The sequence below is a fragment of the Ambystoma mexicanum genome, chromosome 9, assembly GCF_040938575.1.
Source record: "Ambystoma mexicanum isolate Mex_15411 chromosome 9, UKY_AmexF1_1, whole genome shotgun sequence".
NCBI lineage: Eukaryota > Metazoa > Chordata > Amphibia > Caudata > Ambystomatidae > Ambystoma > Ambystoma mexicanum.
In genome coordinates, this window is record NC_090931.1 from 1534806313 (window position 1) to 1535094670 (window position 288358).

Genomic DNA, 288358 nt, shown 5'->3' on the forward strand with positions numbered 1-288358 from the left:
TCCAGGTTGACTCAGTTCCCGATAAGCGGCAATCAGAAACACCCATGGTATTGTGAGATGCCTCGGCAACCCAGTGAGGCTGTCACGCTGACGTTCCGTGTTTGGAGCCACGTCATGTGGTCCAGATCATCGTGCTGACTCGCAATTGGCCGAGGTGCACCCAGCCCTCTGCACTGTTGTCAGGGCAACCAAGCGTTGCAGGCCAGATACATAACAGTCTGGCACAGACCACTCATTGCTACCTCATCTATCGACACCAGGTCTGCCAGCAACACACGAAGCGCACGGACGCTAAATTGACTCAACAGGTGAAACGTGCGGGTAAGTAGCACTTCATGCTCCACGTATATCCACCATTTATAGAAATACAGGCAATGAGACCTTATGGACCACTCAATCGAGCAGCACTGATTGAGGGCACCCCCATATATTGTGTATCCTCTCCACTGCAGGTGTTTTTCACAAAACCAATGTCACTGTGATCTGAATGAACTGGGAATTAATTACCAGACGCATAGCAACATGAAAAAAAGCATCTCCCGCCCATATTTAGGTGGGGATCACTCACAGTATCATTATCGACTTGAAAATATAGGTAAGGCACTAACACAAACAATGTTTTACCTGCTACATTATACTACCTTGGCTGCCAACACGCATTTGGTTCCTTCCTTCATTACAAAACATGTCCTTATCTGTTCTCGCCAGTGCATTTGTTTGCTCAAAAGCCAAGCATCATCATTTTATGAGTATGTCCAGCTTAGTACATGAGGCTAGCTTTATCCTGCATTTCTCATCAAAACAAGACACTACAACTAAGAATAGCACTGCGCCGGTTTCAATGTCCAGCTGTAGCCCAATTTGTAGAACAACACTCCATTTGCCATTCCAGTCGAAATACGCAAATTTCAGTCTGCAAATCACCATTATTTACAGATTTTCATTCCCACGGCATAATCACCCCAGTTCCTAGGCCAAAGACGAAAACATTCGCGAGGGTTGTGTAACAGAGGACGTAGCACGCAGAAGTCAGTCTAACCATCCACTCCACATTATGTTATTTTAAATAATGCTACAGAATATGAATTGGAGCTGCATATAATGAATTTATTATGTGCACATGCAGGGCTTCACTTGGAACAACTGGTCCTGAAGAAGGCAACGGTTAAATCGCTACCAACTTGCCGAAACATCTTGGTAGAGGAAAATCAGGCTCCTCGTTACTGTAAAATTGTTAATGGGCACCTGCCCAGGTCCAAGTTTATGCAGTTAAGATGTAGACCTGCACAAGAATGTATGTCTTGTTACATTTGAGTAAATAATTGCTTCAGTCAGCTTGCATCCATGAAAATAAGATGTAATGCAAATGTTATGAATGTGTTTATTTCATGTCGTGTTTCAATTGCTTCTTTTGTTTGAATAGTTTTTGCATACAATTATGTCAATGTTTTTTGTTTTTTCATAAATTACTCTGTCAATTTGTTTACTGCATGCAACTAATAGCATACAGATACAATAAATATATATTTTTAAAATTTTCAGTTTTGATCAACGTGGGGAAAATTATGGTCTTAGTTGGAAATCAGAGGTAGAAAACACCCCTTTTTAGTTCCATATGTCCCCAAAAAAGGGACAAGAAAAAACACGAGCAATAAGATGTGACTTAGCCATGTTTTAAAATGTGTGTTGATGTGTTAGGAACCCACCCATGTATGTTGTCTGATGGGAACGCGTCACTAGTTCTTCTGTGGTCTCCGGTTGCTTATTCTTCTCTGGACGCTCCCAGCATCACTTCCTTCAGCTTTTCGTACACCTACACGGCTCCGCACGGTCCACCTCCTAGAGGTCACGCCACCGCCAGAACTTCCCCAGTGGCTGAGTAAGTCGGATCTCTACTGTTAGGAAAGATTTCATAATTGTATGTAATTTTCCCTCAATCTGTCAACGCCCAAACTTGTTGCTGCTGTTTAAACACCATTGACTGACTTTGCCAGAGAAGCACAGCCCTCAGCTGCACTCCTCTTGGCTTTCGCTCACTTTTTATGGGGAAACTGACATGTCCTTAAGACAGTCAGTACTGGGAGACTTTGTTTCCCTTAGTCCTTTCCTCATGTTGCAGCTTTTGTGCAACATGTAACAGGTGTACAATGTAACTTATCTTACAGTACACTTGGGTCTCTAGTCTTTCCAAAGGCCCTAGAAACTCTCGCTGGACTCTTTTATGAACTGTGCAGATGTGTCACGGACAAGACTGGTGGCAGCTATCATTTTCTTATGTTTTAAGCCCTTTCTTGCCATGTTAACCGTGTTAACCGCGTTTGGCACGAATAGGTGGCCTTGCTCCAAAATGGCCATGCTACAAGGATCTTTGTCCTGTCCTTTGGCCATCTTGCCCCTTCACCTTCCCCTGGTCGAGTCGACCTGGGTCAGTCCTTATTTGGTCATGCACTTTCCTGCGAAACCCAATGCTTTTGCAGGCTTCTGCATGTCTTGTGTGTGCCCCTCCAGGATGTCGACTGGGATGTCTGTTCCCAATACACATCCTGGGTGCCAGAGAGTCTGGAGTGTCCTGAATGCCTGGGACCACCGTGGTCCATTATTGGTCCACGTATGGAGTTAGTGTTTGTGAGCAGATCTTCCATTGGGTTCTCTCTGTTTTGGGGCGAAGGGAACTTTGGATAAGAAGAGGCTGAAAACACCACTACCATGTCGATCGCCTGAGTTCACACCGAACAAAGGATAAGGAACCAAGTATCCTGCAACAAGAAGCCGAGTCAAGGAACCGCTGGTGACCCGTTGGAAGGTTTGGCACCCTGAGCCCGCTGTCGTCCCGTGGGACCCCTCTGCATCCTAGAAGGTCTGCGAAGATGCTTCGACCCATTGGAATAGTGGGATCAACTATTCTCGGCACCTTCATCAAACCCTGCAAGTAAGCCTCTTCAGAAGTGTCCCTGGGCCAACCAGTGGGCTGACCAGCTTACGAGGGACCTTTTCTCTGTCACCACCGCTGTTTTGAAGAGGCCCATGAAACTTGGTATACTGCTAGCTCTGTGTCCACGCACCCTCACACCAAATTTCGTACACTTGGCATTCCCAGGTCTGAAGTGAGACAAGTGCGCCCAGACCGGAGTAAACACGGTTACCGTGTTGCCCTGCTAAGACAAAGACCTGTGCAAGTTTGCTGCATTTGTGACCCCCTTGCCCCTGAAGCCGGCTGCAGTGGAATTGGGCCGACTCCTCTACCCTCCGCAGAGAAATCGCCACTGTCCCGCTTGGGAATCCTCGCTGCAACTCAGGAACTACACAGTGTTGAGACGTCCTGATTGTCGCATTCAAACCTGCCAGCGAAGTGGACTGTACTGGCGAAGTTTGGGTCTGCCTGCATTGGGGACCAGTGTGTAGTGCTTACCCCAACTGGTAGTCCCTAGCGCAGGAGCCCATTTTTATGCACGAGAGGGCCCCTTTCCTTTCCACAGCTATTGTGAAATAGCGACTCCATCCCGCACTCTCAAACTGCCTCTGCCCTCAAGTGGAGGTCCTGCTTGAATAGTTATCCACCTTCCTGAGCTGCTAGAGACCCTTGAAGAGACCCTATTTTGTCCGTTTGCACAAGCGCGTGCATGTACTATTGAGCATAAGGCTCCTCTCTTCGTAGGGCTTGGACTGCCTCTTAGTTAGGTGTATTCTTGATGTGGAACTGGGTCTAAAGATTACCTGCACTGCCTCTTTTCCTCCCCATCTAGGTGGTCAACCTATTTTGTGTTTTTAACCCCTTGAACCCTATTGGTCTTGTATATATATTGTATTGATTGTGATGTATTGGTTTAATCAAGTGTTACTGTGATTCTTTACTATGGTCTATGTTACAAAGGCCTTGTAATGAATGTGTCTATATTTTTAATATAACACCTGTCTGGAGTAATTTGTAAGTGTCCTTGCTTCGTGTGCTCATTGAGGTCTTTCAGTCACCCTCACCCATCCTGAGACTTAGTCTTGACCGTCTGCCATAGTTACCCTGATTGGTCTGGCTTGTCCAGAGGTTACCCTGTTCCAAGAAACTAGGTTGGCCTTCTGAACATCAGCCCCTCCAGGTCTGAGTTCAGAAATCCTTCTTAACACCTACTGACTCACAGTGCTTCCTCAACTGCTTAAGCTTCTCATCATCCTCCCCTCTGAGGACCAGCTTGTTCCCAGAGCTGTTGGTTTCCCAGGTTTGAAGTTCCAGGTCTCCACTGGCTGGATGCCGGCTTCCCCTTTCATTGAGTCCTTTCTTGTTTTTTATGCCCAGCAGCTGGGTCTTCTCCAGTGTCGTATCACAGTCCTTGCTTTGTGTCAGTGGAGCGCTCTTAAAGCCTCTTCAGGACCACATCTTACAGTACTGCCTAGACTTGTACAAGGTTGTAGGTTGCATAACTCTTTACTATTCCTCTGTTCAGTACTTTTGGGATATACTTATCACTCTGTACCATCAGCGTCTCAATAGTCTCGAGTCTTGAGCAAGGAGGGGGGAGTAACAGTAACAAACAATAGTGCGTTCAGGTGAGATCTCTGAGGGCCACAGAGATTTCATTTTCTCAAGGGCCAACAGGGTTAGGGAGTTCCATCATGGAATGGGTGTCGTCCTACCCATGGGGGCATTGGGGGGCGGGGGGAGTCTCTCCCTGTGAGAGGTCCTGCTTTCCGTCATCCCCAAGGGGACTATTGCATAGTGGGCTCACCTCCCTAGCCTCACAGGGAAGGGCTCCCTCCTAGGGAGAAGTGACGAGAATCTGTGACCAATCATCACCATATCGATGCAGGGGTTGCATACCCAAAACAACAAAGAATTGTTTTCAAAAGAACTGCAAAGTGTAATATTCAAAACCTGTTTTATTTTAAAGTTCGGAAAAATAAGCATTGTTTTCAAACCTGTAGTGTTATTTACAGATAATTCTGATGGGAAAATCGACAAGTACAACCAACTTCACCTTTGGCATGTGGGGATGACCCAAAATGGCACTTAATGATATCTAAGGATGATATTTTGGAACAAATGAGGCAGTTAAAGAACTCTCGAGATGCGGGTCCAGGTGGGGCTTCCTCAGCTGCCCTTGAAGACAACCCTTCTCTGTGGGCTGAAATGTTGACCACGATATATGAAAAAAAATGGGTGACTCAACAATGTGCCAAATTCGTGGCACAGAGCCCGTTTAGTCTCTATATTTAAAACGTTGATTAGAGAACGGATTAATTACCGCTCGATTGCTCTGTGTCTGTAGGAAGGTCTTTTCTGCATTACTGTCACTATCAATCAAAACTAATCGATTAGCCAAGTACCCGATTGGTTTCAGGACAGAGGACTGCTTTAAACAGGTTAACTATGACATTACTGCAAGCGAAGGCTAGTAAGTCGGGAGTAAAGATCTATAAGGTGCTTACGACGCTATACATCTGTATACTTTTTGGAAAAAAATGAATTTGTGAAAAATGCCCACAGGGTTGGTAACATTCCTAACAATACTTCACAAGGATAAGTTAATTCTAGTACGAATCCACTCTAAATCAGATCTTACGGATAAGATCCCAACAGGGAGAAGAGGTCTCCACCAGGCTGTGTTCTGGCCCCAAGTCTGTCTGATGTCTACCTTTCAGACTTGAAAGATACTCTGGCATGAGTAAGAGTGCTCCCGCCCACTCTAGGGAAGGCCCACATTCAGTGGTTCGTACCGCAGTGAGGTTGCAGCAAAGCTTCAATCGACAAGTGAACTATACAAAATTAAATGACCTAATAATGAACAATAGAAAGCAGTAATATCCAATTTTGCACGCTCCACAATAAAAAAGGGTTTTATAACGGTTAGAAAAGAACGAATATGTTTGGGATTTTTAATCACGCCATGATAAATGAGGGAGCTATAACCTGTCGATTGAGATCTAAACTTGTGTGATACCTACCTACCTGCCGTCACTGGTGTCTGTGGCACCGTTGGCGGCATGTGTCCGGAGTCCACAGGATTTCTCCCTAGATGGTGCTGAAATCCCTAGGCAGCGTTTCATGCCTCCTTCAGGAATCTTCCGTCAGGCCTCTGCCCTCGACTCCTACGGCAGCGCTTCAGACACTCAGCCCTGAGCGACTTGGCGTTGCTACTCTCGTGAGTTTGTTTGTTTCCTGAGACCTATTCTCCTTCTCTTGCAGTTACTATCCCCCTCCTGTCCCATTCATCCTTGTCTTCTCTCCTTGTTCCCTGCAGATGCGCCACACCCCTCCTGTTCTGGATCGCTCATCCACTCGGGTAGGTTCCATTCATTAGGGTCGGAGTACGTCGCAAATCCCTACCTCCCGCTTACCAGACACGCTTCTTTCTCTGAACCCAGCTTGCAGATATAGCTTTACTCATTTCCGGACTGCACCTCCCAAAGTGCAGGGTTCCTGTTCCTTCCGTACACCTCAGCCTCTCTCTCACCACGAGCTAGGTTTTCAGCTATTCCTTTCTACATCCCGTTAAGGTTTCCCGAGGCAATCACGTCTCCAGTATTCACAGAAGATAGATATCCTCACTAGGGTAAAGACCAAAGTTATTCGAACAGGGAAACTTGGAGATTACAACTTCAGATTTAACTTGTTTCTTACCTTTCAGTAACATCCTTACGACCTCATGGAGGAGCTACACCCAGGACGCCATTTGTTGTCCAGACCCTCAGACCTCTGCACTAAAGCAGCACAGGTTTTTTTTTTCCCCCACAAGGGTTTCCCTGGAAACATCACTCTTACCTGCCCTTGGGTCAGGAATGGGGAGGGGAGACTAGGTGAATTCTCCTCTCACCCAGCGGTGCTGACTGGAACAGGTTAGTGGACTTCGTGTATCTTGTATGCTTCTCAATCATTCCTTGTATGACATATCAGATCAAGGTATTACAACTTGCTTTATATGTTTAGCTCAGCTGAAGAAAATTAAGGACGTTCTTTATTTTTTCTCATTAATTCCTGTTTTAAACTATTATAAACTGAAAGTGGTCTCTGGGTTGAGATATGGGCTGTAATTTAACAGAGTATTGATGATGTAATTCTTAATAAACTGGAGGGTTCCATAAGAGGTCAGTTTTAGCCCTCCTACAATACGTTCTGTCAACTGTAATTCATCATGAATTGGGATTGCTGTCATAAACTGTCACTATCTGCCATAATTAATTGGAGACGCTTACAGTTTTGTAATACACTATATAACAGTATATTAGAAATGCGACTGATCCCAGTGTTTGGGTCCACTATAGAACTGGTAGACACATGCAAAAAATAACTTGTTTGATTTAAATGTTGTGAAAAACCTAAGGGCCGTTCCCAACCTGTTCCCTGGGGATCTTCTATACGGGTGGCCAGGGCAGGGCCATCACTTTTGAATTCCGACCCTGGGGGCAGTAAAGCGAGGCAAGATCACCTGGGTGTAATGTAGTCAAGGATTGGGGAGACAATACCCAGGGGTGACACATGGTATCCCCTCTTCCTTGTCAGTGACCTCCCCAACACTGCCTCAGCCTTCATGGCATATATTAAGACACAAAACCTTAATTTCCCCAAGTATCACTCAAGTACTGTGACGAAGAAGAAGTCAAGATAAGTACAGACTTCCTATGTGAAACACCACCATGGTACTGAGACGAGGCAGATGCAGATAGAGGCACACCAACATCCTCATTGGAAATGTCCCATCAACAAGGCCAGGCAGGGTCAGGCAAATGACAGCAGCCATGCCCACCTGCCAAGTACTCAGGAGAGTATAAAAAGAATATTCATTCAGCAGAACAAATGAGTTGGGAGGAGAGCCAACGAGCCATGGCAACCCAGAACCAGCTGTGAGAAACAGGGATTTTGAGGGTCTGTGTGTGGAAGCAACTAGGGAAAGTGTGGATAGAGGCCCATATCTCCAGCAACAAAGAGCAGTCCAATGACTGGAGCCAGGAGGCATGCTGATCCCTTGTTAGATTGGTAAAATGAAATGCGCATTCCCCTGGGCCAGGAGAGCAACCCAGGAGTGTCTGAGGGGCAGGCGTGAGAACCTGACCTCAGACTGCAAGCACATTGATCCTAGAACGAAGGATAGACAACCGCTGAGTCAATCGCAGTGAAAGCCCGGTGCGTGTTAAGCAAGCGAGTGGGATACACATTGCCACTCGATCGCGTAAGGCTAAAGATACGTCTACTGAAACTGATGAAGGGAAATACAAGGCTACATAGTGGCAGAGTAGTCGCATGTATAACATGTTCTCGAAGGACTCTGTATGCCAGAATGAAGCGCCTGCAAACAAGGGAGCTGTGCGGAGACCTGACGTGGGAGCAACATTCCCAAAGCTAATGGAAAAGTATTGAAACAAACCAAAGAGTGTTGTAAATGCATTGGGGTGGCAACCAGGCAGGAGAATGATGCAGGATGGCTGGAGAGACCCCACTATAATGTAAAGAAGCCCCAGTAAAATATAAGGCATCTGGTTATGAGACCTCTAGTGGGTGGACTGTGCGGTCTGACAACTGCGCCATGACCAGAGGAGCCCAACTGAGAGAAAGGAACTACATGATTTGCTAAAGTTAAAAGGACTTGGTTCAGCATGGGCAAGGAGTCCCAAAAGAAGCAAAGTGAATAGTGATGTTTTTTTCGAATGGAACTTTGTGAGTTGAACTTTTCTGTGATAAAGGTAATACCGCTGAACCAGTAGAATGGTGGTGATTTGGAAAGTAACCACAAGGGTCTGAGCTCAGGCAAGGGAAGCTCGAGAGACCTGCCGAAGAAGTGGGAACCAGATGTCTTTTGGGTTCCAGGAAAAGAAACTCAGAGAAGACCAAAGAACATACCAGGAAAAGGTACAGTGAACGTTTTGCCAAGTGAATCCTGAGAGACTTGCTGAAACCTTATAAGCCTGAGTGCCTTGAACTTGCGGAAGGGAGCTGCAGAAAGGCTCCATGGTCACATTAACTTGACTTTGAACTCTATTGAGTTGGCCAAATGCCATACACCCTGTTATTCTTTTTTTTTTATGGATTCAACTGAACTTAATCAACTTTACAATATTTACAACTAGATATTAAGATCTAAAAAAAATGACATCAATTACAAATCATCGTAAAAAGTTAAAAGTGTATAAAATGGAATGAAACAATCAATTTGTTATTCACCAAAGCAAGGAGAATTCATCTCAATTTCATTGTTCATGTAACTTTAAATCATTTAGGAAAGCAATAGCAGCAATTCTTAATGTTACAATATGTCCACCATAGACCATCCATCACATTGTTTCCACTGTCAAGTTTACAAAGTCTTGAACATTTTTTAAAAAAATGCTGTTCACGTTTCAGTCTTAATGTCACACATTCTGACATCAAGTGGCGTGTAGTCTCTGGTTGATTTACCTCTTTACGAAACCGACAAAGGTTGTCTCCATCTGTTATACCATACCACGTTTCGCTAAGAGATCCTTGGTTAGCCAGAGATAAAATCTTAGTCGCATGAATTCTGCTCTGTGTATTGGTGAGGGTGACTCCTGGAGGAATAATTCCAAATGGCTGGCTTTTTTATGTAGAAACAAGTTTTTTGGGAAGTCTCGATTTAAGAGACATTTATCTCGTGTGTTCTGCCAATCAAGTTGGAATAATTTTTTACCCTAACTGGGTTTGTTAGAATATCATCCAGAGATACACCAGCTTCAGCAAGAGAATTTATAGCCAAATCTCGCCACTTACATATAAAATAATCATGTGTTCCGAAAACGAAATCGGCAAAGACATTATCAGCTTCCCTGAATTTGAGGCGAGTATACATTTCTGGAAAATGCAATGACATCAGCCCCAATTCCGTCTGATCCACGCAATGGGCATGGACATCGGCAGGCTCAGAGCTTGTTTCCAATACCTGCCTTCCAGCCGGTTCCATATATTACTAGCAATGACCGGTTTGGTTTCAGATCCATATCGTAAGACCGGCGTAACGTTTTGTAAAAAATAGGTCAATACTGGTTTGATGGAAAATTTCCCAAATTTAGCTTGGATTATTGATGCTTCGGATATCATTGCATTTAATTTATTGTTCAGGGCCATTATATAATTAGTATTATTTGCACCTGAAATGACCACTCCAAGGTACGTATATTAAGGAACAAGTTCTAAGGCCAGAGAGCGGATATACCATTTCAAAGGGTGTTTATTTTGTCCGTTTTTGGTTCGTTTAAGCGGATTACACACCATCACCTTCGTTTTATTTAAATTGATTGTTAAAACAAGTTTCTTTCTACATATGTGGTAAGAGCATCTAAAAGGTTCTGTAGCCCTCTGGGAGTCTTTGAAATCAGCACAAGGTCGTCTGCGTATAACAAGGCAAGCACAACTTTTCCTGCCAACTTCGTGGCGTCTGCAGCCACAACCTCAAACTCTTCACCGATGTCGGATATGAAAAAGTTAAACAGTGAAGCTGCTAGTATGCAGCCCTGCCTCAGCCCACGGAAAGTCTTAATAACGGCGGAGAGTGTTCCTATAGAGTCAATTCTCACTTGCACGTTAGTGTTGGTATGTAGGGCTTCAGTGAGCTTGATCAAGTAGAAAGGACAGCCTTCTTTAGTCAATTGTGAAATAAGCAGGGCACGAGAGACAGAATCAAAGGCAGCCTTGAAATCAATAAATGCAAAATATAAAGTTTGCTTCAAAATCTGATGATGATGTATAATCGCTGTTAGTGTGAATAAATTGATTGCAGTCCCCATACCCGGGATAAACCCAGTTTGGTAAGGATCTTGTTTCACGGATACTGCAGTCTATTTATTAAAATCCCTCAGGATGAACCAAGCAAATATCTTACCAGGGATATCGAAGAGGGCAATCGGTCTGTAATTGGCCGGACAGGCACGATCGCCGTTCTTGAATATTGGGGCAATTATTGAAGATTGCTATGATACAGGGATAGTATTTGATTTCAAAACTTTATTGTACAGAATTCGGGCCCAAGAGTCGTGATGCTGCTTCATCATAACATTTGTAAGGCCGTCAGGCCCAGGTGCCCTCAGATTTGATGACTCATTATGTAATCCAGGACATCGCTCTCCTGTATATCCACATATTGGTCATTTACTTCAGTAATCGCCGATCTACGCGGCCACCCATCAAAGGGGCTATACAGGTCTGAATAGTAGTTTATCCAAATCGTCTCGAATACTCCATTGATCTGAATAGCGATTTGCTTCGGTTTGGAGGCTACATTGAGAAGAATCCAAATTTCAGCAGTATTTTTGCACACAATCGATTTCAACATTTCCTCACCATCAGCTTGATACAGCATACTCCTTTTGCGATTTTATCCAATTTCTGTAATTACGCTGTATCAGCTGTAGGGTAGATGTTCTGATGACCAGGGGTGGCGCATTGCTGGCTTCCTTTCCTGTCGCATCAGACATCTTCGATTTTGGATCTCAATGTTGAAATTATGTTTTGGGATAGAGGCCTGATAAAACCCAGGTTTCGAGGTCACCTTAAAGACCTGCAGGGCAGTATTATATGGCACTGCTCGCCACTGGGGGAGTCGGTGGTTCTGTATAATATTATTATTTAGAAGGGCTAGGGATTTCTCTCTCCAACGAAAGCACAATCTGGCGTTATTAACAGTGAGATGGAACGTATATTTCCTAGGGTTAGCTTGGGTTGAGGTTATATCGTAACTCCACTCGGCTGATAACAGCTCATGATCACTGAATGGTTGCATTAGAATACAAAATTGGGTTATTGCTTGAAAAGTATGCTTTTCAGTATAGATATAATAATAATTGATCTACTCTAGGTGTCACGAGGGGGGACATCCCCAGCTATGGTTCCATTGAGCATGTACATGTTGCGATGACTCATCAGCAAATCCCATTTTCCACAGACTGGGTTTTTAGCAGCTTTTTTTAAGTCTAAACATTGGAGATTCAAATCCCCCACCAGAATAATATTGGTTATCTCTGGCGTCTGGGAGATTATATTAAATAGTTAATTTAGCTCATAAAAAAAACACATAGGCCCTCATTCCGAGGTTGGTGCTAGTCATGGCGGTGTTAGCCATGACTCTGTTAGCGCCATGACTAGCACCAATACCACTACCGCCACCGACTTGTTGGTATGGGGACTTACCGGTCTATTCCAACCATTGCAGGACCGGTAAATCCCCATTTGAAAAGCCATTCCCCATTCCCATTCGAGCCCCCATAGGGCTCAATGGGAAGGGGGAAGGCGGCAATAACGGAACCGTAAATTACGGTACCGTTATTGACCCCGGTATCCTCCCTTTGCCGGTCCCGTCCTTAACGCCTGCTAAAACCAGGCGTTAAGGAAGGACCCTCAAAGGGACCTCGGAATAGGGCGCAAAGGGATTACCGGCACCAATGTCATTACCGGTGCCCAGTATCCCTTTGCGCCCAGCTTGTAATGAGGGCCATAATCTGGAATAGCAAGCGGGTTGCGATAAATATTGATTAACGCACCACTCCAGCTGCAAATTTAATTTGGACCATTCGTAGTGCAATGTTCGGTGTCACCCAAGGATGGATAGAAATTCCCCGACCAAGTTTGATAGCGACGAGCAAACCAGCTGAAGGCCATCCTCTCACATTCGTTTTTGCTGCTTGAAATTTAATATCATAGCCATCCCACACAGGTCGTTTCACCAGCCATGTTTCCTGCAGCGCTACTACATCAAACTTGTTCAGAGTATCGGCACTTGTACCGGTTAAATGTACATATCTGCAGGTATTACAGCAAGCCAAAGTTATGGTCCCTTGCTGGCTCTTCTTGCATTGTTATGATGGAGTGTTTAATTCATTTACAACATTGATTTCTTGATCTTGTGACCAGTTGGTTTGAGATCTTACATTCTGGGCAGTATACATTTTGGTGTTCTCATTGTGGAGCTATCATCTTGAAAATGTACCCTCTTATTATGGTCTTCGGGGATAAGTGTTGTAGGGTCAACTGCGAGAAGAAAACTAATTTAAAAAGTTCCATTCTCGCTTGCCATATAGTATTGCGCCCTAAATTCGAGGCTATCCACAGTCTAACAACTCTCAAGTTTTCTTCATTTAGGAATTCTACCTGATGGATATCGGTTGATGAAATATCTCTCAGGCTTTCAATATCCTCAAAAAAAGCCATAACACTTGTCCTATTGAGATCGTAATTTAGATGTGGGGCATGACGGCACTTCAAAATGAAGCGATGATAGTTATTGTAGGATAAAGCATGTTTAGACTTTAGCGGTATTGGATCGTGCACACCTTGACAAGTCGCTGTGATAATTTTTTCATTTCTTTCATTGGGAATCGATCGAATGGTAAGTTTATCTTGAGTCTTGATAATAGTATTCAGAGGTCTCCTATCCACCATAGAATGTGTAGCTGGTTGATTCGTAGGTGGGTATGATTGTTTGTATTTTAGAAACTCGTCCACTGATCTCCCAATCTTTGCCCTGATCTCTATGAGTATATCACTAACAGGGTTCACGTCAGTGAGAGAAATCGGTTTAGAGAGTGGATGAGGCTTACACATCGCTAACGGGGGTAACGCACCCTCAGTTGAAGATTTCTGATTAATGGCATCTCTAACAGTTGCATCGTCAGATCTTATATTTGGGTTCGCAAAAGTAGGGAGCTGTGATAAGGAAGAAGGGTTTTCTGTTACTGCCGCCCGAGTATCTCCGATTAATGACACAAGTTCATTTAACAGAAAATATTCTGATGGCTTCTCAATAGGACCGACCGTAGGAGGTTGAGGAGTTTTTCCTCGTCTCAGGTTGATGTATTTCAGACGCAGGGCTCTGCGCTTTTGTAATGTTACAGAGTGTTTAGCTAAGCGTCTGGAATTTGAGCCTGAGGTGAGTTGGGCATATCTTTGTTTTTTAGCTTCCTTATTGGTCAAGTTAGATGATGCCTGATTCAAGGTATTTAGCTTAGGGTCAAACATGTTGTAAACCCCTTGAGCTTTCTCCTGAATCAGGTGAGTAGCTGGTGCCATTGGCTCACACCGATCTGCTTTATCCAGTGGAATGGCAGTTTTATTTGTTATATTTCCATTGAGGCCAATAAAAGCCAGGAACGCTGGCAAAACAGATTGAGAATCCCCTTTGTTTTTCTTCTCAGCCGCAACTGGGTCGCCATGGCTCAGGTTAATCATCTCTATTAAGTCGGGATCAACCCGCAGCGATTTGTTTTGTAGTATGATTTTGTTAATTTTTTTATTTAAACCTATTAATTGGTTAGTCATTTGGTCTATTTGGACTGCCTATCGTGTCAATTTAAGATCCAAAGACTCAAATAACTTCAACAGAGAGGTAATAGAGTTATTCATCGCAGTTAGTGTAATTTCCAATAAAGAGTTGTGATTCTTTAAAAAGCTTGGAGTACCAGAGGGAACGGAGGGAGTCATAGGCCTGCGGGGTGTTGTGTGCACAAAAGAGGAAGTGCCAATTTCGGATGATGAGGCATGGTTTTCAAATGGACTCGGCGAGCCATATAGTTCACTATTGTGACGGGTAGTTCTATCAGCAGTTATGGGGGATGGACAATAGGAACCGTTTGCACCGGCAAACTCACTCAGCTCATTAGGAATAGCGATACAAGCCGGGGCTACATTACGCGTTTGTAAATCATGAGGGACACCTTGTTGTTTCTCATAAGGGACAGGAGGAACCATTACACCATCGAGTTCATTAATGGCAGCAGATTTCCCAAAACTATTAGAATTGGTTGGCAATATATCAGCCTCACGCTGCGTAGTGCACACTTCAGTTATTAAAATCGTATCAGATCTAGACCCATTTTTATCACCATTAGCAAGATCTTTAGATAACTCATTAGATGTGGGTAAATTCTGTACAATGTTCATCAAAGGTAATATATTGGATTCACTTATAGGGAAACAAAATCCACGAATATCTCCCGTTAAGTACCTTATCTCAGGAGTCATAAGCGGTTGTCCGCTTCATTTCTTTTTTAAGGCAGTGGTAGGAGAAGGTTTTTGGCTGGCTGGTTTCAGCAAAAATGATGCGCGGGTAACTACCAAGTTAGTCGGCATACTCGTTTTCAAGGTTTACATGCTGCCTTTCATATACTAATACCAGCAAATTACTTACATCAACTTACACAGCTTATACGACCATATAGCGGTCGCCAATGTTCAGCATGCATTAAGAATCTCGACTCTCCTCACTTAATACAAAAGAGGTACCTCCATAATAAGACAGGCTTCGCTATAACAGTTTGGGGAGTACCCCCTCACACACCTCTGCCGCTGCACTGCTGTCACAGCTTAACAGTGTAACAACAGACTTGGGGAAGCGGACTTCGGGAAGTGCACGCTCGAGAATCGCAGCGTTTCCGTTAATTTTAGAATTGTGGGTAAAAAGGTGGAGTTTGAATGACGAACTCCTAAAAACACAAACAAACAAATGTAGATGATTAGGCACTCCAAGGCACTCCGGGTCCATAGTTAGTTCCACAAATATGAGCAGCCACAAATAAATCGAGTCAGCTGCAGACAGCAAAAGTCAAATCCACAATCATATCCGCACACCCAGTCACAGGAGGCAGGACTCCGCCAGCGTAACAGCAGAATTGGAGAAGCGGACTTCGCGAAGCGCGCACTCGAGAAGCGCAGCATTTCCGTTAATATTAGAATTGTGGGTAAAAAGGCAGAGTTTGAATGACGAACTCCCAGTCACAGGAGGCAGGACTCCACCAGTGTAACAGCAGACTTGGAGAAGCGGACTGTTATTCTGTAGTTGTGAAGGCAAGCATAGGTTTTGACAAAGATGGTATTTTGTTTTGGACTTGCATACTTCGACTACCCTTAATTTTCTTTCTGTTACGGAACATTCCCACCTTAGAGTTTGGGCCAGCTAAGCGCTCTATCATCCTTACCATTGAAAATAAAGGTTTTAAAAATCTACTTTGTCTGTCTGTGTCATCTCTTGATGCCATGCCTGCCTCACAATGTACAGAGCAAACTGCTTGTGAGAAACCCCAATGGTCAAACTTTGGAATTATGATTGGGAAGGATCGGTACCCACAGTAAAAGCCTGTGCACTATTCGCGGATAGGTCACAGGAGGGAACTAGATACTGATCTATCCCAAAATACACAATGAAATTCCTATGTGCTATAATCCTGGGCATTTAACCCACGGACGACTCGCATTGGTGTCAGGTTTAAAGAAATGCGATAGTTACATCTGCTATTTTTGGTAACAACCGAAGACATGAGCTTGAATAGTATTACGCTTGCATAACAGATGGGGAGCCATAGCAGCAGCAGTGATCTGTTTAATAATATACATATACATTATTGGGGAACAGCTTCAATAGAATCTATCGAGACCACTGAACTTTGGATGACTGCCTTGAAAACGACTTTGGTCGAAACGCGCGTCGGTTGACCTTGTGAAGCAATTAAACTACTTTTCAAAACTTTGGATTTAATGTCATACAATCAATAATGTGGTATACTTAGCAACCATTGGGCAGAGCGCAGCACTCCAAGTTAATAAAAAATAGAGTTCCATGTGAATGTGTCGCCTGAAAAAAGTCGTCAGATAGGCACATTTATTTTCCTGGCCCATAGAACACTTTCCCCAAATATTCTAAAAGGAGTGTCATTCACGATTATAAACTCCAATACTAGAATATTTAGGGAAAGTGTTTGATTTTACTGAGGGCGCACAAGTGGGAAAATGTCACCCCCTGGTGGCATTTTCCTTGACGAGATGTTCACTGGATACCAAAAATAGATATATACATTTTACATATATCAGGAATATATTGTATTACTGCACATAAAGTATTTTCACTATTACATCTACTGGTATAAAATGTACTTTACCAAAAATGCCATGACTCATGGAGCGGAAAATGCAAGTTGTAAATTAGCATGCACTAAGCGCCCCATCTCATTTAGAAAGAACCTATGTGTGTATGGGGCAGGGCTTAATTGATGCTTTAAGATTCAGATCATTGTAACTCCACAGCAAATTTTCAAATGTTTTGTGGATTAGTCAAACGGATGTGTTTATGAGACTTGTGTACATTTTATTATAATTTATTGAAAATGTAAATAAAATTAAAAATAAAAGCCTTGGAGACATCTACTAGAGCCACGAACATTTGATCTGACAATGCGTCCATTTTTGATGACCGAGAGTATCATACCATTGAAAGTTGTTGACTGCCCCTTTCTAAACCCACATTGGTTTCTCCGAAGTATGTTATTTTATTTTATCCAAGTTTCCAGCCTTTGTAGTATTAATGCTGCAAATATTTAGCTATCACAGTCCAATAAAGCTATTGGTCGATAGTTGTTTGCATCGGATCGATTGCCCTTTTTAAAGATTGGCACAACTATAGATTCTTTCCATGAGCACGGTGTAGCGCCTGCTCTCAAAATGTCATTGAACAAGTGTGTCAGGATCAGGGACCAAAGCTCCACGTTTGACTTAAGGATAGTATTTGTGAGTCCATTTGGGCCTGCTGCGTTAGAATTGGAAGATTGTATAATCCGATTCCTGACTTCAAGTTGATCGAACTCCTCGATCCATGGGTCATTAGTTTTTACCCTTTATTTTTCTCTTCGAGTCTTCCCACAAATCAGCTCAGGTAATTCGCCAATCAGATTCCCTTACTGAATTGCTTTGCATTATCGTTTGGTCTATAGTGTCTGCATTAATGATGGCCCAAGAATTCAGTGTATTCTTTTCTAAGAGCACTGACAGCATCCTTTCACTATTTTGCTAAATCGTTAGTTTATTTCGTAATCCAGTTTTATAAGTTCTTAGTAAGGCGCTTTTCTTTTCCTCATATATTTTGCTACATACCCTCTTTCCGCAGTGCTACTAATTTTACCTTATGTTCTTTCTTCCTTTTACATATTTCTTCATTGAATGTCTGAACATGCATTTTATGACTCCTTATGTTTTTTCCCTTTTCACCTTCCCATATGAAATCATTGAAAGATTCATACATACATTTTCTAACAAGCAGTCTATCTGCCCACTGTTGGCCCATGTCTCCAATGCAACGGACACTCAGTTGTGCGTAGACAGTTTAGGGCAGCGGAGAGTCAGAGTAATTGTAACGGCTAAATGTAAGTATGCACTTTTTTTTAAATGTACCTACCTGGGCTTCACTGTGCTGCTGCTGGACGGTAGGTCCTCGGTGCCTTCAAGGTCTCCGACGCCTCACACCTCACAACACCAGCAACACTCCACTCACTCGGCTCCAGGGGCAGTAGAAGTATGTTACACTCCTCCTCCTCAACAATGAAAATGGTTAGCAGACTATGCTTCCAAGAGTCGCTGACAAAATTCACGGGCGGAAATTGCAACAGAGTATTGACCCAGCACCAGCAGCACTCTGATCACTCATATTACAAAAATATTCCAGCAATGTTTAAACAGAATCATCTGATAGTATCGGTTTGGAAATTGAAGGAGCAGCGAGATGACCCCACGTCTTTTGTGATCCCATTTAAGATGGGTCATAGAGGGATACGAGTGAAATCTATCTGTGGTAGTAATCCAATCTTTCTCATATCGAAGTCTTTTAACCTTTTCAGGATTTGTGACCAAGATATTCCTATCCACATTAGGATCTTTCAAGGACTGTTCACAGGTCTCCCGAATTCCAGTCAGAAATGTATTAGGGTTATTTCTTGTTCCACACACTTCTAATACTTTACCAAGTTCTACATAAAGCGTGTTAGACAGTGGAGCAATCAAACTACAAAAGAGGGACAGCAATCTCCAGGTCCCCCGAGCCTCCAGGGAGGCTATTCCTAGCTCATACCTGAGAGTGACTGCTGGGGTGGTGTTGGGCAACTTCAGCATCCGTCTCCACAACCCTCCATCCAATGTCTCCCAGAATTTCGACCAACTCACGATAAGGTAATTCTGTCCCATAAATGAGTTTTGGCACTGCCTTGCCCTTATAAAAAATTAACGAGGACTTAATTGAGAAACGCCCAAATTATTGTTCCAATTTAACATTTGATTGGAGAGAATTGTGGCTTTCTGTCTAAGGATAGACCAAAATCCAGATACCAAGGGCTGGGTCAAAGGGGGAACCCCAAATAAAGCACACTGGGTGTATTATCAATGGGAACCTGTCAGGAACTGAGATCCACGTAGAATAGAAGTCTTCCGTCCCCAACTACCAGTCAGAGAGATAATAATTAAACTCGCTGACCGATCGTTGAGGCCACAGGTGGTGGTAGGAACAGGAATCGCTGGAACCCGGATGACTGTAAGGAAAGAAGGCAGGTAAGAATATACACCAAAACACCAACTTAACACCACAATTCCGAGAAATGGAAAAACATAAAGTGTCCTACCAGTGTATGATAGTTGTTCCCTCCAGGAATCGAAAACCGGCTAATGTAAGGTACCCAGGAGGCTACTTACACTAGACAACCATGGGAGGCCACCATAAGTATCGGGAAAAAGGAGGGAAGTTGCAGCATGAAGGGAGGTTAGGGTAGGACCAGGAGCAAGAGGGGTTCCAGACAGGAGGCAATCCAAAGTTCAAGGATCAAATAGTTTCAAGAATCAAAAAAGGGAAATCCAAAGGCAGTCCAAGTTTCAGAATCCAAGGTCAGAGCAGTTCAAAGTATCCAAAAATGAAGACAGGCGCCAAATCCAACGGGTAGAATCCAATAGAAGTCCAAAAATCAAAAGCCAAGGTCCAAAAATCCCAAAAGAGCACAAGAAACAGGAACAAATGCCACACGCTGCAAGAAAACAGCTCAGAAGCGTAATGTGGCGTTTCTAGTATTGCTTTATACTTCCTGGTTAAGGTCACCAGAGCGCGTGAGGAGACACGTGACCGTAACCTGCTGTGTTGACTGGAGGCTGGGGAATCATGTGATGAGGAAGTATTCCGTGTCGGGAAGGCTCCGCCCCCTGACACGCGACCGTAACCCTCGAGTTGCGGCAAGCCGCCACGGAACCTGCCAGGATCGGAGCGGCCAGCGTCTCCATGCAAGCCCCCTCCAGGATTGTCCTGAACGCAAGCATGACCTTGCGGGGAAGCGGGGCGGGGCAAGTGTGAGCCGAGGTGCCAGAGGTGAGTTCATGACAGAACCCCTTGCAAAATCCAACTCTGCCATTTCTTTTTCCGGCCTCTCGCAACACCAATACACATGTTTTCTTGGGATTAACAGTCAGTCCATTCACTTCTGCATATTTAGCAAATGTATTAATTAGAGGCTGAAGGCCCACTTTGGTGCAGTCGAGAAGCAAAAAATCATCAGCATAAGCCAACCGCGGAAATGCGTAACTCGCCCAATTTAGGGGTAACCAGGCCCACCTCAGGAAGAAAGTCACCAATGTCGGATACATAAATATTAAAGAGACAAGGGGCAAGAGCACACCCCTTTCTCAGACCCACCCAGGTTGAAATCCTGCGCGACAAACTCCAGTTCAGGTTGAGTCGAACACGCATCCCTGCATTTTAATAGAGACTCATGATTAATCGCAACAGACCACACGGCAGCCCTCACTTGGTAAACTTAGACCACAATCGGCACTGGATAACACAGTCAAAGGCTATCAAGAGGTCAATTGAGGACACTTCAATGTCGCCACCATGCTTTCCCCAGACGGTTTCCTGTAACGCCCTCATAACCAAGCCATTCAGATTTGTAGAGTGCCATGTCTGGAACCCTGGCTGAAATATGTTTAATCATTGTGTAGTAGTCATCCACTCCTTTAAGAGGATTAATAGTATGGAGGCGAACATACTACATATGTTTTGTTTATAATTTGTAACCAAGCCTTGCATATTCTGTACTGTTGCGCCCGGTTACTTTCGGGTTTGGTGCACATTATAAGTGAATAAAACACACAAACAAACAAAAACATTTTGCAATCTGCGTCTATTAAAGGAATCAGGCGGTAGTTCCTTGTCTAATCTCTCTCTCTCCACGTTTAAAGATAGGGACACGTATGCGGTTTGCCATGAGGTCGTAAGGACTCCATCTTTCACAATAATTTTGAAGAGCATGGTGAGAGCATGTGCCCAAACAAACGGCTGACCCTTAAAGGTGTTATTGGTTAGACCGTTGGGGCCCGCAGCCTGGTTGGTTTTTGCACTTTTAATGAGACCCATAACCTCTTTGTAATCGATAATGGGCTGCACCTCTCCAGCACAGTTAACAGCTGATATCCTCATCCGTGCCCCCGGTTTAACCCCGTACAAATTAAAGAAAAAGGCAACCCATTGAGTTTCAGAGACCGCATTAAGTTGTCCAACAATCGTAGAGAACTCTTGCCCATTCATCTCTTTTAACTAGGGTACATAGCATAGTTTCAGCATCCTTTTGCAGCACCGCTGCTTTACCGGATTTACTGGTAGATTTTATACCTTTTGATTAACCAGTCTAGATCTGTTATTTTTTGGGAGGTGATCCCAATTAGACCAGCAGATCGACCTAAAGGATCGATGCATAAAACCATTTGCACTTGCCAACTCCTGGTTAAAAATATGCCTATGCCTACGGCATGATGTACCCAACCTCATACTAGGATTGGATCTTGCCCTATCAATCGGGCAGCCCTGGAAGGAGTCAAACCTAGTAAGGTTGAAGACCTGAAGTTTCCATTCTAGGGTACTAGTACTCATTAGAGAAACTAATTCTGAGTTGAGGATCCCTATATTTTGAGCGGGCCACCTAATTCCTTTACCCTGTCCCACAGCACTAAGGCCGGTTATGTCCCCTTTGACCGCCCTGTTTACCAATATATCAAAGTCCGCTTTCAGAGCACTATGATCACTCCATGCATTCGGGAGAACTCTAACCCCGGAATTCAAGTTGTATAGAAAGGCGTTGATAAATAGTTGATGAGCTATCTCCTCTTCTCCATGTAGGTATTATGCAGTTTGAGGCATCCAATCTCCCATTCAGGCAGACCAAACCCATTGTCGCTTTGGATTTCCCTTAACCATATCTGGTAAAGTCTCCCATTGGTCATTGCCATTAATTGATATACAAGAATCCCCAGCCAGTATAACCTAACCATTATGAAAATCCCTCTGCCAATCCCGAATGAGGGTTGTAATTGTTTCCAGAAAGCTGTTAAGTTCGGCAATCCCCTTATGCCAGTAGACATTAACAAGTAGAATTTCAAGGTCAATTGCCATGGAAGATACTTGAACTGCCATAATCCCCAGGGGGAGATCAGACACAGATATAGATGTAAAGCCTAATGTCACCTTAATGGCTATCATCAAACCCACCGAAGACCTCCCCACCTTATGTTTTGCAAATTGGGAGAACACCTCAAAGCCATCAATAGACAGGTTGTCCACAAGCCATATTTATTGTAGAAAGATACAGTCACTCTCTTGTAGCATGGCAGTGGTTTTGATGTTAGATAGCAAGTGGAGATTCCCCGTTATATTTCAGAACAACAGTTTCAATTTTAGATCCTCCTCGATCAGCCGTTTAGCATCAAAATTTATTACGGCAGTGTTAGTTCCAAAGGGCGCTTTAATTTGGGCCCAATCTTCATTCTGTCTATCGAGGCATCTAAACGGTTGCCTCGCTTGACACAAGTTATGTCTATCTGGATGGAACTCCGCTTTCAGATTCCCACCATATTTGTAATCATTTTTTTCATGATGTTGTTCAGCCTCAAAATCCAATGTTCCCAAAGAATCAATTTCTGCCATAACCAGATTCATTACCAATTGGGAGTTAAAGAAGATGTTACATTTCTCCCATTGGTCACGTTCTGGGAATTGTATCCTATTAAGATCACAAGAGGATAGAGGGCTTAGGTTCGGAATTTCCCCAACTATTTTAAGTACATTTCCCTGGTTTAGGCACACTTGCTTATTCCGTCCCCATGGCTTGTCATCTGTATTATTTTGGTGATATACTGGTCCTTGCTATAGTTAACATTGGAATCATCAAAAGTTCCCTTGCTTCACCTCTTACAATCGTATGCAGATTGACTCTCACAGCCTTTGGCTCCTCTCAGGATACTCTGGGACCTTACTGCTCCCGGGCCCTGAGACTACTGATCTCGTTGGCCGAACAAGTCGGTTGTACGAACGTATTCCTCAGGTATCTGTGTAATGTGCGATACATACAATTTACAGAAGAATTTATCCTGCTCGGTACCCTGTATAAAGGTATTGCCTGATGCCCCCAAATTACTACCAACCCGGCCAGTAGAGTCCACCTTTACTGGACCGGGTAGGGCTTGGTTCAAGCTCAGAAAATACAATTTCGCCAATAATCAATACTTATCAGTCTTACATTCAAAGATCGGGGTACACTCCTCAGCCAGGTCTACAACCCTCCTCCGTGGATGCGGTTTTGTTATTATTTTTATCTATAACCAGAATAGAGTTCTCACTCATATCCAGAACACTAGGGAGGGTTCCATGTCCAGCTAAGACTGGGTTCCTCTCAATTTCTTAGATATTGCCCGGCCCTCTTTCCGTCATAGTGTTCCATCAGCATTCTCACCATATGATCAGTTTGAATACCAACTTCAGCTCTTGCCTGTTGTAACCCAATAACGATAATAATCTTTTCATGAGAGTTATAATTACTTGAAAGCTGCTGACTATCTCCAACACAGATAACCTCCTCTAACACATTGTGTGTTCCCTCCCCAATACTTTCTTCCAAAACCGGAGTCATCACTTTCTGTATAACATTGGCAGTGAAACTTCTCTTAACCAGTTACTCCGGTATGGTAACATCACGGAAAAGGTATTACGTTTTTTTAATGCGTTTTACATTTTTTGATTTCTTGGCCTTATAACAGTCCTCCAGCGGTGAGCCCAAGCACATAGAGATACTGTCAGCGAAAATACAAGAACCAACAGCAAGTTTCAAAAGTCTGCAGGGGGGCTCAAAGGACCGAGCCTGGAGTGGCTCAACTGACTGCTTGATGTTTGCTGTCTCAGACAAAGTAAATTAATGTATGTTTTGATGTTAAGTCGTTTCAAACCGATCAGAGCAGAGAGTAACACTCACAGGGCAGGGTGAGTTTAACAGGGGAGGCCGCTGCCAGCCTCCAGGCAGTCAGAGAAGTTAGCCCCTGGTGTTCAAAGCAGCGCAGTAACAATTCCAAAAACGTTAACAGTTAAATTGGAAACTTTCCTTGCAGTCCTCAAGCTGCACAACACTTGGGTCCGATGTTACTGGTAACTTTTCCCCACTTAGCAAGCCCCACCCAGCTGGTGCCTTCCTGGTTGCTGCTCTTTTTCCCTACTTAAGGAGCCCTCCAGCCTCTTTTCCTTTGCAGATGGGGAGCAGGTCCAAGTGGGTCTAGGTCACCTGGCCTAAGCCCCGCCCACCTGATGCCTTCCTGGTTGCCATTCTTTTTTCCTACTTAAATAGCCCTCCTGCCTATTCCTTTGCAGATGGGGAGCAGATGCAAGTGGGTCTAGGTCGCCTGGCCTAAGCACCACCCACCTTCTTAGCCCTGCCTCTTCCTTCCTGCTCTTAACTTTTAGATCAAGGGCGTCTCTCGCCGGGCGTCTGAAGCGAAGGGCAGACAAAGAAAAGGGCAATTCCTGTATGGACCAGGAGGAACCAGTGCCCGACCCCCTGCTCAGACAGCAGGTAAGCATGCACCAACATGTGTTTACTCCTTCTGTCCCCACAGGCCATCATCACCCCATCTGTTTCCCCCGTGCCCCACCTTCTGGCACACAGGTGTTGCCTGTTTGCTTGTTTCTTTTACCCTGCTCCCCCTCACCGCCCTCCAGCCTACTTCTGAAGGAGTTTGTCCTGATGCATTCTGGTTTCACCATCACCGTCTTGTGGTCATTACTGGATTTGAATTTTATGGACTTCATTGGTTCACTGTGCGTCACCCTTTCTCAACTCTCATGCTGGACTTCCTTTGCATCTTGTCCTCATGGTGTAATCTTGCATCTTGCCCTCATGACTTCTGCAATTGTATTCGCTCTCCTCTTTCTTCTCCACTCTTTTTGACAGCTTACTCTCTGTTCTCTCCTCTCCCTTTTCCTTTCTCCTCCCCTTACTTTCTTCTATGCACGTACAGTATCAGAATTGTTGTCCCTGGACCTAGATAGCAACCTTGTCTGTCTCCTCTCCCCTCACTTGTCCCCCCCCCCCCAGCACTATCTGAAATGTTGTCAGGCCTAGTACGGTAATCGCCTGTTTCCATTTCCTTCCCACTCCTTTCCTTATCTATATCTTAGCTCTTGCACTATCTGAAATGTCGTCAGGCCGAGTATGATAGTTAATTTCACATCCTTACTGTTCGTGGCCTGTAAGAATGCCATTGTATTTTTCCTTGTTCCCTCGCTTGCCTTGAAGTGCTTTGAAACACATTGTGTATAAGCGCTATATAAATAAACGATATCATATCATCTCATACTGTGTCCCCTCGCAGTCACCATGCACAAGAGACACAGTGCCTGTTTTTTCCTGTTTGGATTCTGGGAAGTGTAGCTTTTATCTCTCCCACTTGAAATGGAGGGTAACTACAAGCACCAGAATTTCAAGCAAAACACAGGACTGGGTGGCCTTCTTGCTTACTTTCAGTAACTACAGCAGAGGTCAGGTGCTACAGTGGCCCCTGGAGCCTACTGTGAAAAGTTGAAATTGTGCTAGCTGTGAAATACAATCCACTAGGAGGCGACACATCCACCTGACGCCGGTATTGCTTCCTTAAAAGCTGGTGACATAAAAGGGACGTGGCTTAAAAGTGGTGGCATACTTATAGAATGATTTGAAGCTAATGCTCATGCTGTTTTGATGCCACGAGAACCTGCTTAAATTAGACACTACTTAGGCGCACATTCAAAATGGATGAGCAAATAAACGTACTACGCATGCGCCCGGTTAAGGTACGGCTTTCCTATCCGACTGCGCATGTGCACGCTTGGGTTCGGCATTACTATTGATTTGCGCATGCGCCTAATAGCCGTGCCGTTAGTCATGCGCCTCCGTCACCTGTCCCTGTGATTAGTGTCTCGTGTTCTGCGCAGCCGCAGTGCAGTGCTCGGCTCCATGTCCGTCTCCCCACTTCCTGCCGAGGGACTTCTTCAACCTCTTCCCACTGTTGACCTCCGCCTGGTGGACGCTTCCTTCGCTGGGGAGGAATCACCAGGAGGGCCCCCTGTAGCAATGCCCGGACAGGACGGGGTGAGTGGCCTCCTGTTTTGCATTTTTCTGGGGACCAGTCACTGGGCCCTGCCACGAGGCTCACCTTCAGCAGACCCCGGCCTTCAGCCAGAAGCCTTGCATTCTGGGACTTGTAGTTTCGCTTAGGCCATTACCTGTGCACCTATACGGCCTAGAATTCCCCTAGCAGCCAAAAAAAAATAAAGCCTAAGGTGACCTAGGGGCAGCTGGCAACCGCCTGGTAACCCTCTATAACCACCGTTCATGAAATTGGCATTGGTGTATAGAATAATGGACCCACCGTAGTTCGGGGCAGCGATAATATTACGACATTAAAAAAGTATTTCGACCCCCCACATACCAACCAATGCCTCTGCCATCCCCTCCTCAAGTTCCCCATGGCCCTTCCCCTCTGAGCAGAGCTTAGACCTTAGCGTCACCAGCCGCCCCCTCCAGATATTATTCACGCCCCGAATAAAATCGGAAACCAAGAGCCTTCTGCTGTATCAACGTGCACGTCAGATCCACAAACAAAACATGTTTGGATTACTTCTTGTAATCTTCATTACTCACAGTCCTACTCTTGCCAGTACTTACCTTTTGATAGCCTCCTCCTTCTTCTGGAACCCCTCCCAAACTCTTCATCACTCACGCTGCCTGTATGTTTCCATTTCCTTCCCACTCTCTTTCTCCCTTCCTATGTCTTAGCTCTTGCACTATTTGAAATGTTGTCAGGCCGAGTACGATAGTTAATTTCACATCCTACGGTTCATGGCCTGTAAGAATGTAATGTGTATTTTCCCTTGTTCCCTCCCTTGCCTTGAAGCGCTTTGAAACACACTGTATATAGGCGCTATATAAATAAACTATCGTATCCTCTGGAGGTGGAACATCTCCCATACCAATGAGGCCTCAGTTTATAGCACTGTCGTTGGACCCTTCCCCTATCCAGTGATGGAAGTGAGAGACGTCTGTACTTGGACGAGGTAAGTAATTCAAACATTACCTCCATGTCCCTCCTCATCTTCCCAGAACGTGCCTTTTAGATGCGCCAAGGCCATGGGGGGGGGGAGGTTCAATCACCTCAACCGCTAGGGACACTAATATCGTACTTAATCCCCCCACCACCAATTCTATTTTACAGACCCTGGTGCAAGTTAGTATTCACCGAGCCCCGGATTCCAACACCCCCACCCCAACGGAAGTTGACCTGGGACCCACCACGTTCAACTGGTAGTGCCAAATAAATGTATTAGGATGATCCTATGTGGCTGCCCTGTAGATTGATTTCTTCCATGGATTTGCCCAAGAGGTGTCCACCCCTCTAGTGGATGTGCTCTGAATAGCGCCCCCTAGGATGTTACTCGTAAACCATCAAAATAAATGTCCTAATCCATCTACTAATGGTCCCTGAAGAAGCTTTCTGCCCACAACCCCGCTGCCCCAAACATCACCAGCAAGATGTTAGTTTTCCTAATGGACTAACAGTCCAGGTATTCCAATACTGATCTCTCACATCTAGACAGTTCCGTGCCCCCACTTCGGGAGAGTGAGTCTCTCAAGGCTGCGAGCACTATCTCTTGAGACCTGTGACACCTAGAGGCAACCCTGGTAACGGAGGCAGGATTACATTGCAAGGCACAAACCTCTTTCCAGCTTTTCAAAAAGGATGTCTGCACAGAAGAGCCCCGATCTCCCATTTCTCCTGGCTGAGGTGACTGTCACTAAGAATGTGGTTTTCAGAGTTCGATACCTCAACTCAGTAGACTCCAGTGGCTCAAAGGGGGTGGCGGGGCTTCTGCAACATGCTGAGAACCAAAGTTAGATCCCATGGGGCTGGGGATCAGATACCACTGGCCTTGAAACAGCTCTGCTCTTAAGAAGCCTGGCCAACAAACTGTCACTCCCTGGAGGATGTGACCAATGCTCCCTGGATGTTGTAATGGCACCCCAGGGAACCGGCAAGTATAACGCTTCCTGGCCCTTTAATGCGCCTTACTGCTAAAACTGCAAAATCACCAGGAATCAGCAGATTCTTTCTGCTGCACCATGCCACAAAGTTGGGCCAATGACGTTTGTTTGACCGAAGTGTAAAAGACCGACGAGCCTTCTGGACTATTGCTGCCGCCTGAAAGGCGATAACTAGCTTCTGTAATCCACTCCTCTCAGCTTTCATGATTGAGATGTCACCCCGTGTAAGGGAGAAAGCCGCCTGGGTAATACCCACGGGTGCACCATCTGTAGTTTGACTAGTACTGGGAACCAACCCCTCCTTGGCCAGGGAGGGTTCACGTATAATTTTATTTTGCATTTATCTGATGCTTATATTGCACATTTATTCAAAGTGCTTTACATAAATAGAAATGATAATACAAAAAACATGATTGGGAAGAACACAGCTAGAGAAAATTACATGAGTCCGGAAAAGCTGAATGAAGGGGATTAGATTTTAAGAGTTTCTTAAATTGAGAGAGTAGAACAAGAGTGGATGTTAAGTGGAAGAGCATTCCAGAGTTTATTCCCTAGAGGTTGAAATGATCTAAATCGTGAGGAGTTGCCTGGAGCATGGGGGATGGTCAAGAAGAAGTGCCGCCGAACGTAGATTACAAGAAGGTTGATATAAAGATAGGAAGGAACTGTCATGAACTTCAGATCACACCCCTTTTGGACCTCCTGGTCCTTGTCTCAAAGGGGCTTACATTCCCTACTACTTCCAACATGGCCGTCCAGAGCTGAAGCCCTTGCTCGCTCCATGCGCTGAACGCGGCGTGATCTATTTATAGACCACGCCTTCTGCGGCTCCGCGTGTCTCAATGCTATTGCAGAGTAGCCTCAGACGTGTGTTTGTAGCTCGCGGTATTGTTTCATTTGTCCCAGTGCTATTACCTGCTCTGACCCTTCCCCCTTCCTGATTCCGAGCATTACTAGCTTTTCCAAGACTCCCAGATTCCTGGACTCTGCGTTCCTGGAACTAAACGCAACCTGGAACCAGACGAGACTCGAGCAGCACTGTTCAAGACCAGGAGCGTTCGCAAGAAGGCAGCGATCGAAGACACCGGCAAGCATCGGACCCAGGTGAGAAGGGGGGAATTCCTTGACAGTTTGAGACGCCACCCGATCGAACCTAAAAACGAGATTGAAGCCGCCGTGCAGGACTTAATGCGACGCATGCAAGAATTATCAACCGAGGTCCAAAATCTTAAAGCGGAAAACGCTGCACTCAAACAATTGGCCTTTTCCTGGGATTCTGCTACAAAGGAGAGTGCCCTGTTGGGCGGTATTGTTGACAAGTATGATGGTTCGGCAAAAACACTTCACGGATTCCTGGATTCATGCCTGGTCCACTTTACCTTCAAGCCCTATTATTTCTCGACTCCTAGGGCTAAGGTGGGTTTCATCATATCCCACCTTTCCGGCAACGCCTTAACTTGGGCAACACCCCTTGTTAACTCCGGCGATGCCCTCCTAGATGATTATGGTGGGTTCATACAGGCCCTTAAAGGCATGTTTGACCGTCCAGAGCAGGTCTATACTGCCCAAGAACGCTTGCTGGACTTTCAACAGGGCTCCCAAGATATGCTCACTTATGTGATCAGATTTAAACAATTGGCTAAGGAAGCAGACTGGTCCTCTGAGGCTAGTTTTACCCTGTTCAGGAGAGGCCTGAACAATGAGATCAAGGATGAACTGGCCAGGGTGGCTCGACCAAATTCATTCCAAGCACTAATGGACCTGGCCTTGCAAATAGACTTTCGCATCCAGGAAAGGAAGGCTGAAAAGAAGAAATCCAAGGGAAACCCACCCAAGACGTCCTTTGAGAGCACAGCCAGAACGGACCCAAGCCCAGCCCCAGAACCTGAACCCATGCAAATTGGAGCCTTTCGTGGACCCATATCACCTCAAGAAAGGTTGAGAAGGATCCAAACGGGTTTGTGTATGTATTGTGCTTCAGACAAACATTTGGTCGGGGAATGTCCTCTGGCACCTCCTCGGCGTTCGGGAAACGCCAGCTCCCGATCTTAAATGGAGCAGAGATTCGAGAGAGAGATGTTTGCTCCACATCAATTCCATCCTTGAACTCTCCTGGACAAAACAGACTGGTCGTTCTCCAGGCATTTCTTTCACCCTCGAAGAGTAAGATCTGCCCCATTCTGGCCTTGGTTGACTGTGGAGCTATGGGAACCTTCATAGATCAGGAATGGGTTATCAGTCATCAAATCCATATGAGGCACAAAGCACCATGCAGCCTGTGGAATCCATTGATGGAAGACCCCTCAGTTCAGTGCCCATAAGCCTACAGACCAAGGAAATCCAGCTCTCAATAAAACACCATCAAGAGCTAATCAGATACGATATCATTAAGTCCGCCCACTACCCCATGGTATTGGGTATGCCCTGGTTACAAAAACACAACCCATATATAAACTGGACAGCAGGATCACTATTCCTAGGCTCGGAGTTTTGTATGTCTCATTGTCTATCCCTGGAACTTCCTTTAACAGCCCCTCAGGAACCATCTAAGGAGTAAGAATGGTTTCCAATATAATACAGGTTCCGGAGGCCTATTCGCTGATGTATTTTCCACTGCCATAGTCCATGCTTTACCTCCACACAGACCCGAAGACTGCGCAATTGAAACGGAAACCTCGGCAGTGATCCCTTTCGGTAGGATGTTTATCCTTTCCGAACCTGAGAAAAAGGCCCTCAAAGAATACCTGGATACAAACCTTGAAAACGGTACCATAAGACCTTCAAAGTCACCAGCAGGCGCTTCATTGTTCTTTGTTCCTGAAAGACACCCAGGAACTTAGACCTTGCCTCGATTATCGTGGCCTAAATCAATGCACTCTTAAGGACCGATACCCACTACCCTTGATATCGGATATCCTGGAAGCAGTGAGAGGTGCAGTAATATTCACCAAATTAGATCTCAGGGGTGCCTACCATTTGATCCGTATCCGGGAAGGAGATGAGTGGAAGACCGCCTTTAGAACACCCTTTGGACACTACGAGTACCTGGTCATGCCCTTTGGACTAGCCAATGCCCCAACAGTATTCCAACGTTTTATGGATAGGGTGTTCTCTGGCATGTTGTTTCTCTTCGTCATTGTCTATCTGGACGACATATTGATTTTTTTCCAAGGACCCTCTGAAGCATGAAGGACATGTTAAGGCAGTTCTACAAAGACTCCGGGAACATCACCTCTTAGCCAAGCCTGAAAAATGTTTGTTTCACGTTACCTCTGTGCACTATCTGGGATTTATCCTTAGTCCAGAGGGGATTGGCATGGACCCTTCAAAAGTAAAGGCCATTCTCGCATGGCCTACTCCCACATCCGTGAAACAAATCGAATCCAATCCTTCCTAGGACTAGCCAATTTCTACCGGAAGTTCATAGCCACCTTTTCCGAGATTGTACAACCTATAGTGGCTCCGCTAAAGAAGGATACCCCATTTGTCTGGTCAACATTACAAGAAACTGCATTCCAGTGTTTGAAGACCGAGTTTACACAAGCTCCCATTTTGGCTCAACCCGATACAAGTCGACCCTTTTTAGTGGAAACGGATGCCTCTAATTACGCCATTGGAGCAGTGTTGAAGCAGAAAATGGAGGACGATTTGGAACACCCCGTTGCTTATCTTTCAAGAACCGTAACTCTGAGTGAAACGCACTACTCCATCCTGGAAAAGGAACTGTTAGCCATTCGCCAAGCCTTCACTGAATGGCGACACCTACTTCTAGGAGCCAGACATCCTGTCCAAGTCCATACTGATCATCAAAACCTTCAGATTCTACAGTCACTGGAGTGCAGGAACAGTCGTCAGGCACGTTGGGCCTACATTTTTCCCCAGTATCAGTTCCATATTACTCATGTCCCTGGATCACAGAACCTGATTGCTGACGCCTTGTCTCGCTGTCCTGACTACGTGACCACTGAAGATAAGGCATTTCCTAAGATGTTTTCTCCCACGATCTTCGTAGCCCAAGCAGTTGATCTCCTGGAAGAGGTCTGATCGCAAACCCAACCTCGGAAATGTGGAACGACATCTCAACAAGAAACCACTGGAAATTAAGAGCCAAGGAAGGCTACTTATTCAAGGACAATGCACTACTCATTCCTACACGGGAGTTACAGCAGAAAATAATAAACCTTTGTCATGACACACTCCATTCCGGGCACCGAGGTATCACCAACACCCTCCGTCTTATTCAGAGACAGTTCTGGTGGCCTAAAATGAAGTCTGACGTACAGCAATACATCCAGGCTTGTATGACCTGTGTCCAAAATAAACATAACAAAAGACCGGCGGGTCGTCTTCTGCAGCCCACTCTACCCTCTAAACCATGGGAAATTATCGCTACAGACTTCATAGTGGAGTTACCACCTTCCCGAGGATATACAACCATCATGGTCACCATAGATTTGTTTACCCATATGGCCCATTTTACGCCACTGATGAAACTACCCTCCTCTTCAGAGCTAGCTGGAATATTTCTGGAACACATATACCGACTACATGGGCTTCCTTCCAAGATCATATCTGACCGGGGTCCCCAATACATTTCACAATTCTGGAAACACCTCTGTCGAGTTCTAGGAATCCAACGTGCCCTCTCTTCAGGATATCACCCCCAAACCAACGGAGCCACAGAACGTGCAAACCAGACCCTGGAACAATATCTCCGATGTTTCGCCACCAAGGTCCAGGATGACTGGTCTCTCCAGATACCCGTTGCAGAATTCGCTTACAACAACTCTGAACACTCAGCGCTACAGACCAGCCCCTTTTATTGTAGTCAGTGGTTCCATCCTCGGTTTTACCCTCGGTTCTTCCTTACCCTACACCAGTACCTACTGTTGACTCCTGGATCGAAACTCTTATCAACATTCACCGGGAGGCTAAAGAACACTTGGAAAAAGCCAGATTACAGACCAAGAGGTATGCAGACTCCAAGAGAAGACCAGGTCCTTCCTATACGGTCGGTGACCGAGTGTGGTTGTCATCAAAACTACTTCCCCCCCACCCCCCGACACTTGCGACCATACAAGCTGGCTCCCCGCTACTATGGTCCATTTCCCATCAAGGAGATTATCAATCCTGTCTCATATTGAATCAAACTACCTGACGCCTGGAAAAGAATTCATCCAGTTTTTCACACATCCCAATTGAAACCCTACATCCAATCCTCTCGAAAATCCACTAGACCTCCTCCTCTACTGGTTGACAACCAACTGGAATATGAGGTGTCCCGGATTTGTGACTCCAGGTATAAGCGGGGCCATCTTCAATACCTAGTGGAGTGGAAAGGATATCCTCCTAGCGAAAGGACCTGGGAACCTGTTTAAAATATCACGGCTCCTCGGTTGCTCAGAAGATTTCACCTAATACACCCGGGCAAACCTGGAGGAAAAGGCCTTCGGAGGAGGCATGCTGTCATGAACTTCAGATCACGCCCCTTTTGGACCTCCTGGTCCTTGTCTCAACGGGGCTTACATTCCGTACTACTTCCAACATGGCCATCCGGAGCTGAAGCCCTTGCTCGCTCCATGCGCTGAACGCGACGGGATCTATTTATAGACCGCGGCTCTGCGCGGCTCAATGCTATTGCAGAGTAGCCTGAGACGTGTGTTCGTAGCTCGCAGTATTGTTTTCATTGTCCCAGTGCTATTACCTGCTCCTGACCCTTCCCCCTTTCTGATTCCGAGCATTACTAGCTTTTCCAAGACTCCCGGATTCCTGCACTCTGCGTTTCCGGAACTAAACGCAACCTGGAACCAGACGAGACTCGAGCAGCACTGTTCAAGACCAGGAGCGTTCGCAAGAAGGCAGCAATCGAAGACACTGGCAAGCATCGAACCCAGGTGAGAAGGGGGGAACTCCTTGACGGGAACAAAGAGTAGAAGGAACCAGAGCATGTATACATTTAAAGACCGGATATTTTCAAAACCGTGCTTGATTGATAACAATCGTGAATGAGCCAGGTAAGAAGTAAGGTAAGCAGACATAGGAAGACACAAAAGAATACAAACCGCAGAGTGCAAGATTGAGCCTAGAGGAAAAAGGGAACATTTAGGGAGTTCAACATGAAGAGACGAACAGTCATGTATACAAGAAAGAACCATTGACTGAGGCAGAAGTTTAGTGGCAAACCTATTGATCTGGCTATGTAAAGAAAAATAATACCTAGATTACGAGCCTAGTTTCAAAAGGGGCGGTGTAGTGGAGCAAAAGATATAACAGAGCTGGAGGACTTTTTGAAAAAGCAGGAAAGAAAAGGTTTTCTGTTTTTATTGGGTTTAGACAAAGGAAACGAGACGACATCCATGATTTTGTGGTAGTTAAACAAGCAGACAGACGTTGAAGGATAGAGTCAGTAATTGATGGAAATGATACTAGGATCTTAGTGTTTCAAAAAGGTAGCAGGCGCTCCTTTCCAGAAAGAACGTGGCATGATAACCTGTTCTGAGATGAGTTTGCAGCACACGTGTTGTCTGCATAGAGGTGGACTTGAAAACCATAACCAGAGAGTAAAGCAGATAAAGGAGAAGTATAGAGAGTGAACAGAAGGGGCTCAAGACCAGAGCCCTAGGGAACACCATGAGGGGAGGATCAGGAAGAAAGACCTTTCTAAGAGACCATGAAAGAACGATTAGAAAGAAAGGAGTTAATCCAAGAGAAACCTGGCCCTGAAAAGCCCAAAGAAGAGAGTGTGGTGATTAAAGTAGAATGATGAACTGTGTCAAAAGCAGCACTCTTGTCTAGAAGAATCAGAATGGAGGACAGCTTAAGATGAGGAGCATTAACTTTGTTGTTATTGAAGATGCTCTGTGTTCAGCATCCTTAATCTCTCCTAAATTGCGAAATTTGCACTACATATGGTTTTCCTACGCGGTTATTTTTTTGTTAAATGCTACTCCAATCGGCCTTCTTGATTAATTGATTTGGACTGTACATGAAAGAACATTGTTAACCCTGCAAAATCAAAAATAATACGATTTGCAAATCGCAGGAAGAAATGCAATTTTAAGTGGTATATTGGAAATATGCATGTTGTTGATTCGCCTATTTCTTTATTTGGGTTTCCTTGTGAATGCGAGATCTTCTCTGAATATTTGTCTGGTTGAATGAGCATACTATTAAGTTAATCGCGCAATTGAAAATGATTGACATAAAATTTGGAAAGTTTGTGTTGATACCAGTCACCAGATACTGTGAGGCTACAATTATTCCTAAGCTCTTGTACAGAGTTGGAACCTACCCGCTAGCCACGCTGGACCACTTGTCCATCTTGAAGGGAAGAATTTGGAGACGAATAATGAACTTGCCAAATAACTTTCCAGTGGTGGCAATAAGATAAGAACTGGGTATGGTTTCACTAAAGTCAAGAGCTTATTGGAACATTTTATCACTTTCATGAAATAGGGTTTCCTCCACAAGGCAATCAATATTTGTAGATTTTAATATTTTATTTGCTAAGCAATGTTGTACTAGGTCCATTTTTTTGTGTTTTGGTATGAAATTTATGACATTTTAAGGGGATAAGTGTTAAAAGTCATTAACTTGTTGTTCTTGATATGGCTATAAGACTATAACAAAAAAAAGAATAATATGATTTTAGACTCAGTAACATTCTCTATAAAATATTTGATAGATCATCCAGCCAGAGTAAAGGCACCTCTATATCAATATGATTGGATGATGACTTTGGAACTATTCCATTCTTATCCATCTTTGGTACATTTGAGGGATGATTACAAAATGAGGGGCGTATTAGCTCTGTTTTTTTAGTATATACCCGGATAAACTGATGCGCTCGTTTTTTTTGCTTTCCTTGGAATCTGTTATACTCCAAACAAGTCATGGTAAGATTTCCCCTGACCGAGGTTCCCGTAGGCTCTGTACACTTGCAGGAACATTGGAAACCGTTGAACACTGGGTAATGGGTTGCGTCGCACTAGACAAGATACGAAGTGTACACTTGGAAAAGTTGTTCCTTCTTTTCTCAGGAGTGGATGAGGATGTGATTTGACACTGTTGTCTCTTAGGATGTACTGCGTCGACAGTGATGGGAATTACACGTTTTATTAAAGCATTGACCTTGTCAGATTTATAATGATCTTGATGTGTAAAATTGATTATAATATGTATCTGTTGTAAGTTGCTATATTTTTTTGTAGTAATGAGAAAATGTATTTTAAGGAATTGTATTTCATGTATTGTGGTTTTAAAGGGTGTTTTCTCAGCCCAAATAAAAAAAACATGAACTCCTTGTTAACAGCATTGGCACGTTGAATCTAGGCTTCGCCTTTTCTTGTAGTCAGAATGCCCTTGAAGCAGTCAGATTCGACTTTTATTTAAATTGTAGAAATCGCCATATTTTAGAACAGCTAGATATGAATGTTATTAATTTGTATTAATTGCTGCATTTTGGAGCAGCTGGTTTCTGATTGCATTATATTTATCTCTGCATTTTCGAAATTCATTGGGAAGTTTGAAAATATTGGTTGAATATATATTTTGAACTGCCAAATTGCACCTTAATAGGCTACAGTCCCCTGTGAGCGCCCCACTTAAAGTTACCAACTTTTCTGTGCACTATTTGTTATAGTGTGTGCTCGGAACGACAAGATCCATCAATCTTGTAGTTCTTGAGCACTTACATATTTAACTGCCAGGCGCGTCATAGTCCAGCAAGTCTCTGTGTGATGCGCCGGTTGCTTGGAACTCTGAGTAGTGGCGAACTGGTAAGTGCCAATCTCCTGTTCGTTCAAAAATGTATGAAATATTTATAGTTATGAGGATGGACCCTAGACTGAATGCACTATTGGTAGCGCAGAGACTTGCGTGCAATGCAATAGTACAAAAATACAGTATATTAGATACTGATGCCACAACGTGTGAGTCGGGGGCAACAAAAACGCTGCGCTCTGAGTCAGTTATGGAGGTAGACATTCTGAGCTGGCCTTGCAACACTTGATAACATAGAAAGGCTAACAAAGTTGATGTAATTATTTTGAAACATTTTCATACTTCAGATGTCAGACAGATGAAGGGTCTGTGAACTCCTCATCGAGTATACCTCTGGATGATACTCCTGATACTGTATTATTAGCTGTCCTTCATGATTACAATGCACTAACGGACAAATCACTTAAAGGTATATGCACACATAAAGTGGTTAATATCTCACTACTTAACACTTGCTCTATGGACAAAAATGCCACTAAAAGTTGTGATTACATTCTTGACAATCATGTTGACATTATGTGCATCACAGAAATGTTGCTAAAGGTCCCTAGTGGTCTGAATATTAATCTAGCCACTCCTGAGGGCTATACATTTTTTGGGAAAAACCAGGAGAATAACAAAGGAGCTGGGATGCTATCTTAGCAAGGCAAGAGCTTAGTATCTTCCAGTCACAAATTGCGTGTGAGGGATGTGAAATGATGCTACGAAGGCAACCCCACCCCTAACCATTGCATTCACATCATTTTGGTATACCTCCCACCAAATGAGACTCCCACTTTCAATGAGTAAGTAACTAAACATTCTAGCCTCCCCCCATCATTTTGGGAGACTTTAACAGATGGTTAGGTAACGTCTTGGACACTGAAGCTGTGCTCTTAGAGCAGTTGCTTCGGAATATCGATGTTTTATTATTCACAGTAAAGAACCTCCCCGTAATAAGGGGAATGTTTTAGATTGGGTGGCAGCCAGGAACCTGCATCTTAGCCCTTTGGATGTGAAGCCAAGTGTGTGGTCAGATCATTTATTTATTAATTTTAAACTCGCGCTACCCATGAAGTTAGTGCAGAAAAAGAATGTGTTAAAACATTTCACTAGCAGGAATTTTCAATAAAATACACACTGGAGATCTGGAAGGTTGTATGACCAGGTTTATGGGCACTACTTTGGATACTGACTCCCCACGGATACTGACTCCCCATACATGTTAGCAGCGAACTATGATACATTTTTTGTATGATTTATTAGCGCGTGTTGCTCCGATGAAATCAAAGAAAATAAGAGCTGAACGTAGTTTGGGGGGGTAGTGGGAAGATAGGACTGAAGTGGGACCATCTGGAATTCCTTGGACAAACTTTACAGGAGCGAGGATATGAGACAAAAAAACATTCTTAATGCACCGACTGAGAAATCGGGAAATTAGGAAATTATAAAAACCTCATGTCCAGTCAGGACCATTTACCCCTACGAAAAATAACTGTACTGCGGTTCAGCAGGCCTTTGCAGATAAAATTGAACGAGCCCATCTTAAAATGACTGCCAATATGATCCAGGCTTACAGTTTGGATAATCCTAAAGTTTTTTAAAAAAAACCTTACAAGCTGCTAAACCAATGTTTGTTTTTAACCACATTTCAGTGGATGGCAAATACACTTGGGAAGATGCGCCCAACAACCTGTTTGTGCGGTACTATTCCTTCTAAGATTGTTTTAAACAATGCTGAATTATTCACTCCGTTCCTCACACGTTTCACCGATGCCAGTTTCTCTCAACTCTGTCCCAGACAATATAAAAATGTAGTAGTTACCCCTTTAGTTAAAAAAAAGCCTGGTCAAGATACCAAGGTATATAGTAATTTAAGACCTGTAACAAATGTCCCGTTTCTGTTAAAATAGCTGATAAGATTGCTACTGTGTAACTTCAGGGACACTGAGAGGGAGCTAATATTTTACATCCTCGGCATTCAGGCTTTAGGTCTAACCATGGCACTGAGTGTGCCTTGGTGGACCTACAAACACACATGCTCAACATTGTGGACACGAGCAAGCCAGAGCCGCTGATGTTATTGGATTTATCAGCAGCCTTCGACCTTGTGGACCATGAGAGGCTCATTGCAACCCTTTCTGATTTAGGATATTGTTCCGGCGAAGCTATTGCATGGCTGAAGTCATTCCTAGATACTGGGAAATCTAAAATCTTTTGGGGGGCGGCCAGGGGGCAGAGGGGAGTGCTGCCTCGGAATCAGCACTGATCACGTGCGGCATGCCTCTCGCTGGCCCTCTTTAATGTCTACATTTGCTCCCTGTCTGACCGACTTGAGAAAATGGGAGCTCGGTTCACCAACTATGCCGACGACACTCAGATTATAATTGAGCTGAGTGGGGATTATGCTAAAGATGCCAATAAGCTCTCTTGCCTCTGAGGCAAGTCAAGCCTGGATATCAACTAATTGGCTATGCCTCCATGACACAAAAACTGAGTTCCTCATATTTGGGTCATCCTAAACAAAAGCCAAGTTGGGAACACAGTACTTGGGATTCTCCATTGAGGACCATCACATTAAGATGTCTAATAATGTCAAGACTTTAGGAGTCGTTTTTTAACCTTCTCTTCGGGACGACGTTCAAGTGGACAATCTGGTTAAACAAAGCATATCATTTAAGATTGCTAAGACTAGTCAAGCCATATGTCGCCAATAAAAATGTTGAGAGTCTGGTAAGAGCAACCATAATGCCTATGATTGATTATTGCAGTGTGTTACTGAGTGGTGCAAGCAAGAATTATATCCAAAAACTTCAGTCCTTGCAGAATGATGCGGTTTGCATCATTAAAAACATTCCTAGGAATGAACATATTTCGACACACGGAAGGAACCTTCACTGGCTGCCGGTTGCAGCCAGGATTTGTTTTAAGGCCAAAACAATTGTGTTTACGGGCTGGCCCCATCTTACTTAGGTGAACGTTTGGCACAACAAAAACTGCTGTGAACTACTGGGTAAGCAATAGTATGCATTTAAGCTGTCCCAAGAACCAGGCGTGCTAGAAGAAATGGTCGCTCCTTGCCGGTTCAGGCAGTTCTGGCCTGGAACAAATTGCCAGAAGCTTTATGGACGGAAGAGAACTTGTTAACCCTACGAAAGCGCCTGAAAACTATATTCTTTGACAGATGCTGGTCTAATCTATCCTCTCCCAGTATGCATTATGTGTTTTGTCTCTTGTGCGTCGTGATGCCTGTGGGCTACGGCGCATGATAAATGAATAAAAGAAGAATGGAATTGGAGACGGTCAAAAGAGCAGTTTCAGGTGAGCAGCCTGACCTAAAATCAGATGATTGAGGAGGGAGAAAATTGTGGAAATTAAGATATAGTAAAAGTTGAGAATGAACAAGTCTTCCAAGAAGTTTAGACAAATGAGGTAAAATGGAAAAAGGCCAACATTTAACCGTATTGGAAGAATCAAGAGTTTTCTTTTTTTATTTTTGCTGTGACTTTTCTCCCGTAACTTCCTGATCACCTGTGGAATTATGGGAACAGGAGGGAATGCATATCCCAGGGTCTTGGACCATTCCATCGACAGTGCATCCACTCTCCATGCCTACTGTGTCGTGAACCTGGAGCAGAACCTGGGCTTTGCAAGGGGAAGCAAAGTGGTCTAGTCACAGATTCCCAAATCTCTTGCAGATTTCTCTGAACACTGATCGTTGGAGAGGCATATCTCCTGACACTGGGGGAAAAACCCTTCTGAGTTTGTCTGCTGCTATATTGTACATGGATGGCCTGCAGAGAGGGTAGATGCTACTCCACCCAATGACCAGTTGTCATTGTATGCAATAAGTCATATTGCATATGGTCAGAGAGGCCAGCGACATGCTCACTCCTTTGAGGGATGAAATCCTAAACCCTCTCGAGCACCACCCTGCTATCTGGAGGCTCTAGTCGCTGATGTTACCTCCACCCTGCTCATTCACTTAAAATCTTCCTTTAACATAAATGGCAGAGCTTTGCTATCTGTTCCCCTTTCTCTAGTAGTAACGCCTCAACTCCTTTTTCCTTAAGTGTTCTCTTTCCCATGTGAGGAATCCTGCGGAGTCCTCGCAAAGGCCCTACCTAAAGTCTCCTCCCAGACGGCCCGGGGAAGGCAGCCGCTACCTGATCTTAAGCCTGGGGGGGGGGGGTGTATTCTCTGGGAGGAGAAGGGCCGCAAGGAAATAGGAGGACTCCGTTGGGAGAGACACAGTATTTGTGTTCAGAGGAAGAGATGGCAGTGATGCCAGAATATGTAATGGCTTGTTGTCGGAGTGAGCTTTCCCTTCCCAAAGCTATCCATCTTGTTGGTCTGTAAACTGTCATAATCAACATAGGAAACTGAAACATTAATACTCCGGCTTCTTAGGAATCTGTGTCTCCCTTAAATCGTCATTTATCAATAGTAAGACTTCACTTGACAAGTTGGCCACATTTATGATAGTGTAAACTCTTGTAATTAACAGGAGAATGATAGGTGTGGACATCAGAATATTAATATCCTAGTTTCCGATGAAGCTAATGCTCCTTTAAATTAGAACCAACCATTGAGCCCTTTTTAATACTCTTTTTTTGAGGTGTAATTAAAAAATTGAGTTGAGTAAAGTTGAAGACAATATTCAGAACAAAAGAAGTAATCTGAAGTCCCACAATGCCCAAAGTACTTGGACGAGGAATAGGGACTCTGAGGCATTAGAATGCAAGGTGCAGTCTAGTGGTTCTAATGACCCACACCTGAGTGGGTCTTTTGAATATATAGGAGCCCCTCAGTTGCAGGCTATTAAAAGTAGGGAATGGAGTGGTTGCAGAGGCTCCACATTGCAGTGGCAGCAGAAGAAGGGAAATGAAGATGCCAGAGCCGCCGCTATCTTCAGAGTGAATGGTGGTCCAGAGGGGGTCTCCAATATTGATGGCCTTGAATGCAGAGGTTGCGTGGCAGTAAGCATTATTGTTTAAAGCTTTTGCCCTGGAGAGAGAGGCTTTCCTTATTGTAAGCTGGGCTCCGGTGGCAGGCAGGCATTGGAGTGTTTCAGGAGCACAATCGTACCGTTCCCAACTGGCGTGAATTGCGGGAAGTGAACTGAAGCAGTTTGTTGTGCAGGAGGTGGCAGAGGAAGCAGAAGGCACTGTGGCAGCTGTGAGAAACTAGAAGGTGTCTCATCCAGCTGGCCAGGACACAGCCATCACTTTTGGATCCAGCTCTGGGGGTGGACCAGTGCGGGAGGATCCCCTGGGTGAGCGGTCTTTGTGGGAGGGACACTGGATGGTGAGACGCGGTATCCCCTTCCCTGTAACACCTTTACCCCATCCTACCAAGTAGGATATTTAGGAACTCTACTCCCCCCTTTTTACAACACAAACCCTCTTTCCTCAATAACCGCTCTTCCCAAGTCATCCTGGGCCCCTTCTCCTCACCTACTTGCCTCTCCACCTGTGGTGTCGCCAAAGGCTCTATACTCTCCACTGGCTCTTTAACATCTATCTTGCTCTCCTTGCACGCCTCAGCTCCTCTTTCTCCTCCAACTTCCAGTGTTACGCAGACAACACACAGCTCTTTTTCAACTCCCTGCTGACCCTCTTGCACCCTCCATCATCTCTTACTGCCTATCTGCCATCCAGCCCTGGTGCGCCTCACACGATCTCTGCCTCAATGCCTGTAAAACTGAGATCCTTCCCATTGGGACCCCGGCCCACTCCTTTTTCCCCTCACTCTAGCCTTCCTACTTGGGCTCTCCCCCTGTGCTTTCAACTGAAGCCAGAAACCTTGGAGTCAACTTCGCCTCCTCTCTCTCCTTCCTCCCTCACACTCTGGACATTGCCAAGAAGTACCACTTTCAGCTCTTCCTTCGTAAAGGAATTTGACCTTTACTCTCTTTCCCTCATAGGCTCAATGTGACCCAAGCTCTGGTTCTCTCTAGGCTTGACTACTGTAACAGCCTCCTCCTGAATCCACATCTTCCACTCTGCACCCCCTCCAACTAATCCAGAATAGGGCAGCAAGACTTGGTTTTAAGCCCAGGGACCACATCTCTCCTGCACTAACAGTCCTCACTGGCTCCTGGTTGCTGCACGGACTAAATTCAAATCCATCAGCATCATCCACAAGGCTGTCAGGGCTCGGGGACCACACCATCTTCAACTTTATCTCACTAATACTCTCCCTCTAGATCACTACGTTCCTCTGGCACCAACTCTTTATGTGTAAAGCGTTTTGCTAAACAGACGGCAGGGGGTCGTCGACTTTCCTCTGCGGGCTCCCTCCTATGGAATGGCCTCCCCCTGCGCCATGAGCAGGAGCTTGTCAGATTCCGGAAGCTCCTTGACTTTCCTCTTTTCCTCCTCCTTCCCTTTTTCTCTCTTCTGCTAATCCCACAGTTGCTGAATTAGTTTCCTGGGCCCTTATGCATCCTCGGGGCTCTGACCACCCACATCAATTCTGCCCAGCTCCTGTCTATCCACGGCACTTGCATCTGCACACCCTCTGCTCTGGAGGTTCACACTTACCACCTGCGACCCAGTCTGTGTAGCACTCAACATTCCTAGCACTTCATCTGTGGCTCACCCACAAGTTCGGACTCCCCAGCACTTACCCCCTGTTCCCTCTTTCTTGCTGAACTTGCACGTTCTGAATACTCATAAGGCATAGTAGGTTTGTCCCTCTGCCCACCCACTGCTCTTAAATATTGTGTTTTAATGTATTTCCCACCCTTGCTCCCTCCCTGTGCTGTGGGTGCTTTGAAACAGTATTTTCTTATTGTATAGGCGCCTAACAAGCAAACAAATAAATAATAAACATTCACACGGACAACCTCTTATAAGAGAAAACAGACTAACGCCCAAGCAGTTTACCTGACGTTTCCCAATACAATGGTCAGGTGAGGTCAGGCAATTACTGACCATCACACACACCTGACTTCCATTAAGCTTCCCCACACGGATAAAAGGCAGAGCCCGAGAAAACACTCTGAGAAAGGCAAAGTACACGAGGAAACAGCAGTTTCGAGATTGCAGCGGAACGAGAGAAGAAAGATGGCAAAACAGAAGGGGATCGCAAGGAGGGAAGTTCCCTTGACTTTTTCGACAAGGACCTGTTACTTTCCAGATACCTTGAATAGAAAGCGTAAGACTAGGAAACCTGGCTGAAGAATCCTGCATTGTGTGTTGGAGATACCTGCGGCCCTCCCGCATCAATAATCAAGGTGGGGAGAAGTACCAGCCACCGTGGTACTGTCCTTTGCTCCAAGAACAAAGCAGTGTCCGTGAATCAACGCAGTCAGTGAGTTGGGGAGACCGGCACCAGATCGGTCTGTGTTGAAGCCAAGGTTGCAAGCAGCAACTTTCTATGGTTTCTATGGTGAGCACTGGAGCAGACATTGCTAAAACACGTATGATAAGAGATGCAAGTAAAGTTGAACTGCTGATGAGTGATTGAACCTTAAAAGCACAATAAAATACCTTGGACAGAATGGTCTGGCACTACATGGGTGTTAATCAAAGGTCTCTGTAAGGTATCCAGCTGAGAAGTGGCAAAAACGAAAGTGAGGTTATATCAAGAAGAGAACGAGTAATTGTGAATCGAAGTGTACTGTGACGGGTCAAGCAAAATCCTGCTTACAGTCGAAAGTCTTCAATTTTGATGAAGTAGAGAAAGTTTGGAAAAGCAGATACATTTTGTCTGAGCCCGGCAGAGGGGAACCAGGGGTGAACAGTAAATCACCCGAGAAGCTTTACATGTGAAATCCTAAGAAGAAAGCAACTTGACTGTTTGTCGTGTTGCATCAGCCCCCTGAAATAAGAGACTTTGAACAGCAAAGAGACTCTGGCACAGAATGTCCTGATGTAAAGGTTTTGAACTGCATCCTCATGCTAGAGCAGCCAGAGAGTGTACTGAGCTTGAGTGTTCAGCCTTACCTTGTGCTGAAAACATGCAGAAGCGAATCCAACTGCTTGAATATCCTGCATATAATTTCTTGAACACTTTTCTTTTGCATAACATTGTTCCTCACACTATTTGTATTTAGAAGTAAGGATTGGCAATAGGTTTATTAGTATAGGCCCTTTTATTTTGACAGACTCGACTAGGACTGTTCTTATTATTTGGTGGTCGTAGCTTGCTTACATCTTTAGTTTTAGGATTGGATGGGCGTTTCTCAAACCCAATTGCAGTTCAATAAACACCCTTGAACTGTGATAACTTGTGTCTGTCTTACAGAGAAAGGGGTCACGCTCATCGTAGACACGGCCTGGGCCTGCCTGCCTGCTGGGAGGGTTTCCCAGGTCACGGAAACTTAAACATGTCGGGAACCTGAAAGACTTGGCATAAGTGCTTGCAAAGCAGAGGATTGCCATGGGATGGAAAAAGTGTCACAGGCCACGGGTGGAGGTGTGGTGGAGGGAATTGCAGAAATGGGCAGAGGCTGAAACAGTGGTATGGCAGGAGGCAAGTAGCATGAGTGGGGAAGAAGTGGGTACCCTGATGGCATGGAAATCACTTATACCTGCACTGTTTGGAACAATATTGGACTCGGCGCAATCCGAGGAAAGTGATGCCCTGCCACGCGTAACAGATACTGAGTACGAAAGACAAACAGGCTCGTAAAGGGGGGTGGGATTTGGGGGGCGGTGGTCAAGGACTAATTGATGTTAAATGTAATGGTTGTATAGTGCACTGCGTGTTTGGTTTGTATTTTTGGTTGTGTTGTAAATTTAATTTAATTAAATTCTTTTAAAAAAAAAAATCTTGTCTGTCTTTCTGTTTGATACCATGCCTTCCGTACACAGCGCAGCAAGCAGACGCGTATGCAGCAACCAGTGACTTCACCACTGTCGGGTAACTTCGGTAAGCTAAATCGCCCGCTGGCCATTAATGATTTTGAATACTAATATAAAGTATTTGAAGTAGCATACTAAGAACTTGTAAACGGACGCAAGGTTTATAATTATTACTATGAAGGCCAACATTATTGCCAACGCCAAAAGGGCAATACTGAAGCAAGCTAATTATAACCCTTATTGCCAGTGAGAAAGGGGCAATGAACACATTAACAACCACTGTCTAAGCCAAAGAAGAGCGAGTGTAATGAAGAGACATTAGGCCTCATTATAAGTGGCCCGGTTCGGAAATAACTGTGCCGGTAAGCTTACTGGCACTGTTTCTGGATCTGCTGTCTTGCCTGTTAGATTGGCCCCCACTGCTTCTTCGCGTTCTAATTCCATGAGGATGAATGTACTATGTTCTAAACATCAGTTTGGCTGCCTGGCCATTCTATTCCTGTTATAAACTCTCTGGCAGGTTCCCATGGAGACGCATCAGGAGCTGGTATGCCGTTTCATTTATAAGACTTGCTTCCTGAAGATTTGCAGATGACGTGAGTCGTCATGTTGCATGTCTGGGGGTGTGGTTGTTCCCACAAAAGCACATCGGTCACAGGAGCCCGGTGCTTCTGATTAGATTTCTACTTGAAGCTTCTGTTGCTCCACGTCGTTGAGCAGCGTTTCCTGCTTTCCTTCGGTTTCCTGAAAGTAGGAGCTTGCCGTTGCCCGGATATTGATCAGCATTCAGTTCGAGCTTCTTTCTTCTGCTCATTCCTCCGTGCGTTCCACGCCTTGGGTTCCTGCTTCAGCTGTGCTGCAGACGCCGCACAGAGCACACGCTGGCGTTCTTCAGCAGCCTGGCTTCCACGGCTGTCTCATCTCTGCTTACAATCGACTGTGCTGTGTCAGCTTCCTTACAAACTTCAAAGACATTTAAGTCGTCTGTTTCCCGAGGCTAGCTTCTCTCCATTATCCAGCCTTGATGTTATCTGCTGCGTTACGGATTTAAAGGCATTTGCAATCACGGCTACAGCAGCGGTTCTTTCAATCACACAACTACAGTGGCTGTTCTCATCTGCATCTACAGCTCACACTACAAGGTTCTTAATCCTGCTGTTGCTGCATCTTTTCGGTACATACTTGCAGTATTGATTTTCTTTCTGTTTCGTGCTGGGTGCATGCACGTTGCAGCATCAACTACTATTTACACTGCAACTTGCTGCTTTTCACTCCTTAAAGGGATACTCCCTCCAATAAGCAACTGAGGACTCGTGGTGTTGCTACTATTGGGAACTTACCTCTGGACTAACCATTAACTCCATGTGCACTGGACTCCAAGACACTTTGCAGATATTTAGCGCAATAGGCCGATACTAGTGTGCGCCGTTCAGGTTCTAGTCTGTAACCTTCCTTCCTTACTAGTATTTCCCTGGAATTTCCCTTTTCTTCGTCGACCAGGTTCTTGCATGCCAAGGTAGGAGATTCCTTTAATTGGCTGATCACAGAAAGGGTGGTGTTCACTGGTTAGAGACATGTACTAAGTCCATGCCTCTTCTTTTAGGAGAAGATGCATCCAGTACGAAACTACAGCACTACAACACTGGCTATCCCCGTAATAGGGACCACCACACCCTTCCCAGTGATTCGCTGATTTAGCTTTAGGTTCCTCTCAGCTAGTGGGGTTGATCATTAGGATGGTCTTAATTCTTCGAGAAGATCTTCTCCACACCAGGCACCACAACTGAACCAGGGCATTGCAGTCCAGGTAAGTCTTTATCATCGTACCTGGTTGTATTCTGTGTGCCTAGTGTAACACTGCATACTACAACTCTGCGGGCGGGTACTGACCCGTCTGGCAGGGTGAGACCTGCCGGGCAGGACGGCACCTGCCCACAGTTTCATGGGAGCACCGGCACTGTTGGCAACTCCTATCGGACTCTATGGGAATGGGGTCTGACGGAATAGCGGGTGCCTGACTTCTTGGCCGCCAAACTTGGAACAGCCCGGTGGCACCAGGAAGTCAGGCGCTGGTAATTCGTTACGGGTCTGGCAGCAGCCTGCCGGTAGCACCGGTTGGGTTACCGCCAGACCGGTAATGAGGCCCATTGTCAGTATTTGTTTGATGTGAAAGTGGGAAAACGAGTGGCAGGAGAGAAGCCGTCTTGATGGAAAGCATCCAGGAGGAGTGGAGCATAATCTGCATTGCATGTGGCAATCACAAGAGTCGAACAAACAGCACCAATGTGAATCATGGCTTCCCAGAAGAAGTAGTACATTTTTATGTTGTTAAGTCAAAAAAAATTCCCAAATGGTTTGAATTGAACCTCGCCACAGAAGTACTTGTCGTAGTGTTAGGAGCTTTTTGTCGTGGCAGGCGAGTATACCAAGATAGGGACTTTTTAGTGGTAGCCCTGGCAGGTTAGCAGACTAGGAGGAAGTCACTGAAGTACTGTGTTGTGGTTAAAGTTGTGTAGAAGAGGAATTGGCAAGACCACTAAAGTGTTTTATGAACTGTTGTGGAATCCTCCTGATAAAACATTGTTGGTGATACTGATGAATTGTTGAAGAGCTTTATTTCTGAAGAAGTTGTGTTGAGCTCTTTGCCACAAGTGGAGAGATAGACTTGTTGTTTAAGTCAAGCTCACATTTCTGACCCCTCACATCCATCTGATCTCACCTTTGACCTTAATATATTCCTATACTTCTTCCTTGAAGTCACCTCCAACCTTGCTACACTCCTTCCATGATACTCTCTTCCATTAGCTCCCCTTTGAACCAGCTCACTTACCCTGACGTTCCTCCCTACCCTTTACACTCCTCATCTCTTTCGCTCTCATCTCTCTTGCTCCACCTTAATCTCCTTCTGCTTTCACCTTCAACTCTGTCCAGAACTCTTTCATTCCAAACAGCAGTACTACTGTCAAAAAGCCCGGAACATATATAGTGGACTGTCCCTGGCCAGGTTACCATCCTTGCTTAACTGCATTCTGATATATATTTTTCAAGCTTGAAACTGGATTTATTAAGCAGTAATAGTTTGTGATTTGTTTGTCACCTCTGAGGCCCCTCCCTGTAGGCGCTCCATGCTTTTATGAATGTCAGCCGCCATCTTGGAATTCCACCTAATGGACAGCAAATTCAGGAGTGATGCAGTGGGGCTCTGCATTTCATGTTTACACCCAATGTATGAGAACCTGTAAAATAATGTTCTCTTGGTGGTGGTTGCCCACGCAAGATGTTAGCATGTGGGAGCAGTGTTGTCACAGTGGACCCTGTGTGTTCCAGATTCTGTTATTTCTAATGCACTTTTCTCTTTGCAGGCATGACTTGGTAAATCCTTTCTCCATGGCAAGCCAAGTGTTCTTCTGTCAGGATTTATAGACCACGTGCAAAAAACATGTAGGAAATGGGAGTCTGCCACCTGCTGTAGGTCACACAGATTTGGGATGGTTGTGCACAGGAGTGCTTGAATTTGAGATGTTAAACAAAGCTTGGAAATCCTCTTATGGGACAGGGTTATGTCCATGTTAAAGTTGTTCGCCCCTTCCAACGTACTGGGATCCAGCAACCAGTGGATCCTCCCTGGCCCACCCTCAGACTCTACATCATGTAGCAAGTGGTGACACCTGCCCCCACACAGCACCGCACCTTCTTCCCCAAGAGTCAGGCAACACACTTTGGCACAGTCTGAAGTCTGCCCAGTGAGCCTGGTTGCCCTTGCAACCATGCAAATGTCATTTGGGGGGGGGGGAGCCCTCTAGTATGTGACAGACTGCCTGGCATTGAACCCACAACACTTACTTTGGTGATGTAGCCGGACTTCATCTCTAAATGGCAACTAAGAAGAGGCCAGAACTGAAACCTTCTCTAACTATGCCCCCAGGATCTGGAATTGTATTTAACACTCTTCAGACTCGCCCCAAAACCTGTGAAATTATGGAAGGAACTGAAGGCTCACCTAATCAAAGAAAATCCTGTCCAGAGATAAGTAATCAGACAGCCGACACGCATCCCAGCCCATAGCCCTGAACGACTCCCCTGTCTATCCACACAATCTCAAATCCCATCCCGATTCTGTCCCTCCCGTTATGCAACTTGAAGCGATTCATGTTTCTTGTACAGTGCTTCATTGGTCCCTAGTTAGGTTTGTACTTGACACAATTTAAATGCAGCTAAGTCTATTGCATGTTTCGATTTAATCTTGTAGTCTGTCGCTGTATCTTCTTATCGAAAACAAATGATGTGCAGATATTGTAAAATATAGATGATAGTACAAGACATGTTTTGTGGAAATGTAGTAACACAGGGGTAACATTAATTTGATATTAATTGACTGAAGTATTTCACTGAATGGAATTGGTGAATAATTGATGTCTCATGTTCTGTTCCAGGTGCAGGCCACCTTCCATGATGCTCCTGCCTGTTTCTCTGAAGAGGAGTGGGAGATTTTGAAGGAATGGCAGAAGGAACTCTACAGGAATGTGATGAAGGAGGTTCACCAAGCTCTGCTCTCTCTGGGTAAAGTTACACCTCAGAATTGGTTGTCTTTGTTTTATGTACCTGAAGCAAATTGTAAGATTATCTCATGCCACTGATATATTGTGTAGGTGAGATGGGAAGCCCTACATAGTAGGAGCATAAGAGGCATAAGGAGAATGAGCAGTGAAAAGAAACCACTGCACTTAGAACAGATGCTGAGAGAACAGACGAAAGTGAACAGCTCTGGGAAAAGGGCTATAGCGTCATCATTGTGCCCGAGATTGAGCCTATGAGCAGATGGAAGGCGCACCTGTTCTGGGAAAAGGGCAATAGTGTCAGCGTTGTGCCCGAGATGGAGCCTAGGAGCAGATAAAAGGCAGCAAGAAGCAAACAATAGAGTTGCTAACAAGCACTGGGAAAGCCAATAGCTTTGGCTTTTGGGTAGGTTTAGGATCTGTATTTGCCATAATTATACTACCTAGCCATACCATTGCCAACAGATGGAAAATGGTGTGATCACCTGTGCATATGATAGCTGTCGCTGACAAATGCCGATCTAATACCTATACACAGGCAAAAACTGTTGGCTTTGCCAATGCTTGTTTTTAATAGGACGTTACAACAAGTAGCAGCTACTGTTTTATATTTCAAGAGGCTGAAGGTGCACTTGGTTACGACATGTACGACATTACAGGAGTATATTTACAACTGCAAACCATTGGTCATCAGGAATGTGGACCGACCCCAGCTAGTGGGTCACAGACACTGGGGAATGTTCTGAACTGTGTGGCCATTTAGAGGCAGTGCCATCCTATGACTAGAGATTATACTTTCTACTCATCAATGTATCATGCTCCATATGGGACTGACTTCTTGATCTTCTTGATGCACGCCAGGGACGCTGAAGTGCTCAGTGCATATGTCTTCCAAATGTCCAACTCTATTTATAATTGGTTATTTGTAACGCGCTAAATACCCGGAGGTTTCTAAGCGTGGACTTGGGGATCGAACCTGCTACTCCACGTCGTCTTGCTTCCAAGGCGAGCGGTTTGCCTCTGAGCTATCCTCTCAAGGATGGCGAGGATAGATATCCCAGGAAGCCTGATACAGAGGGTCTTGAACTTGATCCTTGCAGAAAACCAGGAGCCAGTGGAGAGATTTTAGGGCTGAAGAGATGGTGTCCCTGGGCTTGAGGCCAAGGATAGGTCTTGCTGTCCTGTTTTGGATTAGTCGAAGGGGGTAGAGGGAGGTGTTAGGCAGATTGAGAAAGAGGATATTGCAGTAGTTCAGTCTGGAGAGGCCCAGAGCTCTGGAGACAGAGTTTCTGGGGAAGGTGAGGAAAGGGAGAATGCCTCTGGGGAGTTGCAGCTGACAGTAGGCCTTATTGGCAAGGTCTATTGAGTCAGGAGATGAGGAGTCGAAGATGAGGGGAGTGGGGCCATAGTGTGGGAGGGAAAGAGGGAACAGGGGTCCTGATGAGAAGGACCTCTGTCTCACTGACATCAAGGCAGAGATAGTTAGCCGTACACCATGCCTGAATAGCAGACAGGCCGTCAGGAATGACAGGAAGAGGAGGAGGCAGAGCATGAAGGAGAGCTGCCTGTCCTCCGCATAACACTGGAGATCAAATGGGCTAGAGGGACCAGGTAGATGTTGAAAAGCTAAGGTGAGAGGATAGAGCCCTGAGGGGAAACCGCAGGTAGTGAGTGAGATGGAGGAGAGAAAAGAGCCCAGTTGTACCTGGGAAGGTCGGTTAGAGAGGAAGGTCAACCAGTCCAAAGCCAGGTCCGTGATGCCAAGGTTATCACAGAGCTAATTTATCAGGGTGACATGATTGACCATATCAAAGGCAGAGGATAGGTCATGAAGGATGAAAACGGAAGGAGAGCTGGAGTCGAGATTAGAGAGCAAGTCTTCACAGGTGTTCAGGAGAGCAGTTTCTGTGCCTCTGGTAGCTCTGAACCCAGAATGGTGGTCGTGGAGACAACCAACAGATTCAGTGTAGTGGGTAAGCTGGGAGATGGCCAGCTTCTCCCAAGAGTTTACCCTCTCTAATCTTGACTCTAATCTCCTTCTGTCTTCATTCTCCTCGATCTATGCTCTGCCTTTGACACGGTCAACCATGCCATCCTGCTCGGTCGCCTCCGTGACATCCTGGGCATCACCATCAGGCCCTGGCCTGGTTGACCTCCTTTCTCACTGACCAACCTGTCCAGGTCACACTGGGGTCTTTCCTCTTTTATATCCCTCTCTCACTTCTTGTGGTGTTCCCCAGGGGTCTAACCTTTCTCCCTGGCTTTTCAACCACTACTTTGCACCTCTTGGCCACTGCATCGCTACATTATTCCCTAACTTTGTGTTATGCGGATGACACCCAGCTCTCCTCCTTCAGGCTCCCCTCCGCCACCTCTGCTCCTTCTCTCATACCAGACTGTCTGGCTGCAATTCAGGAATGGTGTGCTGCCAATGATCTCTGCCTTAATGCCAGTATGGCTGGGATAATCCTCATCGGGACACCTGCTCCTTCCTTTCCTCTCTCTGGAAGCCCACCCTGGGCCCTCTTCCTGCTCCTTCCTGTGAGGCAAAGAACCTTGGTGTCCTCTTCAACTCCACCCTCTCCTTCTCTCCTCACATCTCCGACACCTCTGAGAAGTCACCCTATCAGCTGCACCTCTTGAGAGGTAGTCTGCCATTTCTCACTTGCCCAGAGAAGCTCACTCTCTCCCTCCAGAGCCCTGGTCCTTTCTAGGCTAGACTATTGCAAATGCCTTTTTCTAAATCTGTCTCTCTACTCTTCGACCGTTACAAACTATCCAGAACAGGACTGCAAGACTTGTCCTTGTCCTCAAGCCCAGGGATCGTATCTCTCCAGCTCTGAAATCTCTTCACTGGCTCCCTGTGGCTGTAAGGATCAAGTTCAAGACCCTCTGCATCGTCCACAAGGCTTTCTGAGGCCTGGGACCGCTCTACCTCAAACTTTCTCTTCCAAAACAACTTTCTTCTCAAGCTCTCCACTCATCCACCTCCAGCTCTGAGGGTCAGATGCTTCTCCAAGCAGAGAGTGGGGGGCAGATCTTTCATCGGCTGTGTCCTCCCTCTGGAACAGCCTTCCTGCCTCTCTCAAACTTGAGCAGAACCACCTCTCCTGAAGCAACTCCAGACCTTCCTTTTTGCTTCCGCTTTCTCTCTTCCTCTGCCCTGCTGATGTCCCTGACTGCTCAGCGCACTGGTCGCCTGGCCACCAACTGAACTGGGGCCCCGGATCCTGCATGTCTAGTTGCCCTCACACTGCCTCTGGGATTCCTCAACACTTTAAGGGTCTGTATCTGCAACCCTACAGTCCCCTCTGCACTAATGAACCACCCTCAGGCAGCACTTATTGGGTTACTTGCACCTCCCCCCCCCCTCCCCGGCACTACTCCCCTCCCTCTTTCCCGCACTTGCACAATCTGAATGACACAAGACCTAGTAAGATTGTTGCTTTGTCCTCCTTCTGTTTCCCCCTCCTTGCCTTGTCGCACCTAGAAACACTTGTGTACAGGTGCGTTATAAATGACTTATATAATTTCAGGAAGGGGTAATGGAGATCGGGCGGTAGTTTGCCGGATGGGAAGGGTCGGCAGAAGGCTTGTTGAGGAGTGTGCACAAGGGAGTGCTTGAGGAGTGAGGGGAAGGATCCAAAGGAGTGATGGCAGAAATCGGCCACGGCTGGAGCAAGGGACACTCCGTTATCCTTGAAAGTTTTGGAGGAGCAGGAGAGCACCTGTTTGGAAGAGTTTCATAGAGCAAACTTGTCTAGAAACCTCATCGAGTGTTATGGGAGAAGGAGAATATAGGTGGGTGGGGGGGGGCCAAGGGAGGGCTGAGAGTGGGTGAGGAGAGTGAGGAAAATATATCCTGAGTTTTAGAAATGAAGTGAGAGGCTAGGGAAGTGCAGAAGGCTAGGGAAGGCAGATAAGTGGAGACTGCAGTAGGGTTGGCGAGTTCCTTACAGATTTTGAAAAGTTCAGCCATGTTAGTGGCCACATAAATGCAGACTTGGATATAGGCCCTCTTCTTCGAGTAGATGGAGTCTGTATTGCCTTTGGTGCAGGCAGCAGGCCAGTTTGTCAGAGGATGCAATTGAATCCGGACCCTTCTACTCAGCTGCTCTGCACTTGCGTTTTTATGAGTGGCCTGGTCGGAGTCATACCAGGAGTTGCACTCCGAGGCAGGTTTCATGCAGATCCTCATGACCAGGACAAAAATGTCCAGAGTGTTGGAGATGGAGAGCTGAAGGTTAGTAAGGGCTGTGTCAGAGTAAGAGTCAGTGGAAGTATTAGGAGGGGGAGTGAAGGTGGCGGCAAAAGCGCCAACTGACAATCGCTTCATAGGCTGAATGATGAAGGTCGGCAGTGTGGGCGGGGGCTTAGCCGGGGGCCCCTTGAGGTCCAGGTGAGAGGATCGGAGAGAATGATCAGACTAGGACTAATGAGAGAGTTGGAGAGGGGGATGTCTGAAGAGATGAGAGCATCCAAGGTATGTCTGTCTGAGTGCATTGGACTGGAGGGAAGAATGGAGAGCGATATGTCACTACAGTACATGGAAGTAATAGATGATGTGGAATAGGAAGGGTCTTGAGGGAAGGTTGGAGGATCAAAGGGATACCATGGTCTCCTGAAGTGGTCACTGCTCTCAATGGGGTCCTCCCTCCCCACGAGATCCTCCCGCGGAGTACCACCCCCAGGGGGACTATCGGGTAGCAGCTTCACCTCCCTGGCCCCGTAGGAAGGGGCTTCCCCCATATAAAGCGGTGACGATACCTCGGGATATGTTACACATGCGCAGTCTTCTGCATTGTGCTCGGGTTCTTCAGTATCATTTTGGTGGCACTTGGGGCTTCTTGACCGCAGCATGCACCTGGCTCTTTGTTATGGCCTCATCCGCCGGAACTAGCTTAGCTCTGTGGGTGTCATGACCGTATTATGTTGGGGTGTTGGATTTGTTTCACTGCTGCTGATGATGGGTGGCTAAAGGCTCACATGAAGCTTGGATATGATATGATAGTTTATTTATATAGCTCCTACACATGTTTCAAAGCGCATCAAGGCAAGGGAGGGAAAAGGGGAAACTACAATGACATTCTTACAGGCCATGAACAGTAAGGATGTGAAATTAACTATCGTACTCGGCCTGATGACCTTTCTGGTTGAGCCAGAGAGAGAAAAAAGGTGAGGGAGAGGGGTGCAGAAAGGGGGGGCGACAAAACAAGCGACTATTGTACTAGGCCCAACGACATTTCAGATAGTGCTGGAGAGGGGGTGGAGGGAAGAAAAAAAACAAGTAGAGGGAGGAGACAGACGAGGTTACTATAATACTAGATCTCGGGACAATTCTGATAGAGTAGGTGCATAGAATAAAGTAAGGGAAGGAGATAGGAGAAGGGAGAGGAGGAGAGAACAGAGTAAGCATTCAAAAAGATTGGAGAGCGAATACAATTGCAGAAGTCAGTAGTAACACAATGTTGCAAGCCAGGATACAAGATGAAGATGGGAACAGCATGATTCAGGGCCACCATGAGTACAAGATGCAAAGGAAGTCCAGCATGAGCGTTGAGAAAGGGTGACGCACCGTGAATCAATGAAGTTCATAATAGTCAAACCCAGCATCGGCCAAGACGGTGATGGATGAAACCAGAATGTATCAGGACAGACTCCTGCAGAAGTAGGCTGGAGGGGAGCAAGAGAGCAGGGTATAAGACATAAGCAAAACAGGCAACACCTGTGTGCGAGAAGGGTGGGGGGTCACAAGGGAACATCATGGGGGGACCAGAGGGGGTGGGTATGGCCTGCGGGGACAGATGTGGTAAACACATGTTGGTGCATGCTTACCTGCTGTCTGAGCAGAGGGTTGGGCCCTGGGCAAACGGGTCCAAACAGGAATTGCCCTTTTCTTCGTCTGCCCTTTTCTTCATCTACTCGGGCGAGAGACGCCCTTGATCTAAGAGTTAAGAGCAGGAAGGAAGAGGCAGGGCTAAGGTGGGTGGTGCTTAGTTCAGGTGACCTAGATCCACTTGCACCTGCTCAATCTGTAAAGGAAAAGAGGCTGGAGGGCTCCTTAAGTAGGGAAAAAGAGCGGCATCCAGGAAGGCACCAGGTGGGTGGGGCTTGCTAAGTGGGGAAAAAGAGAGACAATCTGAAAGGCACTTGGTGGGCGGGACTTAGGCCAGATGACCTAGATCCACTTGCACCTGCCTCCCATCTGCAAAGGAAAAGAGGCTGGAGGGCTCCTTAATTATGGGAAAAGAGCAGCATCCAGAAAGGCACCAGGTGGGCGGAGCTTATGCCAGGTGACCTAGGAAGGTGCTTTAGGAATGGAATCCATTGCAAGATGACTTTTCCTTTTAGTTCCAATTGTGGACGGGTTCTCCCAATCCAAGATGGCCATTACGTAGATGCCTTCTTATAGTCACAGTATTGTTGTAGCTGATGACAGGACTAAGGTGTTGCTACGCTCGAGCAGCCATGGCTTCTGCCGATCTCCCAATTGCTTGACTTTTATTTGTGGTTGTTTAAAGCTCAGGTCGGCTCTTACCCATGATCCAGAGCTTTTCTGCCTGTTTTTTTTTTTTTAAACACATTTTTATTATAACAACACACCACACATTACAAAACTTGGGACATCCGCATACAGTTCAACATCATAGTGTTACACGCTGTGTAAGGCCCGCTCCCCACCCCCCCCAGCCACCCAACTTGAGCCAATTTGTTCCTGTCATCAACCTGTGATTCTTCAGGCAGGTTTGTCATCTCGTTATCTGTCTCACCATCACTGTGCTCGGACAGAGGCGGGCCTTTCATGGTGGCCACCAGCTGCCTCCCTTCAATTAGGGGTCCTACCTCCTCTTCCCCTCTACATACCATTTCAAACCAGACTGTCGTTTCTGCCTCTGCCCATTTCAGGTCAGCCCACCACAGCTCTATCTTGGGTCTCTGGGCCGCTTTCCAGCCCATTGCTATCCGTCGTTTGGCCAGGATGTATGCTAGATCTTTCATTTTGCTTATATGCCTTGAGCTACGTGGCCTAGAGAAACCCTCCAACATGCATGCCCAGGCCGACTCCACCTCCATAGTGATGCCGCATCCCGCTAGACCTATCTTTAATTCTGACCAAAACCTTCCCACCTCCGGGCAGGCCCAGAACATGTGTAGCAGCCCGGCCTCCCCTTCCCCACATCTAGGGCATTTCTGAGCCACCCGACCACCAAACCTGGCGATCCTACCGGGGGTGAGGTATGCTCTATGCGTGATATACAGTTGGATTTGTTGGAGCCTGGCGTTCCGGGACACTTTTTTATGGTATCTCTGGGCGCTTTCCCAGAGCCCATCCGATATGGGTTCCCCCACCTCTTCCTCCCACGTTTGTCTCAGTTGAGTCAATTCCTTCCCCACCTTGGTCCCCAGCAGCTCATATATACGAGAAACCTCGTGCCCGCCCTCCGAGACATCATATATTATCTCCATAGTGGCGTCTGGTTGCGCTGTGAGCACCGACGGTGGCCTCCTTGCACGCACCCTTCTCGACATTCTAATGTAGGTCAAATACTGTCCCTCGTTCAACCCCGTATTTTCTGACAGTTTCAGGAACTCTACCGCCTCCCCCTCATGCCATATGTCCCCCAAGGTGGCCAAACCAACTGGTTCCCAATACTTGCGGACCCCCTGCATCAGCTGGGGGTCTCCTGTGCATAGTGGCGCCAGCGGCACCTGCTCGGAGATCGGAACCGGGTGTCCAGACATCTGCCACGTTCTATGCCACAGCTCCCAGCCAAGTACTAGAAGCCCCGCCATCTCCCGGACACTTGGTTTAGGCAGCCACACCACTTCTTTGAGGAAGAAGGGGGCCGGTTCTCCACACAGCAGTCTAGATTCTGCCGTCTCGTCATCGGACAGCGACCTAGCTACATACTGCAGCTGCCCTGCCAGGTAATACAGTTCAAAGTTCGGCAAGTTTAATCCCCCCACCCCTCCCCTGGTCACACTAGTTGTGAAATTTCCAGAGGGCTACCCTGCTTCTGGAGTTGTTCCAAATGAAGCCTCGGCACAAGCCGTGGAGACTAGCAAAAAAGCGCCTTGGAATTACGTGCGGGATGTTAACAAAAAAGTGCAGCAATCGAGGCAAGACTACCATTTTGAGCAGAGCGGCCCTACCCACCATCGCCAGGGGTAATCTGGACCAAAATCCCATGCTATTTTTTGATTCCTGCCACTGCCTTCACCGTGTTATGTGTTTGTTCTTCTCCTGCTGTATGATATATATCTATTCCGAGATATCGGAACGATTTAGTGCACCAGGGTATCGGCAATATTGGCAAGCTCTCGGGCCGGACCTGCCTGTACCTCCTCAGGGGGAACACACTGGACTTTCTGGGGTTCACCGCTATGCCGGAGAGGGCAGAAAATTGCTCCATGACATCCAGTATTTACTGCATGTTCTCCTCCGGGAAGCGCAGATAGAACAATATATCATCAGCATATAAGGAAACAAGGTGCACGCCCCCCACGGTACGGATGCCTATCTCTCCGTATTATTGTCTGAGGCAGATGGCCAGTGGCTCCAACGCCAGTATGTATAACATGGGTGACCACGGGCAACCCTGTCTGGTCCCCCTGCTTAGCTGCCATTTATCTGCGATGTTAGCCCCCGTTTTAACCCTAGCAACCGGGGAGCTATATAACATTTTCATCTACCTGCGGTACCCAGACCCACTCCATAGCCCTCTAAGGCCGCGTCAGCCAGGGCCATCTAACTGAGTCAAAGGCCTTGACCGCGTCTAATGAGACTATAGCTATTTCTCCTGGGTCGTCTTTTGTTTGGTCAATGATTTGGTGCAACCTCCTGAGGTTATCAGTTCTTCCTGCCCGGGACATAGCCTGTTTGGTCTGTGTGTATCAATTTACCAATAACGGCCTTTAGCCTGTCCGCTAGCACTGCAGTGAGGATTTTACTATCCTGGTTAAGCATTGAAAGGGGTCTGTACGACCCACAGTTCGTGCTGAGCTTGCCCGGTTTCTGAAGCGGGATGATCACCGCCTCTGCAGGGACTCTGGCAATCTTCCTTGCTCGTACGCCTCATTCAGCATGGCCAGCAGTGGGGGGAGCAACTTCTGTTTGTAAGTTTTATTGAATTCGCTCGGCAGCCCATCCGATCCGGGGGCTTTACAGGTGGGCAGGTGCTGGACTACCAGCTCGAGTTCCTCCATTGTAATAGGGGCGTCTAGATCTGCACGTTCTGTGTCATCTACGGTGGGGAGGTCTGCGTCCTCCAACGTCTCCTTGATTGCATGGTCTCTCGGACCCCTTGGGTCCTCATAGAGGTGTTTGTAGTATTTCAAGAACTCTGTATTCACCACCTCCTGGGTATTCCGGGTCTGCCCTTTAACCCCTACTATTTCTCTGATCACTGATCGCGGCCTTTCGCTCTTGTATAGCCAGGCCAGCAGCCTGCCCGGCTTATCTCCTCCCGCGTGCTGTCTTTCCACATATGTCTTGTAGCTTATATTACATAGCCTGTCCCAACATTCCCCGCTAGCTTGTTGTAGCTGCCTTGTCCTATCTCTGTCCTCGTTGGAGGTGCCCCCTCTGCGTGCCATGTCCTCCAGCTCTTCTTCAATTCCCCTCAACTCCTGCTCTAAGCCCTCTTGGAGTCCCTTGGATTTCGATATAGCGACCCCTCGCATGACCACCTTAAACGCCTCCCACACTGTCCCCATGGAGCTAACGCTACCAGTATTAATCTCAAAATATTCGGAGATCGCCTCCCTTAAGTCCTCCCGGAATCCCGGATCCTGCAGGGCCTCGTCCCTGAGTCTCCAGGTGGGGATCTGCGCCCTTGGGGGCTGGTGTCGCCACTCCAGGACCAGGGGGGAGTGGTCTGAGAGCACCCTGGCCTTGTATTCCGCACCTTCAATCTCTTCTGCCAGCCCCGTGGAGGTGAACACGTAGTCCAACCTTGTGTGAAGGTCATGTGATGCCGTATAGTGCGAGTATTGCCTATCTACAGGATGTAGCAGCCTCCAGACATTGGTTAAGTCAAAGTCTCTCCGGAGGGCCCGTAGCGCCCGTGCTGCTGGGGTGGGTTTATCTATTTTGCCATCTGATCTGTCCACCCTAGGGTTAAGTACACAGTTGAAGTCTCCGCCCCATAGGATCCCGCCCCCAGCAGGGGGGTAATTTTGCTGTACAGCGTCCTATAATAGGCCACTGTGTCTTTGTTGGGGGCGTACAAGTTCACACTGCACACTTCCCTGTTTTCTAACATCCCTTTAATAACAAGCAGTCTGCCGTCCGGGTCTGCCACAACCTGGAGCAGCTGAAATGGTACATGCGGCACCACCCAAGTAATGACTCCTCTTGCATATGCTGAATACGTGGAACCCCCCCCCCCCCCCCCAGGCACCCCTTCCCTTCCATTTCTTCTTGACCACCTCCAGTTTCTCCCTAGTGAGGTGGGTCTCCTGTAACAATGCTATATCAATCCTCATCCTTTTCAGATACATCACCCTGTTTCGTTTCAGATAGCTGTTTAGGCCCCTGACGTTCCAGGTGACCACTCTTAAGGCACCCTGGCGCCATAATTGCAGTGTCCCACCTTCCTCCTCCACCTATTATCCTGCCTACGGAGATTCACATTTTGACTTGTTACCCTTTCCCTTCCCCCCCAACACCACCCCCACCCAACCCACTGCCCAACTCCCAAATCCCCAACTTCAAACCACTGCACCCCCGCACAACCCTCCCGTCCCCACATGCCCAACCCCGGCCACCAACCCCAACAAATGCCCAGCTCCATCCCTGGATCTCAGGCTCCCCTGTGTTTGGCTCTGCCCTAGAATCCCCGGCCCAGAGCCCAGCACAGTGTCACAGGACTACCAGTGACCTAACTAAGCTACTCGGTGGGGGGTTATGAGGTCAGGCTCTGTGTAGCTCTCTTATTAATGTCAAAAGTTTCTCAGTGCCCCCGGATCATCTTTATAACTGTTACTTCTGGCATGTACACCCGCCAGTTATATACCATGCTATATTCAAGTCCCAAAGTCTCTTGCCACCGCGCCCTGGAAACGCCAAACCTATACTACTTATCTTCACCATCGTTATCCTGGATCTCCGATTCCTGGGGGCAACTCTGCGCGTCCAGCCATCCCATGGCGTCCTCAGGAGTATGAAAAAACAAGGTTCTACCCTTGTGGAATACCTTCGGTTTGGCTGGGTAGAGCAGCATGTACTTGTGGCTGGCTCCCCGCAATCTCCTTTTCACCGACCCAAAGTTCATACGGCTACGCTGTACCTGCAAGGTATAATCTGGGTATGCCGTTATAAGCGCGGCCCCCCTCTGTATCGTGCCTCCTTTCCGAAAGTGCTCAAGGATTTTTTCCCGATCTCTTTAATTTAAGATCTTAGCGATCACCGGCCTAGGGGGATTCCTGGGCGGCGGCTTCCTCGTCAGGGCTCTGTGTGCCCTCTCCACGGCGAACCCTTGGGATAGGGCTCCCCGGGTATCTCCTGTAGTAGCATGGATTCAATGAATTTGGTGGGGTTCGTTCCCTCAGAACCCTCTGGCAATCCGACAATGTGAATGTTGTTCCTCTGGGCGCATCCCTCTGCCTCCCCTGCCCTGTTCTCCAGATTGCCCACACGTTGCGCTAGGGCGTGGAGTTGTGATTGGTGGGTCGCGCAGGCCGCCGTGTTCGGGGCCACCTCTTTTTCTAGGGCCCCCGTGCGCTCCGCAAGTGACCTTGCATCTTGCCGGAGGAGATTCACGTCCTCCTGCACTGCTCCTACCTTGAGCTCAAGTGCAGCTTTCAGTTCGTCCATTGCTAGGCCCAGTTTGGTCTCCAAGGCCACCTTCAGGTCTGCGATTGCCTCCAATAACTCTTGGTTGCCCATAGGGCCAGAGCCCTCGTTGGGGGTCTTTTCTTTCTTCCTGGCCTCTTCCGTGCCTGATGGCGTTCTAGCAAAGTCATCCAGTGTGGGCTGCTTGACCCTTTGTCTGAGGGGTTTATTAGACATCTTGGTGCACCGGGAGCAAGCGGGCCCACCCCACAGCGTGCTATCTTCTTTTCAGGTGCACTAAATTCCCCAAAGTGTCAGGGCCAGGCCTGACCGTATCCTGGGTATCCCGGTAGTTTAACACACTACCAGATTGGACTGTGTCCTCCCACGTGCACCTATATTTGCAACCTTCTTTCACAAGGCCCAGGCTCCGGCCCCGACCTGTCCCCTGGTGTCAGCGCGACTCGCCCGTGCACTGCCCTCCCAAGAATCTCTTTGGTGCCCCAAAATCCTTCGCACCAGGACCGTGTCGTGATGGCCTGTGGATCCATTTAATTCCACTTATGTAGGGGCTCAGGCCTCAAGTGGTCATGTCTCGCATATCCATCCGGGCTGAACGCTCCGGTGCTGCACGGCACCCTGCTCGCGACTTCACCGGCCTCAGGGCGCTCCACGTCCGCTCCCAGGTCCGGGCTCTCAGGCTTCCGCTCTTCTGGCCGTGCTCACGCTGGCGGCCGCCCTATCAATAAGTCGTATGCCTCTGAGGGTCTTAACCCACCTCACTGTCCGGGTTCGGGTGTGCACCCCACTTGAGATACCAAGTCCAATTAGTAGTAGTGCAGCCTACTAAGTATGGTAATGGAGACTGCTTGTGTGCTCTCCACCATCCTCCCCTTAAACACACATCATCATCCTCCTCCCGCTAGCATCTGTAATGATCAGGTGCTGGGATGTCTGTCATCATTTCTGCCAGCTCCGACTTCATGCATGTTCATGTAAACCACAAGAGAAGAGACAGCGGGCGCAGCACAGGGCCGCTCCGGTGCCTCCTGCAGGGTGCCCTCGCCGTCCGCCAAATCTGGTGGGGGACCCCTCTTCAGGTCCTTCAGCACTGTTGAGAGGCCAGTCCCAGCCTCCGTGCTCGCAATCCTCTGCAGAGCCCGCTGCAGCCGCGCAAAGGATTCCACGGAGCTTCACACTGACCCACTGCTATTTTGAGCTTGAACCAATGGTCCCTTTTCAGGGTCTGCAAAGATCGTACCTCTTTCACCCAGACGGTCAGCAGCATGCCTCCATCTTGAATCGCGATTTCTTTTCCCGGGTACTGAAGACACGCGCGTATTATGGGTGTTGTAGTCTTCTGTGTGGGGGAACTGTAAGATGGACCAACGATTGAGTCGACAACACAGAGAACCGACTCAAGCAGTACAATGACATCTCTATTCCCAGCCAGCAGAGGCAGAGCGATCGATCCAAGGTCTAGCAGAATCTTGCTTGTGTTGGCGGGCACAGCACAGGGCCGGTCCGGCGCCTCCCGCAGGGCGCCCTCGCAGTCTGCCAAATCTGGTGGGGGACCCCTCTTCAGGTACTTCAGCACTGTTGCGAGGCCAGTCCCAGCCTCCGTGCTCGCAATCCACCGCGGAGCCCGCTGCAGCCGCGCAAGGGATGCCACGGCGCTTCACACTGACCCAACGCAGGCAGGCGCAATCTCCTCATTTCCACCTCGTCGGGCCCGGCGTGGGTCGCCCCTCCCTCCGGGGATCGCGATCCTGCTGCAGGGCCCTGGGCGCACACCGCCAGCCGGCCCGCCCGCCTCGTCCGCTCCAAGAGGCACACGCACCAGCTCGGCGCAGGACCCCTGTCCTCTCCGCACCGCCGAGGACACCGGAGTCCGCCTCCTGGCCCTGCCGGCCTGCCCACCGGCTGGGTCCTCTGACAAGCCTCCAGGCCAGGCACACCTCGTATCCTATTACAGTGCCGGGCACAGGCGCGCCGCTCCAGCGAGCGCTCCTAGCACCGCGGTCATTTTTATGACCCTTTGTTCAGGTCCACCATCTCGTCCGCATCCAGACCGTGGGCACCCTGCATTTCTTTTTCGGCCAGGGCTTTCTGCATCAGCACTCGATCCGACCCTTCCAGCGCTCAGGATATGCCTCAGGTATTCATGCACACCTGGCAGTGTTGCCGGTGTGCAATGACCACTGGAAACTTAGGTTTCTGTAGAGAATCAATGTCGGATCACAGTAGCTCCCCACGGACGCGTCCTCCTACGTGGCCATTTAGCCACGCCCCCAGCTTTTCTGCCTGTTGATTTCTTTCCCCCAATAGGTTTTCTCTCCCTGTGAGCTTGTGGTCTACTTCTGCTCTGCCACACAGCTGTGCACCCTTTACCCCGTGCCTGCCACTGTAACGCTCTTGCTCTCGTGTCCCTTAACAAAATGAAGCTCGTCTTCTTTTTTCACCATCTGCAGCAATAGTGACACCTCTGCTGGCACTTAGTGTTTTTGGGGAATGCCAGCATCTTCAGGGATGGTAACCCCTTTGTGAAATAATTGTGCTGTGATGTCGTTCACCCCAGTTGTCCAGCATATGCCACATGGTACATAGCAAGCTTGTTTCTGTTACACAAGGGCAAATAGAAGAATTATTAAAGTGTGTATTTCTGTATTCACAGGTCCCCTTATTGTCACCACTGTCTTTAGATTAAGAAACAAAGAAAACCAAGACCTGAATCCCATGGACAGCGAGGAGCCGGAGAGAATTCAAGGTAGGCCTAGTGCATTAGCTGTGACCAGACAGCAATACTTATGCATGACTTCCTGCTGCCAAGAACTGCTACCACGGGCACTCCCCTCCCTTGGTTGGTGGTTTGGTAATGATCAGAACACTGCACAATAGACCTAAGCCACTGAGGGCTGCACAACCTAGCCACACGTGCTTGGTACTGATTATAAACAATACATTTATTTTGGAATAAACATAGTAAATACTTATGTACTCATATTTATATGCAAAATAAAGGTGATCATTTTATTGCCAAAAGTGACAAATGCACAAGGCCAATGCATTTTGGACACATTAAGTCCTTCTTCAGGGCACAATCTGCGCTTACAAATGAACAACATTTAAATCCAGAAACGATGCCCCACATTGATGGACAATATATGACCAGTAGCATAGTGACACAGACACAATGTCCCACAGTGATGGACAATATGACCAATAGCATAGTGACACAGAAGCAATGTCCCACAGTGATGGACAATATGACCAATAGCATAGTGACACAGAAGCAATGTCCCACAGTGATGGACAATATGACTAGTAGCATAGTGACACAGAAACCATGTCCCACAGTGATGGACAATATGACTAGTAGCATAGTGACACAGAAACCATGTCCCACAGTGATGAACAATATGACTAGTAGCATAGTGACACAGAAACCATGTCCCACAGTGATGAACAATATGACTAGTAGCATAGTGACACAGAAACCATGTCCCACAGTGATGAACAATATGACTAGTAGCATAGTGACACGAACCCAATGTCCCACAGTGATGGACAATATGACCAGTAGCATAGTGACACAGAAGCAATGTCCCACAGTGATGGACAATATGACTAGTAGCATAGTGACACAGACACAATGACCCACAGTGATAGACAATATGACCAGTAGCATAGTGACACAGAAGCAATGTCCCACAGTGATGGACAATATGACTAGTAGCATAGTGACACGAACCCAATGTCCCACAGTGATGGACAAAATAACCAGTAGCCAGGGTATCTTGATCATCGTTACAGCCATCAAACCTGTCACGGAGCCCTGCAAGAGCCAGGATATCCTGATCATCATTACAGCCATCAAACCCCATCACTAGGCCCAGCAGGAGCCAGTATAGCATGACCATCATTACAGCCATCAAACCTGTCACTGGGCCCCACAGGAGCCAGGATATTCTGATCATCATTACAGCCATCAAACCTGTCACGGGGCCCTGCAGGAGCCAGGATATCCTGATCATCATTACAGCCACCAAACCTGTCACTGGGCCCTGCAGGAGCCAGGAAATCATGCTCATCATTACAGTTGCTCTTGGAGTTACCAAAGAACCCACATGTTGGTAGTCTGGGCTGAGCCAAAAAGCTTTCCATGGAGTAATTGATACTTAAAACTGTAATAAATTCCAAAGAGCAATAAGCAAATAATAGCCAACATGACACTTTACGTGAAACTAAACTGATATTTTGGTAAACCGTACTTCATGGTTTCCAAAGCGGGCGCGGTCAATACAATGACCAGGAGGGCCCTGCTTGTTGGAGAGCAAAAAGACAATTGAAATGCTATAAATTACTGTATGCCGGTTCTCCGAAAAAATATATTGACAATATAGTATGCAAATGAAGTGGAAAGACATTTTTTTATCTTTTTCTCTTGGCTGTAGAAAAAAATAAATGTGTACCTTGTTCTTTGATTGTTGGCCAACATGGTTCAGCAGTTCCAGGCACTTGGGGCAAAGAGGGGCAAAACATCACCTTAAGCAATAGAGACTCACGTCCATACGGATGCATTTGTGGTACTAGGTCTGTCATCAGTGAGTGGGGTTCAGGTCAAGTCTCCCGCCAAATCAGGATTTATGAAGGTCGACTCCAAAGATGTTCCTTGCTTTGTTGAACGCAGGATGAGGGAAAGCTCCATTCGAGGTAATGGCATTTTCAGGATGAAGGTAAAACTCCTGAGGTAATGGCAGGTGCAGGGTGAGGGTAACGCTTCTCTGAAGCTAATGCACGCTCATGACATGATCAAAGCGCCTCTGAAGGTAATGGCAGGTGCAGGATGAGGGAAACCTCCACTCGAGGTAATGGCATGTGCAGGGTGAGGGTAATGCTTCTCTGAAGGTAATGGCAGGTGCAGGGTGAGGGTAACGCTTCTCTGAAGGTAATGGCAGGTGCAGGGTGAGGGTAACGCTTCTCTGAAGGTAATGGCAGGTGCAGGGTGAGGGTAACGCTTCTCTGAAGGTAATGGCATGTGCAGGGTGAGGGTAACGCTTCTCTGAAGGTAATGGCATGTGCAGGGTGAGGGTAACGCTTCTCTGAAGGTAATGGCAGGTGCAGGGTGAGGGTAACGCTTCTCTGGAGGTAATGGCAGGTGCAGGGTGAGGGTAACGCTTCTCTGGAGGTAATGGCAGGTGCAGGGTGAGGGTAACGCTTCTCTGAAGCTAATGCACGCTCATGACATGATCAAAGCGCCTCTGAAGGTAATGGCAGCTGCAAGGTGAGGGTGAAGCTTGTTTGGGTGCAGGTCCAGCTCCAGCTCCCATGTCCACCCAAACGATTTAGGCTGCGGAAAATATATTGGTGCGCGAGAAAATGAATGTCCGCGGTGGAACATGCAAAGTGGGAATAACAGTGTTTTGTAGCAGTTATGGAAACGTAGGTTAACCCAGGCATAGGACACGAATGATAGTGAATTATAGTAGTTGAAATATAGTGTACAAGGATGTAAACGTAGACCCTGTTCCCAGATGCGAGAAATACTGAAGCACCACCATATTTGAAGTGAGGCCTAGCATTTTGGGGACCCTGGTGAAAGTAGCAGCACAGCATGGTAATGAGTTGTGAATCCCCTTCCCATCCCAAGCCCCAGTAGTGAAACCAAACGCAGAGGCTTTCAAAAATGTAATTATATCGAGCTTGGGCCTGCTGAACCACAAAGGAATGTGAATGGGCGATCATGGGCAGGGCTGTGCCCATCCCAGAGGACACACGTATGAGAAGTAAAAGTCTTGAGCTGCCAAAAGGCCTGGGCTAGATTTACAGTATTACGTCCCCCAGAATAATGGCCATCCTATTTGATCTGCCAGATGCTCATAAAACAGAGCACCTAAATCCATCTGAATTTGGCTGATTAGTGTGGTCCTCGAGAGGCCCAGGAGAAGTTTCTCTGGGGAGGGGCTGCTTGGAGGGAAGCATCCTGTGATTTGGCATACAAGGAGCAATGGGTGATGCCAACAAATGTAGTTGCATGACTGGGAGGCATGGTGGGGGTGCCCGCATGCCTGGTATTAAGAGAAGCATTCCCATTATTGTAAAGGGGCAATTTGACCTCGGAGGTATCCACTGAGCTCATGTTAACGACCAGGTGCATACCATGATACTAGGCCCATGGGAAGGGTAACAATCTAGGAGAACTGCCAAACAGCTAGCAGGAACCCAAGGTGACAGAGTAGGGGACCACATGTTAGAGGGCAGTGGTAGATTAGAGTGACCAATCGGTCGTGTGTGTGTATCTGTGTCTGTGTGTACGTGTAAACAATGAATGCGTGCTCTGCCTGTTCACTTAACTGGTGCTTAAAGGTATGAGCAGGCCAAGCTCCGTATTTACAAACAAAATGTATTGCCCTGCAGTCCACACTATCAGCTAAACATACATGGGGCATACAGGAAAACCCAAGCACTGAAGACCATGGTTGGTTTACAACATTTGCTTTATTTAGATAAAAAGTGCATCACACACCAGTAGGTAAAATATGATTCACCAAACTAGGCAGATCAAAGTGTACACAGACTCTCCTGATCCGCTCGAATCACGAGCTTCCTGAGGCTAATTCAATCCTACTCCTCTAATTCTCCACAACAGCCAGTACAGAGGTGTGGTGTAATGTTGATGGACAGTTTGGCACAGTAGCAATGGAGACAAGATGGGTGACCTGTTCACATGTTAAGTTATAATTTGCAGTGGAATAACACCCTTGTGGTGGGCAGTCATAATGTCGACAGTCAAAATGTCGACAGTCAAAATGTCGAAAAAAATGTCGACAAACAATAATGTCGACATTTTTTCGATATTTTTTCGAAATTTTGTATTTATTGTATGAATAAATATATATATAACTAAGATGTATCGAGTATGAGGGGTGGGGGGGTGGCAGGGGGGTGTTGGGTGAGGAGGGGTTGGGGGGGACCCCCCCATAGTAAATTAAACTCTTTTTGGTTATTTATTTATTGAATAAATAAATATATAATTAGAATGTGTTGAGTATGAGGGGTGAGAGGGTGGTTGGGGGGGGGTGTGGGGGGGTGGCGGGGGGTGTTGGGTGTGGGGGGGTTGGGGGGGACCCCCCCAATAGTAAATGATACTCTTTTTGGTTATTTATTTATTGAAAAAATAAATAAATAAATATATAATTAGAATGTGTTGAGTATGAGGGGTGGGAGGGTGGTGGTGGTGGGGGGTGTGGGGGGGGTGGCAGGGGGGTGTTGGGTGAGGTGTTGATAGTTCTAAGTGACATTTTTTTTGTCGACATTTTTTTTTCTAAAAAATGACTTTTTACATTATAAGTATAGGATGTCGACATTATTGTTTTCGAAAAAAAAAATTCGACATTTTTGTTTGTCGACATTTTTTTTTCGACATTATGACTATAAACCCACCCTTGTGTATGCATCATGACTGGGACTTAGAGTAGCCTTGTACCGGTGCATCATAGTGCAGCACAAACCATTGAATACTGTCACGTTCTAGCTCTATACGACAGGCAGATATCCTCAGACTCTGTGATGTTCAGTTTGGAAATGACTGGTTCTGCGTTCTGGGATTAAGAAAGTCTCTTAGACCACTCAAGACATGTGTAGTACAGTTCAATACCGTTACCATAGTTTGAAGATACGAGGTTAGGGTTTGATGACACATATTGTTCAGGAGGCGTTAGTATAGCTTATATGGCTTACTAATAGAACTGTGTAGGAATGGGACTACAAAAAAAAGTGTATGTTTCCTTGCAAAGTGGCTTTTCCTCTTTGGGCCGTTACAAGGGAGGATAGCTCAGAGGCAACGTGCTCGCTCGGTGTCGTCTTGCTGCCAAGGCAACACGGTTTCGATCCCCGGGTCCGCGCTTAGAAACCTCTCGGTATTTAGTGTGTTATAAATAACCTATCATATCATATGCAACACCCATTTGTGTTTATGAATAATGCCATGCTTTCAGAGCAATTAAGAGCACCTTTTAGATTTTGTATTTGTCTGTTATGGGTTGTGCCCAAGAGCAACCTGGGCCCATAGACAGAGTCTAGATTCAGAGAGGGTAGGGGGTGGATGAGTAGCATGCCATTATTGCTGGTTCCAAATGGACCCATTACATTTTCTATCCTTTTAAAATGAATGTTTCTTTCAAATTGTTTGAAGGTTTTTCCATCTGATCAGCCAGAGGTTGCCTTTACCAACCAACGCGAGTGGCCATGCACTTGTATGGGTCAAACCAATTTCACAATCTGGGAATCCCGGATTTGCCACAGAGGATCATTTTTAAAAGCACTTTCAAGTTGCATGTGCTCAGAAGTTTTCCGATCCGACTACGTGACACGATATGTGATTGTGTACATCACCTATTGTATGAGATTGGTGGGGCACAACTCGCAGGCTTTCATTTTGGATTTGGGGAGAATACGGTTTAGTTGGTTATTCCTTAACCTGAATGAGGGGTTAAAAGATTGAAATGCCATCAGACCAGCAACTTCTAGATCTGAGATGCTCAGAAAGAAGTGGGAATATCGCCTGCATCTATTGTGTTTGTATCTATTGAACAGTGAAATCAGAAACGCTGCCCCAGAGAATAAGGACCGAGAGGTAGCACACTCTGTGCAGGGGGATTACAAGGGGCAGGTAATGGTCCTGGTGGTGGAAGGGGGAGCATTATAGTAATAGAGAGGACTGCACAGACGGACAACATATTAAGATTGGGTCATGAGCCCCTCAAAGTCTAAATCAACAGTTGATGCATTGAACATGGACTGGTCTGACCATCTTCTGTTGGTCATCTCGATTACTATGCCAAAGTTTCCTATCGAAGGGGGGAAAAAAAAGTTCTAGCTCGTTAAAAACATGAAATAAAGCTAATTCCTTCCTCTCGGAGACTATCATCCCTACTAATAAACACTTATCTGTTAATGATGTATTTGAAAAATGTAACAATGCTCCAAAATCTAGGATAGACAGTATTCCACCGTTACATAAGAAATCCATTCATCCTAAACATTCGGATCCCTGATTTTCAGAATCTCTAAATTCCCAACGGCCTATTTTTCAACGGGCTGAACGCACTTGGCGTACATCACCTACGACTGATAATCTGAATAAATTAAAACCGCAGCTTTGCTGCAAAACCAAGTTGAATTCTGGGACTAAGTTTGTCTATTACAACTCTGACTGCGTCTTTGCTAATCTACCCAAAGCATTATCCTCCATGCTAAACGTTATGAAAAATCCTCCTATTTTCCTGTTACCAGTCAATCTTGTCGGGATTTAGCTTTATTCTTCTCAAGAAAATCTGACATTAGGACTGAAATGACAGCCCAATTGTGTTGCAAAACTGTTAATGGTTGGTACATTTGAGTGAGTGGTTGCGGATCAGCTGAACACTTGGATTACTGATCAAAGACTCCTAGCACGTATCAATTGGGGTGTAGCACTGAAACTGCTATCCGTTCACTTCTAAGACGATGGTTATAAAATCTTAAATGATGGACGGCTCCTCTCTGTTGAACTTACTCGACCTTTTGGCCGTGTTCAACATGATCGACCATGAAAAGCTCCTCAGAATGTTACCAACGCTTATGGGGATTGGAGGGCCAGGTCCTGAAATGGTTTTGCTCTTTTTTTTGCATAATAGACAACAATTGGTTGCATTTCTTTTGTTTCTTTCTCATTCCGCCTGTATTTTTGCTTTATCTAATTGGTTTAAAGAGGCTCAGATTCTGGGGTCCTCTGAGCGATCAGCTACGGCTAAATGCTTGGGCTTTACATTGGATTCAAGACCATCTCTGGTGCTTCATATTAACTCTTTGGTTAAAGCAGCACAATATCCTTTCTCGTTAAGAGCTTTGAAATCCTTGCATCTTCCACTCATTTTCATTTATTGGTTCATTCACTTGTACTTTCCCAGATCAGCTTTGGTAATTCTGTACTAATTGGGCTTCCGACCTCTGTTTTTGGCCCCCTTGAAATCAGTTGTTCATGCGGCAGCACGCTTAGTTTCTGGAGTTTGACCACATTGGCTGCCAATGCATGCTACAATTTCTTTTAAATTGCTGTGTATTCTGCATAAAACACTGTACTTGAAATCCCTGTCCTATTTGACTGATAAATTGAAGATGTCTGAGGGATATAGAGGCCTCTGCAGTCCTGATTCTCTTCGTTTAGATGCATGTACATTTCGCAAACCATGTTTTTAAGGCCCTAGGAAACACCATTTGTGAGATATTTGCACTGAAACAAACAGCACTGAGCCACGGTGAGGCGACTGGCAGGGAGAGCACACAGTAGGTACCAGTATGCTGCAGCACGCCAACTCTCACCTCTTTACCACATCTGGTCCGGGTTATGTAAGCTAGCCACACGCGCCCATACAAGATCATTGATTTACAAAAATTGAAGTCTTTCTATGTTTGTCTACAGAACCTGTGCAGAGTCTGGGTTGTTTTTGCTATTAAACGTTTAAAAATCACTGCAAACATGACATCAAAAACACAAATTATTACCAACAAATACTTAATACATAAATCCATGAGCCACAACATAAACAATATCACATGATACTTTTAAAAATGAACAGAAATGTGTTTTACTTCACTGCATTTGACATCGGAACCCCCTGCTAACAGGAAAGGCATATGCGCCGCTTCGCACAGAGCAAGTTATTAGCAGCAGATATTGATTCAGTTAATGGCCCCCATTCTGTCTTCATCCTTACAAAGGTTAAATAGGTTTCATGGTTTCAACAGACATTCCATCGAGCCTACTGAGTCCACCTTGGCTTGACACAAATCAAACAATTTGCAAATCCTTCTGCCATAAAGGCACCAGGCCACCCCATGAAGGTCCTGAGCAAAATGGGTGCTTTGTAAACACCCACACTCTGCCTGCAGTACCTTTTACATGAGAAATCTCTCATTTGGTTCTGTGGATAAGGCCCGCACCCTGCAGATGGTAGAGGAATTAGCACAAGCCCCCACCTTCCTGTCATTGAATCCTAGACGGTTGTCTTGCTGCTAACGTGGATCAACAAATAACCTGAGGCTAAATTCTGCAATGAAGCAAGTTTTCTTTTTATTTCAGGAAGTAAACCAGGCTTTGAACAAAGCAACAAATGGGTATGATAAATGTAATCAAAATGGAAGCAGTCATCCTGTTACGTAAATAACAAGAGTATGGGCTCATGGTGCCCCGGTGCTATAGACTCGCTCTCGCCTCTGAGATTCTCCCTATAGGTCAAAATCAGACCCCGATTCTCACCTTTCGTGGAGTACTTTCTCGCTTGCTTTCAAGACTCTCAGTCTTCAGTTTCAGGGTTTGCTTCCCCGCAGGGATTTACTATGCAAGTATAGCTCAGGCCTATGGGGTCCCCACATCCTGATTCTCACAATTTTCCAGATTTGATCTGATCTGAGATTCCCAGCCTTGGGTGTCGGTTGTTTGTGCACCCTTCTTCCTGCTCCCATGTCTCCTTGATGGTTAACTCTGGGTTTAAGGGGTACTTGCACCCTTCTACAACAGGATCATGGGTTCAAGAGGTTCCTTCATCTTTCTTCGATGAGTCCCTTGAGTGGTTCTCTATACTCGGTATTCAGATCTGGGAGAGTGGTTTTCTCTGGTGCCTGTAATGCCCTCATTGACTTTCCGGCCTCTGGTCAAACTGGTTCCTGCGACCTTTTGTCCTCCCTCTGGTCTTGCTGAGAGGTTCTTCGTCATCTCCCTTGTCCTGCATCCTGACTCCTATTGTCAACATCTCCTGTTCTAAACCTGGTCCTCCTTGCCACCATGCAACATGCAGGGTCATCCTGTTACAATGTCCTTGACCCCTTCCGACAGGTCCCTTAGCCCACCTGCCCAGCACTAGGTGTCCCCTTTCGTTCCTTCCTGATCTTATTCTATAGAGCCTCGCCACCTACTTGACGTTCTCCTCCTTTCACCCTTTGGGATTCTCCTACTTCCACATCCTAGTAATCGTCTCTCACTGTGATGGATTGCTATTTCACAAGGATGTAGCAACCCTAGCTTTTTTTCATTTTTATTAATTTAGTTTGCATCTCAAAAAGGGTAATCTGCTAATCAGATTCTCCTATCATAGGCTCCATGGCAAAAGCATGGTGTCACCCCAATAACAAAACCCCATAATTATGAGTTGGCTGTCCCGGTGTCCGATATCTTCAAATATAAGCCGTACCTGAGTTAGGGTATGGTGGATGGTATTTCTCATAATTATTACAGCCGCGTCAAATTGTTATCAAATATGTGTCAGCCCTGTGAGCCCAGCTCAGTTGCTAAAGGATTAGGTGTATTTCACTCTGAGGCTGTTCGGCTGCTGCCAGCAGGACTGTAACCTTTGGGTTGCATCTCTTTGTTCCTTTGTGAGGGTAGGTAACATCCTCCTCAGAAAGACGGCTGCTCCATAGGAAACTGTACTTGAAACAGGGGTGAAAGGGCACACCCATTCTCAAAAAGAATAGTTTCTGACAGGGTGCCGCATTCCAAGAGGCTTTGATTCTATTGACATGGAAAGGGGTGGGGTTAATGTAGACAGAGGGCACACTTTATGGATGAGGGAAGGTTCTCTCTAACTCCATCTTCCCTTCCTGCTCCCTCCACATCTTGTAGGACAAAGCACTTTAAGTCTGTTAGAAGGCAAAGTCCACTTGTTGCAGGTACAGGGATTGGACCCTTAAAGCAGGCTTGTTTTTCAACCAGTCACCTGTTGATGTTAGCCTTTAAAAGAAGGGGTGTCCTACTCCTTATTTAATTCACTTTTGGAGAAAGGGTTGAGGAAGAATTCATTGGACCTCTGTTGGGAGACTGGATCTGAGGTGAAGACTGAGTTCCCAAGGCAGAGACACTCTCTACTCTTCAGCCACCCCTGGGGCACATCAGGGTGCCCTGCTGCTGGAGCAAGACTTCAATCTTTTTCAGCCACACCGAGGCCTCCTGGTGTTCCGGTACCCCTGAATGTGCGTGCCAGCCTTCCCCCCCATGGTGGGATCCTGAGAGAAAGGGCCAATCCTATCCTTGAGCCCCTACCTAGATTGGGACTTGCAGCAAGCAGAGGACCAATACAGCCCATGACCCCTGCGTTTCTCCAGTCAAACCACTTTGAACCATGATTGAAGCCTTATCAAAGTCTATAGGACCCACCAGAGCTGCTTTTGGCACTCTGCCATTTTGAACCTTTGTACCACGTGTTCAAATCAGTTTGCCAGCACATTGCACCAGCTAAGTGTTTTGTTGCCTGGCTCGAACGAAATATCCTCATTGCAGCGCTGGCTTTGAAGTGCCAGCATCTTCATTGCTAATCTTCAACAGTTGACCAGACCCTGGGGGACACATTCGAAGAGTGATCTTCTAACGCCACAATGAACTGCTTAAACCAGTGTGCGCATCCAGTCACCTGCATCTTCGCTGTCACTTGGACAGTCAAACCTACACTGGTGACCCTCACGATTTGCACTCCTTCGAGCACTGTTTTTGAATCGCAGTGTACTTCTAATTGACACCTGCTAGATGCATGGAACTGCACGGCTCTCTGTCTTCGACCCAACATGCTTGCACCAGTCGCGCCAACTTGACGCTGCCACCTACATTGCTGATCCTGTCACCTGCCCAGCTCGACTCACCTTTTCCTTGCCGGCCCTTGACTTCAAACACTGGGACACTAAATGTCATTACCCCCTCCAGCCATTACTGAACGATTCAAACCTGCTCAACCTCAAACCACTGCTTTGTAGAACCGCATACTGAAATATCAGGGTCACAGGTTCAAACCCATACCAGTCCTCGACTCAAATTGCTAGAGTGCCACTCATTGACTATAACCAGCGGTTTCCACGTCTCAAATCGTTCTGACTTCGAACCGATCCTGGTGATTTCTCCAAACTACATTTCTTGACTACTGCCTTCAACCTTCTGGGCCCCTGTAGTCAGCTCTGCGTGACTTCCGCTCAGTGCTTGAATCAAACTGCAGCACACAGTACTCGACCCTGATTCGGGCGCTTGCACAACAGCTCGAACCCAGGTTCGCTGCTGTCGAACCATCAAAAACTGAAAAAAGGTATTACTACGAACTGCCTCCTTGGTCCAGATTTGGGCCCTAGAGACTGGTTAGGTCCCTAATTCCCCTTTTGCATCCAAGAACATATCCTTTTAAAGAACACTGGCTATTACTTGCCTTACACCCCTGGTTCATTAATGCTGCATCTTGCTATCTTTGCTTATTCTGTATTTTTTTTTTTTTTTTTTATTTTTTATTTTTTATTTTTTTTTTTCTGTGTAGTGTTTTGTTTTTCTAGTTTAGTCATTTTTGCTGATGGGTTGTTTCATCAAAGTATATATTTATCTGGTACCTTGATTGGTGTGAGGGTTCAGTAATGAAAGTCTGACACAAAGTTGCCATGTTTTTGGTTAAAGACTTTTAACATGAACGGGTTGGGAAAATGCCTCTCTGACCTTGCCTACTTATAACCGCGTGACAATAGGCCATTAGGGTATTGGGTAACGGGGGATCTTTCTCATCGACAAATAAGGGGATACCATGTCTCATCCAACCAAGTTATGACATACCCTCCGTAGTTGTCTCCTACCATGTGATCCTCCCTCATATAGCCGCCCCCAGGGTCTGGATAAGGTAGCTGCTGCCATCCCCTGGCCACATGGGAAGACGTTACCATCAGGGATTCGTGATGACTCCATTGAATGCATCACATATCCTTCCCCTAATGTCGCTGGTTCTCTCAGCACCTATTGAAGGAAGTCTGTTACCCTCTTCTTATCCTTTCCTATGTCACCATGAAAAACAATGAGCCTGTACATCTAAGAACCAGCGCATTGTTCTTGCATTTGTGTCTTTGCAGAGGCTCATCCTGAACTTCCTACCTGTTGGGATAGTATTTGAGGTAGGTTAAAGCCCACTTTATTGCCAAGCCCTCTAGTTCAATATTGGCATGGAATTTCTCTTGTGGGAACCATTTCCTACTGATGTAGAGGATAGGATGCTCAATGCCATCATGATCTTGTGAAAGAACTGTCCGGCAGCCGATGTGTGAAGCGTCTGTCTGTAGAATAAATTCCCTGTTGAAATCTGCCGCTTTCAACACAGGCTTACTACACAGACTGTGCGTAATCTTGGTAAAGCACAACTGATCTTCCTCAACACAGGCTCACTACACAGACTGTGCATAAGCTTGTCAAAACACAACTGATCGTCCTCAACACATGCTCACTGCACAGACTGTGCATAAGCTTGGTAAAGCACAACTGATCTTACTCAACACATGCTCGCTACACAGACTGTGCGTAAGCTTGTCAAAACACAACTGATCGTCCTCAACACATGCTCACTGCACAGACTGTGCATAAGCTTGGTAAAGCACAACTGATCTTACTCAACACATGCTCACTACACAGACTGTGCGTAAGCTTGTCAAAACACAACTGATCGTCCTCAACACATGCTCACTGCACAGACTGTGCATAAGCTTGGTAAAGCACAACTGATCTTACTCAACACATGCTCGCTACACAGCTAGATAAAGCACAACTGAGATTACTCAACACATGCTCACTGCACAGACTGTGCATAAGCTTGGTAAAGCACAACTGATCTTACTCAACACATGCTCACTACACAGACTGTGCGTAAGCTTTTGAAAACACAACTGATCTTCCTCAACACAGGCTCACTTTACAGACTGTGCGTAAGCTTGGTAAAGCACAACTGATCTTCCTCAACACAGGCTCACTACACAGACTGTGCGTAAGCTTGGTAAAGCACAACTGATCTTCCTCAACACAGGCTCACTACACAGACTGCGTAAGCTTGGTAAAGCACAACTGATCTTCCTCAACACAGGCTCACTACATAGACTGTGCGTAAGCTTGGTAAAACACAACTGATCTTCTCAGCATTTTACTTACTACAGTTCAGCATTTTCGAGTTTATCAGTAAGACAAAACGCGACAGATGAGAAGCTAGCGATAAAACATCTGTAATATCTTATTAAACCCAAAAAAGGTTCTTGGTTCTTTCTCTTTATGGGTCTTGGGGTTTCTTGGACTACCTTGGACTACCTTGACCTTTTCAGTTTGAGGTTGGATCGGCCCATTACCTACGTAAAATTCAAGATACTTGACGCTGACCTTGCCAAGTGACATTTCTTTGGATTTGTTGTGAGCCCGGCTTTTCTTAATGCTCTGGTAACGAGGTAGAGATGCTGTAAATGCTCTTTACGGACCATGCAAGCCAAAAGGTAACGCCTTAAACTGAAAAGGCCCAATGGGAGTAGAGAATGACGTTTTCTCCCAGTCTGCTGGAGAAACAGGGCCTTGCCATTATCCTTTTATCAGATCAATCGTGGAGAGGAAAATGGCAGACATCATGCGGGTAGCCTTCGAATTGGGAGACCTCATTCACCTTTCTAAAGTCAATTCAGAACCTCCACGATTGATCCGGCTTGGCAACTGTAAGAAACCTGAAGGTATTCACATCTCCCTCAGACGTACCAAAAGATCTCTCGAGCACCTACATAGGAAATCTAAGGCCAACGAATCAGCACAGGATTTCCAAATAGCCAATAGAAAATACAAATCAGCCATAATCTCGCACAAAGCCAGTGCCCTCAACACACGCATAGCGAACGCTAACTCAAACAGTAAAGAACTTTTCCCCATTCTCAGAGAGCTTGAGAACCCATGCCAAGTGATAGCACCCCCATAACTCCAGCAAATCCTGGTGCACCACAATACAAGACGCACTAGCCTCTAAAATTACTCTACTACAGAAAAAAATTGATAGCAAAGAAACCCTCCTCGCAGAAAAAACACTGCCCAATATAACTTCTACCCCTCTCACCTTGACCACTTGCTCCTCATTTCAGTTCACTTCTGTCACCAACAAAGAAGTACTCAATACCATCACAAAACTCAAAGCTTCCAATTGCAAAGAAGACCAATTCCCATCACATCTAGTCAAACATTACGCCCATACCCTATCACCAGTCATCACAGAATTTGTTAACGCCTCCTTTAGTTCTAACACAGTACCTGCCAGCATTAAAAAAAGCCTGGGTTACTCCCCTCCTCAAAAACGACCCTGGACCCCTCGATCCCCCCCAACTACAGACCTATAACCACCGTCCCATTCCTACTGAAAATCATTGATAAAATAGCCAACAACCAAATTCAAAACCATCTAGAACACCAATTAGGGGACCGACAGTCAGGGTTCCGCCCTAACCATAGCACAAAAACAGCCCTACTTGATTTAAAGATCCAAATGGATGACTCGAGAGACTCTGACAAACTCTGTCTGCTAATGCTCCTTGACCTCTCAGCAGCATTTGATCTGGTCGACCATGACAAACTCTGTGCCACCCTAAACAATCATTTCAACCTATCCAACAGTGCCACAGAGTGGATTAAATCCTTCCTCGCAGATAGGACCTCAAGAGTTGCCATTGAAAAAGAATCAGCAGATCCCATACCAGTCCCGCTAGGCGTTCTTCAAGGATCCTGCCTCTCCCCGACCTTATACAACGCCTACACCAAGTTGCTTTTCGCAACACTGGACGCTATGGGTGTCCTCTATACCAATTTTGCAGACGACACCCATATCCTTATCCCACTAACGGGCAACAATGAGCAAGACTTCTTGCTCATTAATGAAATATATTCACTAATACAAAACTGGATGGCTAATAACAGCTTGTGTCTCAATGATGACAAAACAGAGCTGCTCATATTAGGCTCATCCTCCAAACTCTCCTCTCTTCAGCCTATTTACTCCTTATTCACCATAATCCGAGTTCTTAACCCTTTAACTGCCATGGGTATTCCCCCCCAGTGCCAGGGCCTTTTTTTGGTGATTTCGGTATGTGGCCATTCAATGGCTTGTAACTTTTTAGTTATATGAGATATCTCTGCCAAATTTGGCTCCTTTTTTCCCACATGTAGGCGGTCGTAACGCCACCCAAGAATCCTAGGTTGCTGTAGGGGGGTGAGAGAAAATAAGCAAAAAAGGCAAAAAATGCCAATAAAATGATGTTCAAAGAAGCCTGTGGTTTTTTCCTTGTAAGAGCTAGGAACAAATGGTTTGCTGTGCTGAGTTCCCCAATTTCCTGGCTTTCAAGAACAGGTTGAGTGGAAACGAAAAAAAAATATTTTGATGTGGTTATCAACCGTTTAGTGAGAGGTAGGCGCTTTTGGCCGTTTTTGCCAATTGGACATGCATGGACGGAATGGAAGAAAAGGGTAGGAAAGCCGAATTGGAGGACAGAAAGGCACATATTTCTGAAAAGTAGACAAAATTCCAAGTTTAGGAAGGGGTGATTTGCGTAGGTCAGGCAATAACTAGGTAGGGGAAACTGCCATAGATAGGGGGAAGAGCGGGAAAATGACCGAAAAAAAGGTGTGTTGGACATGGTTGGCTTGGTACGGCAATGGCTTCGATGAATTTTGAGAAAAGCAATGCTCCGCTACATTCCCCCGACTCTTGCAGTTAGGAGAGCACACATTGTTTGTAGTGTTTTACAAAACAAGCATACCACAAGCCAAACACTGAGCCATGGTACACAGGAGTTTTACGCTCACGGCCTGAACAGACGCACTTAGCATGTGTAAATCGGGAAAACCAATGTGGTGAGGAACGGCAAGCATACATTTTTTGAAAGAGCACAGTCAGATCTTTTCAAGGGAAGGTGACTTGTGCAGGTTACAAAAGAGTATGGTGCCTAAAGCAGCGACTAAATGCAAGTCACATTTGGGAAATGAAAGGGTTGTGTGACAAAGGGCCCCCAAAAATGGTGGGACAGGCCCCCCAGTGGGTGGGGCAGTAAGGTTTGGGCACCCCGGCACCAGATTGGCACACCAATGTGCCCTTCTGTGCCAAGGCAAGTTTCGTAAACAAAGAAATGAAAAATGGTACACTACACTTTAGGGCGGGCTGAGGGGCACCCTAAACCGGCAGGTAATTTTCTAATTTAATGGGGGGTGACCCTCTACGCCCCCACACCAAATACAGGGGGGGCATCTCATTCAGCCCTCCCTGGGGTCAGATGCCCCTTCCTAGGAGCAGATATCTGCCCCCAGGGAGGGCTACAATGGGTGCCTCCATTTCCCCTTGGGGTGAGGGGGAGAGGGCCACCCCACTTTTCTGTAAAATATATCCCTGGTGGCTAGTGCCCCCTCACCCCCCACTCCCACCCAAAATTCCCATTTTGTTTTTGTGCTTTTCGTTTTTTATTTTGCCCCCTTTCCTGGGGGCAGATGATCAGCTATCTGCCTCCAGGGTTGTACACATGTGCCTCCATGCTTTAGGGGCCGGGGGGGGGGGGGACGAGGGCTGCTTACTTTACTGTAAGCAGCCCCCACTCCCCCCCCATTCAAAGACATCCCTGTGTCTAGTGTGCATTGCTGCCCGCTCATCGAGCGCCCTGCGCCCGATGCGCAGGCAGCAATGCTGTCACACAGGGTGTCCTTGGAAAGGGGAGAAAATCTCCCCTTTCCAAGGACACCATTTCCAAAAACATCCCTGGTGGCTAGGGCCCCGAAAACCCTTCCCCTTCACTTTTTTTTTCCCCATTCCCTGGCGGCAGATGATCAGCCATCTACCCCCAGGCTTTATTAGAAATGTGCCCCCATGCTTTGGGGGCAGGGGGGGAGGGCTGCTTACTGTAAGCAGCCCCCTTCCAAAACTCCCACGTCACAAACGAATCCCTGGTGTTAGTGGCCATTGCTGGTTACGGATTGAGCGCTCTGCACCGATCTGTAATCCAGCAATGCTTCTAAAATGGTGTCTTTGGAAAGGGGAAAATCTCCCCTTTCCAAAGACACCATTTGTTGCACAATCCGTGGTGGTCTAGTGGGCCCCAGGGCCCCAAACCCCTCCCACCTCCCTTCGAAAAAATATATATTTTTTGTTTTCATTTTTTTTTTTCACCCCTGGGGCAGATGATCTCTGCCCCCAGGGGTCCCCACAGCCGTGGCGCCATGCTTTCGGGGCTTGGGGTGAGAGGGGGCTGCTTACCTAGTAAGCAGCACCCCTCCCCCCGCTGGTGGTCTAGTGCGCATTGCTGTCCGTGGATTGAGCTCTGCGCCTGATCCGCGGGCAGCAATGCAGTCACAATGCAGTCACACAAGGTATCGTTGGAAAGGGGAGGATCTCCCCTTTCCAACGATACCTGCCTCGATCTCTGGCTTGAAATACAGCCGGAGATCGAGGCAGCGGGAGAGGGGCTCTTACCGTCTCTCTTCACCGCGGCAGCCGAAAATGGCTGCCGCAGTGAATTTACTTTCAATTTCATGTCGGCGTGCGTCAGGCACGCCAACGTGAAATTGAAGGAAATCCAACTCCCGGGCCATGAAGAGGAACCTCCCCCTCACATAGCCCGGGGGTTGGATTACATTTTGGTGCGATCCCTGCATTGCAGGGATCGCACAAAACAGAGTGCCTGAAAGGACGAGCTATCTCGTCCTTGGCAACAGGGAGGTATTCCCAAGGACGAGATAGCTTGTCCTTGGCACTAAAGAGGTTAAACAAGTAAAGACCCTAGGGGTTTACCTTGATGCAACACTTACCATGACTAAGCAAGTAAATACCCTTGCCTCTGCTACCTCTTACACAGCCAAACTCATCTCTTAGTCGCAAATTCCTGACGCCAGAAAATTGCGTTACACTTGCAAGAGCGCTCATTCTTTCAAAGCTGGAATATTGTAACATCCTGTTCCTAGGTACGTCCAACACCAACCAATCCAAACTCCAACTTATGCAGAACAAAGCTGCATTAGGCATAAAATAAATCTTATCATATATTCAACATCAGGAGACGAAACCACTGGCTTCCCATCAAAGCTAGAATACTCTTCAAAGCCCTCAGCATCTCTCATAAGTGCATCACCACCAAAGCTCCTAAATACCTGCTCAACACAATCCCTAAGAAACCTCTCACCAGACTTCTCAGATCTAACAGCGAAAACCAAGAAATCCCACGATACAAAAGAGAAAAAGCAGGAGGCAGCAGTTTCAAAGTACTCGCTCCTAGACACTGGAATGCTCTACCTATCAACATCAGAAATTAACAATCCTTCCCACTATTTAAAAAAACAGCTTAAAACATGGTTATTCAACCAGTTTTAAGCTGAGTCCAAAACACCCTGCATCCCATACCGTCAGTGTGTGTGTGTGTGTGTGTGTGTGTGTGTGTGTGTGTGTGTGTATATATATATATATATATATATATATATATATATATATATTTTTTTTTTTATATGAAGTACTGTAAATTGTAACGTGTTTTTGCTTGCTCTAATGTTGTTTAATCACCAAGACTGTATTTGCCGGTGTCTGTAACTACGCCGTGATACCTCTGGGTCTGGGCGTATAACAAATGTAATGAATGAATAAATAAATCTACTCCCCCGGGATCTTCTGTTCAGGTGGCCAGGGAAGGGTCATCACTTTGGGATCCTGACCCAGTCAGAGGACAAGCGAGTGAGGATCACCTGAGTGTAGGGTCCTTGGGGATTGGCGAGAGGATGCCAAAGTGAGACATGGTATCCCCCTCCTTTCCAACACTGATTTACCCTACTCTCCCTCTGCCTTTATAGGATGTTGCCATTCCTATCCTGCCCTACCCTCTGAATTTATACCAAGTACTGGGACAAGGAAGAAGCCTCAAAGAGTAATGCATAACTTCCGTAGGAAACACCAGTATAGTACTGAGATGAGGAAGAGGGCCATGCAGGAATACTATTACTCAAAACAAACCTGTCCCATTAATCGGCTCAGGCAAAGTCAGGCAATTGAGTCTGATACCTTGCACATGTCGCATGTTATTGACTGGCAGCTGTATACAAGGAGAAAACCATGAGAGCAAACAGTAGGCGTGGGGAGAGGAGCAAAAGGAAGTCAACCCAAGCTGTTGTGGAACTGAAGAAACCAGAATGCCAAGAAGCTGTGATGAAGCAGGGAGAGGTCGTCTGCGGGAGTGTGGTGAGAGAATTGAGTCTCCAGGAAGCCCGCAGCGGTAGTAAGAGGAAGCTGTGTGGACAGGCAGTCCCTTACTGGTGGCCTCAGAGTGCTCGTCCCTCTGGGTGAAGAAGTGAACCTTGAGTGCCTAAGAGCAGAAACTGTGGGAGCGAAGAAGTGGCAAGAACCCACAGAGCGACCAGTGAGTTTTGTTAAGAAACACAGTGCATGAATGAAAGCAAGTGGCTGACTACAGAGTAGCGGTGTGGTCGCGTGCATTTGGCACGTTGTCGAAAGTCTACGAATGAAGGCGAGAAGCCTTAACAAGAGGAAAAGCAATGGTAGAAGCAAACAATTAGGAAAGCTAAAGTATGTGAAACATTGTTTCTTATGCTTGTTTATCTTCATAGAATCATATGCTGTGCATATGGTCTGACATCCAGTGGTAACCGCAGAGTATTCATCTGGTCTTTCGGGGACCAAAAGGGGACGTCGGCATAGGCGTGTCTGTAACACTATCCCTATCGTGACGTGTAGTGTACCCAAAGTCCCTCACGCGCCGAGGTCCCTCTGATTATTTTTGTGCCACCCAGATAACTAGTCGCCCTATAAGAGACATTGTTTATCTTTATACCGACTTTGTCTGTTATTCCCTTATAAGTCACTTCGACAGCGATTAAGAACTTCGACGAAGACTGCAGGAAGTTTCTACAGCCGTAGATTTCGGCGCCTAAGATCCGGCGGCTGAGGCATCCACGTGGCCGGGCCCTCTGGCCGGCCTACACAGTAGGGAGAGTGGGGTCAGGGTGTCCATATCTTTCGTTATGTCTTTCCTCTTCCCCCCCTCTTTGCCCTCTAGGTCTGGCCATCTTTGTTTATACCTTTTGCTATGGAAAGGACTCCATTTAGGTTCTACCTTAAGTGTAGGGTCAGATACCCGTGGAAAGACTAGCACAGAATGTGTAATTCTTGTCTCCCCTTAGATCACGACGAGAAGCGGAGTGTGGCTTGTAAGCTCCTTCGGCCTAAGACCCTTAAGGAGTGCTGGGCCGTGTACAGTATGTTGCGGGCTGAACCCTCTTCCCCCACCGCCACACCCGCTGAAAGTGACGGGGGCACCTCCGATGACCAAACATCCGTATCAGATGTCATAGACCTTGAGGCAGACACTTCTAGGTCCGCCATGCCCATCCCTGACCCTTCAAGGCCCGACGCAAGTCTCGCTTCAGGGACAACACCCGGCGACTGGGGCGTACAAAAACCACAACACACTGAGCACACAATCTCACCAGCGGTTTTGACGGTTCCGTCGAAAAATGTGAAAGCGCTAACAGGGCCGTCAAAAATTTCGGCGGATTCCTCTGATCGGGTAGATCAGCAACCTTCCCCGCATCCGCAGGAGCGTCTTGTGACTGGGCACTCCACAAAGCAGGGTGCTACCCCTAAATGGGGTTTACACGTCGAAGCGCGGTCATTCGACGCTCTGGCGTTCCCTAAATGCCCGTTGGCTCAAAACCTACTAATAGGCCTCCATGCGAAAAATCTACCGCTAGTCCCTCTAATGCCGCGGTAGGCGGTAAATCTTTCGATAAGCCTTCGAACCCGTTAACTCGCGCCGATTCGGAGGAGATTGAAGACCGTATCGCAAGAATTACTTCTGCAGTTGAGCTGGTACCTACACCGTCGAAACCTACGAGGACAGTGGGGAGCCTCTGTCCAACACCCTTGGAGACAAAGGTCGACGCCAAAGGGTGGAAAATGATGATTTTCCACCTTTTAGGCCCATCTGGTTCCTCTAAGTGGACAAGGGAGAAATTCGAAGGGTGCATGGATCGTCTTGAAAGGATTGTCTCGCTTTCTGAACATCCTTCCCCCTAAGAGATCTCGTGAGGATTCTCCTTTTAAGATCAGCTTCACGTTTCCAAGAAAATCTTGACTCTCAGCCCTCGGTTTCTGTCCACCATGAAGATGTGGTTCAGATGGACACTTACCAGGACATCTACAGCGAAGAAGACCCTTCCTTCCTGCAGGACTACACTGAGGACCAGGTGGATGCCATGCACAACTGGGAGGAAACCCAGCAAGTGGAAACGGAGCCATGGACACTCCCCACACAAGATCAGGACACTGATGTTCTATGCCTGGATTCTCCTCCATCCACCCCGGCTCGCCAGGCCTCGCCTGTAGACGACCAAATAGCCTTCAATGCCATCTTAAGTAAGGCAGCAGATCACTTTCAGATCACTACGCAGGAGGTGGTACCCAAACAAGACTTTGTGGAGGACATTCTCAAGGAGAAACCCCCCTCAAGCCAAGCCATTCCCCTCCTAAATTCGGTTAATATTGCCCCTCCCTGGTCACGCCAGCTCAGACCCAGACAGTGAACCCAAGTGTGGAAAAACTATTTCGGCAGAGCTCCTTCGGACCCTCAGTATATTAAAGGCCACGCCACCCCCGACTCCTTGGTAGTCACTACCACCCGGAAATGGGCAGGAGTACCCCTTGCTACAGGGGTGGCACCTCCGGATAAGGAATCCAAGAGGTTGTATGCCTTAGGTTAGCATGTTACCTCGGCAGCTGCATACACCACACGCATAGCGAATAACACCATGCCAGTTATGCAGACGCACAGTGGAACCTTGTACAAGAAGGTCTCCAGGAGGTTCCTGAACCCGTTGGGTCCAGGCTTCTCACCATCGTGGCCGAGGGCAGATGGGTAAATCGGAATATAATCAAGAACACTCTGGACACTGCTGAGACAGCAACTAGGTCTCTGGCCCAGGGCACTCTACTCAAGCATCACGCTTGGCTTCGCAACTCTGGGTTCAAACCTGAAACACAGGCCGTTCTTATCAACAAACCCATAGAAGAGACCAATCTCTTCGGGAAAGCGGTCAACTATCTCCTTGAGACGGCCAAGAAAGAGCACAAGACTCTTAAATCTTTGCAACAAATAACTCCGAAATCTCCCCCAAAAGGGGAGGTGGTTCTCGTCGGTCCTTTCCCTTGCAAGTCAGAAAAACTACAGCAAGAGTAACTATAACTCTGGGCAAACATCAGGAAGCCTGCCTACTACCCACCTAGGGGTCAGCGATGTGGCAAAGGCGGAGGTAGAGGGCCCCAGTCCCAGAGGAGACGCAGCCTCTGGTCAGAAATGACCAACAGATCCAAGTCCCCTCTCATGTCACCCCGGTTGGGGGGCGTTTAACATCTTTCCTCACGGCATGGGTGGGAATAACTTCAGACCAGTGGGTTATAAAGATTGCTGCCCAAAGGTACTGTGTGGAATTCGCCCGACCATCACAGTTCAGACCGCCACACTCGCGCCGCCTCATCGGACCATATGCCGATTTTGAATCAAGAGGTGCAAGCGCTGCTGGGAAAGGACACCATAGAAGCCGTCCCTATTCTTCAGGTAAACAAGGGTATTTATTCAGTGTTCTTCCTTGTACCCAAAAAGGACCTCCCCATGCGCCCTGTTCTAGACTTGCGCCCAGCGAACAAATTTATAAAACCTCAAAAGTTTTGCATGGTAACGCTACAGGAGGTTATCCCACTGTTGAAACAGGGGGACCACATGGCAACATTGGACATGAAAGATGCATACTTTCATATTTCAATGTTGCCAGCGCACAGGAAATATCTAAGGTTCATGATAGAGGGCAGGCATTACCAATTCAAAGTGCTCCCCTTCGGCATCTCCTCGGCGCCAAGGGTGTTTACAAAAGTCCTTGCAGTAGTGGCAGCACAACTGTGCAGACTGTCTGTCCCAGTTTAACCTTACCTCAGTGACTGGCTCATAACAGGGGGCTCTTAACGACACATGCTTTTTGAACACCCAGAAGACCGTAGACCTTCTGTTCAATCTGGGATTCTCCAACGAGAAAAAATCCATTCTAGTCCCCAGTCAAGTAAAAGAATTTCTGGGGGCTCTAATCCGGACGAAGGACAGCCTCGTCTTAGTCTCCAACGAGAGGGTTCAGAACATGCTTTTTTAGATCCCTCAATATGTAGCCAGCCGAGAGGTGACGGTACGCAAAGCCATGCGCTTGCTAAGTATGATGGCATCATGCATATACTTGGTTCCCCACGCGCGGCTGCGCATGTGTCCCATGCAAGAGGGGCTCAACAGTGATGGTCGAGGGACAACCTCTTGAAGGGGAGAACCTTCACCACCCCTGCAGTGGAAGCCACTCTCACGACAGACTCATCTCTCATGAGGTGGGGGGGCTCACCTGCTTCATCAGACAACGCATGGAGTGTGATCTCCACAAGTAGCATCCAACCATATAAATCTACTGGAGCTATTAGCGGTGTTCAAAGCACTGAAAGCCTTTCAAACACAGCTACAAGGCAAGACAGTCTTGGTCCGGACAGACAGCACCACAGCCATGTATTACCTGAACAAACAAGGGGGCACACACACACTCCAGGGCTATCCAAGCTGTCCCAAAACATTTGGATGTGGGCTCTCAAACACAAGATGTTTCTTTTGTCCCAACACGTTCCAGGGGAACTCGATCTTCTGGCAGACGTGCTCAGCAGAGATTTCCCACTGCCCCTAGAATACGAATGACGTCTGCACAAAGACATCGTGTCCAACGTCTTTGCAGAATGGGGCTTTCCAGAGATCGACCTGTTCGCAACTCAGGAGAACGCGCAATGCCAAGAGTATGCCTCCAGGTACCCCCAGAACCGCTCCAAGGAGAATGGTCTCTGGATAACATGGTCAGGGAAATTTGTTTACGCTTTTCCCCTGACTCCCCTACTCAACAAGATGGTGCACAAAATGCACCAAGAACCAGCCACCATGCTATTGGTAGCCCCCATGTGGGCCCGCCAACCCTGGTTCGCTCATCTAATGGAAATGTCCCTCTCCCCACCAGTAAATCTACCCTGCCTGTACAGCATGTCTCAGGACAGGGGGAGACCCTACACCTATGCCCTCAAACTCTGAATTTAGCAGCCTGGCTCCTGAGGTCATAGAGTTTGGACACCTTTAGCTCCCTCAGCGATGCATGGACATTCTCAGGGAAGCTAGAAAACCTAACACCCGCTATTGCTATTCCAGCAAATGGAAACAGTTTGTCATCTGGTCTAATACCAAGGGCGTCAATCCCATCGATTGCTCACCCGCACACATTGTGCTGTACCTAAAAAAAAAAAAAAAAAAAAAAAAAAAAAAAAAAAAAAAAAAAAAAAATTGGGTTAACACATTTTATTGGGTTTTTGAAAACATAAAACGTACAACCCCATACATTGGGGTAAACAAAACTTCCCATACCCACCCTTCTCTGGTCCTTTTAGCAATGAGTTGCTAATTTATTGCATCATTCTAACTCTTACACCTTACGCTTACCAATACATTTGCAAATCACTGCGTAGCATAACGGTACAATGTTGAAAGTCACCTTTTAATGTGCGTCTTCCCACCTTTGCCAAATTTTCTGCGCTTTCTCTGGGCACCCCCTGGCAGTATAGACTCTCTTTTCCATGGCTATGCAGATATCCACATCCGTGATCCATTGTTCAAAGCTTGGTGTTCTTTCGGAGCCCCAGAGTTGCGCTATATTTCTCTTGAGAATCGCTGTGGTGGTAGATAAAAGCGCTTTTTCGTACCTCGTGAGGTCAATATCCCCCTCCATCCCCAGCAGTAATTGTTTTGGATTTGCGAGTATCCTCTTCCCCATTACCCTTGACAACTCGACAACTCGTCACAACACCGTTGCCAGTATTGTTGAATGATGGCACATTCCCACAGAATATGATAATAGGAGCCTTCCTCTCTTTTACATCTCAAACAGTATGGGTTCGTAGCCTTTCCCCACTTAAATAGTGCCACCCTTGGGTACTAAACCCTATGTAATATCTTCAATTGAATTAGTCTGAGCCTGGAAGAGATGGCTGTTTCTCTGGGGTACATCAATGCAAACGCCCATTCCTCTGGGAGTATGTCTCCTCCCTCCCTCTCCCACTTGGCTTGTAGGCTCGACATCTCTTTCGTAGCGAAGGAGTTGATAGCACTATACATAGTCGATGTGACTTTCTGTGTTAGCAGTTCTGGAAATACATTACGCTCTAGCGGGGAGTACTCGGGTCGCTTAATTCAGGAAGGTGCGTCTGCAATGCGTGTTTCAGTTGGATATAATGATAGTGTTCGGTAGGTGGAAGTTCAAAGGTGGCAGCTAGTTCCTCAAATGCTATCTCATTCTCATTTACCACATCCCCAATTTTCGTAATACCCAGTTGGGCCCATAAGTGCCATTTAGGGAGTTTGTTCACCTCTGGAAGGTCTTTATTATTCCAGAGTGGTTGTGCTAAGGTAATTTTTTTATCCCAGCCTAGGTACTTATGTATATCTGTCCAGACCAGGGTTATATGCAATGACATGGACGGGACAGTGTGTCGGGTCTTTTTTCCCATAGAGAAGGTTCATAATGGGTCTTTCCGCAGCAGTGTTTTCTAACCTGTTATGCGGCAGAGTGGTGTCCCCGTGAAGTTTATCATTCACCACTGCCATTTGACTGGCCCAATAATAGGTCTGTAATCGAGGGAGCTCTATCCCTCCCTCCCATATGGATCTCTGTAGTGTGGTAAGTGCCATCCTCGGGTGCCCCCCTTTCCATAGCAGCTTCCTGAGAATTTGATCTATCTTGTGGAACTCGTTGGGTGTTATCGGCAGTGGTGCATTCTGTAGCACATAGAGAAAGCGGGGAAGAGCCATCATTTTAAAAAGCGCTGCGCGTCCTAGCAATGTGAGTGGCAGGGACATCCAGTGGCGGACATCCTCCTTGAACCTCGTCATCACTGGGTGTAAGTTTTTTTTCCACATATTCCGTCAGTTTGTGTGTAACTTGTATGCCGAGATATCTAAATTGTTCCCTTTCAATTCGATAGGGGCACACCTCTGGTATTGCCATATCTATGTGTTTGACTGGGAATTGTATGGATTTTGCCCAGTTGACGCGAAGTCCACTGAACGCACCATATCTCTCTAATAGGCGTGACACAATGGGACAGGAGACTCGCGGGTTTGCTAGATAAATTAACAGGTCATCCGTGTATAAGGACACCTTTTCTTCCCACCCTTCCGCCCACTTGAAGCCATTCCATGTTTGTGTAGATCTTAATAACATTGCTAATGGTTCAATTGCTATTGCAAAGATCAAGGCTGATAGGGGGCAGCTCTGCCTCGTGCCCCTACCAAGCCGAAAGGGTTCAGAGGTGTGCCCGTTCACTCTCGAACCGCCTCTGGGAGATGGTATAGTAGTTTGACCCAGCTCATGAAGGAAGGGCCTATGCCCATACGTCGCAGAATTTCCCAAACCGCCTCCCAGTGCACGGAGTCGAATGCCTTTTCAAAGTCTATGGACAGTAGGGCCAGGGGGTTTTGTAATGTGGGGGTTTTCTCTAGTGCTGTGTGTAGTCTGTATATATTCTGCCTGGTGGACCTTTGTGGCATAAACCCACACTGATCTGGGTGTACAAGCTTGTGTATGACTCGTTGTAGCCGGTTAGCTAACACTTTTGCAAGTATTTTAGATTCACAGTTTATAAGGGAGATGGGTCTGTAGGAGCTACACTTGTCACGGGGCTTGCCTGCTTTTGGTGAAACTATTATTGTAGCTTTCCTGAGGTCTGGGGGGAGGTGGCCCTGCGAGTGTTGAAATAAGGGCAATAATTGTAGGGAGATGATGTTTGCTTCAATTTTTTTCCATATTTCAACAGGAAAGCCATTTGGACCTGGGGTTTTACCTGGCTGGAGTTCTGACATCGCCCAGGTTATTTCCTCCTCTGTGATCTCTTGTTCTAATAGGGCTGTTTGTTGCTCATCCAAAGTAGGGAGAGTAATTTCCTCTAATATGTCTGTCGGTGGCGGTGCGGGTGGTGCACTGTACAACTCGGCGTAATAGCTGGCAAATTCCTCGGCTATGTCCTTGTCGGTAACTATGGGGTTTGTATTTCCGTCGTTAATTTCCTAACTTGAGTAAGACCTATGTCTCTACGTTCTAATCATGCTAGTATTTTCCCCGCCTTATCCCCCGTTTCGCATATTTTGGCTCGCATAGTAGCATGCGCTTGTTTCGCATTATCTAGGGCTATGTGCTTCAATTGACTCTGTGCCAACTGTAGTGCTCGTTGTGTTTCGGGTAGGTCTCGAGATAGATGGGCGGATTCTGCATTCTGTACATTCGTCTCGGCTGCGCGTATCGCTACACGGCGTTCTTTTCTATGGGCTGCGGTCCAGGCTATGATTTCACCCCTTAATACTGCTTTTAGTGCCTCCCACAACGTTGTCGGGTTATCTACAGAGTCTGTGTTTATTTCAAAGTATGTATCAGTAACCTTTTGTATATGTTCCAACATTTCGGGGAACCCCAGGTAGTAGCTATTCAATCTCCAACTGGGTGGAGGGAGTGGCCGGTTGGTATTATCATAAGCATAAGTGGGGAGTGATCCGAAATACCCCTGGGGAGCAGGTGCGCTTCACACGCCTCATTTATGTTACATGCTGGTAAAAAGAAATAATCCAGCCTGGATCGGGACGCGTGTGCGCCAGAGTGGTACGAGTATTCTCTCGTGTCTGGATGAAGGGACATCCATGCATCGTGTAGTCCCAGTGCATTGGTAAATGTGGCAAGTTTAGTGCGTGTATTTGGGTTCCTGGATCTTATGTGTGTCCTGTCTAGTTTTGTGTCCATAACTTCGTTAAAATCTCCCCCAATCAACGTAAGGCCTTCAGTATGGTCAACAGTCAGAGGCGTGATGTCGGTAGTCAGAGGTGTTAGTAGGTTGGGCGGCGCATATACTGCGATCATAGAAATAGTGCGTTCCCACAGTGTTCCCATCGTATGTACATATCTGCCTCCCTGGTCCTGGGTGACCACAGTAGGTCTGTAGGGGAGTCTTTTGTGTACCAGGATCATCACCCCACGTGATCCCATGGTGAACCCGGCATGGAAGTATTGTCGGTAGTTTGAACGTTTGAATAGTGTGCATTTTGTGCCGGCCAGATGCGTCTCTGTTAAGAAGGCCACATCTGGTGAGTGGCGGTTCAGTGCCTGTAGGACTAGACGCCTTTTAATACTATTTCCGAGCCCGTTAACGTTCCATGTCATCACTCGGATGGTTCTGTTTCTACCTACGCTGTTGCTTTGTGCCATGATACTCGTGTGTGGTGTCAGCATGTTGTACATCTAAGAGTGTATCGTGATCCATCAATCCGGGAAGAGATTGAACCAGATCTTGTGAATGGTGCTTCAATGTGAAGACTCGCTTGCTCTTTCTTTCCATTCGGGACATATGAGAGGGAGTTTCTGGTATGGGTCTTTTGAACTTCGTGTGGTTTTTAACATAACTTTGAATCCCCCACCCCCCACCCTATACTCCACCCAACTTGAAGCATCTGTCGCCCAGTCCAACAACCAAACACCTTGTCAACCGGACAGGTAACACCTTAAACAATAACCATTACCCCAATCTCTTTTACTACTGCTATACTTAGTCGTCTTGTTTAGTTGTTTCGTTTCCAAACTGCCTGTGCGCAATTAGTCTCAGTTCTTGGGAGGTGGCCTTGGGCGGCAGCCAATGTTACGTTGTTTTCTTGACGTTAATCAATGTGTTTCCGGATGAGAGTGCGTCTCATGTGTTGGCACAGGCGCCTATGCGGCGTGTTGGGCCCTTCAATGCTCGGGAAGAAGAATGAAAGGTGTGGGGCCGCAGAGGTCCCGGTTGTCTTTCTGCCACGCAGCACCTAGAAAGCGCACCGGAGCTTTTAGAGTACTCCACACACCGCGTATGAGATGCAAGCTGAGGTATTTCAACGCAGTGTGTTTATTTCATTTCCAATGTTCTGGTATTATTTATGTCCTAGAAGGTGGTAGCCTCTGTCCTTTTAATAATAATGATTGTTCGCATCATCCCGGTTGTTGCTCAACGGGGACATCTACTTGTTCCGGAGCTGCCGGTTGTATGCCTACCGGAGGTCTTTCACGGGGGACACGGTCCGGGCGGGGTCAGGGTCTGCCCTCCTGTCTTATTGGCCGCATTGACCAGTCACCCTCGATATGGGATTCTGCCCATTGCCAGGCCTCCTGAGGGTTGGTGAAATGTGTGGTCGTCCCATTATGATAAATCTTGAGTTGAGCTGGAAATAGCAGGCCAAATTTTACTTTCATGAGGGAGAGCTGTCGCTTCAGCGTTCAAATGATTGTCTCGCACGTTGCACCTCCTTAATGTAATCGGGGAAAAAAGGTTATTCGGGAGCCGTTATAGGTCACTGTTCCTTTCGCACGAGCCATCTGTAGCAGCGCATCTCTGTCACGGTAATTAAGGAGTTTAGCGATTACAGTTCTGGGTGGTCTTCCGGGAATAGGCCTACCCGAGGGTATCCTGTGGGCACGTTCCACAGAAAAGAATTTCGAGAGAGTGTGGATCGTAGATGTCCGCTAGCTACTGTTCCAGGAACAGTTCCATGCTCGGGCCCTCCGTCCCCTCCGGGATTCCAAGAATGCGTACGTTATTGCGGCGAGACCTACCCTCTCCCTCATCCACTCTAGTTTCCAGGGTCTTCAACCGGCGTAGTGCTTGTGCCAGTTGTTGGTTGATATTACTAATGGTGTCCTCCGTACCTGAGATGCGTTGCTCCGCTTCCCCCATTCGAGACGTGCGTTTTTGCAGATCATGGCGGAGGAAGGACACGTCCGCCGCCATGCTGTCCATCTTTGTTTCCATGGAGGTGCGGGAGTTTGCTATAGCTGCCATTACATCCTTCAGTGAGAGGGCATCTCCCTCTTCCGGTGGGTCTAGCTGCGGTGTTTGATCCGTTGGTTGGGACGTGGCGGCGAAGGCATATTGGTCCATTCTACTTTGTACACTTGATTTCCGTGGTTTATCTTTCCCCATTCTGTAATGTGGGGGGTGGCGGAGTAGTATATGGGATCCCACCTTTGTAGATACTTTGATTGGCTGCACGAGCCGAATTCACCTTATGGCTGTTACCTCGTTTTCCCTTGCCTCTGCACCCTCACAGGGGTCCCCGCATGCGCCTGCTCCGGGTTCTGTTCATAGAGGTATTCTTCGGCCCACAATGCTCCAGATGTCACTTAGTTACCCCTCCCCACGGTAAAGCGGGGTGAGTACGGATCTTCGCATACCCCAGCGCGCCTCTGCGTCCGTCCCTGCTGTTTACGGAAGGAGTGTTGTTTTTGGGGAGGGGGGCGCTCACAGAAGTGCCCCCGTGAAAGATGTGGCCGCATGTATTGTTCGTGGGGTTGCCTGGTGGCTGGGTGGTGCCGTGGGAGCGCACAGGATAGGCTCGGGGGAGCAGGCAGGGGACTACAGTTGTCTGATGCCTTTCTCGTTTCCCCTCCTCCCCTCTCCTTACCGGTGTGCCGTTGTCTGGATCTGCCCTGCCGTTGCCACTGTTATGGAGAAGGACCAGCCGGTATTCCACGCAAGGTCCGGGTCTTAGCTGCTATGTCCGTCAATATTGTGGTCTCCTTACTTGTGGATCTGCCTGTCATGATCTCTGCTTCCAAAAGGTCAGGGTTTTCCCAACTCCCTTGGAAGCAGATCCATAACCCAGGTTCCGAGTGCCAACCAGTCCCAATTGGGACCTTTTGGACCCAGTCCTGGCGCCAGTGGCACCAGGCTCATAAATATGCCCAGTCCCAGCGCTGGAAGCGCCGGGCTCATAATGCTTGGGTGGACTTACCTGCAGCAGACCATGCTGCTTACTTGCCTGCCAGTTGAGCCTCTCATCCTCTTCTGTTTGGAACTACTTTTCCTGTTGGGTGGGGCAGGAGCCACTCCCTAGGTTCAGAACACTGGAACTCTTCTGGAAAGCAGGAACTCTTTTCTTACCTAGGCGTGGCTGTGGAAGGAGACACCTAAGCACTACAGGAGGCTATTTAAACCACACCCGATGGATGAATCTTGCTTTGTGTTATTCTGCATCCTCTGCAGCAGAACGCTCCTCGTGTCTTCTGCATCTGATCCTGGGCCTAAGGAAAAAGGCTTACCATCCTGAATCCAGTCTTCAGCAACACCTATAAAGACAAGAAAGAACAGGTTAGCATTACGGTCTTCAGTGACAGCTCTTCACTTACCTGGTCCATCGGCTGTCACCAACGCCTCGCGCTGCATTCCGACATCTGAAAGACAAAGGCTTACCTACTCTTCGTGCGCTCCGGAGGTCTTCACACTGCATTCCGGCATCTAAAAGACAAAAGCTTACCAACTCTTCGCACGCTCCGGAGGCCTTCGGCGCTGCATCCCGCATCTGAAAGACAAAACAAGGTGCGTTTAAAGACATTGGGGAACTTTAATACTCACGTGCCATTACTCCTTTCCACATCTAACCCAGTGGGTATTCCGGCACCCTGCAGCCGCTCCGAACTTCTACCTGCAAAATAAAAAGACAGTTAGAGCGCATCGTAAAGCAGGCAACAAGCGCTTACTTACGTCCTTTCAGGCGCTTCTATTCATCACACGGGCTCCATCTTCAACTCACTTCAGCCCGTCATCCACCATCGCCGGAACCCTGCAAAACAAGAGACATCATTACTAAAGACTTTAAAGACATTAGAATTACTCGAAACTTACCGTTCGTGCAGTAAACGACGGACAGCAGTCCTCTGAAGTCAAGAGGCCTGCTCCCCTTATCCAGTGAAGAAACTGGTTACAGCACCCTGCCCCGAGGCAGATGGAGAGCACGGCGTTCACTTACCTAAGACATCTTACCCTTCGAGTCAGACATACAGTGCCCAGAGGTCCAGCCCAAAGAGCCAGCCGTGTGTTACACATCACCTTTGAAGATACGGTATACACCCAGTCAAGACCGGCGCCTCTACGGGAATCAGGTGAGCGTTACAGAACGCAAAGCCTACCACAAAACTCCCGTCCAGGCGCTATGGAAACCTCGGATACCGACCAACTAGCCCAGTTACTTGGGGAACTAAGGGCAGAAGTACATGCAGCCCGTCAGGAAACGAACGCTCTAAGAAGGGAACTGATTATTTCCAAGGAGCGAACAGATGATCTCGCTAGACAATTGCTACAGTCACAAGCCGGACAGACCCCGTTACCCGCATCTGGGGGAAATCTTCCTTCTACATCCTCTATGAATCCAGTGCAGATCAACCTACCTGGGAATGTACCTCTGGCTCCGCCCGAACGATTTTCTGGTGACCCAAAGAGGTTTGCAGTATTTATCAATCAGTGCCGGTTGCATTTCTTATGCCGGCCAGCAGCCTTTCCAACTGATCAAGCTAAAGTAGCTTTCGTGCTTTCGTACCTTAGTGGCAATGCGGCAGACTGGTCGATCCCTCTAGTAAATCAAGATGATCCGGTCCTCCATGATTTTCAAGCTTTTCAGCTCAGTATGGAAAAACTGTTCGCAAGACATTCACAGGGGCAGGCCTTGGACAATGAGCTTCTTTCGTTGCGACAAGGTAATCAAGACCTTTTGGCTTATATTGCGTCTTTCAACAGACTGATAGTGGAAACTCAATGGCCTGAGGACAAAAGGATTACGCTGTTTTATAGAGGTCTACGTGGAGAGCTCAAAGATGTGTTAGCCCAAGTAGTGAATCCCCCACAAGATTGTTCGGACTATATAGACTTAGTCATTCAAATAGATCACAGACTGCAGAACAGGAAGGCCGATCGTTCCAAGTTTGATGCTCGAGTATTTTCCAAACCGCCAACTCCTTCCAAAGGAGTAGACTCCGGGGAACCCATGCAAATAGGGGGTCTGAAAGGTCCTCTAACACAAAAGGAGCGGGAAAGGAGAAAACAGTTGCAATTATGCCTCTATTGCGGAAACTCAGGGCACTTTCTTCGAGACTGTCCGGTGAAACCTGCCAAGAAGGCAGTAGGAGCTGCAGTTACCAAAGTTACAAACTCTGAGCAGGGAAACGACCTCGCCCGACAAGAATAGAGGTCCTCTTGCCGAGCGTGAAAACCAGTTCCGTGACCTCGCATTTCGTGATACCTATGGTCCTCATTAGCCCTGATAATCCGGATCGATTACATGCAATTGAAGCTTACGTCGACAGCGGTGCCATCGGCAATTATGTGGATCATGAAATGGTTTTGAGGATGAATCTAACTTTGTCCCAAGGCTGTAAAGGACGTCATTACTACGGTGGATGGTACGGAGATAGCCTCCGGGCCAGTAACGCATACCACTCAAGAAGTGACGCTAGTAAGTCAAGATGGACACCATGAGAAGATCGTGTTCGATGTGATCAAGGCCCCTCAGTTTCAGATTATTCTAGGAATACCTTGGTTAGAGAAACACAATCCTCTGATCGATTGGCGAGCAAGAACGGTCCAGTTTCCAGAATGTGTCTCTACTTGTCACCCTCCACCTGGTGTTGCACTGGCAGCAATTTCTTCAGAGACTCCCCAGTTACCTCCCGAATACCTAGAATACCAAGATGTTTTCCGGAAGGATCAGGCTAACTCTCTACCTCCTCATAGGTCTTATGACTGCCAGATAGACCTGATACCTGGATCTACTCCTCCTTGTAGTAGAATTTATGCCCTCACCGAGCCTGAGAACCTTCACCTTCGACAATACCTGGATCAATACCTGGCAAATGGGTTTATTCGTCCTTCCAAGTCCCCTGCTTCTTCAGCTTTGTTCTTCGTTCCAAAAAAGGAAGGAGACCTTAGAACTTGTATAGATTATCGCTCCCTGAACCAGATCACCGTTAAGAATAGATATCCGTTACCTTTGATCCCTGAACTCCTGGACCAAGTCAGAAAAGCATGCATATATACAAAGCTGGATCTTAGAGGAGCTTACCACTTGGTACGAGTAAAAGAGGGCGATGAATGGAAGACGGCCTTCCGCACCAAGTATGGGCTATTTGAATATCAGGTCATGCCCTTCGGACTTTGCAATGCCCCGGCCGCCTTTCAATATTTTATGAACGATGTCCTCAGAGAGCTCATAGATGTGTGTGTTGTTGTTTACATTGACGACATCCTCGTTTATTCTTCATCGGAATCTGAACATCGGAAACACGTGAAAATGGTCCTCGAAAGATTGCGTCAACACAAACTTTTCGCTAAGTTGGAAAAATGTGTTTTCAACGTGACTGAAGTTGAATTCTTGGGATTCATATTATCACCTGGCGGAGTGCGTATGGATTCAAAGAAGGTTGATGCAGTTCTCAAATGGCCATCACCATCCTCCGTAAAAGGTGTGCAAAGCATGTTAGGCTTCGCTAACTTTTACCGCAGGTTTATCCCCGAATTCTCTCGAATAGTCCAGCCCATCACTGCCTTGTTAAAGAAAAACAAACGTTTTGAATGGTCTACCGATGCGGAACAAGCTTTCCAGGATTTGAAGACTAAATTTATCTCTGCACCAATCTTAAAACACCCTCGCCCCGAACTCCCCTACATCGTGGAAACTGATGCTTCAAGCCTTGCCATGGGGGCAGTTCTATCACAAAAGGACCCGGTAACCAATCAGTTGCATCCCGTGGCATTTTGGTCCCGCAAATTCTCACCTCCTGAAATCAATTACACGATTACTGACAAGGAACTTCTGGCTATCAAGTCTGCCTTTAAGGCTTGGCAGCATTATCTGCTGGGGGCCCGACACACCGTTACTGTGATTACGGATCACCGAAACCTGCAATATTTGAAAACCGCAAAAGCCCAATCCTCTAGACAACTCCGTTGGGCATTATTCTTTGCCGAGCTTGACTTCATAATTACCTATCGACCTGGTACAAAAAATGGTAAAGCTGATGCCCTTTCTCGGATGGGAGTGGAAGAACACTTGATCAACCCTAAACCTGTACCAATCATTCCCGAACAAAGAATTCTGGGTGTAATCGCCACAGAATCCATAGAGGAAGTTAAGGATAAAGCCAGGCAACTTGTAACTCCAGCAGACATACAGAATTGGCATCTGCAGGGAAAGGACTTTGCAGTAAAAGACAACTTATTGTATTTCCAAGAACGATTATACCTACCCAGCACAGATTTACAGAAAAAAGTAATCTCTTGTTATCACGATTCTTTAATGGAAGGACATCCCGGTATGGCCAAGACCTCAGAAAAGATCAAGCGCTACTTCTGGTGGCCGTCTTGGAAAAAAGATATCAGAGACTTTATAATGTCCTGTGGAGTATGCGCCCAAAACAAGAGTCAAAAGGAAAGACCAGCAGGCCTCTTACGCCCTATTGACATCCCACCTCGCCCTTGGCATACGCTTTCTATGGACTTCATCACCGATCTACCTCCATGCTCCGGATACAATACGATTCTAGTAATCGTGGACTTATTCTCCAAGATGGCGCATTTCATTCCGCTCAAAGGCTTGCCAACAGCAGCAACTCTGGCCCGAGAATTTCTCGAAAACATCGTCCGACTGCACGGTTTTCCTTCGGTTCTAATTTCGGATCGAGGTAGTCAATTTATTTCTCATTTTTGGCGAAGTTGCTGTCGGTCGGCTCAAATTGATGTGAGACTATCGACCAGTCACCACCCTCAGACCGACGGACAAACCGAGAGGACCAATCAAACTCTGGAACAGTATTTACGCTGCATGCTGCAACAAACTGAAAAAACTTGGAAAGACATCCTTTGGATAGCCGAATATGCCTACAATAACTCTGTCCATTCGGGAACTGGGAAAACCCCGTTTTTTCTTTTGTACGGCAGTCACCCTCGAACCTCGGAGTTGGATCCCCTCCAAGATCTTGAAACACCAGCAGTAGACTACCTGCATTCTACAATCACCCAAGCCTTTAAGGAAGCTGTTTCTCACCTTCAAAGGGCTAAAGAACAATACAAGAAAGGAGCAGATCAACATCGGAAGGAAGCCCCTCAATATCAAGTAGGGGATCAAGTCTGGTTATCCACCAAATATCTACCTCTAAAAGGGCCACGCACATTCAACCCAAGATACCTTGGTCCCTATTCCATCACTACCATAGTAAACCCAGTAGCGGTCAAGTTGGACTTGCCCCCGCACATGAAGATACATCCGGTCTTCCACGTCTCTCTATTAAAACCCGTGCAACCTCAAACCCGACTAACTAAATCTCCAAAACCTATCCTAGTTGATGGAGAACTCGAGTTTGAAGTCAAAAGCATTCTGGACTCCAAGATCTCCAAATCTAAACTATTTTACCTAATTGACTGGAAAGGCTACGGCCCCCAAGAGAGATCCTGGGAACCTGCTGAATATGTCCACGCTCCTCGCCTAATCAAAAGATTTCACCGAACATTTCCTGACAAGCCAAAACCCCCGGAGAAGCCCGGTTTGGGAGGGGCCTTGAGGGGGGGTACTGTCATGATCTCTGCTTCCAAAAGGTCAGGGTTTTCCCAACTCCCTTGGAAGCAGATCCATAACCCACTTTTGGACCCAGTCCTGGCGCCAGTGGCACCAGGCTCATAAATATGCCCAGTCCCAGCGCTGGAAGCGCCGGGCTCATAATGCTTGGGTGGACTTACCTGCAGCAGACCATGCTGCTTACTTGCCTGCCAGTTGAGCCTCTGATCCTCTTCTGTTTGGAACTACTTTTCCTGTTGGGTGGGGCAGGAGCCACTCCCTAGGTTCAGAACACTGGAACTCTTCTGGAAAGCAGGAACTCTTTTCTTACCTAGGCGTGGCTGTGGAAGGAGACACCTAAGCACTACAGGAGGCTATTTAAACCACACCCGATGGATGAATCTTGCTTTGTGTTATTCTGCATCCTCTGCAGCAGAACGCTCATCGTGTCTTCTGCATCTGATCCTGGGCCTAAGGAAAAAGGCTTACCATCCTGAATCCAGTCTTCAGCAACACCTATAAAGACAAGAAAGAACAGGTTAGCATTACGGTCTTCAGTGACAGCTCTTCACTTACCTGGTCCATCGGCTGTCACCAACGCCTCGCGCTGCATTCCGACATCTGAAAGACAAAGGCTTACCAACTCTTCGCACGCTCCGGAGGCCTTCGGCGCTGCATCCCGCATCTGAAAGACAAAACAAGGTGCGTTTAAAGACATTGGGGAACTTTAATACTCACGTGCCATTACTCCTTTCCACATCTAACCCAGTGGGTATTCCGGCACCCTGCAGCCTCTCCGAACTTCTACCTGCAAAATAAAAAGACAGTTAGAGCGCATCGTGAAGCAGGCAACAAGCGCTTACTTACGTGCTTTCAGGCGCTTCTATTCATCACACGGGCTCCATCTTCAACTCACTTCAGCCCGTCATCCACCATCGCCGGAACCCTGCAAAACAAGAGACATCATTACTAAAGACTTTAAAGACATTAGAATTACTCGAAACTTACCGTTCGTGCAGTAAACGACGGACAGCAGTCCTCTGAAGTCAAGAGGCCTGCTCCCCTTATCCAGTGAAGAAACTGGTTACAGCACCCTGCCCCGAGGCAGATGGAGAGCACGGCGTTCACTTACCTAAGACATCTTACCCTTCGAGTCAGACATACAGTGCCCAGAGGTCCAGCCCAAAGAGCCAGCCGTGTGTTACACATCACCTTTGAAGATACGGTATACGCCCAGTCAAGACCGGCGCCTCTACGGGAATCAGGTGAGCGTTACACTGCCACTGGATATTGTGCACTTCGCTCCGTTGTGAGCTACGGTTGGTGTAGACCAGCAGGTTTATGCAGCGTGGTGGGAAGGTTTGGCTCCTCTGAATGCGGCAGTTGATTAACCTCGGCACCCAGCGAGCCTTCCAGCTCCGCCTCGCGCGCCCGCTATCTCGACGCCTGTCTTGAGTGCAGGGGGGGCGGGCCGTTAGTTCTCTTCTCTGCAGAGAAGGGCTCCAGCCCGGGGAAAGCACCAAGGCAATGCCCTCCGGTTCATGCGCGGAGGAGCGGATATTCAGGGGTCCGGGTGTTGGCTGGATAATCCGCCCCTCACGTTGGTGACAGCGGGTGCGGAGCTCTCCCTCTGCTCCAGGTACCTTCCGCCCGTGGTTCCTCTCCCTTCGCGCTTGGCAGGATCAGTCCGGGCAGCAGCCCTCGCCCAATTCCAGGAGATCCGCTATCGTGGCTCTGGTCGAGGCCGCCGGGTTGCCGCACCGCCTGCTTGTGTGGCGGTTATTCGATGTTGGGCAATACCCCAACACGCACCAGTGCGCCGGCAGTCCCTCCGTTCAGCTGGTGCGCGCAGAGGCGGCCATGTTGATGAGGATTATCGTGCCAGGCAGTCGCGGCGGTCGACACGGAACGGCTCCGGCAGGGGCTCGTTTCATGAACCGTAACTTTCCACAATTGTTCCTCAGCTGATCAGCCCCCTGTAGGTGTATTTTTCATGGGTTTCGTTCCGTCAAGCAGGATATTTTCTAAGGATGGTGTCGGCGGCCGCTGGAGCTCTCCGGGACTCGCGTCTTTACGGCTCGCATGCTGGCCACGCCCCCCCTAACCCATTTGTTAGACCCAGGGTTGGTCTTTAATTCCCTAAAATTTCATCTTGCTGCTCTCAGCCTACACCACGTCACAACAGGTGTTATGGTGGAAAATATTGGTGTTTAAAGCTTTTATGGAAGGGGTTAAGAGGATTCCTCCTCCTATTTCTCACCCAGCTCCTGGATGGGATCTAAATGTGGTTTTAACCAGGCTCCTGGGACCTCCCTTTGAGCCAATGCATAAAGCAAGTCTGAAAGACCCTACTTACAAGAGAGCCTTCCTAGTGGCTATCACTTCTATTAGAAGGGTTAGCGAACTACAGGCCGTTTCTGTTCTAGACCCTTTTGTTACAGTCCACAGGGATAAGTTAGTTCTGCGCACTCATCCTAGATTTGCGCCTAAATTCATCTCGAAGTTCCATGTGAACCAATCGATCTAACTACCTACCTTTTTCCAGAATCCCACTAGCATGGCCGAAAGAAGCCTACACACACCAGATGTGCACAGGGCAGTCATGTTTTACCTGGAAAGAACGAAACCACTGAGAAAAACAAACCAATTTTTCGTTTCAGTGGCAGCTGGTAGAGAAGGGGGATCCTGTCTCTAAATCCGCTATCTCAAAGTGGATTGTCAAATGCATCACACTGTGTTTCACTCTTGCTAAGAGAGAACTGCCCTTCAATCCTAGAGCATACTCTACTCTGGGCACTGGGGCTTACATAGCATTCTTTGCAAATGTTCCACTAGAGTCCATTTGCAAAGCGGCAACCTGGAGTTCTGTACACCTTTACAAAACACTATTGCCTAGACACTCACTCTAGGTCTGATTCTCAGGTGGGACAAGCAGTACTTAGACATCTTTTCACTACTGTTCCTTCTCACAACCCACCTCCAACTCCGGGTACTGCTCGCTAGTCTAGTCTATGCACAGCATGTAATTCTAAGCAGATTAACAAGCATCAGAAGACATGCATTACTTACCGTAAAAGCATTTCTGATGATTGTATCTGCTTAGATTCACATGCGCCCTCCCTGCCTCCCCGCTCGGGGTGGAAGGAACATAGACATCTTACTACTTTCTCTCTTCATGTACTCGTTCACAATTGCCTTGGGCTCCCTCATGGCAGAAAAAAATACAATCGGAGGGACCTCGGCGCGTGAGGGACTTTGGGTACACTACATGTCACGATAGGGATAGTGTTACAGGCACGCCTATGCCGTAGTCCCCTTTCAGTCCCCGAAAGACACGAGGCAATACTCTGCGGTTACCACTGGATGTCGGACCATATGCACAGCATGTGAATCTAAGCAGATACCATCATCAGAAATGCTATTCTGGTGAATAATGCATGTCATCATCAGAGTGACCGCGTATAAGAAAACGTGTGTTTGAAGGTTTATGAGCAATAAACCTTACTCCTCTGCCTATTACAGCACGGATTACGATAGCGCTTTCATCGGCCCACCATTGACAATCTATCGCCCCATTCACAACAACACTACTACCCGATTAAATACAACGTGGAAGCCGGCAGCATTCGCTGAGGCACACCCCAATAGTCCGCACTAGCCCTCGCTGCTAAGACCTCGCTCCAGAGAGACCATGAACAATGAGACCACGCTGTCCATATTGGACAAAGGAAAAGAACGCTGCAGCCGAACTACACTAAAGCATATGATACGTATACCTCTAACCACCTCTGACACAGGCCACATGCACGGCCAAACATTCATGCACCATAGAACGCAGCTATGTATGCATTTCTGGTCTAGCAGCACACATAACATCTCTGCCACTGTACAGCGACTAGCAACAGAATAAATCTGGTACAGCTGGGCACTCATCAAATCTTCAACAATAGCACTCTATCCTAAACCACCAACAGCGCCCACCCGTGTGCCTGACCTTTGGGCTGCTTAGTAAAATCTAGCCAGCCACCTATGTCCTAAGCCGGCAAAATGCACGTAAGCATTTCTTAATCTAAGCTCTTAGAATCTCCACCACTTTGACTCATTGACTGCGATCACCGAGGGCGTTGGTATTACAAAGCACATTGAGGCCATACCAATGGGGAAAGAGCGCTATATAAATAACCGAATATAATACAACAATGGGCAAACCCTTGCAAATATCAAAGAAGGATATTGTGCAGCAGAAAAGGGGAGCCAAATGAAGTGTGAGCAAAACAAGGAAAAGCAACAAAAGCTGGAAAAAGGCTATTGTTAAAGAACCGAAGAAGGGTTTGAGAAATATAAAGAACTGAGTAATTGCAGAGAAACCTGAGTGGAACACAATGAAGAGAGCTTGGGAAGTTAAGGGCATATGGTTGGGTGACCTGTAATGGGTGGACCGTGCGGTCTGTCAACTGCGCCGAGACCAGAGGGCCCTAGTCAGCTATGGAAGTTATTAAGAAGAAAAAGAAACCTGTTTTTAATATTGTGAGAGTTAGGAAGAATTCTCAGAAATTTGCTAATTCCTCTACCTTGGAGACCCCGAATCCCTTAGGACTTTTTCATTTTTAACCTGGAGAGAGTGAGACCCTTTTTCCTACTCATGTATTTTTCTGTGGTTTGATCTGTTTCTTTTGGTTGTGGAGTTTGACAAACTCCATAGGCACCATCTTTTTACATGGTGTCAAACAGCACCTTCAGTGAAGTGGCACAGGGAAGTCTTTCAGATTTCCAAAAGGTTTAAATACCTTTCTCTTGAATAAACTTCTGTTTCCAAGAGCAGTGAAGTGAAATTGACTTTACTTTAATTTGTAACTTTCTAGACCCAGCACACAATAGGGTGCTGGAGGGGCTACTTAGTATCCCCTTTGTCTAGTTTCTCATGTAACATTTTTGTGTTACCCTTTCCACGATGAATGGCTGGTGGCAGTAGTTTACTTTTAACTACCGTGGTGTCTTTACCGCAGGCTGCGTTCGCAGCTGCAGTGAAGCACCCAAGGGTGGCATTTTTGTCAAAATGGCCCTGGTCGTCTTTTATCGCTATTTCTTCATAGAAAGGTCCTTCTTGAGATTTACTCTGCGCGCCAAACCAGGCTTGATCCCTTTGTTTGTTTTGTCTTTGGTGGGATTCACGAATGAAGCACGCCTCTGGCTCCAGTATGTTTGGCAAGGGCAGGAAGTGAGGGAGGTGCCCGAAACTCCCTGTGCTTAATCCCCTTGGTTTAAGGAATGCACCCAAAGGTGATTTGCCGGCTGGCTGTCCAGCAAGGATCGACACCTTGCTGTTTGACTGGCAGCTAGGCTAGAATGAATTGGAGAAACCTGCATAAAAAAGGCGAGGCTTTTTGGCTTGGAAGGTCGAGTCGACCCACTCGAAGAAGGAATCCGAAGAACTTGGAAGAGACGACTGCTACAACTCCTGGACCGTTTGTTTGCCCGGTGAAGCCCTGCTGCTGTGCTGAAACTCCGATTTCGCCTCCACTAGAGAAGCCCTGCAATGACGACTTCTCCCCTTGAGTAGGTTGGACCAATCAACTCCAAAGTAAGCCCGTCCGGACATCTCTCGAAGGTTGTTTTTCCATTGCTGCTGCTGCTGGAACCGAAGAGCCCGGGAGAGGAACACCAGATTTTAAGTTGGCCAAGAGCTCCAGGAAGATCCTCCGGACTCCCAGGAAGCAGGACTGACCGAGCCTGTGCCAGGTCAACAGAGTGCTGGACCCCAGATGCAAGGAATGCCCATCTCCGCAGCCAGGAACCGCAGTGGTGCTATTCGCAAGGAGCTGAAACCGCGAAGTGCCACTGATTTGAAGATTGCCGGTTGCAGTCTCTGACTGTCCCATTGCAGTGCAGGAGTCCTCCAGACGTCCTCCCTCTTGTCCCCACGACTGAGGCCCAAGAACACCGGATCTGCAGAGCTGCCCAGGAACAGAAGTCAGCTCCACCTTTTTCTTCTAACCAAAGGTACTGTATAGTCTAAGAGAACTTACCTCTTGACATGTAGCCTTATTTGATCTCAGTTGAGGCTTGCCTTGGTTGCTTTTGTAGATTTGCTACATTAGTGATCAAGCACCCCCTTTATCTCTCCCATAGGAGCATATATTATTCCGCCACAGTGTAGTCACACAGTATATGAATGCATTGAAGGGGGCTTGTCATCCGAGGCACCAAACATCGCAACTATAAGGGCGTTCCAGGCCTCTATATTGTCTGAGGTCTCACGTGATCCCCTTTGCAGACCTCTATACCATTCTGTCGTCTCAGCCGCAGACCACTGAATAACCTGGCAGTGCCACATCACATGCACAAGATTTGCCTCCCAAAACCGCCGGATAGCCTGGTAGTGCCACATCATATGCACAAGGTTTGCCTCCCAAAACAGCTGGATAACCTGGCAGTGCCACATCATATGCAAAAGATTTACCTCCAAAAACCGCTGGATAACCTGGCAGTGCCACATCATATGCATATGATTTGCCTCCCAAAACCGCTGGGTAACGTGGAAGTGGCACATTATATGCATAAGATTTGCGCCTCAAAACTGCTGGATAATGTGGCAGTGCCACATCCTATGCAGAAGATGTGCCTCCCAAAACCGCTGCATAACCTGGCAGTGCACATCATATGCATAAGATTTGCCTCCCGAGACTGCTGGATAACATGGCAGTGCCACATCATATGCATAAGATTTGCCTCGTTTGAACTACACCTTGGGCATGTATGTGATCCCTGTTTAGTGAATTCCATCTTTCTATGTGCCCTCATGTACATTCAATTGCAACAATCTGTGTCTGGCGTTCCTAGAGACCTTCGTATATACCATAGCATGCTCCCATTCCCGATCTTCAATAGTTCTGTGCAAATCTGTTTCCCATAGCTGTTTCACCCACAGCGGTTTACCACTAATGACTGTCAATAGGCCATTATAAATTCTCAACGCTTGTTTCCAACCATCTTCTAACTCGTACATCAGCTCCAGCACATTAAATTATACAGGATCTGTAGGTACATCCTGCCATTTCTCCTTAAAGGTCACTGTCGGTCTCATATACAGCAGAAATTGCCCCACTCGCAACCCATGCTCCTTCGCTGCCTTTGGGGAATCCATTAGCACACCATGATTAAAGGCATTGCTACATGTGGCTGATCACATGGCTTCACAGGCCCTTTTGCTGCGTATATCTCCTCTGTTCCTATGTATGTGCGCCATCCAAGGCACTTGCAGGCAAATAAGGGTCTTGAATTCAAGCAGCTTTAGCGTTCTGTCCCAAAGTTCCCTACCCAGCTGCAGTAGAGTCGGGGTGCATGGCAGACAGCTCTCAGTAATCCACAATGTCTCTTTCAGCACAATCGGCATGATGGCCCTTGGCATCAATTAAGCATCCAAAGTCATTTTATCAGACAGCCACCATTTGGGCTGCCAGAAGCACGGATATAATGTTAGGAAGTTGATGGAGGTTCTTTCATCCAAGTGGTCAAAAGCATAAAGGACAAACTTCTAGGTCAGGAGTAAAAAGGACTGTTCTTTACACCAAGGTCTTATATGGAGTCGCGTGTTGGTCCCGAGACACACCCCTCAGGATTTCCAGGACTGAAGGCGGGTGTTACCAGGGATTATGTTGTACATTGAATAGTGGTGTTAAAGAGGGAGACCTGGGTTGAACAGTTTTCTTAGGGCAGCCTAGGGTGGGGAGGGGGCTAGGAGAGCAGACCTGGCCTTTGAAACTAGATGGGGAGCTAGAATGGAAGGTTTGACTTCATTTAGATATTGAAGAGGTCAGGGTGGGGGACCGTGACATTGAAATGTAAAAGGGAGTGGTTGAATGATGAGGGGTCAATGGAGATGACGGAAGACCTGATGGAGCATAAGAGGCAGATGTGCTTCAGGGAGTCATGAATCAGGATTTGTTGCCTGGTGGTGAAGGTGTTGGTGCGTGGAGGACAGAACAGAATGCCTTGATGCAAAGGGAGTTGAGGAGCAGGTCCAAGTCAGGGAAGGAGGAGTTGCAGGGTCCAGGAGGCCTCTTGACAAGAGGATTGCGAGACACGAGGGAGCAAGGCGTTGCGCAGCATTGCATTGAAAGGTGAGATTGTGAAAGTCGGGAGGAAGAGGGCGAAAAGGGTTGGCCTTGTTGAAGCCAAATCCCTCTGCTGTGCCTCACAGGTCATGGAGAGTATGAGAAGGTAACAGTGTCTGCAGGAAGGGCAGCGTGTGTGGGTGTGTCAGGGCACATATCCACATCTCCATAATGATGCCTAGTGCAGTGATGGGAGTAAGAGGATGTCCTACTGAGATGAGCATGAAATACCCATGTCCAGGGTAGGGTCAGTAGTGTGTATAGGTGGGGATTAGAGCAGGACTTGATGGGTGTGAGAACTGAAGGATTCTCCCTAGCTAGTTCCCAGAGATCTGTCATCCAGGTGGCCAGGACATGGCCGTTGCTATTGGATCCAGTTCCTGGGGGTGGTTCAGTGAGGGAGGATCACCTGGCATAAGAGCTGACCTAGCTACTATCCGGGCACTAGGCTGCCTGTGAAGATCTGGCTACTTCCGGACACTAGGCTGCCGGTGATGATCTGGCTACTTCCAGGCACTTGGTTGCCTGTGATGACCTGGCATCTTCCGGGCACTAGGCCCTGTGATGATCTGGCTCCTACTGGGCACTAGGCTGCTGGTGATGATCTGACTGCTACCGGGCACTTGGTTGCCTGTGATGACCTGGCATCTTCCGGGCACTAGGCCCTGTGATGATCTGGCTCCTGCTGGGCACTAGGCTGCCAGTGATAATCTGGCTCCTGCTGGGCACTAGGCTGCCAGTGATAATCTGGCTACTACCGGGCACTAGGCTGCCTCTGGTGACCTGGCTACTCCCGGCACTAGGCTGCCTCTGGTGACCTGGCTACTCCCGGCACTAGGCTGCCTCTGATGATTTGTCTACTTCTGGACACTAGGCCGCCTGTGATAATCTGGCTACTTCCAGTCACTAGGCTGCCTGTGATGACCTGGCTACATCCAGACATTAGGATTCCTGTGATGACCTGGCTACATCCGGGCACTAGGCTGCCTGTGATGACCTGGCTACATCCGGGCACTAGGCTGCCTGTGAGGACTTGGCTACTGCCAGACACCTTATCTTTTAACAATGACCGTAAAAGGCATTGCATTAGGCTGCCTTTGTGTTCTTCTGTGTGGTGTGTCAACCCCTCCTGGGGAGTATGGTATCTCCCAAGGCTTGAGTGATGGTCACATGGTGGTGACCATGTGACCTACTTAATAAAAGGGACTAGCCAGTTACGGCTAATCAGTCGATGTTATCCTGACCCCTTACCTGCTGCATTTGTCCTGGGTGCAGTGCGAGGCTGGCCATGTGCAGTAAGCAGAGGGCATGCTTGCGTAGAGCCCTGAGCCTGGACAGAGCCCCTGCCGGGCACCTCTATCTGCAGGCTCCGAGTCCCTTCTGGGTACCTCTGGCACTGCTTGGCTTGGTTGCTCCCAGGCCACTGGTAGGGTCTGTGTGATCATGGCCCTTGCAGGGTGACCCGTGCCCCAATGTTCGGTGGGTTCCCCCACCGCTGCCCGAGCCGGCTTATGTTCCCGTGAGCCAGCCTGCAGCACTGAGGTCCATGTGTATGCCGGGTGCCCCCCGCGAGAGATGGACTGGCCTGCATGACTGCTGGGCCAGCCGCAACATTCTGCTTTACTAACAGTCTGGTGTGTCTTTTCCACATTTTCTCTTTATTTTCACTTTTTATTGTATTTATCTTCTTTCAGCTGCTGAAACTCTGTTCTCTTGGTACTTTCTTTTCGCATTTTTGTTTTTTTTAATTGTTTTTGTAGAACACCTTTGGCCCCCCACTTTCTCCACCTCTTGGGGTTAGATTCACACTTTATTGCCTGTTTAAAAATAAAACCACTCTGTGTAGGGTACACGAAACTGGAGGAAACGGAAGAAAAAGATGGGGAAAGTGGTGGTGTGAGGGGGAGTGCGAAGGAGGGCTTATAAGAGAATTGCTGAAAGGTTGTAGGGAGATGGAGATGGAGAGGACGGGATGGAAGGAAACACTGTAGGGAAGAGTGAAATAGATATTGGGTTCTCTAGAAACATGGTAACCAGCCCTCATTTTGGGTCTGGTCTCACAGATTCAAAATCCATTGCTCAACAATATCGAGCTTGAATAGGGGCTGGCATGTTTCCTCTTCATTCAGTGAAGCCTAGTCTTTGTTTTTGACCGTACAAGATCACCTGCTGGTATTTTACTGAGAATGAATAACACTTGTGCAAACACCCAGAGCCTGACATACTAAGTGTCTGGATGCTGGAAATAATATGTTTCTTTTCTTTATATGGCAGGCACCACAATTACTGATTCTCAGGAGTCGTTCCTCATAAAGGGAGAGGAAGACCTTCACCTGATCCACCCTCCAGTCTCAGAAGGAAGAGGGAGAAGGAAAGAGCCCCCCAACGCAGGTGACGGTATGGTATCTGCTCTACTCAAACTACCCCTCCAGTATCCGAAACAAGACTACATACTGTTCTTAACCAATCATTTTAAAATTCTTGCAACATTAGATGTATGCCTGGAAAGTGTTTCTCCATTGTGCCCTTTTACTTAATTAAGGAATCATTTACAAGGCTTGGTTGTGGCCTCTTGTTTGAGGGCAGCAACACTTTTCCTGCATGCTCAGAGAAAGAACTATGCTGTATTTCAAGGTCTATGGCCTTTGTGCAAATGTTATCCTAGACTATGCCTCGGATGATTTCTACCATGAACAAATGCACTATATCGTAAAAGTAATGACGATCGACAAGAAAAATAAAAAATCAAACTTTAGAGCATTATATGCTGAAACCTCAAAGCTATACATTTCTGTGCTGTTCGAGAGCTCCCAAATGTTTTATTTTGCAGTCTGCAGGCCACTTGGGAAAGTCCCCCTGCACAAACAAAGTGTTGTGTGTGGGCCGATATGCTGACAAAGTTTGCTTCAGACTGGCGGCCTAGAGAGTGCAAATGGGGGAGCAGGTACGTGGGACTGCAGAGGTAGTAGTGGTTGGCGCAAGGTTGCTTTGAGGGGGGTGAACTGGCATGCAGTGGGAGTGTAGGGTGCAGGGAGGCACCCCCTGAAAATTCCACCCCAGCAGATCTCAACCCTGCGGGGAGCAGCCTTCTAATGGCAGACTTCTGCAACACTGCTCTTCTACCAACGGCATTTGGACATAGATCTGCTGTTTCATTTTGGCAAGAATGTTTGAGATTGCAAACTGCAAAGGGTTAAACACAAAATATTCACAGTTAAAATATTTCATTGCTTGATGAGGATGATTTTGGGTGAAACAAGTAATCTTTACTTCCTAGAACACAGAACGTTTGTTAACTCGCTCTTTGTGGTTTGTTTGAGGACAGATGAAGACCCGGCTGCATTTTCCGTTGGTCACGGTGGAAAGAAGGTGGGGAGAAGCATCTGGGACCCAGAGACGGGTGAGTTACCAACGGCCCTATGAACTTCTTTGTGAGAAAGCCGGTTTCCCTTTCACCTAAAGGTGAATCTGGTCCTGGATGGAGTCATTGCTGGTCTCGCTCAGTTGCCTGACCCCTTCTCACCATGGTGAGGGACCTCCTGGTTTATTGACGTTCTTAAGTTGGCCTGTCACGTCTCACCATGTTACAGAACCAAGTTATTTTGTCTGTTGCCTGCGTTCGGTTGCACAGTTGGTTATCACTTCTCATCTTTCTCTAGACTACTCCATGTCTCAGACCTGATGGTTATCTTTCCTCATTTGGGGAAGGTTTAAAGACTCACAAAGCACCTTCCCGTTTGCACCTTTTGAAGGTCTGATACATTCATAAAGCATTCTCCAGGTGTGCACCTTTACCAAGCATTCTTCAGGTGGGTACATTTACCAAGCCTTCTCCAGATTTCCCCCTTACCAAGACTCCTCCAGGTCCCCACCTTACCAAGCCTTCTCCAGGTTTTCCGCCTTACCAAGCCTTCTCCAGGTTTTCCGCCTTACCAAGCATTATCCAGGTTCCCCTTCTTACCAAGTCTTCTCTGGGTTCCCCTTCTTACCAAGTCTTCTCTGGGTTCCCCTTCTTACCAAGTCTTCTCTGGGTTCCCCTTCTTACCAAGTCTTATCTGGTTCCCCCCCTTACCAAGTCTTATCTGGTTCCCCCCCCTTACCAAGCCTTCTCTGGGTTTCCCCCCTTACCAAGCCTTCTCTGGGTTTCCCCCCTTACCAAGCCTTCTCTGGGTTTCCCCCCTTACCAAGCCTTCTCTGGGTTTCCCCCCCTTACCAAGCCTTCTCTGGGTTTCCCCCCCTTACCAAGCCCTCTCTGGGTTTCCCCCCTTAATAAGCCCTCTCTGGGTTTCCCCCCTTAATAAGCCCTCTCTGGGTTTCCCCCCTTAATAAGCCCTCTCTGGGTTTCCCCCCCTTAATAGTTTCCCCCCCTTAATAAGCCCTCTCTGGGTTTCCCCCCCTTAATAAGCCCTCTCTGGGTTCCCCCCCTTAATAAGCCCTCTCTGGGTTTCCCCCCCTTAATAAGCCCTCTCTGGGTTTCCCCCCTTAATAAGCCCTCTCTGGGTTTCCCCCCTTAATAAGCTCTCTCTGGGTTTCCCCCCTTAATAAGCCCTCTCTGGGTTTCCCCCCATAATAAGCCCTCTCTGGGTTTCCCCCCATAATAAGCCCTCTCTGGGTTTCACCCCATAATAAGCCTTCTCCGGGCCCCCCCCCCCTTACCAAGCCTTCTCTGGGCTTCCCCCCTCACCAAGCATTATCCAGGTTTCCCCCTTACCAAGCATTCTCCAGGTTGGATCCGATTTATAAAACATTCTCAGATTTCCCCGTTACCAAGCATTCTCCAGATCACCCCCCCCCCCTTACCAAGCATTCCCCAGGTTGGATTCCATTTATAAAGTGTTCTCCAGGTTTCCCCACTTACCAAGTATTCTCCAGGTTTCCGCACTTACCAAGCATTCTCCAGAGATATTAAACGAAAACCTTGCATCTACCAGCCTGCATGTGTGAAAAAGCCAAATTCGGCAGTGTAATAAAAAAACGCAATCCCAAACTGTCGACATGAAGGGAATTCAGGGTTGGCGCGGGTGTCCCACAGCTTCTTTAAAAAAGAAAAGTGGGGGACGAAGAAGGATATTCTGGAGAAAAAAAACAGACCCTGCAGCAGAAGTACCGCCCCTCAAAGGGGAGGCGGAACTCGCATCACAGGGTCAGAGCTGTGGTCGTCCAGATGAAACAAAGTTAAGTGAGGAGCGGGAGGTACGTTTTTAAGGGTAGTGGGGCTGGGGGTTAGCGGGCGGGGGGGTCATGTACATGATTTTGTTCGTATACAAAATAATCACATACATCCTTCTCCAGATGTCCCCCTTACCAAGCATTCTTCAGGTCGCATCCCAATTATAAAGCACCCTCCAGGTTTGATATCTTTAACAAGCATTCTCCAGGTTTGATGCCCCAAGGAGGTACCCTCCAGGTGTAATAGCCTAATGAAGCTTGTCCAGGTTTTATGCCTTAATGATGCACCCTCACCCTCCAGATTTGATGCCCCAAGGAGGTACCCTCCAGGTGTAATAGCCTAATGAAGCTTGTCCAGGTTTTATGCCTTAATGATGCACCCTCACCCTCCAGGTCTGGTGGCCCTAAGGAGGCGCCCTCCAGGTCTGGTGGCCCTAAGGAGGCGCCCTCCAGGTCTGGTGGCCCTAAGGAGGCGCCCTCCAGGTCTGGTGGCCCTAAGGAGGCGCCCTCCAGGTCTGGTGGCCCTAAGGAGGCGCCCTCCAGATCTGATGGCCCTAAGGAGGCGCCCTCCAGATCTGATGGCCCTAAGGAGGCGCCCTCCAGATCTGATGGCCCTAAGGAGGCGCCCTCCAGGTTTGTTAGCTTTCTAAATATCCCTCCAGCATTGTTAGTTTTATATAGCTACTCTGGGTTTGTTAGCTTATAAAGCACTGTTCTGGTTTGATACATGTATAAAGCACCCTACCTCTTTGCAGTGTTTTCAGTTCACTGTCTGACCATGCACAGGGGAGGATGTTAAGCAGTTCCTGATAAGGTCTGTGACAAAGTCCCCTTCCTGACCCTGTGCATGGGACGTGGGTCCCCAAGGAGGGCTGGGTGACGCCACCATCTCCATAATGGGTGGCCAGGGCACCCCTTGCAATTCCCACCACGCCAGAAACATGAGGCAGGGGATCACACAATGAAAGACAAGGAGACATTGACCCCTTGTGACTCGCCACTGCCCCGCAGGTCTCATCAGATCACGCCTATTTCCCTCATGTGAAAGACCCCTGAGGGAAAACTGTCAAGCAGAATGAACCAGCCCGTGTGCCATGGTAACACAAAGGAACCCTCGCCAATCTCTCAGGCATTACATCACCAAATTACAGACAGAGGTGTGAGAACTTAAAGAAGCAAGTCTTCACACCTGAACACTCTTTTACGTTCCACCACTCATGAATGTGAAAAACCCTGTGTGCAAATTATGCTTATTCAAGATGACAACCCATGCTTTTTTTGACACCTTTATTTAATGGAAATTACAGGGAAAACCATGCTTTTTCGGCACAAAAATGCTTACCAAACTCTTTAACGTTGATTTGCATAGCAGAGAACGAGTGCCCTTGACAATGGGTGTGAGGATGTGGCTAGAAGACCAGATGATGCAGAGGTTGTCGAAACATGAACCAGGGACAAGGACAGTAGAGCATGATATAGGAACAGGATGGTGAAAGAAATGCTAAGTTTTAGGTTGAAGACGTATGATATGATGGTTTATTTATAGAGCATCTATACACAATGCGTTTCAAAGCGCTTCATGTCAAGGGAGGGAACAAGGGGAAAATACAAAACATTCTTACAGGCCATGAACAAAAGAATGAAATAGCTATGATACTCAGCCTAGAGACATTTCAGATAGAGCAGCTGCTAAGACACAGAAGGGAGGGAATGGAAACAGACAGGCGACTACCGTACTAGGCCTGACAACATTTCTGGTAGATTATTACTGTAGAATTACACGAGGGGAGGGAGTGGGGAGGCGAAAGGGAGAAGAACAAAACAAGCAACTATCATACTAGGCCTAACGACATTTCAGATCGTGATGGAGGTGCTAGGGGGGGAAACAAGGAAGGAGGGGAGAAGTAAAACAATGGTTACTATCATACTAGGTCCTGCGACCATTCAGATAGAGTAAGTGCATAGGGAAAAGTAAGAGGGGAGAAGGGAGAGGAGAGGAGAAGAGAAGCAGAAGGGAGAGTGAATACAGTTGCAGGGGTCCGTGAAATGCACAGTTGCAAGGGAACACAAAATATAGGCAGGATTCACAGTGACGGTGGGCACAGCATGATTCAGGGCCAACCTGGGCGCAATCTAGGGAGGTCCGGCATGAAGGTTGTGATGGGTGAGGCACCAATGTCAACGGGTGAGGGGTAAGTGCTGTGGGGTTGTGGTAGAGAGGTAGTGATAGTGGAGAACAGGGCGATGTGGTGGCGTAGAATGCCGGAAGAAGGGAGCAAAGCGAGGGAGAGTGGAAATGAGAGGGAGCATAAGGGGCACAAGAGATGGCAAGGAGGTGAGACGAGGATGATGATAGGGAGCGAGGGGGATTAGGGAGTGATCTCGCCGATAGGTAGGGTGAGCCATGTCTGTGTATAGTTTTGAAGATGATGGGAATGAGTTTATACCTTGTCCTCTGTCTCATAGATAACCAGTATAACTGACGACGGGTTGGGGAGGTGGAGGTGAAGCGAGGAACGCTGAAGAGTGTATGGACAGCAAAGTTGAGGACTTTGTTGAGAAGTGAAAAAGCGTAGTTGGGAAGGCCATAGAGGAGACTGGCACAGTAGTCCGATTGAGAGAGTACTAAAGAGGAGTTTGGGTGCTTAGCCTTGTTGAAAGGGAGAAGTTGTCTTATTTTTCTGATATTGAGTCTGATTGCAGTGGCATATTTGGAGGTGAAGAGCGAGAAGTTGTGAGATGGGTCGAAGATGACATCAAGGTTGCATGCAGAAGCAGAGGAGAGAAGAATAGAAGGGAAGAGGAAGGGAGAGCCTGTTTGGTTGGGGAGTAGAGCAGTTCACTCTTAGTGGAGTTGAGCATGAATGAGGGAGATGCCATCCAGTATTTGATGGCAGAGAGACAGTTCATCATTTTTGACTGTAGCTTGTCAGATAAGGAGGTAACGGAGAAGATCTTGGTGACATCAGCACAGAGTTGCTTGGAGAAGCCAGGGGAGGAGATCAAGGTGCCAAGTGCAGAGGTATAGAGAGTGAAGAGAAGTAGATCTAGGGCTGACCCTTGGGGAACACCAACAGTAAGGGGGTAAGTGGGGAAGTAAGGCTGTTCAGGACACCTTGAAGTGTCTGGAGGGGAGATAAGAAGCAAAGCGAGGGTCTTGTCCATGATGCCTTGGTGAGATGGCGTTGAGAGAAGGTCAGAATGGTGGATGGAATTGCGGGCAGCAGCGAGGTCGGGAAGAAAAAGAATAGGTGAACGGTTCGCATGACGAGCAGAAGAGATGCCGTTGCTGACATAGAGGAGTGCAGAGGTCGGAAGCCAGATTGCAGAGGATCTCGGAGGTTGTGTGTGTCGGGAAACTCGGTGAGTCCGTTGAAAATCTCACACTATGATTTTGGAATAGTGACGTAGAAGAAAGATGGGACGGAAGTCGACAGGACAGTCAGGATCCATGCCAGGTTTCTTGAGGATAGGGACGACAGTAGCCGACTTGTAGGATGATGCAAAAGTGGCATCGTCCCGAGAGGAGTTAAGAGGGGGAAGTAAGATATGGAGCAACATTAGGAGCTGAGAGTTTCACTGTGTTGTGGATAGAGGGCTATGGGGGCACATGGAGGGTTATCCCTAAGGAGAAGGTCAAGAATGTCATCGGGGTTAGTGGTGGCAAAGCAAGACAATGTCGCGGGGGGGGGGGAAGAGGGGTAGAGGTGGTGGAGAAAAGTGAGCAGGTGTCTCAAAGTGATTAGCTTTGGGTTACCCTTTACAAACCCTCTCTGAGTAAAGTTGTTTGAGGAAGAGCCTGAGTCTGGACCGATGCTTGACTCAGTCACTTCACACTACGGCTCTTGATTGATTTATTTTTATGAAGAATAAATGTTCCTTTCCAATTTGACAGCTTGTAAAATGACCCTAGTTTATATTCCTGCTTTGTGATAAATATGGACTGTGCAACATTTCTTCTAATTGCCAGCTCCTGATCCCTTTCAGTAGGCAAGTTCAAGAGTTCAGACATGCCACAGGTGCAGCTCTGGTGGCTAGGACCCAAGGGATGACCGCGCAATAGAGTACCACCACTCCCCCTGACGGTTACACAAGTAAACCCAAATCAGCCAAAATCCTAAAAGTGAAAAGAAATGCAGTCTGTGTTTTACCCTCATTGTGTGGACAGGCATCCCATCTTGATCACCCTGTTACTGTACCTTTATTTCTAGAGGTCATCAGTACAATATCCCCATCTTTATAAGTGGAGAGCTCAGCCCCTCGCCTATGAAATCTGTTTTTTCATTTCTGTGCTCTTCTCGCCTGGATGTTCTTTTTTTCATCTGTAAACCAGTCTTATTTTGCCAGACGGAGATGCTGTTTTCACCGTAAGACCCGAAGCTGGTCGCCTGTTACTGGCCATGTCCTCATGGTTAATGCCTGGCCCGTTTCTGAGATTTTGGATTCCAGCGTCCGTGCTTTTTAGTAGCGAGCCGTTTTGCTGCCATCAAGTTCATAAAAAAGAGAATTCTTCAGATCATCTCTTCTATAGGCCCCAGTAAATTAATGTATTACTCACCATATGCGCTTCTTCAAAGGATCTTCCAGGGGATAGGAGCTGCCCACACAGAATGCTCTCCCTTAACACTGGGAACCGGCAGCTCAGCTGAGCCAGGAAGAGGCATCGCAGTGTCCTGGAAACTATGCAAAACCCCACCAAGCTCAGCATTCTATCGAACATCCATCCCCACTAGCACTGCATGCTTCTTATGCCATAAGCAGGGCAGGAGCTGTTCAAGTCTTATTGGTGAAGGGCAAATGTGAAAGAGAAAAGAAATGCAGGAATATTCAGGCACAGGCTGGTGTGCAGCGAGCAAGAGTGCCAGGGATGGAGCTCTTGCTTCAGAAGCTCTGTGCATTAGTTGTGATTTCTGATTCCAGCTGCAGGAATTTCTCGCGGTCAGATTATTTCTTAGACTGTGGGTGCCACATCGGCTCATAACATAGCCAAGGGTGCTAATAGCCAGAGCTTCTAATGCTAAAAGGAATGAATCAGCCTTTTATCTATCCTATTTTTATAAAATGATTACCATTAATATTGGTAGTATTAAAACCTACTTATAGTGCTTAGAAGTGGGAAGAACCCATCCTGAATAGCATTAATTTTTCTGTAATTTGATGGTCATATTCATTCTTCTGATCTTGCAGAAGATTGTGTGTCATTCCCTGTGTGTTAATATTAGTGTGTACTTATTACTTTGGTTCACCCTATGCCTATCACACTGCCTGTGATGTGCCTGTCACCGACCATGTGTGTGCCTGCCACTACACGTCTTCGTCCCAGTGTGCATGATTGTGGCTCTGTGTATGTGCTTGTGCATCACTGTGTGTGGTTCCTGCATGCATCTGTGACGGTGCCTGTTTGCGTCTGTGTATGTACCTATCATAGAGGCGTGTGTCTGGCATTGGCTGTGTCCTTTTCTGTGTGTGACTGCCGTTTATTTGTACCTTACGTGTTTGTGTGTCACTAGATCTGTTCTACTTTGCATTTTTGTCTTTGACAACAATGTGAGTGCCACTCCACTGAGAGCGAACAACACCCAATAACCACCTGGCAGACGAGTCCACTCTGAATACAGTACCAACAGCGAGTGCACACCCTTGTTTCTGCTCAGGTGGGCATCAACTGTGTGATGTGGCTGAAGGCACAACATCTTTGCTCTCATGTGGATCCTTCACTCTGATGGATTAGCATTGGGAAAGCTTAACAAGAGCTCCCACAAAGTAATGTATTCAACAGCTAACATTTCTATTAGCTTGGCGGTAGTTTTATTATAATATACACTAGTGTTAACATGCTATTAATATTGTCATTTTAATGATACCATGAAATGTATTTAGTATGTGGCTTCTTTTATTTCCTGTTTATGTATTTTGGTATTGCTAAAGGTTCATATTATTGAACCAATGCACAAATAAGAAATAAAAAAAAAGCATCTTTTACATCCAGGGAGCATTGTGTGTGCCATAGGTCAACATGCCTTCCTGTCACATGTAATATTGCCACAGCCTGAAACTTCCCTTTTTAAATGATTTAGATTGATAGAATATTTCATTGGGCCACTGTAGGAGCCGTTCTGAACTAAAGTTCAGGTTAAAATGTGGGTCATACTTCCTCATCTATGTCACTCATGATCTGTGGCATGTTTGTCACTGTGTAGACCTGTAAGCGTGCTTTATTGTACCACTGTGGGGTCATGTGTGTATCACTGTTTCTTTCTTCCCCTCTCTTGGGAGCTGTGTCTTGCACCCTATAATCGCACTGTGTGCTTTACCACGGTGTGAGAAAGCAACATGTGTGTGCTGCCTCCAGGGTCTTGACATAACAATGTGTAGATGAATACATGAACTCTCAGTGGTCTAATGTATTTTTCATGCCAAGTGGAACTGCAGTGGCATGATGTATGTGGGGACAGAGCCAGGTGTTCTTCAAAATAAGAATAGGGTCTGAGCCGAGTCAGGGTGTAGAAAACGCATGAGAAATGGGGGTGCGTACTTAAGAGGGGACTGCTGAAAATAAAAACCTTGAACTAAGGGCTGTGCCTTCCTCAGCCCATGCACCCCCAACCCCAGGCTTCAATCTAGAGATCTGTAACCCCTACCATCGAAAGGTTCTCTCTACCTTGTAATGATGTCCTAAAGGCAAGCGGTTTCTCTCTCTACTCCCTCTCCGATTAATCTAGGTAGTACCTGAACCATTGTAGTGTAACCTAAGGATTGGTGCTTTTCAGATACTCCCGCGCCCTGGTATTCCTCTCCAAATGTCTGTCTCTCCCTTTCCTGCTCCTGTTCTCCTTCCTACTACTCCACCCACCTTCTCTCCCTCACACTGCCTATTCTATCCTTCTGATATAGTCCTCTCTACTGCCCACCTCCACCCTCCAATCGTACCCTCTACTGCTCTTCCCACTTCTACTCCACCCACATCTATCCTCTCTCCCTCACACTCACTATTCTATCCCTCCAATGTATTCCTCTATTGCCTACCTCCACCCTCCAATCAAACCCTCTTCTGCTCTTCCCACTTCTACTCCACCAACCATCTATCCTCTCTCCCTCACACTCGCTATTCTATCCCTCCAATGTATTCCTCTCTATTGCCTACCTCCACCCTCCAATCAAACCCTCTTCTGCTCTTCCCACTTCTACTCCACCAACCTTCTATCCTCTCTCCCTCACACTCACTATTCTATCCCTCCAATGTATTCCTCTCTATTGCCTACCTCCACCCTCCAATCAAACCCTCTTCTGCTCTTCCCACTTCTACTCCACCAACCATCTATCCTCTCTCACACTCGCTATTCTATCCCTCCAATATATCCCTCTGTACTGCCTACCTCCACCCTCCAATCGTACCCTCTACTACTCACCCCATGACTACTCCACCCACCATCTCTCCCTCACACTACCTATTCTATCCCTCGATATATCCCTCTGTACTGCCTACCTCCACCCTCCAATCATACCTTCCACTACTACTCACCCACCATCTCTCGTCTCTCCCTCACACTCCCTATTCCATCCCTCAGATATATTCCTCCCTACTGCCTACCTCCACCCACTCTCTCTACTAATCTCCCCACTACTACTCCTCTCCCCTCTGCACCCTACCACTACTCTCCACTCTCACCTTCTCCCAGAGTAACTCTCCTTTCACTCTTCCAGTCCCCTTCTGATTGACTCCTTACTCTATTACTTTCACTTACACACCTTGCATGCACACTCAAACCAAAGTACCACTTTCTCACACCAACCAGTACACCTTGCACACTCAGCAATCATCCTCCATGCTCTTCTACACTGTTCTACCTACACTTTGTACCGATCACTTTACAAACATTGATCCAGTTCTGCTTTGTGACAATGAGGGGAGCTGACAAAGAACGGTGGGGAAGGGGATGTTGGGTTTATTTATACTCTGCACTGCTACCACCCAAGGCCAGTCTCCAGGCACTCATGTGACTCTGCAAGAGAGGAGGACTGGGATTGTTAGTGAGGATAGGTTCGGAACTGGCGTCTGTGAGCATTGCATTGCATGTGGGCGTTGGTTCGGGAGGCCCTGTCTGTTGTAACCATATGGGTAAGACTCAGTGCCACGGATGTGTCATGTGATGTTGGGGTGGATTGTGGTTGTGCGCACTGATTGGTTGTATCCATAAGGGTCCAGAGTCGCGGATGGCTGTTGGTCCATGACCATCTATTGTGTAGATGTTTATTTGTGGAGTTGATGGATTTATGACTATGTGCCGGGAGTTCCCTCTAGTTGTGCTTCCAGAATCTCGGAGAGATAGTAGGGTGTGAACATTCACTTGATTCTTGGTATGTTTGTGTATTGTGACTAGCCTATAGTCTAGTCTAGTGGCATTGGCAATTTTAGAGGAGCAGGAAGGGTAGATGGGTTAGTAAGTTGATCGGTTTGGTGGAGCATCTGGTCTGACTCTTTGTGTACCGCTTAATGGTATCTACCGACGTTCTTGGCTGTGGTCCGCTGGCCCATCTTGCCTCTTCTCTAGGTCAGGGCTGACTTCCCTGCGGGTGGTGGTGGCAGGTGGGTGGTTGTACCTAGTGTGCGTCTGGTTGTTTGTCCAGGTTAGTCGGGGCCTTTGGGTGAGGACCTGCTGTCCTGTTGGTTCCCAAAAATGTGTGCAGCAGGAATTCTAGATATAGTGGGGAAGGTGCTCTGGCGGGCAGCCCTAGTCATGGGTGGGTGGACAAGTTATGGTGGCCCTAGTTCCCTAATTGTGAGTGGCCCGGCTGTGGTGACGCTTGTTTTTTTTGTCTGAGTTTTTTTGGTGCAGGTTGGGTGTGGTGCTATGCTGTCAGTTGGTTGGGCGGCCTTATTTTCATAGCTCACTCTGTTGGGCATGGTTTGGGGTGGCCCGTGGGATGGGGTAGGTGTGGGGGTGGTGCAGTGTTCTGGTCCACTAAGATATTGCAACTGTTATCTGTGGCTGTGTCCCTTTGAGCTGACTATTGCCAACTGGAAGCCCTTCAGAGCCGTTATACTGTTTTCCTTCTGATGAACTTTAAAGGACACTCTATCATGGTTAAGGTGTAGAGTGATTCATATTTTGGCGCACTGATGATTTGTTCATTCATTTAATACACATGATTTTCTTAAGGCTGTGAGATGCTGTATTTAGAATATTTTGTCAGCGTCTCTCCTTAATCATTCCTTTATTTTGAGTCTATGTGTCAAATACTTTATATATTTGGTATACATTTTATATTTTATGGTATAGCAGCCATCATTTTAGTGAATAGCAAGTGGAAGCCATTTTATCCTCCTTTTTTTTTTTTTGTTTTTTTTTTGTTTTTTTTTTTTAACAAGAATTTTATTATTGGGAATATTACCTGGGAATAATGTTCAAAATTTATTTGTTTCTTGTTTTTTAATTTTATTTGCAAGTGTTTAGATTGGATTGGTATGTTTCCATATTAATAATATCATATGCGTGCACCTTAAAGTCCAAAATGCCTCCAGTATTATTACAAGATGGGTTGGTGTCGCTAGAAAAATTGCAGTATAAAGCGAAACTAAATATGGAGGCTGCAGTGAGAACTAAGTTGGGTGCACCATTGCCCCAGCAGTGGCTCACACTGCAGATATCTGGGACTTTTTGAAACCTTTAGCCGCCAAAACAAGTACTAATTCCCCCTATATATTAACCTTGGACGTTAGCCACATTTTGGTTGACACATCAACCCAGCTGATCTCTTTTGAAGATATGCCGGATGTTGAATGTTTAAATGGAGCTTTAAGAGTAGAAGGAGAATTGGTAGACCATACACAGCTGGAACGAAATGATTCTCTTGACAAGCCTTTGACAATTAAAAAACAAGGTAGTCGGAAAAAGATGATTTGGCAGACTCCATGAGAACACTTAATTTGTCTCCAAGTGCGGCTCAAGTTCATTTTGAGCAAACTGAAGATCTAATGGTGCAGCGAGCCGCAATAAGAGATTCAGACCAATGAAGCGGCTTTGTTGGCCCCAGAATCCGTGGATTTCTTGTCTCCACCCAACAGTCCTGATTATAAGTGTTTTTCACTTCCAGTTACAAATGCAGAAAATGTATCGCAACCGAATCCTGGCCTCTTGATAAATTCTGATGTGCGGGGAATAGGTCTCTCAGGCTCTCCGAATCTGTATTGAGAATGGTTGGACTTATCAGCGACCTCATTCATTTTCTTTGTATACCCTACACAGAGATGTTCGTTTGGCCAAGCGGCAGTGCGACTCTGATGCTAGAAGTAACTCCCGCGGCAATGAATGAGCTTCCGAACACTGAGCAAGTTTTATATGAGACTCCATATTATAAATATACAGATCAAACAAAGTTATTAAATAACTTTATAGCAAAACTGTCCTTGGTTCAACTGTCACTAGTAAAAATAACAAAACTCACCTGACTCGGAACCCTCTGAACCAGAGGTCATTACAATTAAGGACCAAAGGTTATCTACTGATTTAAATGACCCTTGTGATACGGCAGGTTCACCTAGGGAGGGGACTCAAATTCTTCAGGGTGATTATCCCCTAGAGCTTATTACATCAGTCCATGACTTACCGGTAATTGATGAAGAGTGGCTATCCCATATAGATTCTGATTAGGGTTTTACTATATTTAAAAAGGTGGGGAAAAAAAGTTCACAAGTAAAAAAATCTAAAAATGCAAGGCTTCAATCCAGACCACCTACAGAAGGATCACAGACATTTCTAAGAACATTAGCTCTCCCCCACCCCGCATAGTTTGTGGAGTAAGGGGGGGGGAGGGGTCAGACTCCAAAAGTGAAAAAAGGTAAAGGGCCAGAAGAAAAATTGACCTTGACATTAGAGGGGAGTCTCATCAAACGATGGGGGAGGACTTAGTGATTTTCCTCCCATTTCGGAGAAAATAACTTGATGAATTTAACAACCTATTCAGTGGAAGATTCAAGAGATGGTTATTTCCACTAGTCACCATGAATGCGAACCTAATGTATTGCTAGTAAATCAGTCAAGATTTGGAACCAGAAGGAACATCTTCAAAATAACAACTCTGCCCATTCATCCCTTTCCTTCTTAACTCTGGAATAGAAACAACCTCGGATTGATAGAACCAGAGGCACTAGGGGAAGAGATCAACAGGGAGGAAATCGCGAGTGGGAACAGACTAAAACAAATGGGAATTGTCCAGCATGGGGTCTGGCATGGATTCACATGCACATGAATATTCCCAGTCAGGCTGGGAATCCTTGGTAAAAGAAAAACATTTTCACTTTCACGTACAAACTGCCTTTTCGGGCTTCTCCCGCAGCTTAGCCGGGTTGGACAATTTCCTTTTCGAGGAGGAGCTTGATCGCTGGCTGGAAATTGAGGCGGATGGGGATGTCGATCGCGCCCTGTCCATCGCGGCACCTGCATGCACGGCGTCCTTGATGAAAACGGACTGGCAGTGCTTGGCCTTGTTTGGGCACCCACGGAAAAGATCACCACCAACGATGGGTTCTGGGTGCTCTTCCCCCCCCCCCCCCAAGGACATACCCTGGAGTTTCAGCACAGGTGTCTGCAGATCACTCTGGTGGCCCGGCAGGAGCAGCTCCTCCCTCTTGTAGGAGGTTTGATTTGATATTTTATTTCTATCGTGCTCGTACACAAGTGTTTCAGAGGGCGACGAGGCAAGGGAGGGGAACAGGGCAGAACAAAACAACAATCTTACTAGGCCCAGTGACATTGAGAATGCGCAAGTGCATGGGCGAGTGGGAGGGGAAAAAGTGCACGATGGGCAATGCTATGAAAAGGCGCGATGGAGCTGGTTCCCCAACGACTCCAGGGCTCCAGTCTATTCCAGATGCGTTTTCGTCAAAAAGAAGATGGGGGGGGGGGGGGAGGGCTGGAGGCCCATCCTGGACCAGCGTCGTGTGAACAAGTACCTCCAGTCCCAAAGATTCAGGATGGTCACGTTGCAGCACGTGCTCAGCCAACTAGAAAAAGGAGACTTCTTGACATTGCTGGACCTGGAGGATGCCTACTTCCACGTCCCTATTCACAAGAACCACCGAAAATGTCTACGCTTCGTAGTGCAGGGACAGCACTACCAGTTTGAAGCCCTTCCTTTTGGCTTGAAGACTGCCCCCAGGGTGTTCACGAAGTGACTGGCACCTGTGGCGGCCCATCTGCGTCTATGGGGATACATGTGTACCCATACCTCGACGACTGGCTGATCCGTGCCAGCTCGCAAGAGTTATCCGTCGGTCAGACGGAGATGACTGTCCAGCTGCTGGTAGATCTGGTGTATTCCATCAATCATCCGTAATCCTGCCTAATGCCATCACAGAACGCGGTGTCGCTGGGTACCAGACTCAACACGGTCTCCTGCCTAGCATCGACCTCTGTGGAGATAGTAGCAGCCATTCAGGGGACAGTGCAACACCGGTTGTCAATGAAGGACCGCCACAGTGCGAGCCATCACATCACTGCTTGACATGTCTTGCATCTACCTTATTCAGCTCTGCAGGTTACTGATGCAACCTTTTCAGGAGTTCCTGGACGCTCGCTGGATACAGGTTTCTGGAAGCTTCGCAGACAAGATCCCGCTCGGCGAGGAGTTCATCGGGCAATACAGCGGTGGGGCGTTTGCCCCAACATCGGCCGGGCCACAGGGTTTCAGAACGCCTATACCAGGAAATGGTCACCATGGACGCTTCCCTAGTGGGCTGGGGAGCCCACAATGGACGTCCGCATGCCAAAGGCCTGTGGCTGTCGGAGGAGAAGGATCTCCATATAAATATCCTGGAGCTACGGGCAGTGTTCTGGGCCTCAAGTCATTCTTCCGTCTCTGAAGAGCAATGTGGTGAGGATCATCACGGACAACGCCACCACGATGTTCTACATCAGGAAGCAGGGGGGGGCACTCGATTCCCCAGTGCTCTCCAAAGAGGCGCAGAGCATGAAGCACTGGGCCATTGGACAGGGGTTGTTCCTCTTCACCTAGTGGGAGTCAAGAACACCATTGCAGACTCCCTCGGCAGGGAATTGCGCTCCTGCTACGAGTGTGAACTTCGGCAGGACCAGGTGGACCACATTGTCAAGTATGGCAGGTCCCCGATAGACCTGTTTGCGAGAGCTGTGAACTCCAAATGCCAGAAGTTTGCCAGCATATTCTACCAACCAGGAGCCTGGGGGACGCGTTCTCCTTCCCGTGTGAAGGCCTGTTTCTGTACGCGTTTCCTCTGTTGCCTCCTGCTAGGAGTCGTCAATACACTCACAGTGCCGATACAGGATGATACTCATCGAATTGACGTGGCCGAGGCAGATTTGCTATCCGGATCGTCCCAGACTGTCAGCATTGCCTCTGGGCAAGCTGGCGGTGGTTCCGGATCTTCTCACCAGAGAAGGAGATGCAATCCTTCACCACGACCCAGGATCACTGAACCTGAGGGCTTGTCTCCTGAGTCTGGAGATATGAGTTGCCCACGAACTGTAGGGAGGTCCTTGCCAGGGCGTCGTCGACTTTGAAGTGCAACGGTCACAAATGGAAGAATTTCGCAATGTGGTGCCGGTCTCAGAAGATTACCCCTCTGAGGACCACGCCCCTGCAGGTTCTTCCTTACTTGCTATCCTTGGACAAGGCCAGACTGGCGCATGTCTCCATCAAAGTACATCTGACAGCTATCTCCCGCTACACCAGATCCCCAGGAAGATCTTCACTTTGGTCTCATTGACTCATCAGGAAGTTCCTCAAAGGACTGTTTTGATCTTTCCCGCCGGTGAAGGTTCCTGCCCCGGCATGGGAACTCAACGTGGTGCTGACGCGGTTCATTGGGGGAGGGGGCCTTTCGAGCCTATGCATCAGGTTCCTCAAGTTCCTCTCATGGAAAACTGCTTTCCTTCTGGCCATCACCGCTGCTATGCAATCCAGGCCCTATCCTGCAAGCAGCCATATCTGACTTTCCACAAATCTAAGGTGGTGCTGCGGACGCACTCCTCTTTCATGTCGAAGGTCCTGTTAGAATTCCACCTCAAAGAGCCTTTGGTTGAAACCAAAGCCCTCGTCACCGGCTGAAAGGGCCTTGCACTCGCTGGACGTTGCCTGTGCCCTGAAGTTCTATGTGACTCGCACAAAGAGTTTTGGGAAGACTTTTCAACTGTTCATGAACTTTGGTCCTGTGAATCATGGGAAGGCCATATCCAAATCCTCCATCTCAGGGTGGCTCGCCTGTTGCATCACACATCGTCATCGGTGGCGAACCGAGAGCCCACTCCACCGGAGTGATCTCTGCGACAACGGCGTTCCTGTCTGGTGTGGACCTGCTGGACATTTGCAGGGCTGCTAAGTGGAGGTTCATGCACGCCTTCACAAAGTTCTACTGCGTCGACAGGGATTCCAGGGAGGAGTCCAGAGTCGGCCAAGCAGTGCTACCCAACCTGTTCCCTTGAGGTGCATCTGTTCCAGAGGTAAAAGGTTAGTGGCCAAACATTTCTTCCAGACTTACTGGTTCCTCTGCTTATCCCAAAATCGTACCTGTTTTTTTCTTTTCTGTCTGGTGAATCCCAGGGGTTGCTGTTGTCTTTCTTGCTCTTACAAGTGATTTGCCCCTCTGCTTTGTTGTCTTGGTGAGGAATCTAGGGGGGGTGGACAGAGGGGTGTATCTCTGGAAAGGTGACCCTCACTGAGGAGACCTGGACTTAGATCGGTCCAGGTTATTGTACCCTACGAATCCTCTCTGTCAATCTTGGAGAACTAGCTGGTGAGTACTGTTTCGTTGATTGTCTCTGAACACTAACAGAATCAGAAGCCTAACATGGATGCAGCAGACGCTCTTGATACGCTTATGCAGTTGGTGTCCGATTTACGGAACGATATGACCTCTACTCACGAGGCCACGCGTCACTGTATCGACTCACTACAGCAATCAACACAGACCCAGCCGGTCCCGTTTACCCCTTGCCACGACAGGAACCAGTACTGGTATTGATGTCTTGTACATTCCCGTTGGCACCCCCTGAAAGGTTTACCGGTTACCCTAGTCCTATCGCACTTTCATAAATCAATGTAAGGTGCATTTCTTGTGCCGTCTTTCCCCGACTCTACCACCAAAGCAGCCTTTGTCCTTTCGCATCTTGGGGGGCACTGTGGCTGCTTGGTCCAACCCATTATTGGAGTCCAACAGTTACGTACTGTATGACTGTGATGCCCTTATCATGGCCATGGACAGGGTTTTTGACACCCGGTTTAAGACATAGGCCACTGACTTGGAGTTTTTGAATCTCCGACAAGGAGGTACATCGTTGTTAGCGTACCTAGCCAGATTCAATCAATTAGCTGCCGAAACAAACTGGCCTGAGGAGAAGAAGGCAGCAATATTCTATAAAGGATACGCTTGCCAAGGTCTCTGTGATACCAGTGACCTTTCCGGAATTGTTTGATATAGTGCTGCAAATTGATGTACGAAGAGAAGAGGAGAATAGAAACCAACACTTCGGACATCCTCTCGCCTTGACTCATCCCTGCCTTCATATTCGGATCCGGAGCCTATGCAAATAGGACTTGTCCGTGGTCCATTGATCCCTACCGAGAGGGAAACCCGCAGCAGAAACAACCTCTGTTTGTATTGTGGTTCCCCAGATCATTACATACGTTCTTGCCCAAAGAGACCTGCACGTAAGCATGGAAACTCCAGAACCTGGCAGTAGGAGTACCTTCGCCGGGTGGTTCTTGTTTGGACTCCCCGATTACGGTACCTTTACCCCGTGTTCTCCATCTATCTCATTCTCAATGTCTTCTGACCGCTTGCTACGAGAACAGGCCATTATTGATTCTGGTGCCTCGGTAACTACTTGGATCTACAGTACGCCTGTGAGTCTGGAATCTTGATGGTTGCAAAACCCAGACCCGAAATGGTCAACGCTTTTGATGGTACGGCATTGGTTTCTGGTCTTGTAACCGAACAGACCATTGCACTGCGGATGGACATTGATGATGGGCATATAGAGGATATTACCTTTTTGATCTTGTTGCACCGCCTCACTTTCGAGTGATCCTTGGGTTGTACTGGCATAAGCCCTCTATTGACTGGGCAACACAGGAAGTGCAGTTCCCCTCGGACTTCTGTAATATTCACTGTCTTCAATCTCAGTCATTCAGGACGCCCTGTGTAAGGCCCTCCTTGTCACAGCACTCTTGGTTGGATCAGTTACTTCTATACCCAAACCGGGTATTCCCAAGGAATATGCCTCTTACTCTGATGTCTTCGATAAAGGCAAGGCAGAAGAACTACTGCCACACCGACCCTATGATTGCCCAATTGACCTTCTCTCAGGCTCTAAAATCCCTTCCAGCCAGGTCTACTCCCTCACAGTCAAGGAAGGAATATATTGAAAAGGCCCTTCTCACTGGGTTTATTCGTCCCACCAAGTCTCCCCTAGGCCTCTCTGTTGTTCACGCCGAAGGAGGGGGACCTTAAGGCTGTTTATTGAATACTGAGCCCTCAATGCCATAACAGTGAAGAATCAATGTCCCTTACCACTCCTTTCCATGCTCTTAGACCGACTGGGCTCTTCCACCGTTTTGCTAAAATGGATTTGCGGCGGGCTTACAGTTTGGTGCGTATCGGAGACGGGGATGAGTGGAAAACAACCTTCAAAACCTGTTATGACCTGTACGAATACATCGTAATGCCTTTCGGCCTCTTCAGAGCTCCTGCTACGTTTCAGTTCTTCATGAACAACATTCTGAGACCTGATAGACCAGTATTCGATAGTCTATCTTGATGATATATTTATCTATTCCCCGTCCTATGATACTCATTACCCATGTCTGTTCCGTCCTCCAGCGCCTGAGAGAAAACCACTTGTATGTTAAGGCGGAGAAATGCATGTTTAACTTTACGGAGGTTGAGTTCTTGGGCTATGACCTTACCAACCGAGGGGTTCGGATGCATGAATCCAAAGTTAATGCCATCCTTGACTGGCCATTACCTACCTCTACAAAGTCATTGCAGTCGTTCCTTGGCTTTTCCAATTTCTATCAGTGTTTTATACATTTGTACTCCTCGTTTGCCACCGCTTAGACAGCACTTGCCAGTTCTAAGAGGATCTTTACTTGGAACACAGAGGCGCAGATGGCGTTTGACGCCCTGAAGTCGGCTTTCACTTCTGCCCCGGTCTTGCAGCACCCTAACCCTGACCTTGTTTTGTGTAGCGAAATCCATCTGGTAGCCTATTACTCCTGCAAACTCGCACAGTATGAATAAAACTACACCATCATTGAATGCAAGCTTCTGGCGGTCAAAGATGCATTCGCTGAGTGGAGGCACCACTTATTGGCTGCTAAACACATTGTCACTGTGTATTCCGATCATCGTAATCTCTTGGCCTTCAAAGCCATGAAGTGCATAACCACCAGACAAGCGCAGTGCCACGCCTTTTTCTCCCAGTTCAGCTTCTCTATTACCTACCGTCCTGCACAACTGCATACTAAAGCAGATGCTTCCCCCCCACCCCCCGTTTGTATGGTACTCTTCCTACGGTACCCACGGCCCCTCCTCTTGTCCTTCTGTCATGTGTGGTTGTACTCCGCAGTCAGTGCTTAAATAGCTGATCCAGGATTGGGCTGCACTTGCACCTGCAGAGCTCCAGGAGATGAATTTGGATCAACAGTCTACCTTACATTCAAGGGAGAATATATATGCCCACTGAGGAGACTCTTTCCCGAGCCATACAGTGGAGCAATGACTCTGTGATCACTGCACATCCAGGCAGACAGAAAATGCAGCGTTGGTGTTGGTGGCCGTCGATGAAGCAAGACCTGGTAGATTACATCTCTTCTTGTGCCGATTGCACGCAATGCAAATCAACACCTAGCAAACCAATGGATCTGCTGCGTCCACTTCCGATACCACATAAACCATGGCACATGTTGTCTATGGATTTTATCGTAGAGCTTCCTCCTGTACATGACCTCCATACCATCTGGGTAGTAATCGACTACTTCCCTAAAATGGCAGTATTCGTCCCTTGCAACGGCCTTCAGACTGCTCCTGTTTTGGTTGTTCTTTTCCTCAAACACACATTCTGCCTTTTTGGTCTGCCATCTGTGATCGTTTCTGACAGGGGATCTCAGTTCACTTCTCATTTCTGGAGTGCGTTGTGTTCTGCTTTCCTCATCGAGGATAGGTATTCCACGGCCTACCATCCTCAAACCGACGGGCCAACAGAATGATTAAACGCTACACTGGAGCAGTACCTTCGTTGTCTGTGTCTGCAGTATCAGGACACCTGGCTTTCAGTGTTGTTTACGGCGGAATTGGCATATAACAACTCCCTCCATTACTCGACTGGGTCCTCTCCATTCTATGCGATGTATGACCAGCAACCTAGGACTTTCCCTTTGGACCCGTCCACTGCATTGGACAATCCCACAGCTCACTCCTGCATTCGTGATCTTGTGTCCTTGCGCAGAGACATCGGGGCGCACCTTGAACGGGCTCGGTCACACGCCAAAAGATTTGCCGATGCCCATCGCTCGCCTGCACCAGCGTACCGGGTGGGCACGCACATGCGGTTATCTACCAGGAATCTTAAGAAGTCACTTCTCCCTCGTTTCGTTGGCCGCTACGAGATATCTAACCTCATCAACCCTGTTGCTGTACGGCTAGTCCTCCCCACGCATTGGTGGGTGCACCCTGTTTTTCACGTTTCCCTTCTCCAACCTTTTTCTCTGGCCACCCGTTTGCATGTTCGCCTGGCCTTGGTGACCGTACAGGGCTCTGAGGAATAGGAGGTGCAGGCGATACTGGACTTGAAGATGCAGGAGGGCGTCCCTTGCTACCTTGTAGACTGGAAGGGCTACGACCTAGAGGTCAGGACGTGGGAGCCTCTGGAGAATATACACACCTCTCTGTTGCTGAGGAGGTTTCACGCCTACAGAGGTGGCACTTGCTTCTTTGCCTGCTGGTGCCCGCGCTGTAACCTCCTCTGTGCAGCAAAGCTTCCCACTCCTCCGGGCCTCTGCGATCCTACGCTGATGGAAGTTGCCATGGCGATTAGGATGCGGGTGCCTCCAGGCCTCTCTGCATTCCATTCCGGCTGGCTTGCGTGTCACTCGTCATGTGACCCTGCGTCACCTTGCAGTGTAAGGCCCGCCTACTGCCTTCCCCATAAGACGCTCTCCATTCGAAACACACTTGCTTCCGATTGAAGTTGGCGTCTTATTACTTCCTGGTTACCGTTACTCCGATCCTGTTCTGCTTTTCTGGACTTCTGCTTGCCTGCTGATTCTGCCCGTGTCGATTTTGTCGTAGACTAACTCTCTGCTTGCTTTAGGGTCTGCTGCTGCTTTACCGATTTTGTCCCTCCTCCTTGGATCTCCTCGTAAACGAACTAGTTAACAAGTTTGGGTCCTTATTTCCCCTTTGTACCCCTCCCATTGCCCCCCTCCCTCCATCAGTTGTGCATTTCCACCTGGGACTACTCTTATGTACACAGAACTTTCATGGACGCTATGCAGCCTAGTGCACCAACCCGTTGCTAGTGCGCCCCTCGTGCCATTCCGGTTCAGCTCCATGCTAACCTTTCCTCCATCCTTGTTGTTGCTCTCCTTTTGGATAGAAGAATAGAACCTCGCCCCAAGTGTGCCCCTTGACCAGCTTCTCATCATCCCTGCAAAGTGTTTTCTTCAACCCAAGTAGGTAGAGCTTGTATTGCTCTCCTTACCTCGGAAAAGCCTTTGAGTGTAATAAAGAGGTGCTATAATTAATTTCTCTTTTGTAGGGACATTACTGAGGGGAATAGGCAAATCGTAACTACTTCCTGGGAAACCTATTCACAAGCTATCCTCCTCATAAGGTTAGTGGCCAACGTTTCTACCAGACTTATGGTTCCTCTGCTTATCCCTAAATCACGCCTGTTTTTCTTTTCAGCCTGGTGAATCACGGGGGGGGTTGGCGTTTCTCGCTCTTTCAAGCGATTTGCCCCCCTGTTTTGTTGAGTCTGTGGGGGACAGAGGGGTGTATCGCTGGAAAGGTCACCCTCACTGAGGAGGCCTGGACCTAGATCGGTTCAGGTTATTGCACCCCACAAATCCTCCATCAATCTTTGGGAGCCGGCTGGTGAGTAATGTCATTTCGTTGATTGGCTCTGAACACTAACAAGGAGGAGCTTAGGGATGGAACTTTCATTGGATGGGGGCAGTATGGCCCAGAGGACAGGGATTGGTTTAAAGGAGAAATACAGTTTGTAAGAGAAAATGAAGCTGTTTCTTTTACCGAGGATTCCCAGCCTGACGATGGGGATTATTCATGAGTATGTGACTCCATGCCGGACGAATGCTGGAGAACAATAGTTACAGGTAAGTAACTTGTTCCTTTTCAGTCAATGAGTTTAAAAGAGGGTATATGGAAACATCCTCTTCAGGTTGAGAAGCAGACAAGATATACAAGGGACCCAATTTTGAGGTTACCCCCTACCCTCACAAATATTAAACTGAAAAATAAAAAAATCTTATCCCATCATCTCCTATTGGAAAAGCATGATTGTCCACATGACATTCTGGTGCTTAATAGATCAAATGTACTGGGATCGATGGCAGATGCATGAGATCTAGCATTCTTCCAGACCACTGACCACCAAGCATTATTGGCGGTGATCTGGAGAGAGTGCATCTGCATATACCATCAAAACTGATTAGGGATCTGTTTTTGGCAGCCAAAGCCCAGTTACGTTGCTGGGGATATAAAATATCGGAAGTTTCCAATGAACATCAGTTGTCAAGGGGACTTATTTGTGAAGAGGACAATACAGTGGGCAGGAACACAATGGGCCTCATTACGACCCAGGCGGTAAGTTACCGCCTGGGCCGTGACTTTACCACCATGGCGTAAACTACGTTTACGCCATGGTGGTTGGCGGACTTACCGCCCCATTCCGAGGTCGGCGGGGCGGTAAGTCCCCAATCCCCATTTACCCTTCCCCATTCCCATTTTTGCCCCATAGGGCATAATGGGAGTGGGGAAGGCGTTAATTACGCCACCGTAAATTACGGTGGCGTAATTAACTCCATGGTCCCTTAGCGCCATGGATTTTAACACCTGCTAAAAGCAGGTGTTAAAAGCGCCATGGCGCTAAGGGACCTCGTAGTTGGCGGTAAGGGGTCGGCGCAGCTAACGCTGGCGTTAACCCCTTACCGCCAGGGTCGTAATGAGGCCCAATGCAATTCTTGCCTCTTTAAGTGACCTGTCTAGCAAAATTGAATTGGAAGGGAGAAATTGAGTTCATCAATGATCATTGTAATGAAGGATCATAGGAAGATTGGACATGGGTGCCAGGAGTACTGGGCCATAGACAGGAAGCCTAGCTGATCCCACACCAAAACCAGGTAAGTTGGAATATGGGTTCATAGAACACCAGAGGGAGCAGGCATTTGTTAACAGCTAAGGATAACCCTCTGATTGATATATATAGTGTTCCTCCAAGAGACCTGGTTGCTTCATAAACTGGTATGGTATGGCTATGCTATAAATTTGATAAAGGGGATTAAGGGGGCCAATGGAAGACCTTCATCAGCATTGCTTATAGCCTGTAAAATGGGTTGGGATTTTCATTAGAACCATGTGCATCTCCTAACCCCTTTTTCCAACTCTCTAAACTTCATTGGGGATGGGAAGCTGGGGGAATTGATGATCCGTTTGGGTTAGTGAACCTTTACTGGAATCCGGCTGCAATTAACACCGAATGTTTTTATGTGCGGTGGAACAAATGTTGGATCTAGCAATAGAGGATCCAAGAACCCTAGCATTGATCAGAGCTGGGATTTAAATCCCTCGGCTCTGATGGACACAGCAGGTCCAAATGATGTGCGTTCTAACTCTTGGAGAATCCACATGAAAGGAAGAGATCTCCTTATGCTAAATGGGGCTATTAAGGGCGATGTCCCCCCCCCCTTAAAAGATTTGGTAAAGAGGTGCCCAGACTGCAACTATAGATTACATCTGTGTCTGAAAATGTGTTTGTCCATGTCAGATTTGATCATGCTACCACAATAGTGACCTTGATATGCTGTGGGTTAAATAGAAATCTTGTATTCATACGAGTCCAATAAATGTTTGCTCTCTGACACTGACCACTAACCAAGGAAGAAATAGATTAAAATGAAAACTGGGTAAACTGGTCAAAAAGAAAAAGAAATCAATTGAGGATTCATGGGCCGAATAGACAGTAAATTAAGACTATACCAAATAAAAAAATTGAAGCTAAAATGTAGGAATTGGGCAAGAGCACACAAATTTAATTTAATACAAAAGAACGCTGAAGTAATGTTGTAAGCTATAGCCAATAAAACTGCTGCTATCTGGGTTTATTAAAGGCAGCTGGTGGATTTTGCCAGCTGGCCCTACAGGCGAACCCTATCCTGGAAAAATATTCTATTTTTTTTTCAACCTGTTTCCTTGCAATTCAACCCAAAGTGCCATAGATGATCATGAAAACGAATGTGAATGGAAGTTAACCTTCAACCTGGATGACTTGATGAACTTCATTAAGAATGTAAGTATTTCCTGTGCACCGGGCCCAGATGGCCTCACAAATCAAATGCTTAAATTATGCCCTGAGGCCTGGGCTAAGAATCTGCTGATTTTATTTTCACAGATTTTGAGAGCAAAAACAGTGCCAGATTCTTGGAGGAAATCAATAAGAATCCCCATTTTTAAAAAGGGTGATAGAAATTTTGTCCGGAATTATTGGCCTATAGCTCTTTTAGATGTCACGGGCAAAATATTTTGACGTTTGAGTTTAAGGGATTTTAACTTGTGAATGAAGTAAGGGGGCAAGTTTGATTTGCATTAAACAGGCTTTGTCCCGGGTCTGGGAACAGCGGTTACTTTATTGACACTTGGTTTAATCAAGAAGAGACTTTTTACGACCGGGAAACCTATTTATATGGCGCTTATAGATTTTAAACTTACATTTGACTCCGTAGTCCGCATCAAGTTATTTACAAAAATGAAAGTTGGCATTGTCCACATCATATTAGATTGATGATTGTTAGGCAGAAACCTGTGCAGTTCCCTTAGGGAACGCTGCAAAAGATTTAGGACTATAGGTGTTAGCAGTAAACCCACTTGGTAGCAGTCTGTACCACCCAGATTTACCTGGTAGCTATGGCTGAGCAGTCAGACTACTCTCAAGAAGAGTTAGGCAGTATGCAAAGTATACACAATATGCACTCAGGTACAATAATACAAGCAAACACTGACCAGAGCTTTGGTATCAAAGTATATAATTATTTATTTAAAAACACACAGTTGAAACACTCCATCACTCTTATTGAAAAATATTCTAAACACAGTTACTATTATAATATATACACCCCTTTTTCCCTATTTGATAAATCACAGTAAAACACCACTTATTTTCATACAGAGGTGAGCGCTTAACTAGATTGCACTATAATAAGTTTGTGAGAAAGGGGGGGAAAAAGACAGAATATGAAGAGGTACACCACTCTATGATCCGGGAACACTGTTAGCAAGGCAGAGAGCAAAAAGTCACTGGTGAGCCAAAGTCCAAAGGCTGGGCCCACTCTTAGAGGGAGCAGAGCACAAATGCGCCCAAGATCACAGTTACACTAGGCTTAGAAAGTCTTGCAGAGGGTTCAAGAAGAGTTTAGAGAGGCTTAGAAAAGTTTAGCCAAGGTGTCCCAGGCTAACCCAGGATCGAAAGCCGGGGGCTAAATCTACACCGTACAGTCGGTAGCAAGGGAAGCCAGGCGGGACACGGTACCTTAAGTGGGAAGGATCCTCCAGCGGTGGCAGTTGTTCCTGGTAATGGGTGCAAGTTGCGTCGTCGTCCAGGGGAAGAGAAGATCTCGACTTGGAGGAAAGATGAAGGTCGTTGCACTACCAGGGAAGAAACCAGCCGCAGAGTTTTCCGGTTAAAGGTGGTACCTTGGTTTCGCGGTCGTGGTAAAACGTGGTATCCCGGTTGCCGGGGTGCTTGGCACTGGCAAGGCGGCCACAAGGTACGTCGGGAAACGAAAAGACGGTGAAAACTGGTTATCCCCACCAGTCAAAGGAAGAAGACTCTCCGGCGGGAGATCTCCTCTGTCGTTGGGAAAAGTGGTGAGGCGGTCCAGCAGGGCTCCACCGGTGGTGGTGTCGTGGCAGGTCGGCTCAGCTTCTCCCTTGTCGGATTCTTAGGTCCTGTGGCGACTTCTGAAGTTCCAGTCCCCAAAGCCCTGCTTTTATGCAGCAAACCCCCATTCACTCAGCCTAGCTGTCACTCAAACATGCTAAGTGGTGAGCCGGCCGGCTCACCACTTGGGCCAATCAGGATGGAGTGCGACTTGAGTTGCCTAGGCAACTCAGTCCAGGGTGCCTAAATTCCCCTCCACCCCTCCTAAGTACCCCAGACAGAGTGGCACCACTTTGGAGGGCTTCTGTGGAGAAGCCCGCCAAAAAGTGGAACAAAGGGCTCGACTTGGGTTGGAGTCACAGAAGAGAACACAAACGCCATTTTAGAATCAAGTTTTGGCAAAAAATACCAACCAGAGAATTAATATTAATTAAATAAACCGGCGGTATGTTCGAGGCTACCGTAAATAATTAAAGATAGTAGCCTAAAACAATGGGAAATCCCATAGGAAAATATTTGCGGTTGAATATAAAAAGTAGTATCCACTGCCACCAGCCAAAACTCGATCAGGGGAGACGGAGACGTGCCCCCTCGACTAAAAGACCCTGGGGCAATTCCAGTACGTCCACACTATGATGGTTTGTACTGGTTCTGTTAAGAATTTAACACTAGTAAAGTCAATGGTGACTTTACATGCCCTGGGAGACAGTAGTCAGTCCCAGGGTATGGAGTCTATACTGGGGGGTCACTAAGACACCCCTGTGTCACTGCACTGAGGGTGCTGTGTAACACACATCACAAAAACACATCAAACCCTATGGAGTAAAAGACCCCATAGCCCATTAAACACTTATAGATTCAAAGAAACACACTCAAATCATGTCCAAGAGTGAGGGTAAAAGAGTCTCACTCTTGGCAGGAGAAAAAAATAAACCCTAAAAATCCAGCAAAGCTGCTGGGGGACTCACTAGGTTAGGAAATTCAGCCTAAACAGAGAATTCTACCTAACAATGATACAGGCAGTGCACACTAAAACAACAATTCAAGTTAGATTAAACCAGCAGGGTCTTTTAACAAATAACATACCAACCTACAGGGGCTTTAAACGGGTGTATTTTGGCACTGCCCCTATTTATCTTTTTATTAAGGACGTTGGCTGTCTAAATCCTCGGCTTTTCCACCCAAACTTGGCAAGCATCTTATTTCTTAGTTGCTCTATGCAGTTGATCTGGCCCTCCTGAACCAGACTCCAGTGGGCCTACAAAGGCAACTGAGAAGCCTGGAGGAGTATGTGGCTGATAATGGTTTGAGCATTTATGTTGATGAATCCATTGTATTAAACATGACACGAAACTGAATGGTAAAGTATTCCAATTATAAATGGTATGTACAAAAATCCCTTTAATGCATGTAATGGATTATAAATATTTGGGACTCCGTATTAATAATGTGGCATTGGAGATTCCGTACAGAGCGGAGTTAAGGAAAAAAGCTGTATAATGTATGCGGCTCATTATACATAGAAAATATGGAAAATATCATGTTTTCCACTGCTGTAATTGTAATTGGTTATTTATAACTTGCTTATTACCCTGAGGTTTCTAAGCACAGACGCAGGAAACAAACTTGTGTTGCTCGCCGTCATCTTGTTTCCAAGGCGAGCATGTTGCCCCTGAGCTATCCTCCATCCTCTGCTGGTTTACTACAAACAAAACTGTCCCAACATTGACATACGGTACTGAATCTGTTCTCTCTAATACTATCGAGTGGACTTGTCTAGAAGGTCTATTTTCGGAAAAAGTATTTGCTTTGGCCAAAAGCCTACTGATGCAATTGATTAGGTATGAGTTTGGCCTTTTGTTCCTCGAGATAATTGTCAATTGGAAAGTTTTGAGTTTATACAGGAAATGTATAATGGAGCACTCGAAATCAGTACTGACACATATTGCAGACCTAACTAACCAGTATGATCGATCGCTGGAAACTTGGAAATTAAGTTCTTTAAAAATAATGGATCTAGCAGGAGTTTCAGCAGAGATGCTGGTTAGGACCCCGGATACGGCAAAAATACGGCTTTGTTGGTATGATTGGGCCTGAACCAGAGAACAGTGCACCAAATACAAAGTGTTTGCAAATTTTGGCTACAAAAAGAAGTTGATGAATGTCTTGCCAGTATATATGTAGAAAGTCCTTGTTTGAAAAACAAGGTGTTTGTTCATGAAATTTAGATTGAAGTTGTGGGTGAACAGGAAGGTGCTAAATTCAAGATACAAGTGGCCACTCGCTCAGAGGAATTGTCGCGTTTTGTAATTTAAATGTGTGTCTGGAAGCACTCCTACATCTTTTGATTGAATGTCCGAAGCTGATAAATGAAAGACCTATATGTTTATGACTTATTGCAAGGATTGGGGACATCTCGCGGATGACTGGATATGTCAGCTGATGCATGGTGGCCAACATACAACATTGATTTTAGCGCTTGTACGTTTTTAAGGATAATTCATATTTTGGAGAATGCAGTTTTCTAAAGAACGTTCAGAATGATGTGACTAGGTTATTGTTTTTGCTTTTGGTCTTACCCTTTTTACCATTGTATGATCATAATGATGTATTATGGAATAACCATGGATGTTATTTCCTGTGGATGGAAATCATGTCTTCTTGTCCTTATATCACAGGTGATGGGATCAGTGAACGAGACGAGTTATTCATCATAAAAGTAGAAGAAAACATACTCTCGACAAGTCCTTGGACAATGGAAGGAAGAGAGAGCAATGACCCTCCCAGTGCAGGTGAAGAAGAATGTGGTGTGATATTTACATTTTTCAGATTTTCAAATGTTTAAACATTTCTACCCCAGCTCCAAAAACTCCCAAGATTTTTTTGTAGAATAGGACACTCCCACCACGTTGTGTTAAAATGGTGGAAGCCTCAGGATAATAGCAATTTTGGGTTGTATTCTCTTATTCTGAAATGGTCAGGACAGAGCACACAGATACCTTGTAGAGATGTGATGGCAAGTACCCCTGTCATAGATCCCATTCATTAAGCCACCATACAGTACCATCTTTCCTTCAAACCATACTGAGCCATGACACACAGAAAACAGGGCAGCCATATCTGAAAGGTTTTAACACTTATACTATACACCCAAGATTCGGAAACCCTACAATTAAAAAGCAGCTACCTCATGCCCTACACTGACTTCACCTCACCTCAACTGATAATGGTCATCAAGTTAGGCCTCATTGGCACTGAGCAATCCAGGCGAGACACTCATTCTACAATAACAAGTCTCCACTTTAGGCCCTGTCATTGACCCCCTCCCTCTGTAGGGTCTCACTTGGAAAGGGGGCCCTTTCAGACAAACAGAAAAAAAGAGGGAACAGTGGGAGTTACAAACCCATGGCAAGAGGCATCCTCAGGAGCATATGCTGACCCCTTGCAATACCCCCAGAAGGCATGAGAGTAGAATGTGGAGTCCAGTCCAGGAGGGAGAGTCCCTGATCCCTTCCAGTACCCCAGAAGGCATAGGATTAGAATGTGGAGTCCAGTACAGGAGGGAGAGTCCCTGACCCCTTTCCAGTACCACCTAAAACATGGGAATAGAATGTGGAGCTCAGGTCAGGACGGAGAGTCCCTGACCCCTTCGAATGCCCCAGAAGGCATATGCGTAGAATGTGGAGCCCAGTCCAGGAGGGAAAGTCTCTGATCCCTCCCAGTACCCCATAAGGCATGCAAGTAGACTGTTGATCCCAGTCCAGGAGGGAGAGTCCCTGACCCCTTCCAATGCTCCAGAAGGCAAAGGAGTAGACTGTGGAGCCCAGTCCAGGAGGGAGAGTCCCTGACCCCTTCCAGTACCCCAGAAGGCACAGGGATTAGAATGTGGAGCACAGTCCAGGAGGAAGGGTCACTGATCCTTGAGGCCTCCTGCAACCATGGAAACCACCTTGGCCTCTGGTAAGGAAGACCTTTATGTATGTCATGGTGGAGTACCGTCCTTCCTTGATAAAGAAATCCTTTGTACTGGTCAGGGAGAACTTGCTGTTTTCCCTGGGACAAATGCTACTGACTTGTTATTAACGGTATGAAGAAAGATATGTTTAATAAATGGAAGAAATTGGATGCCCGGACCCCAGCAGGCTATGGTCCCACTGCCATGGGTGCCCGTAAAGCCAAGAACTCTATTGTGGAAGATTGGTGTCAGAACTAGACATTTTGCAGCAGCTATTTGTTGTGCGTGTCTACCTAAACCCTTGTTCGTGACACATCCCATACTACTACTTCTTTTATTATTCATTTCACAGGGCAGGGAATTATTCCTTTCTGCAACAAAGAAGACGACGCAACCTCTTGCAATGATGAACAGGACAGTGAGAGAAGACAGGGCAGCAATGCCATGGGTGAGTAACGGTGCTTAATTACTGGAACTCATGGGAGTGTAAAAGAACACATTTCGTCTGATCGCGGAGGAACGCGCACATTTGCTTGCTATTGTTTGTGTGAACACAGTGGAGTGGAATGTGTGCCATTGTGCCTCTATCTCTGCTCAAGGGATCTTAAGGTGTTAAAAGAGGGATGTATGGTTTCCAGAGTTACGAGCAAGGAGGGACGGAACATGCACTCACTAGTTACAAAGCTCTTAGTAGGGTTTATTCTGGAGTTGGCATCATCGAGTAGAGGTGTCTTTGTCCCAAAGCAATGAGTTGACGGCTTCAGGGAAGTACCTGGAAAAGACTGTACCCTCCCTTGCCCTTGGGGTGATTTGCACTTTCAGCACATGTAGGTATTCCCCTCTCCCTTTATGTGTAATTCCGGGTAGAATGCTTTATGTCTCTGCCTTGGTCTGTTCCCAGTTAGCAAGCTTCTTATATTCTGGCTGATGGCCTAGTTCCTCCACCAGCGCTTAGAGGTTTATAGCTCGCAGCTAGCTTCTAGCACTTGGCTACTTCTCCTGACTGTCATGCCTGCATCTGCAAGGGTTTCTTGGCTGCACGTCCCTGAGCCAATACACGCAGCTTGCTAAACTCTTGGCTCTAGCTTTCCTCCAGTTATTGCTCCACTGGTCTAGTGGCCCCGTTTTCCATCACTAGCTTTCACAAAAGGGTTCCTGGGGACATATTAGCACTGCTCTCCTCAGCTCTGGCTGCAATGCTGCTCTCGCCGCAATCTCGCTCCCTGCACTCTTTGGCCCTCACTCTCCTCAGGAATGCCATCCTACCTCTCAACTCAATAACCTCCCAATGTGGAGCTTCCTGCACACCTTTATAGTGGCCTAAATTGGCCAAGACTGCTGGTGCTCCATTTGGAGAGGGTTTCCCTGATTTGGTTGCTATTAATGATTAGTCCTTACATTTCAGATCTACCTTCTCCCCAGGTATGCCTGTCTTCCTGGAGACTATTTTCTTGGGTGTGACATAGCCTTGAGCCAAGGGCTTAAGAAAGTTGTCCACCATCTTGAAGTCAGGCAGAATCAAGATGTCACATTTGGAGCTCTGCTGTAGCTCTCCTAGTCTCCCTACAGTGTGTGGGATCGGGGCATAAATGTTGGTATGCGATTTGCAAAGTCTCTTCACAAGCGGTCCCATTATTCGATCTATCTGAAGACCCCTTGCTCCAAGTTCAGACCAATGTTCTATCCAATTGCTAGTCATGGTCCTGGCCTACAAGCCACCAAGCCTCCCTTCTTCCTCTCCCTGGGATCTTCTTGGTAGAGATAGCTAGCTCCCTGCTACATGGGTTGCATACCCTGCCACAACCCCCTGACTCCTGGGCCACCCTCCAGGAAGGGCCGGCACAGCTCTGGGGTATACACCATTAACTAATGGCTGCTTAGCAGGTGACCTTGTCACAAAGGCCATCAGGTTTTAAGACGGATTTCTGAACTCTGTCCGGGAGGGGCAGAGGTTCAGAAGGCCAGCCCAATTTCTTGGAATAGGGTAACCTCTGGACAAGCCAGACCAATAAGGGTAGCGATCGCGGCGGTCAAGACTAGGTCTCAAGAGGGGTGAGGGTGACTGAAAGCCCGCAATGAGCACACACAGCAAGGACACTTACAGATTACTCCAAACAGGTGTTATATTAAAAATATAGACACATTTATTCCAAGGCCTTTGCAACAATGACCGTAGCGAGAAATCACAATAAAACTCAAGTAAACCAACACATACCAAACCAATACAATATATATACAAATACAAACGAGTAACGCGTTAGACGCACGAAATGTGTAGACCACCTAGATGGGGAGGAAACCAGGCAGTGCGAATAATAATCAGACCCAGTCCGTCTTCAGAGGCACCTAACTAAAAGGAAGTCCAAACCCTACGAAGAGTGGAGCCTTGTGCTCAAAAGTACCTGCACACGCTGGTGCCAACGGGCAAAAAGGGGAGTCTCTTCGAGGGAATCGGGCAGTTCAGTTCGGTGAACAAATGAAGATGAACAGAGCTCCGTGACTCAAGCGCAGCCTCCACTGTGGGCAGAAGCAGAGCGCGAGTACGGAAAGGCGTGCTGTTTGACACAGCGAGGATAGGCTATGGGCTACTGCACGAGGGCGACCAGTTCCTAGCTATGCTACTCGCCGGTCCCCGATGCAGGCAGACCCAGGCTTCTCCGCGTCAGTTTCAGTGCTGGCAGGTTCAGATAGGAGCTGGGGACGTCTCGTTGTCGTGTAGATTCCGCAGCAGCAGAGTTGAGTTGAGGGCGTCCCAAACGCAGTGAACCCGCACAGTTTGTTACCACAGCAGGGCAACGGAGCGGCCGTGTGTATCTCAGCCAAATGTACACTACCTGGGAATGCCAAGCGTACGAATCATGTGAGAGTGACAAGGACTTGAAATATAACACAACCTGATGGCGGTTACAGAGCCAGACTCCTGGGTAGGCTGGTCAGTCTGCTGGATGGCCCAGAGACACTTCCGAAGGCTTACGTGCAGTAGATGGTGAAGGTGCCGAGAATAGCTGTCCCCGCTATTCCAAGGGTCAAAGTACCAGTACAGGCCTTCTTGTTCGATCCGAGGTAGAAAGGGTTTCACAAAGCGACAGCAATGCAGAGGAGCAGTCCTTCAGCGGGTCACCAGCGATTCCTTGGTTCAGCCTCGTGGTTGCAGGATACTTGACTCCTGTATCCCTTTGTTCGTGAGAACTCAGGAGATCGACCTGGTAGTGGTGTTTCCAGCCTCCTCTTATCCACGGTTCCCTTCGCGCCAAAACGGAGAGGACCCAATGGGAGATCTACTCACAAAACACTCACACCGTACGTGGACCTATCACGGACCACGGTGGTCCCAGGCATTCATACCACACTAGACTCTCTGGCACCCAGGATGTGTATTGGGACCAGATATCCCAGCCCACATCCTGGAGGCACACACAAGGCCTGTAGAAGCCCGCGAAAGCATCTGTTTCTCACGGGAAAGTACATGCCCAAATAAGGAGGGCCTCGGGTCGGCTCGACCTGGGGAAGGTGAAGGGGGCAAGCCGGTCAGCGGACAGGACAAAGCGCCTCGTGGTCTGGCCATTTTGGGAGCCAGGCCACCATTTTGGGCGAAGCGCGAGAAACGCGCTTAAAACGCCAAAAGGAGCTCAAAAACACAAGAAACGATTGCTGCCACCAGTCCCGTCCGTGATTCACTTGCACCGATCATTTACAATCCAAAAAGAGTATCTAGGGCCTGTAGAAGACTAGAGACCCAAGAGAGCAGTAACTTAGCTTATAGTGCCCTCTTGTGTCATGTTGCACGAAAGCTGCAACATGATAAAGAAACTACAGAAAACAACGTTTCCCGGTACTGACTGTCTTAAGGGCATGTCAATTTCCCCGTAAGAATGGATCGAAAGCCCAGAGGAGTGCGGCTGAGGGCTGCACTTCTCTGGCAAAGTCTAGATCCTGGTGAAAACAAAAGCAAAAAGTTTAGGGGTTGCCACATGGAAGGAAAATTACCCATAATTAAGAAATCTTTCCTAACATCAGGTCAGTGAGAAATGGGCAAGTAACCCTGACCAGAGGCCGGCCAATAACATGCTGTTTTGACCACATCCACAAGGCATCATCCCCTACAGCTCTGCTGTACTAAAGGTGCCATTATATGGCTTATACCTGTGGATGTGGGTGATCTTGCAATTTCTCAACTCAACCCCCACATTAAACAATTAAAGCAGTGCACTGTTTTGAAAACAACTGCCTAACAATATTTCAGACAACCCATTTCCTCTTGATGGGATTTGCTGAAATAATTCACTAGGGAATGAGGGGAGTGAGCAGCCCCCTGTCAGCCCAGGACACTAGGGCAACGACTCCAGGAACCCTGCAGCGCAAGATGTTTTTAAGGCGGTTGTAGGCCCCACAGAAGGCACTGAATGGTGGCCCCTATGTCCTAAATCTTTGAGAGCTTTCCTCCAATAAACTTAGCAACTCAGATGTTCAGTTTTATATGCAAAATGAAACATCTTTTTTTTGCTATTTTAGACACGCAAGAATAAGAATCCTCAGACCATAATGATTTGGAGTACTTAGAACTCTGATGTAAAAGCAATCTCGTACCACCGCTACCACATTCCCCTATAGGTGCATTTCATAGAGCTGTTCTACAAGACCTCAAGAAGTTGTCATACAAAGGGCTCAAGTGCTGCAACCTTTAGTAAAAAAAAAAAAGAGCTGTTTGATATCAGAAACATGAGGATGCGAACCTAACCATTCACCCACCGATAAAGGAGGCGCAATGGTAATTATCAACAGTGAAGGCTATGGAGAAGAATGCACTGCACAGCGTAATGATGGACACAGATATGCCTCACTTGGATAAGACCCTTCATCTGAGACCTCAGAGAACCTGAAAGTTCTGTTACACATTTTGCATCCCGTAGGTCTTTACATAGAAGCTATTCTTCTACTGAAAAGGCACCACACATGTTCTGAATATTCTTAACTCCCATGTCTTAGAGACACGCGACATCATGGAGACCATAGACGACAAGAGTCTGTACACATTCATGCCTCATAATATGGGTGTGGAATCTGTGGAGCGCGCCTTGTTAAGAGGACTGGGTAGGGGCAGCGATTTCATCATTTGTTTACCTGAGTTTATATCGCTGGACTCGTATTTCAAGCATAAAATGAACTATTACTTACAATCAGTTGCACCTCCATGGGTACCAGCATGGCTCCCAGCTCCACGAATGTCCTACAGCAGCGTTTATCGCATAAGTGTATTGGTTACTGGGGAATGTACATAGACGATGTGTTTATGATCTGGAAAGGTACTATTGAAACTCTACATAATGCCATCGTCGTGAGAATCCAATGCAAACATACACTTTTTAGATGTACTTATTAGACCAAATCCTCTTGGTTTTAACAGCAGTATAGATCACAATCCCACCGATCGGAACACCTTATTGCATTGCTGAGCTTTCCCAACACCGAGAAGCCTACCATAAAGCCAGTTATTAAGAGTAAAGTGTATGGTTAACAATGAAGACGAATGCAGACAAGAAATTGACAGAATGCGGAACACATTTTTGGAGCAAGGTTACTTCACTGAAGAACTCGAGACAGCAAAGACCAAAGTTGACTCCGGCTGCATTACTTTACACCAAGAAGGATGATGTAAACATGGCTTCCTTAGCGTTTTTACACAGTCACCTAGGATTAAGCAAAGTATATTGTAACACTGGACCTTGTTTATGTGCGACAACAAATTACATGACCTTTTTAGTGACATGCCAGTCTTTTCCTAACAGAGAAGTATTAATCTGAGGGCCCTTCTATTCAACACTCAACCAGATCATGCTTCAAGAATCAAATCCGAAATAAATTGCACTTTTCAGTGTCTCTCTTGTAACAGTATTATCAAGGGCAACTTTGCATTGCACCCCAAAACTGGAGAAAGAAATCTCACAACGCAATTATGTGAACATTTAATGTAGTGTAATCAAATGTCCCTGTGGACTTTTGTGCGTAGGGCAAATAAGTTGCAAGGCTAAAATAAAATGGAATGAGCACAGATCCAACATTCTCTGCATCACCCACAAGGCTTTCTGGGGCCTGGGACCCCTCTACATCCAACTCTCTCTCCCTAAATACCTCCTTGCTGGAGCCCTTCGGTCTTCTAGATCCAACTCTCGGCAGATCAGATGTTTCTCCAAGCAGAGGGTGCTGGGTAGATCTTTCTTCAGCAGGAGCCTCCCTCTGTAATGGCCTCCCCATCCATCTCCGACGTGAGCCGGATCTGCTTAAGTTGTAAGTTTATAAGGCTTATTAGGGGCCAGGCCCTCCTTTGACCGGTCATCCCCTACGCCCCTTACTAGCTCTTGCCCGACAAGCCTACTGAGTCTGGTCCACCCCCATCCTCACACTCAACCTCCGGGCTCCCCTTAGCACTTGCCCATCCCCTGGTGCCCCCTCCCTCCTGTACTGCTCCCTCTCCCATCCATCGCCCTGATCTGCCCCCTTCCCCTGCACTTTTCTTCTGCACTTGCACAATCTGAATGCCACAAAGCCTAGTAGATGTGATTGGTTATTTATAACGCGCTTAATACCCAGAGGTTTCTAAGCGTGTACCCGTGGATCGAACCCGTGTTGCTCCGCGTCGTCTTGCTTCCAAGGCGAGCGTGTTGCCCCTGGAAATATTGTTTTCTCCTTTTGTCCTCCCCCTCCCTTTTTGTCTTGTGGCGCCTGGAAAAAGTTTTTTCTATATAGGCGCCATATTAATGTTCAATAAATAAATTAAATGTTAATTCTGCAGTAGCGAGACACTTAAATCAACAAAGGCAGCAGATAGCGCAGGGGCAGGGGCCAGAAATGGATGGCCCTAAATTCACTGGCACTTAATGATAGAAAGACAGAGCTGCTCATTGTGGGAACATCGTATAGACTAAAGAATCTAGACCCACAATATAAAGCTTTTGTGATTAATGGAAATTTGATCCCAGTGTCTGACTCAGTGAAGGCATTGGGTGTCTATTTTGATTCCCACCTTTCCTTTCAAAAACAGGTTTCCCACCTAAAATCGTCCTGCTCTTACTACATACATTTGCTGTGGCAAATCCGCCCCCATTTGTCCGAATCAAACAGTGCCTTGATGCAGCGGCTATAGTTAATTCCAAGTTAGACTATTGTAAAAGTCTTCTTCTTGGAACATCGAAAGGAAATATCAGGAAACTTCAAGTACTGAAAAATGGTGCAGTCCGAGCTGTCTGCGTTCTTGGTCACCAAACCCACATCTTGGAATATCGTAGGAAGCTGCACTGGCTATCAATAGAACAATGTATGAACTTCAAAGGTGCCGTCTTGGTATTTAAATGCCTGATGGGTGAAGCACCAGATGACCTTGCTTCGAGAGTCATAAAAGGCCACCCCTAACAGACTTTGTGCTCAAATAACAAGATGCTCCTGGTGCAACCTCGTGCTACCCTGAAAAGCTTGGGGTAGGAGGGCAAGCTTTAATGTTTGGGCTTCGTTCGTTTGGAACCTGCTTCCCTGTGCTACCACGCAGCAATTCAGGAAATGCCTTAAAGCATTCCTCTTCAATATTTAGTTAAATTGATAATTTGTAACTGCCATCCTGGAATGTCCTGACATCCTGTCTCTTAAAGTTGCGTATGCAGCTTCTTGCTGTTTTTTTGTTTGTGTAATGCGAGGGCCCTGAGGCCTTTGGGTGTGTTATAAGAATTTTCTTATTTAGTTAGTTAGATCCACTTTCAGATATTGGAGGTAGTAGTGACCAAGAACCTATGCATGAATATCGGCAAGAAGCTGGAGCAGAGAGGGGCATTCTGGACGGATAAACAGTCTTTCCAAATGATATGAATGAAGAGCTGCACATAAGTTGTTTTCTGTTTGCCATTATTAGCTAATTTTGATTTCTGATACTTGTGAATCTGTGTAGAATTACATTCTTCGCATATAATGCGACATCTAGCGGTAATCACGGAATATTACATTTTCTTTTTACGATCGAAAAGGGACGTCGACCTGGGCATGTCTAACTCTTTTCCACTGTGACGTGTAGTGTACCCATGATCCCTCATGTGTCGAGGTCCTCCAAATTGTTTTTCTCACCATACTGGTTGGTAGCTTTAATGCAGAGCTTGTGTTGATGACATTTATTGCTTTATTCGTCGCGTCTTTGACACATTTTTTTTTACTATTTCATAGACGCCATTTCCAGTTTCCCGTCCTGCGAATCTGATTGAATTCTTGACAGCTGGTGACGGCTCTCACCATCAAGCTTCGGCCTTTACAGTAGGGAGAGTGGGAATCCTTATTCTCGACTTTACTCTTTAGAGAATGCCCTTCCTTCCTTTCTTTCTTTGCTCCTTTTCCACATAATAATGGAAAAAACTCCATTTAAATGTTGCCCTTCCTGTAATAGGAAGTATCGGAGGAGGGACATTCAGAAGGAGTGTTGTAACTGCTTAGCTCGTGGCCACGACGAGCAGCATTGCAAGGCCTGTTGACTCTTTAAGCCTGACAATTAATGAAATGTGCACAAAGCGGTGGGCAGCCTGCAACATGCAGGCCGAATCCTATGCCTCCACCTGCGCTGTTGCATTGGACAAGGGGCCCTCCAGCAGCCACAGCTCCAGTTCGGAGGCCGAAGACGTCGTCGTGGAGTCGACCGACTCCTGCATGCCCGTCCCCAGCCCCTCTAGGCCTGTCGAATGCATTGCAATAGGAAGACCACCCAATGGCGACAGGGGCACTCATTCTAACACCAAGGCTAAACACGCAACCCCTCGGCTTCCTTCGATCTCGTTGAATAAGCCTACGGCACCCACAGGCCCATCAAAAACTTCGGCGGGGACTGGTGAACCTTCTGGTTCTTAGCAGTCTGGGCTTCAGCTGCCACATGTGATGCATAATACCAAGTCTTCCACTCCACAGGGTGCCTAAAGTTTCAGTGCATGTTTCCGCCACGTCGAAAGATACGTCAAAACGCACATCTTTAAGTATAAAACTCCCTACATTAAGGGAAAAGCACACTAATGCCCTTCCCCACCGGGACTCCTCTGGTTCTGGTCCTCAGAAATCCTCCTTTTTTTGTTTTTGTTTGCCCAAACAAGAGGGGATCCTTGGAGTGTCTCTCTGCCAGCTTATGTCTCGGGTTAGAGTCTCAACCAGAGTCTTTAGCTCACCATCCTTTCACAGAAGAGAAATGTCCACTACATATCAGTCTTTGTCCTGCTCAAGGGCAGTCCAGCACCGAAATGACAGGCAATTCTCTTCTGAACAAGAGTACCAACAGCAACCCCAGACACCTGTTTCGGCCTGGTTGGGCCTCCTCAGTGAGGTGAAGCTGTGCCTCTCTAAGAACAGTGAGCTTTTTTGCCTCCAGGCTATACCCAGGCCTCCTCTCAATTATCAGTCCTTACAAGGGCCCAACGGCCCTATTCAGGAAGATGCAGCTTTCCCACTTCCAGAAACCCCAACTTCCAGCTCCTGGACTAGGGAAAGGTTTGAGGAGAGTATTGACAGTCTCTGATTTCATTGTTTTTTCAGCAAGATTTGATGAGATTCTTCATAAAAATCTCATTCCTTCGAGGACAGACTTTAGGCCCTGCAGGTCTCCTAGGCTTCAGTCCCCCGTAGTCTGCCCTACCTCTCCTGGACTCAAGTTACCTGAGCCCTCTGAAGATATTTTTCAGGAGGATCATTATGATCCAGAAGAAGACGCATTCTTTTTTCCCCCGACCATGATGATGAGTCCCAGGATTCTGTGTCACATGACCCAAACGCATGGCTTAATACAGATGACCAGGGGGCCTGGTCCACTACCCATGCTCATGAGGCAGAGCCTTGCAATATTTTTCTGTACGCTACTCCTGTCACCCAATCCAGGCAGGCTTCCCCAATTGAAGATCAGCTGCTCTTCAATAACATCCTTAGGAAGGCAGCGGATCACTTCAAAATTGGTACTCAGGGAGCAGTGCCTGACTCAAAGAGGAGGTTCCGGTCAGCCAGGCTATTCCCCTTCTCAACTCCATTAAGAAGCGTATTGCTCCTTCTTTACTTAGGCCCTCGCTTACTTGGGCAGTGAACCTACGCGTTCAGAAGTTGTTTCAACCCGTGCCCTCTGATCCCCTCTGTATTCAGGGACACTCCATTCCACACTCCCTGGTGGGCACTACAACCAAAAAGCATGCAGGTGTTCCCTTGTCTTCAGCTGAGGCACCTCCCGATAAGGACTGTAAGAAACTCTATGCCTTGGGCAAAATAATCACTTGTTCTGAGGCCTATGGTAACTGCATTGTCAAGAATACCACTTTGCTTACCAGCTTCAGTGATGTCCAGTGGGGTCTGGTACAAGACGGACTTCAGAATGTTTCTGAACCAGCTGTCACAGCTGCTTGCGATTGTGCAGGACGGACGTCGGGTCACGCTGAATATTCTAAAGAGACAGCTCGCAGAGTATTGGCAGAAGGGAATCTTTTTAAAACGCCATGCTTGGCTAAAGAACTCTGGTTTTAAACCAGAGATGCAAGTCTCACTCATCAATAAACCATTGAAGAATCGTTTATCTTTGGAAAGGCAGTTGATGCCTTGGAACCTTTTGGCAGGAATTTACTGTTGGAGATCCCTGCTACTGTGGATCCTCAAAGGAAGGCTACTTCCAAGTCTGTGAGGCCTGTTATGGACTGCAGACCCTCTTCTGTCCCGAGGCAGGACTTTTACCTCCCTCTGGATGACATCTATGAGGAGAAGGGGAGGTCAGACTTCGCTTTTGACCCTGTTGAGCCTGATGTGGCTCCTGTCTTTTCTGGAGACAGTCAGTTGGAAGAGTTGAGGCAATCTCTTCATGATGCCAGTGGCTTGGACACTTCTCTTGAGGGGGAATTTGGCAGGCCTGAGCCTGGGGCTCATGCTGAGTCATCCTACAGGACACTGATGGCTAGGGTCAGAGTATCTTGGCTGGTCCAGTCCTCCTGAAGCTTTTGTTCAGGATGACATAACAGATATTTTGGATCAAGGTCGGTCCTCTGACCCGGTGTTATCTTTTCATTTGACGTTGCAGAAAAGGGTGGCGGCTGCTTGGCAGTCAACAGAATCTCTTCGGCAGTTAACAAATCGTTAACTAAAAAATACTGCCCTTCCGGTAGCGACCCCAGCTACCTTTCATCTCACCCCACCCCTGAGAGTTTGGTGGTTAAGGCGGCTACGCCCACCTCAAGGCAGGCGGCGTACCCTACCATCCCTCCTGATAGGGACGACAAACCATTCGACGGTTGGGCACGCAAGGTGTTTTCTGCGGGGAGTATGGCGTTGAAGTCAGCCAACTCCACTTGTGCCTTAGCAAGATTTTCACACACTCTGTGGAATTGTTTCTCTAGCAGCTGAGCACATTCCCGAAGGGGAAGAAAGGGATGGGTTCCTTGCTCTCATGCAGGATGGCAAGGATGCCATGTGTGAATCCCTTCAGTCGGGTTTGGACACGGCCGACAGTGTTAGCCGGTCAATGGCTGCGAGCACCGTTATACGCAGATTTGCGTGGTTGCGGAAGTCTGGTTTTGCTCCGGATGTGCAAGCCCGTCTTTTGAACATGCCCTTTGATGGCGTGCATTAGTTTGGCAGCAAGACTGATGAAAGCCTTGAGAGGTTGCAGACCTCAAAAGCTGCGGCAAAATCTTTGAGCGCAGCTGTGTGTCAACCTCCGCCTTTTCATCCTAGGGGACAGCAGTGGAGGGGAGGTTCTTTTCGTTACTACTCCTACTTTGGTAGGACGAGAGGAGCCGCCAGTCAAAGGGGTCAGCATAAAAGTATCCGTGGTGGTCAGGGAAATAGGGGTGCCAAAGCCGCTCGGGCAGCTGCCTCTTTGCCTCCAGGCGCTGCCGCAGCCGCTCCAAAACAAGTATGAGGCCATGTCCCATTGTTTGCTGGTTGGGGGCAGGCTGTCTTTGCATCTCGAAGCATAGCGAGCTATTACTTCGGATGTGTGGGTTCTGGATACAATAGCCCACGGCTACTGCCTTCCATTCCTAAAGAGATCTCATGACAACCCACCTGGGAATCTCTCTTTTGAAGCTTCCAGATCTGCTCCTTGTGTAAGATTCTTGACCATGCTGCAGAAAGGCTCTATAGAACTGGTTCCTCTAGCGGAGAGGAACAAGGGATAGTATTCACCATATTTTTGTATTCCAAAGAAAGACTGGGGATTGAGACCCATCTTGGACTTGCGTTGGTTGAACAAACATCTCGGGAAGGACAAGTTGAAGATGGTCACTCTTTCTCAAGTCCTCCAGGCCCTTCAACTGCAGGATTGGTTGGTGTCTCTGGACCTACAGTATGATTATTTTCATGTGCTGATCCATCCAAAGCACAGAAAGTACCTGAGGTTTGCGGCTGGCGACTCGCACTTTCAGTTTTGGGTCCTGCCATTCGGTTGACCTCCGCCCGAGGTTCTTCACCAAGCTAATGGTGGTGGTGGCAGCGTATCTCAGGCGAGGGGGGGGGTGTGGGATTCACGTCTACCCCTACCTGGACGACTGGCTGATCCGGGCACGTTCTCCCAAGAAAGTGATGGATCATCTCGGTCTCACATGCCGCTCCCTCCACAAGCTGGGCTTCTCCCTCAATTTCAAGAAGTCGCATCTGACACCTTCTCAACAGCTCCAGTACATCGGGGCTGTGTTGGACATGTCCTTGGGGAAGTGATCGCCTCCCAAGGTGAGGGCTCATCACATTGTGCAGATGGTGGACAAGTTTCAACATGCGCAGAGTCTCCTGGATTTCGAATTCTTAAGGTTGCTGGGCCTCATAGCATCCTGCATTTTTCTGGTGCCAGAGACCAGGCTGAGGATGAGATCCCTGCAATGGTTTCTCACGATGTAGTGGTCACAATTCTCGGGCAAGATGTCGGATCCCGTTCAGATTCCACTCTCGGTCTCACAGTGGTGGGCCAACGATGGGAACGTGATGAAGAGGGAGCCGTTTTGGCAACCGTGGCCGTAGGTGACCGTTGTAACGGACGCTTCCCTCACAGGATGGGGAGCTCATGCTGAAGAATTGATCGCCAGCGGTCGTTGGTCTCTGTCGGAGTCCAAACTCCACATCAACCTGTTGGAGCTGAGGGCCATCAGGCCGGCCCTGAAGGCTTTTCTGCCGTCTGTGCGGTGGAAGTGTGTCCTGATCATGATGGACAATACAGTGGCCATGCATTACCTCAACAAAAAGGGGGGGGGTAGGGCCACTCCCATTGTGCAGAGAGGCGATACAGCTCTGGTTTTGGGCAGTCCAGAAGGGAATAACACTCTTGGCAGTTCATCTGGCCGGAGAGGAGAAAGTGGCGGCGGATGCTCTGAGCAGGCGGAGCAGTCTCTCACAAGTGGGAGTTGGCTCAAGAAGTCCTTTTGGAGATCTTTGCACTTTGGGGAACCCCACAAGTGGATCTCTTTGTGACCAGTGCCAACTGGAAGTGCGAGAGATTCTGCTAAAGTGAATTTCCTCTGATAGGAGCCTTAGGAGATGCCTTCATCGTGGATTGGTCATTCCCACTTCTTTACGCGTTTCCACCGGTCCCCATCATTCCTCAAGTGTTAAGGATGTTGCAGAGGTTTGGGCCCCACATGATCCTCATTGGGCCAGGAGAGCGTGGTACCCGGACCTTCTAGAACTGTCCATCTGCCCTCCATGCCGTCTTCCCTACTGAGAGGATGTGCTTTTGCATAACGGGGGGCTGCTGATGATGCTGATGCTGCTCCATCCAGAGCTCAGGACTCTAAACCTTCATGCTTGGTATGTGAAAGGTTGAAGTATAAGGATTGGGACCTCCCTGATGACGTAATGGATGTGTTGCTTTCAGCCAGCAACAAAATCCATGTAGTGTTTGCATAAGTTTTGTGACTGGTGCAGAGGACAAAATGTTGATCCTTTTCATGTTCCATTCCCATGGTTCGTTCTTTATTGCTTTCTTTGGCCCACAGGGGCCTTCAAGTTGTTACCATTAAGGGTTACCTGGCGGCGCTGTCTTCTTCAAGCGCTCGTCTGAAGAATGTTCTTATTTTAAGATTCCTTTGATTTCCCAATTTCTTAAAGGACTCACTAATGGGTTCCCGCCGTCCCCGTGCCAGTTGCCGGTTTGGGATTTGAATTTGTTCTTGAAATTCCTAATGGGTGCTCCATTTGAACCTTTGTACTCTTGTTCTTGGAAACTGTTGTCTTTCAAGACCGTGTTCTTGGTTGCGGTTACTTCCGCTCGCAGAGTGAGTGAATTGCAGGCACTTTCATCCAAGCCGCCCTTTACTGTGTTCCACAAGGATAGGGTTGTACTGAGGGTACGTCCTTCCTTTCTACCTAAGGTAGCTTCTGAATTTCATTTAATCCAGAAAGTGGTTCTTCCGTCTTTCTATCCTCATCCTGGTAAGCTCTGAGCTTTTATATTTCTAGGATGTCCTGGGTCAGAGTGGACGATCAACTCTTTGGGGGGTATACTGGACACCGATTGGGCCAGGCTGTTACCAAACAGACAATGTCCAGGGGGATTATCCTCACCATTACTGAATGTTACCGATTGGCAGGCAAGGACCCTCCTGAAGAGTTGAGAGCTCATTCCACTAGGGCCGTGGCTACTTTCACAGCCCTGCAGCAGGGTGTTCCTATTAGGAATATTTGTGACGCAGCCACATGGGCTTCTATCCACACCTTTCTCAAACATTACTCCCTGGATACGCTCCATGGTCAAGATATGGCCTTTGGTAAGGCGGTTCTTTATTCTGCCATCTGATTGGGTATGCTAAATTCTTTTCCCTCCTCCATTGTCTGGTACTGGTTTGGGAGTCTGTCAAAGATGTGTAATACGTAGGAGAACACAATCCATTCGAAGAACAAGTTAGTTACCAACTGGTAACGCTCTTTCGATTGGATGTTCCTCCAACGTATTACTCATCGCCCTCCTAGCCTGCCCCTCTGGAAAATTTCCTATGCTATTTCTGCTTACGTTCCCTCAAGGTCATGCGCAGTCAAGCAGGCATTGGATATGTCACACGTTATGGAGGTAAAAACATAAACTGAGGCTACGGGCGGCGTGCGTCATATTTATAACATCCAGTGACGTCGCCCTCGACGGAGGCCTTCAACGGACATCGACCCAACGCCATCGACACAGGACGCCCTCTGCCGAAAAAGTTTCCAAAGTACACAGCTGTGGACATTACATGTCAAAAGATGTGGAATACGTTGGATAAACATCCAGTCGAAAGAACATTACCAGTTGGTAAGTTACTTGTTCTTCTTTAGGAGGGGTCTGCTAATGCAGAGGCAGGTTTGTTGAGACAGATGGTTTTTTTCCAGGACCAGGCTCTGGCCGGTCAGACACAGGGCAATGATGTAAAAGAGGAGAGATAGTGTTTAGTTTGCTAAACTTCGCGCCCAAGCTTCTGTGAGAACAGAACAGCCGTGGAGATGGCAGAGGAGAGGAGGTGGGGGTTGGCATGCTGGCTGTGCACGGAGAATGAAGGGGAGAGGTGCAGGCTGGCATTCAGCATTTATGTGTGGCCTAGTAGAAAATGGAGTCAGTAGTTAACACAAAATGAGTTTTGTGTCCCATAGGCCAAGCACAGTTGTCATTCAATGGCTACCTCACACCTTGGTCAGAGGTGCGCTGTCAACCATGAAATGAGCATATCGTGTGCGTTATGTTAAGCGACTTCAATTCAGCAATCCCACTAAGTCAGTGCCTTGTCTGGGATTGCTCAAGGGAAGCCCTTATTTATATATTTTTATGACAAGTTATACTCTGGATGATAAACCCCCCTCTCTTAGAATCCCCCTGACCCCACTGAGCCAAGAAGTAGGTTTGTTTTGCAAATTAAAAAGGGTTATTTGAAAAATTAAACAATAGATATATATCACACTTTTATAATAAATTAATATTTGATATCACACTTAGACATATGACAGTGAGTGATCAACAATGGATGATATACTAGCACACTGGTTTAATTACTTAGGAGTAGTATAGAGGGTAAGGTAGCTGAGATTGCTTTATATGGTACAAGAAAATGCAAGGTGGAAAAGAAGCAACACAGGAATAAACTTGATATGATTTCAGCAAAACATAATATAATCACTTTTCCCCTTTTGTCAATTCACCCCCCCCCCCTCTATGCAATCTAAGGAGGTGGAAGTAACACACACAGTCTTCAGGAATACAATCACAGTACAATACGAATTCAGTTCCCCCCTACCAAGCTTAGAGAAACAGGGATGATTTTAAACACAGGCAAAGTACTTTAAAGGTGGTATGCAAAGAAGGGAAAAATATGCTAAAAATTTGAATTCCCTCTAGAGGTTCAGGGTGGGTGGTAGCTACTTTAAATTAGTTTAGGATCACCTTAGCAATGCTCTATGAATGATTGTCAGGTAGCAAAGGAAAGCAAGAAGCTGCAATTTGACAAGTGAAAAAATTTGAGCCAAATCGCGGCACTTTTTCCGAGTGTGTCAACCACGATTACGGAAAAAGTATAATTAATAGGAAGTCGGTTCTGGGTTTGTTGGAAAGCCTAGAATTTTAGCACAAACGGTTCAAGAGATACAGACGATTTAGTGGAGGTAGAGTTTCAAAATAAAAGTAAAGCTCAGGATGACAGATGACAGTTTTGCAGCTTTCAATCAACAGGAGGGACACAATTTCTATGATGCAGTTCTCAATAGGTTAAAATAGTTTGAATTAGATTATTTTAAACTAAGATTGGTTTTGCACAGTTCTGGCTGAGTACTCGCACTGGCTGAGTACTCGCACTATATTTTTGGACAGGAATGCGACTTCGTCACGGATCGGGTCAGGATTGGCTGCGGTTCTCTCGCCACTGGGTACTGGTTCTCTGGTTCCGGATCTCTGGTTCTGGTCTGGTCGGGATCTCTAGTTCTGCTCACAGCGATCTGGTCTGGGTCCGGTCTGCGGTTCTGGATACAGCTCTGCTTTCTGGTTGTTTCTGCTACCGGTTCTGGCAAAAGTTCTTGGCAAAGAATTCAAACAGCTCGCCCGGCTGTTGAAGAGTTTACAAATGATTTTGAGGCCTGCTGAAAAAGGATTCAGCTTGTGGATTCAGGCCTCTCTGCTACAAGTTCTGGAGTCTGGATTCAAAGTTCTGGTCTCTGGAGATTGATGGATTTGAAGTCTGGAGTCTCCCGGCAAAGCGTCCCACAAGAAAGTGGAAAGTGAATGTCCCTGTCTGGCTTCCAGTGGCTCTTTTTATGTCTTTTGAAAATGGGTGTGGATGCTAACTTTCTTTGCCCAACCCACTCACGATTTGATAGGTCAAGGATTTCTCTTTGACCTGATTTGAGAAGGGAACAGTGAGTCAGAGTGATGAGGTAGGTTTATGGTCAGAGGATGATCCCCTTGTCAAATTGCACAGAAATCTATTTCTGATCCAAATACCCATTTATCTATGTACCATTTTTCTAATATTATATGTCCAGTTAACATATTTTCTGTAGCACCAAACCATCCGATCCCTGTCTTTGTAAGATGTCGTGTCCACTTTTGACAGAATTCTGCCCTTTTCATCCAGATAACGACCTCTAAACTTTTACAGATTTTACACAAATGTGCACAAGGGATATGGGTTTCAGATGATAAAGTGTCAGATTTTTAACATGCATACATTTGGCGTAACAACCTTATTTTCCGCTACTACTCCCCAGAACATACCACAGAGTCCTGACACCTCTTAAAATGTGCACAGAAAAATCACAAGAATTATGATATTATTTATATAATTTTTACAAGTCCGCATTATGAATTATCCATCTTTTTAAAATTATGCTCTGGCCCCAAAGGGGTGTGGTTTTCCAAAGCACATGGTGGAATTTCTGGTTTGTCCACTTCCCCCAAGCTCAGCTTGCTCACAGAGGCACGTCTCCTCCCACTTCTCCCAAGAGGAAGCTATTTTATGACCCCCCCCCAAATATAACATTCGCCTGAGACCAAGACAGTGCTTTGTTCAGTTTCCTGCAGTCCCCAGGTGCCACTCCCCTAATTCAATCAGAGAGGTGTCGTCTCCTTTTGGCTGGGGCAGCAGAATGCAACCAGGCCTGGGAACACAGCTGCTGATCAAGTTTCAACTCCTGTCGGGGGTAGTTGTCAGGCAGAATTCAATCTCTTTAAGCCAGGCTTCAGCTAAATGTCACTTTGGTTCCCAGTTTTCTACATTCAAACCAAACTTGCAATTTTTACACATGCAGCTAGAACACTGATTCTAAGTTCAAAACTATGACATTTAAACAATTGCAACCTATGTGACACTGAAAAGTAGGTCACTCATTTATTCTAAACTTTTCGATTTTAGTGGCTTTAAACCCAAATTCACTTAAGCTGCTAACATCCCCAGCTATTTTCAATACATACATTAGACAATTACTTCCTTCAAGTAATTTCAGAATATAGTTTTACATTGTATCCACCTCTTAGTAAGTCTTTCTTTGGCCTGGTTTGGTTCATTTGTTCAGTTTTACACAAGTGTCTGGTGGTTTTAAAACACCGGCTTTCTGGTAGTGGTGAGCACCAGTATTGCCCCCATTTTTGACATTAATAACAACTGATTTTGAACAGCACCATATTCCTTAGCACTGATTTCGCTCATGGCGCTTCTGGCCCCTCACGCTCACACTGGTGGGTGGCAGGTCAGGCGACCATTTTGTTGTGCGCAAAGACTGCACGGTTCTCCAGGATTCTGGCGCAAATGTGGGCTTTTCTGTCCTCTTGGATTTCCTAAGCCCACAGCACCAAGTGTTGCAGCATAATAGTCCAAACGTGGGTCAGGACACCCAACAGTTATTAGGAATGAAGGGGCACCGGGGGACCCTTCCTCCCTTACATTCTCCCCTTTTGTTACTTACATAACGAATATTGCAACTCTCCCAACTGTCTCCGTTCATTTTTCTCAGCCATTGCTTCATCCCAAGCCGGGGCTCCCTTTCTTGGCATCCGGGCCCGACACACCGCTCTAAGGCTCTCCCCTGCTCGTGCATATTCATCTGGGGTATAGGTCATGTATATGTATCCCACATCCTCCTCCAGATCTACCTATACTTCATCGTACCATTCTAGTTCACAGGGTTCTTTAATTGTGGTGTGACATAGTGGATCTACAATGTATCCAGTATTGTATATAACAATCATTCTATAGTTGGGTTCTGAATCTTCTCCCGTTTGAACCTGGGCTTCATGTGTTACCTGTACTATCCCTGCTGCGTTGCCAATTTTCACCATCATTGCACTGTTGGGAATAGATTTTGCACAGCACCTGATTGGCACACACAAAAAATTAGTAAGGAAAAGACTATGATGGGTATCGGCGGATTATATGTATCCATTTCGCATTTGCTCGAGCTTGGATGCTTGGAACAAGGGACACAAAGAATGTTTCTGCTGTAAGTAGTAAATAACTTAAACTTGTCAGGTATTTGCGCCAACAGTTCAGATGATTCTGCGGTGATATAGTTCGATCTCCGTTTTCGGGATAGGCGCCTCCTGTGATAACACTTTAGGGGCCCCCGAGGCATAGGGAAACAAGGAGCATGCATAGCAGCTTTCGTTGGTAGCTTGCTTCCCCATTGTGCTCATGTCTGCGTACCATTTGTTGGACTGGTCTGGATCACGTGGATCTTCTACTGTATCTAAGCCTAGACCATGATATTCATCATACCTTGTCCGTCCCACCCCCCCTTTTCTGCCTCTTGCTCCCCCCGGACCACTTCGGATTTCTAATCATTCCTGGTATCAGATTGGGAGTATTCCAGTTATTACCCTTGCTCCCCTTCCATCACTTTGTTGTCCATCCATTTTACCATGAGCCAGGGTGGGAGTCTGCATCTCATTTACATAATTACCACTTGAGGTAGCTTGTGTGGTTGTATAGAGATCGTATGGCGATGTAAATGCATAAGGGTTGGGGTCATTCATCTCGTACACATTAAATTCATGCTCCTCCTCCCCCCTCTTTTATATCGTTAGATATAAAAGAAATCGCCCAGTACAGTGTTGGGCCAAACAATAGTGTAAAAAACAGACTTGCAGAGAAGCAAAGCCCGCAGTCGAAAGAATACATCCTAGTACTATCTATTGTAGAGTCGCTGGCATTGAGGGCCCTCATTTCTGCCATTTCTGAACCTACAGAGTGAGATATAGTTGGGTTAAGCACACCATTTTATTTTCACTGTACATTCTACTTTGTTACGTACATTTTCATAAAACCGCTTTAGTTTTTTACTTTTACGCTTTTGTATTTGGGTGTGACAGGAAACAAAAGGGAGAGAACCAGGAGAGGGAGAGAGAAAGAGAGATGGAGGCAGTGCTTTTTTGAAATTACGAGCATATGTGCTCTGCGTTTTGCAGAAGTCAATTTCTATATACATTTGTTCCTCTGTTCTATGCACAGTTAGTTTCTTTATTGCATCTCCGTTTTCATTGCCCCTCCCTAGATTTCTGTGTTTCATCTAGTGCTGTATCTGTTTCTGCATGATTATTAATGCTTTGTTTGCGTTGTTCTTTCCACAGCATTCTGTTCTCCTTCTATTACAACCCTATCATGTGCTTTCCGCACGTCCGATAGATGGATCCAGTATTTTAGCCCTTTCACTGCATTAGGCGTACAATATATCACCTCATATGGGCCATGAAATCGTGGAGCATTCCATCACTGTAAGAAACTGCGCACACGCAACAGATGACGTATGTGGATGGAACGTGTGAAATATGTGGATGGAACGGATGAAGTACGTAGATGGTACAGGTGAAATACATGAATGAAGTGCTTAAAACAACTTGGAATACACGGAACGGAGTACATAGAACAGATTCGAATGCATGAAACGGATCGGAGTACATAGAACGGGGAGTGGGTGGAATGGACTGGAGTGCGTGGGGCGGACTGGAGTGTATGGAACGGATTGGAGTGCATAGAACTGCGTGACTTGCATGGAATGGTTTGGAGTGCATGGAACGTTAGAAAGAGCATGTCACCCATCATATCACATCACCACGCTTACTCTCTTCTTTACACCACCATTTAACTAGAACACAGAGATACTATGACACCATTCGTTATAACTGTTCTCATACCAACATCCGCCGCATACTCCCCATCACTCTAAGTAAACACTGCTGGTTATACACCCCCCAGCCAGGCGTTCTCCTCAGGCCTAATGCAGCCACATTCGGTCTGGATAAATCCTGCCAGAACGAACACATACTCCTGATCTCTCAACCACCACACCTACCGCTAAGAAACAGCTATTACACAAATGCCACACCAGCTGCACACATATCCGGTGCTCACTCGCACCTTTTACTCTCTCTACTGACTTCAACTCCGGTTCCCAAGGGCGTTCAACCTACCAGCGCCTTCAGACAATACCAATGGTACATAAGGCGCTATATAAATGCAAAGTAACATAACTTCTGATGTTTGTTAATCTGCTTAGAATCACATGCTGTGCATAGTCCGACATCCAGTGGTCACTGCAGAGTATTGCATTTTGTTTTTCATAGTCGAAAAGGGGACGTCGACAAGGCGTGTCTGTAACACTGTCCCTATAGTGATGTGCAGTGTACCCACAATCCCTCGCGCGTCGAGGTCCCTCCGATTGTTTTTTTCCGCCCAGATATTGGTCGCCTTAACGCAGAGCTCGTTAGAGAGAAATTGCAAAACATTTATTTGACCCTTTGGTCGTTATTTCTTATACATTACATGAGATCCCTCATTCGACGGCGAAGCTGTTTCACCGCCGATTAAGAACTTCGACGGCGGTGACTTAGACGGAGGCAGTCCTTCAGCGCTGCCGAACACGTGGCCCGGCCTCGCTGGCCTAAAACAGTAGGGAGAGTGGGGGTCGTGGGACATTTCTTTTTCTTCAAGAATGCCTTTCTCTTTCACCCCCCCCCCCCTTTCCTTCGGGGTCATTATCACTTTTAATTGTATCCTCAGTTATGGAGAGGACTCCTTTTTAGATTTGCCCGCGCTGTAAGGGCAAATTCACATGGAAGGATAAGCACAAGCGGTGTAACCGTTGCTTACCCCTCGACCACAACGAGGACGGCTGTGCGGCCTGTAAACTTCTTCGCCCAAAGACTTTAAAGGACCACAGGGTCAAGAGGTGGGCAGCCTACGCTATGTCTAGAGCTGATTTCTCACCCGCCGCCGCCGAGTGTGACGAGGACAGTGATAACCCGACCTCCGTTTCGGAGGTTGTAGACCTCTCTAGGGAGCGTACCCGCTCCTCAGCGTCTGTCCCCAGCCCCGACAGGTTTGGCTCACGCCCTACTTATGGGGATGAACACCCCGGTGACACTGACGAACACAGAAAACATAAACATAAACACACAACCCATGGCACTTCTTCGACAAAGAAAGCCCTAGCGCCAACGGAGACGCCGGGCCTACCGGTGACCTCCACCGACCGTAAGGGTCGAAAGCCCTCCCCGCCACCGCAGACGCGACTGGGCTACCCGCAGACAAGGGTGCTACCACCAAAACGCCAGGCAACGCGCCTCGTAAGAGTGCGACCGTTGCCAAAAAAGACTCGGCACTGCCCAACACGGCACCAGACAAACCCTCGACGGAGAAATTAATCGTTGAGAGCTTGGCTTGTATAGTTTCCACTGACGGCCAGAGACGGACAGCGAGTGATGCGCCGAACCCCGCTCACAAAGCCAGGGAGACGCCGAGAATGCCGGAAGGGAGGCAGGGACCGCTCCCTCCGTCGATGTAAGGCCCTAGCCTACGAGAAGGATTCTCAGAAGGCAAAGGGAGTTTATCCTCGACGTTATGGGACAGATCTAGATGGCTACAGGCGGAGGAGCTTCCCTTTACGCCTCCAGACAGTTCTGGGTTACCACATTGGACATTTGAGAGATTCCAATCATGTATGGACAAGCTGGATAGATAGCGACGAATCATCCCATCGCTGTCTACACCTGCGTTGGTTAGAGGGGTCAACCCAAGAATTGAAAAACTGTGTATTCCCTCTCCATCGGACCCATTATACATTAAGGGTCACTCAATACCAGATTCCTTGGTAGTAACTACCACAAAGAAAAGGGCAGGGGTTCCGCTATCAACTAGCGAAGCACCCCCGGACAAGGAAGGAAAAACTCTACGCCCTGGGTAAGAGAATTACAGCCTCGGCAGCTTTTTCCACCAGAATTGCCAATAACAATACCTTACTGGCAAGTTATGCTGATGCCCAATGGGGAAAGTTGCACCAAGACCTCGGAAGTCCCTGAGCCCTTACGAACTCGCTTGTTAACCACTGTAATGGAAGGAACTCTGATTAACCAGAGCATCATTAAAAACACACTTGATGCTGCAGAAACGGCTGGCCGTTCTTTAGTCCAGCGGATTCTTCAGAAGTGTCATGTCTGGCTCCGGAACTCAGGTTTTAAGCCAGAGACCCAGGCATCACTCATAAACAAAACGATCAAGGATTCTAACCTCTTTGGGAAAGCGGTGGACGACGCACTGGAGACCGCTAAGGATTTCGACACCCTAAAGACTTTAGACCAGATCTCAAGGCCTCCCAATAAGTGAGGTTTCGGCAACAAACGCTTTTTTCGAGGCCAACGTCAACAACAACAGCAGTACACTGCAGGCAACTGGTCCTCTATTCAGGGAACCAGTGGCCAATACGCTCAAAGAGGACAACGCCGTGGCAAGGGTAGAGGTCGGGCCCCACTCCCAGAGGTTCCCTGGCTACCAACACGAAATGACCTGAAGGTTCGGGTCCCCTCCCATGCATCGCCGGTTGGGGGCCGGTAAACATCTTTCCTACCAGCATGGGAGGGAATAACATCAGACCGCTGGGTATTGTCAACTATAGGCCACGGTTACTGTATAGAATTCAGTCAGTCCCCACGTACAGACCCCCAAGGGGACAACGCCTTTCACCGGAGCACCTCGCCATCCTTCTTCAAGAAGTGGAACTGCTGCTACTAAAAGGAGCAATAGAGGTTGTGCCTCTATCACAGGTAATGGAAGGTATTTATTCAGTGTACTTCCTTGTACCCAAAAAGGACTTAACCATGCGCCCTGTATTAGATCTGCGCCCAGCGAACAAATTTGTCGAACTTCAAATATTTCGCATGGTGACCGTACAGGAAGTAATCCCCCTGCTTTCCCAGGGAGATTACATGACAACACTGGACATGAAAGATGCATACTTTTATATTTTATTGTTGCCAGCGCACAGAAAATACCTCAGGTTCATGATAGAGGGCAAACACTACCAGTTCAGAGTGCTACCCTTCGGCATAGCGTCTGCGCCGAGGTTATTCACGAAAGTAGTGGCAGTGGCAGCGGCCCACCTGCGCAGGTTGTCCATCCAGTATACTCTTACCTCGACGATTGGCTCATAACGGGATTCTTACGAGACATGCTTCTCAAATACCCAAAGGACTGTAGACCTTTTGTTCCAACTGGGCTTCTCCATCAACGAGAAGTCCAGTCTAGACCCCAGTCAGATAAAACAATTCCTAGGGGCTCTAATTTGAACAAAGGACGGCCTCATCTTCCCCTCCAACGAGAGGGTCCAAAATATGCTGTTTCAGATCCCTCAATATGTGGCCGGTCGCGAGGTGACGGTACGCAAAGCAATACGCTTACTAGGAATGATGGCGTTGTGTATATATTTGGTTCCTCACGCGCGCCTGCGCATGCGCCCAATGCAAGAGTGGCTCAATGTAGCCAGTGGTGTCAGGCCAGCGGACAATGGGACGATCTAGTGGTGGTCTTGCAGGCCTTGGTTCTCTCGCTACGGTGGTGGTCGAAGGAAAACCTCGTAATAGGGAAACCATTTGCCACCCCTGCAGTGGAAGCCACTCTAACCACAGATGCATCCCTCATAGGAGGGGGGGGGGCTCACCTATCCCATCAGACTGCACATGGAGTTTGGACTCAGAGTGTAGCGTCCAAACGGACAATCTTGCTGGAACTACTAGCGGTCTTCAAGGCACTGAAGGCATTCCAGGCACACCTGCGAAGGAACACAACATATTCCTGTTGTCACAACAGGTACCAGGGGAACTCAATCTGCTAGCAGACGAACTCAGCAGAGACTTCCCTCTGCCCTCAGAGTACGAATAGCGGTTACGAGAAGACATCGTCTTCGACGTTTTCACACAATGGGGATTCCCAGAAATAGATCTGTTCGCAACTCTGGAGAACTCCCAATGCCAAGATTACACCTGCAGATACCCCCAGAACAGATCCAAGGGGAACGGTCTCTGGATAACATGGTCAGGGAAATTTGTTTACACTCCACCCCCTCCCCCCAACTCCCCTTGTCCCCTTCTCAACAAAATAGTGCACAGGATGCACCAGGAACCAGTCACCATGATACTAGTGGCCCCTATGTGGGACCGGCAGCCATGGTTTGCTCACCTGATGACGTCTCTATCTCCACCGGTGAAACTACCCTGCCCGTACAACATGCTGTCACAGGACAGGGGCAAGACGCTACACCCATGCCCGCAGACCATGAATTTATCAGCCTGGCTCCTGAGGTCATAGAATTTGGACATTTACAGCTCCCTCAAAGATGCATGGACATTCTTAGGGAGGCTAGAAAACCTAACACTAGTTACTGCTATTCTATGTCTCACTTATTAGACTCAGGATTGGTCTTTAATTCTATTAAAGTTCATCTAGCTGCTCTTTCCGCATACACCACTTCTCAACACAGTGTCATGGTGGAAAGTCCCAGTTATTAAAGCCTTCATGGAGGGAGTAAAGAGGATACACCCTCCTATAGCTAACCCAGCTCCCGTATGGGACGTAAATGTGGTACTTACCAGGCTTATGGGCTCACCCTTTGAACCCATGCACAAAGCATCCCTTAAGAACCTCACTCTTAAAACTGCTTTCTTAATAGCCATCACCTCCATTGGGAGAGTAAGTGAACTACAAGCGCTCTCTATACTGGACCCCTTTGTAACAGTTCACAAGGATAAGGTGGTTCTACGCACACATCCTAGGTTTGCACCAAAATTCTATTCTAAATTCCATGTCAACCAGTCAATAGAGCTACCAACGTTCTTTCAAAACCCTTCAAATTTGGGAGGAAAGAGCCTGCATACACTGGAGGTGCGCAGAGCCGTCATATTTTATATGGAAAGAACTAGACCTCTGAGAAAGACTAATCAGTTCTTTGTCTCGGTGGCAGCAGGAAGAGAAGGAGATGCAGTTTCAAAATCCACTATATCTAGATGGATTGCCCAATGCATCACTCTCTTACACTCTTGCTAAAAGAGAACTACCCTTCAAGCCAAGAGCACATTCTACTCGAGGCACTGGGGCTTCCATAGCATTCATTGCAAATGTCCCTCTTGAGTCCATTTGCAAAGCAGCAACCTGGAGTTCTGTACACACCTTTACAAAACACTACTGTCTAGATGCCCACTCTAGATCTGATTCCCAGGTGGGACAAGCAGTATTAAGATATCTTTTTTTCTACTGTTCCTTCTCACAACCCACCTCCAACTCCGGGTACTGCTCGCTAGTCTATGCACAGCATGTGATTCTAAGCAGATTAACAAACATCAGAAGACAATGCATTACTTACCGTAAAAGCATTTCTGATGGTTGTATCTGCTTAGATTCACATGCGCCCACCCTTCCTTCCCGCTCGGATGGAAGGAACATAGACATCCTTTTATCTCTCTCTTTTCTGTACTCACTCACATCTAATAGGCTCCCTCAGGTCAGAAAAATACAAAGAGGGACCTCGACGCGTGAGGGATTGTGGGTACACTGCACGTCACTATAGGGATAGTGTTACAGACGCGCCTTGTCGACGTCCCCTTTTTGACTACGAAAAACAAAATGCAATACTCCGCAGTGACCACTGGATGTCGGACTATGCACAGCATGTGAATCTAAGCAGATACTACCATCAGAAATGCTTTTATGGTAAGTAATGCATTGTCATATACCGTTTCCCCAGGCATTAGGTGTACGTTTGGGCTGTCTCCTGCCAGCGTTACTGTGTCACTCTCTCACTTTTTTGTGTAAAGGGCGGGGCTATTTGCTCTGCTATTATCCTTGCTGTTCTAGTCAATTTCCTCAGGTAATCATGGAACTCCTCACCCAATACTTTGGCTGTTCTGTGTGCATCTGATATTCTTCTTAGAGGTGATATTGGGGTGTGCATGCGCCGTCCTGTCACTATCTAGTGGGGGTGACAGGTGGTGGTCTTTGCTGGGCTGGTTTCTCAATTCAAATGGAGCCAATGGCAAGCAGTACACCCAGTTTTTCTTTAGGGCGTGGCACAGCTTTTAAGGAGGCCGTTTATTTTTCTCCACAATCCTGTTAGCTTGCGGGTGATAAATCGAACACAGTTTGTGTGCGATTCCCAGCAGTGCAGTCACTGTTTTGAATAAGTCATTGACGAAATGCATCCCATTGTCGGAGCGTATGACGTCACAGATCCCCCACCAGGGAAACACCTCTCACTTAGAATTTCGCCGCACGTTTCGCATCCAGGGGCGCAGGGTCCTGCTTCCACCCAACGCAAGAAGGGGCAGACCACCACAATCGGATATCGTGCTCTGTTACACCTTTCTCCCATGACTGCATAGTCAATATGCAGTTCACTGAATGGTCAGACGGGGCGGGACGGGGCAGTGTCCCTCTAAATATTCTGTCATTCCTGGATTGTATGTCTGGCAAGTTGTACACTCTATTGTTAGCTTTGCCACGTGCTCCTGTAACCCTGGCTCAAACCAATGTTCCTGTATGTCTGCTGCTATGTGTTACTTTGCAGTGTGGGCGGGGAAGTGTAACTGCTGGAATGCTATTTCCAATAATTTTATGAGCATTACTACTTTTCCTGTACAATTTTGTCGCCAGAGGCGGTCAGTGGATGACTAGTTACACCCTTGTTGTGTCCACAATTCCTGTTCCTCGGGTGGAGCTCGTTTTTGTAAGTCAATTATTTGTGATATTGGCATTGAGTTGTAACCATCACCTTTCTCTTCTTCCACATTTCCTTTTATTATAAATTCCCCTTGCACCTCCTTTCCTAAGTAGGCTGCTTCCTTCGCGGCAGCGTCCGCTGTCACGTTCCCCAAAGAGATGACGTCATTATTGTTGGTGTGGGCCTGGCATTTCACCAGGGCCACCATCGTTGGTTCTGTTAATGCTTCTATCAGTTCTTTTAGAAGTTCAGCATGCTGTACTGGGGACCCATCTGCCCTTAACCCTCTCCTCCCCCATCATGACAATCCCCCATGTACTGTTGTGGTCATGCAAGCTGAATCTGTGTAAATAGTTACTGCACACCCTTTTGCTGTGTGTAAGGCCTCAATTAGTGCTACCAATTCTGCCGCTTGTGCTGCAAAGTGTGTTGGCAACCTCTTTTGCACTATTGCCGCCCCTATGTGTTTTTCTCCTGTCTGAGTTTATCAATGCTGACTCATCTACAAAATACACTTCTCCCTCCTCCATGGCATTCTCGTTTGCTTTGGGCATGTCATCCTCCTCCCCCTGATATGTGGCACAGTAATGATTTTGAATATCTTCTGTAGTGGAGGCCTCTGTAAGGAATGTTGCTGGGTTCACTGTTTTACACCGCACTATGTGTATGCTTGAACTGGACAAGATAATCTCATATGCAGCGGCTATGTGTTGTCAGTGTGGATTTTAATTTCTCAAGTATGGCAAACCGTGTTCAACGAACAACGTCACTGGACATCCCATTACAATGGTGGCACTTTTCTCAATGGCGAATGCGGCGGCGGGAAGAGCCTGTTCACATGCGACGTGTCCCTGCATTACCGCGTCAAGTGTTCCGCTGTAGTATGCAAGAGCCTTGTGGCCTAGTGACGTTTTGTTGTGTCAGTACTGCTGTCATCAGCATTCCATCGCAGTGTGAGAATAGGTAGAACTCACAATCATAATGAGGGGGTTGCAACAACGGGTGCTGTTGAAATCAAGTCTTTAAGTGTGTCAAAAGCTGTGCTAATTTCTGGGGTCCATATTAATGTGTTCTCTCTGCTTCTTTTAGTGGATGCAATAGGGGTTTTGTGTATGCTGCATAGTCTAATATCCATACTCGTCAATAATTGCACATGCCCAGGAATTTTTACATTTGCTTTACTGTGCTGGGTTTGCTGACTGTGCGCACTGCTGCTGCTCTGTCTGGTATTATTCTTTTACCATCTTTTCATATAAATTGTCCCAAATACAACACTTCAGTTAGTACTGCAATTTTTGTTTGTCTACTTTGTACCCCTTGTGGGCTAGCAAGGTAAGCAATGTTATTGAATCATTCCTGATCTGTTACTCATTCTCTCTGCAAATTAGCAGGTTGTCGACGTACTGAATAATGGTCCTTTTTGTGTCAATGTTTCCGAGGTCTTCATGTAGTATCCTGTTAAAGATACTTGGGCTTTCGCAGTATCCCTGGGGCAACCGGTAATGCTCCTATCTCTTTCCCGCCAGGGTAAATGCTGTTAGCTATTTTGATTCTGGGTCCTGTGGTACCGAGAAAACGCATTTTTCAAGTCTCCCACTGTAAAACATGTTGCTGACTTTGGGATGCTACACAGAATGGATGCAGGGTTTGGGACTAGTGGAAATTCCTTTTGTATGACATCATTAAGAGGCCTGAAGTCCTGTATCATCCTCCAAGCCCTGCCTTTGGCTTTTTTAATTGGATAAATGCAAGTATTACATGGTGACTCTGATGGTACAATTATCCCTTGTTCTAATAGGGCATGTATCATTTCTTTTATTCCCACCTCAGCCTCTCTTGATAGTGGGCATTGTTTTCCACGGGGTAGTATTGCACCTGGTTTGAGCTTGATCTTAACGGGGTTCACTTCCTGCTGGAGTCCTACACCATGGTGCCCCGTGGTCCACAGTACGGAAGTTACTTGTTTACATGTCTTGGTCGAAAAATGCTGGTGGTGCACTGGCGATGGCCACGAGGGGTGTCGTCACTTGTCTGTGTTGAATCATTATCTCACATGGGATTGAAATTTCCATGATTATTTCTCCATCAGTGTCAGTCAGTTTACAGCTCCTCATCTGATATGTCACGTAGTGCTACATTGGGGTCTACGCACAGCACTGTCTGCCACTCACACCCATGCATGTCCATTCCTATTACCGCGATTCGTTGCACGGACACTTGCACACAATGCAGATCTATGGACACTATCGATCGGGGCACCACCTCTGGGGCTGCCATGGGTGGGAATACAAATTCTGAGGGTACTCGCTACTCTTGGCACGTTATTTCTGGCATTACTCTCGCCAACCCATGTTTCCCTTGCACAAACATGTCTGGGTCGATGGGTATCCCATGGACGGTTCTTCATTTGCTTGTGTGTGTGTATAAGTAACATGGCCCTCATGGAACATATCCCTGGTGTGGAACACACTATTCCTCTTTCCGTGAAGGAGATGGTCATATTAAGCTTGCTGAGAAGGTCCTTCCCCAGTAGATTTATGGGCGAATCTTCATAATACAATAGAGGTGCCCGCACTGTTTTCCCCCTATTGTTACATCCAAATCTTCAGCATATGGAACCTCGACGCCCGCCCCAGAAAACCCCTGCGTCTCCATTTTTCAATTAGAAAGCGGAAACCGGCCTTCTTTTAGACATGATTTTTCCGCCCCCGAGTCCACCCTAAAGATTAACTATTTGTTTCCTATCTCCGCCCCAACCAGTGGTTCCTCGTCTGCGCGGAGGGTAGTCGATAGTACTGGACATGCAAGTGCTCTCTGTGGGCTGTCCTATGCTGGATGTCTCATTGTCTCATTGTGGAAAACCTTGTCTCCCACCACTGCTGTACCTCTGAATGGGGCCTGTGCACCATTTGCTGTGGTGGCGAATGGGTTGCCATGTGCCGGTGTCATGTGACTCTGTGGTGGTGGGTATTGCTGTGTGCCCTGTGGGGGTGCTATGTGTTCATATTTACAGCAGGGGTCTGTTCTTCGTGTCTATAGCCACCTATAGGCAGGCCATAGGGGCTACCTGGGTGGGTGTGGCCAAACTGTTCATTTTGGTACGGTACCAAGGGACGGCTGCGACATTCCCTTGAAAAATGGCCCCATCCTCCACAGTTCCAACACACTCCTTGCCCTCCTACTCTGGGCCCCTGACCTCCATACCCCCCCCTCATGGCCCTCTGTACCCACCTCCTCCTCTTCCGTCCCTTCCTTGCCATTGTGGCCCTCCATACTCCTCCTCGCCAGCCCATTGTTCTTGTCCGTTTGCTGCCCAGTTTGCCGTCATTCGTGCCTGTATTGCTATTGGCCCCTCCTCTCCGTCTCCCATCCGTTCTGCGGGGTGTGCTGCAGCTACTGCTGCAACCTTCCCTTATTTTGTTTGTAATAACTTTGCTTCGTCTGCCAACCTTTTCCGCACTATCTCCTTTTACCTTTCGTTGATCCTCCTACAGAGGTGCACTATGATTCTCTGTATTTCTGGTCTGGCCAGCCTTTGGCGTCTATCCCTGCAATTTTATCCAGTGCCTTCTCTACTTCTTTTGGGAGGCCTCTCTTAATTATGAAGTAAAAAAGGGAGGTGGACTGATCCCAAGCCTTGCCTGTCTCTGCCCTCCACATATCTTGCACCCGAAGAATGTAAGTTGCAGCATATTCGTCCTCCCCCACTTCATTGACTGCAAATCGGGAGTATCTGGGAATGTATGCGTCCCATACCCAGGCCCTCACAGTGTTAAATGATGCTCCGTTGTGGCGGTCACAATCCAATGTTACCCCGGGGAATCCTCGCCTTCGCCCACACCCTGTTAGCCTGATCGCCCACTGCAGAAACCAACAAACTTTTAACATCGCCAATTATTAAGGGGACCCAAGCGGTATTTTTCCCGAATGCGTATATCCATTTACTCGCTCCACCAGAAAGTGCAGGTAATGTTTTCAATAGATTTGCTTTGTCCATCTGTGCCCACGGGACATAATGCAGCCTCCCTGCTCCCTTATGTATCAATGGCATGTGTAACTTGCTTTTGCCTTTTCCCACACTCCCCTTCACTCCCTTTTTTTGTGCTACCGCCACCCTTCCCATTCTTTTCTCAGTCTCCCCTGATGCCACTGTTCCTCTTCTCCTTGTTCGTCGGGCGCTGATCCTCTGAGAAGTGATGCCTCACCTAACACTTCACCTGCTGTATCCCCTTCCTCGTTTTCATCTAGGTCGCTCCAGTATTCTTCCTCCCTTTCAGATGACACACTCTCTTGCCCTGTACTCACCTGGTCCTCTCCTGGCTCTACTTGTATTATTCTGGCGGGGGCATCATTAAGGCGAAATAAGATCTCCCCCCTTTTTCCAGTCCTCAACCACTATGTTTACTGGGGTACCGGGCATCTGGGGTGACGGGATCTGCTCGCCCCTCTGTAAGGGCGTACTCTGGTCACATTTCCTCTGAGCCGTGTTAGTTCTGCTTGTGTCATAGTGAATTGTGTTTCTAGGTCCTGTGTGAGCTGTTCTATATTTAACGGAGGGGTACACATCTGCCCAAATGACCCTTTTGGATCGTATGGGGCTGTTGCTGATGACAAAGGGGGTGTACTTGGCTTTGGTACATACATGGGGTCACTATATCCCTCTGCAGGTTTCGTTAGCATTGGGTATATTCTTGTAGGCTCTGTTATCTTTGCTTTGCTCTCCTCTCCCCCTTCACCTCTGTCCGTTGCCTGGGGTGGCATGCCTTGGCCCTGCTTGGGGGTATTTCTTCGATTAACCTCCACAAATCCAACACTTCTCGTCTGTTTTCGAGCCGTTTACCTTTGTATGGTTAAGTATGTTGCTACCATGTCTAGTACTGACTTATCAAATGCCCCACCGTCAGGCCATACCTGAGGCATACCTTCCCCTTTCATCTCTGTGCGCCACTGTTCACCGGCAAACTCTGACATATATGCATAAGTGGCATTTCTGCCCCCATTATGCCTTAATCGTGAGTGACTTATGGGGTCTGCATGCGATTATGGACAATCTAATACTAATTTCTTAACAAAAAGCCTCTTCAACACATTTATAGCAATGCTCTTCACCACATCCTTTTTCTTACACTTCTACCACACTTTATCAATTTAGAACCAGAATTGAAACAGGACATTGGCCACTTAACATGTAACGCACAGTTTGACATACACAACATAGATGATGCAACATTGAACAAAACCTGATGCATGAAAATTAAAACATGGACTCTGCCTCCCTACTGTCCCCTATTCCCCCACCCCTTATTTCACCCAGAATTTAACCCCTGTCCTGGCATCTCCCGGACCAACCTCTAAGAGACAAGAATAGAAGAAAAATAAAAGCATTTCTAAAACACTACTTCGAGTCTTCTCCTTATACAAGACTCCTACTTTATTCACCATTTAATCCCTGTACTATTCGAGAACTACGCGCCGCCGCCTTCTACCCCCCTCGCGGAGCTAGATTCCTGTACCGCTCGTTCACTTCTTAACCTCTTATAAAATCCTAATGGCCATATGCGAAAGAAAAGGGCAGTAAAGAAAAGTCCCCCAGCTTCTATCACCGCCAGATATTCTCACCACACCTCTATCTGACTCCCTTTGTTACCACCTCACTTACCTGTCGGAGGGGGGCGCGCCTATGGGTCCCGACGCGCCCCATCCTGGCGCTGTTATCCCCGATACCGGCTGGGGGGACCGCGGTCATCCGCGGCACTCGGCGCTTCCGGGGTTTCTGTGTCCCGGGGTCTGCGCTTGCGCGGAAGGCCGCGTCTCGGTCTTCGCGCATGCGCAGTCCTCGAGACGCTTGGGAAGCCACAAGCTTGCTTCCCAAGCCTCGTTTCGGGCCCGGCAGCACTCGGGGATAGCACGGCTTGCGTTCCAAGCCTCCTGAGTGCTGCCGGTCCTATTTAAGGAGCGAGATCCCGAAACTCGCCGCGTCTCAACGCGGTTTGTCTTTCGGATCGTGTTTTCGCTCCTGTAGCCTCCTGCTACTCCAGTTTCCTGTTGATCCCTGCTCCAGCCTTGCTCTTCAGCCTGCCCTACAGCCTTGCCTGCTTCAGCCTGCCCTACAGCCTTGCCTGCTTCAGCCTGCCCTTCAGCCTTGCCTGCTTCAGCCTGCCCTACAGCCTTGCCTGCTCCAGCCTAACCCTTCAGCCTTGCCTGCTTCTGCTAGTCCTTCATCCTTACCACCTACAGCCTTGCTCCTCGGCCTTGTCTTCCACGACCTACCTGCCTCTCTCTTCCTGCATTCCAGCTGCTTCCAGTTGCGAACTCTCTACTCTGCTCTACTATTGGGTTCCCAGTTGTTTTTCCTGGAATCTGGCCTTATATATTTTGCGGACATTCACTTCACTCATCAGCCTACCTTTGTGTTCCTCTCTGAAGAATACCACAGCATACAGTCCGCAACACAACCTTGCAGACTGCTCCGGCGCCACAAGAATCAGGAAGGAGCACACTTGTGGCGTTGGGAGCTGGTCCACCCCTAACCCTGTTGACTTCAGGGAAAAGGCTGCACCGGTTTCTCGCGTTACATCATCTACCGAAACCTGTCGGACAGCCTGGCGACCTCACCACAAACAACTACCGGAAGCCCAGGTACTCTGCGCCCTAGAGACGCCATCTTTAACACCCTTCCTGTTCCCCCCACCTTCTTTTAGGATCACTCGCACGTGATACTCAAGTGTCCAAATTGATCCGAGAGCCTCCGGACCCGGTCTGTCAAGGTGCTGCCCCACACTCGATAGCCACACCCGGCTCCGGCGAGCGGTACAGCCGGGTATTTGCGAAGCTAGGACCCGTGCAACCTTCTGTCCTATTGTGCGCACTTCTAAGGGTACCAGTTGCCGTAGGTGGGCAGCCTTGAAGGGGGCCACCTGGATCTCACCGCTGTGGCCGGGAAACATCTCTTACCAAAGGAACGAAAGAACACTATTGTGTCGGGGTCACCAAATGAAAGCTGGCATTCCCCACAATTACAATGACAAATAACCAAATAATGGACCCACCCCAGTAGGGAATGAGACCAGGACCAAGTGCAAGTGAGATTTATATGAAGTCAAAATGGGGCACGCAGAGGACTCTGCTACTCCGAGAGAGCTCTGCCCAAACAGAAAATACACATTATATTACAAAAACACGTCATCTATGATGTGTACTATAGGGGGATACAATAAGTAGTGTTCATTGGGCAAAGGGGACTGGACAGTATGTTTGTGTAGGGATGTTGCTCCAGGATTGGTCAGCTCCAGTTTTGTAACTTCTTGGAGCACGCGGGTCAACTGGACTCATCTGGGAGGGGTGCAGGGTCAGGCAATGTCTGCGTCACTGTATTTCATTCCATCTAACTCTTTGCCCTTGTGGCCACACACATTTTAGTATTATACATACATTTCAATACACAATATATATATATTTCTGAGACTTGTGGAATGTGCTTAGATCACATGCTGTGCATAGGCCGACATCTAGTGGAAGCTGTGGAGTATTAGTTTGTTTTTCGAAACTCGAAAATGGGCGTCGACACAGGGCGTGCCAGTAATACTATCCCTAGTGTGACGTCCACTGTACCCATGATCTCTCACACGTCTAGGACCCTCAGATTGTTTTTTTCCGCCATGCTGGTCAGAAGCACTGAGCGGAGTTCCCTTTCCCAGTTTATTCCACCTATACGTCGAGTCTCCGAACATCGACACTCGACGCCGGATTGGAGAAAATTTGACCGTCGGACTACAGCGATGGATTTGGGCCTCGGAAGTCCTCTGGACTCGGCCCTGCAAGTAGGGAGAGTGGGGGGGTGGCACATATCCTACACTCTGATTAATATAGGTACGTTACTTATATTCCTACACTCCCAGCCTGCTGCCACAGGGTGCGTATGGAGGGTACCCCTTTTCAATTTTGCCCCAAGTGCAACCGCAAGTATCCTTGGGTTGACAGAGACGCCACGTGTAACCTCTGCTTGCCGAGGGACCACCCCGAGGCGAATTGCAGAGCGTGCAGTCGGTTTAAACCGAAGACCCTTAAGGACAGTTCGACAAAGCGTTGGGCCCACCACGCCAGGCGACAAGAGGCCATGGCCGCGGAGGGTGCCTTCAGCGATGTCAGCGACGCCGTACTTTCGGACGGCGAGGGCAATGTGGCGTCGATGGACAGCCAAGCGCAAGTCCCCGACCTCGGAAGGTTGTCCGGCAGGGCAGCTATGGAGAAGACCCCCGGCGACACGAGCGCTACCCACACCACTTCCAGCAAACAAAGGTCCAACCGAGACTCGATGCGCACGTCGAGTTCCCGGAAAGAGGCACGTAGAGAACGGTCCACCGAGTCAGTGTGCTCTGGGCGTTCGCGTTCAAGATCGCCTCATGACACCAGGCAACCCTCCACTGTTGCTAAGAGTGCCTCGCTCCCCTTAGTGACTGAGGTTCGGTCGTCGGAAGACGACGCTGACTTCTACCCCCAGGCCGCACTCCAGGAGTCGGCGTCTGCAGTCAGCGCGAAGGCTGCTACCGAATCCCTTACACTCTCCCGAGACAGGGACTCTACCCCTGAATTTCGGTGCCAGGCATTGAAAAGCTCTGATAGGCCCAAAAATCGGGGAAACACTCTTCCACCTGCGGGGAGGGGGGAAAACAATGAAGTAAGCAGTCCCAGCCTACTTCCACTCCTAAACTATATTCTACTCCACCTAAACAGACGGACAAGTCTCAGTCTCTTGTCCCTAAGGCCCCTGTTCAAACCAGTAGGTCTAGTCAGGATAAAACGGGGAAACCACTCCAGGAAAGAGTTATTCCCAGTTCTAGGGAATGGTCCAGTGATGACATAGACAGAGTAATGTCAAGGATGTCATCATTGGCAGATTTCTACGCCAAAAACCCGGGACACTTTCTCTCTTATACCCCAGAAGGGTCAACTCCCTCAAGCTCTAAGGATCCAATACCCCCAAGTAAGAAGTCCCGGGGTGAAGCACCAACTCAATCTTCAGACCCCTTCTATACACAGCCCTATTTTCAATATCAGGAAGATCCATCCTTTGGTGAGGATCCAGACGTGGGCATGTTCGGAGAACAAACTGGGACAGGCTATTATGGGGATGAGGAGGACCAGGAGGAGGAGGAGGAGGACCAGGAGGAGGAGGAGGACCAGGAGGAGGAGCCGCCCGCGGTTACCGACTCCCCTGTCGACAACCAGCCTCTCCTGAATGAGGTCCTGTCCAGAGCGGCACAGCACTTCCACATTGACACCCAAGGTGCTCAGGAAGAGAGGGACTTTGTAGAGGAATTGGTGGGAGAAAAGAGACCTGTGGCTCAGGCCATCCCTATCCTTAAGTCAATACAAAGGAGGATAGACCCTTCCCTTGTTAACCCCAATCTCACTAGGGCAGTAAACCCCAGAATTGAAAAGCTTTTCAGGGCAGCCCAATCTGACCCACTGTACATAAGGGGACATCTCAAACCAGACTCCCTTGTTGTTACAAACACCCGTAAGAGGGCGGGAACACCCTTGTCATCGTCCGAAGCTCCCCCCGACAAGGAGAGCAAGAAGATTTATGGCTTGGGCAAGAAAGTAGCCTCCACTTCCGCCTACCAGGGAAGGATTGCCAACTCCACCACCCTGCTGGCTCGTTACAACTGCCACCAGTGGGAAGAAGTCGCGGCTCTCATAGACTCCGCCCCAGAACCCTTAAAAAGCCAATTGGCACGAGTTTCGGCAGAGGGGAGAGCTGTGTCGGGTTGCATTTTAAAATCAACCTTTGATGCCGCGGATAACGCCAGCAGATTAATTGCTGAAAGCACGGTCATCAAGAGGCATGCTTGCTACGGCAGTCTGGTTTCAAAGCCGAGACCCAAGCATCATTAATAGATAAGCCGGTGGAGCCGGATCTATTGTTTGGAAAGGCGGTCGAGGACGTGCTGAAGAATGCCAAGGACGAGTACGAGACACTCGAGTCCCTAGGGCAACTAACCAACAAACCCCTTAACCAGAGAGGGAATGGCAATTTTCGTCTGCCTCGCGGACAAAACTCCCAAAGAGGCTCAAACTATTCCCAAGGCCAGGGTACTACATGGAACACTAACCAGCAGTCTACCCAGAGTTATGGCAGGGGTAACAAGAGGTCGTGGTAGGGGTAGAGTCCCAATAAAGGAGGGGGCATGCCTCCACCAAAACAGTGACGCTCCGTTCAGGGTCCCTTCTCACGCATCCCCAGTAGGGGGACGCATTTCCACCTTCACCCAAGCTTGGGAAGGGATCACATCAGACAGATGGGTGCTGTCCACAGTGTCCGCAGGATACTGCATAGAACTCCTAGAGCGTCCCCGAAACCACCCTCCACGACAGAGAATACACTCCTTAGACCACCAGAAGATCCTACTCGAAGAGATCGAAAATCTTCTCGCAAAGGACGCGATAGAACTCGTCCCGGGACACCAGGTAAATAAGGGTATTTATTCAACTTACTTCCTTTTGCCAAAAAAAGATTTGACAATGCGCCCAGTATTGGACTTACGGCCTGCAAACAAGTATGTCAAGCCCCAAAAATTTCTCATGACTACTCTCCAAGAGGTAATTCCCCTCCTAAAAAAGGGGGATTACATGGCAACATTGGATATGAAAGATGCCTATTTTCATATTTCCATGTTCCCAGCGCACAGAAAATATCTGCGCTTCAAGGTGGACAGTCAGCACTACCAGTTCAAGGTACTGCCCTTCGGGATAGCCTCGGCTCCAAGGTTATTCACCAAGGTACTGGCGGTGGCGGCGGCACACCTACGCAGGGAGGCAATCCCAGTGTACCCTTATCTGGACGACTGGCTCATCACGGGGGAGACCCCAGTAATTTGCAGGACAAACATTCAAAGAACTATCGACCTCCTCTTCGAATTGGCCTTCTCCATAAACGAGAAAAAATCAAGTCTGGTGCCCAGCACCTCCAAGCAGTTCCTAGGAGCTGTTCTAAATACTCAAGAGGGCTTGGCTTTTCCTTCAGAGGAAAGAATCCGGAATATACTACAGCAAATTCCACAATATCAGTCCGGTCGCCAGATAACAATACGCAAAGCAATGCGTTTGCTGGGCATGATGGCGTCATGTATTTACCTGGTCCCCCACACGCGCCTGCGCATGCGTCCCATGCAAGAATGGTTGGCGAAACTGTGGTCTCAGGCAAGTGGTCGGTGGGACAATCTAGTGGTCGTTTCGCCAACACTTGTACAAAGCCTCCACTGGTGGACAAGAGACAATCTATCCAAGGGGAAACCCTTTTACGATCCCGAGATGCAGGCGGTAGTCACGATGGACAGGATGGGGAGCTCACCATCTCCACCACACAGCTCAGGGTCTCTGGTCTCACACAGTGGCCAAGAATCACATCAACCTGCTAGAGCTTCTGGCAGTTTTCAGAGTGCTTCAAGCGTTCGAGCCCCACCTACTGAACCTGTCGGTGCAGATCCGGACGGACAGCACGACAGCCATGTTCTACCTGAACAAGCAAGGAGGGACTTGTTTGCCAAATCTGTCCAGACTTGCCCATAAAATTTGGAAATGGGCACTCAGACAGAACATCTTTCTGTCATCTCAACATGTTCCAGGGGAGGATCTCAAATCTCTAGCGGATGCTTTGAGCAGAGATCCCCTTCCGGAGGAACACGAATGGTGTCTACACAGAGAAATCGTAGAAGATCTCTTCTCTCAGTGGGGTTTCCCTACTGTAGACCTATTCGCCACAAGCAAAAACAGACCGTGCCCAGGATTCACATCCAGGTTTCCCCAACCAGACTCCCTGGGCAACGCCCTGTGGATGAACTGGTCAGGGATGTTTGCGTATGCTTTTCCACCAACTCCTCATCAGGAAGGTGGTGAACAAGATGAACAGAGAGTCGATGACGCTCGTCCTAGTTGCTCCCATGTGGGCGAGACAATTGTGGTTTCCACACCTACGCAGACTTTCGGTGTGCGATCCCATCAAACTCCCGGGCTGGTACAATCTTTTGTCCCAGCACCAAGGTCAGAAGGTGGATCCTCTACCCAACTCCATGAACCTAGCAGCATGGCTCCTGAGGTCCTAGAGTTTGGACATCTCAATTTACCACAGAGGTGTATGGACATCCTAAAAGAGACTAGGAAACCGAACACGAGGCATTGCTACTTCGACAAATGGAAGAGATTCGTTATCTGGTGCCAGAATAAACAAATCAACCCAGTTGATTGTACTCCTTCCACAATCGTGACATACATGCTCCACCTGCTGAACGCAGGGTTGGTTTTGAACTCACTAAAGTTACACCTGGCAGCACTGTCAGCGTACACCGCCTCACATAGCAAGGTGTCGTGGTGGAAGGTACCCGTGGTTAAAGCCTTCATGGAGGGAGTAAAGAGACTTCATCCTCCTATATCTAACCCACCACCAGGATGGGACCTGAACGTGGTGCTATCTAAACTCATGGGCCCCCCATTCGAGCCCATGCATAAAACAAGTCTCAAACACCTGACCTATAAGACTGCCTTCTTAGTAGCCATTACATCCATAAGAAGGGTCAGTGAAATTCAGGCTCTGTCAGTGCAGGATCCTTTCTTTACTATTCATAAGGATAAGCTGGTTTTACAGACACACCCTAGGTTCTCACCTAAGTTTATTTCTAAATTCCATGTAAACCAGTCCATCGAGCTTCTGGCTTTCTTCCAAAACCCACAAAGCTCGGCTGAGGTTAAACTACACACCCTAGATGTGCGTAGGGCGGTCCTTTACTACGTAAACAAGACCAGACCGCTTAGGAAAACAGATCAACTGTTTGTCTCCGTAGCCACAGGCAAAGAGGGAGATTGCGTCTCTAAGGGTGCCATCTCCAAGTGGATTGTCAACTGTATCCAGTTGTGTTACTCTCTTTCTGACAAAACTTTGCCTTTTATGCCCAGAGCCCACTCGACAAGAGGCATTGGGGCCACTCTGGCTTTCATTGGAAATGTTCCCCTTGACACCATTTGCAAAGCAGCTACTTGGAGCTCTATTCACACTTTTACTCAGCACTACTGCATTGACACCCATTCCAAGACAGATACTCAAGTGGGACAAGCAGTTCTAAGACATTTATTTGCTCATGACCCTTCTCAAATCCCACCTCCTTCTAACACTGCTTGCTAATCTATGCACAGCATGTGATCTAAGCAGATTCCACAAGCCTCAGAAGGGATACATTACTCACCGTAATCGTATTTCTGATGCTTGTATCTGCTTAGATTCACATGCGAACCACTCTTCCTCCATTCTCTGAGAGAAGGCGCATGGATGCTTGTAGTCTTATCTTATCTATCGTCTATCTGCTTGGATCATCTGTACTCGCGCTACTCCTCATGCTACCTCATGTCAGGAAAAATACAATCTGACGGTCCTAGACGCGTGAGGGATCATGGGTACAGTGGACGTCACACTAGGGATAGTATTACTGGCATGCCCTGACGCCCATTTTCGAGTTTCGAAAAACAAACTAATACTCTGCAGCTTCCTATATATATATATATATATATATATATATATATATATATACACACACATTTGACCTGAGTCGTCAAGAGTGAGGGTACATTGGCCCAGGTGTCTTACCTAACACAGTATTTCAAAAAAACATTAATCGAGCATCTGTTTGAATCTAGCATGGGTGCTTTACTCTTTATTAGTACAAGAAGAATATATGGCCACATGGGATTAGTGATATGGGGGTGAACTAGAGTGGCACATGGGCAGGGGGCATGCAACTGTTAAATCAAAGAGGCGTGCAGTTGGGGGGCTTGGGTCTATATTTCTTTAGGAGGGGTCTGCTAGTGCAGAGGCAGGTTTGTGGAGACAGATTTTTTTTTTTTTTTTTTCTCTTTTCCTTCCAGGCTCCGGCCCGGTCACACACAGGGCAATGATGTAAAAGGAAGAGGAGAGATACAGTGTTTAGTTTGCTACATTTCGAGCCCAAGCTTCTGTGAGAACAGAACAGCTGTGGAGATGGCATATTGGAGGAGGTGGGGGGGAGGGGGTTGGCATGCTGGCTGTGCGCGGAGAATGAAGGGGAGAGGTGCAGGCTGGCATTCAGCATTCACATGTGGCCTAGTAGAAAATGGAGTGAGTAGTTAACACAAAATGGAATCTTGTGGCTCATAGGCCATGCACAGTTGTCATTCAATGGCTACCTCACACCTTGGCCAGAGGTGTGCTGTCAACCGCGAAATGAGCATATCATGTGCGTTATTAGGAATGAAGTGTGGCCTGGGAGACCCTTCCTCCCTTACACAACGTACGCCATATGATCTGGTGCTGGATCCAGTGCTGTCGAGAATTAAATCTGATATAGTTTCTGATGCTTGTTAATCTGCTTAGAATCACATGCTGTGCATATGGTCCGACATCCAGTGGTAACCGCAGAGTATTGTATCTTGTCTTTCGGGAACCGAAAGGGGACGTTGGCATAGGCGTGTCTGAAACACTATCCCTATTGTGACGTGTGTAGTACCCAAAATCTCTCACGTGCAGAGGTCCATCAGATTGTTTTTTTCCACCCAGATAACTGGTTGCCCTATAGCGAACCTCTTCATGAGACATTGTTTATCTTACCGAATTGTATGTTTAATACCTGTTAAGTCACTTCGCCCGTCAAGAACATCTTCGACGAAGACTACGGGGGGAATCGTCTAAGGCTGTGGGTTCCGGCGCCTAAGATCCGGCATTCGGACTTCCACGTGGTCGGGCCTTCTGGCCAGCCTACACAGTAGGGAGAGTGGGCTCGGGGTTTGCCATACTGCTATCTTTCCTCTTTTCCACTGCTTTCCTTTTTGGTCTGGTCACCCTTCCCTTCTGCTATGGAAAGGACTCCATTTAGTTTCTGCCCTGTGTGTAGGGTCAGATATCCGTGAAAAGACGAGCACACGTCGTGTAACGCTTGTCTCCCCCTAGAGCACGACGAGAAGCGGTGTTCGGCGTGTAAACTCCTTAAACCTAAAACCCTTAAGGAGCACTGGTTGAAGCGGTGGGCCGCGTACGGAATGTCACGTGTGGAGCCTCCCTCCCCTGCCACGACACCAGCCGAAAGTGACGGGTGAACATCGGATGACCAAACGTCCAACGCAGACATTATAGACCTTGAGGCAGACTATTCTAAAGCCGCCACGCCCGTCCCCGACCCTTCCAGGCTCGACTCCGGTCTTACTATAGGGACCACACCCGGTGACAGGGGCGTACAATCGCACCGCACAAAGCGCACAACCCAAGCGCCCTCCTCGACGACTTCATCGAAGAAGGCGAAAGCGCCATCGGATCGATCTGATCCGAAGCCTTCCCCGCATCCGCAGCAGCGCATGACGACTGGGCATGGTTATCCAAGCCTGGATGGCTCAACACCAGTTATGCCTAAATGACGATAAGACGGAGCTCCTTATCCTGGGCACCTCACAACGCCTGAGCAAATTAGACCCGTCCTATCAGTCCTTCACCATAGATGGCAACATCATACGAGTTCTGAAAGATACCAAAACACTTGGTTTTTACCTGGACGCCACCTTATCCTTATCCAGACAAATATATGCAGTCAGATCTGCCTCTGCATACACGTGCAAACTTATCGCAGCCAGCAGACCCTTTCTTACCACCCCCAACAGTGTCACTCTAGCTAGAACTCTCATTATGGCTAAAATAGATTACTGTAGCGCTCTGTATTTAGGCACTAGCCAAGAGAACATGAACAAACTCTAAACTACCCAGAACAACGCCATTCGTGCTGCTTTAAACATCCCCCGCAACCACCACATCTCCAACTCTAGAACTAACCTAAAGTGGCTTCCTGTCAAGCAAAGAATCTCACTAAAAACACTGGCCATCACGCACAAATGCTTGGCTAACAAGGCCCCTATCTACCTCTCCACTCGACTGTCCCGCCACTCGACTGCCCGACCTTTAAGAACTGCCCAACCTTTAAGAACTGCCCAGACTCGCTACCTTTCGATCCTGAAGTTTAAACTTCAGAAAGCAGGGGGCACTAGCTTCCCTGTCCTAGCCTCTAAGCTCTGGAATTCCCTCCCCGCCACAATTGGAGCTGAAGACTCCTTTAACACTTTCAAGGCCAAAACTAAATCCTGGCTCCTTGATCAGTGCTAGACATAATCCGCGCCCTCTCCTGCAGACTCCTGCCCTGTCCACCATTTCGATGTCTGTACACCCCAGGGGTATTTCCCACTGCTTAGCCTCTGGCACTGTAATCATTGTAATATATGTAGCTTGTAACATTGTTAATATCATGTTTTTGTAACTATTGCCTGTATATATGCATTACTGTAACTTTGCACAAATTTGCGCCCCGATGCCTCCGGGCCCGAAGGCTGTGCGGTATAAATAAAACAAATACAAAATACAAAAATAACAAACATAACAAGGGCGCTACTCCCCAAACTGCACACGCCGAAGTTTCTGAACACGGGTTCCAAGGTTTCCAAGGCCCGTACAGGCCCGAAAACTGCGAGTAGGCCTCTACCCGAGAAGCCATCCGCTGGCCCTTCTGGAGCCGCGGAAGACATTTTCACTGCCGAAACATCATCGGAGGCGTCGTCTCCCGAAGATTCAGTGACTATCTGTAAGAGCATCAATAGGATTGCTACGGCGGTGGGCCTAGTACCGGTTCCGCCCACAGTTATGGGCCAATCCGCCGAAAAGTTTTCCACGGATTTGGAAGACGATCCCGAAAAGACTCTTACGAAGAAAGCCAGGTACCCCTCTCAAGCACCCTGAGGAGATCCTCTCAACGCCTTAGGGCGGAGAACCCGGTTCCTACTCAGCTAGGTCCATTTGGGTCATCCAAGTGGACCACTGAGCAATTCGAGGGGTGTATGGATCGGCTGGAGCAGTTTTTCAGGGCTTCTGATCAACCTCCGCCGAAAAGAGCTCGGGTAGACCCTAACCCTCAAACACAAGATACCCAACACCTAGGTGTCCAAAACCAAGTTGACTATCAAGAAGATGTCCAGATGGACACGTATAGAGACATCTATACAGAAGAAGAGGGGGCTTCTTTTCTGGACAACTATGGGGAAGATCAAGGGGCAACGGACAACTGGGAGGACACCCAGCTGGATGATCACAATTCTGATATCGTTTGCCTCGACTCTTCCCCCATCCACCCCGATTCGACAAGCTTCTCCGGTGGATGATCAAATGGCTTTCAACAACATGTTGAACAAAACAGCAGAATTCTTTAAAATTGCCACGCTTGAAGCCTTGCCCGAGCAATATTTCGTGGAGGACATTATTAATGAAAAGCCTCCGGAAAGCCAGTCTATCCCTCTCTTGAGCTCTCTAAAGAGACGGCTGGCCCCTCCCTTACTCACACCCGCTCAGACTAGGGCTGTGAACCCAAGGGTCAAAAAACTTTTCCGGCCCTCCCCCACCGACCCGCTTTATATCAAAGGACACGCAATCCCAGACTCGCTGGTGGTGACCAACACTCCCAAGAGAGCAGGGGTTCCCCTTGCCACGGGAGAGTCACCCCCGGACAAGGAGTCCATGCCTTAGGCAAACGGGTTACGTCGTCGGCGGCGGCCTATTCCGTCCGGATTGCCAATAACATGACGTTACTGGCAAGCTACATCGACGCCCAATGGAACCTACTCCAGGAAGGCTTCAGGAGGTTCCGGAACCAACCAGAGCCAAGCTTCTCGCCATTGTCTCGGAGGGCAAACTTGCCAATCAGAATGTTGTAAAGAATACCCTGGACAGCGCAGGGACAGCAGGCAGGTCTCTCGCACAGGGTAGTCTCCTAAAGAGACACGTGTGGCTGCGCATGTCGGGCTTCAGGCCTGAGACCCAGGCATCCATTATCAACAAACCCATCGAAGAGGCCAACTTATTTGGGAAGGCGGTAGACGATGCTTTGGGGACAGCCAAGAAGAGCATGAGACTATTAAGTCGCTGCACCAGATTTCCCAAAAACCCTCTTCACAGAGGGGCAGTAATTCTCGGCTGTCCTTTCGAGGACAAGCCCGCGCTGCTCAAAATAATTTCGGTACGGGCAACTTCAAGTCAACCTGCTGCAAGCCCCACTTACTACCTCCAGAGGGGTCAGAAGCGCGGAAAGAATAGAGGCAGAGGCTCCAATTCCAGAGGAGCGTCAACTTCGGGTCAGAAATGACCACCAAGTCCAGGTCCCCTCCCATGTCTCCCCGGTCGGGGGGCGATTAACATTTTTCCTCAAGGCATGGGAGGGGATAACTTCAGACCAGTCGGTCTTAAAGACGGTCGCCCACGGTTACTGCGTGGAATTCGCCCGACCTCCACAGTTCAGACTGCCAAAACATCGACGCCTTTCACCGGAATATCTGCAGATCCTGATTCAAGAGGTGGAAGCGCTGCTGGGAAAGGACGCCATAGAAGCCGTCCCGATTCTTCAGGTAAACGAGGGTATCTATTCAGTGTACTTCCTTGTACTCAAAAAGGATCTCACCATGCGTCCTGTTCTAGACCTGCGCCCCACGAACAAGTTCATAAAACCCCAGAAGTTTCGCATGGTAACACTGCAAGAGGTGATCCAATTGGTAAAACAGGGGGACTTCATGACAACATTGGATATGAAAGATGCATACTTTCATATTTCAATGCTGCCAGCGCACAGAACATTCCTAAGGTTCGTGATTCAGGACAAACACTACCAGTTCAAGGTACTCCCCTTCGGCATAGCCTCGGCGCCAAGGGTGTTTACCAAGGTCCTGGCAGTGGCAGCGGCACACCTGCGCAGACTTTCAGTTCCAGTTTACCCTTACCTCGACGATTGGCTCATCACGGGGGACTCGTTCGACGTTTGCTTTTCGAACACCCAAAAGACAGTAGACCTACTGTTCAGCCTGTGATTTTCTATCAATGAAAAGAAATCCAGCTTAGTCCCCAGCCAAGTAAAACAGTTCCTGGGGGCTCTTATTCGTACGGAAGACTGTCTAGTCTTCCCTTCCAGCGAGAGGGTTCAGAACATGCTCTCTCAGGTTCCTCAGTATCTAGCCAGTTTAGAGGTGACGGTACGCAAAGCTATGCGTTTGCTAGGGATGATGGCGTCATGCATATACTTGGTTGCCCATGCGCAGCTACGCATGCGTCCCATGCAAGAGTGGCTCAACAGCCAGTGAGGGGGGGGGGAGACACACAGACACACAGACACAGACACACACACAGACACAGACACACACACAGACACAGACACACACACAGACACACACACAGACACACACACACACACACACACACACACAGACACACACACAGACACACACACACACACACAGACACACACACACACAGACACACACACACAGACACACACACACAGACACACACAGACACACACACACAGACACACACACAGACACACACACAGACACACACACAGACACACACAGACACACACACACACACAGACACAGACACAGACACAGACACACACAGACACACACAGACACACACAGACAGACACAGACAGACACAGACAGACAGACAGACAGACAGACAGACACAGACAGACAGACAGACACAGACAGACAGACACAGACAGACAGACACAGACAGACAGACACAGACAGACAGACAGACACAGACAGACAGACAGACACAGACAGACAGACAGACACAGACAGACAGACACAGACACACACACAGACTGTCTGTCTGTCTGTCTGTCTGTCTGTCTGTCTGTGTCTGTCTCTGTCTGTCTGTCTGTCTGACAGACAGACACACAGAGACAGACACACAGAGACAGACACACAGAGACAGACACACAGAGACAGACAGACAGAGACAGACAGACAGAGACAGACAGACAGAGACAGACAGACACAGACAGACACACACACACAGACAGACACACACACACAGACAGACACACACAGACAGACAGACACACAGACAGACACAGACAGACACAGACAGACAGAGACAGACAGACACAGACAGACAGACACAGACAGACAGACACAGACAGACAGACACAGACAGACAGACAGACAGACAGACAGACACACACACCACCCCCTCCACCCCGCACGGAGTGTGGTCCCCTCAGGTAGCGTCCAACCATATAAATTTACTGGAGCTACTAGCAGTGTTAAAAGCATTGAAATCAGGAGCAACTGCAAGGGAAGACCGTGCTGGTCCTAACCGACAGCACAACAGCAATGTATTACCTGAACAAACAGGGGGGCACTCGCTCTCCAGGGCTATCCAAGTTGTCCCAAATCATCTGGATATGGGCTTGCAAGCACAAGATGTTCCTGACCCCCCCCCCCCCCGACTCCCCTTCTGAACAAGATGCACCAGGAACCAGTCACCATGATTCTGATGGCTCCCATGTGGGCCCGCCAACCTTGGTTTGCGCACCTGATGGAAATGTCCCTCTCCCCACCAGTCAAGCTGCCCTGCCCGTACAACATGTTGTATCAGGACAGGGGGGAGTCTCTGCACCCATGCCCACAAACTCTGAATTTAGCAGCCTGGCTCCTGAGGTCTTAGAGTTTGGACATCTGCATCTCCCTCAAAGATGCATGGACATACTGAGGGAGGCAAGAAAGCCTAACACACGTTATTGCTATGCCAGCAAATGGAAACGTTTTGTCATCTGGTGCAGTTCCAAAGGCGTCAGTCCCACCGATTGCTCGCCTTCACACATTGTGTTATATCTAACCCATCTGTTGGACTCTGGGTTAGTCTTCAATTCCTTAAATGTTCACCTAGCGGCGTTGTCAGCCTACACTACGTCACAGCAGAAGGTGTTGTGGTGGAGAATACCTCTGATTAAAGCCTTTATGGAAGGGGTTAAAATAATGTATCCCCCTATCACTCACCCAGCCCCTCGGTGGGATCTAAATGTGGTTTTAAATAGGCTCATGGGACCCCCTTTTGAGCCTATGCATAAAGCTAGTCTGAAAGACCTGACTTACAAGACAGCCTTTCTAGTAGCTATCACTTCTATCAGAAAAGTTAGCGAACTACAGGCCCTCTCGGTTTTGGACCCCTTTGTTACAGTCCACAAAGATAAGGTAGTTCTGCGCACTCATCCCAGATTTGCGCTGAAATTTATTTCGAAGTTCCTCGCGAACCAGTCAATCGAACTACCCACGTTCTTCCAGAGACCTACTAACATGGCCGAAAGAAGCCTTCACACACTAGATGTGCGCAGGGCAGTCATGTTCTACATGGATAGAACTAAACCACTGAGGAAAACTAAACAATTCTTTGTTTCAGTGGCAGCTGGTAGAGAAGGGGATCCTGTCTCTAAATCAGCAATATCAATGTGAATTGTCAAATGCATCACACTGTTAGACTCTTGCAAAGAGAGAACTGCCCTTCAAGCCTAGAGCACATTCTGCTGGAGGCACTGGGGCATCCATAGCATTCATTGCAAATGTTCCCCTAGAGTCCATTTGCAAAGTGGCAACCTGGAGTTCTGTACACACCTTTTATAAAACACTATTGCCTAGACACTCATTCTAGGGCTGATTCTCAGGTGGGACAAGCAGTACTAAGACATCTTTTCACTACTGTTCCTTCTCACAACCCACCTCCAACTCCGGGTACTGCTCGCTAGTCTAGTCTATGCACAGCATGTAATTCTAAGCAGATTAACAAACATCAGAAGACAATGCATTACTTACCGTAAAAGCATTTCTGATGGTTGTATCTTCTTAGATTCACATGCGCCCTCCCTGCCTCCCCGCTCGGGGTGGAAGGAACATAGACGACTTACTACTTTCTCTCTTCATGTACTCGCTCATTATAGCCTTGGGCTCCCTCATGGCAGAAAAAATACAATCGGAGGGACCTCGGCGCGTGAGGGATTTTGGGTACTACACACGTCACGATAGGGATAGTGTTTCAGACACGCCTATGCCGACGTCCCCTTTCGGTCCCAGAAAGACAAGATGCACTACTCCGCGGTTACCACTGGATGTCGGACCATATGCACAGCATGTGAATCTAAGCAGATACAATCATCAGAAATGCTTTTACGGTGAGTAATGCATGTCATTCATATCTCCCCCACCAGATCACTGCAGCCGGCATATATAGCGATACCAGATCTATTATGGTGGAGTAGAAGGGATGTCAACATAAGCCATGTATGTATTCACAAGGAGTACCTCTTTATTAAGTAGTTTACCGTACTCTAACGTATTGACCCTCCCAATCTATATGCGTGTGTAAGTGCGTGAAAGCAGTCTTCTTATGTATCGAAGTTAGCAAACCCTTAGATTGTGTTGAGTACTCAGTGTAATACCTATTTGGGCCCCATGTTGCAGCAAAATTTTGTTCCCATCATTCGCATGTGTCTGTTGTAGAAAAATGACCTGTACATTATGACGGTTCATATATGCTGTAATTCTTCTCGCCTTGGTATAATTCCCTAACCCGCTGACATTCCAGCGGAGAACTCTAATACTCTCCAGGGTGACATAAATAGTATTTCTGATGCTTGTTAATCTGGTACACCCCTTTTTGGTGTTGCCGTTTTGGCGCAGGCCAGTTTGGCGCGGCCAGTTTGGTGCAGAAGCCTTTCTGGCACCGTCTATTTGGCGCGAGGGATCTTTGGACGTGGCTGGCATTGCAGCCACGTCTAAATTCCTTCACGCCAAATTCAAAAGCATCATTCTTTTCAAATGCAGCACGTTGACAGGTACTGTTAAGGTGTTGCATTTGAAAAGAATTGTGGGTGTGAGTTGGTTTAAACTTTGTTCTCCCCTCCGCCCCCTTTATCGCCAAAACGTCCTGCTCCACATACATGAAAATGCACCGCCCTGCATTGTGTTCCTTCCTGTCAGGACTTCTGCATGCCTCTATATACACTACACCTCCAGCATGTGTCTCACTGCATGCGCATATGCTGCTCCTCCTGCATGTCTCTCACTCTTTCCTGCATGCCTCGCTCTCTATATGGCAAAGCCTGCATCTCTTTTCTGTACTCACTGCAAGTCTATTCTTTACACAATGCACAGCCTTTACACCCCCTTTGCAAGTCGATCCTGCCTGCACCCTGCATGTTTACGTTACACTGCGCGTGTCTATTCTTCACCTTTGCATATCTGTTCTGCACCTCTTGCATACACACTGCATCTTGTGCCTGTTCATCCTGAACTCCCTGCATATACATGCATTACGCCCCTATCGCACCTTTTTTCCTTCACTAACTACATGTGTGTATCGAACTCACCACATACCCAACCTACAGACTTTGATTGCCTAATCCGCACTTCACGAGGGACTGTTCGGGACTCTCTGCATGTCCTTTGTGCTCCAACTGCACGTCTATCCTGCACACAGTGCATGTACGTCCTGGACACTGCATGTCCTTCCTGCCCAGGTGCCCTGTGTATCTGGCATTCTGTGTCTAGCCCGCACACACTGCTTGTTTTTCCTGGACACTGCACGGCTTCTCGAGTCATCTGCATGGAGGGAGATTATTTGATGGAAGGGGAGGGGGGGTCATAGAATTATGAAGGCCTAGTTATTAAGTGGGATAGACTGCATTCGGGTACAAGTAGACCCAGGTGGTTATCTGCAATCTGTGAACCATTGTTCTCAGAGAACAGCTAAGCAGAGTGCACTGACTACATTTCCATTTTACGCAGGCTCCGTTGTAGCCCAGTGGTTGAATGTGAACAGAGGTAAATGTGATAAGGTAACATGTGAGGGCACCAATAGTAAGTGAGATGCAGTGACAATCTGTAGTGACACCAGTAAGGTGTGGGGTATAATGCATTCTGGGATATTTAGTCCTGTGGTGGTATACCTACTGAGTGAAGCAGCGTGCCTTCAACAGTATGTCATGTGGGGCCTCTGATCTATGCTAGATTACAATGAAGGATGTTTATTGCTGTTGGATAGTTCTCAAACACGTTTGTTTATCCACTGCATGCGAGAGTGCATTCTGGGAAATGTAGTCCTGTTGTGCCTGCATTCTTTGTGAAGGGCCAAGTATTGTTTGTTTTTTGGATAACTAGGCCTAAACTGACATACCTTGCTTGGCATGTGAGTGGAGTATCTGGGCATGGAAGGCGGTATCTAACATACAAGGCTGTATTTGCACCTGATGGCTTCAAATGGCACACAAGCCTGAATAGGCTGAATGCAGATTAGTGAATTTGGCAGCACCTGGGAATGTGATGCTGTACCTGTTGCATGATAGCAGTACCTCCCCATCCGAGGCTGCACCTAGCACATGATGGTAACACTTGAATATGTGCGGCTGTCCCTAGGCACACCGTTGCTCTATTTAGGTATACAAGACCGCATGTGATATCAAATAAACCAGTGGCTATGTCGGTGCTCGTTTACTTTGACTGCAATAGAAACAGCAGACACGGCCATATAAAGCAAGCAGTTGGATTTGAACAGGAGAACCAGTGAACGCCGATCAGGATTGCACAATGTTAAAGCAGAGGAGTGGACACCAACCAAGTGGCAGCAGCGTGACGCGCTATCCTGGGGTGACGGGCCATAGACTTCCAAGGGAAACTCTCTGAGGTAGCATTAGCAGCTTTGGTTTGGAAGTTGGAGGATGGAATCCTAGTTTTTCATGGACAGTACACTTTCAATAGACGGCTCCATATTCAAGCCCATGCACGGGTAGGAATGCCAGGTGAACCTAAACTTTAGATCTGACCAAGACCAAAGGCTGGGTCTCAGTCCGAACAAAATGCGGCATCCATGGGGCCAAAAGATCCTTGAAGGCGAAACGTCCCAGCGCCGAACTGGGTGCGCCAAAATGGGCACGCCCAAATGTCTCCTGCGCCGAATCGTCCTGCTCAGTGTTAATCTGCTTTGAATCACATTCTGTGCATATAGTCTTGACATCCAGTGGTCACCGCGGAGTATTGCATCTTGTCTTTCGAGAATCGAAAGGAGACGTCGGCATAGGCGTGTCTATAACACTATCCCTATTGTGACGTGTAATGTACCCAAAATCCCTCACGCGCTGAGGTCCCTCAGGTTGTTTTTTTCCGCCCAGCATACTGGTCGCCTTCATAGCTCTCAACCATTTGTGCTGCAAAGGCGGGTGAAATCACCAGATTTTGTTTTTGGTGGGTGAGACGCCCATTGGAATGAATGGATGTGCAGGAGGCTTGGCGGGTGATACAGCCCTTTACAAGGCGGGTGACACCCGCCAAAAGTGTGTGAGTTGAGAGCTATGCGCCTTATGTGGAGCTCGTCCAGAGAAATTGCTTGGTCCTCTTCGACCTTTGGTCGTAAATATTAAGGTTATTGATATTACCCTACCGTCCCTTCCATTGACGGCTGTTCCAGTTATCCGCCGAAGACAGTCCACGGATTTTCAATGGACGGCGCTGCTGACCACGTGGCCGGGCCTTCTGGCCGGCCTACATAGTAGGGAGAGTGGGGTCGAGTGGGCATTTCCCCATTTCGGAGAATGCCTTTCCCCTCTCATTGTCCCCTGGGTCTATTCGTCACAGTTTATTTTCTCAGCTACGGAGAGGACTCCATTTAGGTTTTGTCCTGTTTGCAGGGCCAAATTTCCTTGGAAAGATAAGCACCGTAAGTGTAACCGGTGCTTACCCATCACTCACGAGTCGGTTTGTGCGGCTTGCAAGCTCCTGCGCCCCAAAGGAGCACCGTGTTAATCGGTGGGCGGCCTATAGAATGTTGCAGGCCGAGTCTAGTTCTTCCGCTGCCACAACCGCTGATTGTGAGGAGGGGATGAGTGACGAACTAGCCTCCGATCCGGAGGCGATTGACTTTTCGGCAGAGCACTCTCGCTCTGCGTCATCTGTCCCCGGCCCCGCTAGGCAAGACCTAGGTCACACACAGGCGCACATGTTCCCCACACTAAGAACACAACCCCAGGGACTTCTTCGACTAAACAGTCGAAACGGTCCGCAGTGCCAACGGGCCAGCCGAAAACTTCGGCCCTGCACGCCGACCGCCAGGGCTGGCAGCCCTCCCCGCAACCAGAGATGCGCCCAAAAGGTCTAGGGAGAAAAAACCCTCTTTGTGTGGCTAAGCTGCAGAGGGTCTTTGACCCTACTCAAGATGAGGAAGAATATGATTATGACATCACTGAGGAGGAGGCTCAAAATGAAGATCCGTTTATAGACTCTGAGGAGGTCCATTTAGACCCCAGTGAGGGTTGGAGGGGTAGACCCCGACTAATTGATCCTCGCCCATGGCAGTCACATACTCTAACCCCGAACCTGACGCCTTGTGCCTGGACTCCCCTCCTACCCCCACCCACTAGACGGGCCTCCCCGGTAGATGATCAAATGGCTTTCAATGCCATATTGATGAAAGCAGCTGATCACTTCAATATTGCTACTCAAGAAGCCATTCCAGAGGCTGATTTTTGTGGAGGACATTTTAAAAGAAAAACCTCCTACCAGCCAGGCGATTCCTCTACTTTATTCAATTAAAAAGAGGTTAGCTCCTTCTTTGGTAACACCTGCACTTACTAGAGCAGTGAATCCGAGGGTCAAGCTTTTTCGACCCTTCCCCTCTGACCCCCCTCTACATCAGGGGTCATTCTACTCCAGATTCATTGGTTGTTACAACTACCAGGAAAAGAGCAGGGGTTCCCCTGACAAGTTTTGGGTAAAGGGATCACTGCAGCGGCTTACTCCACTCACATCGCCAACAATACAACATTGTTAGCCAGCTGTGCTGATGCGCAATGAGCCAAGCTACAGGAAGGCCTTCAAGAAGTCCCTGAGACACTGCGAGCCCATCTGCTCTCAACAGTGACAGAGGGCAGGCAAGTTAACCAAAGTATGCTAAAGAATACTTTAGATGCAGTAGAAACTGCCGGAAGGTCTTTGGCTCAAAGCACCCACCTGAAGAGGCACCCATGGCTAGGAAACTCTGGGTTCAAGCCAGAGACACAAGCTTCACTTATAAATAAACCAGTGGAGGATACTTATTTATTTGGAAAGGCAGTGGATGAAGCCCTCGAAACTGCAAAGGAGGAGCATGACACCCTTAAGACTCTGGATCAGATTACCCAGAGACCTTCACAAAGAAGGGGGAGCGGGAATAGACATTCCTTTCGTGGGCAACAATTCCCTCAAAATCAATACAACTCTGGGAATAACTGGTCCTCTCCTCAAGGAACCAGCAGCTACAACACCCCATGCCCCACTAGGGGGCAACGACACAGGTAAAGGGGGCCAAAACTCTACCCCTCGAGGATCCCCGGCATCAGGACAGAAATGACCCGCAGTTCTGGGTCCCCTCCCATACATCCCCGGTCTGGGGCCGGCTTACATCGTTTTTTTGAGTATGGGAGGGAATAACTACAGACCAGTGGGTGCTAAAGACCGTCGCCCACGGGTACTGTATAGAGTACAGCTGGACCCCACCGTTCAGATGGCCATGAGCAAGACGCCTGACCAACTACAAGAAGTCGAGACCCTACAGGAAAAGGGCGCTGTAGAGGTTGTACCTCTTCTACAGGTAAACCAGGGTATTTAATCAGTGTGCTTTCTTGTACCCAAAAAGGACCTCACTATGCACCCTGTAGTAGATCTGCGGCCAGCAAACAAGTTTTTGAAGCCCCAAAAGTTTTGTATGGTCACTCTGCAAGAGGTAATTCCCCTGCTCACACGGGGGGACTGCATGGCAACATTGGACATGAAAGATGAATACTTTAATATTTTAATGTTGCCAGCGCACTGAAAATACCTCAGCTTCATGATTCAAGGCCAGCACTATCAGTTCAAAGTAATACCCTTCGGCATAGCTTCTGCACCAAGGGTATTTACAAATGTACTGGCAGTGGCAGCATCACACCTGTGCAGTTTATCCCGGTTTATCCTTTCCTCAATGACTGGCTCATAACGGGATTCTTACGAAACCTGCCTGTCAAATACCCAAACACACTATCGCTCTTTTATTCAGATTCTCTGTCAACGAAAGGATATCCAGTCTAGACCCCAGCCATGTCAAACAGTTCCTAGGGGCTCTAATTCGAACAAAGGACAGCCTCGTCTTCTCCCTCCAACGAGAGGGTCCAAAACATGCTGTTTCAAATCCGTCAATATGTAGCTCAATATGTAGCCAGTTGAGAGGTGATGGTACACAAGGCTATGCGACTGTTGGGAATGATGGCGTCATGCATTTATTTGGTTCCTCATGCGCACTTGCGCATACGTCCAATGCAGGAGTGGCTCAACAGCCAGTGGTGTCAGGCCAGCGGACAATGGGATAATCTAGTGGTCGTCTCGCCAGCCCTCATTCTCTCGCTATGGTGGTGATCGAGGGAGAACCTCTTGAAGGGGAAATCCTTCACCACCCTTGCAGTGGAGGCCACTGTAACTACAGACGCATCTCTCACAGGGTGGGGAGCTCACCTGCTTCAACAGACCGCGCATGGAGTTTGGTCGTCAGACATAGCATCCAACCACATAATCCTGTTGGAACTGTTGGCTGTGTTCAAAGCACTAAAAGCTTTCCAGACACAACTGCAGGGAAAGACGGTCCTGATCCTCACAGACAGCACCACAGCCATGTACTATCTGAACAAACAGGGGGGCACTCACTCTCCAGGGCTATTTAAACTGTTCCAGAACAATTGTAAGTGTGCTCTCAAACACATCATGTTGCAGGGGAACTCTTTCTTCTGGCAGACTTACTCAGCAGCGATTTCCCACTACCCGTGGAGTACGAATGGCGATTACATGAAGACGTTGTTGCCAACGTTTTTGCAACTCTGGAGAATGCTCAATGCAAAGATTACGCATCCAGGTACCCCCAGAACTGTTCCAAGGGGAACGGACTCTGGATAACCTGGTCAGGGAAATTTGTTTATGACCTCCCCTGCCCCCCTCCATCCCCGGCTCCCCTACACAACAATATAGTGCACAAGATGCACTAGGAACCAGTCCTGATGATACTGGTGGCCCCCCCATGTGGGCCTGCCAACCCTGGCTCGCTCATCTGATGGAGATGTCCCTATCTCCTCCAATGAAACTGCCTTGCCCGTACAGCATTTTGTCGCAAGACAAGGGGGAAACACTTCACCCATGCCCGCAAACATTGAATTTAGCAGCCTGGCTCCTGAGGTCATAGAGTTCGGGCACCTGCAACTCCCTCAGAGATGTATGGACATACTCAGGGAGGCAAGAAAACTTAACGCACGATATTGCTATTCCAGTAAGTGGAAAAGTTTCGTTATCTGGTGCAATTCTAAGAGCATCAACCCCATTGACTGCTCTCCTACACATCGTTTTGTACCAGACCCGTTTACTTGACTCTGGTCTAGTCTTTAACTCTGTAAAGGTTCACTTGGCTGCTCTTTCAGCCTACACTATATGTTGCGGTAGAAGATACCATTTATTAAGACTTTCCTGGACGGAGTAAAAAGAATTCACACTCCCATCTCTAACCCAGCTCCCAGATGGGGACCTAAACGTGTTGTTGACTAGACTTATGGGGTCTCCTTTCGAGCCCATGCATAAAGCAAGTCTCAAAGATCCCACCTACAAGACTGCCTTTTTAATAGCTATTACTTCCATTAGGAGAGTCAGTGAAATACAAGTGCTCTGTTCTAGACCCCTTTGTAACAGTTCACAATGATAAGGTGGTTCTGCGCACTCACCCTAGGTTTGCGCCCAAATTCTTTTCAAAATTCCATGTGAACCAATCCATAGAACTACAAACCAACGTTCTTTCAAAATCCCTCAAACATGGGAGAAAGATGTCTGCACACACTGGATGTATGCAGAGCATTCATGTTTTACATGGAAAGAACTCGACCACTACGAAAAACAAATCAGTTTTTCGTTTCAGTGGCAGCAATTAGAGAAGGAGACCCTGTCTCCAAATCTACTATCTCTAAATGGATTGTCAAATGCGTCACATTCTTGCTAAGAGTAAACTGCCATTCAAGATTAGAGCACATTCTACTCGAGGCACTGAGGCTTCCATAGCATTCATTGCAAATGTTCCCCTGGAGTCATTTGCAAAGCGGCAACCAGGAGTTCGGTACACACTTTTACAAAACACTATTGCCTAGACACTCATTGTAGGTCTGATTCTCAGGTGAGACATCTTTTCTCTACTCTTCCTTCTCACATTCCACCTCCAACTCCGGGTACTGCTCGCTAGTCTATGCACAGCATGTGATTCTAAGCAGATTAACAAGCATCAGAAGATGGGCATTACCGTAAAAGCATTTCTGATGATTGTATCTGCTTAGATTCACATGCGCCCACCCTTCCTCCCAGCTTGGATGGAAGGAACATAGACGTCTTACTACTTTGTTTCTTTTCTGTACTCACTCACGTTTGTCATAGGCTCCCTCACGGCAGAAAAAATACATTCGGAGGGACCTCGGCCTGTGAGGAATTGTGGGTACACTACACGTCACGATAGGGATAGTGTTACAGATCTGCCTATGCCGACTTTCCCTTTCAATTCTCGAAAGACAAGATGCAATACTCTGCGGTGACCACTGGATGTCGGACTATATGATCAGCATGTGAATCTAAGCAGATACAATCATCAGAAATGCTATTACGGTGAGTAATGCATGTCATACCAGGCAATCGTGTAAGTACCATTCCATTACAACTGGATTGTGCACATCACCTTGGTTCTTTGTATGCATGTAGCTGAATATTTCCCCCAATTTTACCCAAAAGCTCTAGCCACCTCCCCCACCCGCATTGCCCTCCCAATACCACCCTATCCGCTCCACCTCCCCACCCCCCTCCCCCCCAACAACTATGCACTTCCCCCAACTTGTACTCTCATATAATGGCTAAATAGGAGAACCGCAACCTTGCTTTGGGGGTCGCTGTTTAACTCCTGAACCAAATGGGGTTCGCTGCAGACGTCTGGATGAATACTATTTCAAGGGCACCAGCCCTACTCAGTATTAACGCACTAACGTTCTAATATTAGCATGTTACTAGGTCGAGCAGTTTACATCATGTAAAAGGTAATTGAACCAAAGTACTTAAAATATTCCCACCCATCGCTTTCATGGAATCGTCAATGTACCTCTAACTTGCTCCGGTCCGAGGCAGAGATGTCACCCACATATCTTCCTCCCCTGGTCTGGAGATGATTTCTTATGTTGGCGTCTATAAAGTTCACTGCTTCCTCCGGAAGGGTAAAGAATACTGCACTGTCGGGTCTCCAGGTAACAGGAGGTGTTAGTTAGAAACTCTTGGGTGGCATTGGTAGTTGTTGATGCTTGGTTGGTTGTTGGGCAAGATTTGGTGCAGTACCCTTATGGTGCACTACAACCACCTTGATCTCCTGGCAATAGGAACCCAACCTTTGGTATAAGTCTGTACTACACAGGTTGGTAGCATGATAGATCAGCCAGGCTGATCTAAAGAGGGGTCAATGTGAGCAGTAGGGGAGTTACACAGAGATTCACAGTGACAGGTATCCAATTAAACACTTACACTCAAGGGTTCTTGATTAAATAATTATTAACAGTCAGTTTGAATAAGCCTTCTTCAGAAGGGAGCAATGTAATAGCAACACACAAATACCTTTTAAAATACACACTCTTAGTTTCTCTAAACCAGCAAATACCCATTGGGGATGGCACACAGACACTTCCTACACCCTCAGGTGACTAAAATAACTAGGACACTGTGGACATTAATATATCACTGTTGCATTTAGAGCAATACTGAGATGAGTGTCAAAGAAAATAATTATTCGAATAAAACAAGAGATCAGACAAATACTCTGAAGTAGGTAAGTGCATATTGAAACCCCCAATGCAAAGTAAGTTAACCCCTTCCTGGAAGGAAGACCAAATGCAAAGTCAGAGGGAAGGCGAGTCACGCAGGGAGCCAGGCCAATGTCCATTGGACAAACCTCTAGGTGAACTGAAGCACTTCTTGCAGGTAAGTAAAAGTCTTGCAAAATGTTTTAGAAGTCTTTGTAGAAAAAAAGAAATCAAAGTAGGGCCACAAGCTATTTAGGCTTGTGAGGTAAAGAAGCTGTTATCCACGCTACAGGAGCAAACAAGACAAGTCTCAACTGAGATCAGGTAAGGCTACACACCAAGAGTTAAGTTCTCTTAGACTGTACAGTACCTTTGGTTAAAAGAAATGGTTCCAGCTGGCCCCGGTTCCTGTGCAGCTCTGCAGATGCTGTTGTTCCTGGGCCTCAGTCGTGGGAACAAGAGGGAGGACTTCTCCCTCTTGTTCCCACTGCAATGGGATGGTCAGTGATAGCAACCGGCAATCTTCAAATCAGTGGCACTTTGCGGTTTCAGCTCCTCATGTCTATAGCAAATGGCACCACTGTGGTTTCTGGTTATCGAGATGGGCTTTCCTTGCATCTGGGTTCCAGCACTCTGTTGAGGTGGCTCAGGCTCGGTCTGGCCTGCTTCCTGGGAGTCTGGAGGATCTTCCTGGAGCTCTTGGCCACTCAAAAGTGATGCATTCCGAATCTGGTGTTCCTCTCTCTGGCACTTCGGATCCTGCAGCAGCATGGAAGTATAGCCAGCTCAGAGAGGATGTCCAGACGAGTTCACTTTGGAGTTGATTGGTCCCACCAACTTAAGGGGAGAAGTCGTCCTTGCAGGGCTTCTCTAGTCAAGGCGAATTCGGCGCTTCAGCAGCAGGGCTTCACCGGGCAAACCAACGGTCTAGGAGTTGCAGCAGTCGTCTCTTCCAAGTTCTTCTTCGGATTCCTTCGTCCAGTGGTCGACTCTCCCTTCCAAGCCAAAACGCCTCACCTTTTATGCAGGTTTCTCCCATTCATTCCAGCCCAGCTGCCAGTCAAACAGCAGGGTGGCTCTCCTTGCCGACAGCCAGCCGGCCAATCGCCTTTGGGTGCATTCCTGTAACCAAGGGGATTAAGCACAGGGCGTTTCGGGCACCTCCCTCACTTCCTGTCCCTGCCAGACATACTGGAGCTAGAGGCAGGCTTCATGCGTGAATCCCACCAAAGAGAAAACGAAGAAAGAGACCAAACCTGGCTTGGCACGCAGAGTAAATCTCAACAAGGACCTTTCTACAAAGAAATGGCAAAAAAAGACGACTGGGTCCATTTTGACAAAAATTGCACCTGTGGTGGGTGCTTTACTGCAGCTGCGAACGCGGCCCATGGTAAAGCACACCCCGGTAGTAAAAAGTAAATCACTGCCACCAGCCATTCATCGAGGAAATGGTAACATAAAATTGTTAAATGATAAACTAGACACAGGGGATACGAAGTAACCCCTCCAGCACCCTATGGTAAGATAGTGTGTGCTGGGTCTAGAAAGTTACAAAATGTAAGTAAAGCCAATTTCACTTCACTGCTCTGGGAAACAGTAGTTATCCAAGAGAAAGGTATTTAAACATTAGGGAAATGTGAAAGACTTCCCTGTGCCACTGCACTGAAGGTGCTGTGTGCCACAATGAAAAGATGATGCCTATGGAGTTTGTCAGAGGAATTAGGGAGAATTCTCAGAAATGTGCAAACACTCGTCCCCCGCCCCCCCCCCCCCCCCCCCCCAAACCCCCCAGACTAAGGGACAGGAGGATTTAATCCACCCCTGGATGAATCTCGCAACACTGTCTTGACTGTCTCAACACTGTCTTGAACTACAGCAAAGCACCTAGAATCCTGGCTTGCTGCAGCCATGCATTTGAGGTTGTCCCTTCTCCCTAGCCTGGCTTAAACAACACTAGCAATGCGATTCTCAACCTTTTTGAGACATTCTTCATCAAACTTGAGCACCTACTGCTGAAATTCTTGCCTGCTGTGCTGCCCCCTGTTAGTAGTGTTTTTATTTAGCATTTTTTCAGTTTAATTAAAATCTATTTCTATATATGCTTGACTGTCATTCATCTTATTTTGGTTTTGCAGTGCTATTGTTTGGGTTGCTACTGTGCCGACTCACAGCCTTGCATAAGAGTATAGCCTGCACTCGGCTCACATTACCAGAAGAAACGAAGATGATAGACCATTTATGTTGTGCCTTGTGTTCGGGATTGGTGCTGATTTAGTTGTATTTTGGCACATTCCTCACAACTCATCCCTGTTCTCCTGCATGGCAGAAGTTGTTTCATCACACTGACTCTATGCTTCACATTGAGTGCAGCGCTATGCATATGGGTTCAATACAGGCGACGATGGGTGCTAGGAAGGGGGGGGGGGGGAACCTGCCTGTAGGCGTCTGTTGCCCCTTCCCTGGATAGGAGGAGCATTGCTGGGCAGTTTCCAAGGCCATGGGAGAGGATATGTTTGGCAGTATGGGTGCAAGAAAGAAAAGGGGACAGAAGCTGAAGGCAGTGAAGAAAGGGGATTGCCTGATTAAATTGAGCTTTAGATCTGAGGGTTTGGGGAGGGGAATAAAGGGAGATGGGTGTGGCCAGGCGCCGGGTCCCTTACATGGATGGTGGGTAGATGTGGGAGAGGGCCATGGGAGGTTGTAGATTGTGTGAATTGCCGGTTGAGAATTTTATTGAGTGGGAATAAAGGGGTACAGAAAAAGGTTCAGCACGAGGCTCGAGCAGTAGCCAAGGCAGGTGAAGACAACATAGAGGTGAAGGTTCTAGTGAAGCGGTACATGAGGAAATGGTGCATTTTGTGTCTTTTCATAGGGGTTACCCTGCCAGCTGTTGCAGTGGAAGTAACACATTGCTGGAGATGTAGTTTGTTGTCAAAGAGGACCCAAGATTATGAGCCCTTGGAAGAGAGTTGCTGAAAGGATGATTGGGAGGGGAGAAGAGCTGGGGAGTCGAGAGCTTAGCTGTTGATGTATACTCCCAGGATCTCACAGTGTTACTGGGCAACAGGAACACTAATTCGGAGCTCAGTGCTAGTGCTATTAATATTTGTTGTACCTTGTGTGATGAAGTCCCCTGCCTTACCTTAGGGTACTGGCAGTGGGGTGGTCCAAGGCGAGAGGGCATAGTTCCCTGAGCTTGTGGCTGCTGCACCGGGAGGAGATATGGCGGGGTCCCTGCATATACAAAGTTGTGCTCGACACACTTAAAGAATTAAATGAAGCATATGCGTGTTGTTCATTTAGTAGACAAAAGAACACTGTTCTCCTACTCCGGCTAACCTCACAGAGATTACAGAATTGCTATTTCTCTACAGTCGGAGAGATACATTCACAGAACGGGTGCAATTGATACCCCTAAGTACCACTGATGAGGAAAGACATACTGTAAACATATTTGGCTTATTCACAAATGATGCCCTTTTAGAGAAGAAGCAGGGGGAAGGTGTTTGGAGAGTTGGAGGACTTTACAGTGGAGAAAGAGACTGATTATATCTGGAGGCAGAGTATTAGTGCGGTTGGAAGGAAAACATTTTCACATCTGAGGATAGAATTATTAACATGTAAGGAAGAACATTTCTACCATCTGAAGGGAGAATATTGAGGCGGTAGGAGGGAGGGTACTGAGGAGGTCTGAGGTCAGATTTGTTAAAGTCTGGAGGGAGAATATTGAGGAGGATGGAAGTAAAATTGTTAGTCTGGAAAGAGAATTGTTGAGGAAAAGGAAATAAAATGTGTTGCCATCTAGGGAGAGATTATGGAAGAGTTTGGATTGGGATTTGTTATCATTTGGAGAGAGAACTTTTGAGCTGATGCAAAGATAGGGTTATCTGAAGAGGAGTCATCAAGGAGGGCGAGGGAGAATAGAATCCCTACCATTTTGGGGGGAAGGATGGAGGGAGAGTTGCAAATCCTGAGAAGGTCAGTGGAGGGAAGATATCCCTACTAGCCAGAGAGATCAGGGAGGTTACAGAAGACCAGCTTAGACCATCGGAGATTTCAGGGCTGGTATGAGGTACTAGATAGTGCAATCTCACTGAAGAACATGGAGGTTGAGGGAGGGGATCCAGACTTTAGAACAGGGTGGTGATCAGGTAATAGCAGACCCCCCAAGTATGCCCCGTAAATCCTGGAAGAACGGATTAGTGTTGAGAGAGATTCACTGCTGTCTCAAAAGATAATGCAACACTTTGCCAAGCCCACAGACTCTGAAGAAGCTGATTAGGGATACCTGGAAACTTGACACCCGAAGACAAAGGTCAGGGTGCTCCACTGGACAGTGTTGCAAGACCAGGGTGGGCCCTAAAGTAATTTTCTTGGCTTATTTAAGATTTCAGATTTCACATTCGGATGTGTTTGTTTTGAAGTAGTGGGAGAAATTATTTTTTGCCAATTTTCTTCAATTTTTTTGAGTGCCATCACCTCCTCTCATGCTCACCTATTTTCAACATTGTCATTATCTAATAAAGCACTATGGGCCTCATTCAGTGTTTGGCAGTTATTCGGTTTTAATTCTGATGACTTACCGGCAACATTGGTTACACTGACTGCTACTTGGGTCCGTGGCTTTACCACGGGATTGCAAGTGGCAGTAGCATGGTGGTAGTCCATGTGGTTTTTGGCAGAATTACCCCTAGCATTGTGCTGGAGGTAAATCCTCCACTTCAAATCCCAAGGTGGGATTTGGTGGAGTGGTAAAAAAGTCAGTAGTTCTGTTACCACCAAAAAAGGGCAGTAACATAATTACCACCACTTTTGTTTACCACTCTGCCAAACTCGGAATGAGGCCCTGTGGTTATTCCGAACAACTTGTCTTGTGTTTATTGCATTCTTGGATCACTCCATGACACGACAGAAAATAACTCTCTGCTTCTTTTAATAGAAAATGGAGCCATGACCTGCGACCAGAGTTTCACCCAGCAGCCCCAATTCCTGACACATATGAGGGTCAATGCGAAGAAGAAAGGGCTTACCTGCAGAGTCTGTTGGACGAGCTTCACTGACAGGACAAGTCTAAATATGCACAAGAAATCCCACGTAGGCGACAGACTTTACAAGTGCCCGGAGTGTAATAAAAGCTTCACTACAGATGCAAATTTATACAAGCATCGGAGAATCCATACAGGAGAACGACCACACCACTGTACAGTGTGTGAGAAAAGCTTTCCTTGGAAGTCAAATCTGTTAAAACATCAGAGGATCCATACTGGGGAGCGGCCATACCCATGTACAGAGTGTGAGAAAAGCTTCAGTCAGAGCTCAACTCTGTACCAGCATCAGCTGCTCCACACTGGGGAGCGACCATACCAGTGTACAGAGTGTGAGAGAAGCTTCTTTCAAAACTCAGATCTGCGCAGGCATCAGAGGAGCCATACTGGGGAGAAACCCTATCATTGCACAATATGCAAGAAAAGCTTCAGAGACGCTTCAGCCGTGAGCAAGCATCAAAAGACGCATACTGTGAAGAAGCACTGTATGTGCACAGAATGTGGTAAGGACTTAGCAATCCAACCTGAGGCAACATCAAATATCTCACTCAGTAAAACTTGTACCAATGTAGAGAGTGTGGGGAAAACTTAGAGTTCACATCTGTACAGCCATCAGAAGATTCACAGAGAATAAAACCCTATGAGTGCAAGAAAAGATGCCCTGGATCTCCCTCTGAGCAGTCCTTGCAGGGTCCATGCTAGAGAGAAGCCCTATTAATCCACAGATGCCCCGGATCTCCCCCCCTGAGCAGCCATTGCAGGGCTCATACTAAAGAGAAGACCTATTAATCCACAGAGTGCAAGAAAAGATGCCCTGGATCTCCCCCTGAGCAGTCCTTGCAGGGTCCATCCTAGAGAGAAGCCCTATTAATCCACAGAGTGAAAGAAGAGATGCCCTGGATCTCCCCCTGAGCAGCCATTGCAGGGTCCATCCTAGAGAGAAGCCCTATTAATCCACAGAGTGAAAGAAGAGATGCCCTGGATCTCTCCCTGAGCAGCCATTGCAGGGTCCATCCTAGAGAGAAGCCCTATTAATCCACAGAGTGAAAGAAGAGATGCCCTGGATCTCCCCCTGAGCAGCCATTGCAGGGTTCATACTAGAGAGAAGACCTATTAATCCACAGAGTGAAAGAAGAGATGCCCTGGATCTCCCCCTGAGCAGCCATTGCAGGGTTCATACTAGAGAGAAGACCTATTAATGCACAGAGTGAAAGAAAGGATTCGCGCCGGATCAGACTGAGCAGCCATTGCAGGATCCATACTAGAGCGAAGCCCTATTAATCCAGAGTGCAAGAAAAGATGCCCTGGATCTCCCCCTGAGCAGCCATTACAGGGTCCATGCTAGAGAGAAGCCCTATTAATGCACAGATGCCCCGGATCACCCTGTGAGCAGCCATTGCAGGGTCCATCCTAGAGAGAAGCCCTATTAATCCACAAAGTGAAAGAGATGCCCTGGATCTCCCCCCTGAGCAGCCATTGCAGGATTCAGACTAGAGAGAAGACCTATTAATGCACAGAGTGAAAGAAGAGATGCCCTGGATCTCCCCCTGAGCAGCCATTGCAGGGTCCATCCTAGAGAGAAGCCCTATTCCACAGAGTGAAAGAAGAGATGCCCTGGATCTCCCCCTGAGCAGCCATTGCAGGGTCCATCCTAGAGAGAAGCCCTATTAATGCACAGATGCCCCGGATCTCCCTCTGAGCAGTCATTGCAGGGTCCATGCTAGAGAGAAGCCCTATTAATTCACAGAGTTTAAGAAAAGATGTCCCGGATCTCCCTCTGAGCAGCCATTCTAGGATCCTTACTAAAGAGCAGCACTATGAATGTACACAGGGCAAGAAACGTGTCTGTGTCCCCTCAACTCTGATCGAACTTCAAAGGACCACCTTATAGGGCAGAATCCTTATGGGTGCACAGAACTTGGTAAGTCCATTAATTAAGCATGATAGATCCCACAGGGGCAAGATTGAACAAATGTAGAGAGTGGGGAAACGCCTAATTCAAAATTGACATCTCTGTAGCCATCAGAAGATCCTGACTGGGGAAAAGTCTGAGAAGTGCAGCGAGTGTGGCGAGCAATTTCATCTGTCATCAAACCTGAGAGGACATCAGAGATCCGCCTGAGGTGTTGGTTCTGAGGTGGTTGCAACAGTGCTGAAACTTCATACATGGATAACCTACTTGCTGTGGTGTTAGTTCACTATATAGCCAGACAGCCGAGGGGGGAACAACTTGCACTGTCTTAGAAGCTGCAGAATCGGGAGCTGTCCACTGGTCCCAGAAGGTTAAAAGAAAGTGAGATGTTCCTACTTATAGTACAGAACATTCTCTTTGCCAGCCCTGGCTCGGGTTCCTTACATCACCCGCTGTTTGTAAACATCTACCAAAGCAGGAGGCACTGATTATAAGAGGAAAGACAAAAGGAGCAAGAAGCAACAGAAGCCGCAAATTCAATTTAGGAAATGGACGACAAGAAGCAGCACAAGTGTTGTGGACGATAAGATCAACTAGCACTGAAGTGGCTTCTGATCAGGAATCAACACATGAATGGCAATAGAAAGGAGTTCTGGAACCTAGAGATCAAGTTGATCCTAACAGCGCAGGATGGTGGGCCCTGCAAAGGAGAATGCAGATTAATATTCACCTTTTTCATCATCAATTGACTCCCGGGATTAGGGGAGCAGCCACTCCTGTTGCTTTTAACGCAGTTTGAATATGGCATTATAAGCAAGCTGTTGGATACTGAGAGTCTCTGTCCCCCCTGGAAACCCTCCCCCCCACCTGCACCCTGCTGTTTCCATTCCTAAATTAAACTTGGTTGCTGACATGTCTCCTGTGCTGCTCCCCTGCCTCTGCCGGTGCTCAAGGGCAACCATACATTGGACTAAAATCCTTCTCTAAATATAATTAGAAAAATGTCTGCATAATAAACAAAGTCAGGTTTACATGCATGGGTTATCGTTAGCTTGGTGATATAAACTGTAACACAATTGTAACTTGCAGATGTAACGCCTGTTAGGAGTATGTATTGAGCATGTATCTACAGAACCTGGAACCTCAGGGGTGAGAGTGGAGTGTGTTCAGGTTCCAGGGAGGGCAGTTGGCTGGTGATGACGCCTGGTCCCAGTGCCTGGAGGCTGATCAGTATTACTCTGTTATATTCTACTTCGTTCCAGTGCTGGAACTGAGTGTCTGCACTGCTCTTTGTCTCAGTCCATTTAAGGGATATTTTCTTTTCTTTCAGGATTTACATTTGAACTGCCAATAATGGCAGAATGTTCATGACTTTATTTTTGTGGTTGATTTTTCTGTTGCTGCATCATCTGTGCAAACAAGAGTCATGGCAAATATCCCTTGTCCAATATTTTTTTGCCATCACCTGGTGAGCCCAAAGTAAGATGGGCGGATTGGAGGGACGGGTTAATGAAATCTGTGTTGGCAGTGTTTTGGCATAAATTCCTCCACTGACAGGAAGGAACCTTTGCTATTTCATTGTTTGTGGCCTGCAGGCCAGGAATTATTGAGGATGTTACCAGCGCCGCTGGGTCTGGGTGATGCAGGTCAGTACGAGAGTAACGTAGCAAACCTAGACAAGCATTATAAAGTGCAAGAAAACAAAATTCTTGCGCGCTATCATTTTGCAACCAGGGAGCAGAAACGAGTCAAGAGGTGAGTCTATTGGAGAGTTTTTCACCGTACTGAGTGGTTTTGCGCTGGTGTTGTTTTACGCATTGTCAGGATGAGCCCATAGGTGATCACCTTATGATTAAGTGCATCAATGATGAGATCAGGGAAGAGATGTGGAGAGAGCGTAATTCAACTCTTGACAGGGCGATCGAGGTCACGAAGAACATTGCACACTGAATAGTGCATTAAGGAGCTCAGAGAAAGGTGGTAATGGTCACGAGACAGCAGTGAAGGATGGAGTAGTCAACAAAATTACCAAGGCACGTCAGAAACAATGGTCTGGCAATGGGAAGAAAAGTGACTAGAAGGGGAGCGACAGCTTCAAAGATGGTGGTGTGCTGGCACGAGGTGGTAAGAGCACTGGGCGAAAAAGAGTCCATCCATAGTGGAGGCAAGGAATATACAGGGCAATAGCTGTTACTGGTGTGGGAGTGGCAATTACTTAGCAAATGACAAGGGGTGTGTAGCAGTACACCTAGTATGTCGTGAATGTGACTGGAGAGGACATCTTGCCCGGTGCTGCAAAAAGCTCAGAGCTTTTGGACAGATATGAGAAGTGTATGAGGAGGAAGATGGTGATGAATATGAAGAAATGTGGAAGAGAAGTAATTTCTTCTGTCCAAGCGGTGTCGGGAAGTGTGAACGAGGACGAAGCCATATGCATTAGTTTCTGTGAATGAGGTCTAAATACCTATGTTGATCAATAGTGTGGCAGACTATACTCCAGCAAGATTATAAGTGTGGAGAGATACATTCAGTTGCTTTACCTTAAACAACCCCGAGATAAAGGCAAATGCATATGTAGATGTCCCTATCAATATTGTAGGTCAATTCGAAGCTAAATTACAATTCAAAGGGAGGCGAGGAACTGGTGTGATATATGTGGCAAGAAAAGCAGAACTGCTTTCATGGGGTGATCAAGCGGAACTTGCTATCAGGTTAAATCCTTGTCATCCTGAACAAGTTTTGACATTTCAGGACAGTGGGATGGATGTGTTGTCTTGGTTTCCAGAAGTATTTGAAAAGAAAGTAGGATGCCTCAAAGGTTTTGTTCACCGGATCAGACTCAAGCTGGGAGCAGCATCAGCTAAAGTAAGGATGGTATGTTTGGCCTTGCGAAAAGAAGTGGAGGTGGGGATAAAATCTATGACACAAGTGATCATTGAAAAAGCTGAGCCCTCCCAATGGGTCAGCCCAATTGTTGTACGTAAACCCAATGGCATGGTGAGACTGTGCATTGACCTCAGAAGTTTGAATAGCAATGTGTTGGCTGAGAAATGTCCTCTTCCAAAAATTGATTACTTGTTGGCAGGTGCGTCTGGGGTGTGAGTTTTTTTTTCATTTTAGACTTGAGAGCAGCATATCATCAAATTGAACCCCTTGAAGATTCAATGGATTTGACAACTTGTATAACCCCTATTGGATTATTAAGTGCAGGAGGATGCCGTTCAGGCTTGTCTCAGTGGCAAGTGTATTCCAGAAAGTAATGCATACGATGTTGGGAAATGAAGTGGGTGTATTGTTTTATCAAGATGATGTTTTGGTGTGTGGTGCGTAAATGGAGGAGCATGATGGACGACTGAGGAGGGTGCTTAAGATTTTAAAAGAACCTGGCTTAATAGTAGCCATGGAAAAATGTACATTCAGAGCTGACAAAGTTGCATATCTGGTTCATGATATTACTGGGCAAGGTTTCAAGCCGAAGTATGACACAGTTGAAGCAATCAATTATATGCCCATGTTTGTTAAGGAATTTGCATCCAAAACGAGGAACATGAGAAGGCTTACTAAGAAAGGTGTGTTTGATTGGAATCATGAGAGTGTCGAGGAGTTTCAATGTGCCAAGCGTTGTGTGGTTCAGGCAGCGCTGTAGGTTGGTTTCATGGAAGGAAGGAAGGAAGACCGTAGTTTACACAGATGCCAGTGACAGTGGTTTGGGGGTGGTACTCATGCAAGAGGAAGATGGGGAACTGCTGACTATTGCTTTTGCTTCATGGCTGCTTGAGGAGGCTGAGAGGAGGTAGTCAGTGGTAGAAAAGGAGGCACGTGTGTGTGTGTGTGTGTGTGGGTGATCAATAAATTCAGAATGTATTTGTGGGGGCGAGGCTTTGAGGTCAGAACAGATCATAAACCTCTTGTGAGCATCTTCAATAAAGGTGGTCTGGAAGGTGCTTCATGAAATGGGTGATTAGTTTGCAGGGTTTGCAATGTGTGGTGGAACATGTTCAGGGGAGGAACAATGTGGTAGCTGATGCATTATCGAGGTCAGCGGTGGCGTGTTCTTTGGTTGGTGAGGAGGATACTGAAACTGATGAGGGAATTGTAGGCATTTTTCAGTTCCAGGAAACTGTAAAGCACATGGATTGGAAAAAGGCATGTTCTAGTGATGACATTTATCAAACTGTGTTGCAGTTAATATGGATGAATTTGAAGGATTGTAGTGATGAGAAAGTTCAAAGCTACAGGAGAGTACGAGATGAGTTAGGTGTGCATGGGGATATTTGTGTAGGGGTCATCAACTGGTGGTCCCGGAGGGGATGAGTAATGCAAGGATGAATTTAGGACACAAAGGGCATTTGGGCCTGGCTAAGACCAAAGCGTTGATTAAAGCAGATTTTTGGTGACCTGGATTGGACAGTGAGGTGGAAGGTATGGTGGAGTGTGCAGAATGCCTACATGGTGACAAAAGACTTCAGGTGTGAAAGCCTCCCATGAGGTTGCGGGAGGTACCCACGGTCCCGAGGAATGAGCTAGCATTGGATCTTCTTGACCCGTTCAATATTCGAGGGACTAGAGATGCATGTTTGGCGATGGTGATGGATATGCTATCCAAATTGCCAGAAGCCTGTGTCTTGAAAGATGTGAGTTCTTCTAGCTTTATCAAGTTTCTGGAATCTTTGTTTTTGCTGGAAGGTTTCCCATGAAGATGTTTGTCAGATAATTGTCTGCAATTGGAGTCTAATGAATTTAAAGCTTTTTGAAGAGTTATGGGATTGAGCAGGTAGCAACAGCTGTATCACCCACAGGGAAATAAGCGCGTAGAAAGATTTAATTGTACCCTCATGGATGTCATACGAATTGTGGTCGCCACAAGTGGTGATTGGATTCGAGCAGTCATGGAATGGATTTTTCTGTACAGGTTGGCACAACAGGGGGAAAGGAAGGGAAAGGAAGGGAAGGGAAGTTTTAATGTGTGAGGTGTGATGTTGGATTTATGTTCTGCCCATTGATTATTATCCCTTTAGGTGGCCATTCCAATGTAAAAAAATGCCACAAGGGTATTTGTGTCCATAAATAGCTTTCTTTAGAGTTGCATTTAGCAATATCCAGCATAATGAACAAGGAAATGTTCCCAGCACCATAATTTAAACAGATGCAGTTCAGGGCAGCAACACCGTACACCTTCCCAAAGCCACTCAAGTCTCGGGTTGTTCATAGCATCATATCACGCTTCTTTCTTAGTTTCTTCACAACTCTTGGCAATTTAATTGTGACCCTCTGGGTTCAGGTTGACTTTGTAGGCTTCTTGAATATAAAATCTTCAAAAATAATTTCTCCCAGTCTGAGTGCTTAACAAGTTGCAGTCACTTTTACCCAACCCCTCCAGGCAAGGGTCTTCCCCTGGGCATGTGGTGTGATGAATCTAACAATATCGTCACTGATTCTCTGGAGGGAAGCTTCCTTTATGTGGCCAGGGAAAGATAGAAGTTACTCTACACTGATCCTGGGGGTTAGCTATATGTGGGAGGACCACATGGGGGAAGACCAACTCCAGAGAGGGAGGAACCCCATAGAGCAAAGTAACTTGTTGATCTTAATTCCACATGACACCTGTACAACATGCCTGTATGACTTATTGTAAAATAGAGGAGGAAATCCCAGGTTTCTCCTAACCAAATACCTGTTACGCTCACCTGGTTCTCACGGGGGTGTCGACCGGAACTGGGCCGCTGTTATTTCCACCAGCGTGACGTGTAGCGCCGAGATGACTGACTGGACTGGCCTGCTCAGCCTAGTTTGTCTGGCTCGCAAGAATATTCTTCTGCAAAGGAGAAGAGGAATTAACCACCCGTGGAAATGAGTGTCAACCCACCTTCCCCACTCCCGTTGTCTTCCCACTGATCTCTCTTGATGTTCCCTCCTTAGTCTCACCTGATGGTTTGGAAGGATGAGCTCTCCATCCTGCGTTGACCGCAGGGGCGCGTCGATGACCAGTTACTTCACTGGCATAGAGGAATTGGTGAGTTCCAGTATTGACTCTAAAGTCCAATTGTTCATGAGAGTTCAAATGTCTGCTCTTCACTCTGTCCGATTCCTTGCAGGTTGCCGATTAATCCACTCGAAGATTTCCAAATGGCACTCGGTAAGATTCAGGTAAGTCTATTGTGTTTTTCCCCTTAGGGGCCGGGGTACGGCGATGAAGCAGAGTTGACTGTGCCGACCCGAGATGAGGTGAGACCTCCGTGGTAAATCAGGTAAGTTTTGTGGGGGGTAACTGGTATTGTCCTTGCTTTCTCCCCTTAGGGGCCGGGGTAAGGCGATGAAGCAGAGTTGACTGCGCCGACCCGAAATGAGGTGAGTACCTCCCGTGGTAAATCAGGTAAGTCCTTGGAGGTAGCTTGTATGGCCTTAGAGAGTCCCCTTGCTCACCTTGCTGTCTTTGTCTCCTTAGGTGTCGGAGGGCGGCCGCGAGATGGAGAGAGCGTGATGGAATGCTGAAGTACCGCCAAGCAGGTGAGTTCAGCGCAGCGCCGTAGGAATGCGAAGCGATGCTTCAAAGACTTCTGTCTTTCAGTTCCGTGGCGAAATGGATCAGGATCCAGGTAAGGATTTAAGTTAAAACTCCTGTTCTACCCTTTATCCTTTTTGTCTTCTTGTTTCAGGAGTCCCAGGACTGAAGCGGGTGTGGCTGAAGACTGGAGCTGCTGAAAACACGGTGAGTGTTACGCTGCAGCAAGCAGAATAACGCGAAGCATGTGTGGCTGTCTGGGCGTCGTTTAAATAGCCTTGGAAGAAGATCCAGGTAAGTATTCTTCCACAGCCCCACCCAAGTAACAAAATAGTCCCTCCTAAGCCTCATTTGGCTTGAGTTTTCATGCAGCATGGTCTGCCTCAGGTGAGTATGCAGCATGGTCTGCTTCAGGCAAGTTATCAATAATGAGCCTGGCGCCCATGGCGCCAGGACTGTACCCAAACAGCCCCTAACTGGGGCTTTTGGGCATGCTCCAAGTGGCATGATGCCTGCTTCCGGGGCTGCTGGGCCTGGTGTGGTCTTCTGGGGGCAGGCATCATGACAATACCCTGCTTGCCTCCCCCATTTAAGTACTGACGCAAGGAAAAACGATGGAGTAATGAAGATGGCTAAAGGCGGTAATCCAATGCTGCGTTCTAGTCTTTGGACATTTTGACATATGTTGGGAAGCTTAAAACTGCTACAGCTGATAGCAATGGAAGAGAGTGGCAGAGCCCAAGGCGGTCGGCAACCTGTGTGAATGCCAACAAAGATGCTGGAAACAAGAGGATTATGAGCCGCAGCATAGAGACTAAAACGGACGGTGTGAGGATGAACTGTGACGAAAGCAACCTGCCGCCTGCTAACCGGGAGCAGCAGCAGGAGCTGCCCGGAGTTAGAGAAACCAAAGTGAAGACCCACCGGCTGACAGGATGTACACCTAGTCAGCAGACCGAGCGAGAAGCCAAACAGATGCGAGGACCACCAGAGACAGTTGTTAAGCCAGGAATGGGTTACTGGCGTGCTTGAGACTGAATGCCTAGTCGTGCTGAGAATGCAAGATAAAGCCATTGAAAATAATAGAACTGATGAAAGTGAGAATATTGTGAAAGAAGGGTCAGTGACCCAGTATTCCAAAGGAAGGAGTAATGTGTATGTGAACATTTATTAAAAGTGAGACAAAAGTGCAAAACGTAAAAAGAGGAATTGTTATACATATGGACAGTGTTGAAAAGGGGTTGGAGAACCAACCCTTGAAAAGGTGGAGGCAAAGTAAAAAAGTACTTTATCAGAAAGGGGTCAGTGACCCAACTGTGGAAAGCTGTTGTGACGTGGATGGAAGAAAGAGTGAATAAAGAAGAAGAAAGCCTTGGCAAGTTTGCGCACCAGGCAAACAAGCAGTCTGAGACCCATACTCAGGAGGGGGAGATAAGAAGTGAAGTTCTACACTGGCAGGAGAGTAAAACGGGGGTGAGAAGCGAAGTAACATCCTGGCAAGAGAGTAAACCACGAGTAAGAAATAGTGATACCCTGGCAAGGGAGTCAACCAGGAGTGAGGAGGCAGGAAAACCTGAAGTTGTGAATCCAACAGGGAAGAGCAAACCTCTTTCAGGAACCAGAGAGAAAGTCACAAATAACCTGGCAGGAAAGTATACCATAGGTCAAGAGAGGAAGAAGTGGGAGAAATTGAACAGACCGAACTATGTGCTTAAGAAGAATGCAAGGGGCGATTCTTACCCCTGGAGTAAAGTCGAATTGAGATATAGTAGAATAAGCCAAGGAACTGGAAGAGAAGATTCATTCCCCTGGTGCTAAGTGGAATTGTGTTAAAGTGTTAGTGTTGAGTACTAAAAGAGACCCCCCCCCCTTGAACTGTGAAGTGAAATATTGTGGAAAGGGCAATACGCAGGTCAGGAACCACACCTCCTCCCCTCTCCATTTGTGTGAAATATTATTGACCTTCATACAGAGGTGCTGGATAAACTAAATTACCAAAGAAACCATAGGGAAAGGGAGGACCCCTTTCTCCGTCAACAACTTGTATGTCTTTTATTTGTTCTGCACCTTAAAACATTATGTTGAGAACTTTTGCAAAAGTCTGCAAGTATATATTTTACCAAAACATCCCTATGCACATTATATTAAGTTAAGAGTGTGAGGGTCAGATTAGTATTTTGGACACAGGCCGGAGGACGCTCTTTTATTTAGTATCCTGACATAGACGTTCATTAGGGGTAAAGGGTGCAGGTGTTTGCACCTTGTGGCCGGTCTTTCTTCACTTTTGATGCCGGCTTGCATCTGATGCCCTGCCACCTCCTGGACTTAAGTCGTGGTGTCACCTTGAATGGTGAAGCCCGTGTGGGGAAAGGGTGTGGGTGTTTGCACCCGGTGGCTGGTCTTTCTTCACTGTTGATGCCAGCTTGCATCTGAGGCCCTGCCCCCTCCAGGACTTAAGATGCAGCACCCTTGCAAGGGTGAAGGGCGCGGCGGGGTAAGGGTGCAGGTGTTTGCACCCGTTGGGTTTTCCCTGGAGAGAAGTTGCCTGTAAGATTCTCAGCAACTCTCAGCAGTGGGCCGGGACTGCCTGGACTTGGTCTTGAAATCTTGTGAAAAATGCCTTTTCAATTTGAGACTCCACTATAGTTTTGATTATGTTAGTCCACAATTCAGTAAGCAACTGATGAACTCAAGGTACTACCAACCCACCCACCCGAACAGGAAGAGGACAAGGAGGGACAGGGGCTGTAATACCCATTCTGGCCTCCACCAGCGAGGGAGCACAAACAAGATCCAAAAACCTCAGATCCAACAAGAAAACATAATAATAAACCTTACAAAATTGGATCCTTCACCACATTTAATATGAGCTTTGAATAAAGGATGATCATTCTGGACCTCCTGATCATTTTACTCTAAACAGGCATCTGTATAGATTCTGCAGACGTCTCAAATTGGAAAAGCATTTTTCACAAGATTTCAAGACCAAGAGACCTACAGTAACAGAAATTCCATCAGACTTGACAGTTTCCCAAACAGAGGATACAGTCAATCTACTTAATATAGGGGACAGAGCAGATGTTCATACTTTCCAATCACTAATGGCAGATCTAGATATAGATACTGATTTAAGTGAAGAAACAACGCTAAAGTCTAAATCTACATTTATTCCGCACCTGGCACAAGATAATGTTATCGATCTGTTTTACAAAGCCACTGTCCGAGAACTAAGACATAAATATCTTTCGGGCAAGAAATCTAAAATCAGACACAAAATGTCTCTTAAAGAAAAAATAGAAATCGGCAAATTAAGCAGGAATCCAGACATCACCATTAAAAAGGCAGACAAATGTGGTAATATTGTATTGATGAACACAACAGACTACTTCAAATCAGCAGAAGAACACCTGAACCAAGACTGTTATGAAAAACTAAGCATCAATCCCATCCGTAAACTAGTTCAGGTTTGGGCCCAGTGTAACGCTCACCTGGCTCCCACGGAGGCGCTGGTCTGGTCTGGGTTGCTGTGGCCTCTTCAAGCGTGATGCGCAGAATTCGGACCACCGATTGAACAGGACCCCCAAATCTTGCTTGTCTGGCCCGTAGGAATATCCTTCTTCAGATGAGAAAGGGGATTAACTGTCTGCTGAAAAGTGTGCTAGCTCCCCCCTTTCCCCCTTCGTTCTTCTCTGACTTCCTCCAAATCCCCCGGTTTAAGCTCACCTTATGGTTTGGAAGGATGAACTCTCCATCCTGCTTCTGGTGCAGGGGCGCGCGTTTGTCCAGTTACTTCACTGGTTTTCAGAATGGCGCTGGCAAATCCACTTTTCTGAGCGATACGCCGTAAGTATGAAGATGCAAAAGTTCAAGTGTGAGCCTCCTTTTATGTTGTTTTTTCCTAACCTGTGATCTGTCCTTTATTTCAGGTGCAGAACAAAGGCGATGCGTTGAGGGGTTAAATTCCGGTGGTAAAATCAGGTGAGTTAGTGATGAGGGCGACCCCTCTAAATGTCTTTATAATTCCCCAGTAATGTCTTTTGTCCTTTCCCCATAGGGGCCGGGGTGCGGTACCTTCCAAAGATGCGGCGCCGACCCGAGATGTGGAATGGTTCACCAAGAAAAGCCGGTAAGTATTATGGCTGAAAATTCGGCTTTCCTCTTGTGTTCCCTTGCTCACCTTTTGTCTCTTCTTCTCTCCCCTAGGTGCAGAGATGTGGCGACCGGTGCTGAGAGCCGCGATGGAGCCGGGCGGCGTCTCGGGAACAGGTGAGTGAAGCGCGGCGCTGCAGCGAGCAACGCGGTGCTTTAAATGGAAGTCTTTCTTCAGGAATGCTGGCGAGAAGATTCCGGATGCAGGTAAGAAGGTTGAATAAGTTCTTGGTTTTCACCTTTCCTTACAGGTGTTCCTGGTTTGAGGCGGGCGTGGCTGGAGTCCAGGTGCAGGAGCAGACACGGTGAGCGTTCAGCTGCTGGGATGCAGAACAACGCGAAGCACGTGTGGCTGTCTGGGCGTGGCTTAAATAGCCTTGGAAGAAGTTCCAGGTGAGTATTCTTCCACAGCCCCACCCAAGTAACAAAATAGTTCCTTCAGAAAAATAGTCCCTCCTAAGCCTCATTTGGCTTGGTTCTTCATGCAGCATGGTCTGCATCAGGTGAGTGTGCAGCATGGTCTGCTTCAGGTAAGTGCACCAAACACTTCCCCTTATGAGCCTGGCGCCAACGGCGCCAGGACAGAGTCCAAAGAGCCCCTATAAAGGGCCGCTGGGTTTTTACCCGGGGGCGTGTTGCCTGCTCCCGGGGGTGCTGGGCCTGGCCTGGTGCTCCGGGGGTAGGCATCATGACACCCAGATTGGATGACCTAGGTCTACTCTCCGAAGATGAAAAAAAAGGTTCTTAAGCAATTCCTTCCAATTTAGGTACTATATATTTCATCCCCAAAATACATAAACCATTTCAACACATTTCCATTGTTCAGACCAATTATAAACGGCATATGGTCAGTCACTGAACCCATCGCCAAATACATTGACAAACACCTACAGCCTCTAGTGTCAGGTCTAGCCTCCCATATCAAAGATACAAAACATGTCATCCAACACCTGGAAGCAATTAACTGGGGAAAAAGATTACAGACTCATGACATTGGATGTGTCGTCTCTATATACAAGCATACCACACTTAAAAGGCCTTGAAACAGCCAATTACTTTCTGAAGATGAGATCAGTCTCCTACTACAGCCAAAATGAGATATTGGAAATGTTAAATTTCACTCTCAACTACAACATCTTTCTGTTTAATGATCAAATTTATAGGCAAAGACAAGGCACTGCCATGGGCACAAAATATGCGCCCTCGTATGCCAACCTCTATGTGGGACAGTGAGCTGGAGCATGCCTGGCAACATTCAGCATTCACCAGAAATAACATCATCTACTGGAGAAGATACATTGATGATGTTCTGATAATATGGAAAGAAGACACAATTGCCTTAAAAGAGTATTTCGACTATCTAATTTCGAACCAATGCAATCTCAAATTCACCATTAATGAAAGCACACCATCCATCACTTTTCTGGATCTGGAACTTTGTGAAAAATGAAAAAATATACACAACTTTATTTGTGAAACCTACAGCTGGGAATACAATACTACATGCGGACAGTAACCACCCCCAACATGTTATTCAGAACATACCCTATGGCGAAATGCTGAGTATTAAAAGAAACTGCACGGAACAACAAGAGTATGAAAAACATGCTAAAATGTCAATGGAGAAATTTGAAGCAAGAGATACAATCATAGACATCTTTCCAAAACATGACAAAACCACAAAAAGTACAAGAGCGGAATTACTAGTCAATAAGAGTGCTCTACAACAGATCAATTTAATAAAGTAAGATTTATCACCACATATACCTCTAACACCAAAGAAAGGAGACACATTTTGAAGAAAAATTGGCATATTATCAAATTGGACCCGGATATCTCTGGATTCCTAGACGATGAAGCAAACATCACTTTTAGGAAAGTGAAAAGCCTACAGGATATCCCGAGTCACTCACACTTCACTGGCAAAAAACATTGATCAGGCTTATCACAACTTTGTAACCCTAAGCCTCTTAAGGGCAACTATAAGTGTGGTAAATGGAAGAGTTGAATCCACTCTGTGAATGGCAAACAGGACATAAACCAACCGGATGGTACCACACACAAAGTGAATGACTTTATAACTGCAATTCAAAATTGGTAGTGTATGCAATCGAGTGCCTATGTGGAAAACTATATGTAGGCAGTACTACCAGAGCACTGAAAATAAGGATTCAAGAACACCTCAGAGCAATCACCAAGGAAGACAATGTACCCTCTAGAGTATCACCATTCAATGGAACACAAAGGAGAACCAAGAAAAATATCACATTCTATGGAATAGAAAAAATCAACAAGCTACCAAGAGGAGGCAATGTGGAAAACATTCTAAGATCCAGAGAAGCTTACTGCATATGTACACTGGACACTTTAATTTATTGTGAGAGCCATTTGTTTTTTCCTCCTGCGGCCATGTCTGTTCTGCATTACTTTAATCCGGGAAGCTGTCCCCTGTTGCATAGAGCAGGACCCAGAGTCCCTGTCTGTGTTTAATAACTGGGGTACTGCAAGGTCAGTTCCTTCTCCTCTGACTCTCACCCCTGTACACTCTGAAAGCCCGAAGAGGATGAGAATTTGGCTTGCATCACCCGGCCTCATCAGTGTAGTCATGTACCAAACAACATTGTGAGAAAGTCCCTGAGAAGGGGCAAACCCTTGGCAAGCATGACTGGTGGCCACCAATACCCTCCACTTCTATCAGGTGGTTGCCTGCTATGATGAAGACTGCTTCTGGGGTAATCTTTGATTTAGAGTGCTCCCCCAACCCAGGAGAATGACATCCATAGTTATGATCAATGAGTTTGGAAGCTGAATATGAATCCCTTTGATGATGACCCCCCCCCCCCTCTTCCAGTTTCCACTTTGTGCCACCTCTGCTGTCATCGAGATCTTTTGCTCGTAATCTTTCTACTGGGGATTTCATCTCTGCAAAAGGTGTTGGAGGTGTAGTCTGGGCCGAGGTACAGTTAACACACATGCTGCAAAGTTCCTCTGTGCTGGAAGCCCCTGAATTGCTCTTGGCCGGGTAACGCATTGAAAAGCAGAAACCTAAAATCTCATCTAGAGTGCTAAGTGAGTAAGAAATACTCTGCCCGTGAAGGCCATGAAGATGACTCTGATAGACCCCAGGACTTGAGAAGGAGAGATTTCTTCTCGAGATTCAGAATCCACTGAGGCTGCCATTGATGGCCACTTTTGGACTTGGTTTTATATTTAAGCATTTACATCCTCAGCGTGCTCTTAGCGCATTATCGTTAGCACTGCACGGTAGCCTGACATCTGATTGAACTACCCATCCCTAGAGCTGTGTAGTTCGTACCCATTATTAATTTGCAGTTCATGCGCGAGAGCGAGCAGCTGATCTGCGGCGGTCCGTGTGTTGCTCCGTGGTGCCACAGAACAATACACAGGGTAAGCATCCGCATTCATGAAAAGGCATCTGCTGCTGTGAACGTAGGGTCTGCACAGAACAAACGTTCACTGCATGCTATCATTACTATGAAGGTTATAGGTGGGGAGGTACCTGCTGAACTGTTATGCTTGAGCTAAAACATGGCGCTGGTGCGCAGTGTATTCTAGGAGCACTCAGAGCCATAATGGATATTTACTTCATGCCGCAGTGAAAAGCTGTACTCATTTTGCTGAGAGCTGGATTTACTTTGCTGAAGAAAACATGCTTTCCAAACCTGGTATGCAGTCAAGGACATTCTGCTGGGAAAGCTGGCTTTGTTGTGTCTTGTTATGAGTTATGGGACTGTTTTCTGTGGCGCTTGTTCTTAGAGGAGGGAAGCGCTTTGTTGTGTCTTGTTATGAGTTATGGGACTGTTTTCTGTGGCGCTTGTTCTTAGAGGAGGGAAGCGCTTTGCTCCTTGAGGTTACTGTCGGTTGCCCATCAATGCGCAAGTGCATTTGCCAGAAGGTTCGAGAAATTACCACCCCTTTTTGAGGAGTGCATATATGCGCAACCCCTCAACGGTCAGACCGGACAAGTACAAAGACCTCACTCGGAGGGGGGGACGCTTCTGTCCGGCATACCTGTGGGCTGTTGTGCTCTCGGCCTGGCTGTTATCGGGGTCTTCCAGCTGCTTCTGGTGGGATGAGGGATTCAGTTACGCCCACAGTGATGTATTTTCTTTTGAATGCTCTGTCTTTTCTGTGATTTATTTCTGTGTTATCACTTGTTGCTTCCAAGCTTTGAATAAATAGCCGTATAAGTGCTCATTATTTTCTAAGAGTGCGTGTGGTTGTAAGTCATTGCGTCGTCTACCTGCGTTTAAAGTATTGGCTCTGCAATTGCATTGGTGATTAATGACTGTCCATGCACTTTGGGCGAGCAATACATGAGCGGAAGGACTCGAGGCAAGTTAAAAAGAACAGCACAAGTAGCAGTGTACACTGTGGTCACCTGAAACTACTTTTACTTAATACTAGATCCCTACTAAAGCATGCTCTTGAAATTGCCTCCTACATAGGTAGTGAAGATGTGGATATTTGTGCCATTACGGAAACATGGAGCTATGACGCAGCTGGCCCCAGCCTGGCTCTTGCTATTCCGGATGGGTATAGTCTGTTATGTCAGGATAGAGTACAGAGTAGAGGGGGAGGAGTGGCTTTTATTTTTAAGTCAAGCATTGATGTTTGGGATGTGGAGATGCCCATTATTGAGGGGAATGAAATGAAATACATCAAGATCCGGGCTAATGCTGAGGCGACCCTTAATATGAATCTAGTGTACAGTTCTCCGGCCCCCATGCCTGACTTTGCAAGCCAACTCAATCATACTTTACTGTCTATTTTGAAACCCAATACCAGGGCGATGGTCCTTGGAGATTTTAACCTATGGTTGGGCAATGATAGCGACCACATGGTTAAAAGGCTAGAGGAATCACTAGATCGTTTAGGATTTAAACAACATGTGATGGTTTCTACTCATGTAAAAGGGAATACCCTGGACTGGATAGCTACTCATAAAACTGAGATAGAGATTCTACATGTTTTACCCTGCCCGTGCTCCGATTCTATACACTGTAAATTAGATTTAGATAAACAGATTCTACCCAAGGTAGAGGGGAATAGAAGTATAATGGCTAGGAAACTTAAAAAGCTCACTCAAGAGTCAATGACACCCTGGATTGCGACCTTGAATCACAGAGTCACAAACCTGGTTACAGTTAAAGCGATTGCAGGGACATTTCAGCAATATATGCAAGAAGCCACTGACTCCTTAGCCCTTCTTAAACTTAATTGGGTTGCAAAGAAGAACAACTTGTGGTTCTCACCTGAGTTAAAACAGCTCAAGGCTAAATAAAGTAAATACGTTTATGCCTTGAGACTGTCCCAACTTGCTGGGGATAAAGAAGTGTATAACATTGCAGCTAAAGAGTGTGTGGTATTGGCAGCTAAGAAAATCACCTACGGTAACAGGATTAGTAATGCTCAATCCAACTCTAAGGAACTGTTTAAAATATTAAAGGAGCTGGAAGATCCTTGTAAAACTAAAACTGACATTATTGTAAAGGATGTTGCATGGTGTATCATGATCCAGGAAGCCATGCTTGGGAAATAGGATAAAATAAAAAAGTCCATAGAGAATAATCAGAAAGTCTGGATTCCCTTAGCTAGCCCTTGTGAGGACTGTAATCAGCTCACCGACAACCTTGACCCTCAATTTAATTTCCATCCTATATCGGAGAGTGATCTAGCGGTGATCATCGCAAATTTAAAACCAACGAATTGTAAGGGAGATTCCTGTGCATCCCTGGAGATTAAGGAGTGTGTCCCTCTAGTACTTAGTACTCTTGCAAGTTTGTGAATGCATCCTTTGCGGAGAATCATGTCCCCATAGAATTAAAGGATGCTGGATCACCCCCTTAAAAAACTAGGATTGTGTCCAGCCACTCACACAAACTATAGGCCAATAACCAATATACTGTTTCTTTTGAAGATTTTGGGCCAGGTGGCGTACCTACAGCTATCAGCCTTCCTGAACAATCATGATATCCTGAATAAATGGCAATCAGGTTTCAGGCAGGGTCATGGTACTGAGACGGCCCTGCTGGATCTTACATCAAGAGTATTACAGTATATGGACAAAGGACAGACAGTAATGTTGATCTTGTTGGATCTATCTGCCGCCTTTGACCTGGTGGACCATGGGAAACTGGTCACCAGGTTAAGGGAGGTAGTTTTTTTCTCTGATAATGCTGCACAGTGGATCTCATCTTTTCAGAGTGACTGGTCATGTGGAGTGATCTGGCTGAAGCCCCAGCAGCACGCTCAAATTTTGGCATGCCCCAGGGAGCGTGTCTATCTCCCTCTCTGTATAATATCTTTAGAGTTCCATTTTTTAACCTATCAGAAAATAACATAGGATTCATGAACTACGCAGATGACACTCATTGTGTCATCCCGCTCTGAGGACTGATTGCATAAGGAAGATGAACAAACAATAAATAAGATCTATGAAATTATACAATTATGGATGATGGAAAATGGATTGGCATTAAATAAAGACAAAACCGAGTAAATGGTGATAGGTACTAGCAATATAATAAGGAAATTGGGTCCAGAGTATGGACATTTCCTTGTATCAGGCTGCAAACTTGAAACCAAGAAAAAGATGAAAACCTACGGTATTATTCTAGATCAAAATTTGGTTATGCAGGCACAGATAAACAGTCTGGTCTCATCTACTGCATATCATATTAAACTACTAGCCCAACCGAGGCCCTACATCTCCCAAATTAATTGTGAGGCGGTGGCCAGGGCCATTGTAGTATCCACAATTGACGATTGCAGCAGCCTTATGGTGGGAATTGACATGTGTGACATTCTGCGGCTGCAAACGTTACAAAACAGCATGGTCAGGATGATTGTTGGTCTGAAAAAGAGAGACCATCTATCAGAGGCCAGACGTAACCTGCACTGGTTACCGACTGAAGCTGCAATTCACTTTTGGTTACTGTTGTAACACATACGTGTATCAAGGGCACTGGCCCAGGCTACCTGACTGAAGCCCTGTCTGTTAGGCCCAAGTTTAGGACACTCAGGTCGAACAATACCAATCTAATCCAAACTCCCAGGTGTCTACTTACTCAGGTGATGAAATCAGCATTCTGTGGGGCTGCACATAAGGCATGGAATGCCATCCCACCTGACATCGGGGAGATGGAATCTACTGCCATTTTTAAAAAGAAAATTAAAACGTAATTTAATTATGGTGGATCTCCTCCACTTTTTTCTGGTTTAGGTCTTGGGTTTATCATAATTGACGTGCCTCTTTTGCTTTGTTAGTCTGGTTTTTGTGTTTTTTTTGTTGCTCCCAGAAACCTCTGGGTACCCTGGTGCACAACACAAATTAATAAAGTAAAATAAATAAAGGCTCATTGAGGCGGTTGTGCATGAGCATCACATCTGCTGCGGTCTGAATTGCAGACAGAGAATGGATCTGCCAGTCATAGATGTGGGGGATGGGTTGGAAATTCCTTTCTCATGGAATACACCCAACAATGGGGAAAGGCCTTGGTCAGAAATCCTGGGTACCGTCTTTAACAGAGCAGGAGCGACACAAACTGATAATGGTCTTCACCTACTCTGAACCATGATTGGCGTGGCTTTCTGAAATAGGGATGTGAAAGTATGTCTTTGGGTCTACTGACACCATAAACTCCCTTAAAGTTGGGAGGTTGCAAATACACTGGATAGGCTCCATGAGGAATGTGGTATCATGGATGTAGAGATTCAGCTGCTTCCAATCTAGAACAGATCTAAGACTTTAGATGTACTAGAGGCCTGAAGAGTCATTGTCCCTCTGCCTCTGCCTCTGGCCCTCTGGGGTTTAGATGTAGGATAAGTTGCACACTGCCCTTGCCTGTTGGTGTTCTTCCAATGGAACTTCTGTCCAGTGCGCACACAGTTCAAGGGCTTACAGCCATCTTGTGCAGGCCACTTGGGTTCTCCCAGTTGGAACCAAACAAATCTTAGAAGTAGGGAATCTTTTTGCAAAGTGTCCATCATCAGGTAACAATACCAGAATTGTCGCCTAGCGCCGATGGTAGAAGCTGAAGACAGGGCTGCTTATCTCATATTATTACGTGCTATGTCAGAAGGATGCTGCACCTGCTTTGCCAGAAGTCTCTGTGAATAGTCTGATCTGTCCTCTGTTGTTTTCCAGACATCAGCAAGGTCACACAGCACGCTTTTAGTAATATAAGTGGCGTACGTAGAGGCTTGGATGGAAAGCTTGTAGAAGCATAGGTATGCTTAAGAGAGGTTTGGACCTTTCTGTCCATCGGATCGGTCGGGCCCGCAAATTCTGATGCAGGAGCCGTGCACCCTGCAAATGTGGGCAGACAAGAATCAAGCTTTAGTGCTGCAGGGTCGGCTGCATCAAAGCTGTTGAGTAAATATGGTTTAGTTAAACATCTTGGCACTCAAGTCTTTTCAGACTTATTCGCTCTTTATTGAGAGGTTCAACGATCGCAAGAAAAACAAGCAAGCCTGCCTCTCCGGGGTCTTCAGTTATCTGATCTTGAGTTCCCTGGAAGTGGAAAGTTCTGATTCCTGCATGTCGGGCTTATGACATGCCTAGGAGATGACCTTGGCTGCCACCATATTCCACGGTGTCCTCCTCTAAATTCTCCTGATTAGGAACAAGGTCAGATACTGCCTGTGTTTTTTACTTTTCTGCAAGGGGATTTGAGATTCCTTCGGAGGATACAAAGTAAGGAGGTGTGTTTTGCCCGTAATACTGACTATATTGTGATCAGCTGTGGCCGAAGTAATCTCCCATTGTTCCTGAGTTGATGCAAGAGGCTGAGTAATAAATCACTTATGTCAAAATTAAGAATCATACTAGATTGATGTATTTCTGCTCCTTATTTAGTCATGTCATCTGCACTAGAATTATTTGTTTTTTGGGGGAGCTATTGCCTATTCTGTTTTTTTAATTTCTTGTTATGTTTGATTAGTGTGTTGGTTTTGTTTGTGTGTATGTTTCTTCTGTTTATGTTGTTTGTAGCGTGCTGAGGCCTATGGGTGTGATGTGCTATATAAAAAATAAAATAAATAAATCTGACTGTGGAAGAGGCAAGCCTTCATTATGGTCTGTATTTTTCCCAAGGGAGGGGCAGGATTGGAGTGCTTTTGCTTGTGCTCATGCTTCCTAAAATGATCTGATCTGTACCTACCGCCTTCAGCAGGGGACGGCATCTCAAAGCTATTTGGCAAATTCAGGATGCAATAAACAGCAGTGACTGTGCAAGAATAAGTTTCAGAGTAGATCATGTCTTAGCTATGCAGCTCCTTTTAACCACAAAGTAACTGAAATGCGCTGCATACCGTGCGCACCAGACTTTCAACACAGGGCGCAGTGAATCTATCGCTAAAACAGCAGGTGGTTAGCTAAAACATCAGTGGTGGGCCTCTCCCCAGATGACCCCTATCAACTGGTCACCAGGCAAATCATGAAGCAGGGGAGATCCAGCCAATGTGGCGCTTGGTCTGCAAGGTGACTGACTGTAAGTGGGTGCATTACCCCAATCCTTGTCTCCCCACAGTGCCCCTGCAACACTCTTAACTGGAAGGGGGATCCCCTGCACTGGCCACATGGATCTGATTGGAAAGGAAAATATGAAACAGGACATGGAGGGGCGACCTGGTATATATCCCAGGTCGCCTCTCCACTTGGCTGCGAGGAGCTGTGCCCATACTAAAATATATATATTTCTGATGTTTGTTAATCTGCTTAGAATCACATGCTGTGCATAGGTCCGACATCCAGTGGTCACTGCGGAGTATTGCATTTTGTTTTTCGTAGTCGAAAAGGGGACGTCGACAAGGCGTGTCTGTAACACTATCCCTATAGTGACGTGTGTTGTACCCACAATCCCTCACGCGTCGAGGTCCCTCAGATTGTTTTTTTCCGCCCAGCTAATGGTCGCCTTTACGCGGAGCTCCTCGAGAGACATTGCAGATTTCATTTCCTCGACCTTTGGTCGTTTCCTATATTAATATAGAACATATCGATCCCCCCCTCGTTGCTGTCGTGAAGCTGTCTCCGCCGAGCAAGATCTTCGACGGAGGGGACGAGCGGAGGAGATCCTTCGGCGTTGCCGAACACGTGGCCTGGCCTCGCAGGCCAAATACAGTAGGGAGAGTGGGGGTCGTGGGACATCTCTAATTCTTTTCTGAGAATGCCTTTCCTTTTCCCCTTCCTTTCCCTTGGGGTGGTTATCACGTTTTATTGCCTCGGCTATGGAGAGGACACCCTTTAGGTTTTGCCCGCTTTGCAAGGGCAAGTTTACTTGGAAGGACAAGCATTCACGGTGTAACCGCTGCTTGCCCCTCGATCACAAGGAGGAAGGTTGCACGGCTTGTCGGCTTCTTAAGCCGAAGACTCTAAAAGACCGTAGGGTCAAAAGGTGGGCGGCCTACGCTATGTCGAAGGCTGACGCTCCACCCACCGTCGCTACCTCCGACAGTGACGAGGAACGTGATACCACGACCTCCGCTACGGAAGTCGTAAACCCCCCTAGAGAGCGCACACGCGCTTCGTCGTCTGTCCCCGGCCCCGACGGGCTCGGCTCACGCCCTGCTTATGGGGATGAACACCCCGGCGACACTGACGCACACAAGACCACACATAAGCACACAACCTATGGCTCTTCTTTGCCGAAGGCAAAGAGAGCATCAGCGCCCAAGGAGACGCAGGTTTCACCGGCGGCCTCCTCGGACCGTTCGGGTTCGAAGCCCCTCTCGCAGCCGCGACCAGCGACTGGGCTTTCGGCAAATAAGGGCGCCGCCCCCAAATCATCGGCCGGAGCGCATCAGCAGAAAGCGCATACCGCCGTAGAGCGTTCGACACCCATAACGTCGAAACCACAGCTCTCCGCTGACAAACGAGTCGCTGAGAGCTTGGCGAGGATCGTGGTAGCCGACGCCCACAAGCGTACGCCGAAAGACACGTCGAGCGTTACGCAAAGGTCGAAAGACACGCCGAAAACACAGGGACAATCTCCTTCAGTCGAAGGGATTTCCAGCACACCTGACGGCTTTTCGGAGGGCGACGGGACACTTTCCTCGACGTTATGGGAGAGGTCGAGCCGTTTTCAGTTACAAGACACCAATTTTCCCCCGCTAGACCGCTCAGGGGTACCCCATGAAACCATGGAGAGGCTCCATCTCTGCATGGAAAGAATGGAGAGGTTTATGAATGCCCAAAACCCTCCCACTCCAAAAAGAATAAGAGAAGGGCCTCAAGAGGACCCCAGGGCCAAAATTCCAAGATTAGGCAATCCCCTCCAGGACACGGCCTCAGACTTCCACAGTGTGTATGACCTCACTGGGGAAGAACATTATTTTGAGGAAGAGGATGAGTTTATGGACGAGGAAGACGGACGGAACCAGGAGGAAGGTCTGGAAGACAGCCCAGACTTGGTAGGGGAAGGCTTCGGAGAAAGTCCAGAAGAAGGACCTTCTCACCCCTGGCAATCACCATCAATATATTCCGACACTGATGCCCTGAACCTAAATCCTCCTGACATTTCACCTGTTAGAAACACGTCTCCCATTGACGATCAACCCACATTTAATGCCCTGTTGCGCAGAGCAGCAGCACACTTCGAACTGGACACTGGGGAGCTCTCCCCTGAATTAGACTTTGTAGAAAGGGTAATTAAGGAGAAACCCCCGGTCAGTCAGACAATTCCCCTCCTCGCTTCTGTGAGGAGAAGAATCATCCCTTCGCTGTCCACACCCGCACTAATCAGAGGGGTCAATCCTAGAATTGAAAAACTTTTCACTCCTTCACCCTCAGACCCGCTGTACATCAGGGGACATTCCATTCCGGATTCCCTGGTGGTAACCAACACAAGAAAGAGGGCAGGGGTACCACTTTCCACCAGTGAGGCACCACCTGACAAGGAGGGCAAGCGGTTATATGCCCTTGCAAAAAGAATTACATCCTCGGCCGCCTTTTCGGCAAGAATTGCCAACAACAATTCTTTGCTCGCTAGCTATGCGGACGCGCAGTGGGCCAAACTGCGCAAGGACGCCGAAGAAGCGCCGGAACCATTACGTACACGCCTGCTTTCAACTATTGGCGAAGGAACCCAGGTCAACCAGAGTATTGTAAAGAGCTCTCTGGATGCGGCAGAAACTGCGGGACGTTCCCTAGTTCAGGGAATAGTCCTAAAACGACACGTATGGCTACGCAACTCAGGGTTCAAACCGGAGACACAGGCGTCTTTAATAAATAAACCTGTTGAAGACTCAAACCTCTTCGGGAAAGCGGTGGATGAGGCTCTGGAGATGGCTAAAAAAGAGTTCGATACGATCAAAACTCTTGACCAAATCTCTAAGCCCGCTACCAGGCGCGGCTATGGCAATAAACGCTTTTTTCGTGGCCAACGCCAACAACAAAACCAGCAGCAACAGTACCCCGCCACCAATTTCCAGACCAATAGTGGCCAGTACAGCCAAAGAGGACAGCGCCGGGCCAAAGGAAGAGGGCATGGGTCCACCCCCAGAGGTTCCCAAGCCCCTAACAACACCAAGTGACGCGAAGATTCGCGTCCCCTCCCATGCAACACCGGTCGGGGGCCGGATAACATCCTTTCTTCCAGCATGGGAAGGGATAACGTCAGACCGCTGGGTACTTTCCACCGTAGCCCACGGATACTGCATCGAATTCAACAGTTCCCCAACATACAAACCCCCGAGGGGACGACACATGTCACCGGAACATCTTGCCATCCTTCTACAAGAAGTACAGCAACTGCTGGAAAAAGGAGCCATAGAGGTCGTGCCTCTATCTCAGGTAACGGAAGGTATTTATTCAGTGTACTTCCTTGTACCCAAAAAGGATCTAACCATGCGCCCTGTATTAGATCTGCGCCCAGCGAACAAGTTTATCAAACCCCAAAAGTTTCGTATGGTGACCCTACAGGAAGTGATCCCACTGCTATCACAGGGAGATTACATGACAACATTGGACATGAAAGATGCATACTTTCATATTTTAATGTTGCCAGCGCACAGAAAATACCTCCGGTTCATGATAGAGGGCAAAAACTACCAGTTCAGAGTGCTACCCTTCGGCATAGCATCAGCACCGAGAGTATTCACGAAGGTACTGGCAGTGGCAGCGGCCCACCTGCGCAGGTTGTCCATCCCAGTTTACCCTTACCTCGACGACTGGCTCATAACAGGGGATTCTTACGAAACATGCTTCTCCAATACCCAAAAGACTGTAGACCTTTTGTTCCAGTTGGGCTTCTCCATCAACGAAAAGAAGTCCAGCCTAGACTCCAGCCAAATCAAACAATTCCTAGGGGCTCTAATTCAAACAAAGGACGGCCTCGTCTTCCCCTCCAAAGAGAGGGTCCAAAACATGTTGTTTCAGATCCCTCAATATGTATCCGGTCGAGAGGTGACGGTACGCAAAGCAATGCGCTTGCTAGGCATGATGGCGTTGTGTATTTATTTGGTACCTCACGCGCGCCTGCGCATGCGCCCAATGCAGGAGTGGCTCAACAGCCAGTGGTGTCAGGCCAGCGGACTATGGGACGACCTAGTGGTGGTCTCGCAGAAAACCTAGAAAAAGGGAAACCCTTTGCCACACCCGCGGCGGAAGCCACTCTAACCACAGACGCATCCCTTACAGGATGGGGGGCTCACCTATCCCATCAAACTGCTCACGGAGAGTGGACTCCGAACGTAGCATCCAAACACATCGATCTTTTGGAGCTGCTAGCGGTGTTCAAGGCGCTAAAAGCCTTCAAGGAACACCTACAAGGCAAGACAGTGATGGTCCTTACAGACAGCACCACAGCCATGTATTACATCAACAAACAGGGAGGAACCCACTCTCCAGGACTGTCCAAATTAGCCCAAAACATATGGAAGTGGGCTCTCAAACAGAATATGTTCCTTCTGTCACAACATGTACCAGGGGAACTCAATCTGCTGGCAGACAAACTCAGCAGAGACTTCCCCCTGCCCGAAGAGTACGAATGGCGACTGCACGAAGACATCGTCTTCGACGTCTTCACGCAATGGGGGTTCCCAGAAATAGACCTGTTCGCAACCCTGGAGAACTCACAATGCCAAAGTTATGCCTCCAGGTACCCCCAGAACCAATCCAAGGGGAACGGTCTGTCGATTCAATGGTCAGGGAGATTTGTTTACGCTTTTCCCCCTACTCCCCTTCTCAACAAGGTAGTGCACAAGATGCACCAGGAACAAGTAACCATGATACTGGTGGCTCCAATGTGGGCCCGACAGCCATGGTTCGCTCACTTGATGGAGATGTCTCTATCTCCCCCAGTGAAACTCCCCTGCCCGTACAACATGCTGTCACAAGGCAAGGGCAGGACTCTGCATCCATGCCCCCAGAACATGAACTTAGCAGCCTGGCTCCTGAGATCATAGAATTTGGACATCTACAGCTCCCACAGAGATGCATGGACATCCTCAGGGAAGCCAGAAAACCTAACACTCGCCACTGCTATTCTAGCAAATGGAAGAGATTTGTCATTTGGTGCAGAGGAAAGAACATCAACCCAATTGACTGCTCTCCCACACATATTATTCTATACCTGACCCATTTATTGGATTCAGGTCTAGTGTTCAATTCCATTAAAGTCCACCTAGCGGCACTTTCTGCATACACCACTTCCCAACTCAAAGTGTCGTGGTGGAAGATCCCTGTTATAAAGGCCTTCATGGAGGGAGTAAAGAGAATACACCCCCCGATAGCTGACCCAGCTCCCGGATGGGACCTTAACGTGGTACTTACCAAACTCATGGGCTCACCATTTGAACCCATGCACAAAGCATCTCTTAAAGATCTCACCCTTAAGACTGCTTTTCTAATAGCTATCACCTCCATCAGGAGAGTAAGTGAACTACAGGCTCTTTCTGTTCTAGACCCCTTTGTTACAGTTCACAAAGATAAAGTGGTTCTACGCACTCACCCAAGGTTTGCTCCAAAATTCATCTCAAAATTCCATGTAAACCAGTCTATAGAACTACCAGCGTTCTTTCATAATCCTTCCAACTTGGGAGAAAGGACTCTGCACACACTAGATGTGCGCAGAGCGGTCATGTTCTACATGGAAAGAACCAGACCACTGAGGAAGACTAATCAGTTCTTCGTCTGGGTGGCAGCAGGAAGAGAAGGGGATGCAGTTTCAAAGTCCACTATTTCTAGATGGATTGTTCAATGCATCACTCTCTGCTATACTCTTGCTAAGAGAGAACTGCCCTTTAAGCCAAGAGCACACTCTACTCGAGGCACGGGGGCGTCCATAGCATTCATTGCAAATGTTCCCCTTGAGTCCATCTGCAAAGCGGCTACCTGGAGTTCTGTGCACACCTTTACAAAACACTACTGTCTAGATGCACACTCTAGATCTGACTCCCAGGTGGGACAGGCAGTATTAAGACATCTTTTCTCTACTGTTCCTTCTCATAACCCACCGCCAACTCCGGGTACTGCTCGCTAGTCTATGCACAGCATGTGATTCTAAGCAGATTAACAAACATCAGAAGACAATGCATTACTTACCGTAAAAGCATTTCTGATGGTTGTATCTGCTTAGATTCACATGCGCCCACCCTTCCTCCCCGCTTGGATGGAAGGAACATAGACATCTTTCTATATTTCTCTCTTTTCTGTACTCACTCACGTCTAGAAGGCTCCCTCAGGGCAGAAAAATACAAACAGAGGGACCTCGACGCGTGAGGGATTGTGGGTACAACACACGTCACTATAGGGATAGTGTTACAGACACGCCTTGTCGACGTCCCCTTTTCGACTACGAAAAACAAAATGCAATACTCCGCAGTGACCACTGGATGTCGGACCTATGCACAGCATGTGAATCTAAGCAGATACAACCATCAGAAATGCTTTTACGGTAAGTAATGCATTGTCATATCTTATTTATTTGGTTTAATAAAATGTGCTTAACAAGGACCTGCTGTGACGAGACCTGGGACTGTGTCACATGTCTTGAAGGGGGAATCCTTCCCAGTGAGGCTAGGGAGGTAAGGCTGCTACACAATATTCCCCCTAGGGTGGTAAAAAGCAGGAGGACCTCACAGAGAGAGTTTAGTTTAGTTTATTCATTTGTAATGCGCACCAGACCCGAGGGTATGAGGGCGCAGGTGGAACAAGGTTATTCAAAGCTTGATTACAAGTTACGGTGTGGAACATTGGTTACAGTGGGTACAGTAATAAAGACAGTTGCGATAAAGGCAGTATTTGCAAGTTTACAAATATACATATTTACACAAATTGCATCGGTGCGGTGGTTAGAGTAATCGCTTAGCAGTCGTTGGTCTTTAACCAATGGATATAGTTACGCCTAAAGTGTGTGTAGGTTTGAGGTATCCTTAGTGAGGGTGGCAGGGAGTTCCAGTGTTGGGCTGCTTTCACCTGGAAGCTGTTGCCGCCCATTTTGGTAAGTTTGAACCTAGGAACTGTGAGCAGATTAGCGTTGGACGATCTAGTAGGTCTGTTAGAGGTGAGTTTGCTAATTCTGTCGACTAAGTATCGGGGGGGCAGCGTTATTGAGGCATTTGTGTGTTAGTGAGGCTACTTTGAGCAGGATTTTATCTGTAGTGTTGAGCCAATTGTGGGATCTCCTAATGTTAGAGATGTGTTCTCTCTTAGGGATGCTAAGCGCTGCTCTGAGAGCGTTGTTCTGTAGCGTCTATATTTTGTTAGTAACCTGTTTGCTGGCTCCTACATAAAGGGAATTGCAGTAGTCCAGTTTAGATAATACAAGGGCTCTGGCTAAAGTGATGCAGCTCTGGGGGGATAGGAAGGGTTTGGCTGCTCTTATAAGCTTACATGTGTAGGCCGTGGAGGATGCCATGGAGCTCACTTGTTTTTGGAAGGAGAGGGAGGAGTCAATGTAAATTCCTAAGGTTTTCACTTACTTAGCTACCTTAATCGGGTTCCCGTCTATAATGAAGCTGGTGTAGTTGTGGTCCAATTTAGATAGGTTAGCGGTAGCGCCCAGGATGATGAGTTCAGTCTTGTCATCATTCAGGCATAGACTATGAGAGGCCATCCATGCCTGGATGATGAGGTACACCCTGTTCACCAAGGCCAAATCATGGTTGTAATCTCCCGTCAGCGGGATGAGGATCTGGGTATCATCTGCGTAGTTGGTGTAGGTGATACCCAGACCATCGAGATCATCAAACAAGGGCTTTGTGAATACGTTGTACAGTGTAGGGAAGACGCATGAACCCTGGGGGACTCCACATGTGATGGGGATAGAGTCGCAGCGTCTATGTTGGAGAAGACACGCATGGATCTATTGCTGAGGAATGATTCAAGCCAGCCAATAGCTTCTTGGGGAAAGTGTGCAGCTGAATCCAAGTGGTTGCATAGGATTTTGTGATCAACTAGATCAAATGCCGCGGAGAGTTCTAGGAGAAGCAGTAAAGCAGTTTTCCCATTGTCTCTCAAGGTGTCAATTTGAGCCTTCAGGTCGATAAGGGCCGTTTCTGTCCCATGTTGCGATCTGAATCCTGATTTCCGAATACCCAGGAGATGGTTTGTTTACAAATATTTTTGTATTTGTTGGTAAGCTGTCTTGTCTAGTATCTTGAGCAGGAATGGGACGGTGGTGATAGGTCTGTAGTTGGTGGGAATGGTGGGGTCAAGAGAAGGTTTTTTGAGAAGCGGGAAGACCCATGACTCTTTGAGGTTACTATAGGGACTGTACCTGAGGAGAAGGAGGCGTTAATGAGTCTGGTAATAAAGGGTGATAGGTCTCTCGCCGCATCTTTGATGATTTGTGAGGGGCAAAGGTCGCCTTGACAGTTAGATGGTTTTAGGCTGAGAATTATTTTTTCCACTTCCAGAGTGGAGACTTTAGAGAAGCTATATAGCGTATAGCGAGTGGCGTTGGGTTGAGGATGTTGGGATGTGATAAGTGGGGGGGAATTGGTAGGGTTGGTTGGTTTAGTTATGGATTCTTTCTTGTTTTTGATTTTAGTTTGTAGGCCTGTGACTTTATTGGTAAGGGCATTTTGGACACTGGTGCACCATAGTTTGTCCTTCACACAATTGTCTGGGATTAGCACAGGTGTTTCTAGCTCTTTAATGATCGTGAACAATTCTTTGGTGCTGTAGTTGGACTGAGCTATTCTCTGGTTGTAGGATTCTTGTTTGGCAGCAACGATTTCTTTCTTGTAATTGGACGTTATCTTATTGAGCATCATCTTATGGTCTGTAGGAGATCGTCTCCAGGCTTGTTCCATTTTGCATTTTTCTAGTCTAAGAATTTTAAGGTGACTAGAAAACCAGTGGTTGAGGTGTTTTTTGGTTTACATTTTCTTAGTTTTAACGGTGCAATAGAGTCTAATGCTGTGCGCATGATTTTGTTATAGCCATCTATAAGGTCATATGGGTTGGAGGTAGCCGGGAGTTGGTTTAGCGTTGGGAGGATAAGGGGGATCAGTTTTTCTGCTGTGATATTTTTCTTGCTTCTTGTGGGGATGGCAGAAGCTAACGCATTATTAGTGACGGGGCTCGACGCTTCGAGGATGAAGGAAAGGAGGTGGTGGTCAGACCAGGGTTGAGGGGAGTTATCAGTAATGGTGGCCACACAGTTATAGTCAGCTACCCAGTCAAGGGTTCTCCCTTTGTTGTGGGTGGGGCCGGATACTCTTTGTATGAAGCCTAATTCAGACAAGGTGTTGTTAATGAGGGTAGCCTGATGGTCTTTGGGGTCTTTAAGGCCTAGGTTGAAATCCCCTAGGAGGAGACTGTGGGAGGTAATTTTTAGGTTATTAGTGAGGATGGTGTTGAGGTCTTCCTCGAAGGATCCTAAGGGTCCTGGAGGTCTGTAGAGAAGATGAATGGATATCGTTAGCGAGTTGGCCGTAGGGAGCTTAACTGTGAGTGATTTGCATGATGAGAGGTGGTTGGAAGAGTCGAGTCTAAGTTTAAGATGTGTTTTGGCAATTAAGGCCAGGCCACCGCCTCTAGATTCTATTCTGTCCGCTCGGAGGATGGTTTAGTCCTTGGGGAGGGCTAGCGAGACCTGGACCTGCGGCTGCATGGAGCCAGGACTCGGTAGAAATCTAGGTTTTCTGCTTAAATGAGGTCCGCCATATCTGTAGCATGTGCTACTAAAGAGCGTGCATTGATGAGGGCGCCTTTAATGAGTGGGGTGGTGATTTTAATGGCGGCTGGGCTGGAGTTTTATATTTGGTCGTGGTATTGAGTGGGCTGGATTTAGGTCTTTCCAAGGTGAGGTTAGCGTAGGTACTATTAATAAGAGAGCGGTTAGTCAATTTGGATTGGACAGTGTCCCTGGCTAGAGGCTCGTATAGTTTGGGTAGTCTTGCCCGTAGACTGGCATTTCTCGCAGTGAAGTCGCATGGTAGGGAGGAATGGGGCAGCATGGTTGTGGCGTAGGGCCCAGTACAGGGTGGTGAAGTGGTGTCTATGTAGGTCGAGTTGTAGGTCGCGCTGGAGGAGCATGAAAGATTAAGAAAGTGGAGAATAGCTCTTAGCAATATTGAGTAGATACCCGGTAGGAACATTATGTTCGCAATGGGTGGGGTATGGATATCAGGTAAGGATGCCAACCTTGTTGGTGGTTAGTTATGTGGCAATCAGCCTCCCCCATGGGAACAAGGACTCTGGCGGAACTCCCTAAACCATTGACCCTTCAAAATCCATCCGATAACACCACAGTATTTTATTGTAATGTTCCTTTACTTTTTTCTATAAAACCTAATATCACCTCTCTTTCAAGTACTGAGAAGAACAAGATCGAAGAGTGATGCCAAGTACTCCCTTGTCAAAGCTAGACCGCACTGAGAAGAGGAGGCCCTGAGGAAACATGAAGATCGACCTATGAAAACAAAAGAAAGACATTGATAGTCCGCTGGGGGGTGGATCCAACTTTAAGATATAAAAAGAGAATAAGGACTGAAGAAACGTGAGATATACCTGCCTGAGCACTGGAAACCCTGGCAAGTTCAAACCTGGGAGCAAGAAGGCAAAGTCGCAAGACCGGTCCATATCGTCAGGAACGTACCTCCCACGCTCCCATTTCCACGCTGACTCCAGGGCCTTATTGTCATCTTGCTGCCATGCCTATGGGGGTCATTAGAACACCTTGGTTCTCCCACACACCCTCCCCCCCCAGGTGCCAGGGTGCTTCCAGAAGCTTGCCTGGGGCCACGCAGGCACGGCGCTTAGTGCAGCGTGATTGGAGGTTGCCATGGTGCCTCCTGACGCCCGGCAAGTTCGTCTTTCCACTCATGTGATCAGCACAAAGTCAAGTGACTGCACAACCAGGAAATAGCTATAAACTGCCCAAGCATCGATTACTCAGTGCTTCTCAGCTTTTCATGTGAGTGGCTTCTTTGGTGGTGTTTCCTCGATTCCTGTTTTTTGTGGCTTTTGACCTTGGTTCTGTTTCCTGGATTGCATTTTGGATTGTTCCCTGGATTTTGGCTGCCTGTGTGTTTTCCTTCCGGTGTTTTGACTCTGGATTTTAACTCTTGGATTGTTTTGGGACTTCCCTTGTGCTTTGGTGACCTGGACTCTCTTATGTTTTCAGAAGGAACTTTGTTTTTTTCTATCCGGATTACTTCCCTGGATCTTGCTATTGGAACATTTGACTGTACATTTTCCATCCTGTGCACTCATCTCCCGAGTGGAGGTTTTCCCACTCCTGGGTTTTTCCCTTCTTTTCCTTCGGCCTACTACTGGTGCTCAATTAGGTAGGCTACTTACTTGTTTTCTTACTTTGTTGTCCCACATATCATTGCGGTACACCCTCTTTTGGCACTGCCGTTTCGCCGCAGGCCTGTTCGGGCGGCCAGTTCACTGCAGCTGCTGATTTGGCGCAGCCATTTTGGTGCAGGAGACTTTCTGGCGCGGGCGATTTGGCATGAGAGGCAGCCATGTCTAAACTCCCTCACGCTGAATTCAAAAGCATCATTATTTTTCAAATGCAGCACGTTGACGGGTACTGTGCCTGTTAACGTGTTGCATTTGCAAAGAATGACCCGCCGCTCCTGGGACATTTATCCCAATGGGCAGCATGGCCAGCTGCTAAATGGTGGCATTTAGGAGCTGGCCAAAAATACAAAAGGAACAAGCAAGAATATGTGCTTGATATTTGCCAGACTTTTAATTCAAAGCCAGCCATATACTACTGGTGTGGACAAGTCTGTAGAAGTGGTGGGGCTGAAGAGGCACGCTTTAATCTCAGCGTAGAGTGCAGCAGGATTTATAGAGGAAGTGTATGCATAACCAGGGCTATTCTTCTCCACGTTTACTGCTGCTACTCTCCAACACGGTCCCAGCTCAGGGCAATGGATAGCGCCATGCAGCAGCCACTTCAAGGAGCTCGCAGTGGCATTACACGCATGCGCAGCAGGTGCCAGATATTCGTTTTCTGCACACAAGAAAACCTCTATTGATAACACGGAATGATGTTATCAAGTAAATAAGCTTTGCTACACAAAATACAGCTGTATATCAGCGAGCTAAATCCTTTCATTACATTTAGCAGGCGGGATGGAGAGTTCCCTTTCAAAGAATGAGAGGGTTTTATGAAGGCAGCTACAAGGTTTATATGAATGTCAGCGCACTGTGACAGTGAAGGAGAATTACACTGCATTAAAGTTACATATTTCAGTATGTTTTGGCGCAATACTATCATAGAAAATATATAATGACAGTATTTGCGCCAAAACATATTGGCGTCGTAACGTCCCCGCGCCGAACTGGCAGTGCAAAACCGGCTCCTGCAGCGAAACGTCTACGCCGAATCGGCCTGCACCGAACCGGCAGCGCCAATACGTCCTGCTCTGATATAATTGTGTCCTAATACTGTTTTTCCTTTCTAGCTGCCCGGGAATCCTATGCTGCAGTTCCAGTCCACCTGTGGCCCCAATAACTGGTTAGTGAGTAGTTTCTACTTCTCTGACTGGTGCTTGGGGACAGAAGTTTTTAGTCCACTCTCCAGTCCACGTCTTGACAAACTGAGAAGCCTTTTTCTCCCTTCCGCGTGGACTTTGGACACTGCCGCCAGAGACTCTGTAGCTGCTTTAGTGCAGAACCTCATGGACCGGCGGACTAACCAGTAAGCCGCCACTGCAGCCATTCACCAGCGTTTAAACGCTATACAAAGCGATCGCCATCCCCTTCCCCGAGATGAGAAATTCAAGGACCCGGCAGTTCAGCGGCCACTTCCTGGTAGCCTTCCCCCACAGTCCCCTGTTTACGTACCTACCCCATTCCTTTGACCTGCCAGAGAAATTCCACAGTGATCCACAGAAATGTTGTACCTTCTTAAACCAATGCAAACTACATTTCTTATGTAGGCCTCAAGCTTTCCCTGATTCCACCACGAAGGCTGGATTTACTCTCTCCCATTTAAGCAGGATGGCTGCCGCCTGGGCAAACCCGCTGTTCTTTATGATTTCCATCTACTGGTTGCAGAAATTACCAGTGTTTGTTACGCATTTCAAGGCCCAGGCTCGGGATCTCAAGCTACTCGATTTGACTCTGGGCAAGGTCAGTCTGTTGGACTATATCACTAGATTCAACCAATTAGCCATGAGACCTCATGGCCTGAGAACAAGAAGGCTGTGGTGTTTTACAGGGGTCTCAGTGACTCCATGAAAGACGCCGCGGCTGCAGTCCCTGCTTTACCCATTCAGTATCCTGATCCAGTGGATTTGCCACTACAGGTGGATTCCCAAAGGGCAGAGAGAAAATCCGAAACCCACAAGACTCCACGTTTTTTGTTTTCCGAACCTCTACCATCTTCTGAAACCCATGGGGAACCCATGCAGATAGGGGGGGGTTTCGTGGTCCATTGACTCCCAATGAGCGTGAACGGCATTGCTTGACTAAAGCCTGTTTCTACTGCGTTCAATTGAGCAATTTCATGAAAAAATGCCCCAAACGACCCAAAAGAACCTCGGATTTTCGGGAGGCTCATCCATAGAGAAGGGGGCACGGATGAGCCCAGATTCAATGCCCTCATTCCCAAAGCAGCTATCCGGGCCTATTGCCTCATTTGTGATCAATGCTGTCCTCTTCATGCCTGATTCCATCAAACATGTCGTTTGCCTGGTGTTGGATTCCGGGGCGACTGGCAATTATTTTGACATTGCTGGGCTACATCCCTCAATCTGCACATACAGAATAATATAATACCCGAACCAGTGCAGCCGGTTGAAGGCTCTCTCTTGATTTCTGGTCCCATAAAACATACATTCAGAAATGTTATCCTTCGATCTTACAACAACCCTCCAGTTCGGAATCATATTGGGGATTCCTTGGTTGAAGGAACACAACCCGTCAATCGATTGGACTTTGTATCTCCTTATTGTCGAAAGCATTGCCTCTCGGCTGCTTTGTCATTCTGTTCCCCTTGCCAAACCCTGGTTGCAGCCGCTCATTTGGTGGGTGCAGTAACGTCCAGCATTCCACAGGAATAGCAAGATTTTTCCGACGTCTTTGCCAAAGGCAGTGCATAGGTCTTGCCCCCACAAGGCCCACATGATTGCCCGGTAGGCCTGGTTCTGGATGCAGAGATAACATGTTATACTCCCTATCCGACACCGAAGATAAGGCATTGAAAGAGTACAAAGCCACGGCTCTTCGTCTCCGACACATTAGACCCTCACAGTCTCCTGCTGCCAGTCCAATCTTTTTCGTGCCATAGAGGGAAGGGAATCTCAGTCTGTGTGTCGACTACAGACGGATGAACCAGATAACCATAAAGTATCGATACCCCATTCCTTTGATCTCAGTATTGCTCGAACATCTAAGGCAGGCAACCATTTTTTACCAAACTAGACCTCTGAGGGGCCTACAATCTGGTCCACATAAGGGAAGGTGACAAGTGGAAGACCACCTTCTGCACTCAGCACAGTCTCTTCAGCCTGTGCAATGCACACAACACTTTTCAGAGGTTTATGAACGATGTCTTCCACAATGGCATAGACTCATACGTCATTGTGTACTTAGATGATATACTGATTTTCTCACCATCTTACAAGTCCCATGTACACCATGTAAAGGAAGTTCTCTCACGCCTCAAGAACAGCTTCTCAGAATCCTCATCTGAGGAGGACGATCTGACGTCCTTACGAGATGTCTTTCATCTGTCCTTTTTTTTTATCTTGGCTTTGTCACGAAGGCGGTCCTTGTAGAGGTAGGGCCTATTCTCCCCTGCTGCCACAATGGCCCCCTGGGATGAAAAAAGGTAGGTCGCTGCGGCGACTCGGTGGGAAGTGTCCTTGTGATTTGAGAGAAAAACACTGTGGCACAAAAACCCTCGAAGGTAGTCGAAACTCATGCAGCAGTAGAGTCTTTAGGCACACATAACATCTGTCCAAATGAGAAGCAGGTGGCTGGCCTTTTCAGAACGTATTACCCACAATCTCTATAGTGGCAGAGGGGTCCGTAGGTTGTAAATTCCTGAGCAGCAGCGGGGAACTGGTCTTTGAAAGCAGCAGCAGCAGCAGTATGAAAGCAGAGGATGTTCTGCGCCGTGGGCAACAAGAACAGGTGGGATGAAGAGGAAAGAATACAGCCTTAAGCGAGCAAAAGGCGTTATAGGGATGAAACAGGCAGAACGAAGAAAAGAGACAACATCATTCCAGTGAGACCCAAAAGCACCACATGGTCGCTGTAATGACATTGTTGTATTCAACTTCCACGTATTAGTGAGAATAGAAGGCACCATGCAGTTGTAGTAAAGCTAATGCAGGGCCGCAGCGTCCCAAGGGGCAAGGAAGACAGGGAGCGGTGGCTAAAGAGCTAGCAGGAAAACTGAAGGCTGGCACTCCCAATACTGGGGCGGAGAGCAGCAGACCGAAATAGAGTGAAAGCTACAGAAAGGATGGCGCGTAAGCCGTGGGAAAGGAAAATTGCTCCAACAGAAGCAAAAGCAGGGGAAAAGAAGAAATGTCGAAGAAATGTAGTGCAAAGCACAAATAGGGCTTAGCATTTTACCCAGGGGCTGAAGAGCGGTAGGGTTGCAACAAACCTGTGTTTTAGATCTGCCAGTCTAACTGCTTTCCCAAATCCCAGGTGGCCATCTTGGTAATAGACTAGACCGCTGAGCCAGAAAGCGTAATGGCACTCTCGTGCGTGGAGCTGCTTGGATGGAATGCAAAGCCATCAGCCCTCAGCGCCAGCGTTGCCATAGGGACCACCTCGGTGGTGTGACACAACTCTCTTTACCCCAAGGCGGAAAAATGCATGTTTCACATGATCGAAATTTACTTCCTTGGTTTCCACATTACATCCAAGGGGTTGTCCATGAATACCGCCAAGATCCAGACCATACTAGACTGGCCCATTCCCACTATGGTTAAAGCCTTAAGTTCCGACACGCCAAGTATATTTAAGTGTCGGATGGGTTTGTTTTCCCTATTTTGATTTTGGTTGCAGCTACAGCAGGTCTTTGTTTGTCTTTTTGTCTGGCAATAATTCAAAAGCCCTGAGGACAGAAGGACTGGGGCAACGCTGTTTGGATGTGGCGGCATCTCTCTGTTCCATTCAAGTCTCCCGAGTCAATCGTCTTTAAAGACATTTTTTTTTTCTTTCTCAAAGCCGTGGTGGAAGAAAAGCAGGCAGGTGAAAGGGACGCCTGCCGCTTTAACTGGCTTCGCACCACTGACCTCTGAGTGTGTACAAAGGCCCTCCCACAACGCCCTTGTGGCGTAAGCCCTGAGGACAGAAGGGCTGGGGCAACGCTGTTTGGCTGTGGCGGCTTTGGTGCGTGGAGAGTGGAGCACCATCCCTGGCTCGATGAGGGACCTATGGCAGCAACGGAAAAACGACACTCCCTGGAGGGAGAAGGTGAGGGCATACACACAAGAAGCAAACGTGGCCTTCTCATGGGGTGTGCAGGAAGAAACACTCCAGAGAGGGGACACGTAACAATTCAACCAATACCAATAAATGCTACAAACTTGACCCCCCTCCCTAACCTGAAGAACTCGCTACAGAGCCAACTCCAATCCCACCCGCGACCTCACCAGATACCTAAAAAGGGAAGGGAGGAAAAAAGTAATTCTATTAAAAGCCCACCCCCCACTACCGAAGATCTAACTTTAGGGGAAGGGAGTAAATATATCATATGCAATTCGGTGGTAGACCCCCCCCGAACAGGCGGAGAAACAACACAAGCCCCCGTCCCCATTACCCCAAATTGCAACATTGACGATAGTGGGCAGTTTATATTACCTACCGGAGACGACGGAGTTGGCGAGGAGTTGGCGAGGGGGAGGCTGCATCAACGGAGAGTCAGCGCAATCCGCACATTCAAGAGTTTGGTGGCCATCCTCAACTGTCAGGCTGGCGTACATTCGCACCCACTGGTGGAGGATCTAGTTTCCGCCCCGCCAGGGACACCGCAGACACCGTGGCCCGTGACTGCAGAGGGGGTACCTACGAGTCAAGATGAGGACTGTCCGTGGGAGGGTGCACATCTCCCTCCCCTGCGGCCGGAGTCCCCTGGGATGGGAAAGGAGCCCCCCCCGACACGGAACGCCCACGGACCTCGAGCAAGAAGTGAGGCAGAGGCAGGGCGAGGAGGTGATAGGGCCCTCCCCTTGGATTGACATTCCGGCCTCACCAGCAAGTGAGAGGGGAACAGTTCCCCAGCCAGTTTTTCCCATAACAAATCTGTTGGGAAAGGAGGATCAAAGACCACCCAAGTACATCCCCAAGTAAAATAGTGGCCACCACATCCAAAACATCGGCCAGGAAAGCATCTCGCTCGAAAGCCCCATACAAAAGAAAATGTAAAAACCAAAATAAATTAAGCATCTCCAATCCCGCCAACTCCATGAATACCCTAAAGGAGTACTTTGGCAGGAAAGGACGCCAAGATGGCTCTATACACCATGACATCTCGGACGCGGAATTGCTGGCGATTGTAGAAGATACAGCCTTACACCTGTCGGAGATAATTATTACCCTAATTCCGGTGGCCAGAAAGGAATCTACCATCCAACAAAAAAATCTTGAGGAGGCACGCAACAAAAAGATAGCAGAAATTACCCCAGACAAGGGCCGATTAGAGGCACTCACTATGGGGGAAGATAAAGCTAAGTCTACCCAGTCCAGCGCAGTTGAGCCAAGCGTACACCCGGACCCTTTAACAAAATCCCAGCGCCCCTTCCAAACACGGAGAAAGCGAGGATCCATCAACCTGAGGAAGTGCTACTAGCATATAGAACACCCCCACTCGACCAAATTGATCCTGCCAAGGGAAAAGAAAAAACACAAGAGGAACGGGTATTTCAACCCAATAACATAAAAGATCTGGGGGAACTCGACAAAGGTAAAGAGACTCCGAAGAGAGACAAAGGGAAAAGTAGTAGCATAACTCCTACCGAGCAACCTCTGGAGAACCAACCAATTGCCAGCCCTTTGCACTCTACTATAGATAAGAAGAAATACGTTGACAAAACAACAAACACCAAAGATCTAAGGGCAAGGTCACCTATACCTAATAGACGGACGAGCGAGGCCGCCAGCAAACAAATGCAAGACTCTCCTCAAAAGAAGTTGGACGCGATGACCATTCTATCAACAGTCACAACAGCACTGTCACCTTTTGGAAAGTTATATGAATCTCTGAATACTGCAATAAAACATCAAAATACACTGATCACCATAATGTACTCAAAAATACTTTTCTTGGAAGGCTTCGTGACTACTAAGGAGAAACACTCTAACGTGGACACGCAAGAAAGGTTAAGCCAGGGGAATAATAGCAAAGACATCCCTGGGAGAGAAGTAGAGGCGCATGCAACAAGATCCTACCAAACTCAAACTGAGATGGTTGCGGGAGTCACCCCCCCCAGTACATCAAATGAAGCAAATGATGATCTAGCCCGCATTCCTACAGCACCGGCAAGATCTCAAAAAGTTGACCCGCATTCCATTATTACCCCTGCTCCTCTATCACCAGAGGAGGGCGAAAACAACACAGATCAGTGGCAAAAACGAAGAAAATCAGAGTCAAAATTGAATGAAAACGAAAGTTCAAAGACGAAACTTGCTTCGGCAATCTTTATGTTTACGTCTGACCACATTTTTCCAACATTTGATATCTTTTCGCAGAAAGCACCTTCCCAGACAGAGCCTACGAAAAAACTGGTACCAAGGCAAAGTTGCTTATCAAGGGAACTGAAGGGCAACTCGGGGCTTGTGAAAGGACCCCGTGCAGTCAAAGCAACAGTTGCAAAAAACTAACGGCCTCAAACTCCTGTAGATCTATTCGGGTAGAACCCATCCTATTACCAGCCCAGAGCGAGTTAGCAGAAGAGAATCATCAAGACAATGAACAATCATATGACTCAATAGACCTGATGAATCTAAGTCTATACACTGTTGAGGATTCTGATTCGGAAATCCCAGTAGCCCCACAACAAAAAAAGACCAAAAGAGATGTCATAAATCCTGAACAGACGCAAACGACAAACAAGAGAGTGCTCTTCGAAAGACTCCAGCCCAACGCCACAAGAATCCAGATCACGTACCAAAAAAATCATTGAAAAAACAGCTGAAAGAACCCTGGAGTCTTCGTACCCTCATGGGCGGAACAAAGACATTCAGTGATAGGCCAGGACACTACTACACTCCAACCCCATAATCAAGGTAATAACAGGAAAGATGGGGTTTCGAAAGGAACGTGCAGAGAAAATCACAGCCCCCAAACAACATCCTTCGGGGGAGACGAGTTTGCGCCGCCCCCAACTCTTAGTGTGCAACCTATCCCGATGAGAACATTCAAGCTCCTAAGATACCACGAAGAACGACATAATTGGACGCTAAACTACAAAGCACTATCAAGCGTGTTTGAGCAAATAAAGTCCATGAAAGTGGTTTCGCTAAGCATTATCAATATCTTGGAACCTAACCCCAATAGAAGGAAGGATAGCTCCTACCTACATGTCAATTCAAACAAGGCCCAAAAATTACTTTGGAGTGCCAAGGACGAACTAAAACATTTGGTGTTAGAGCTTACTCTAGCAATGAACGCAACTCTGAACCAAGTAGACAAAACGATGGAGGAGAAAGCGATAAAAAATCCTAGAGAACTGATTAATGGAAGACCTACAAGATCTACACGAAACCATAACTCGCCTAGTAGGAGACTTGCCTACACTAGACTACCACAGGCCGCCCCAGAGAGAGTAATTAACTCTAGAGAGCTAAGAGGGGAAAAAACAACGAGAGACTTGCAGAGGAGTTACGATCTAACACAACTGCGAAAACAGATAAAAGACAATTCACCTAATCCACCAGAAAGACATCAGGGGAAAGAGGAGCAACGACATAATGCATTCACAAAGAATGCCCCCCAAAGAAAAAGAATTGCTCCACGTACCGATACCAAGCAAGAGTGGAGCTTCGGAGAGAAAGCTCCCCTTAACTCTGACGAAAACAGAGATTGGTTTACGAAGCAAGTAAACTGGCTAAGAACAAAGTAGCCACCATATAAGGCCATCTGTGACCCATCTCGGCCTTACCAAGGATCAAACGATATATCTACACTATCTTTAGCATCTTGGAACACGAGGGGCTTTGCCCATTTGACTGTGAGATCAGACGTGCAACTGTCTGAGTTTGACATACTGTGCCTCCAGGAGACATGGCTTATTAACAAACCCTGCTTAGATGGCTTTGAGCTAGCACACTCCCCGGCACAAAAAGGCCAAAAAGGAAGACCACGATCGGGCCTAATAACAGCGGTCAAGTCAGGAAGTTCCCTGTCATTGACCAAGGTCTTGAAGAAATCAGAATTCATCTTGGCATCTATAATTTTGTGGGCAACCTCGATCAAAAGCCCAAACAAAACACATATGCTAGAGAAGATCCTGGTGCTTAATATCTATTGGAACCCTCTGAGAATCCCGAACGAACAACTTACGATGGAAGTGGAATGGACAATTACTCAGCTTTAATAGAAGACGAGGTCAAACATATAATGATTGCCGGAGATCTGAACATCGACTTACTTACCAACAAGAAAAATCCATATGGAAGAGCTGCTCTGTGGTCCAGTCTCATGAAATCTAGAGACCTGCACAACCTGCACCTGATAAATAGCACAGAAGAAACCTTTACTCCAACATGGGAGAGAGAGGGTAAAGAGGCGCTTATTGACTATATCCATGTGTCCAGAAGTCTTCTAAAATACTTTGCGGTCTTTGAGGTAAGAAGAACTGGAAACAGCGACCATAACTTGCTACTTCACCTGTGGCAGACAAGCCCAAAAGAAGAACGAAGAACGACGTTGCCTCTGGAAGCGGACATGCAGGGTATTCGTATTCGTTTATCAGATAACGCAATCAGCGCACTGACGAAACACTATTCCGAGCACTCCAAACTACGTCAACCACTCAGTGGAAAACATAACGGATTACTATCCAGCCCTGACAGTCCATAGAAAGCCGGTAAAAAAGACTTCAAACGGCCAGCAACGATAACCCACGCTTTCATCCAACAACTGGTGGAAAAGAGGAAGTTGGTCAGAAAATTAAAACGAAGAGCAAATGAATCAGGCTCAGAACTCGACACAAAAGAATCAGATAAAGCTGCTAAAAACTACCAACAGTGGCTCAGAGCTAATAGACAAGAGGATGCAGAACTGATGCTGCTCACAATCTGCAGCAAAGAAACAAAGGACTTTTGGTCTCTGATTAACGGAAGTACAAAGGGAGAAAACCAGCCGTTAACCAACGCAGTGGGCGAATTGAGCTGGGTGAAACATTTTGAACAACTTTACAAAGCACCCCTGAAACTCCCAACACGCCCACCTACTGATGACAAAGTAAAATGGAAAGTTCCAACAGACCAAGAGTCAATTCTCAATAAAATCAAAAAACTCAGTGGCTCACGTGCGGCAGGACCAGATGGTATCACCAACTTCGATCTTAAACAAAAGGCTGAAAGCTGGTCCAAGTTCGTGGGAGAAGTTTTCAAGAACTGTAACACAGCCTCAACCATTCCTTCATCTTGGAAAAAGGCGATTGTGGTGCCCATCTTCAAGAAAGGTGCAAGAGACAACCCGAGCAACTACCGGCCCATATCATTACTAGACTCGATAGGCAAACTTTTTGGGGCATTTATCCTGGAAAGCTTCAAAAGTTGGGTAGCCCTCGGCAACATGACGGACCCGCTACAAACAGGCTTTGTGAAGAATTCAGGAACGACTGACAACATCTTAGCCCTAAGTACCTTGAAAGCCAAAGTAATGGAAGGACACCCCAAAATTTACATGGCCTTTATCGACCTAACAAAGGCATTCGACTGCGTCGACAGAACCTTGCTCTGGGAAAAACTCGAAAATAGCAATTGTCCATCTGAAATTTTTAACCCCATCAAGGAACTGTACTCCGACACGTCGATGTGCGTACGCCTAAACCAACAAGGCCAGCTGTCATCCTGGATAAAAATCGAATGAGGAGTAAAGAAGGGCTGCTCACTAGCACCAGCCCTTTACAATGCATACACCTCGGATTACAAAGATCAAGAGACAAAGGCACGATCCTTCCCCCCAAGAATAGGGGAAGAGCAAATATCGAGAATGCTGTATGAAGATGACATCATTCTGTTGGACCAAATGCCTATAGGCCTCCAAAGACAATTGACAAACTTGGACTCTTATCTGCAGGCAAACCAGCTTCAAATGAATCAAGAAAAAACTAAAATCATGATTCTGGGAAAAGGCGTGAGCAAAAAGGTAAAATTCACATGGAAGGTCCGGGAAGAAATACTGGAAATGGTCGAGGACTTTAAATACCTTGGCATAATACTCAATAAAAGCATCAAAGAAAATCTGATGTGTGAGACCATTCTGAAAAAGCTATGTCTGCTAATAACACAGACCAAAATGCTCTCCAGAAAGTACGGCCGTTTCTCATTTGCCCCAGTATTGACATTCTATAGGATGAAAGTCATCCCCACCTTAACGTACAGGGTGGAAGCTATGCCTTACACTACATTAAATTTTTGCCAGAAAGTAGAAGGTTGTTATTGGCGCAAAGTCCTCAACTTACCACAATCAACGCCTGTGGGAGTAATCAGGAATGAACTTACTCTACAGTCATTACATTCCATCATTGCACGGAATGAATTGATGCTATACCTCAAAATGCTCTCTCCTAACTCCTCGGTGATACTTAAAGCAGTTGAATAAGAAATGAGAGCAGGGACGTGCAAGATGCTCCAACAATGGGAAGAGAAAATCATCTCCCGTCTTGACTGGGCAGGCTGCTCTTGAGAGGACCTCATTCACACTCCGGGAAAAGTAAAACAAAGAGTGATGGAGAGAGACTGGATACAAACCATAGACGAAGTCCAGCTAGTATAATCAATGAAAAACAGCCCAAACATCCCAGTAAAAATTAACGAAACAAGATTTTACCTATTGAAGTGCCCCTCCAAGAAGCTCTGTGAAAATGTTATGCAGATCCGCCTTAACATCGCATACACAAACGAGATACTAGAGAGGCAAAAACAAGCCAACACCAGCCTCTGCCGATTCTGCTGCCAACCAGATTCAATTGAAACCTTGAAGCACCTACTCCTAACATGTATGCATTTATTTGGCAAATTTGACTTTGTGGACGATGAGGGGAAATGGAACAATTTGATGAGTGGAGAGAATACTAAATGGACAATCGCAGTTGTGGGGTTTTTCGAATGTCTTGGCCTTTTGAATCGTCAGGACCAGGACAAAGCAAACAATACAACTAGAGGAGACAACGCTGCAAAGTAATAAAACTGTATCTCCACTCCATTCAACATCCCCTCGCCAAACAGCAGAGGCTGGCAAGATCCAGACTTTTTATTTTATTTTAGGACATTCAGGAACAACCTTGTAAAAATAGTTTCTTTTTTAAACAATTAAATCAAGTAAAAATAAAAAAAAAGCCTTACAATCCTTCCTAGGTTTCGCCAATTTCTACCACATTTTATCTCCGGTTTCTTTGCTATTGTTTCTCCCTTGACCAAACTCATGAATCCTTAAGTGCCCTTTGTCGGCACCATGCTTCAACAAGAAGCATTTGACATGCTTAAATTAGCATTCATGACTGCCCCAATATTACAGCACCCCAATGTGAATTTTCCTTTTGTGGTGGAAGCCGACGCCTCTTCTTTTGCTCTAGGTGCAGTCCTGTCCCAGGCATGTCCGAACACAGGCTTGTTACATCCGGTGGCTTACCACTCCCGCACCTTTTCTCCACCTGAACTACACTGCAGGGTCACTGACCAAGAGCTACTGGCAGTTAAAGATGCCTTTGAGGTATGGAGACACCACTTGCTCAGAGCCAAATGGCGCGTGACGGTGTACTCTGACCACCGCAACATCCAAAATCTAGCTTCCATGAAGTGTATCAACAGCCGGCAAATTCGTTGGCATTTGTTTTTTTTCTGCCTTTGAGTTCCATATTAAACACTCTAGAATGTGTCACTGATCCTTGTGGTATGGTCATTTTACCCAGGGCGGTACATTTAAAAATATCTGCAAAGTGTAATATTGACATTTAACCACGCTGATTAATAAGGTAGGTGAATCATACAATGTGATAAATTCATGCCACAGTGCCTATCTAGTCCCTATGTTTAAAAAGGTGGGTAGGGAAGAGCTGATTAATGACCACCAATGACTCTCTTACATGCCTGCAGCAAAGTCTTTCCCAAATTACTGTTATGTTACGGGCATATCTGTAAGCGCATCTACACCCGAGGACATCTTGGCGCTGAGGAGGCAAGGTGTAATACCGTAGCGCAGCTAGAAAAGCAAGGTTTTTAAGCCTCGACAAAAGGCAAGGTGATCAGAGATGTCACGTAAAGGAATAGGAAGGCTGTTCCACGATCTTGCAGCAGCAACTGAGAAAGCATGGCCACGCTTACGGGACAGCTTAAACCGAGGTACGGCCACTCGCCGGGTGATTTGAGAACGGAGGGCACGAGTGGGTTGGTAGGGAGTGAATTTCCTTTGCAGATATTCTGCTGCGGTTCCATGAAAGGCCCGGTGTACTATACACATGGACTTGAACAAGATCCGCTGGGCAACAGGGAGCCAGTGAAGTTGTCTCAGTAGGGGAGTCATATGGGCTCCAAAAGGCAGGCGGATGATAGAACGGGCTGCAGCATTTTGAAATAGCTGCAGACGCCCAATCAGGTAAGCAGGTTGGGCCAGATAAAGTGAGTTGCAGTAGTCCAGGACACCGAGGACCAGGGCTCCCACCACTGGTGCCTGACTAGCAGTGGGAATGAAAGGGAGGACTTTCCGGAGAACCCTAAGTTTAAAAGGACCCGATTTGCAAACTGCTCCGACCTGCTACTGTAACTAAAATACAACAATGGTCAATTAAAACCAATCGGTTAGCCAAGTGTTGGATTGGATTCAGGGCAGAACAGGGATCATTGTTAAACAGGTTAGCTATTACATTACTACAATGAAGGCTACTAAGTCTGGAGTAAAGACCTTTAATGGGTTTATGACGTTATAAATCTGCATACTTTTTGGAAAAAACAGAACCTGTGAGAAATGCCCACAGGGATGTTAAAATTACTAATAATGCTCCATACTGATATATCAATTCAAGTAAGAATTGACTCTAAATGAGATGTTACGGATAAGATCCCAACAGAGAGAGGTCTCCGACAGGCTGTGTTCTGGCCCCAAGTCTGTCTGATGTATACCTTTCAGGCTTGGAAGATACACTAGCATGAGTAAGAGTGTTCCCGCCCACTCGAGGGAAGAAAAGGTCAATGTTTCGTATTTGCAGATTGTGATTTCCGATTATATCGCAGTGAGGTTGCTGCAAAGCCTCAATAGACAATTGAACTATACAAAATTAAATGACCTAATAATGAACAATAGAAAGCAGTACTATCCAATTGATCATGCTCCACAATAAAAAGGTTAGAAAAGAACGAATATATTTGGGATTTTTAATTACGACAAGACCAAATAAGGGAGCTATAACCTGTCGATTGAGTGTAACCTTGCCCCAAATATAGTTCAGTTGAAAAATATTAAAAACTGTTACTATTGTAGTTTCTCATTTATTCCTGTTTTAAACTATTATAAACTGAAAGCGGTCCCTGGGTTGATATATTGGCTGGAATGTAACTGAGTATTGATGATTCCATTCTTAATAAACTGGAGGGTTCCATATGGAGGTCAGTTTTAGCCCTTCCACAATGGGTTTCATCAACTGTAATTCATCATGAATCGAGATTTCTGTCCTTATCTGCCATAATGACTTGGAAACTCTTACAGTTTTATGCACAAATAATTGAGCCGCCTTGTAACACACTATATAAGGATATATTGGATACGCACCAATCCCAGTGTTGGGGTGCCCTGTAGAACTGGTGAAAGAACATTGTGCGATTTAAATGCACAGAGCGAACAGATTGTGAGACACCCCAATAAAGTAAAAGTTAAACTTTGGAACTATGATTGGGAAAGATCGTTATCTCCAGGGAAAGCCTGTAAGCTATTTGCGGATAGTGCGCAGGAGGGAACTAGATACTGATCTTTCCCAAAATACACAATGAAATTCCTGTGTCCTATAGTCCTCCGACAATATTTAAGGTTTTGCTGAAACCCCTAGACGACTCAACTCATTATAGGCTCAGGATTGGAGCTTTGAACCGAAGGGCAATTATGTAGGTTTTGTAAATCCAAGTATAGAATATTGACGACATCTAATAATAGAACGCCCAAGACTGACAGGGCAAAGGCGGAAGTATTGTAGTGCATTTGTGAATAATGCAACTCTGGATCTGGTGGATTGTAGGTGGAATCTAATTCAGGAAGGCAAATCCATGTCAGTGATTATTGCCTCTATCACATTATTAGGAGAGATATTAGGCACATTGTAATGGACTTTTCAGAGAGAGAACTAAATTGTAACTGAATGTATGTAAAGATGGTATGAAATAGTGGAAAGGTAATTGGATATGTGACATCAATATTTATGTTGCTTATAATATGTTAAAAGAAATGTAGTATTGCTATGTGAAAGGTTCTTAATGAAAAATACATATATCAGAAATATATTACATTACTGCACATAACGTATTTTAATTATTACATATAAGCAATACATCGGACTGGTATAAAATGTACTTTACCAAAAATGCCATGACTCATGAAGAAGAAAATGCAATTTGTAAATAGTTATGTTTTTTCTCATGCACTGAAGAGCCCGTCTCCTTCACAAAGAACTAAAGTGTCTAGGAGCCAGGGCTTAATTGATGCTTTAACCCAGCCCCTGGGGAAAACAAGGCAGAGCTTGGCCAAGGGAACTAGCTGAGGCTGAAAGCCAATGGAGGGGGGTGGAGGAGGATGCATGAGGACAGTGTCAGAGATGGCCTCAAAAACACCCCAACTCCCAAATTATTGGCAGTGGGCATAGTGACATCACCGACTCTAGGGGTAGCCAATCCCACCCTATTGCTGACTTCCCACAACGTTGCATTGGTTCTTGTGATTGGTAACCTCATCTATCTATCTATCTATCTATCTATCTATCTATCTATCTATCTATCTATCTATCTATCTATCTATCTTATCTATCTATCTATCTATCTATCTTTAGATGATGTCTAATGGGAAATGCCTTATATATCTTCCCTCCCTCAGGGAACAATCTAGGGTCCCTATCCAACAATTTTCCCAAATTGTGGTTTAAGGGTTGTGCCTTCCAAGCAACCCTGTCTTCACCCTGTGAGAAACCTGAAGGTGTCTCACCCACTAGTCCCCAGGGATCTGTCATCCAGTAGCCAGGACACGGCCATCGCTATTGGATCCAGTTCCTGGGGGTGGACCAGTGCGGGAGGATCACCTGGATGAGGGGCCCTCGGGCAGAGGAACTGGGACACTGATGGGTAAAACGCAGTACTCCCGCCCCTATAACACCTTCCCCCTCTACCCCATAGGATATTCAGAGGTTCTACTCCCATTCCCAAATAAACACCTGGTCCTACACCGTGACAGACAACGGACTAACACCCGAGCCGTTTACCTGACATGTCCCAACACAAGGGCCAGGCATTGTCGGGCAACTGACAAAAACTATGCACACCTGACGGCCCTTTACCGTCCCCACAGGGATAAAAGGCGGAGCATGAAAGGCTGAACGCAAGAGGGAGCAGCTATTCCGCACTGGCAGTTCAAATGGAGGAGAAAGGCAGAGACACCTGGAGGGACGACGAGGAGGGAATTGCCCTTGCCCTTTTCACGTCAGACCTGCAATGCCCCTGAGAGGGAAATCACAAGACCAGGTAGTCCAGCTGGCATGTGGTGTGAAAGGTTTCAATGGCACACAGGCCCTCCCACGCTGATAGCCAAAGCGGGGAGAAGCGCTTGCCACCGTGGTGCCGTCCTTAACTCCCGAGACAAGAGACTCCAACAGTTCAGCACAGCCGGTGAGTCGGAGAATACAGATAGTAAAACCGAACCTTGCTGGGCCAAAGATTGAAGGCGACAACCTTGTTGAACAAAGAACGTGTGGTTGAACGTTAAAGGAGCCCTAGTAAGAGGTTCAGAGGCAGAGTTGTCAGGCGTTGTGGTGGTGCTCATTTAAAGGACTCTGAATGAAGCCCTTTTGGGTTGTGTTGTTTTGTTGAAAGTACGAAGACCAAGCAGCTTTAGGAGAGGCTAGTGTAAAGTGTCAAATTGGTCCTACGAGGGTCGAGCAAAACCCCTCATACATTGGAAGGTCTTTGATACATGAGAGAAAACTGATTGACCTGTGAAACTGGCAAATGTGAACCCGACAGAGGGATTCCTGAGAATTGAGAACTGTGTAATTGGCACATGTGAACCCGACTGAGGGATGCCTACAAATCAGGGTAACAAGGGACACAACAGAGAACCAGATATTAATAGGACTGTGTGAAGGCTGACTGGGGGCTTTAAAGGAAGCCTGGCTTGGGGCTTTAAGGAACGCCTGATTTGGGGCTATGACCCAAGCTTAAATACTGTGGCAAATGTGAACCCTTTCAGAGGGATGCCTGCGAATTAAGGGTAAACCAAGAATATGCCTGTGAACATTGTGACGAGAAATTCGAACTTGGCTGAGGGATGATCAGAATGGATAGTTTATGAAAATGACATTGAGAAACATTGTGATGACAAATGTGAACCCGGCTGATGTATGTCCACATTGAATAGTTGGTGGAAAGCACATTGAGAAACATTGTGACGACAAATGTGAACCCAGCTGAGGGATGTCCAAAATGGATAGTTGGTGAAAACAACATTGAGATTGTTAAGTGATATGTTTTTGAGTGAAAGGCTGTAGTGAACCCGATTGAGGGAGGCTAGCATTGCAAGAAGGATCAGAGCCCAGCTGAGGGAGATCTAAGAGGTGAAGAGCAATTGCCCAATGGATCACGGGTGGGGGCGGAGGAGAAACGCACTTGAAGGGGTCACAATGATGTGGTTTCAGTAGGGAGGCATGAAAGACAGGCTGCACCCGCCAGGAGTGTGGTAACTGAAGATGGAAAGAGACAGGGCTAATGTAATGCGTGATGAGAAAAGGGGCCAAGAAGCAAGGTGCCGCTTGGTAGGTAGATTAGTTCGATGTAGATTATTTGCTGAAAGTCAAACCTTATTGCCCACCTGAAAGTCAGGCTGGGGTGTCCTGCACCTGTCTGCTTGCCTTTTGTCACTCAACTTGGTGAGAATGAGGATAGATTCCGCCAAACTGTGTTGTTCCTGGATTCTGGTCACCAATAAATCTGTAGAAGGAATCACACTTTGTATAGGGGGTCTCCATCGGGACGATCTTCAGATGCTGACCATACATACACAAAAAGGTGCTGCATCCGATGGCTGAATGTGGGGTGTTGTTATAAGCCACCTCTGCTACGTCGAGTTGTTCTACTCAGTTGTTTTGCAAGGCGTTGGTGTAACAATGCAAGTATTGTTCCAGCGCTTGGTTTGACCATTTGTCTGTGAGTGGAAGCCAGAACTGAGGGCACAATGGATCTGCAGATGTTGGCATAGGGCATTCCAGAAGTGTGAAATGTATTGTGATCCTCTGTCTGAAAAGGTTTTCTCCAGGAGTTGGTGTAAACAGTAAATTGCATGCAGAAAAGCATTAGCCATATGAGTAGCTGTCGGGAGTTTGGGTAGAGGAATGAAATGGGCCATTTTGCTAAAGCAGTCCACCATGACCATAATTCAGGTACACCCGTTAGATACTGGGTGTTCCACGATAAAATCAGTGGAAATTGTATGCCAGGGATAAGGAGGTTGTTCAAGCGGTTGCAGCAAACTAACTGGTTTGGTTATACTGTTCTTGATTTGAGCACATACTGGGCAGCTCGAGGTGTAAGACTGAACATGTTGTGCCACCAAAATTGTCCGGACATCAGTTCTAATGTGGCTTTCTTGCCTCGGTGACCCCTAACTGGGGGTTGTGGAAATACACCTTTACAGTAGTACATAGGTCATTGGTAGGAATGGTAGGAATGTACAACTTTCCGTATCCGAAAACAAAACCATCTCTGATTTCAATCTCTGCAGTTCCAATTAGTTCTTTCATCTGGGGTTCGAGAGCCAGATCATGATGTATGTGCTGGAGTTATGGTAATACTGATCCCACTAAGTGAAAAGCCTCTTTTATTGCTAGCAGTTCTTTTTCTATCACCAAGTAGTTCTGTTCACTACAGGTCAATTTTCTGGAGAAATAGACCACCAGGTGTTCTTCTTTGGTGTCTTGTGCAGTTTGAAGGAGCACAGCTCTGAGCGCTCTGTGAGAAGCATCGGATTCCACGATGAAAGGATGTGTTTCGTCCGGATGATGCAAGACGGGAGCAACAGTAAAGGTTTGCTTGAGATGTTGAAAAGCCGGTTCTGCTTGAGTGTCCCACAGGAATTTGTTTTTTGGCCTCAACAAATGGGTCAGGTGCAGAGTGAGATGGGCGAATCCAGCTATGAAGCGCTTGTAAAATTTGCAAACCCTACAAACCATTGGATGGCTTTAACATCCTGTGGGCTCCTCCAGTTCTGTATTGCCTGGTTTTTCTTTGGGTCCATCAGGATTACATCTTGTTTGAAGCCATAGCTCAGAAACTCTATTTGTGACTGGTGGAACTGACACTTTTCTGCTTTGGCATACAAGGGATGGTCGATCAACCGCTGTAAGGCGTCACAAACCTATAGTACGTGTTGCTCAAGAGTGGTGGAAAAGATGAGAATGTCATTCAAATATACCCACATAGTGAGTCTGATCAGGTCTGAGAACACATGATCCACGAACCGCTGGAAGACGGCCAGGGCATTCCATAGGCCAAAGGGCATTACCCTATACTCGAAATGCCCCACGCATGACTTGAATACCGTCTTCCACTCGTCACATTCTTTGATCCAGACAAGGTGATACACACGTCTTAGGTCGAGTTTGGTGAAATGCCTTGCCTTCTGTAGGGATTCCATAATATTGCGGATCAATGATAATGGATAGCAGTCCTTCTTGGGCTACTCATTCATGTCATGATAGTCCACACAAGGTTGTAGGGTTCCTTCTTTCTTGGGGGTGAAGAAAATGGGGGCCACTGCCAGTGATTTGGATGGTACGATGTCCCCTTTGTCCAAACTTTCCTGGATGTTCGTTCATAACATGTGGTTTTATAGAGTAAATCTGACCATGGGGTATTCGCCTGTCGGGTTGCAACGTGATGTCGCAATCGTATGGCCTGTGAGGCAGCAATAGTATGTCTTCGGGTTCAGAAAAGACAACACTCAAATCCTGGTAAGCAGCAGGAATCAAGGAAAGTGAACAGATGTGCATGGACCTGATGGACTGGGATTCCTCGGTACAGACGTGAACTTGCTCACTGGCGGGTTTGTAACAGACTGTGGTACACAGATTGGTGCAGAAAATGATTGTGCGTGTTTCCCAATTGATGTAGGTGTTGTGTCTAGTTAATCAAGGCAGATCCAGACACCACGAGATAGGACAGGGATTGAATGATGTCGAAAGAAACAAGTTCCTGATGGTATGCAATATGCAATTGTATCAGCTGGGTATTTTGTTTGATGGGCCAACCTTTTGATACACCAGGACCTTGTTTTGTTGTAACCTACTGATGGGCCATGAAGCCAGTGGTGTTCCGTCGATGACTTCCATAGGTTTGGCAATGTTTTTATCAATGATCGGTATACCTACTCCTACGGCCATCTTTTGGTCTATGTAGTTCCCGGACGACCCACAGTCCACAAGTGCTTCTGTGGGAAACGATTTGGTATTCCATGTCAGGAGTACTCTCAAGACAAAAAGAGGAGCAGCCGGCATGGGTCCCTTTTTCTGGAGGGACTGATGACTAGCGCGGCATGTTGACACCCTCTCAATAGACAACAGGCCAGCTAGTTTTCTACCAGTTTAGGAGGTCTCAGATGACAATTCCCAAGGAAATGGCCAGTATCCCACAATACATACACAAGTGATTTTGTCGTCTCCATTTCCGTTCTGCTTCCGTTAGGGGCCGGCATATAACCCCCAACTGCATGGGTTCCGGTGAGTTGCCACTTGACATAGGAGTCACTGGTGTCATCATTGTAGGACGAGAAAAAAGGGGACCATTCTGATTTCTTGCACTCATTCTTCCGCTCCGTGAGGTGGTGATCAATACATAGAACCAGTTCTAGCAAGGCTTGCAAAGTTTCTGGTTCGGGATTATGTACAAGTTCGTCCTTGATTTCTTCTCGTATGCCACGTTTGAACAATGTTCTCTGAGTCACTTCCGGTCACTGGGGTTCTGCAACTAACAGACAAAAAAGGCCAAGTTAAGCGACCAAGTCCATTGACCCTTGGCGTATGTCCATCAGTGGTTCTGTGTGGTGGAAACAAGGTTGGGTGATTGAAAGACTTTCATGAATGATTTTTCAAAATCGGCAAAACTGTCCAGCATAGGACTGTTTTCGATCATGTAAGGGGTAGCCCAGGAGCGTTTCAGATTACTCCGGATATACCCAATCTTAGCTTTGTCCTGCTGAAAGTGCGTAGGACGGTAAAGAAAGTGTATCCTGCATTGGTTTCAAAACTCAGTAAGCTTACGGTGTCACAATCACAACTTAATGGAGGGGAAGAGAGATCGACACTCTCCCCTGAACCACGGAAGCCGAATGAATTCGACCCTCCCACCGTGGTTGGCACAGGCCCCTGATATAAAGAACAGGTTGCCACGTGGCCGCCAATGGGGGGAAGAGGGGTTAGGAAGAGGTTGTGGATAGGGAGGGGAAATGGGAACACCGCTAAGAGGTTAAGGAACTCCTAAATTGGATGGGAAAGGGGAAGCACGGGGAAAGAACCCTAACCTGTCTAAACATATAACACACAATAATTCCTTTTCTGTAAAAGGTACCAGTAATGACAATACATGCACAGAGAATTCATCAGTACACCATATTCTCCTGTTCTCTACCCTAGACCTGAGAAGCACACCTTAATACGTGCGCTAAACCCTTGATATACATAACAGAGACATGTAGCCAGCAACATAATGGAAACGAACAAATGGGAATTTTCCCAACATGATGAGACAATTACACATGGCCCCTTGGGCTGGCAAAAACAACACACAAGAAACATAAAACGGTGTGTCAACTAGTTTACAGCACTAGTTGAACTTAATGTCATGCCCAGGCTCAGCCATGAAGTGCTGGAAATTGCGGTAGATTTATTTTCACACATAATGGCATTTATCTGCCTTTGAGAGTTTATACGGAGAAGCGTTACTACTACATTCCAGCATGTAAAGTAATACACAATGCACTTCCCCTGCGGTCAATAAGTGTTTCTAAGTACTTATCTGAAGTCCGGAAGCCCCTCGGGACTTCCCAGACGACGAGCACACTGCCGTAAATCAACCCAATATCCTTGTAGCCCACATGAAATAACCAGCCTTCTCAAGTACTTATCTTAAGTCTGGGAGCCCCTCGGGACTTCCCAGACAAAGAGCATAGTGCAGTAAATCAGTCCGTCAGCAGCATAGCCTTCGTTCTGCCAGGTCCTTGCTATCGTCTGTAAATCATCAAGCCGTGAGCAGCAGAAACCTCCTCTGTTCGCCCGACGTCAACCGCTCCCTGGAATCAAAATAAGCCGCACCTGTCACACGCCATTGCCTGCTAATAAACTGTTCCCAATTAAGGATAGCTGGCAAAGCACGCATGCCCAGAACTACCAGGCACACTGAGGATACTGGGTAGTGTAGTTTTCAGGTCCCCCAAGTGATTCCTGACATCAATAGGCACATTTCAGCACTCCACGTCTGTTCCAGCCCTTATTCCTGACATTACCTCCTCTCCCGGGGCTCTTCCCAGGACCCGGTTTATCCGGGTGGCACAAGTGAAATTGTTTAACTAACCTGGGAGCATGTACATCTCTTGCTGTTTCCCAAGACCAATACTCAGGCCCTACCCTTGCCATTGAATCAAATACCGTAATTGGTGATGTCTTCTTTTGACATCCAAAATTCGTTTTACTTCATATTCCGTTTGCCCTTCCTTAACCATCGCCGGAGGTCTTTTAGTAGTCATCCCTGGAGCTGCGGGTTTAAGCAAAGACACATGGAATACCGGGTGTATAGGTAAAGTTTTAGGCAAAAGCAGTTTCATAGCTGTAGAAGACACACTATATCATAGGGTCCAATGAATCTAGGCATACATTTACGAGACCCCACTAAAGATAGATTTCTAGTTGAACCATAACCCTGTCTCCTATCTTATATCAAGGACTCTCTTGCCTGTGTTTGTCAGCTTGTCTCTCATATGGTTCCTTCTCCTGCTCCAAATGTGTGCATGCTCTCTGTCTGATCTTGAGAAGCAACTGTTTACGGTCCTGTAATACTGGCATATTCTCCATTTCAGGTAAATGTTCGGGTATCATATTTTGTTCATGCCCATATAAGCATTAATTGGGGGCCATACCCAAGGAAGTGTGCAAGGTGTTGTTATATGTAAATTCAGCCAACCAAAGTCCCTGCACCCAGGAATCTCGACCATCGCCCAAATAGCCTCTCAGATATTGCTCAAGTGTTTGGTTCACCCATTCCGTCTGCCCATCAGTTTGAGGGTGATAACTGGTAGACAGAGCACAATTGATTCTCAACATGCGACAGAAAGCGCACCAAAACTTTGAAGTAAATTGCGGCCCTCGATCTGATACAATGCTCTTTGGCAAACCATGTAGTCTAACCACATGTTGAAGAAACAACTCCGCTAACGTGCCTGCTCCAGGTATTCCTTCACAAGGAATAAAATGGGCTTGTTTAGACAAAATATCTACCACTACCCAAATGGTGTCAAACTGTTTATCAGGTGGAAGATTCGTGATGAAATCCATTGTTATGTGAGTTCATGATTTCTCCGGAGTTGGCAATGGTTGTAACAACCCTCTCTTTTTGACGTGATCTGCCTTGTTACGCATGCAATTCTCACATTGTAACAAATATACTCCCATATCCTGCTTCAAATTAGGCCACCAAAAATATTTTTACGACATGTTTTGCATTCTTCTTTGGCCTGAGTGGCCGGCTAAAGGAGAATAATGACACCAGTATAGAGCCTTGTTCTGTAATTCCTTTGTGGGCAAAAACAATCGATTATGATGATATGGCAACCCCTCTTTCACCATTCTTGCAGGATGACTGTCCCACCACTTCTGAAGTTGCATGGATGGTAAGGCTCTCTTTACCTCATCAATTAACATTTTAGTAATAGCCCCAATGACCTTTTCCGGGGGAATAATTGCTCTTACTTCACCCACCACGTTATCCAAATGTTGCTGCCTAGACAATGCATCTGCTTTCCCATTGTTCCTCCCAGGTCTGAATGTCACCACAAAATCAAATTCATTGAAATTTTGGGACCAGCGAAGTTGTCGCGGACTACGTTTTTGAGCAGTCTTGAAGTACTGCAGCTTCTTGTGATCAGTTACCACCACCACCTGATACTTGGCCCCCAATAGGTAATACCTCCACTCTAGAAATGCTGCTCGAATAGCCAACAACTCCTTGTCAGTGATAGAATAATTCTGTTCACACCCTGATAACGTCCTAGAGTAAAACGCTACCGGGTGCCAAACTCCCTCCTCATCCTTCTGTGATAGAATAGCACCTATCGCCACGTTAATAGCATCAGTCTCCACCTGGAATGCACGACCCGTGTCTTGATGTTTCAACACAGGTGCAGTAGTGAATGCTACTTTCAATCCCTGAAAATGTCATGCCTGCTGGACATATCTCTGGACCAGGAACGACCTCTCCATACAAAATGAGTTACGCCCATAGAACCACTAGACCATTCTACTCGAAATGGAGGTTGTTCGATGCATTGCCCAGAAAATGACGTCTGCATTTTTCACGTCGTTAAAATTCACGTGACTTAGTTCCGTCAGGTGTGTCACGGCAGTGCGTACCTAAGCAGCGTGGAAACGCTGATCGCTGCTTCTGATTAAGTCAATTTTGGCGTTTTGTAGCTGAACTACTGACCTGCGTTCTCGCATTCTCTTCAGCAACTTCTTTGGCCTTTTTTGAGCGTGTTTTCCTCCACACGCTAATTCCTGGAGCCGTGTATCCTGTTTGCGTGCCAAATCTCCACGCGGACGCTGTCTGCAAGCGTGGGTGTCCTGAGCTGCGTGTATCCTGTTCGTGTGCCAAATCTCCACGCGGATGCTGTCTGCAAGCGCGGCTGTCCTGAGCTGCGTGTATCCTGTTCGCATGCCAAATCTCCACGCGGACGCTGTCTGCAAGCGCGGCTGTCCTGAGCTGCGTGTATCCTGTTCGCGTGCCAAATCTCCACACGGACGCTGTCTGCAAGCGCGGCTGTCCTGAGCTGCGTGTATCCTGTTCACGTGCCAAATCTCCACGCGGAAGCTGTCTGCAAGCGCGGCGGTCCTGAGCTGCGTGTATCCTGTTTGCTTGCTAAATCTTCACGCGGAAACGCTGTCTCCAAGTGTGGCTGGCCTGGCTGCATGTACGCTGTCGCGTGCAATCCTGCACGTGGTTTTCTGAACTTCCTTGAACCATTGGTGCCTGTGACAGTTAACAGGTGAAAATCTAATTTTGTTCTTCGTGGGAAAGAAAGTATTTCATGAACTATTGGAAGGTGATTGTGCACAGTATCCTGTGGTGCACCAACCCGGTAACTAGCGTGAGCCTCGTGCTGTTCGGGATAAGTCTCCCTTACTAATCTTCCCCTCCTTTATCGTTGTTTCCACTCCTGGTTTTCTTCATGAGACTTTCGTTGAATTCTTCAGTTTGGCCTTAAGGTTAGTGTTTCGAATTAATGCTAATACTGTGCTATCATAGTGATTTGAGTTTGGGACAGTTTCTTATGATACTTTATCTATCCTAGGCATATCTTACGATACAATTACCCACACCCTTTCCAGTGATCCATCTCTCTGCCTGTTTTATCAGTCAGAGAGTTGTATCATTTGGAAGGTCTAATTTGACCTACCTACAATCAAGTCATGTGAAAAGGATCCAGAAGAGCCCTACCAATTGTATCCTTGTTTGATTACCGTATCCTTTTCAATTGATACATTGGTGATTTATGAAAGAAAAGCCTTTTCCGCTTCTGTACTCCAAGTAAATGGTACTGCTTTCTTAAGGAGTTGAGTAATCGGCGTGACTATTTTTGAGAAATTGCTAATGAAACACTGATAGAAGTTGGCAAATCCTAAAAAATACTTTTTGTCTTTGATGCATTGCGGAGAGGGCCACTCTGTCACTGCCTGCACTTTCTTTGAATCCATAACCACCCCCTCTGGTGTTAGAATAAATCCCAAAAATTCCACATGCCTAGAGTGAAAAGCGCATTTTTCCAATTTTACCCAAAGCTGATACTCCTGCAGTCTTTTAAGCACCGTCCTCACATGCTTGACATGCTGCTCTTCCGAGCCTGAATAAATCAAAATGTCATCAATGTAAACTATAACAAAAACATCAATGAAGTCCCTCAAAACTTCTTGCATAAAGGACTGAATTGCCGCTGGGGCGTTACATAATCCAAACGGCATGACCAAATATTCGAACAACCCAAACTTTGTCCGAAATGCTGTTTTCCACTCATCACCCTCCTGCACTCTTATCAGATGGTATGCCCCTCGTAAATCCAGTTTAGTATAGATTTTTGCCGCCCTCACCTGATCTAGTAACACTGAAATTAACGGCAACGGAAATCTATTCTTAATTGTTACCTTGTTTAGGGTGCGGTAATCAATACAGGTTCGTAATGTCCCTTCCTTTTTAGGAACAAAAAATAAAGGTGAGGAAACCGGAGAAGTGGAATGTCTAGTGAAACCTTTCTCTAGCATGTCATCCAGATATTCTCTTAGGTGTTGATTTTCTGTTTCTGTAAGGGTGTAAATCCTACTACACGGCAACTTTGCCCCCTCCTCCAATTCAATGACACAATCATATGGGCGATGTGGAGGTAACTTCTCCGCTCCACCTTTGTCAAACACTTTTGCAAAATCTCTATATTGTAGGGGAATTCCTGATTCCACTGCTCCCACTACCTGATCTCCTCTTTCCTGGTCGGCCAACAATATTGTCATTCCCCTCTCCAGTAACATGTGCTCTTGACACCTCTTCTCTTCAAACCATACTGTTTGCTTTTCCCAATCGATCCTTGGATTGTGTTGCACTAACCACGGCATTCCCAAAATGAGACCAAACTGTGGGGCTGCTATCAAATCAAAAGTCATTTCTTCTTTATGACCTGATGCACATAACATCTGCAAAGCTTGTGTCTGTTGTCTTATAGGGCCTGACACTAAAGGTGAACGGTCCACTGACTGAACTCCTTCCACCCGCTGTTTATCTTGCAAGGGTAACCCTAACTGATTAGCCAATGTAATATCCACAAAATTACCTGTAGCTCCAGAATCCACCATGACCAGTACTACCTGTAACAAAGGTCAAGTTTGCAAAGTGTGTAAAGTGAACTGTATGCAAATGTCCTGGCAGGAGAGTATACCAGCAAAGTCAAGTGTGTAAAGTGAACTACATGAGATAGCCTTGGCAGGAGAGCATAGCAGGCAAAGTCAAGAGTGTGAAGTAAACTACATGAGAAAGCCTTGGCAGGAGAATACAACAGACAAAGACAAGCTTGTAAGACAAATTGCATTGAAAGTGGAGGAGAACCTGAAGGGGAGTATCCGAGGTATCCTGTGAGGCTGGGACCTACATCCAAGTTGTTTTGCATTCAAGTTGTTTTGTTGAACAAAGAATCCCAAGCATGACTCATGCTCTTAGAATTTTGAATTGGTTGAACAGACCTGGGGAAGGGAGACATTTCCCTAGGAGTGGAGTGCACCGCCAAGGGGGAGGAGTTCTCCTCTTGGGCTATAAAGGACTTTAACTGTTTTGTTGATCTGTTTTACTGGTGAAAAGAAACCTGGGGAAGGGAGCCATTCCCAGGAACTTTGAACACTATCTTGTTATTTATTATTATGTTTTTATAATGTGCCTATACACAATGTGTTTCAAGGCGCAACAAGACAAGAGGGGGTCACAGGGATGACAAAAGAAAACAAGCAAACGGTCCTACTAGGCCTTGTGACATTCGGATAGTGCAAGTGCAGTAAACAGAAGTGCAGGGGAGAGGAGAGCTGGACGTGCCGTGGGATAAACAAGTGCCAGGGGAGGCAGGTGGACAGAGCCAGGGGAAAGAACAGAGTGCAGGGGCAGCAGGTCCACATACTGAGTGTGAGGAAACAGGGCTGGAAGGACTCAGAGGCTGTAGGCCCAGCGCGGCTACTGCATGGGAAGGGGGCCCAGAAGCCCAAGTACAGAATGGGGGGGTCAGATTGCAGGGGTAGACTGGTCGGGGAGGGCTTGGGCCCTGTAAAAACTGTAAGAACCAGGCAGCCAGTCTACCAGAGGCAGAGTGGGACATTAGCAGGGGAGAAGGAATGAGGAAAGGAGGAAGAGAAAAGGAGGGCCTTGAGAAGCTTCCAGAACTTAAGGAGATCCGGCTCAAGTCTGAGAGGGGCAGAGAGGCCATTCCAGAGGGAGGCACTTGTGGAGTAGATAGATCTACCCCCCACTCTCTGCTTGGAAAAGCATCTGACCTGCAGAGAGTTGGAGCTAGAAGATCGAAGGGCTCTAGCAGGGAGGTATTTAGGGGGAGAGAGTTGGATATAGCAGGTTCCCAGGCCCCAGAAAGCCTTATGGATGATGCAGAGGGTCTTGAACTTGATCCTCACAGCAACTGGGAGCCAGTGGAGAGATTTTAGGGCTGAAGAGATGTAGACCAGGCTGGAGAGGACAAGAGCTACCCATTTGGAACTTTTGAACTTAAACATGTGTGTGCTTTCAAGACCAAATACATTACCCTTAGCACCTTAGAGTTACTTTTAGAGTGTGAGGGCCAGGATAGAACTTTGGACACAGGAGATGTTTTCTTTGGACATCTTGATGGACAGACCCTCAGTTTTTGGTTGAGGGAAATACCTCTTAGTTTAGGGATAGTCCGGCATTTTTCAAACCCTTTATTATTTAAATGAATGTTTATAATCAAAACATCAGTCCTCTGTGACCAAGTCTCATTCCTGATTCATCACAGCTGGCTCTGCAGGGGGGGGTGCTTGGTGTGATATTTTTAAGATTCAGGATCTTTGTCTTCTTTTGCCCAAGGACTGTGCCAGTGAGAAACTTTGGGGTTGAGGGTGAGACAGAATACCTCCCTCTTGAACAGGTTTACTTACCAAGTAAGGGGGTGGGGGGTTTGTCGGCCAGACACACTTTATCTCTTTTCATGTTAGAAGATTAAAGATATGTTTGCAGACGACTGCCTTAAGAAATCTATGCAAAGGGCTTTTCTTATTAAACTAGCAAGCCATCCACATCGGTTTAATATTAGAGTGCCTAATGCTAAGAAAAAGATATATGTCATGTCATTTATAACGCACCTGTACGTTAGCAGTGGAATACTTGATGAGACAAGACGTATCACAGTTTTGGAAATTGATAGAGAAGTGTGTGGAGAAGGAGCAAGTGGAGGCATTGTGTATAATTAGGGAAGATATATGGGTTGCTCACTACGTCAATACTTTTATGGAACCCACAAATAATGGGTCACCCAATCTTCCTATAGGCATATCAGAGGCTGTGTCTTGGATCCTTTGTGAACCTGAAGACATTAACCAGTTAATACGGAAGAGTAGAGGGTCCAGGGGACCTGGCCCTTACAATTTGGCACCAATAACTCTGAAACATGACCCTGACTTGTGGGCTTCTATTTGATACCTTCTTTTCAGAGAGATATTGGACACAGTTGCCTTTCCTTCTTTGTGGAGTCTAGCATATATTATTCCAATCATTTTTTTAAAAAGGGTGATAGGTCCAATCCAGTAAACTATAGACCTATCGCTCTTTTAGATGCTATCACTAAAATCTTCGCAGCTATTGTCCTGAAGGAGCTCGAGTTTTGGGTAACTAAACTTAACATCTTAGCATGTAGCCAAATTGGCTTCCAGAAACAAGTTGGAACTATACTAAATGCAACCATCTTGTCCCATATTGGGGCCTTGGTTGCTAAGGGAAATCTTGGTACAGTTGATATGGCCTCCTTGGATCTAACTAGTGCTTCCGACAGAGTCAACAGAAACAAACTGTAGATAGCGGTGTTCTCCACCGCAGCCCCGCTTGTTAAAGTTGATCTCTTTATTTCATCACAGTACTTATGTCAGGATCAGGATTTTGAAGGACGGCTCTTTATATAGGCCAATCAAAACTTCTGTGGGTCTAAGACAGGGCTGCCTTTTAGAGCCCCCTTTCTTTTAATATCTATCTCTCGGATTTGGAGGATGCGTGGGACTTCATAATTTCCTTTCCTATTGGTTCAGTGAAAATGAATTGGTTGGCCTTTACTGACGATTTACTATTCTTTGACATGACTCCATTGGGACTGCAGCCCAAGTTGACAGCCTTTGCTTTATGTGCAGATGACAGCAAACTTATAGTCAAAGGGTATAAGTCTAGAATAGTTTTATTTTCACAGAAATGGAAGCCGAAGGTCATGGGTTGGAGAGTGGGCAAAGCACGCTTGAAAGATAGTCATTCTATCAGATATGTTGGTGTTAACCTTACTTATAGGGAGCCCTGTGGAGCTACAGAAGATCTATTAAGAGTTAAGTCCCAATCAATCATAACTCAACTTTAGAGCCTCCGTGTCAAGATCTGAGTCTACCTCCCCTTTCTCCTCACCTGACTCTCCTGAGGTGGATCCTTGACGGTCGGTTTTGGTCTTCTGGGGTTTCTTTTTAATCCTTGCACCCTTGCCCTTGGGTGCTCGAACCTTCTTTTCGTGTAGGTAAGGTCTGGCCCCTCCGGAGGCCACCTTGACAGAGGCAAAGACCTGTCCTAGGGGAACCCCAGGGGGCCAGCCTCCAATCTAGGGAAAAAGCACGAAGGCAAAAAAAAACCTAGTTCATAGATGGTCTTGATGATGAGTCAAAGAGATGGCACAGATGTTCTGCAACTCTTGTCGTGGGATCCAGAGATGTGAAAATACAATCCAAGGGTAACACTAGATAAACTTCGCGGAGGTGAGCGAAGCAGTAGCACAGAAATGACTGAGGATACAGAATCAAGGAAGAAGGGTGCTGCCGAGCTGGCAGCGGACGAAAGACAGCAGAAAAGAAGTAGCGGAACACGGTGCGAAGAAGTGGCACCGCGTTCAAAAGGTAGGAAGTCGAGCGGATAGGAAGGCGCTCTAAGCAAACGAAAGTAGTGTTGACTGTGCAGAGCGACAGTGACAAGTTAGAATAGGGTGAAAGTAGACTGGGAAACAAGGAAGGCAAATGTAAGAAGACGGTAACACAGAAAAAGGATAGATAGGTAAAAGAGGAATGGAAACGAGCGTAGTTCAGGCTCGCTACGGGAGGGCTGTAGAAGGAGCAGAAATCACGGAACGTAGAAACGAGTAAGCAGCTCTCGGCGCGTTGAATGAAACAGCAACAGATACAACGCGCCGAGCAGGGGGGCGGAGCCTGCCTTTAAAGGCACCGCACCATGTTGGATGAGGACTAGAAAGATCCTCGGGGTCGGAACTTCCAGCGACTCCAGCATTTCCAATCCTGGTTCCTGACACTCCGTTTATACATGTGTAGTTTTTCATTACTTGCTTTTCAGAAGTTTTATCTGGCTAAAATAGTGCCCTGAATATATGGCTAAGACTGTTTTTTATATGATTTTAGTTCTTTTTTAAATTCTCTTGAGGGTTCCATTTGGGAGCGGGGTCTAGGTCTCCATATGTCTATCCCTATTGCATTATATGCCACAGGTTTGATCTGGTATCACTGGTGGCTTAAGTTATATGGACCAAAATGCGTCTGCTCTATAAGCTGCTAGTCCCCCTTCAATTCTCTTTTTGTGTCTCTCCAGCTATTATGGAACGAGAAGGGTATCTCTTTGCTAAATCTATTTGTGTCAGATTTGCTATCTATACAAAAAAACATGGGTTTGGATGAAAAGAATCTTATGAAGAATCTGGTATTGGTTAAAAGAATGCTTTTTTACCAAGATTGGTGTGCGACTGTTAATGCACCAGTCACTTACTCCATAAGAAATATAGTTGTTTTCCAAGGAAACTAAGGATTTCATCAGAATATATTGCTTTGTTTCCATGTTATAAAGCCTGATCAATTTATATAAGATTCAAATGTAATTTACTTCCCACCTTTGGGTGTATGGGTCCTAGGCTATTTCTAGAGGAGAATCAGAGAATGTGCCGTTTGTGTAAAAACCTGGAGTATAAGGAGACAATTGAGCACGTGATACTCTTTTGTGAAGCCACTGGACATGATAAGCAGTATCACTTTAGTCATATTGGAGACCTTTTCTTCTCTGAAAGAGACAATATTCTTTGGTTGGAGTTAATAGTGGTTAACAGCATTTCTAAATTGCTTCATCTATACTGGATGATTGTAGATTTGTTTAAAATGTTATGTATGAAATACACATTTAAATATGATATGTCAATAGTCTATATAGGACTGTTTATATAGCAAATTAATTTCTTTTTTCTTTTTGTGTTTTGTTTTTTCCCCTTTTTAATTCTTTCTCTCTTCCATTTTAATTGTTTCTGTCTGTGATTGACTGATTTTGAAGGTAAATGTTTTGTTTTATGTACAGTGGAAACGTTTAATTAAATCCATATCACTAATATTTCTTTTTTTAAACTTCACATTTTAAACATGTAAGTCAAGCCTAACAAGGCCAACAATGCATTGATGGGTTTAAAAAACAAAATACATTTGTATCCGACCCAGAAATATATATCCAGATAGTACACAATATTAATCATTAGTGAGATAAGGATAGAGCAACCAGGCACGGCGTATTCTAATTTGGGTAATTATTACAAGAAATCCAGAGCTATTTCATGGTTGTGACTTTTAGTCTAGAATTTGTCTAATTCTTTTTTAATATTCGTTACTATTGACCAATAGCCATAGCTGTCAACTCACATGCTTTAGCAGGAGCCACCTGCCATGTAGTTTGCTCACCCACCCATAAAATTCAATTGGCTCTATGAGAAACCAGAGGGTGTCTCACCCGCTAGTCCCCGGGGATCTCTCTCTCAGGTGGCCATTGCACAGCCATTGCCTTTGGATCCAGATCCTGGGGGTGGATCAGTGCGGGAAGATCACCTGGGTGAGGGGTCTTCAGGTAGTGCGGATGAGACAGCCGATGCTGAGACGCAATGTTCACCCCTTTTTTGTTTATTTACCCCATCATATTTTGTAGGTTTTTCCGAAGTCCCAAGGAAAAGGGTGACTGACAGTAATGTGAGAAACCTGAAGGTGTTAGCAAAATTGTGAAATGTAATTGTGAAAAGGGGAACTGAGCCCGTAAGAGGGGGATCCGGGGTGAACCGTCAGAGTCCCGCAAAAAGGTATTGCTGTGGCAAATGTAAACCCGACTGAGGGATGCCAACGAATTGAACTTAGACTGGTCCAAGCCCAGCAGAGAGAGACTAGTTGCTTATTCTTTTGAAAGAATCCTTCATTTAAGCCTTGACTCACCTGTTTGGGTTTAGGTGATCTTTTCGTTGTAGATTCTGTTTTCACCCTCTTTTTTGAAGAGCGGGTCTGGAAGAGGTAGGAGCGTGATTCCCCTGACGCCACCCTGCTGTGATGATAGACGAGGCTCCAGCCCCGGGTAAGTACGTTCCATCCAGGAAGTATGAACCAAGACCCATGAAAGGCCCAGGGATTCGAGAGACTAAGTTCGCCAGGAAGGAAGTTGAAAGTCCGGGAAAGATTCAGGAGCGGTCCGAAGGCAACCGCTGCTGAGGAAGAGGTACGGCAAGAAGTCGCAACCTCAAGGAAGAGCGGACAAGAGCGGGGAAGGTCTAGTAAGAAACCAGTGCCGGAAGACTGCACATACCAGGAAAAAAGAAGAGGACAAGTAGATTTCAGAGATGCGCTGAGCACGGAAACAACCAAGCGTTGAGATGCTCTTAGCCGCGGGGGCGTGGCGCTTATCAAGGAAGCGAAGGGAAGTTGCGGGAACTAGACTGCAGTTCTCACACGGCATCTGCCATGTTAGGGGGTAAGGATGGTTGCCGTAATACGGCGCCGTAGTGACCAAGTCGCTCAGAGGGGGCAATATCGGTGTTTCATGACAGTTTTGGCACATCAGGCCCTCTGAATCAAGAGACTTTGATAACACAAGAGACTAGAGCACAGAAGGCCCTGATGTTGGTAATGGACCTGTGTCCTCGTGCTGGAGAAGCCCAAGAGTGTGCTGTGCTCAGGTGAACAGCCTTGTTCCGTGCTGAAAACGTGGGGAAGGAAGGCCAAAGGCCTGAACATCTTGTTTGTTTGTTTGTTTGTTTATTCAATATAGCGCAAAACCAAACCCGCAGGTAGCCGGGCGCAAACATTACAAGGATACTTGATAACTTGGTTACAGTGACACACACAAAAAAAGCAGTAGGACAGTTCAACAACATTATAGTCTGAATATGCTTATCCAGTTAATGCCAGGTGTCGGAAGCAGGAAGAAATAGGCCGTAGGACAGTTCAACAACATTATAGTCTGAATGTACTTATACAGTTTAATGCCAGATGTCAGAAGCATAGAAGAGCTAAGTAACAATCAACCACAGTTTGTAGTTCCAGTGGGATCTAGTGAAGTTACTAGATTCTAGCAGCGGTAGTCGGGGTCCTTATGGGGGGACAGGTTAGCAATGGGCATAGTCGGGAGGGATCACTCAGGACGAGTGATTCTAGTTAAAGAGGGGATCACATTAGATGTCATTAGATCTTGACTTACCATTTTGATCTTGACTTACCATTTTGTGAACACCTCTTTCTTTTTCATGAAACATTCCCCCACACTATTTGTAACTTAGCGGTAAGGATTGGCAATAGTTTTTTTTGTATAGACCTTTTTATTTTCAAGAGACTCCACTAGGACTGCATTATTATTATGTTGATGGTGGTAGCTTGCTCCCATCTTAGATTTAGGTTTAGCTTAGGCGTTTATCACACCCTTGATAAAGTTCAATAAACACCATTGAACTGTGGTCACTTGTGTCTGTCTTACTTTGATACCATGCTTTCTTTATATATGGTGTCAGTTGTGGGATATGACTCAATTGGAACAAATTGTGGAACCCTACAATTTCAGAAGCTTAGTCATAGAGCCTCCAACCACTCTGTTGCCATGAAAGAATCAATAGGATTCGATATCTGTAGCAGTAGAGAGGCTACTATCCCTCCTGGGAATAGAGGAATGATTCCCACAGACTTGGTTTTAACACCCCCTCCTGGGTGTTACATAAGATTGGCCCCAAAATCTGGCCTGCCTTGGAAGTTCAGTATAGACGTTCTAGCAGGTGTCTTCGATCCCGACTTCCGGGTAGACATAAAGGTTCTCTTAGAGAATCATGGTGAAATCCCATTTGTAGTACATCGTGGGGACCAAATTGCCCAAGGAATTCTGGAAAAGGATCTATTTCCTAATTTTAAAGAAAGTGAACCAGACAAAACAGAAAGAGGTACCTTAGGCTTTGGGGGAGCTGATAAACCTTCTAACATAGAAGGGAGAAAGGGAGAAGAGCCTACCATCTGGAACAATACCACCCAGGAAATTCTAAAACACCTCCTACCATATTTTTCCAGGGATGGCTTTCCTAAGGAAATCCTGACGGATCAAGGTTCAAATTTCATGAGCAAGTTCATGGCTGAAGTAAAAGAGCTACTGTATATTACCACCTTACGAACTTCCAACCCCAAACAGATGGTTTGCTAGAGAAATTTGCGGTCTACTAGATAATTCCTGGTACGATGGAAAAAAATTATGAATCTTTAAACTATTGTTGATTCTGTTGAGAAGAAAATAAAGAAGAAACTCTGAGGCATCTCTTAACTGAATGTGGGGCTCTAATAAATCAACGTAGGAAACACTTTTAAAAAATAGTGGAACTCTATGGAGTCTCAACCCCTGAAACTTTGTGGAAAATTATTCACTCTGGTCATTCGACAATGGTGAGAATAAGAGCTATAGCACTATTACAAGATCTAAAACTCCATGAAATCAACTCCAGCATCATGAAAGATGTTAGCCAATATGTATGATTCTTTTTCCTTTTTAACCAACTGCTTAGGCCCTTGTCAACAATTGTGAATTGTATAATTGGTATGAAAATGACAGAACATACTGTCACATTTTAATTTAGAATTGTTACTTTTGAGTTTTTGTGTTTTACTTTGATTTAATTTTTATAATTGTTGTAGCGAGCATAAATAGTTTGTGTTAATTGGTTTAAATGACTTAAATATTTCATCAATTCCAATGTTGATTGAACTTACGTGCCCAATGTTATTTTATGTTTTAAACAATTTCCTATGATAAAATTATATTGTAAAGTTGATTTATATCAATAAAAAAAATGTTTGCTAGAGAGATTCAATAAAATGCTTAAAATGATCCTAAAAAAGTTGGTAGATAAAGACGGGAAGGACTAGGACCAAATGTTCCCCTGGGCACTATTTGCGGTAAGCTAAACCCCTAAGCTAAACCGCTCAGGCATCCACTGGATTCTCTCCTTTTGAACTACTCTATGGTAGAGAACCTACAGATTTCCTGGACATGCTCTAGGAGACCTGGGACGAACAAGAAGATGCACCCATTCCCCTCTTGCAAACCGCTACAAGATTACGAGAGCATATGAGACTTGTTCGAGATCTAGTCTGTACTCATATGGGAAAAGCCCAAATTCAACATAAATCCACTTACAACAGAAAGTTGAGTTTAGGATCGTTTTCCATAGTATAAAAAGTACTAGTCCTCTTATCCACCTCGGAAAACAAGCTTGTCTCTAAATGGCATGGCCCATATGAAATACTGGAATGAACGGGAACCTATACTTATAAGGTAACCCAACCTGACAGGAAACAGAAGGTGTATCTATATCATGTAAATCTCTTAAAATAGTAAAAGGAAAACCTGTTGGCCACCCATGCCACGATATTATCCTGTTTGGTTCCTGAAGAATTAGACAGCTTTGAATCATTTCCTCCAGAGCTATCTATTCAACAAGAAGATTTAAAAGATTTAGTCACCTTGTTTCCCAATGTATTCACAGAGAAACCAGGAAGAGTAAAAGGCACCTATCACTACATTAGAACAACTGAGCGAAAAGTGGTTAATCTAAAATAGTAAAGACTCCTGGAAGCCTGTAAACAGATAGTGGTTAAGTGAATAAAATGTTAAGAGCAAATATTATCGAGCCCTCTTCAAGCCCATAGACCTCCCCTATCATACTGGTCACCAAACCTGACCATTCTTGGAGGTTTTGCATATATTTCCACCAAGTTAATGTAATTTCCAACTTCGATGCATATCCCATGCCACGCATCAATGACCTTACTGATAAACTCGGAGACACAACTTTTCTACCCACCCTAGATTTAACGAAAGGGTATTGGCAGGTGCCAGGACTATTTTAGTTCAAAGTCCTCCCTTTTGGGTTACACAGCACTCCAGCCACTTTCCAACGACTTATGGACAAAATATTACAGTCCTATTCCTATTTCTGTGGAGCTTATATTGACAATATTGTCATTTATAGTAAAACTTGGGATGACCAACTTTTCCATCTTTTTACTATTATGAGAGCCGTCAGAGGCCAGCCTAACTGCCAATCCATCCACATGCAGACTGGCCCTGCCAGCTGTGAAATACCTTGGCTTCTTTGTAGGGAATGGCAGTATGCAACCTCAATGCAAGAAATACTGCAGGGCGCCTGACTGATAGTGATCTCGATGCCTTCCACAATATGAACGTAGAGAACTTTGACAGGTGAATTCTCTCTTTCTCGTGTGCTCATGTGACTACTAGGACACCACTAACTAGCAGAGAATTCAGACCACATCTCAACTTTGATATAGGTATCAGACACATGAGACGTAAGCTCGATAGGGACTTACATAGCGTTATAGCCTCTGTGCTCAGTCCTATCTCTCTGAGGTCAGATGCCTGAGAAATGCATATCGCAATTGACTGCATTGGTAGTGCCGCTCCAACAGAGGTGTAGCATGGCAAACTATGGTGGCAGCACTTAGGAGCGGAAACTCACGCAGTATATGGACATTACTGGGTGAGGCTAAAGGGTGCAGGGAAAAGAGAATAATAAATCCCATTAATGAACATACTGTCATGATGCCTACCCCCGGGGATCCAGATCAAGTCCAGCAACCCCAGAAGCAGGCATCAAGTTATTCCAAGCAAGCCCAACAACCCCTGCTAGGGGCCATTTGGGTGCAGTCCTGGTGTCTATGGCGCCAGGCTCATATGGAGAGTCAGTACTGGTGCCATAGGCGCCAGGCTCATAGATTAAAACTTACCTGATGCAGACCATGCTGCAAGCTTACCTGGTGCAGACCATGCTGCAGAGCTCCAAGCCAAAAGAGGCTTGGAAGGGACTACTTTACCTAGGGACTATTTGTTTACTCGGGTGGGGTCGGGAAGGAATACTTACCTGGGACTACTTTGGAGGCTATTTAAACCACGCCCGAAGAGCAGCACACGCTTCACGTTATTCTGCATCCAGCAGCGTAACGCTCACTGTGCCTGCAAGCCTGCATCCAGTCTTCTGCCATGCCCCCCTCGAGTCTGGAGCTCCTAGAAAAAAAGGGAGAAAGAAGGAGAAAAGGTTAGAACAATACCAGTACCTTTGATCCTTACCTGAATTCCCGATCCACCGCGCCGTCGAGCTGGAAGAAAGAAGTTATTTTATGCGTGTCGCCTCGCCTGCTGCAGCAGCGCGCTAAATTCACCGGCCTTCGCAGCATCTTCACTATTCACTGCATCCTTCTGCATGTTCCCCCCACACTCCGGCACCTACGGGGAACACACGAACAGCAAGGTGAGCCAAGGAAATAAACAGAGGCAATATTAGTTATCCCCCATAGACTTAACTGATTTTACCGCCGGGGGTACTATTCCTCTTCACAGGTCGGCGCAGTCTCCACCGCATCTTCGCCGTACCCCGGCCCCTAAGGGGAAACAAAAGGACAGCAAGGTGAAACAAAGGGACAAACAAGAGGAATCCTCCTCACCACAATAGACTTACCTAATTTTACCGCCAGAGGCATTATTCCCCGAGACTTCATAATTTCTCCCAGCACCTGAATAAGGGAGAAAGCAACAGGTTACATACTGACATTATTTTATCGAACTGTGTTGGATAATACAAATCCTTACCTGAATGTTACCGGTTGCCATGAGGAACTCTTCGCTAGGGTCAAGCTGCAACCTGCAAGGAATCGGACCAGGGTGAAAGTCAGACATTTGAACTCTTACGAACTATATACCTACGGCGTCTTGCCGGAAATCTCAGAGTCAATATTGTTCTGGAACTCACCTATTCCTTCAAACCAGTGAAGCAACTGGTTCTCTACGCGCCCCTGCGCTCAATGCAGGATGGAGAGCTCATCTTTCCAAACCATCAGGTGAGACTATAAGAGGGGACATTAAAGGTGATCAGTGGGGAGAACAGTGGGGGTGGGGGTTAACGCTCAACTCCACGGGTGGTTAATTCCCTTTCTCCATTTGCAGAAGAATACTCCTACGGGCCAAGCAAACGAAGCTAGGTGGGCCAGTCCAGTCTGTCATCTCGGCACTACGCATCACATTGGTGGAGACCGCAGCGGTCCAGTTCAGATCGACGCCCCTGTGGGAGCCAGGTGAGCGTAACACATACCTGGGTGGCCTTCCTTCAGAAATGTAATTTCACCAATCTCCCTTCGGCACGAATACAGATTGAGTACAAACCATCAAGCAAGACTCTCGAGATGGAGGAAGCAGATATATACTTAAACATTACAATGCTGAAATCCTCACGGGCCCCAGGACCCGACGGTCTGGCTAATATGGTCATCAAGCGTAACCCTATTTTTGGGCTTCGCTTCTTAAGATCCTATTTGACAAAGTATTGGAAGAAGGGATTATACCCTCCTCCTGGCAGACAGCGATACTTATTCTTGTCCCTAAATGGTGTTCTCCTAGAGCTATTGATAACTATTGCCTTCTATCGATGCTTGACTGTACAGGGAAAGTATTTGCCTCCTTCCTCTTATTGGAGCTGCAGAGGTGGGTTGAACGGGAGGGTATACTTGATAGATTTCCGTGTAGTTTCCGGCCAGAATATTCCACAGCCCATAATTTGCGGCTGCTAGATTTTTTAGTAGAGCAAACTCAGGGGAAAAACACACCTCCACTTTACGCCCTATTTATCGACTTTTAAATCAGCTTTCAACACAATTAATAGATCGCTATTATGGCAAAAATTGGAACATCTAAGCTGCCCGAAGGGGATTCTGTATTAGCTTAAACTACTGCATAATAACAACATTGTTTCCATTAGATTAGATATGAGAGGCACTATGACGCGCCCAGTAGTACAATCTAAGGGGGTGAAACAGGGGTGTGTTACGGGCCCCCCTTCTGTACAACCTGTATACTTCAGATCTCCCCCGGTTTCTCTTATCAACTAGAGGTAGCCCTCCTAAAATCGATCACAGTTCTTGCATACATTGATGATCTTGTCCTATTAGACCACACATTCTCTGGCATGTTGGTATGGCCAATTCTCTTTGGGCATATGCGGAAATCAATGGCCTCACAATTAATAAGGACAAGACACAGCTTATGCTGTTCACCGCCAAGCTCGCCCCAAACATATTATCTTTAATTTGGCAATCTTATATACTCCTACGTATACATATTTGGGAGTAGAATGCAAGGTGAATTCTGGCTATAAAATGTGTATTGAGACCTGTATACAGAAGGCAAAACAATTAACTGCCTTGATTGCACAATTTAACAAAAGAAGGGGCGGCTGTACACTGGCGGGGGTGATGCAGCTGTATAGGCAATGTTTGAGTCCTGCAGTTATTTATGGACTAGAGAGTTTGATTAATATCGATTTTAAAATGGCTACAGCGAGTGAAGGTCAATTTTGGAGGAGCATACTGGGTTTACCACAATGTGTCCCATATTGCGTTTAGAACTGGGCTTATTCTCTCTTACGGCCCTGGTGCTGAAGAATAGAGCCGGTATGTTTTTCCAAATAAGGATGGGCCCTGCTAATTTATTACTGAAGAGCCTCTATCAAGCAGATAGAGTTTCAACATTGCTATGAACACCCTCTTTAGTGATATAGGTTGGTCACCAGATTGGGGAGATAACATCGGTACCCGGTACTGTACTGTCCTAGGGCCCTCCCTTTTAATGAGAGAAGACCACTTGTGTCGATTATGCCATAACAAGTCAAATATCGAAACAATTAAACATGTTATGACAGAATGCCCTCAGATGGGATGGATTATGTGAAGCACTTAGGCAAGTACACACACCATCTAGAAGCCATACAGGATGAATGTTTCTGAAAGTGATGTATTAACACCCTGAGTGGGGGGGGGGCTACACATGGCTTTATACAGAATATGGAAGATAGGGATATAGGGATGGGGCGGCTAAGTCCGTTGTCAGATAGAGAGAGGGAAGGTTGACATGCTTCTGATTGGGGTTGAGTGACCACTGGGCATGCATGAAAGTAATTAGTTCATTAATTAGCTTAGCATAAGTATAAAACAATGCGCTAAAGAAGTTTGGCGCACGTAACTTTGTTGCTGCTCTATGCTGTTGCCTGTGCCCTATTTCTTATTTTATCTGACCTTACTCGCCAGAGTAAGCTGAAGCTGCTGAATTCTGATTTGGATATATAATGACAGGCAGACTGCCTATGGACATCTGCACATAATTCACCATACTGATGCATATTGTTAACATCATTCTTATAATCTTCATTGTATGTATGTCATTATTTGTTGTTTTTATGGACTGTATGCTGTTTGTTGCCCAAAAGCGCAACTGTTTTATTTTGCTTGCACTATGAGAGTATAGGCAGAATGCAATATTTATTTTATTCTTTTGTATTACATTATTTTGTTTGTGTAAAGTTTATGTTAAACTATAATACATTAAATTAAATATATAAATAAGAAAACAAGATAGATACCAGATACAGAGTGGCCCGGTGCAACGTGGGTGCTCCCTCGAAGTTCTCTGTTTGGTGCCCCCCTTAACGGGGAAGAATTATTGAACTTTGAAATCGAAGTGGTCCTGCGGCGGGTTACGTCAAATCCTGTGCATATTCGAAAGTCTTTGATTGTCTGTAAACTGAAATTGGTCAACAATTAATCCCCCGAGGGAGACTAATTGTAGAAAAAGGGTCTGAGACCATAAAAGGGGGATCCTGGGTAAAAAGTAACACACTCGAGAAGATTATTGTGGCAAATGTGAACCTGACTGAGGGATGCCAAAACATTTTAATTGGTCTTAGCCCGGCCGAGGGGGACAAATTGTAGAAAAGGGGTCTGAGCCCGGAAGAGGGGGATCCTGGGTAAAAAGTAACATACCCGAGAAGATTGTTGTGTCAAATGTGAGCTCAGCTGAGGGATGCCTAAAAAGTGAAGTTGGTCTGAGCCCGACTGAGGGATGATAAAGGTGAAAGAAGGATCGGAGCCCAGTTTAGGGGGATCCAGGGTGAAGAGTAAATTGCTCAACGTGAATATCTAGAAAGGGACTTTCTGAGTTGTTTATGCTACATCAGTTCCTCTAGGGCAAGAGACTGAGCACAGAAGGCTCCAATATTGGTGAAAGGAACTCTGACCTCGTGCCGGAGAAGCCCAGGAGTATGCTGTGCTGGAGTGACCCGCTTTGTTCTGTGCTAAAAATGTGGGGAAGGGATGCCAACGGCCTAAACACCCTGATTTATCATTTTGTGAACACTTCTTTCTTTTGGGTGAACATTATCCGACACTATTTTGTAGCATAGCGCTAAGGATTGGCAATAGTTCTTTTTTAATATAGGCCATTTTTATTTGACTAGACTCCACTAGGACTGTATTATTATTATTTGATGGTCGTAGCTTGCTCCCATCTTAGATTTAAATTTAGATAGGTGTTTTTCACACCCCTGATGAAGTTCAATAAACACCCTTGAACCGTGATCACTTGTGCCTGTCTTATTTTGATACCATCCTGTCCTTACAACGCATACGGATCAATATTTAGGGTTGTCTATTGCCCAGTTTTGTTGTCAAAACAGAAGCATGTTCTTCAAAAAATGTCTTTATTTGTACTGTTTGTACGCAACCTTAGGAATTGGCCATACAGTAAATTATCCTTAAGACAACGAGGATGAAAACTCTGATAACTAAGAAGAGAGTTCCTTGCTCTAAGTTTTGTGTATGGAGTTACCTTTTATTTTATTTATTTATTTGTACATTTATAGCAGTGCTGGCAGCCCGCAGGCATCTAGGCGCTAGTTGCGTTGAGACAGACATGGATCAGGAAAGAATGGGCAGGGGGTAGGAGTGTCAATTGAAGAGAAGAGTTTTAATATGCTTTCTGAAGATATTGAAGGAGGGTCACCTCGCAGGTGTGGGGATAGCTTGTTCCAAAGTGAGGGTGTCCTGGACTGGGAAGCTGGAGCCCCCGCTTTATGTGTGCTTGAATCTTGGCATGATGAGGTGGTGGCTGTATGCGGATCACGTGGGTCTTTCTGAGACATGCCATTTTTGCTTGTCAGCTAGGTATCTTGGAGTGTCACTTGAGAGACATTGGTGGGTGAGAGAAAGAATTTTGAAGATGATTCTGCCCTTGATAGGGAGCAAATGAGCTGTTTTCCTGGTTGGACATGGTGAGAGAGGAATCAAGGTAGGCCTCAAGGGTCTTGACATAGGCGACAAGAATCTTATTGCCGGCGATGACGAAGGATGTGTATTCCTGGTGGCGAGTCTTCAGAAGGGCAGGGGGCTCAAATGAGGAGTTCTGTTTTTCGTCACTGAGGGAAAGACTATGTGTGGCCAACCAGGATTGGATGGTTTTGTAGATTTTGGTAATTCTAAGAGTGTCTTTCAGGTAGTCGCCGGAGAGGGGGATGAGAATTTGGGTGTCGGTGGCCCAGTTGGTGTACAAGATTCCTAGGGCATTGAGGCAGTTGAACAGATGCTTGGTGTATATGTTGTACAAGGTAGGTCATATGCAAGAGCCCTGGGGTACCCTCCAGGAGTTAGATGTGGGTGAGGCCGAGGCTTCATCCACGAATACTCTGGAGGTTCTGTTTGACAACAATGTGGCAATACATTTAGTGGCTTCGGGGGGCAAGTGAGCGGCAGTGGTTAGAGCTTGGAAATTGTTCTTATGGTCGACGAGGTTGAATGCTGCTGAGAGGACAAGTAAAAGGAGCATTGACATGGCATTCTGTCGTTGGTGCTGTCAAGCTGTTTTTTTAGGTCGAGGAGAGCTGTTTCTGTACCATCTTTAGGGCGGAAGCCTGCTTGACGAGAGCCTAGGATGTGGTGAAGTTCTAGGTATGCTTGTATTTGGAGATAAGCTACTCTGTCCATGATTTTGAGGAGGAAGGGGACTGTGGTAATGGGGCTATAGTTAGTAGGGATGGCTGGGTCCAGGGTCAGTTTTTTAGGGAGTGGTGGGATCCAGGATTCCTTCAGTGACAGTGGGAGAGAGCAGGATGTGAAGGAGGAGTTGATGATGGCTGCCATAAGTGGGAGTAGGGGCTCTATTCAATCTTTGACCAAAGCGGCTCGCCATGTGTCCCCATGCAGTGGGATGGTTTAAGCCCAGCAATAGTGTTAGCAAGGGCTGAGGTATGGATAGGTTGGAACTTGAATAGTTACGAGGTGGGCAGGGTAAGTGTCAGGCAGTGGAGGGAGTAGCTTGTTTAGCGTGTATTTTGAATTGTAGCTCTGTGATTTTCCCAGTGAGGGTGTCTTGGATCGTATTACACCAGGATTTGTCTTTCAAGATAGCTTCTGCTGGGGATGTCAGAGTTTCTAGTTCAGGGAGAATAGTGAAAAGTTTGCGGGAACTTGAGGCCGCGTTGGCAATTCTTGCATTGTATATGGAGGCTTTGGAGGTGAGGATAAGCTGTTTCTAGTGGGGCAAGAGCGTGGCAAGGTGGCTCTTGTCGGTGAGAGTAGAGGTTTTTTAAGCCAGGTAGCTTCTGCTGTTCGTTTTGGCTGCCCAAGCAGAGCAGAGTTCTGGGGTGAACTAGGAACTGTGATGGGTCAGGTTCTTGGATTTAATTGCTTTGAGGGGTGCCAATTGGTCGAAGGCCTTGCAGAGCAGAGTTTTATAATGATCCACTAGGGCTGTGGTGTCTTGTGTGGTGGGAAGAGATGATTGATGAGCAAGATGATGTTAGTGCTAGTCAAGTTGCGTGAATTGTGGGTTATGGTGGTGCTGTGGACAAATACTGGCTTCGAGCGTTTGCTGATGGCTGGTATGATGAATGTGATAGTATGGTGGTCTGACCATGGGCATGGTTGTTGGAAAGAATGGAAGTGTTACAATTGTGGTCTAGCATCCAGTCAAGGATGCGTCTATGAGAGTGCGTGGGTTTTGTGATGATTTGGGAACATCCAAAGGCTGACAGGGTGGAGGCTATGGCAGTGGCATTAGTATCACTAGTGTCACTGAAACCCAGGTGGTTGAAGTCACCTAGTAGTAGGAGTTGTGAGTATGGTTTGAGGTTGGTGGTGATGAGTTGGGTGAGGTAATCTTCGAAGGAAGGAATGGGGCCAGGCGGGCGATATATGAGATGTAAAGAGAGGGTATTGTTGTATGAGCATTTAAGTTTAGCGGACAGTGTTTCACATTTGGGGATCGTTGTCACTGTGGAGGTGTACAATGAGAGGGATTCTTTATAGATGAGGGCTACTCCTCCACCTTTTCTTTCTTGCTTGTCACATGGGAGGATAGCATAACCTTGAGGGATAGTGTGGGGATATCACACGATTGCGGGAGCGTGTTTTCGCGAAATCGCACATAACGTGATCTCGTGAGCCCACGCTCCGCGGGAAAACATTCCCGCTTCAGAGCTGGCAGCCCACCAGATGAAGCGGTCGCACCACAGTGCTGCTCCTGATGAGGAGCTAAGAAAGTGAGATCTTGCAGCAGCCGTACAGCACAGCTTCTAGGGTGTAACACCACAGCCACAGGAGGCTACATGGGGGCCCTAGAAGCTTACAGCGTGCCATCATAGTGCACACACTTCCCACAGTGATTCAACTGGGGAAGTCCTGAACTGAACTGTAAGTGCTTGATTTGAGCTTGGACATATAAGGGTCCACACCGGTTGCCATTTAATAAAGTCGGTTAGAACTCACTACAGCGTCCTGTCGTCCCTTAAGGCCACAAGAGATAGCAATGGATAGGTCTCGGTGAGGGCTAAGATGTCGCGGTCATCTCCTGTGATAAGGTCCAAGATTTTGTGGGGGTGGGCAATCATGGATATGGTGTTAAGGAAGGCACACATTATATATATATATATATGGTTATTTATAATGCACTTAATACCCAGGGTGTTAGGAACTCTCCTTCCTCCTGGTGTCTCTTGCAGCGCAGGCGCAGAAGACCTCCCTATGACTCTCACTTTTCCAAGATGGCGACGACTGGGTGTGAGCGGGCTGCTCAAGCCCCAGTTTCCACATGAAGCATATACGCTGGTGTGGGATAGAGTTGGGTGGGTTGCTTCGTGTCATCTTGAAAGCGTTAGGCGAGGTTTTCCTTTGCGGGGTGAGAGAGAGAGAGAGAGAGTTTTCACAGCCACACAATCTTCTTCATGCCACTGGAATCCCTCTCGCCCTTTCTGCTGCTTGTGCTTGACCCTGCCACTTCTGGAGTCGCCCTCATACCAGCTTTCTTGGTACACCCGGATTCTGTTCTCACAGGAATTCACCTTATTTTGATTTACTGTGCCTCTCGGTCACTACTGGACATCTTCCGAAGTCAGCGGCTGAAAGGAAAGACAACCTACACAGGGCTTGGCCCCAGGAGTACCTACTTGGCTCCCTTTTATTACCGGGAAACAGGAGAGGATTCCGGGGCCTTGTTCCAATTACACCATGAAGGCACCTGATCTGGGCTGTCGAGGGAGAACAGGCAAGTTCTTTTGAAATACGTTGCTGCTCAAACTGTGTCACAGGGACAAGGTCTAACACTGGGGTTCGAACCTGTGCTGCTAGCTAGTCGTCGTCTTGCTTCCAAGCCGAGCGCGTTGCCTCTGAGCTATCCTCCCGAAACCCAGGGGAACGTTTCAGGCACGGAACAACTGGAAGTGGTGATCTCCGTTCGTGGTTGGTGGAGGGGTGTGTTTCTGAACGAGGACCCAAGGCGAGTGGCACATGGCGTGATCGTCGGTGATCGGGCAGATCGTGGTGTCGGTGTGTCTGTATTAAGGATTGTACCTTAAGTACACCGTCATCAGAATAAATCATGATGTCTAAAAACGTGACTCTTAAACTACAAAGATTTTCTTTGTGTGAAGGCTGCCCATCGCAAAGATATGTATTGTTTCCAAGGCGCTATGTTCTGAAAAAACGATTTTCCACACAATACATAGACCTACATTTCCCCATTGGAATGCATTGGGGCTACAGTTATTTCAGGCCGGATACAGTGAAAAATAGCAGTGTCCTGCCTAAATCGGGAGGGTTGGCATGTATGTAGGGGTCACTGTGTAGTGTTCCTCTGATTTGTTGAAATAGTCGTTTTTCAAATTGAAAGAAATGTGTGAATGTGAGATGAGATTAAGGTGGAGTCTTAAACACTTCCCGGTGGAGTAATTATTTTCAAATGTAGTCGGGCTAGTTTGTGGGGTGGGTCATGTAGTATGTCCTTTTAGAGAGGGATACCAGATTTTGAAAATAAAAAACCGG

General features: G+C 46.9%; 1 protein-coding gene across 3 annotated transcripts; it reads left to right on the forward strand.

Moving 5' to 3' along the window:
* Positions 1-25996: 25996 nt before the first annotated feature.
* Positions 25997-210395, forward strand: LOC138489461 (zinc finger protein 551-like). Of its 3 annotated transcripts, XM_069617184.1 has the most exons (9): positions 26068-26163; positions 45696-45753; positions 50120-50246; positions 64693-64785; positions 111722-111844; positions 112773-112847; positions 141444-141557; positions 143073-143168; positions 207347-210395. In XM_069617184.1, exons 3-9 carry the CDS (start codon positions 50213-50215, stop codon positions 208042-208044), a joined length of 1233 nt encoding a protein of 410 aa, XP_069473285.1. In that variant the 5' UTR covers positions 26068-26163; positions 45696-45753; positions 50120-50212; the 3' UTR covers positions 208045-210395. The 3 variants fall into 3 exon arrangements, with proteins under 3 accessions (XP_069473283.1, XP_069473284.1, XP_069473285.1); XM_069617182.1 differs by lacking the exon at positions 45696-45753 and having other exon boundaries at positions 25997-26163; XM_069617183.1 differs by lacking the exon at positions 45696-45753 and having other exon boundaries at positions 25997-26163; positions 111722-111838.
* Positions 210396-288358: the final 77963 nt, after the last annotated feature.

What these genes read in the sequence shown, in the direction of transcription:
- LOC138489461 (XM_069617182.1), top strand. Translation starts at nt 26,029, where the DNA reads ATGTCCGTCTCCCCACTTCCTGCCGAGGGACTTCTTCAACCTCTTCCC. An exon ending in CCAAGCTCTGCTCTCTCTGG is followed by an intron (nt 50,247 to 64,692) that starts GTAAAGTTACAC and finishes CTGTATTCACAG; the next exon opens with GTCCCCTTATTGTCACCACT. An exon ending in GGAGCCGGAGAGAATTCAAG is followed by an intron (nt 64,786 to 111,721) that starts GTAGGCCTAGTG and finishes TTTATATGGCAG; the next exon opens with GCACCACAATTACTGATTCT.